The sequence below is a fragment of the Schistocerca serialis genome, chromosome 6, assembly GCF_023864345.2.
Source record: "Schistocerca serialis cubense isolate TAMUIC-IGC-003099 chromosome 6, iqSchSeri2.2, whole genome shotgun sequence".
Classification (NCBI taxonomy): Eukaryota; Metazoa; Arthropoda; class Insecta; order Orthoptera; family Acrididae; genus Schistocerca; species Schistocerca serialis.
The window spans coordinates 467,639,815-467,928,172 of NC_064643.1; the positions used below are offsets into that span (position 1 = coordinate 467,639,815).

Below are 288,358 nucleotides of genomic sequence, written 5' to 3' on the forward strand. Positions count from 1 at the left end.
TGGAGCCAGGTTGACTCCAATGCTGTGGCCAGCCTCACTATGTTTCTTGGCTGAGGATCCACAGTTCGTATAGCCCAGTTCTAGGTGGTCCTACAGGTTCTCGATTGGATTTAAATGTGGGGAGTTTGGTGGCCAGATGAGTACGGTAAACTCACCCTGGTGCTCTTCGAACCACGCACATACAGCGCAAACTGTGTGACACGTTGTGTTGTCCTGCCGAGGAAAATATAAGGCTGGGCATTGTCCCCAAGAATAGATGCCTACTTGTGTTCATCCACTGTACCTTCCAGAATGACGAGATCACCGAGAGAATGCCACGGAAGCATTCCCCAGACCATAATGTTGCGTCCGACCTGGGTCCATCCGACGACTGTTGCAGTGTGTTTGCTTCGAGACGTTTCACGCCATACGTGGCAACGAACATCTGTCTGAGGAGCATAAAACGTGATTAATCTGAGAATACAATCTGTCGCCACTCAGTGGAAGTCCAGTTGAGGTATTGGCGCCCAAATTCCAGCCTTCGTCGCTGATGGATCGCAGTCTGTCTTCCGAAGTGCAAGAGGCAAGATGCTCACTCTTGTGTGTGCGCTCCATTGAAAGAGAGGCCACCAGCCAGGCTCATGGCACGCTATGCGGTAGCCACAGAAGTGGTCACATACTTCCTCTCATATTGGAAATACCCGTGGCCTTCCTCCTTCCAAACCCCGGTGCAGGGATACCCTTTGTCGTTGAACACCAACTGCTTGAGGAGCTATTATATCTGGTGTTTAAGAAACGTGCGCAAAATTGTCGCACACATAACTTGAAGATGTCACAAGAACTAATGTACCATTGAAGAAAGAGAGACAGAGACAGAAAAAGAGAGAGAGAGGGAGGGAGGGAGGGAGAGAGAGAGAGAGAGAGAGAGAGAGAGAGAGAGAGAGAGAGAGAGAGAGACAGACAGACAGAGAGAGAGACAGACAGAGAGAGAGAGAGAGCTTCGTAGACGACGCAAGAATATTTAAAAAAATTGTATTGTAATCACACGTTTTATTCCAAGGAATTCCACCACCGCCACATTTGAACACAAACTCTAAAAAGATCGCTGCACACTTGTGAAACCTCTCTGAGACACTTCACATGCTTTTGTGGGAAAACAGACCCCGAAACTGATATCAGCTGCAATGTCTGATTTTACACACAAAAACAACGATGTTTTATAATTCGAAATAAATATATCTGTAACTCCAAAAACACAACACTTTTCGAGTTTTAGCTGCTTGTTTGAAGGCACTGCCAGGGACAGAGGGAGAAAAAAAGTTTCTGAGCCCTGTAGGTGCTACGGGGTTCATCACTTTTCTGAAACGGTTAGTGGCCTTAGTTTATATTTTCTGCTGGAGTCATGGACGTTCTTTTCCTCACGTCTCAAAGCACGCACTGGTGTCCAAGCATAGACGGGAAAACCAGAACAAATACCATACAGACCTCGAAGCACTGCCCTAGAGACGAGAGAAAAGACCGAAATTTTCGGTGAATTTTCGATGTCGTTCAGCTGCTGGTCTGGAGACGATCTAAAGCCGCAAAGGCGGGTGAGGGATAGCATCACGCCTGAGGGAATCAGAGGACGATAGTCTGCTTGGACTTTCTCGAAACACTGTCCGCCGTTTTCTGAAGACATACAAATTACGAGACTTAGTGCCTAAACTATTTTGTACAGATCGAAGAAACCATTTAGCGGCAATATTGCACTGATAGTTAATCCTCGCAAAACTGGTCTACAGATCATAAAATACGGAAACTATCACCAAAGGCACTTCCTCAATTTCGCTGCTCTACTACTGTCGAGGGAAGCTTGAATTTTTCAGAGTGAAACCGATCTCCAATCGAGCTATATCACGACATACCATGTTGATGTAGTAAATACACAATTCGTATCCTGCACCACACAAATATCATCATCTTTGCATCCTGCATGTAGCTGTTGACCACCAGATACTCTTACATTTACCGTGAGGACAGACGGGACCCAAAAAAAGGAAGCACATGCGCTGTATATAGTCCTCGCAGCACTAGATATTTCCAGCCAGGTTGGTCGGTATCCACTATCGCCAGTGGTCACGAGTCAACTCCTCCTACACATGCAGCCCTGACATGCGATCAGAACGGCCTCAGAGGACCATGGTCATTCTCCGAACTGGTGTACAGAGGGTGGGCTGGTTCCCCTGGTACAAAGGCGTTATTGTTTCCGGCCCCCACTTGCTTGTTTGCCGCCATGCTTTCTACAGCCATCTCTAGGCACTGGGATTACAATAAGATGTGTATTTTCACATGGCTTGTTGGGATATCATCCCATTTACGAGGTAGTGCTCGATATATAGCACGTAGCGGTATACTGCTGACTGTGTGCCCCACACCCCAGGCAGAATCGTCCTAGGAAACCAGTCACATATATTTTATCACTGTACTTACAATTAAATATTACAACTGCAGCCTCAATCTGACAACATTTGACAATGAGCAAAGTATCAGAAACACCCTTCATGATGTTGGTGGCTCTGGAAATACCGAAATCTGTAGCATTCTTATAGCTGGGCGTAATTTTCGACTTGAAAAAATCTTTCATTTCCTTTACGGTTATTGCAGTTTTCCACATCAAATCCATACCTTCCTTACGATAGGACAAATCTATTTTCCTAGAATTTGTCAGAACACCGACCACAGTACACATATTTTATGAGCCCACTGATCACAGCGAATGTATCACGCTTCCCCTACTTCTAAGCATAATGCTTCGTCGATAACTGAATGCTGGCGATACCAATACTGAGCCAAAATCTGCGTTGGATGGATATGTCTTTTATGTTTTCCTTGCGAGGAGTGCCATACAAGCTTTACAAATCGAGATAAGGCATTGCTTCCGAATGAAGTGATTTACCAAGCAAATACTGCGATTTTTATTAACTGTTCTAAGCTAAAGAGCATTGTATTATAAGCAGTGGGATCCCAATATACTACTACAGAATGGATCGCGTTTTTGACCCTGTGCAGGACTGATTAGGTGTTTTAAACACTAACAAACAGTATTTAAAATGTGTTTCTCTGTACTATCCACCAATCCCAAGCTTTCAGTGTCAGCTAACAAACAGTTTCTGTATGTCAACATTCTACTGCATGTCTATTAAGGGAAAAATGCCAACTGCCAACTGCAGGTGGTTACTTACGTCGGAATCAATGATGTGTTACTTTGGATCAGAAGAGATTCTTCTAGCAGAAGTGGTAAAGGCTGCCAGTCTTGCTTGCAAAATGAAAGCAGAGCTGACCATTTGCAGCATAGTCGACTGGACCGATTGTGGACCTCTGGTAGAGAGCTGAGTGGAGGGTCTGAATCAGAGGCTCAGACAGTTCTGCAACCGTGTAGGCTGCAGATTCCTCGAATTGCGTCAAAGGGTGGTTGGGTTTCGGGTTCCGCTGAATAGGTCAGGTGTCCACTATAAGCAGGAGGCGGCTACTCGGGTAGCAGGGGCTATGTGGCGTGGACTGGCCAGTTTTTTAGGTTAGAGGGTCTCGGGAAAACACAAGAAGGGCTTCAGTCACAAAGGGTGCAGGCCGTACACAGGAAGAACTTAGATACAGGAACCATCGGTATAACAGTTGTAAACTGTCGTAGCTGCTTTGGGAAAGTACCAGAGCTCCAAGCGCTAACAGAAAGCACTGATGCTCAAATCGTCATAGGCACTGAAAGCTGACTAAAGCCGGGGATAAGCTAAGCCGAAATTTTTGTGAAGATCCTAACGGTTTTCCGAAAACATAGGCTAAACACGGTTAGCGATGACGTGTTTCTTGCTGTCAGCAGTAGTTTATCTTGTCGCGAAATTGAAGTAGATAGTTCCGTGAGTTAGTATGGGCAGAGGTCACTGTTGGCAAAATAAAATAATAATTGCAGCCTTTTACCGACCTCCCAATTCAGATGATATAGTTGCTGAAAGATTCAAAGAAAACTTGAATTTGATTTCAAACACGTAACCGACTCATACGATTGTAGTTGGAGGTGACTTTAATTTACCCTCAATATGTTGGCGAAAATACATGTTTAATTTCAGAGGTACGCATAAAACATCATCCGTAACGCATTCTCTGAAAATTGTTTCGAGCCGTTAGTTCATGAGCCCAACGCGAACAGTAAACGGTTGCGAAAACACACTTGACCTCTTAGAACAAATAATCCTGAGTTAATAACGAGCATCAAAACAGATACAGGGATTAGTGAGCACAGGGTTGTTGTAGCGAGAGTGAATATTGTAACCCCTAAATCCTCCAAAAATAAACGGAAAATATACCTACTCAAGGAAGCAGATAAAAATTCACTTGACGCCTTCCTGAGAGACAATTTCCAATCCTTCCAAATTAATAATATGAGTGTAGACCAGATGTGGCTTGAATTCAAAAAAATAGTATCGGCAGCAATTGGGAGATTTATACCAAATAAATTAACAAACGGCGGATCTGATCATCCTTGGCACACAAAACAGGTTAGAACACTGTTGCAGAAACAACGAAACAAACATGCCAAATTTACACAGACGCAAAATCCCCAAAACTGGCGATATTTTACAGAAGCTCGAAATTTAGCGCGGACTTCAATGCGAGATTCTTATAACAGTTTCCACAACGAAACTTTGTCTCGAAACCTGGCAGAAAATCCAAAGAGATTCTGATCGTATGAAAAGAATACTAGCGACAAGACACAATCAACGCCTTCTCTGCGCGATAGCAATGGAGATACTATCGAAGACAGTGCTGCCAAAGCAGAGTTACTAAACACAGCCTTCCGAAATGTCTTCACAAAAGAAGATGAAGTAAATATTACAGAATTCTAATCAAGAACAGCTGCCAACATAGTAAAGTAGAAGTAAATATCCTCAGAGTAGCGAAGCAACTTAAATCACTTAATAAAAGCAAGTCCTCTGGACCAGTCTGGATACCAACTAGGTTCCTTCCAGAGTATGCTTATGCATTAGCTCCTCACTTAACAATCATATACAACCGTTCGTTCGACGAAAGAACCGTACCCAAAGACTGGAAAGTTGCCCATCTCACACCAGTATTCAAGAAAGGTAGTAGGAGAAATCCACTTAATTACAAGCCCATATCATTAACGTCGATATGCAGCAGGATTCTGGAGCATACACTATGTGATCAAAAGTATCCGGACACCCCTGAAAACATAAGTTTTTCATATTAGCTGCACTTTGCTGCCACCTAATTCCAGGTACTCCATATGAGCAACTTCAGTAGTCATTAGACATCGTGAGAGGGCAGAATGGGACGCTCCGCGGAAGTCACCGACCTCGAACGTGGACAGGTGATTGGGTGTCACTTGTGCCGTACGTCTGTACGCGAGATTTCCACACTTCTAAACATCCCTAGGTTCACTGTTCCCGATGTGATAGTGAAGTGGAATCGTGAAGGAACACGTACAGCAGAAAAGCGTACAGACCCACCTCGTCTGTTGACTGACAGAGACCGCCGACAGTTGTTGAGGGTTGTAACGTGTTATAGGCAGACATCTATCCAGACCGTCACACAGGAATTCCAAACTGCATCAGGATCCATTGCAAGTACCATGACAGCTAGACAGGAGATGAGGAAACTTGGATTTTACGGTCAAGCGGCTGCTCATAAGCCACACATCACGCCGGCAAATGCTAAACTATGTCTCGCTTGGTGTAGGTAGAGTAAACATTGGACGATTATACAGTGGAAAAACGTTGTGTGGAGTGACGAATCACGGTACACAATGTAGCGATCCGATGGCAGGGTGTGGGTATGGCGAATGCCCGGTGACCGTCATCTGCCAGCACGTGTAGTGCCAACAGTAAAATTCGGAGGCCGTGATGTTATGGTGTGGTGGTGGTTATCACGGAGAGCGTTAGCACCCCTTGTTGTTTTGCCTGGCACTATCACAGCACAGGCCTACATTGATGTTTTAAGCACCTTCTTGCTTCCCACTGTTGAAGAGCAATTCGGGGATGGCGATTGCATCTTTCAACACGAACGAGCACCTGTTCATAATGCACGGCCTGTGGCGGCGTGGTTACACTACAATAACATCCCTGTAAAGGACTGGCTTGCACAAAGTCGTGACCGGAATCCTATAGAACACCTTTGGGATGTTTTGGAACGCCGACTTCGTTCCAGGCCTCAACGACCGACATCGATACCTCTTCTCAGTGCAGCACTCCGTGAAGAATGGGCTTCTATTCCCCAAGAAACCTTCCAGCACTTGATTGAACATATGCCTGCGACAGTGGAAGCTATCATCATGGTTAAGGGTGAGTCAACACCATATTGAATTCCAGTATTACCGATGGACGGCGCCACGAACTTGTAAGTCATTTTCAGGCAGATGTCCGGATACTTTTCATCACATAGTGTATATTGTGTTTGAACATTGTGAATTACCTCGATGAAAACAGTCTATTGACGCACGCTCAACATGGGTTTAGAAAACATCGTTCTTGTGAAACACAACTAGCTCTTTATTTGCATGAAGTGTTGAGTGCTATTTACAAGGGATTTCAGATCGATTCCGTATTTTTGGATTTCCGAAAGGCTTTTGACACTGTTCCACAAAAGCGGCTTGTTGTGAAATTGCGTGCTTATGGAATATTGTCTCAGTTATGTGACTTCCTGTCAGAGAGGTCATAGTACGTAGTAATTGACGGAAAGTCATCGAATAAAGCAGAAGTGATTTCTGGCGTTCCCCAACATAGTGTTACAGACCCTTTGTTGTTGCTTATCAATATAAACGATTTGAGAGACGATCTGAGCAGCCGTCTTAGGTTGTTTGTAGATGACGCTGTCGTTTATCGACTAATAAAGTCATCAGAAGATCAAAACAAATTGGAAAACGATTTAGAAAAGATATCTGAATGGTGCGAAAATTGGCAGTTGACCCTAAATAACGAAAAGTGTGAGGTCATCCACACGAGTGCTAAAAGGAATTTGTTAAACTTCGGCTACACGATAAATCAGTCCAATCTAAAGACCATAAATTCAACTAAATACCTAGTAATTACAATTTCGAACAACTTAAATTGGAAGGAACACACAGAAAATGTTGTGGGGAAGACTAACCAAAGACTGCGTTTTATTGGCAGGACACTTAGAAAATGTAACAGATCTACTAAGGAGACTGCGTACACCATGCCTGTCCGTCCTCTTTTAGAATACTGCTGAGCGGTGTGGGATCCTTACCAGATAGGACTGACGGAGTACATCGAAAAAGTTCAAAGAAAGGCAGCACGTTTTGTATTATCGCGAAATATGGGAGAGAGTGACACTGAAATGATGCAGGATTTGGGATGGACATCATTAAAAGAAAGGCGATTTTCGCTGCGACGGAATCTTCTCACGAAATTCAAATCACCAACTTTCTCCTCCGAATGGGAAAATATTTTGTTGAGAGCGACCTACATAGGGGGAAACTATCACTACGATAAAATAACGGAAATCAGAGCTCTTACGGAAGGATATAGGTGTTCGTTCTTTCCGCATGCTATGCGAGATTGGAATAATAGAAAATTGTGAAGCGATTCGATGAACCCTTTGCCAGACACTTAAATGTGATTTGCAGAGTATCCATGTAGATGAAGATGTAGATGCGAGTTGACCTCTGTCTTTGAGGATTTAATGGAAATAAGAGAATCATCTACCTCTAAATTGACTTGTATCTGAATTAAACGATGATAGAAAGTAAATGGAGTGATCAGTCGAGATGGAGTTGTAACGAGGTATGATTTGTGGGAGATGTTGCTCTGTTGGGGTGCATCTGTTATGTGATATAACCTGCGTTCGATGCCTGTTCTGAGTGTGACAGAGCGCTACCTACCTGCGATCGTTAACAGCAAACCTCTCAGTCATCAAAGGACTTCCAACTCATGTGTGATGATGAAGAAACATGTCCATCTTGTTTCGGGAGTTTCCTCTAGACGAACAAAGATTCATGCAACGTATTCCATTCCCCTACTGCATCTTGTGCATAAAATCGAGTCCTCAGTTTCATAACTACGGCGATTCTAAGTAATCGCTAGGTGTCTGTGACGTCCTGCAATCCTCATGTATACATCTGCTTGACAGATGTCCTGTATATGGAGTTAGTAGCAGCATGACATTTAATCGCACATATCAAACACCGCTGCCATGCGTTTGTCTCTTTCCTTGTAAGAGGCATTCTCCGTTACTAACGACCATTTTATAGGACTGATGCGAGCATAGTACAATTTATGAACAGTGATTGGACGTGAGCAGTGGGCGCTATACACCTCTGGAAAGCGTGTCTCACAAAGAATAGATGTTTTAAGGAAGCAGTTTTTTTCATTTTACAGTTTGTCACTATAGTTAATCGTAGAGAAGCTTGCAAGGACGATGTATGTCATGCACTGGCAACATAAATCTTACATTGGAATATTAACAGCTTTGAATTCCTTACCGCTAATGTTTTTGAAACTGCACTCCTCTTACATTATATCGTGTTTTAAGTGCAAAACCATGTAGCTGTAGGAAAGCATATGTTTATGTTCTCTGTTACCAATACCTTCCTGGTACTGACTCCAGACATTAGAATAATACTTTAGAATTGATAGTGCAGTTGATTTACGCAAAATGCTTCAAACTCCATCTGTCTCGAGCTCCATCACGCATGAAAACCAAACGTTTCTTCTTAATCTGTTACATAATCACAACACTTTCGTATCTACTATACACTGATAAGGGGTGCTAACTTTCTCGACATGCACGAATCTGGAGAGATTTTGTGTACTTTGATGGGTGCTGTGAGTAAGACTGGTGCAGAACAGCCACTACGGATTGGCTCGCCCTGTTCCTTCACTAGACATGAAATGTAGCAGTCTACTTCTAGTCAGCTGCAGATTAAATCGACGACAATGTTGCAGGGAGGGTTCGTCAACGAGAATGCGAGAAGATCTTTCAATCTCTAGCTTTATCCTAAGAATGCGAGAATGCCCTGTGACTCCCATCCACTTAGAGAAAGATGGGCAATCGCAATCGGAAATTACCCACTATGATCGAAGTGCTAGAAACACGTAGATCACTGTCTGGTATACTTTCGTATATATGTTCGAGAATTGACAATGAATAGTACTCGCAAAATAGAGGAGGGGCCGTTTTAGCTATCATACAGAAATTGGGAAGCATGTTGCCGCCTCATTGGTCGGCTTTGAAATTACGGAAAAACTGTTAAAATTGCTAAAATTTATCACACTAAAAACTTTGATGATTATTACAGTACACCAACAGTGTCTTTTACTGTCTCATCCGTCCACTGGTACACTATTAATTATCACATAATAATTGTCTGACATTACTTGTTGAGATGGGGAAAGAATCTTGGTGGAGGGGCAACATCGTCTGGGGATGACTATCACCAAAACAGTGATCGCATACATGACTGCAATGTGAGGAATCAGTTGAAGATGAGTTTAAATGCAGAGGTCATCAATCACCCTTGGACAGTTGTTTGTAAATGCTCCGCAATACTAAAAAACTCTTCCAGTTTCCTCATTTTGTGACTTGTATTTTCATCATCCAGTGTGTGTGTTGTGAGAGCAGCAGCAACATGATTTACACAGTGTGTTGTCCAGTTTTCTGCGAGAGCCAATGGATCGAAACATGTTAATGTCAGTTTAGAACGTGACACAGACCTCGAAGTCATAGTGGAAAAAACAAAATGTATGACAGTGTAAAAAGCTGTTGTCATGCCCTGCTTGGATGTGTTATAGCAGAAAAAACAATCTATCAAACAACAACACAGGGACTTAGGGACCTTCTCTTGTGAATGATGGTCTGTGGGATATGGTTCTCCTACAGTACAGGTGATGAAACTTTACACTGGTCTGTGTAGGTGACTTTGAGCACTGGCCACCTGCTCCAGTGGATCAATACCTGTATATTTAATAGGATCGCAACATAAACTCGATGCCATTTGTTTCGATATATATATTGTGTTCTCTGTTGGACCAAGTTAGTTGAGTTTTTATAGTTTGTAGTTTTTTTTTCTTCGTTGGATGGTATGATAGAGAGAATGTTTGGGTGAAAGACGTGAATGCACCCTGAGGGACACAGATCTCCTTTGGACTGCATTAACTGTATGTAGTTTCGAGGCACACCAATATGAAATATTAAAATCCTCGTTCTTCTTCCAGTTCCCATAACTGAATGTCCTGTCTTTTATAAAACCTCATTTGCAGGCCTTACTCACTTTAGGTGGTTGGCAGTGCTATGACAACGTCTTCCCATTTCCCACTGCGTGGTCAAAACATGGTCCTGTTGCATTAACTCAGCTCACCCGGTTTCTCCATGGGTTGCAGAAGATCTTAGATATAGTGCTCTCCTACTTCTGCTGGGTTCCAACTTAAATTGGAATTACCACATGCAAAAAGCTGCAGAGTCGGAGGAATAGTTACAAGATACAGAGGTGCTGTCTAAAAAACCACATTGGAGTTCTACTGTAGATTATAGGTTCGAAAATGGAGACTTGTTTCAAGATATGAGAGTGCCACAAATATGATTAACCAGTGGCTGTAATCATTAAAATATATTTCCCTAGAATACGACAGAGGTAAGTGGTTGAACGAGGAGGTATTGAATAGAATTGGGGAGAAGTGGATCTTGTGGCACAACTTGGCTAGAAGTTGAGATCGGTTGGTAGGACATGTTCTGAGACATCGAGGGATCACCAGTTTAGTATTGGAGGGCAGCGTGGAGGGTAAAAATCATAGAGGGAAACCAAGAGATGAATACACTAAGCAGATTCAGAAGGACGTAGGTTGCAGTAGGTACTGGGAGATGAAGAAGGTTGCACAGGATAGAGTAGCATGGAGAGCTGCATCAAACCAGTCTCAGGACTGAAGACCACAACAACAACAACAAGTGGTTGAATGGAAAGACTTGATTCCAAATCACAGACAGCATTTCTACTGGAAAGTGTAACACTTTAAATTGAAAAGCCAGTGTATTTTGTACGTTTCTTATGACCCCAATCTAGTGTTGCATGTTTTTTAATGTGATTTGTCGCACAGTACACCATCTACTGTAAGTGATCATTCTCAATCAACCATCATCCTCCCTCGCCTATAAGCCAGTGGAAATATCACAGAACCTCTGACATTGAGACAAAATGCCTTACAAATACTGGAGAAATATCTAGCAGCAGCGTGAGAGAGCTGCAAATACCGGTTTCATACCACGCTCCTTACCTGAATCTCTTTTCTAAATTCGGTGATTTTTATCATGAACTTACACTGCCAGCAACATGTACCCGCACTTTCGATCTGTTAATACGCAAGCCAGCGGTCATCATCTATATCAACTGTCGCGGTATTTGTGTGGAAAGTCACTTCATTCGGAAGCAATGCCATATCTCGATGTACACTGAAGAGCCAAGAAACTGGTACACCTGCCTAATATCATGTAGGGCCCCCAAGAGCACGCAGAAGTGCCGCTACAATACGTGGCATGGACTCGACTAATGTCTGAAGTCGTGCTGGAGAAAACAGACACCATGGATCCTGCAGGGCTGTCCACATATCCGTAAGAGTACAGTGGGGTGGAGATCTCTTCTGAGCAGCACGTTGCAAGGCATCCCAGATATGCTGAATAATCTTCATGTCTGGGGAGTTTGATGGCCAGCAAAAGTGTTTAAACTCAGAAGAGTATCCTGGAGCCACTCTGTAGCAATTCTGGACGTGTGAGGTGTCGCTGGAATTACCCAAGTCCACCGGAATGCACAAAGGACATGAATGGATGCAGGTGATCAGACAGGATGCTTGCATATGTGTCACCTGTCAGAATCATATCTAGATGTGTCAGGGGTCCCATATCACTCCAACTGCACATGTCCCACACCATTATGGAGCCTCCGCCATATTGAACAGTTCCCTGCTGACATGCAGGATCCATAAATCCATGAGGTTGACTACATATACGTATTCATCCATCCTCCTGATACAATTTGAAATGAGACTTGTCCGACCAGGCAATATGTTCCCAATCATCAACAGTCAAATATCAGTGTTGAAGGGCCTAGGTGAGGCATAAAGCTTTGTGTTGTGCGGTCACCAAGCGTAAACGAGTGGGCCTTCAGCTCCAGAAGCCCTTATCGAAGATGTTTCGTTGAATGGGTCGCACTCTGACACTTGTTGATAGCCCAGAAATGAAATCTACAGCAATTTGTTAAAGGGTTGCACTTCTGTCACGCTGAACGATTCTCTTCAGTCATTGTTGGTCACCTTCTGCGGAATCTTTATCCGGCCGCGGCGATGTCGCAGACCTGATGTTATACCGGATTACTAATATTCACTGTACACTCGTGAAATGGTCGTATGGGAAAATCCCCACTTCATCACTACCTCGGAGAAGCTGTGTCCCATCGCTCGTGAGCCTACAATAACACTACGTTCAAACTCACTTAGATCCGAAAACCTGCCATTGCAGCAGCAATAACCAATGTAACAACTACGCCAGACACTTGTTGTCTTATGTAGGCGTTGCCGACCGCAGGGCCAAATTCTGCCTAATTACATATCTGTATATTTGAATATGCTTGCCTATACCAGTTTCTTTGGCGCTTCAGTGTATAGAGTTTGTATAGTTTTTATCATGGATATTGTTAGTGATACTTGTGTGCGCATTCGTGATCGCTTGTGGTGCCAGTATTCTGCATGGAAATTTGAGTAGTGTTGGCAATGGAAAGTTATTCCCTCCCATGTAACTTGTCCGATTGACTGCATCTGCACATTTCCCATCTTTATTTGGTTGAGAGAACATCGATTGTGGTGTGTGTTGGGCGCATCTAGGTGATGGAATATACGTGGAAGAGACGTTTTCTGGTTCGCTAGGCATGAGAAACATCTTAGTTGACTTTGTAAAATAGAAGAATGATTTGGTATCTGTTACAGTGGCGTCGACGTATGGGGGGCGAGGTTCAAAAATGGTGCAAATGGCTCTGAGCACTATGGGACTCAACTGCTGAGGTCATTAGTCCCCTAGAACTTAGAACTAGTTAAACCTAACTAACCTAAGGACATCACAAACATCCATGCCCGAGGCAGGATTCGAACCTGCGACCGTAGCGGTCTTGCGGTTCCAGACTGCAGCGCCATTAACCGCACGGCCACTTCGGCCGGCGGGGTGGGGGTGGGGGTGGGGGGGGGGGGGGCGAGGTACTTTGTGCCCCCCCCCAATAGTAAAAAGTAGGGGGCTCGCCCTCCCCCCCCCCCCCCCAATGTTCAAACATGCATTTCTCACCGCTCCCCCCCCCCCCCTTCCTCATCCTTTCATCCTTTACTGGGAAATTAGTTAAAACTTGCACATACATTTTCGCATAATAGTATGTAATGATTTTGTAGGAAAAAAATTCCGAGCTATTGCGTATTCCTTTCTGCTACTCCTCCAACCTCTGCATATGACTAACTGTCGTGACAGGGTTTGTCCCCTGCATCTGTACTATTCGCACACTTTTACCGTACGGAGGTATGCTGGGAACGAAAGTTCACCATGAGCTCGCAGCGCTTTGGCTGCTAGGACGAGTTCCACTTCCTCCCACAGCAGCCTGCTGGCAGCTTATAAAAGAAACTAATGAGCAATAGTGACACCGAATTTGATGGCGATCGCTAGAAGGACTAGGTAACGTTAAAGACTTTTCATTCATTTTTGTAGATTCTATTGACAATCACTAGGCACAACACCACACAAATCAGCTCTGGCTCCAGGGATTTTGCCGCCTCGCGCGAACATGTCAAGCGCCCTCCCGTTTTTCGACATAGCCAACTTTTCCCACAATATATTTCATACATGACGCCTTATTTTCACATATCACACTCATTCGTCTCTTTGTTGTGAATATGTCTTTAAGATCAAAGCAGCACTCAGTGATACGTTTACAGAGCAATACATTTTAAGCCATTTTTGTTGGAGGAAACGTTTCTTTCGTAAATCGGAGCACACTGTTTCTGTACAATAGATAATTTTCAATAAGACCCTTGATTCTATGAATAATTTGTATTTCCAATTTATTCTCACATTCCTTCATTTACGCAAGATGGATTTGCCGCCCCCAAAAATCTGCCGCTCTGGGCGATGGCACGGTTCGCCCATCCCCCTCTCCCCCGCCCCCTCTCTAGAGCCGGTCCTGACAATAATCAACACTATTGTTACATGGCTACTTCTTGTTAGGCGCACAGTACTGTTGTGCAGGCCGCAACTAATGTTGGCAGCGAACGTAAATATTCCGGAGCTGGGCATCGCCAGTGGTTCAAATGGCTCTGAGCACTATGGGACTTAACAGCTGTGGTCATCAGTCCCCTAGAACTTAGAACTACTTAAACCTAACTAACCTAAGGACATCACACACATCCATGCCCGAGGCAGGATTCGAACCTGCGACCGTAGCAGTCGCGCGGTTCCGGACTGCGCGCCTAGAACCGCTAGACCACCGCAGCCGGCCATCGCCAGTGGTCAGTTGGTTTTAATGTGACTCGATTCAGTTGTTAATCTTTCGTCCCCTACTGTCCAATTTAAAATGGACAAGTTTATAATTAGGAAGAAATGTGACAATGTGGCAAGTGTTAGCGATGGTGAAGCTAGACCCAGTGTTAGTGGTGCTGCGTGTGGCAACAGATAGTGAGGGAACTTTGGCGGCGACAAAAAACACTGTTCCCGGAAAAAACAACGCTGTTATCAGCCCTCTTGGAAACAGCATTTTGCATGGATCGATTACAATAATGAAAAAGATGTTATTTTTTGCAAAATTTCCAGACAAATGTTTGAAGAAAATCATTTTCAGTTTTCTCACAAAATGGAAAAAACTTTCATGGAAACTGGTTTTTCGAACTGGAAGAAAGGGGTAGAAAAGTTGAAAGTGCATGAAGCATCGGGCTGCCACAGAGAAGCTGTACTGAAATTCGAATCCTTAAAATCGAATGTCAATGTATTTAGCCAAATTTCCAAAGAAAAACTGGTACAAATGAAAGAAAACCGAGCTTGTTTACTAAAAATCATATCTTCTCTTCGTTATTTAGCAGTGTAGGGGCTTGCAATACGTGGGCATACTGATGAAACAAGTAACTTTGACAATTTATTACGCCTTCGATGTGAAGATAACCAGCTAATTTTAATATGGCTACAGCGCGAAACTTACAAATGGACACCCCATGATGTGCAAAACGAAATTTTGGCCATTTTAAGTCATACAGTTCTGAGAAAATTATTGGAGGATATCAAGAGTGCAGAGTATTTTGCAATAACAGCAGACGAAACAACAGACATAGCCACCAAAGAGCAATTTAGTATCTGTATAAGATTTGTTGATGCTTTGCTAGAGATAGAAGAATATTTTTTAGGGCTATACTCAATACAAAGTACCACAACTAAGGCTCTGTTTGATATTATTATCGACATTTTAAGACGACTTGATTTGCCTACATCTAATTGTAGGGGCCAATGCTTTGACAATTCAGCTAATATGGCCGGATTATATAATGGTGTCCAGGCAAAGTTTATAGAAATGGAGAAGAGATCTATGTTTGTGCACTGCCTTGCACACTTTTTAAATCTAACACTACAAGACACTGTGAAAGCAGTTCCAGAACGTCGAAATGCATTGAATGTTTTATGAAGGACTTATACAGGGTGTTTCAAAAATGACTGGTATATTTGAAACGGCAATAAAAACTAAACGAGCAGCGATAGAAATACACCGTTTGTTGCAATATGCTTGGGACAACAGTACATTTTCAGGCGGACAAACTTTCGAAATTACAGTAGTTACAATTTTCAACAACAGATGGCGCTGCAAGTGATGTGAAAGATATAGAAGACAACGCAGTCTGTGGGTGCGCCATTCTGTACGTCGTCTTTCTGCTGTAAGCGTGCGCTGTTCACAACGTGCAAGTGTGCTGTAGACAACATGGTTTATTCCTTAGAACAGAGGATTTTTCTGGTGTTGGAATTGCACCGCCTAGAACACAGTGTTGTTGCAACAAGACGAAGTTTTCAACGGAGGTTTAATGTAACCAAAGGACCGAAAAGCGATACAATAAAGGATCTGTTTGAAAAATTTCAACGGACTGGGAACGTGACGAATGAACGTGCTGGAAAGGTAGGGCGACCGCGTACGGCAACCACAGAGGGCAACGCGCAGCTAGTGCAGCAGGTGACCCAACAGCGGCCTCGGGTTTCCGTTCGCCGTGTTGCAGCTGCGGTCCAAATGACGCCAACGTCCGGGAAGAGCGATGCGTGGGTGCCGCTCGACCACACAACAGATTCTATACAATGTTCTACTTATTCTAAATTTGCGTTTCCAGATCATCAGTAAAATACTGTGTGATTTACACCTGGTCCACGTATCGTCTCATGCGCCAGAGTTTACACCTCTATCCATACAAAATTCAAACGCGGCAACCCCTCAGCGCCGCTACCATTGCTGCACGAGAGACATTCGCTAACGATATAGTGCACAGGATTGATGACGGCGATATGCATGTGGCCAGCATTTGGTTTACTGACGAAGCTTATTTTTACCTGGACGGCTTCGTCAATAAACAGAACTGGCGCATATGGGGAACCGAAAAGCCACATGTTGCAGTCCCATCGTCCCTGCATCCTCAAAAAGTACTGGTCTGGGCCGCCATTTCTTCCAAAGGAATCATTGGCCCATTTTTCAGATCCGAAACGATTACTGCATCACGCTCTCTGGACATTCTTCGTGAATTTGTGGCGGTACAAACTGCCTTAGACGACACTGCGAACACCTCGTGGTTTATGCAAGATGGTGCCTGGCCACATGGCACGGCCGACGTCTTTAATTTCCTGAATGAATATTTCGATGATCGTGTGATTGCTTTGGGCTATCCGAAACATACAGGAGGCGGCGTGGATTGGCCTCCCTATTCGCCAGACATGAACCCCTGTGACTTCTTTCTGTGGGGACACTTGAAGGACCAGGTGTACCGCCAGAATCCAGAAACAATTGAACAGCTGAAGCAGTACATCTCATCTGCATGTGAAGCCATTCCGCCAGACACGTTGTCAAAGGTTTCGGGTAATTTCATTCAGAAACTATGCCATATTATTGCTACGCATGGTGGATATGTGGAAAATATCGTACTATAGAGTTTCCCAGACTGCAGCGCCATCTGTTGTTGAAAATTGTAACTACTGTAATTTCGAAAGTTTGTCTGCCTGAAAATGTACTGTTGTCCCAAGCATATTGCAACAAACGGTGTATTTCTATCGCTGCTCGTTTAGTTTTTATTGCCGTTTCAAATATACCGGTCATTTTTGAAACACCCTGTACATTTTGTAAGAGATTCACCTAAAAGACTAGATCATTTTGCTCACCTGAAGGCAGATGCCTCTACAAATTAGAACCCACTCTGTCCTACACGGTGGGCTGGAAGATACTTGGCAATGTCTTCAGTTTTGTCCAACTATACAGAACTTCAGGAATTTTTTCTATATGTTACAAGAAATGACAATTCAGACACTGGGGCCAAAGCAAACGGCTTTTTGATTAATATGCAGACATATGATTTCTTTTTCGTGTTATCACTTTTGGTAAAACTGTTTGGTCACATTGATACCGTAAACATAGCACTACAGAGAAATCCTTACACTTAGAGGAGGCCAATAAGATGATTTTCAATCTTGTAACTTCTATTAAATTTATGAGAAACAATTTTGAATCATTCTAGGGTGAAGTAACTTCAAAATGTCAAGATATGGATGTTGATTCCCCAAAATTACCCCGTAAAAGAAAAGTCCCTAACAAATACGATGACTCCATCAATTCATCTGTAGAAACATTCACTGAAGTACGTGACAAATATATAAGATTGTATTGTATGGATACATCCATCAGCTTCTTGGAATCACAGTTCAAAATTCAATCATTCATGTTTGTAAATCAAATTGATCAATTTCTTCATGGTGATAACAAACATTCATTCAATATTTTATCTTTCTACGAATCAGATATAGACAAAGAACGATTGCTTCGCCACCGAAGCACGTTTCATGAGATTATCCAAAAGAGTAATTCTGTGAATAATAGTCCGTTATATGACATAGTAAAATACCTAAAACACTTGTTTGACCTACTGCCTGAAATAGTGAAATTCATACGTGTAGTGCTGAAGATTCCGGTAACGTCCTGCACCGCTGAGCGATCGTTTTCTTGTCTGCAGAGGGTGAAAATGTATCTTCGTTCTATAATGAGGCACGATCGTCTTAATGCCATCGCCCATAGAGATGAATCGATGAAACTCGACCTTGATGCCATATATGACGAGTTCATATGCAGGAATGATCTGAGGAGGAGTACATTTGCCATCAAAAATTAAGGTATGTTTCTTCAACTTTATTTATGTATTTGCTTTGTACCACTACTGACCTATACTCCGACTGAAATGACATTGTGATTGACGTTTCAACGAGTCGAGAGGTAGGGACTAGTCGCCAGCCAATCGTAATTTGCATGATTTTCAGCTGTTTGCATTTTTCATTATATTCACAATCTTCTTTTGTTTCTTGAAAGTAGTTGTGCTGTGAGGGGAATTTCCCAAGAATATGATGTTATAACTCAAAAGGGAAAGTATGCATGCATAATACACCTCTCTCCTTCAGCACTTGTGTTGTTCCATATAATTCTCATTGCATAGGTCATTTTAGATAGCTTAGAATTTAAGAATGTGATGTGGGAATTCCATTTCAGATTGTCTTGTAAGTAAACAAAGCAATTTTGTTTTAGTGACACTTAATTTTTTGGTTTTCCAAAGAAATATTTGTTTTTAATGGATTTTTAATTTTTCTGTGTGTGGAATTGTATAGTGGCGGTTTTTTTCTTTTTTTTTTAAGGGTTAATCAGTAGTTATTCCTCACAAACAACTCTGAAATCTTTTCATTTGTGACTTCAGCATACAGCCTTTCTATTTCCACCTTCAATCAATACACTGGTGTCATCTGCAAATAGGACTGGTTTCGAGTGTCAAACATGTAGGTGGAAACGCAAAGTTATCTGTCAAATGTAGTACCTAATAAAATGATTCTTGCCCCTCCCCCCCCCCCCCCCCCCCCCAAGAAAAAATATTTTCAAGTCGGCGCCTCTGATCTGTTACATCATTGACATTGGTTTTCATTAAATAATACAAGTGGAATGGTTTTTTCTTTTTTTTCGAGTTTTCAGTTAAAGATCTTCGCAAACGAGATAAGCTTCTAGTTACGCTGTGGTGTGTAGCATGTTCCACCTCGCTGCACCTCGCTAAAATTTCAGGTTTCTAGAGACATAGTTTCCACTCTTTACCTTCAGAATTATACTGCACAAGTGACTCGTACATATTGCTATGTGCTTGATATCGAACACTACCACGTAAATGGTATGATATTCTGGCAAGCCATGTCAGAAAACGTATGTCCTGGTAATCCTACAGCCTAGAGATGGCTGAAGAAATCATGGCAGCAAGCAAGCAGGTGGGGGCCGGCAACCAGTAATGCCTTTGTGTCGAGGGGACCAAGCCCAGCCTTTGTCATCAGTTCGGAGAATGACCGCGGTCATGACCATGGCCCGCTGAGGCCGCTCTGATAACACGCAGGGCAGTGTGTATAGGAGCAGTTGAATCTTTACCGTTACCGGCAGTGAATAACCGACCAACCTGGCTGGAAATACCTAGTGCTGCAAGAACTATATACGGAGCATGTGCTTACTTCTTCTTCTTCTTTTTTTTTTTAAGTGCAGGAAGCAAAGGTGATGATATTTGTGTGGTGCAGGATATGAATTGTGTGTTTACTACGTCGGTATGGTATGTCGTGATATAGCTCGATTGGAGATCGGTTTCATGCTGAAAAATTCAAGCTTTCCACGACAGTAGCAGAGCAGCGTAATTGAGGAAATGCCTTTGGTGATAGTTTCCGTATTTTATGATCTGTAGACCAGTTTTACAAGGATTAACTGTCAGTGCAATATTGCTGCTATATGTGTTCTTCGATCTGTACAAAATAGTTTAGCGATTAAAAGTCTCGTAATTTGTATGTCTTCAGAAGACGGCGGACAGTGTTCCGAGACACGTCCAAGCAGACCATCCTCCTCTGATTCCCTCAGGCGTGATGCTATCCCTCACCCGCCTTTGCGGCTTTAGATCGTCTCCAGAACAGCAGCTGAACGACATCGAAAATTCACCGAAAATTTCGGTCTTTTCTCTCGTCTCTTGGGCAATGCTTCGAGGTCTGTATGGTATTTGTTCTGGTTTTCCCGTCTATGCTTGGACACCAGTGCGTGCTTTGAGACGTGAGGAAAAGAACATCCATGACTCCAGCAGAAAATATAAACTAAGGCCACTAACCGTTTCAGAAAAGTGATGAACCCCGTAGCACCTACAGGGCTCAGAAACTTTTTTCTCCCTCTGTCCCTGGCAGTGCCTTCAAACAAGCAGCTAAAACTCGAAAAGTGTTGAGTGTACTGTTTTTAAGAGTTACATATATATTTATTTCCACTTCTAAACATCGTTGTTTTTGTGTGAAAAATCAGATATTGCAGCTGATACCAGTTTCAGGGTTTGTTTTCCCACATAAGCATGTGAAGTGTCTCAGAGAGGTTTCACGAGTGTGCAGCGATCTTTTTAGAGTCTGTGTTCAAGTGTGGCGATGGTGGTATTCCTTGGAATAAAACGCGTTATTACAATTCAAATTGTTTAAATGTTCTTGCTCTCTCTATCTCTCTCTTTCTGCAGTGGTACATTTAATTCTTGTCACATCTTTGAGTTATGTATGTGACAATTTTCCGCACATTTCTCAAACACCAGTTGTAATAACTCCTCAAGCAGTTCATGTTCATCGACAAAGGATATCCCTGCACTGGGACTGGGAAGGAGGAAGGCCACAGGTATTTCCTACATGACAGGAAGTATGCGACAACCTCCGTGTCTGCCGTATGGTGGGCCATAAGCCAAGCACATGCCCTCTCTTTTAGCGGAGCACGCACACTGGAGCCAACGTCTTGCCTATTATGCATAGGAAGATTTATGGGACTTTTATTCAATGATCTACAGTTACAACACATGCATTTATCACCATGAATTGCAAAGTCTAGCTTAGCCCATATCGCTGCATCTTCATTATTAGATGAGGCGTATTTGTCTTCATTAAATTTCATTGCTATTGACAGAGCCCTCAGATGCATGGTTACAGCTAATATATCTGTTAAACTCCATCTTCTCGAGCATCTCATCCACTGAACATAGTAAACAATTACGCCTGTCCTCCCAGTTCAGCAGATGGACACATACCGAGTCCATTTCCCGTCATTTTTCCCCAGACCGCCATCTTGGATTACATCACAGAATAGGAGAGGAGGAAGGCCAACAGCACCTTCTGGTGGAGGTGTTGTGAACTAGGTTAGACTCCCGAACTCATAGTGAACATGCTGGATGGAGCTACTGTCTATGACAACACAAATAGTTTAAATAAACAATACTTACAATATAAAGTCTTATGTCCATCCTATTTGGCAGCCCAGCACAGAGATGAGTCGTTTTCTGACCAATTTTCAGATGGAGGAGGGGAGGGGAGGGAAGCAACACATACAAAATGAAGACTTGCGTCCATCCTATCCGGCAAACCAGCACAGGCCGAGTCCTTTTCCCGCCAATTTCCTGATGGGGAAGGGGTGGCGTGGGGAGGGGGAAGGGAAGGGGGCAGGAGAAGGGGTTAGGTTAGTGGAGGTAGCGCAATTGACCTATTTTCCTGCCAAAATGTGAACTTCTCGCAATGATGTCAATGCGACATTGCTACATCTATGGCCGTAATTTGAATCCGGCATCTTGAATAAATTTGGCAACAATGCAGAGTGTGGTCTTGCCCACTTTGTCCCAGAGCTATTTTAAACAGGTAGATAAGCCCAGCAGCTAAAATTCACAATTAGTAAAATAAACTAAACGTATCTGTTCGCCTTTTGCTTCAGCTATAACTGTTTACTCCGTTTCAGTACGGCAGATTTCGCGGACCACAAAATTTTTGCACATGGACAGAAGCCACGTTTCCATTCCATATTTTTCTATTCTGCGCTCGAAGATAGTGGTCAGATGCTCAACGAAACTAATGTGTCTAGATGATTGTAGGCTTTAGCTGCAGTCCCAACAAGAATACCATCAGGTAATATTGTGGAAAACTCTACATAGTGACATAATCACACATAGTAATGAACAGTTTTGTTAAAGAAGTACCTGTAACCTGCATTGGAAATGAAAGCCATTCATCTGCTTTAATTTAATTTAAATTTTTGGCCTTAGGACGTAATTTTTTCAGTAATTCTCAGCATCTGTGAAAATTCGTTAAAGTTTGTTGAACAAGAAGTTGGCAAGTAGATGTTGGATGTCCACGCCTCATCACAGAGTTCCCTATAAATTCTTGGGATGTTGGTACATCATCTAGGTATGACCTGCTTATCAACAGGTCCTGCAGTATGTCCAGTCGAGCTGACATACCAAGCTCACCAGTGCAGAACCACCTGGCCTTCACTACTTTTTTTCATCTGCAGCAGAACTTCAGGCTATGCAATGAGTAGTGCTTCTTACAGAAGATGATGAACAATGGCAGATGATGGTACCGTCCAACTTACAATGTTAGGTGCTTCAAGTCCTGCATCACTCCCACTGCAGGATTTTGAAGATGAGTAACATCTACTGGCCATGCGTGGACAATGATGTTGAACTCATCGTTTTACAATGCCTCATTCGCCAGGCACACCAGCCAGCCCCACACCAGTTGTTCTATCCATGACCAGTGCCAAGACAGCTGTGCGTCTTAGTTCATGCAGACTACAAAGACCCTTTCTTGGTGACCATATAGTAATCACTGTGGACTTCTCCTCCCATTCCCATAGGTTAGTCCCCTCCAGTTGATGACAATAGCAGTCAACACAGTGGGAGCCTTGGAAAGGATCTCTACAACAGAGGGTGTGCCCTGCCTGCTGACAACTGACAATGGTCCCCAGTTTAGAGTGACTAATTTAAAAATGTTTTTAACATGCAATGGCATTCAATATCTTACCACACACCCTTCCCATCCAGCCTCAAGTGGGCAAACAGAACACTTAAATTTCAAATATTAAAATATTAAGGTCTGCGAGATTAGCTTCAGTGCTCAATACCTTCCAAGCTTGTTACAGGTCCATATCAGTCAATGAATGAACCCAGGTGGGGCTGCTATATAAGTGGCCTCACAGAACACTTCTGGATCTCTTGTTTCTGGCCCTCGAACATGAAACAGATGCAGACTGTGTGTGAGTGTCCCAGTTTAGGAGCATACATTCGAATCACATCTGAGATGGATTTGGGGTATGCAATGGAACAGCAGGAGCAACACCAATGTTGGCACTAAAATGCTTGGGGTGCTGTGCCGGCACTACAATCAACTCTAATTGTGGTGCCTTAGATTAGATTAGATTAGATTAGTTTTTCATTCCATAGATCCACGCTGAGGAGATCCTCGTCGATGTGGAACATGTCAATTTTTTTTTTTTAAGCTGAAAGAACAATACTAATAGTATGAATATATACAGTACATCATTTGTTTCTATTAAAAAAAACGTTCAGCAGCATCTCTTGTTGGGGAGTCCACCATTGCTGACATCACAACCACATCATAGTTCCGTCTACTCCCTGATCACAGTGGATAATCACCTGGTTCTTCATTCCAGGGAGCTGAGGTGGACTAAATTAATTACATTATTTCACCAGATTTCTCACACCCAGAAAGGTACATTCCTTAATATTGACTTCTATCTCTTTGATGGCTCCAAAAAAAACCTCATCACAAAAAAGGAAACACAGATATCTGCAAACAGCACTTCAATTTGACAGGATGTTGTCAACTGGTGGGGTTGACATATGGAAAATGGGAAGAGGAGTCTATGACAATTACTGCATGGACACCAAGAAAGGGATCATGAAGTCTGTGAACTGAGTTCCTCAGCTGTGTTGATACTGGCCACCGAAAGGGGTGTGGGCCATATAGTGTGCCTGGAAAATGAGGTGCTGTTGAAACACTTGTTCAACACAGTTGTCTGTACATGACCAGAAGTGTAGGATGTGACACTGACCTGACAGTGGACTGCTTTGGAATGTGAGGGAGACATAATCAGTGTCAAGGTTCATCACTGGAATGAATCCCTGACACCTAGTCTATAAATCTCTCAGGAAATATTCTCTCACACTCCTAGAAACATTCATATTACTGCCCACCAGCCACAACAAATACTGACCTCGGCATTATATACCTCTTCAGAAGTAGCCTGTTTAACAGGCTCTCCACACCCCAATGAAATTGTCCATCATTCTATCACTACTCCCAAATCCACATCCTTATGAATAACTCAGTTTAGTATCATGTAATGTTCTGCCTTCACTACCTTCTCCAGACCTGTAGTTTCTTTTATATCATCAAAGGTACAAGTGGGACTTGAGTTTCTCCCGGCATGTACATGTTCATGTAACTTACAGAAATGTACACGGGTGAGGTCATTGGCAACTGCCAATATTTCACAGGTGCACATCCAGTTATTTTTGAGCAAAAGTTGCAGCAAGTAAGCACTGTGGAAGGGAATTTAAAACCTAAGTTTACAGAGAGCAATTTCAGAAAAATAACACACAATATTCTCTTTGAAATTGTCAATGTATCAAGGGTAAAATGAAGGGAGTGTAAGGCTATTAAAAAGTTATACAGAAACCAAACAGCAGTTATAAAAGTCAAGGTGCATGAAAGGGAAGCAGGGGTTGAGAAGAGAGTGAGATAGGGTTGTAGCCTATCCCCAACGTTATTCAACCTGTACACTTCACTAGCAGAAAAGGAAAGAAAATAAAATTTTGGAAAGAAGTTAAAGTTCAGGAATAAGAAATAAAAACTGTGAGGTTTGCAGATGATGTAATTCTGTCAGAGACAGCAAAAGACTTGGAAAAGCAGTCGATTGGAATGAACAGTATCTTGAAGGGAGGATACAACATAAATGTCAACAAAAGCAAACAAGGACAATGGAATGTAGTTGAATTAAATCAGGTGATGCTGAAAGAGCTAGATTAGGAAATGAGACATTTAAAGTAGTAGATGAGTTTTGCTACTTGGGCAGCAAAATAACTGATGATGGCTGAAGTAGAGAGAATATAAAATATAGACCGGCAATGGCAAGAAAAGCATTTTCAAAGAAAAGAAATTTGTTGACATGAAATACAGACGTATGTGCCAGGAAATATGTTATGAAGGTATTTGTCTGAAGTGTAGCCATGTCTGGAAGTGAAGCTTAGACGATCAACAGTTTAGACAAGACGAGAGAATAGAAGCTTTTGAAATGTGTTGCAACAGAAGAATGCTGAAGATTAGATGGGTAGATCACATAACTAATATGGAGGACACAATTGGGGAGACAAGAAATTTGTAGCACAACTTGACTAAATGAAGGGAACAGTTGACACGACACATTCTGACATCATGGGTTCACCAATTTAGTATTGGAGGGAAAAGAGTGTGTGTGTGTGTGTGGGGAGCGGGGGGGGGGGGGGGGGGGGGGATGAATACAGTAAGCAGATTTAGAAGAATGGAAGTTGCGTTAGTTATTCAGAGATGAAGAGACTCACACAGGATAATCGAATCAGTGTCTGGACTGCTGAAGACCCCCAACAACATGAAAACTGCGTGCACGACCCCCCACACCCACCCACCCACACACACACACAGTGTAAACATTAGCGCCATCAAACAACCAAAGATGACTGACATCAGAAGTTATTGATAGTGAAAATTAATACCCAATGAATAAGGTATCATTAACTCTGTACCTCTGTTTTTTGACAAGGGAGAGAGCAGAAGTCCCAGAAAAATTTAAACAAAAATCTCCATGTCTATTTATAAGGTTACTTGCTAATTTAATTTCAAGTGCTTCCTTGATTACAGTGTCCCAATAGCTGTAAGTATATACCAGAGTCTCCACGTTGTTCTATTCCATATGATGACTGGTGCCAAGATAGTATTTCATAAACGCAGATTTTCTCAGCTGTTATAAGTGTGTATGATGAAACTTCCTGGCAGATTAAAACTGTGTGCCGGACCGAGACTCAAACTCAGGACCTTTGCATTTCGCGGGCAAGTGCTCTACCATCCAAGCTACCCAAGCACGACTCACGACGTGCCTTCACAGCTTCAATTCTGCCAGTACATCGTCTCCCACCTTCCAAACTTTACAGAAGCTCTCCTGCAAACCATGCAGAACTAACACTCCTGAAAGAAAGGATATTGCGGAGACATGGCTTAGCCACAGCCTGGGGGATGTTTCCAGAATGAGATTTTCACTCTGCAGTGGAGTGTGCGCTGATATGAAACTTCCTGGCAGATTAAAACTGTGCGCTGGACCGAGACTCAAACTCGGGACCTTTGCCTTTCATGGGCAAGTGCTCTACCATCTGAGTTACCCAAGCACGACTCACGCCCCATCTTCACAGCTTTACTTCTGCCAGTACATTGTCTCCTACCTTCCAAACTTTACGGAAGCTCTCCTGCGAACCATACAGAACTAGCACTCCTGAAAGAAAGGATATTGCACAGACATGGCTTGGCCACAGCCTGGGGGATTTTTCCAGAATGAGATTTTCACTCTGCAGCAAAGTGTGCGCTGATATGGAACTTCCTGGCAGATTAAAACTGCTGTGCCAGACTGAGACTCGAACTTGGGTAGGAGACGATGTACTGGCAGAAGTAAAGCTGTGAGGACGGGGCGCGAGTCGTGCCTGGGTAGCTCAGATGGTAGAGCACTTGCCCGCGAAAGGCAAAGGTCCCGAGTTCGAGTCTCGGTCCGGCACACAGTTTTAATCTGCCAGGAAGTTTCATATCAGCGCACAGTCCACTGTAGAGTGAAAATCTCATTCTGGAAATGCATATGATGCTTATGTTCTGTACATTGATCCTCCAAAGTCCTGGTAGTCCAATCAATGTATGACATGTCACAACAGCAAGGTGTATGGTAGACACCCGTTTTTTGCAAGTCAAGATCATCATTTATGAAATCTAAAAATTACCCTAATCTTAGATGATGGTCAAAAAACTCACTTTTCACATTATTGTCACAAAATAAGGCCAGTCCTATTGGAAATGTTCCCTGCATAAGGAGAAAAGGCTGTAGACCTTGGTGCCACCTCAGTATTACCTTCATTTATGCAGTACACAGTTGTTCAGTAGTGCAATGCATGTCTGATCTGTCTTTCACTGTTGCCACTGGTAATAGTGCGAAGCTATCTTGCTACATTATGGCAATGTTGACACGAGGCGTCCGCAATGGAAACATTTTGCCACTGAGACTGGGTCAGGGCAAAAGGTAACATTAGCATTTCTGCTGAGCCAGGCAGCAGACTTCAGCAGAATGTAGTGGGTTAGAGTGGCCAAAGAGGGCCACATCTCTTCATTATGTGATGAAATAAAGGATATGGTGAATGCAACAAACACTACCAAGAGCTTTTACAAAACAGTTCTATACTATAACAAACTCGTAACGGAAGTTCAGCTGAAGGAAAACTGCTGACAACTTTGTAATAGCAAGCCCTAGGCAGTCATGATGAATGACGTCAGGTAAACATTAGCCACTACTTTGCTCCATAAATACCTCCTCAGTTTAGCTCATAATGCAATCGGTCAGACAGATGGATGATGTACATGACATTCACACTGATTGCAGCAAAGTGACATCTGGCACAAGTCTGGTGTAGATTTCCTGCGTTCTCACCATAATCACCAGTCACAGAATTCAACACCACAGTCTGCCTCTGTCACAGATGGGAGGACCTTGAGGTTTTACCTTCCCACCAGGATCAAGACACCAGTGTTCCTGACATTACTGTGAACTGAATAGTGCCTGCCTGGATGGCAGGCCAATATCGTCAAACTTCATGGCTACATGGGCACCATCATCACAGTACAATGGACAACGAAGAAGGATGGTGAGTGAGAGAAGACGGAACACCTCCTAAGTTGGTATGTGTAAGTTCAAGACATGCACTGCAGTCACTCACTGCCATGGTGTCACAGTACTGCCTGTGCCGCGGCCACTGCAAGTGGTGAACTTCTAGTGCAACAGCTGGAATGAAATGTGCAGTTTCAGCTGCCTTGAGTAGGCTTAAGGCCGCTTATGACACAATAGGTCACTACCATCTTTCCCAGGAAAACTGGTAAGAAGTGAATTGGGAGAGTGCCTAATGACACAGAACCAATTCTACTTACACCTTCTAAAATTTGTCTCTGCAAATTTGATGTCAGGAACTGGTGGTGCTTCTGACACTTGCAGCATCTACATCAGAAGGCTGTATGAAGCATTTCGTACAGAGCCACAACAGCAGTTACAACTGTGGGGTGAGTCAATGAAATGCTTTGTTTCTCACACAAATACGTTTTGGGGGTGATCATGTCCAGAATAAGACACAGTGAGTTCAGAGTTACTTTTTGCAAAACCTAGTATCTGAATTTAAGGGGAATTATAGTAAAGTGTATTTTGTATCAGTAGATTAAAATCTTTAGTTTGTCTCAGCATAGAGCACCTTGTGATGATAGGTTTATTCCTGTAATACATTCCACTTGCAGTAAGGTCATGCAAAAGAGAGCTTTGTTAAGAACTGTCATTGGGTGTAAATGAGATGAAATAATAAGTAAATTTTGATATTGACTGTAGTATATATTGTGTGTGGTGTATAAGGCCTACAGTGATAAAAAAGTAAACTGCACAAATATGGCAAAAATGCAAGCAGCTACTACAGCAGACACAGTATCAGCTCTTGCAGAACAGGTTCAATTATGAAAAGGACAGAACCGATCGATTGTCAGTCTGTACCTCATGGTTAAGAACAGACTACAAGAGCCAAAGTATAGGTTGCACACAATATGTGGCAATGCAGTTGAATCAGTTGGGACAACACAGTTGTGTTTAAAATGGAAAACACAAGATTTCGTGGGAAATGAAAGTGTTGTCAACTGAGGGACAAGGTATCGCTGCGATGCTTGTGTTAGATTTTTTGGTTAGGCACCATGCTAGAATCAGCCTTTGGCAATGTACAATTGAACTCAGTGGTAAGTTATTTCCATTGAGTATAACAGCTGCAAATGTTTCTCTATCACAAAATGCACCCATTTCAAAGATAGCTTTGAATAAACTATATATAAAATTACATTCAAAGTTGTTTTGCATGACAGAGTACCAGCAGACACAGCAAAACTAATCTGCATACCAGTACATAATAACATTCCACAAGGTGTAGTGCATTTGGTAGAACCTCCAACTAGTTAATGGCATGTTGGATGAGCAACATTGTTTTGTACATAGGTGTGTAACATGTACAAGAGATGTTAACGGCTAGGTTATGGTGCCAATAAGACTGGGTAATTTTGGGGGAGATGAATTGTGACTTCCAAAAGGATTACTGATAGCCACATTAGAGGTTCTCAAAGAGGAAAATACTGAGAATTCTAGGGTACAAAGTAGAACAGAGCAAACCATCGACATACCTGTGTTGCGAGAAAAAGTTAAATACCTTTAGGCTGAAGATAGGTCATTAATGGAATCAGTGTTACTATGCTCTAGGGACCTGTTCAATCCACAAGGAGTGTTACCTGCTCCACCGATCACACAACATAGAATATCAACTGGCAATCATCCACCAGTATTTAGAAAACAGTATTGGCTACCTAAGCATTTACAGCCTTTAGTAGAGGAAATGGTGAATCAGCAGTTATCAGATGGAATTACAGAACATGGTCAGTGAGTATCATGATTGTGGGTAAGTCATAAGATGGAACAAAAAAAATGTTGCAACTACAGATTCTTAAATGAAAAACAGTAACAGATCTATACCTGATCCCTAATGTTACTGACACATTAGATAATTTGGATCAGTGCAAGTTCTTTTCAACCCTATATTTAAGAAGTGGATATAATCAAACTGAGGTACACCCTGAGGAAAGACCTGAAATAGCATTTACCATGACTTCTGGTCACTATCAATATTGTAGGATGCCTTTCGGGCTGATGTTTATTAGATGGAGTCCTCAGAGGTTTAAATCCAAACAAATGCATGATGTATCTCAGCAATATAATTGTATTCGGAAAACGTTTGGAAGAGCATATTCAGCATTTCGAGATGGTATTTGACAGGTTGAGAAAGGCTCAACTTATACTTAACATTGACAAGTGTCACTTTGCACAGTCACAAGTACTCTGTCTGGGGCATACAATTATCCAAGATGGAATAAGGACAGATCCATGCCTTACATCAGCAGTATATGACTTTCTGGTCCCTCAGATAGCTAAACAATTGCAATCTTTCCTTGGATTAGCAAACTACTATAGAAAATTCACAAAGGGATTTCCTGAAATGGCACAACCACTAACAAAAGTATTGCCGAGATGTATTACGTTTAGCTGGACACCTGAGTGTCAAGTAGATCCCATTTGGATTTTTCCCGATTTCTCAAAAGAATTAATGTTGTCATGTGATGCAAGTGATACAGCTTTGGGAAAGGGCACCCAGTTGCACAAGAATCCCATCAGCTTACTAAGGTCGAACAAAAGTTCACATTGGTTACTGATCATGCAGCTTTAAATTGGCTACTAGAGCTAAAAGATCCTTCAAGTCGTCTAACGAGAAGAGTTTTGCAACTAAGTGAATTTCAATACGATGTGATTCAGAAACCAGGTGTTAATACACACAAATGCAGACACACGTAGTAGGAAGATTAGGGCATTGAAAGTCTTTGTATTTTATCTAAAAGATCTGATGGTAGCACAAGCAAATGGTAAAGTGTGTCAGACGCATTGCAAACAGTTATAAAGTTTGTCATACAAGATGGGGTTTTGTGTAGATCAACCAAGTGTGGACTGTGTGTTGTAGTTCCAGCAGCTTTGCAGATAGAAGAACTGCGATAAGCACATGATCATATGTTATTGGGTCATGCGGCTAAGAGAACAAGGGACAGAAGATTAATACAAAGGTTCTGGTAGAGAACAAGATGCACTGATGTTCAGTAGTGTATTCCCTGTGCACAATGTGTTGATTTACACCATCAAAAGATCTAACTATCCATTTCAAATGATAGGAGCAGATATTTTGGGGCTGTTTCACAGGAGTCCATCAGGTAACAAGTATGTGTTAACAATTATCAATCACTTCTCAAGGTATCTGGTAATGGTGGCAATGCCAGGTCAGAAAGCAAGTATAGCAGCTCACACTATGGTAAATCATTGGATACTTAAATTTGGTGTACCACAAACAGTTATTACAGACAAGGGGACAAATTTCATGTCCGGTCGCATTAAGCAGTTGTATCATTTATTCAAAGTTAAGAAATTACATACAAGTCCATTCCACCCACAGACAAATAGTCAAACAGAAAGAGTTCATAGGTCTAAATCCAAGATGCAAAGCCATTACATGAATTCTCAACACCTAGACTGGGATGTACTGTGTGCCTTCAGTTCAAAACCTCATGTAGGAAAAAGGTTATCACCTTGCAGGGTGGTATATGGAAGAAAAATGCTTCATCCTTTTGATGGATTCAACCAAAGTTGGGAAAATAACGTGAAAACATTAAGGTATTCACAAAAACTCTAAAGGAAGTCTGGCAAAAGATAAAAATGGACAACACAGAAAGGTTAGCACATCAAAAGTGTGTGGGATTGAGTGAGATGGATTTACCACAGTACTGAATAGGTCAATGGGTATTACTTGCAAACCCTTACACTCCCACAGATAAGACCAAAAAGTTTTCAACAAAGTTTCAGGGTTCTTAACAATTGCTTGATGTAAAGTCACCTATAAAAGGTCGTTACCAACTGGTTGAGGTAAAGTCAGCTGTAAATGTAAAGTTACAATTACCAGGATGAACTTCAATACAATTAAACCTTTTCATGGGGCCATAGATTCCTTTCTTCAAGTACCAGCAGAGATGCCATGAACTAGAATTAAGATGGCAAAAGAGTAAAGAAATACTACAGGACAGGCCATACATGTGGATGTAGATACACATGGGTAATAGTAAGATTTTTTCCTTTGTTTCATGTATAAATTATTTCCTGTGTGTGTCAGTAAGCATGGCGCCTAGATGGAGTATAGCAAGTGTTATGATCTTGCTCATCATTGGAGCAGAAGGAATTGTCAACCAGTCTTTACAGAATGGACTTTTGTTCGTGCAGTAGCCGGACATAGTCCTCATGAATCACAGGTGGTCATTGAGACTGACATGTGACATCTGGGAGGTAAGGAACAAAGTGAAAAGATTGCAAGATATGTTTTTAAAAGTACTAAAGGAAGCAAAACAGGGCAATATGATAGGGGATATATGAAATGAATATTATGAACTTAAGTTCTCCTATGATAAGCTGAGACAGTTGTCACAGCATGTGTCAGGTACAATTCCATATTCTCGTGACGGAGGAAGAGGGGATGGCTGAGTGCTGGTGAGGAATTACCAAAAACCACATTTAGTACAGCAGATGATGACATTTCAACTTTGAATAGTACGATAAACCAGGTGAAGAAGTAGCGAAAACTACAGGATCAATAGTGGATTGGGATACTACACAAAATACGGCAATGGAGCAAGGCTTGTTAAACACAACTAAAAGAATGTATTAAAGAACAATGGAATTACTGCAGTATAATAATGATACAATGGTTACCATAAATAAGTATTTAGGTACAAAATAGAATCATCTAAAAACACTGGGCAGCAAAGTAGGCATAGCTAGGCTAATGAGAGAATTAGCAAACAGTGTAGGTGGTGCTAGAATAGCATTGGAAAAAATTCAAGAAGCTATCCACCATGCTATGCATAAACAATTGAGCATTAAACTGCTAACATCAGAAAATTTTTTGCAAAGGCTATTGAAAGCAAAAATGGAATTTTCTGCAGGTCTGCAGCATGTTATTTCCATAAATGAATGCAGTATAGCATTTTACTATTATGTTTCTGTAGTTAAAGTTTATTCTGATAAGGCACATCATCTTTGTTTTTAGATATATTTTCCCACATGGAGTGTTTCATAAACAAAGATGATGTGACTTACCAAACGAAAGCGCTGGCAGGTCGACAGACACACAAACATACACACAAAATTCAAGCTTTCCCAACCAACGGTTGCTTCATCAGGAAAGAGGGAAGGAGAGGGAAAGACGAAAGGACGTGGGTTTTAAGGGAGAGGGTAAGGAGTCATTCCAATCCCAGGAGCGGAAAGACTTACCTTAGGGGGAAAAAAGGACAGGTGTGTGTATATGAAACATTCCATGCGGAAAAAATATATTTAAAAACAAAAATTATGTGACTTACCATACGAAAGCGCTGGCAGATCGAGAGAAACACAAACAGACACATACATACACACAAAATTCAAGCTTTCACAACAAACTGTTGCCTCATCAGGAAAGAGGGAAGGAGAGGGAAAGACGAAAGGAAGGGGGTTTTAAGGGAGAGGGTAAGGAGTCACTCCACTCCCCGGAAGCGGAAAGACTTACCTTAGGGGGAAGAAAGGACGGGTATACACTCGCACACACACACATATCCATCCACACATATGCAAACACAAGCAGTCATTTGTACAATTTATCTTTTTCTAAGGAACAAAATAACAAAAGCACAGATCTCTCTGGAATGGGCTGTACCAGAAAGAAGAAGAGAAACTGGAATATAGGTTAAGTTGATAAATAATTTAATAAGAGGAGTAACGTTATCATATTAAAGGTTAAGATTTTTCTTTTTTGTTTTTCCTAAAAATTTGTTTAAAAAAAGAAAGAAAAAAGAAAAAGAAGAGTGGTATGTTGCACACCAGCCTTGTATAGGGCAGTAAAACAGGTAAAATTTCCAAAGTCCCAGAGTGAAGCTATCTTGCTACATTATGGCAATGTCGACATGAAGTAGCCACAATGGAAACATTTCGACACAAAAACTGAGTCAGGGCAAAACATAACATTGGCGTTTCTGGCAAGCCAGGCAGCAGACTTCAGCAGAATGTAGTGGGTCAGAGTGGTCCAACAGGGTCATGTCACCTTTGTTATGTGATGAAAGAAACAATGCTACATGATAACAAACTCGTTAAGCAAGCACGGCAGAAGAATAAAACCGCTGATACCTTCATAATAGTAAGCCCTATGTAGCCATGATGAATGACGTCGGGTAAACTTTAGCCACTAATTCGCTCCATAAAACCCCCGCAGCTTAGCTCAGAAGGCAGTCAGTCACATGGATCAAAGGTGTACATTATGATCGCACTTGATTCCCTGATTGCAGCAAAGTAACGTCTGACACAAGTCTGTTGTACATTCCCTGCACACAATGGATAACAACAGTTGCTGCGGCAACCTCACTGTAATCACCAGTCACATAGTTAACACTACAGTTTGCCACCAGGATCAGGACGCGAGCATTTCTGACATCTACCTGGACAGCAGGTGAACACCGAACTTCATGGCTATATGGCAGTCATCATCGCAATATGACAGATAATGTAGAAGCGTGGCGAGTGGGAGGGAACAGAGCACCTCCCAAGTCAGCATATGTAAGTTCAATACACACACTGTAATCATTCACTACCGTGGAGTCAAGATACAGTCAGCACTGGGGCCACAGCAAGCAGTGAACCACCAGTGCAGCAGCCAGCTGGAATAAAGTGTGCAGTGTCAGCCAATTTGAGCAGGCTCAAGGCCACTTGTGATTACTGAGCAGGCATTAAGGACGATGCCAGTGGCAAGTCAAGATGCTACCAGTATTTTTATGGAAATGAATAACTAATTCTGTAATTTCTTTCACTGTACATACCGGTGACCATGGGTCACTAGCATTTTTCAGAAGAAAACTGGCAAGAGTGAAGTGGGAAAGTGCCTCCCAACACACAACCAACCCTACTTACGCCCTCCCAATAGCCACCTCTTGCACCATGACCTCATGATGTGCTAACTCAACTGACAAACTCTCAGGGTCACAGATGACATGGGCTCTGTGAACCAAGGTATGAAGTAACCCTTCATGCTGAGACAGATGATGACAACTGTGAGCCTATAGATACAAGTCAGTGCGAGTAGGATTCCTATAAATGGCATGTTCCAATGTACCATCAACCTTCCTCCTAACCAATACATCAAGGAAGGGAAGGCAGCAATCCTTTTCCACCTCCACTGTCAAACAAATATCCAGGTATACTGAATTCAGATGTTCTAAAAAGTCATTCAAATTCTCACTCCATGAGGTCAAACAACAAAAGTATCATCTGCATCAGAATGGTTATGGTGAAAGGCAGAGCAGAAGTTCATTGTGCTATCGACCAACCATGTGCTGGGTGAATAATGATAATACTGAGGGGGTGCCACAATTTATGACATTTTTGCCTTACATAGGGAACATTTCCAACAGGACAGCTCATATTTTGTGGAAATATGATGCGAAATATGTTTTGCGATCACCATCTAAGATTAGGGTCCTTTTACGTTTTGTAAAAGATGATCTTCGTTTGTGCAAGGTGGGTGTCTACCATGTTCCTTGCAGTTGTGGCATGTCATATATTGGTCAGACTATTAGTACTGTGGTGGACTGGTGAACTGAGCATAAATGAGCAAACAACAGCTGAGAAAATCTGCTTTTGCTGAACCTTGTCTTGGTACTAGTTGTCCTGTGGAAAAAAACAACATGGAGATTCTGATATGCACTTCCAGCTATTTGGGTAGTGTTATTAAGGAAACACACAAAATTAAATTAGAAAGTGACCTTTAAATAGAGATGGAGGTTTTTGTTTAAATTATGCATGGGATGCTCCTCTCTCCCTTGTCAAAAATGCAGGGACAGAGTTAGTGCCACATTACCATCAGTTATTAACTTTCACTACTGAAACCTTCTGACATTAGTCATGTGTGGTTGTGCAATGGTGCCAATGTTTAGAGAGAGAGAGAGAGAGAGAGAGAGAGAGAGAGAGAGAGAGAGAGAGAGAGAGTTTTATCTTTCAGGAATAGCTCTGTAAACCAAGGTTTTAAATGACCTTGCACACCACTTATTGCTGCAGTTTTTCTTTGAAAATGACTGTTTGTGCACCTGTTGAAATATCAGTGATTGCCGATGATGTCGCCCAGCTGCAGTCACATAAGTTATTTGAACAAAGATACAAGTGTCTATCCTAGCAGCTATGTTGCAAATACTCAGTTGTGCTAAAGTGGTACTTGTCACTAACGAGTTACCAACTCATTAACAGCCACAACCAAGTTGTGTACAAGAGTTAATTTGAACTTCCTCTCACATATACAATGCATTCTGCTCAGCATAAAACTCTGTTTTATAGCTGTTCTACAATTCATGCCTTCTAGATACTTTCCTCCAGTATCAGGGCCTCTGAAATACAGAGGCAAAACCTTGTCCCATAGTTTGAAATAATAGCCCATAACCCCAATTCCCCTTTACTACTAATCATCTGCCTATCTACATTCAATATTTTGACCCTTCCCTTCCCTCTCTTCCATTCTACTCCATCCCTGTATTTTTCCAGCCTCAAAACTGATTAAATCACAAGTTCTTAAGCTTTTTATTAGTCATATCAGTAACAAAATAATAATGACAATACCATACAGAATTCAATCTAATGAAGGACCTGGGTTCAGACTGTGTCTTTACCAACTATAGATACCAGTTTTCTTACCTAAATCAGTTTCAATACTCCTCTCAATCAAATTCAATACTCGCTTGAAAATGGGGTTCCTTCCATATTAATAGACATTTCTATCCCAATAGATGTCCAGTTGGTTTCTACTGGCAGCGAATCTGTCAACGTATAATTCAGTCGTGCATCTTCATATTTTCACAGCACATAGACTGATCCATAAAATTTCAGGTGTGTAGCCGCATAAATTCAACTTCTTCTTCTTCTTCTTCTTCTTCTTCTTCTAATATTTAGGCTGAATAACCTCCAGCCAAAATATTAGACGAAGAAGAAGAAGTCGAATTTATGTGGGTACACACCCGAAATTTTATGGATCTATAATTCGATTGTTTACACTGCTATCCCAAAAAAAGTGGAGCACCCATAAGACATGGTCAGATACTAATGTATGTTTGTAATTTACAAGTACACACTACCAGTGTTGCGACAGACAGCACTGTCAGTACCTGACAGAGATTGAAAATGTAGGTGCCCATTTGGTCCTCTGGTCAAATTGTGCCATATTCAGCTTTGTGAGGCATTCCAGTTGACCATGTCTGATCGCCACAAGGGAAGGTCCCTGCACTGTGCACCAGTACATCATAACCCCATCACATAAGTGCCTGTCATCTAAGAACAGTAATGGAATCCCTGCCATATTGTGTGTTATCCCGCATGATTGCTCAGAAACTAGCAGTAACTGGACTAGGGAATTATCATCCCATACATATGCTGCTGTTAACACTATGTCAGAAACTGCTGTTTTCGGAGTGATGTTGTGACAGCAAAGGGTGGACTGCTGATGAATGCCATTGCATTGTGTTCAGTGATGACTCTCAGTTCTGCACCAACTTGGATTACTATCATCATCAAGCATGATGGTGACTTAAAGGGAGATTCGGTTCTTCCAATATTTTGGAGAAGTACTGCAGTGTTACTTCTGCCATTGTGGAGTGGGCAGAAGTTGTGTTATGACTTCTGGTCACAGCTGATAGTGAGTAAGGGAATTCTGACAGCACAATGGTACAATATGGGTATGCTGTGTCCTCATGTGTACCTCTCAGATGATATCATCATGGTGCCATTTTTTAACAGGACAATGCTAGTCCACAAGTCATGTGTCTATGAACTGTCTGCATGATATTGAGGTATTCCTGTGGCCAATAAGTTCCCAGATCTGTTTCCAAAAGAACATGTGAGGGAGCAGCTTGGCCATCAACTTTGTCCCAGTGCCAGTAAATCAAGGACCAGTCATGACAGTTGTGGGCTACCTTGTCTCAGTAGAGGATACAACAGTTTTATGAAACCCTTCCCAATTGGGTCAATGCCTGCATCCCAATCAGAGAGGGTGCAATGTTATACTGATAAGTGGGGCCACACTGGTCAGTTGTTTGTAAATCTGACTCAATTTTGCAATCAGTGAAATAACATTGCATACCCTTTAAGCCCATAAAGTTTCCTTTTGTTTCCTCCTCCTCTTCAGAATGCTTAACTTTTTTTGTCATACAGTGTATTTGAAATTATACTAAGACATCAACATTAAATATGTGAACTCCCTGTATCTTTCAACATTTGCTGTGATACCATTCACAATTTGTGTATCTTATTTTAATAAATAGAACCACCAATCTTGATTTAAGTATCTGCACTGAATAGTATAGTGACTATCCTTCTGGATTACATAACCACATGAATGTCAGTTACAAATGCAACAATGAAGAGAAACATAGAAGACAATTTAAAAAAAAGTCCCAAAGAAAATATTCTGAATTAAATTGTGCAATAATTCCATATCATAAAAAAGTTGATATTACATTAATTACTTTCAAACTCTATCTAGGAAAACTGGATGCATATATAAAAGTGAATGAATCTTGTATAAGCAAATAACTTATAAATCAAATGAACCATAATACAATTCAAATTTAAGACATGTTATGCTGGTGGCTACAGTGTACTTACCCAAACATGAACTAAACATTATCTTAAAACACATTTCATCATAACTGTGTATATTTTGTTACAGAGAGATAACTGGGAGAAAGGGCATATACATACTTTTAATTAAATAATCTCACTCTAAAAACAATCATCTACATGGAAGCGCATATGGACATAATCTATTAAGCCCAAGAAAATTTTGAATTACATAACAGGAACAACAGATTTCACAGAATGTCTTCTTGTGACAGCTGCTTTGTCTTAGCACTGAAAATTTTTAATGAATGTTCTAGATTGTACAATTACACAAGATGTTTCATAAATGAAAGTGAATACTTGTTCCAAAATATTCAGTAATATTTAAAAAAATATTGTAATTGTTAATAAAGTACACAATAACAACATAATTACAATAAAAATATCTATAAACACACTAGCGACATTTCACATTGTGTGCTTGACTATTACAACAATTTTTCTTACCAAAAACACAAAATATCTGTACAGTTAATGAGGTTCAGCTTGTAATACCTCATTACACTTAACAGAATAAGATATACAAATACATCAAGATCTCATAATCAAATAGACAATATTTCTGCTTCCTCCAATTTGCATGTTCAATTTATTACTCACAGAGGACAGGAAAGGACATCATTTTTCTAATACAGAAAATATGTTATTTGTTTAATATCCTAGCTTTCATACTTGGTATCAACACCATGACTGTGGCACAATGTATTGCATGTGTATTTACAATGGAGACTACCGTTAAAGCTTACATCTTAAAGTTTTATTTGATTAGAACAGAACACTGTAATGTACAAGTGCTATCCAGATCTTGATGTTGTGCTCTAAATATTATTACACCTCTAAACACACCCATTTAAATACATACACAATTTCTGCATGGAACATAAAACAGTGATGAGATCAGTCAGGACAAACATAAATTAAAAATCTGAATATTTATTTGTCTCAATAATAAACATAATGAGAAAAATAATTCTATATTTGTACAGGAGAAGAGGATTGGCAATAAAGCTGTAGAATGTGAGGAGTGCAGTACTCAATTCAACTTGTAAAATTATATAAGAAGTAACAATGTGGAGAACACTTCTGAACATAAATAATGGAAACTACATTAGGAACAGAAATGGATAATTGGTTTGTGAAAACTAGCCTCCACGTTCCAGATATTCTGGAATGATGTCACAATCAACACTAACTACTAAAATTTGAAACATTCACCATTCCTTCTCATTTATATATACTTAACTGGGTCACACATACTGTTTTATTAATAGTAATGTTAATTTACTGAGCACACTTTACTACATTTTTTTCAATCATGCTGGAGACACATAAGGAATAATTATCTTGTATAAAGTAAAATCTTCTAGATTGTTACGCCTTGTCACATTCCTACTCATTTTTTCCTTACACAATTGGTGTTTCGACCCTCTGGGACCTTATTCAGGGTCTTTTGGTGTTCTCAGCTACCTGAACACTGTCAAAGATCAGTGTCATATTCATTTACAAATGGGAGTTTTCCCACACTTTTCTGAAGAAATGGTGTTGTTGCATGAAACCCTTCTGGCTACTATTGGTGGCCCATCGTCATTGATGATACAGGCAGAGCAAGACTGGTATCAAAATAATATTCTCATGCCATAGAGGTGGCTTCCTGGTCATTGTTTGTATCCCTCATGCATCACAGCTGCATATTTACTTCCTTGATGGTAAGAAGCTGTGAAGCTGGATGCCTACAGTATCTTCTCCAATGAAGTTACATTTGTTCTCGGAAATCTCAACTGCTTCTCAGACTTTTCATTTAAAAAAGCAGCTTTTCTTGGCTAGCAGATGTACATTGTTGAAATCGGTGTCATAGCCACAGTTCTACTGATGTTTTGCTACCTCAGCTTTCACAGATTTTTTTTTAAACGTGTGGCACTCGTGCTCTTTGATATGTTCAGAGTGAGAGTGAGAGTGAGGGAGAGAGAGAGAGAGAGAGAGAGAGAGAGAGAGAGAGAGAGAGAGAGAGAGCACTAAAGTGGAGTATCCTGATGGTGTTGTGCACTGAACAGGTACATAGACTACAAATGAAATGTAATAATTAAACTTATGAACTTACTGACAGAGAGAGGAGAGAGAAAGAGAGAGACCTAAGCTTATTAATCCAGGTACTTACTGAGAGGGTGAAGAAGATGATGATTGGTTTGTGGGGCACTCAACTGCACGGTTATCAGCACCTGTACAAAATCCCAACCTTTGCTCAGTCCAATCGCGTCACTTTCAGGAATGACGATGAAATGATGAGGACAGCACAAATACACAGTCATCTCGAGTCAGGTGAAAATCCCTGACCCGCCGAGAATTGAGCCCGGCTGAGAGGGGGACATACGCGTGCAGAAGCACAATTACACAAGGGCTAACACGAAAGGTGGAATGGAGAAAGGGGGGGGGGGGGGGGGGGGTAGAAAGCAAGACAGAAAAACAGGGAAGAAAGTGTACTAGAGAGATCCTTAATGTCCGTCTTACAGTGATGTAACTACTGGACAGAAACCACTCTACAGGCAATCAACCTATTATCTAGCATAGCTATTGTGACTCTTTGATCTGGATGACTAATCCTTCCCTTCATCAACTTCCTAGGGCTCGCATTTATACTCTGACCCTTCCACCAAAGACCAACACCAATGGAAGTGGTCAGTGATTAATATTTTTCTTCAACAATGTCATTAAAAATGTTACACTAACTAATTTTGTAAACAATGGAGGCAAAATTGACAACATTGCTTTGGAAATCTCTTAACATTTATCTGGAATGCTTTTGGGAAAGTACATAAAATTGATCTGAATCCAAGAGTGACTCTTTGATAATATTTCATACATGACTCTTTTATTAACCATTTACACACACTGAGAGTGTAATATAAATGCTCTACTATCATTTAAAAAAAAAAAAAACTACTTGTAGTTCTTAATCAAGGCAAACGATATATCTTTGCAGAAAAATCTGAGACATATAATCATGAAATCTCTATAACTGAAAGCAAATTAATGTCCTTCGTATGATCCTCCTCAGGTGGATGCAAGTTAATTCCTGGAAGCAAGATAATTATACAAGTCCACTGATTCAAGTTTCTGAAGTGCTGAACACAACACATCTGAGAAGCAGCTGGAAAGTTATAATTAAATATTTTATAACAAAATGGTTAGAAGTAGGTGAGCGAGGTATAACAGCAGGACAAAAACTGAATGCAATTTGCAGGAATCATGTTCTGAGATCAATTTTTGGTGCCACAAGCACAAAAGGCAGAATAAGAAATTTGAGCATTTGGTGGGCACTAGTGCTTGAGAAAAGATCTTAGATTACAGCAACAAGGGGTTAAAACGTGTGAATCATCACACCATTCACCTCAAAAAATTTATAATAATAAGTAGAAGAAATAGTGATAACATTACTTTCATTTTGTGATATACTTCATGACTAATACTCCAATATCTTAAAAAGTAAACTATTTAAGCCACAAGAATATCTGATGCAACAGAAATATATAGAGGACATAATGCATGGAAATCTCACCTGAGATCAGTTTCTGCAAATGAGTCATTCTCACCCATGCATTCCACTAGAGTACATTAATGAAAAATTCAGCAACGCATTTTACAAATATTCACTATGACTTAGAAAATGACAAAGATATCGAACCAATGTTTGTACCTCTTCACTAAGCAAACAAGGTTTGAAGTGTGTACTTGCTCGATTCAGATACACAACATAAAAAACAAAAGCATTCACTTGTAGTTCTAGCAGTGCAGAGTACACATGCAATTTAAATCCTTTTATATCTCTAGATATAGATACTCAATTTGCCATGCCAATACTCACAGGACCAAATTATTATTTTTGTGCAACGGTCCTTTAGTCAGCCTTGCAACAACACATCAATCAGCTTCATAACATCAAAATAGTGTTCTACACTTACATTACTTCAAAAGTATGGGCTTAATGGCTCACTATACTTGTGTATGTGTCTGTTCCTCACCAAATGCTTGTGCTGTGTATGGACTGGTTGTCTTTCCACATACCAATGTCTGTATTCCATCCCAGATTTTTCAACATCACAGTATAATGCTATTAAGAGAGAACAAATATAAGGCTCTGTTCCTGAATAGACTAATATAACTGTGATCCATCTTATCATATACAAAGATGATGTGACTTACCAAACGAAAGTGCTGGCAGGTTGATAGACACACAAACATACGCACAAAATTCAAGCTTTCGCAACCAACGGTTGCTTCATCAGGAAAGAGGGAAGGAGAGGGAAAGACGAAAGGATGTGGGTTTTAAGGGGGAGGGTAAGGAGTCATTCTAATCTATATATTGTTCCTTTGGTAAGGTATAAAAAAAACTATATCTGTAGTTGAAAGTTAAAGAGATGTAAGTCCAGTTTCCCCAGTTTTGACTTAAGACCATATCTGTAATACTTAACACACTATTTCATTTGTGGAAAACTTTATAATTTGGTCAGGGGCTGGTGCAGGATACTGCCCTTCTTCCACAAATGAAGCAATGTGTGGGTATTACAAATATGGTCTTAAGTCAAAACTGTGAAAACTGGACTTACACCTCTTTACCTCTCACATACAGTATTTACTACATGAAAGTACAGGTTACTCAAGTTACAAGCATTCTCATACGGAAGTTCATATGCAGCTACAATGATGTTATGACTGTTACAGCAGCACAGTCCTCTGAGAGTTCAGGTAACTTTTGTATTCCCACCAACCAAATCTCATGGTGTTTTGTGCGTGTGAGTTTGTGTCATTTTGGGCATTTGCAAACTTTTTCCTTTCCTACTTCTAATTATTTTCTGAGCAAATAAAAGACAAGAAATATAATTTGCTGGCCATCTGCTATATATCTGGACATTTGTTGTATGGCAAACCAGTTTTCATAATACAGAATGAGGACAATAACTATGTACATGAAACTGTGAATTGCAAACAAAAACAAACTTAACAACAGACAATAATAAAAATGATGTAGATTAAATGACTGATGACAAAATGTAGAAATATTAAGCTTTAGACTCCCATTAATGCTGAGGTCTTTACAGAGGGTCACACACAAGGATTGGATATTGATAGGATAGGGAATTGGTCATTGTCTTTCCAAAGGAACTAAGAACACATTAGCTTAGAATGATTTAGACACCACAGAAAACCTATATCTGTATGGGCAGATGTGGATTTTAAGCTGACTCGTCCAAAAAGCGAGATAGGCACATAGTGACTCATACACCTGATGACCAAAAGATGAAATGAAGTGTTAAGATAAAGTGACTATCACAAAGCATTACATTATGTTGATAATTCCTTTTGGAGAATACGTGATTTATCAAAGTAAAAAAAGGCTTAATTAAAATATCACAAATGGCACAGTGAAAGCAGAAAACTAACAAGGGCAAAAATTAAAAGGTATGAACAAAATTTTACACAAACTACAGGCCAGGAAAAAACTATATAACAGCACAAAAACATCAAACACTGAAATCTTTTTTATAATACTTACTTCGGCCAACATCATCGATTTAACACCTCTAACGAACATGGGAAAAACTATTAACTTATCTCTAAAAATGTGATAAACGTACAACGAGCCCAATCAACAACAGATAAACACATAACTCGACATGACACAGAATGTGTTTTGACATGTGACAACAAAGTTGGGGGAAATTGATAAGTAAAACAGAATGCACACTATATTCCAATCCCAGTAGCACTGAAAACTTTTACTTGGAAACAACATATTATTAACCCTGCACTGCACATGACCACTGTAGTGGACAGATGTTAATGGTTGCTTCTTTGATGTTTTCAGTTAGCCCTTAGGCTACAAATGCATGCAGGGCACAGCACGAGTAGGAAGTGTCCACGTGAGTGGGCTGTGTGCATTTGTCACCTCAGGACTTATTGAAGACATCAAAGAAGCGACATTAACAGCTGCCCACTGTAGTGCCCAAGTGCACCACAACATTAATGCCTGTACATTCGAAGACCTTTTCTGTTCGAGAGATCACTACCAAAATGTCAGAAAGTTAGCTTACTTCCTTACTTTTATTCATTAATATCACACTGATTATTATTCTGAGATAGAAACAAACTCGAGTATTAGCTATTAATGGTGCAAAATGTTTCAACAAGGATAATATTCTAAATATACTTATATAATTATTTTACCATCAATGTGTACAAACAAAAAGGTTACAGTATTTTTACTTGTTTTTATGTGTACGGACAAAAAGGTTACAGTATTTTTACTTGTTTTTTAACTATATGAACAGGCAGTTAATAGAGGTTTCTAACATCAAGCTGCGCGGAGAGGCCACGTGGTTAGAGGCGCCCTGTCATGAATTGAGCGGCCCCTCCCGCCAGAGGTTCGAATCCTCCCTTGGGCATGGGTGTGTGTTTTTGTGTGTGTGTGTGTGTGTGTGTGTGTGTGTGTGTGTGTGTGTGTGTTGTCCTTAGCATAAGTTGAAGTAGTGTGTAAGTTTAGGGACCGATGACCTCAACAATTTGGTCCTTTAGGAATTCACACACATTTGAACAACATCACACTCGTGTGCAAAGTACCGCAAATAAAAAGAATATCTACTCCTCATGGTTTGACTTTAACTGGCACAGATGGAACAAAATATGCAATCATAATAATCTCTGAATGCCACTCCAGCACTTTAAGGGGGCTGGCAAACAAAAAAAGTACATTTGCAAACAAGCTGAAATATTTTTATATAATAAATGAAAATTCTTTCTACAATTCAAAGTAATATTTGGAAGGACAATTTTTCTCTCTCTTTGGTATATGTGTTAAATTTAAATTTAGAATTAACTCTATTGCACCAATGAAATTCTTGTCAATGGTCAGCATTGTGTTAGTTTTGTTAACCAATTAATAAATCCCACATCAGAACAAGTGTCATAAATATTACGTATGGAATACACATATAACAAACTTCTTTTGGATTGGAGGAGATCACTCACTGAAAAGCAGACATGTTGAGACACTGATAGACACACACAAAAAGAAAGAAAACTTACTAGTTTTCTGAGTAATCCCTTTTTCAAACTATAGTGTAAACACACACACACACACACACACACACACACACACACACACACACACACAGAGAGAGAGAGAGAGAGAGAGAGAGAGAGAGAGAGAGAGAGAGATGTGTGCATGCACTCATGTGCATACATACACCTATGCCCATAGATGTTGATGGCTGAAATCAGAATGCCAGTGCTGCATTTTGGCAGGTGGACTAAGTTGGGGTGGGGATCGTGTCAGGGAGGTAGAGGTGGGAGGCTGGGAGAGGGTTTGGGTGTAGATGGCTTGTGGCTCTGAGGGAGCCATCTAGTTTGCTACCTAAGAATGTGGTAGAGAGAGGCATATATGGCTTGTGACGTAATGTGAAATTGTTCGGACCAATCGGGAGTGGCACATGCAGAAGATGCCATGAAATGGGAGGGAGAAACTGTTGGGTGAGGGTGCAGGAACAGTGGATTTACCTGAAGTTGAGACCAAGTTGGTTGCTAAAGCGAAGGATGTGCTTTACGAATAACTCCCTTCTACATAGTTCAGAGAAGTTGGTGGTGAAGGGAACGATACAGATGCTGCGGGTTGTGAATCAGCCACTGAAGCGCATGTTATGTTCAGCTGCATCATATTGTCACAAGGTGGTCCACCTTGCTCTTGGCAACAGTTTAGCAGTAGCCATTCATCCTGGTGAACAGTTGGTTGGTTATCATACCAACTGTGCAGCGTTGCAGCAGAGTTGGTATATGACATGACTGTTTTCAGAGTTGGTCCGGCCTCTGCAGGGATAGGATGAAACTGTGACAGGACTGGAGCAGAAAGCGATGGGTGACTGGATTGGGCAAGTCTTGCACCTGGGTCTTCTGAAGGGATATGATTTCTGTGGCTAGGGACTGGAAGTAGGAGTGGCATAGGGATGGACTAGGATGCTGCATGGGTGAAGAAACACCACTTCCACAGGGGTGGAAAGCAGCTTGAGTACAAATTTCCTCATTTTAGGTCATGGCGAGAGAGAATTGAAGCCCTGATGAAGGAAATGGTTTAGTTGTTCCTGTCCAGGCTGAGATAGGGTGACAAGGATGGTGCTCCTTTGTAGCTGATTCTTGGGAATGGTGGAAGGATTGGGGATGTGTGAGGATGTGGCACAGGGAATCTGTTTGCAGACTAGGCTGGCTTGGAGGGTAGTGCCAGTCTGTGAAGGCCTTCACGAGACCTTTAGCATACTGGGTAAGGGAGTTCTCATCACTGAACATATGTCATCCAAGGTGGCTAGGCTGTATGAGGGAGTATTTTTTGGTGTGGAAGGGATAGCAGCTGTCAAAATGCAGGTATTGTTGGTTGATAGCAAGTTTAATGTAGACAGATGTGTGGATGGAGCCATCAGAGAGGTGAAGAGCAATGTCCAAGAAGATGGCACTTTGGGTTGAGGAGGACCAGGTGAAGCAGATGGGAGACCTGTTGAGGTAGTTGCAAGAATGAGAAGAGGGTGTCTTGGCTCTGAGTCCAGATCAAGAAGATATCATAAATGAATCAGGACCAGACTAGGCGTGGGGAGTTTTAGCACAGTGATGGGCACCTGAATGGCACCCTCATATACCAATGTGTTTATGGACTATCTAGAGGAAAACTTCCTAGCCATTCAAGACAAATTTATGAATATGGAATCAATCTGAGACCCCACACAACAGAATCATTACTTTGAGTGAATAAAGAGCCAGTTGTGTTTCACAAGAATGGCGTTTCTTGAATGTAAGCTGGTTGTGTGCCAATAGATTTTTTAGGTATTTCACAATATTTAAAAATAATATCTGTTCCAAAATCGTAAGGCAAATCAATGTCAAGGTACGAGTCTGCAGTAATTCAGATTATTGATACACGTGCTATGGACCTGCGAATGAAAACTCCTTAAGGCCACTGGGCAAAATACAACACAGAACTCTCAGAATACATACAACAGTCATGATGACAACACTCATCACTGCATCTACAATGGAAGTACACGATGTCCAAGTATCTACTGAAGCTGAGGTACATTGGAAGCAAAGCAAGCACAGCCAAGCAATAAACTAACAACTGAGAACGTAACGGGAAGCGACTGGATGAATAAATTAGTGCTGCCAATAACGAGGGAGTACTGAGAACTTAAAATAAGATTATAGAAACATCGTAAAAGTCCCAAACGTGCCATGCTACAAGGTACCCCATTACCACATGCTGGAACAAATGGACGTACTGACAAATGTCGATTATACCCCCAAGATCAAAAACAAAAATGAAACTTTGATGGACGATATAGTTCAGTGGTTGGAAGCCTGCAAAAATATATTGATGAACCAAAAACTGCTGAAGGAACAGGGTGCCCAGATAGCACAATAAATGCATTCAGAATGTAAAACCTACGACCAGAGACAACCATTACAATTGTTAAACATGTAGTCATTTGGGAAGATTTAAAAACTGCAAAATCAAAGGACGCTGTGACAATCTTATCTGGAGCCTGCCAGCACTCACAGCTATCAGACATCACCATAATAAATTAAATAGCCACCCAGCTATTTATCAAGTTATGGTGACAACACAAGAGACAAGACATTAAAACCGAATTGTCAACATGATATGGATCAAAGCACACAGTGAGGTTGGAAGAAATAAATTAGTAGACCAAATGGCCACTAAAGAGGAACACATACAGGCAAAACTGATCACTATAAGCTATTAGCAACCAGTCTCATCCCATATATATGGGATGAGACTGGTTGCTAATAGCTTTTATATATATATATATATATATATATATATATATATATATATATATATATATATATATATATATATAAAACAAAGATGAGGTGACTTACCGAACGAAAGCGCTGGCAGGTCGATAGACACACAAACATACACACAAAATTCAAGCTTTCGCAACAAACTGTTGCCTCATCAGGAAAGAGGGAAGGAGAGGGAAAGACGGAAGGAAGTCGGTTTTAAGGGTGATTGTGTCTGTATGTGTGGTTGGATATGTGTGTGTGTGCGAGTGTATACCTGTCCTTTTTTCCCCCTAAGGTAAGTCTTTCCGCTCCCGGGACTGGAATGACTCCTTACCCTCACCCTTAAAACCCACTTCCTTCCGTCTTTCCCTCTCCTTCCCTCTTTCCTGATGAGGCAACAGTTTGTTGCGAAAGCTTGAATTTTGTGTGTATGTTTGTGTGTCTATCGACCTGCCAGCACTTTCGTTCGGTAAGTCACCTCATCTTTGTTTTTTTTTATATATATATATATATATATATATATATATATATATATATATATATATATATATATATAGCTTCATACATGACTGGGAAGACAAATGGATCACAATGTCACAAATAAGAGCTGGATATTGTGCTCCAATGCACCCATGTATCCCAGTAAAGCACCAGCATAAAGGCAAAAAATGCTCCAAAAAGTTCTCTACCTCTACCTGGGTTCGAGTCCCAGCAGTGTCAGAAATTTTCCTTGATAGAATGACTAGAATGGGGTGCACTCACCCTTGTGATGCCAGCTGAGGAACTAATTGACCAAATGGTAGCGGCTCAAGGTTATAAAAAATGACGAGCACGAAAGTGCTTAGCTGACCACACACCTCTCCATATTGCACCAAATGACCCCACTAGAGGATGACATGATGGTCGACAGGTATCAATGGCATGTGGACGGATTTTAAGTTTATGAAGTTCATTAACAAAACACAAATATTAAGTTTATGAAGTTCATTAACAAAACACAAATATTTATTTTATGTTTTGAGTAGCATTCTGAAGTGTAATATTATTATATTATTAACAATTTGTTAAATTGTAAAAAGCAGTAGCACCTAACTTTTGTATGATCAATTAAAATGTTAGCTATATTCCTAATTACATTTGTTTAGACACTGATCCCAGAATTAATAATAACCATAGCAACAAAAATGTAATATAAATATATAGTTAAGAACTTATAATAAGTATATTTCAACCATCAACTAAAATCAAAACTTACACACAGCTGTCTTGGTGCACACTCAAGACCAATAAATACAATAATAATAATAACTATGAGGAAACAAGAGTGAACTTTCCAGAACGAAATCCAGGATACACTAGCACAAACTTGGAACCATCCAGCATGAATGAAATCCAAAATATCATTAAAGATCTGAAGAATGGCAAGGCCCCTCGAGAAGATTCAGTAACTGCTGAAATGTGGAAAACTGCAGGTGTGGGAACAGTCAACACGCTACATGGAGTCTTTAAAAAAATCTGGAAAACAGAAGCTACACCAGAAGATTGAAAAACAATGCTAATTCAATGAATCTACAAAAAAGGCAGATAAAACTGACCCCAACACCTATAAAGGAATATCCCTCCTTTCAGTGACTTCTTTCAAAAGCATCAAAAAACTGGCTGGCAAGCCAATTGGACCAGTAGTTAGGGGAGTACCAAGGAGGGTTCAGAATAGGACAACCCTTTGTGTAACAAGTTTTAAATCTGAAATCCATAATCATGTATAGAAGAATGTGATCTCAAAGCATTTAAATAACATCTGAAGCTTTGAAAAAGCATACATTATACAACACCTTCAAAATATTTTGGAGCTGACAACATAGACAACATATCAGTGGCAATTATTAAAGACACACTAACAAATACAAAATGCAAAATCAAAGTTTTAGAGAAACTTTCAAGGATTTTGAGATAAAATTTGATGTAAGGCGCAGGGAGATAGACTGTCTCCTCTGCTGTTCAGTCGTGTCCTAGAAAAAGTCATCCAGAATGGAGGAAAAGAACAGAAGAAGAAGAAGAAGAAGAAGAAGAAGAAGAAGGAATCAAAAGAATCACAACTAGAAGAAAAGAGGACATCTGAGATTTAAGTGTCAGGCTTTTGCAGGTGATCTTGCCATCTTTTCTGAATCTGTATTAGATACAACAAAGCAGATAAAGTTCCTACACAAAACATTTCAAAAGCAGACCTACATATATCTTTGGATAAAAGAAAAAGAAAAAAAAGAGAAGAGAGAAAAACATAGTACATGATTGACACGATACGGAAACTGATGATGGTAAAATCAAAAGGGCTAGAAAATTTAAATATCTAGGTGAAATAATACCATCAAAATGCTTTAGACAAAGAAGCTAATCTAGCAAAATCAAGGAAAATGGAGGTGGCTTTTCCAGCGAACCAAAAAACCTATATAACAAGAAACCTTTCTCCATAAATGCAAAACTTTGGCACTACAATACTGTCATTAAACCAGAATGCCTTTATGCATCAGAATGCATTTTATTAAATACAACCAAACAGTCAGCTGAAATAGAAAAGAAGGAAAGAAAATAACCAGAAAAATCTTAGGATCAAATTATGAGAATGGGAAATAGAAATTAAGAAGTAATAAAGAAGTTAATGAGAAAATAGAATAAACATCAGACATGATGGGGAAGAGAAGAGTTGCATACTTTGGATACCTAAAAAAGCTAGATGAAAACAGGATAACAAAAAGTATTTTTACTTCTCTGTGAAACCTCAAAACATCAATGACACGGATAAAAGAATATAAAGCAGACCTGAGGGATGTGAAAATAATGGAGGAAGAAAGAGGAGAAAGATGTAGGTTCAGAGCAAAAGTAAAAGGTTTCAAGGGCTTCCAGGAGAAAACACAGAAAAAGACAGGTGTAATAAGGACAGAAGAAAGAAGAGAAAAAGACAGGGAAAGAATGAAAAATTACTGGAAAGAAAAAAGGAGAAAAAAAGAATACATAAGCTATTTCATGTGATCCTTAATAGGTCAACCCAATTTAAAAAAATAATAAAAAAATAACTGTGTGGCAGTTTGATACCACACTTTCAGAGAGACAGTTGGACTTGTCAGTATTTTCTACCAGTAACTAATAGAAAAACATAGAAATAGATAACAATATTATTACCTTTTGAAACCATGTAGAGGTATGTGGCATTAGTTACAGTACTTTGGATTGATGGATAAGAGGCCTTATGCAGAAATATTTATGACATGCCCCCCAATTAATCCATTTATCTGCCACAGAGAAGAAAGCTCTGGTTCCAACAGTTGTTATCCAATTTATGTGTCTCTATTGGCAGTGCCTGATGTTATGTCTCCTGGAAGAAGGTAATGCTCCATTCAGATGTGTCTCTGTGAATTCGACAATTTTCTGAGGGGATATTACATTTTCACACTATATGATAATGCAACTACAAGTACTAAAGAGATAAGGCATTTCCAAGCACATTACTCGATTGTCTAGTGTTTGTTTTATAATGATATACAATTGTAAGAGGACCCGTAAAAGACTGTGAACATATTGAAACTCTCATGTCAGGAGGGGAGCAAAGGGGGTGACAAAGATAACTGCTCCTTCCACCATGACAGTCTGTTACTCAATCATCTATTGTTTGTTCACAATGGTATGCTATTGTAGGAGGCACTGTAATAGGCTATGGAAGTACTCAATTTGGACATGCCACGATGCCAGGAGGAGGCAAGGGTAAGGGGGGACATAGATAACTGCTTCTTCCACCAATTTTAAATCAAATTAAATGCAAGCATTTATTGTTTCTCTATATAAACCTGGTGACTCCCTACAGATGTCTCCACACCTGCAGCCTTGTGAAACACACACACACACACACACACACACACACACACACACACACACAGATATACCACCAATACTAAGTGAAGACCATCTTTTAAGAATAGAGAATGGAAGATGTAAAAGAATAAAATCTGAAAAAGCATGTAAGTTCTTTCATAAGGCATTTCTGCTTCTACAAAACAAGTATTTTCAATTATGTTTCTTTTGTAAGCAACAAATATGTGGGCACAATTCTCCCCTGGAAAGCAAAACATTAACTATGTAATCAATATATGCAGGCAAAGCTCAGATTACTTGCACGACATCAGTAATTATAGTCTTCCTGGTAGAGTACATACCTGGATGGAGGGGGGAGTGAAAAACCCTCATCACAGCAACAACTGACAAATAACAGACAGGCTAGTTAGGAGCAGCAAGTTGGCCAACATAGGGCACTAAAATTCCACTTATGTACAGTATTTACCAAATCTATGTTTTATATTTCCTATCACATACTTCACGCAGAAATATTTTCAAATGGAATCCAACAAAACAAAAACACATAACTTTTCATGACTGTGATAACTGTAATACAAATACAAGCTGTCAGCTCTAGAAATTTACTAAACACACATGGTGAACATGATCACTTACATATCTTCTGAGTATGAAAAAATTCTAAATTATTGAAATTTTACAAATATGGTATGTGTACAGAAGCAAACACTCGTTTCCAACTTTCCTACTAATATGTGGAACACAATCTATATGCCTGAATGAGAGTGATAACATTATCAACACAGGCACAACAAGAGTGTGAAGCAATAAGTGCCAGAAAAGTCCATTTTTTAAATTGATTTTGCACTGTCAATGGCTTAGCTACCTATATAAGACTAACAAAACAGTTTTCATATCTGCCTCTCGGAAAATAAATCTGACATGAGGTCAAAGGAGAAGTCTGTGATTGACATTGTATCTGGATAATATTAAAACATAATTGGTCATCTGTAAACAGTTGACTCATTTTGACCATCACTGGTCGTCTTGTGATTATTGTACAACAAGCAACACAAACCAAATGATGTAGCATGCTGCAGTCTACACGAAGATATGAACATGATCTGTGATGGTCAAACCAGGTCAACTGTTATCAGATGAAAGAGACTGCATCTGGGAATAAAAATGTTAAAATATGCCTTTCCCTGTTGTCAATGACTGTTGTTTATTTTAACAACTCACATCTTCTGTAGTTGTAACACGCTATTTTGTAGCAAATGGTTTAACTTAACTGATGACATATGTCAGAAGTTTTTTTTAATGTATTAGTTAGGTAAAATGACTGGACAGCCTACTGTGTGAGAAATTCTGTGCAGAGACAGAGTAATCCATGGATGCTGTATGTCTTAGCAGTGGTACAGGTGTTAAAACATCATCGTCTGCTATGATGTGGGGCTGCTTACTCTGTGCTGGTGCCACACTAGAGACAAGATCGACCCGTGGAATAGTGCCACACATGACAATGTGCGACCTCCTCTTCTCTGTGCAGAGATATGAAATGGTGTTGATTTGGACCTTGGGTGACATAGAGAACACTGTCTGTCCTGGCAACTGTAATACTAATCTGGTGTTCTGCAAGACATTAATGTGGAATGTCATTGAAGAATATATAAGTTAAACTGACATCCTACAATTCGTTGATTTGGTGTTGTTAGTTGGAGAACAGCCTCTCATACAGCTCCATGCTTAACTTCCAAGTGAAGAAGAATGACTAGCATGGCAGACCAAAACCAAGCAGTGGGTCTGGTCCACTACTGCAAACTGAATTATTTAAGAAAATTGTGAGTATTCAGGACACCAGACAAGATGGTATACACACTTACACATACTACGTACGTAAGTACAAGCATCAATCCAGCCACTGCAACACTGCATTTCCAAGCTCCAAACAATTTCGTAGTTATTATTTTCAATTTACATTTCAGTGTTGTGTGTCATAACTGCTTTGACAATACACATAAATGCTTTTGGACTGTTAAACCTGCATCATTAACCCATTAATGCCAAATCACAAGTAAAGATATTGAGCACTGAGAACAACTGCTTAAATGGTCCAATGATACCATAAAAGTGTGTCATTAAACAGTTGTGTTTATCACCCAAGTCTTCACATTCGTGCTCCAGTATTTAATTCTACTTCTTCCTACATCACTCTTACACTCCCTCCTCCCCCCAAACCTTTACAGATCAAAGATTGAACTGTGGATAGCACCTAGCACGGTTCTAGCTAATGTCCCCTACAATGGTAAGCTGCAACTTGGTTTGATGGTGTGACTGTGAAACACAGGAAATGTGGTCAGATTAGTAGCAACATCTCTTCCCCAAACTCCAAACTTCACTGTGTTTCTGGCTTTGCAGAACCTGTGAAATGATGAATATCAGGAGGGCTCCTTACTTAAGGAATTGTCATCCATTGCCACATTACTTTAAAAACTGACAATTATTGTTCTATTACTATTACCAGAAATTTTTTGCATGCACATCATGCCCAATTTACTATTTAATAAATGAAACTAGGGAAATAAAAATGAAAATTATCAGTATATAAATATAATGAATATTTGGAAATAAATACTTATATGAAAATATTAATACGTTAAAAATATTTTCCTTTCGTCAACAGAGCCCATAATTCAGCAACAATACACAAACATATGATTCAGAATACTTTTCAAAGGAAAGAAATGAGTGTTGGAATAGAAAGAGGGAGCAAGAGGAAAGAAAAAGGGAGTGACACATCTGCTACAAAGAAGACTAAGCAAGTAAAGAAAGAAGTGGTTCAAAAATGGCTCTGAGCACTATGGGACTTAACATCTATGGTCATCAGTCCCCTAGAACTTAGAACTACTTAAACCTAACTAACCTAAGGACATCATACACATCCATGCCCGAGGCAGGATTCGAACCTGCGACCGTAGCAGTCGCGCGGTTCCGGACTTGAGCGCCTAGAACCGCTAGACCACCGCGGCTGGCCAAAGAGGTGGTAATAGACTGTGGAAGGGTAGCTAATAAGAAATGGGAGGTGGTATACTTGTCTCAGAAGACAAGGCACTCTAATCCACTGTGATAGAAATGGAAGCTGCATGTGAAATTGTTTGGGCAAGACTCAGTATCAACAGTGGGTATAAACTAGTATTTTGATTGTTTTATTGACCACCAGGCTCACCCCCAAATATGAATGAAAATGTTACATGAAGCCTATTATGTAGGTTCTTCAATCACATTGTCATTATTGATGGCAAATTTAATCATCCAACAATGGATTGGGATAATACTGTTTTGTAAGTGGTGTGTGTGATGACAATACATTCTGTAAAATATTGTTACATACTTTCTCTCTGTCTGGAAACTACCTAGAACAGATAGTTCAGAAGCCCAATAATGATGAAAATATATTATACTTCAAGCCAACGAATAGATTTGACCTCTTTGAGGAGTCGATACTGAAACCGGTATCAGCAACCAGGGGTAGACGTAGTAAACATGATTGCCATACTACAAAGAACAGCTAGAAAAGGCATGAATATTTACACTGTCAGTAAGTTCAATAAAAATGTTGTCATAAGTTTGTCATATCAGTTCTCAAAGAGGAATGCAAAACTTTTAACTCAGAGTAGAAGCATGTAGAAGAATTGTGGCTCAGTTTTGAAAGAATGGTTGACAATGCAGTGAATAGGTATGTGCCTAGTACAACAGTTCATGATGGAAACCCTCCATAGTATACAGGCACTGTAAAGAAACTTCTGAAGAAACAATAACTGTGGCTTAACACATGCAAACCAAGTGCAATTATAGATAGAGAGATGCTGAATGAAACGTGTTTGGCTGTCAAAAGAACAATGTGTGAAGCCTTTTACGATTACCTTAGCAAAATCTTATCAAAAGATCTCTCACAAAATCCAAAGAAGTCTGGTCATGAGTGACACAGCAACTGAAACTAAGAGTAGCAAAGTATAAGCAGAAATGTTGGACATTATTTTCAAATATTCACTTGCTAAGAAAAACATTGAAGTACTGCCACAATTTACTTCTCACATCACTGCAAAGCTGAGTAATACAGACATTAGTGTCAGTGGCATTGAGAATAGCTAAAATTAAACAAGGCTGCAGGGCATGATGGACTCCGTGTCAGATTCACTATAGAATTTGCAGCTGAAAATGGTTTGGAAAGTTGCAGCAGAATGTAAATAATTTAGGAGTAGAGGCATTGAGCTATCAACAAGCACACAAACAAGACTGAAAACTTGCTAGTCTTCATATGAATCCTTTTTCAAGCTAGAGTGTGCGAATGAGCTCACACACACACACACACACACACACACACACACACACACACACACACACACACACACAAACCTGTATAGTTATAGTATGTATTCAGCCGGTACAGTGTAACTGTATAGGTGTGTGTGTGTGTGTGTGTGTGTGTGTGTGTGTGTGTGTGTGTGTACTAAAGCTTGCAAAAACATTCATTAAAAAATTAGCATAGTTTTTCAGTCTTGGTTATGTGCCTATGAATGACTCAAGTCTTCTACTATTTGGTGAGTTGTTACCTTTACTCCTAAATTTGCAACTGAATTGGATCCCATTTTAATTATAAAAATCTGTACCCACTGATTGGAAGAAATAAAAGATCACACCTATCTACAGTTGCAGTAGCAGAAGTTATCCACAAAACTATTGTTTCATCTAACTGGTGAGCAGCTGTTGCAGAATCTTTCAATACTCTGAACTCAATTATGTATCTCAAATGCACAATGGCCTCCAGCAAGCAAACCATCATGGACTCCAAAAAGATAGGTCAAGGAAAAGCCAACTCGTGCTATTCTCATGACATTCTGTAAACTACAGGTCAAGGTGATCAGGTGGATGCATTTCTTGAATCCCTAAAAGCATTTCACTCTGTACAATGCTGTTTATTAATAAAGTTACAATCATAAATTGTGTCAAACCATAGTTTTAGCTTGACTGAGGATTTATTGATAAGTATGACACAGCAATTTATCTCAGTTGGAGTGTCATCTACAGAAGCTGAAGAAACTGCAGGCTTGCCAGAGGGAGTTGTGTTATAACCCTCGTTGTTCAGGTAAATGACCTGGCAGACAATATTAATAGTAACACCAGTGTTTTTGCAGATGACACAGTTATGTATTATGAAATACTATCCGATAGAAAATTGCACAAATATTCCTCTATATGTTGATGAGATTTCAAAGATTGTCAACTTATTTTAAATGTTCATAAATGTAAAACTGTGCACTTTACGGAACAAAGAAGAGTAATATCCCATGACTAAAACATCAAAGAGTGCCAATAAGAATCAGTCAACTCATACAAAATTACGTAAGTGCAACAATCTGTATATATATGAAATGATATGGTCACAGACTCAGTCATAGGTAAGGCAGGTGGTAGCCTTTGGTTAATTAGCACGATACTGGGAAAGTGCAGTCAATCTACGGACAAGACTGCTTACAGATTTCTTGTGCTTCCCATTTTAGAATACTTCACAAGTGTGTGGGACCCATATCAAATAAGCCTAAGCTGGTGATATTGAATGTATACAAAGAAGAGCACATCAAATGCTCACAGGTTTGTTTGTTTCATCAGCAGGCATTTCATAAATGCTGAAACACCTGAACTGTTACACTCCTGAAGATAGAAGCAAATTATCCCACAGAAGTTTTCAAGACCCAGTTTTCAGTGAAGAATCTGGATACATTCTTCAGTCCTCTGTCTCTACGTGTCACTCACATAAGGATTGGGAAGACAAAATTAAAATATTAAGTATTTAAGCAGTCATTCTTCCGACATTCAGTATCATGTAAGAATCCTCTGCCATGCGCAACACAACAGTTTGCCGAGTAAAAATATTAGCAATGAAATGCTATCTACCAGGGTAATGATACATCAATGATGAATGCAAAAGACAAGATGAAATGGATGGATATGTGGAAGGAAAAAAAAGTTTTACTTAGGATAATAACTAATGAAAAAGTACACTTGGTATTTAAACTGGATGAGGAAACCAAAAAACTGGAAGAGTCAGAGGAAAACTGAAACTTCTAAAGAATACAGCATCAAGGGAATAGCGTTACTGATACAGAAATTTATAAGTGATACATCATCATTCATCTGTACCTCATTTCCAACTTTCAACTCATTCTTAGCTCTTCTATTGTTATTCGTATTTTACAGTTTTTCCTCTTACAGTCTTACATTTTCCTCCAGTATATTTACAGGTCACCTTTGCTTAGGTTCTATGTACTCTGTTCAATTGTCAGTGCTTTAACACATATTTATTATTCTATGATAATTAGTCTGTATTAATTTATTGATATTTCTTGAGTCTGTTAATCTCTCTTATTACATACTCATTTTATGTCAGGGTTCAAATGTTTCCACTTTCATTTATTTTGACATTTATCACCAGAAAATTCCCATGGCCAATAATCTTGATGATAACTTGATTGTAGCTATAAAAGCACACAGTCACATGGAAAACAATATCAAAAATGCTAAGACATTTCTACGTTTCTATTATATTTTATATCAATTGTCTTCATTAACCAAAACACGAGTCCTGCCATTTATGAACCTCTGTAAGTGATGTAAATGCAAAACATCTCAACAGCCAACTTGGTTCATATCATTGCACTCTACCTGATATTTCTTGGAACTATTGCACATTAACAACAGTTGTGCAATTCCTGATAAATATCATTGAATTACGTAGCAATAACAAATGTGGACAAGTGGAACACAGTAAGTACTTTGAAGGTGGAGACAATGTTAGAAGACTGAGAGATAAAGCTCCCTGTTATGCCTACAACTTGCACCATCAATTTGGTTTAATTTACTTTAAGGGTGTTTTTCATTTGACAGTACCTCCACTTATATTGCCTCTTTTAACTATTTCTTACAGCAAGGTTCCCTCTCCATCTACTATTTTATTTTTTGCTATCTTGTCTTGGATTATATATTTCATTTTACAACTTCTCTGCAGTTGTAGTGCATAGATGCTGTCACCTGTCCCTTTGTGTCTCCTTGGCTAAGGCATACTACAATAAAATTTCAAGTATTTTCAGTCAAAACTACAATGTTTCCTGTCCAAGCCTCATTCAATATGTAATTGGTAACCTAAAAAAAGGCACCCCACTTTCACTGTGATACCTTTAAAAAAAGTTTTTTGTACACTGGAGATTTCATCCAGAGAGTGATGAGTTAGTTGTATGCTGTTTTCATTATCTGTACCTCACAGAGATGAGTTCTGCCTTTCAAAGAGGTGCCTCATTTTTCTCCTGTACTTTAATTCAGTCACAGTACAACTCTCTCACAAACTTTCACCAATGCCACAGCAATGTAAGATATTCAATTAAATAATCTTTCAATAATAAGAACTCACAAACTTTGTTCTTTTCTCTAACAGTTTAATCCACTATTATTTACTACTTCACAGTTTTCCGGGTATTCACAGATTTGTTCTTTCATGTGCAAGTTAACTATTGCCTCAATTGCTTCTGTGTGTTCTGATGAGTTCTTATTTCCAACAACTTGACAGAACACCCAAAAGCACACTACTAATCAAGCACAAAAAAACACCCCTTGAGGATTACCTATGGTCTCAATTTTTGATATAGGACCTTCTTACTGGAAATAATATTCCCAGTAGGAAAATTACGTGTTTTCTTTGCGAAGTAACTATTTCATAATTCTTTCTTCTTGTTTTCTTCATTTCTTCTCCTCCACATGCTTATTCAGCAGAGTGTGTATTCTTATTTCAAACAATAATACACCTCTCGTTTTGCTCCACTACTCTGACTTATAATACAGGAGGCACAGCACCAATAACCACAGTGTTTTTTACTGTTACATCTTCTTTCACAGTGTTCTGGATCTGTTGTCAGGATACTGTATGAGATTCTGTTCAAATCACCACAGTGATACTAGGGTTTTATGGCGAAGCCTCCTCCACAGGCTCTTTCTTTGGTAATTCACCAACCAACTTAAATAAACCAACAACTTAAATGAAACTGTAGTTGAATGTTTAACATACACATTTGGCAACACATAACTTATGACCTATGTATGTGTATATTAAATATATCATTAATTTTGCATACCACATCATTTCTCTTTACTGACTCTGTTTTGTAGTAGACTATAATATTAAGAATGGCTCTTAATTTGTCGGTATAAAGAGGAAGATAGCATTGTTCAGTTCTATCAACACAGCAGGAACTCAGTCCCAAGCCAAGTTGTACTCTTCTTGACTGTCAAATGCCCTGTTCAGCAGCATGACACCCTGCCTGTTGTCTAAACCACCACGACATTTCTCTAAGTCTGTGGATAGAGATCTTTTAATCGAAATGACCTGATACAAAAATGCTTTCAACAAATAATGCCACTGAGAAAACCTCATTTCAAATTCTCTCAGAAGAGAAAATGTATTTGAAAACCTCACAATGAGACAGATGGGATGGCCAGTGCTTATCTTCTGGGGATATAGTTCCTGCTACAGCCAATACAGATAGATATAAACAAATGAAAACAGTACTCCTAATGTTCACAGCAAGTCCCTCTATCTGGTGGTGGTGGTGGTGGTGGTTAGTGTTTAACGTCCCATCGACAACGAGGTCATTAGAGACGGAGCGCAAGCTCGGGTTAGGGAAGGATTGGGAAGGAAATCGGCCATGCCCTTTCAAAGGAACCATCCCGGCATTTGCCTGAAACGATTTAGGGAAATCACGGAAAACCTAAATCAGGATGGCCGGAGACAGGATTGAACCGTCGTCCTCCCGAATGCGAGTCCAGTGTGCTACCACTGCGCCACCTCACTCGGTCCTCTATCTGGAGATAGTGATGACATAGATGGGTGTGGTGAGAGACAGGTATGAAATTCGAGATAAAGATGGACTTATGATATATCAGAATGAACTATTTCTTCTTTTCTGTGATGATGGATGAATGTATCGTGCCAAAAGCTATAATTAGTATTTTGAATTTATTCTTCTATGTCTTCATTAGCTCTGATGAGCCAGTCCATCATCCATTATAGCTATGAATGTGACAAACTTTATAAGAAAATCTTACTTTCTTATGTACTTTGCGTCCATCAAAATTCTGATGATTTCCCAAAAATTTCCTTTGAAAGTGGTGAGTGGGGTTCAGAATAAACTGCCACTGATTTGCAGAGAAGGCAAGAATAATGACATACTAAACAGTAGAGAACAACATAATTGCAACTGTAATTGTATTTACTGTTTTCCTTCGGATATAAAAGCCACAGAGACTGAGAAGAAAATGTACAGTTATGTCGCAAAAGGCGAAAACAGTCACTCAGAAATAAACTCAACAGGCAAATTTTGGATGCCAGATACACTAATAGTGCATTCAGGATGCAATCAAAGGTCAAAGAAAGACAATATACAGCATGGGAACAAAGAGGTGTCTGTATCTCTGAGAAGATGGAAGCTGGTGAGGAATAACTAAACTGAAGATATAAAGACTAAAAAGGAAAGGATGTTATACTGAAATAGGAAACAAGTGGAAAAGCAGTAGCAGATACAAGATATTGATCTCAGCTGCTGAAAGCTATGTGGGAGGGAGGTGGAGGGGGGAAGGGAGGGAGGTGGAGGGGGGAGGGAGGGAGGTGGAGGGGGGGGAGGGAGGGAGGGAGGGAGAGGGAGAGGGAGAGGGAGAGGGAGAGGGAGAGGGAGAGGGAGAGGGAGAGGGAGAGAGAGAGAGAGAGAGAGAGAGAGAGAGAGAGAGAGAGAGAAATGAAATACCTTTGTTGACAAAACATCTTCCAGATGGAGGTTGGTAAAAAAGATGATTTTCATTCATATAAAAATGATAGAAGAAACTTGCTCCTACACAAGTTTATAAAAATAGCTACAGAAGATGAACACACTAAAGACATATGTATATGCCCCTCCTCTTCTCCTAGCTATATGTATATGTCCCTCCTCTTCTCCTAGCTATGTGCAAAGTACCACCTTTGACAATCTTAATCTACCTCAAAAACATAGCCACAGCTCTAAGAAGATGGTTATAATATTAAGAAGCATACAAAATAGATGTCTTTGAGGTAGAAAAACTGCAGATGCTGTGATTGTTGTTGTTGCATCTGCTGTCAGAAACAGAGATGAGTGACAGCAAAAACCCTAATAACTATGTTATAATTTGATACATCTTGACTGTTAAACCTTAAGCAATTCAGAAATTGAACAATTTTCACTTAAATATTAAGAGATCATGAGACAATTTTTTGTGTGTAGCAAATCATTTTCTGCAAAAGCAGTATCGGTTAAAGTAGAACACAACTTTTAAGTAACAATAATAAAACAAATTAACTCCTTTCATTCAATTCTATCCAAGTGGTTATAACACATGCAGGAAGCCAGTTCTCTCCCCAACTGTTATAATGTTAAATTAAAATAATTTAATAATATAAAGGCATAGAAAAAAATCATCAAAAATATGATATCAAAAGCTAAGCAATAACATAAATTCAAGTTCTCTAAACACATATAACATGATTACATTCAACTCAAATATGAACATAACTGTTCAATCAGTCAAATCACATCTGCACTGTTGAAACTCATATAGTGTAATCAGTCAATGGGTTTTCCAGAATAAATACAGCTGTTGTCATCTGCTATAAATACAAGTAAGTACATATTGTTCATTTTAAAATTCAAAAAGGTACTCACCAAAAATACAAGAATATCAAAGAAACTCATTCAGTTATGATTATCTACACAATATTTCTCCTGAAATTTTGGCTTCAAATCTCAATACATAACAAGATTGACACAATTGGGAAAGAATTGTTGAAACTAGGAAATGACAGATAAAATAGCTTCATTTAACAATCATGTAGCAGTAGTGCAAATGAATAAGAAACAAAACATAAAAATTAACAAAAATTTTACAAACAGGTTAAAGAAGCTTTCATGAAAACCCAAGAGCTTTCATTTGTACTGTGTTAAAATGTAACTAGTGGCATCTCTGCTAAATATTGATGGAGTGAACATTAATTCTTGCATTTCTGTCAAACCTTAAAACATTTTCCCTCAGTCTCTTCCTCTATCAGACATATTTTGACATTTCCTCAAGTATTAAAGAAACTAATGCATGGACACAACCACACACACCCAAATGCACATGCTCATGGCTACAGAGCGTGTGTTTGGGTAGTTGTTTGGATGTATGTGCAAGAGCTCGAAAGCTACTAAAATACTGTTTCTGTCGCATGTTTCGAATGCCATGCATTCAACTATAGGCAAGTGCTTGTGTTTCCTTTATTTTATTTTGCATGTTATCTGCAGAGGAATTTCCACTGTTGTTTTAAAAAAATATAAATAAATGTATTTAGATTTTTTGCATAAAACGTTGCCCCAAACACAACTATTCCAATATTTATGTCTTATTTTTTGCCGTTCCAACTGATCCTCTTACAGGTTCTTTGTGCTGTCATAACTGCTTCCAGATTCATGGACATCCCCAACCCTATTACAAAACTCAATAACCAAAAAACTTGAGTTTCACACAGTTCTAATGTAAAGTTTTTCAACTATTTGTCTCAAATATGTAACTTTTTATTTTCCCTTTGGTTGCTTCCAGAAGCATAGGGAAATTATATTCGGAAGGTGAGTGGCTCTTACAGTCCACTTGGTGCCACCTTGTTTTTTGCTGAAACTTACTCCTCCTATTTCTTTCTAACTTTCTGTGTCAGTGTTCTGTTTACATCAGATTCCTCCACTGATAGCATAAAAGCCTCTAATGACATAACAGTCTGTTCATGACAGTGGCACTGATTGGGACAAGCAGTTTTGTTATTTGCTGTTATAAGAAACATTTACAAACATAAAGATGATACTAATTTCAAGAATGATTGCATGTTGAAGGCTCAGCAGAAATATGTAGCTATAAATAACAGCAGCTTCAAAGCTGATCACAACTACAAGAATACTTGCAGCTGTAACATTTTCATATAATGGTTGCTGTGTTCCACTCTGAAATAAAAATGCAATTTTAACCAAACTAGAATGTTCAATGGTACTTAAAAAAGTACTCAGAAACCTACTAAAATTCAGGGACAGTAATATTAGTAGCTACTGAGTAATGAGTTCACCAACACTGATATCTAGTTGACACTGATATCTGGTCTTATTAAAATTGTTATGCTGGTCTAAGGCTTCCATTCAGTCCCTTGTTGACTAGTCTGGTGTGGCAGTTGAAGATAGCAAAACGAAAGCCAAACTTTTAAATTTCACTTTCAAAAACTCACTCACACAGGACAATCGTACGAACATCATTTCACCATTAGACAGACTCCCATATGGACACAGTAATAAGCAGCCCTGGCATAGAGAAACAACTGAAAAATTTGAAAGTAATAAATCACCAGGTCTGGATGGAATCCCAGTTCGATTTTACAAAGAATACTCTATGCATTGACCCCTTGCTAGCTTGCATTGATCGTGAATCTCTTACCCAGCACGAAGTCCCAAGTGGCTGGAAAATGGAGCAGGCGACTACAGTACATGAGAAAAGAACAGACCCGCAAAATTACAGACCAATATCCCTAACTTCTGTTGGCTGAAAAATCCTTGAACATCTTCTAAGTCTGAATATAATAAATTTTCTTGAGACTGAGAAGCTTATGTCTACAAATCAGTTGTTGTTGTTGTTGTTGTGGTCTTCAGTCCTGAGACTGGTTTGATGCAGCTCTCCAAATCAGTATGGTTTTAGAAAGCATCACAGGTGCGAAACTCAGCTTGCCCTTTTCTCACATGATGTACTGTGAACTACGAATGAAGAGCAACAGGCACATTCCATACTTCTAAGATTTCCAGGAAGCATTTGACATGGTGACCAACTGCAGACTGTTAATGAAGATACGAGCATATGGAATGAGTTAACAGATATGGGAATAGTTGGAAGACTTCTTAATTAAAAGAACCCAGTATGTTGTCCTTGATAGAGAGTGTTGATCAGAGACAAGGGTATCGTTGAGAGTGCCCCAGGGAAGTGTGAGAAGACTGCTGTTGTTCTCTATATACATAAATGATTTGGCAGACAGGGTGAGCACCAATCTGCAGTTGTTTGCTGATGATATCATGGTGTACAGTAAGGTGTCGAATTTCAGTGATTGCAGGAAGATACAAGATGACTTCCAGTTGGTCTGATGAATGGGAGCTGGTCCTATGTGGAAAAATGTAAGTTAATGCAGATGAGTAGGAAGATCAAACATGTAATGTTCAAATACAGTATTTCTCGTGTCCTGCTTGACACAGTCAAGTTGTTTAAATATCTGGGTGTAACATTGGAAAGCGATATGAGAAGGAACAAGCATGTGAGAACTGCGGTAGGGAAGGCGAATGATCGACTTCAGTTTATTGGGAGAATTTTAGGAAAGTATGATTCACCTGTAAAGGAGACCACATATAGGACACTGGTGTGACCTATTCTGGAGTACTTCTCAAGTGTTTGGGATCTATAGCAGGTCAGTTTGAAGGAAGACATCAAAGCAATTCAGAGGCGGGCTGCAAGTTTGTTGCCAGTAGGTTTGAACACCACATAAGTGTTATTGAGATGCTTCAGGAACTCAAACTGGAATCCCTGGAGGGTAGGCGGTGTTCTTTTTGATTAACACTACTGAGAAAATTTAGAGAACCAGCATTTGAAGCTGACTGCCAAACAATTCTATTGCTACTAACATACATTGCATGTAAGGACCACAAAGATAAGATACAAGAAATTATGGCTCCTATGGAGGCATACGGACAGTCTTTTATCCTACTTGGGAGTGGAACAGGAAAGGAAATAACCAGTAGTGGTACAGGGTACCCTCCACTACACACTGTATGGTGGCTTGTGGAGTATCTATGTAGATGTAGATATAGAACAGCTGAGGTGACAGGTATAGAGACATGACAATGCAGCTTAAAGCAGCTTGGCTTGTTTAAGTTCATCACTGGTGCTTCTGAACCACACAACAGTTAAGTAGAACACAATGTATGTAAACAGAGCCTCACAATTATAACACCAGCTGAACTGCTCCCCAGTTTCGATTTACAGAGAATTTTTGTTGGGAATTGAGATCAGACTGGTTGAGTTTTGGACTTTCTGCCTGGGGTAAGTCAAAACTCTGCAAATAAGTGCTTTCTGCTTGGGTAAGTCAAAACTCTGCAAAGAAGTTACTTTTAGGTAATCTTGAGCAGCCTTGCACCATTTTATACTTTATTGAGAAAGATATAACAAGCAAGCAGTTACCCAAGGCAAATTCTTTGTGCTTTTATGAGATTGTCACATCTCAGAAGAAACAAAATATAAACAGTATTCAAGTGTATTACTTATCTAACCAGTGGTTTTGTTAAAAATCAGGCATAAACAGTAAAAAGATACAGCCAGTACATCACCAAAGATAATAAGCAGCAGAAAGGAAGAGTAACTCCACTGCATAATTTAGCAAAAGGTAAAGGTAACAGCAAATTAACTCGCTTACTAGTCAATCAAACCATGTTCCTCTTAAGAGATGTACTGAACTGTGAATCTCCAGGATTCAATTCATATATTCACATTAGTTTAGTGGGCCAGACAAACAGCAACTTACTCTCATGGGTTAGACTACCAATATCAACTGATGAGTTAGCTCCAATATGATGAACAACTCTAAATCAGGCAATGGGCTGGAGACTAAATTATGAACATGTATGTTGTACAGGACTCATGGAACCATGTATCATGAAGTAGTTAACATTACAAATGCATATACTAATGGAAGCTCATGCTTACAAGCTTATTATTTTTATCAATTCAAATTGTATAAGTGGCCTACAGTTCTCTGTTTTTCCTCATTGCTTGAATATGTTACTTTCATAAAAACACAATTATAAAATGCTTAAAGCACTATTTGCACTCATTTTACATATTTGGTTCATGTCAAAAGTTACTGTACATTATTAATGTGACTGTATCAGGGTCTGCTGTGAAGTATGTGTAGAAGGGCATATGCTAACCCAAGGAAGCTAATCCAACATGACTAAGAGTTATTCTCAAGTTTCTTTTGAAAAGTGACCAATAACTGTCACATCTCAACAACAAGGGAAAGCATAGGGGTGAACATAGTGAGACAAGATCAATCATGCACAGATACAAACAACATACCAACTCTGACCATTTAACATGTGACTATTATGGGAAAGCCAAACAAGCTCATGTGTAATTAAGTGCCTCATTACAAGAATTTCCGTAGTCCTTTAAAAACTGTTAAAAACTAAAATTGTAAGAACTAATGCTAAAGAATTGTCCTACTTGAGGACTTCAGAAAGGAGGCTGATGTTTAAATAGGTGGTTAATTAATAAAACTGAATATGGACTGGGTGATAAACTCATTGAACAAACAAAAATAGTGATAACATTATTCCTAATGCACAGTATCACAAGCTGCAAAAGAGGAAGTGACTGTTGGCAAAATGACTGTTGAGTGCTTGAAGATGTGCAGGGATTAAACTCAGGAACACTGATTAAACCCTGATTTGACGAGTCGCTGGTCACTGAGGGAGGTGGCCAAATTGTGAAAATACTGGACTCACATTTGGCAGAAGTTGGAGTCAAATATAAATCCAGACATCCTAATACAGATTTTGTGTGGTTTCCTTGATCACTTGTGCTGCATGCTGTCAATATGACATTAAACTCTTAAACTTCCTTTAGGAGGCTTATCAGAGCCACTTGAAAACATCACGCAAGAAGCAGCAAAATGGGGACGATCAACACTGTAACTAAAAATATTGACTTTTACATTCTACTGGTTCTGAATATCACAGCTGTTCATGTTGCAAAAAGACTATGAGGAAACAGTAAGGGATACTTTTAATGGTCGAGATAATATTACAATATAATATTGCTTGAAAGATTATACATGTCTTAAATTTAGATTACTGGAAACAGAAATTTCAAATGAAGATTGAAAAAGCAAAAAAGTAAACTATGTTTCACAAACTGTTTGATTAATCTGTACAAGTTCTTTTATTATCAGCAAGCAGACATCATTAAGTGGTCAAGATAAATAGTTGCAACTAGTTGTTCTAAAAGATCAAGTGGAAGATTATTTTATTAATGAGGGTGAGGAAATATTACACTTTTTCCATGACTGCGAAAAAGTGAGTACTGGTTCACATGAAATAATTTTGCTATGTGAAAAAAACGAAATAAAATAAAAATCCTATTTCTGTTTGCTGACATGTGGAAGGTTGTATGCCAGAATACACCAATTACAAATTTGAGATGACAGTACTTGTGTGAAGCAGGCAAAAATTCTAGTTACAGCAGATACACACATACAAGTGTGTAAAACATATCCTAGCTTTCAGAACTGTTAGTTCCTTCCACAGGAGGAAAAAGGAGTAGGTAGGGGAAAGTTAGAAAAGAGGAGCAAATCAATGCAATCCCCATTCGAATAGGTCCTCTAAACCTCGGGATTCTGTTCCTCCACGAGGAAGGAGATCACAGATCCACAAGCAAGCAGAGTTTTCTGCTTTTATAGGTGTCTATTGGTGGTACTTAAAATTTTGCTACCAGGAGATAGGCACCAGTTGCCCATTTTGTCTCCTTGCAGTTTTTTCCCTACAACTGCAAATATGTCTTACATTGTCTTCTACAGCTACTGATTCAGAATATTACAGTTCTTCCTATTGCAAAACAAACCAGCACTATGTGAAGACCATTAAGGATGTATTTCACATTGGCCCTCCTGGTGCAAAAGAAACTTGCACTTATCCCAAAGTGAATCATGTCCGGTGAGACATTGGTATAATTCGTTGTTGGAAGTTCATATGAGTCAAACAAGTGACATCAAATTTTTTTACAGTTCCAGTGACAAATATTTTTCATTTTCTGGCAAATCAAATAGTCAAGGACTATTTTACATACAAAATAATCATGGTTAAAAAAAGTATAATAATAATAATAATGTCATGTGACTAGGGCCTCCCTTCGGGCAGACCGTTCGCCTGGTGCAAGTCTTTCGATTTGACGCCACTTCGGTGACTTGCGTGTCGATGGGGATGATTAGGACAACACAATATACAGTGCCTGAGCGGAGAATATCTCCGATCCAGCCGGGAATCGAACCCGGGCTCTTAGGATTGACATTCTGTCACGCTGACCATTCAGCTACCGGGGACGGACAAATAAAAGTATAAAATCTTTACATGTTCTGTACAGTTGTGTGAAGTTACTGGCTTACTCCCAAGTGAACTAACTATGTTATGATCCTGACATCCTAGAAATGAGCTACTTGATGTAATATGCAAAGCTATCCATGTAGGTAAACTTCTAGGTGGTAGTTACAGCCACTGATGACCACAGGCATCAATAATGTGATTGGTTCACTTTAGTGTGCAAGGAGAATGGAATTTTAAGTAGAAATACCCATATGTTCACAATTTTTACGTGTTATTTTTGTGCTCTGTGTAGGATATGCATGGTAGTATTGTGTATTATGAAATCAAGTGGTTCTTTTTTTTTAAGATCATTTCTGCTATTGGTCTTCCTTACATCATCTACAGGGTACACAGTAACACATTAAATATTTACAGGGTACTCAAGTACAGAGCTTTGCACAGAGTATAATTTATTCATTGCTAACATTTGGTTTAAGAACCATGGAAGAAGGTTCTATACATGGAAGAGGACTGGAGACACTGGAAGGTTTCAGACTGATTAGATAATGGTCAGCAGAGATTTAAGAACCACATTTTGAATTGAAAGATGTTTTCAGAGACATATACAGATTCTGACCACAATTTATTGGTTATAAACTGTAGATTAAAACTAAAGAAATTGAAAAAAGGTAGGAAATAAAGGAGATGGGACCTGGATAGGTTGAAAGAGCCAGAGTTGGTTGAGAGTTTCTTACAGAGCGTTAGGCAACAACTGACTAGAACAGGGGAAAGGAATACAGTAGAAGATGAATTGGTAGCTTTGAGAGATGAAATAGTGAGGGCAGCAGAGGATCAAATAGGTAAGAAGACAAGGCTTAGTAGAAATCCTGGAATGACACAAGAGATACTGAGTTTAACTGATGAAAGGAGAAAATATAAAAATGTAGCAAATGAAGCAGGTACAGGGAATACAAATGTCTAAAAAATGAGACTGACAGAAAGTGCAAAATGGCTAGGCAGGAATGGTTAGTGGACAAATGTAAGGATTTAGATGCATATTTCACTAGGGGAAAGACAGGTACCACCTATAGGAAAATTAAAAGAGGCCATCGATCGGAGAAAAGAAAAATGAGTGTATGAATATCAACAGCTGAGATGGAAAACCAGTCCTAAGTAAAGAAGGGAAAACTGAAAGGTGGAAGGAGTATATAGAGGGCCTATAAGAGGCAAATCAAGTTGAAACCAATGTTATAGAAATGGAAGAGGACGGATGAAGATCAGATGGAAGATGTGATACTGCAAGAAGAATTTAACAGAGCACTGAAACACTTCAGTCGACACAAGGCCCATGGAGTAGATGACGTTCTGTCAGAACTACTGACAGCCTTCAGAGAGCCAGTCATGACAAAACTCTTCCATCTGGTGTGTAAGATGCAAGAGACAGGCAAAATACCCTCAGACTTCAAAAAGAATGCAATAATAGCAATTTCGCAGAAAGCAGTTGCTGACAGGTATGAATATTACTGAACTATCAGTTTAATAAGTTAGTGTTGCAAAATACTAACACAAATTATTTACAGAAGAATAAAAAAAACTGGTAAAAGCCAATCCCAGGGAAGATCAGTTTGGATTTCGGAGAAATGTAGGAACATGCAAGGCAAAACTGCCATGCATGTTACAGACCATTTTAAGATAGTGGCCAGTTGAACTTCATGCAACTGATCTGAACCTCTAGTGTCTTAAGAGAAAAAGCATTAAAAAATCCAAATAAGAAAGGCCTTGAAGCTATGCTCTATTTCATTTGCTCAGTCCATGACTTTTGGAATAGATTACATGACATTATTCACGATGCTGTTGCTTATGGTGGAAACAGTGTCAGGAGACAAGCGAGCTTCCCCAAAATGTCATTCAAAATGTACAGAACAGTTCTTAATAATATGTGAAACATTCCACAAGGGCTTGCAGCAACACTGATTAGCCAACTGAGTCATTCTGTTTTTTACTGTATTTTTTTGTAGTGAAAACAATTTTTTCTGGCTTGTCATGTGTGACTGGTGTTTAAAAGACCAATAAATATGGCACAGCACTGAAAGACCAATAAATACAGTAGAGCATTGATTAATTGAATATCAATCAACTGAAACACAGATTAACTGTATGGGATCCAATCAATCAGCAAATTTAAATTTGTGCACCATACACATTTGTAACGCAACTGCCTGGGCTGACTAAAGAATCTTTAGGATTTGAAGACAGTGACCAGGAAAAGTTTCAAGATTGGCTCGATTGTGATACCAATAACCACAGTTAACAATTACCACTGGATGTTGAAGTCATTGCTTTGTCATTGACAACAAAGACCCTTGTAACAATGAGGAAGAGCCTACCAACAATGGCTTTAAAAAAGGCCAATCCAGTGAGGAAGCTTTTCACTGCTCTGTTTTGTTATTAAGTGGTTTGGAAAACAAGAAGTGTGTGATGTCAAGCTACTGTGTTTAAGACATGTGGGAGATTTAGCAGCAAAAAAAAGAATACCTCAACTCTGAAACAAAAGTCAACTTTGGACTCTTTTCACAAACTGTTTGGCTGCTTTAATATTAAATGACTACCTTTTGTGTAGTATGTTCAATATTTGTAATGCACATAAAGTACATACATATATCTGCTCCTTTGTTTCATATTGCTCCCATTATAGTGGTACATTTTTTTCCTAAATGACAGGTTATCTGAAAACCTTGGTCCCAAAGTGTTTCATAAAATACAATGCTCTACTGTAATACTGAATGTAAGTTACTATAGTGTTTCCAGCCATGAACACAAATCTCTCAAATTATTTGTATTTCTCAACTTGAAATTTGAAGCTTTCACCTCAAAATATGTGGTCTGTAGTTGGTTCACTCTGGCATAAGACCTTCCATATCTGATGATAATAACAACCCCCCGCCCTCAAACACACACACACACACACACACACACACACACACACACACACACAGAGAGAGAGAGAGAGAGAGAGAGAGAGAGAGAGAGACTTTCTTGGGCACTGCAGATTGCAGAAACCTGTTTTAAAAGCTGATATATAAACTGCACATTAGAAAGGAATAGAATGCTCTGTAGGAATGAACTATTTTGTGGTAAAATGAAAAGAACATGTAACTAATTTCTTGAAGTCCAAAAAACATGTGAGAGGAGATATTAACTAACAATTTTTTATGTTATTTTCCCATTTCTTTTTTTTTATTATTAATATTAAGATGTTTCAATTTCATTTCTACCTACCTTTACTTAATACCAATTGGGCAGAAGGGCGTACAAACAAAAATGAAAGATAGACAGAAAGGAAATTGAAAGATCATAATAGAAAAAAAGAAACAGGGATGTAACAATGTCACCTTCACATCTCAAACATGGTTGCTACAGTCTTTAGTCCAGCACTGTCACAATTCTCTACACCTAGACCTAAAACGAAACCCATTGTTCCAATCATCTAGTGATTTCTAGGGTATCTCCCACATCCACAAATCCTGACTGGCTTATCAATGTTACCTTGTCTTTTAAGACAGTGCTGAGTTTTCCCTTTCCTCCTCTTCCCTTCAACTCCTGAAGAATGAATTCCTCGGTCCCAAAGCCAATTGTGTTTCTGTCTCCATATTGCACTATTGTTACATGTAATTTCAGTGTTGACAATTTTTCTCTGTAAATATATGAAGCTTTAAAACTTATTCTGCAAAGTACACTTTACATGAGAGCATGAGCTCTATTGTTGGACAGGTAGTATGTTAATATCAGACATCAGAAGCTTCAGGAATGACATGATAAATCACAAGGAAATTTTTCTTCTTTGATGCAGTCAACTTGTGGTAACATTATCACACACAATAGACCTTAAATTTGTAAGAAGACAGTAGGTGAAAAGAGGAGACGGAAGAAAAAAGTGATGAGACTGATAATGGAACATCAATGAATAAACAGCTTGTTTCTCATGAAAAAAAAAAACTACATTAGAAATGTATAACTCAACTAAATGTGGCTCTTCACTCCCAAGTAACTGTGCACACTCCAGAAAAAATCAAAGCTCAACTGTAATGTACACTATGACCAGATTTTCAGTATTTGTATCATGTTCTTCTAATCTTTACAAACATGGCAAACTTGCTCATATCACCACGCTGAATGAATAATTAAAATGAATGGAGTCTATTGTACATTTTATATATACAATACAAATTTTAGTGCAATTAAAAGTGAATTATTACATACAAAATTTTCTCAACTTAGCAACAGACAACCATCAGAATATAACTAAAAAACTAAGTCCAGTTCACATTAAACATGCCAGGGTAAGACAGCAATGGCTCCTTGAAATTTCTGTTCAAAATATGTTTCCTCTTAGAACATAAAATTGTACATGAAATTCACATACAAAACAAATGAAATAGTGATTATGGTTACATAAAAGTGTTTATACAAATGCCAGAACTGTGACCAGTTAGATGTGAGACTACCTTTTGAAAATATTATTCTGTTGAACTGCAAATATAAGCAGCTATTTTTGGCTGTGCCTGTTCTGTGTGCATTTAAAAGTATTCTAAACAATTTCCAAGGCCACTTCTACTATCAACAGCTTCCTTCACATATAATTCACTCTTCTTTTGTGGTACAACCAAAGTTTAGATGAAAAACATATCACCAAACAGAAATAACTGAATTCTAAAATGAACATAGATATCTTGTAAACAATGCTGAAATATACTCATCATCATAAGTTAGAACATTTAGGTTCTAAGAGATTTCTTCTACTAAAGAAAAGGAGAAGGGGGAGGTGGAGAGAGAGAGAGAGAGGGGGGGGGGGGGGCATTCAAAACTGCTGACTAGAAAGCTCATCAGTTCTATCTTTCTGTTAAACAAACAGGAAATCCCAGCAGTGGATGCTGTAAGACAGATGAAAGGAACTCAAGATGAATACATTGTACTACTGGTGCTAAAAACAGCAGTCATACATGGCACACTAAAGCTTGTCATAATAAACCATTTTGTTTGGTTATCAAACTTTTTTAATTACCTCATTCTCCAAGGGAATGAATTCTGTACATCTAGAACATTCATTACAATGAATAAAATGCAATGAACAACTGCTCACTTCATTAGTTTCTATCACTTTCAACTCTACATTCACACAATAAAGTAGTGCTTCTTCAGTAACCCTCTATGAACTAGACAGGTTGATCAAAGCAAGACTATTATTGTGCAAGATCTCTACATAAAACAATTAACAACTAAGATGTGAACTTGTGATAACACCACAGGTTAACATCATAAAATTTACAGATATCTCTTAATATTTCAAATTTTCCACGCTGCAAAGCTCACTGCCACAATATATTTTCTTCTTTAAAAGTGTAGTACACTTACAGTCTGTTAAACAAGTGAAATGAGCTTATATACGACCCCACTTACACAAAGGTTTTTAAAAAATTATAAAAACTTCAACAAGAAGAATATTTACAAATTTCGTATGCTTTGTTTAAAATTTACAAGACAGAAATATTGTTTTCAGTATATAAAACACAAATCAAGCCAGTACTGAGTCATCAGAGCTTGTTCAGCACTGTTAAGTCCTTGACAACAGTTACATATTTTATCACTTGTGAAATAAATATATTGCCCATTGTTACAGACATTCTATTATTTTGTATGACAGGAACAGAAATATGAGTCTCCTACATCTTGGGTAGTGGACCAGGAACACCAACATGGAGCCAGAAATTAAATGATAGTGAAAGACAACAAAAAATAGGAGGAGGGGACGTAACATGTTGGTTCCAGTCTAAATTCAATAGAAATACATTCATCACCAACATTAATCAGGTACAAAAGGAATATTTCTTGATCAATCACACTTGTTGGTATGTTGTAATGAATGTAATATGAGTTATACAACAGAATGTGAGGCAACAGCACTTTTTTTACCAAATCATGTTTCTGCAGGTGCTCTTAATGGAACACTAATTCACAGCAACAGTTTTATTTACACACAGGATCCAGGAACTGCGATCTTCTCATTTTTGGTACAAAACATTCAAATTGCTATTCACATTACAACAATCAATGATTCCATAATGCTCTTATAATGTGAAAAATTATCACAGAAAACATACACATCATTTACAATGACAATGAACAATTTTACACGAGCTACCCTTGTACCTCAGTTTTATGGCTTGCTGCCTCACCATCCACCACCATATGGCCTAGACATATTGCCCCGAAATGGTCTGAAGAAACCTCGTCCAACATTCGGATCATGTGGGGGACGAAATGGAAATCTCGGAGGTGGCGGGACATTCCTTCTTGGTCCTGACCACCCTGGTCTCATTCGAGGATTAAACGGGCCCCTCATCATTGGAGGAGGCACCGACCCTGGTGGAGGTGCCATAGGTGGTCCAGGGGGGCCAGGTGGAGGGGGATTTTGGAAACCTCTAAGAGGACCCATTCCCCTGCCTCGGATCATCCTACCCCTGTCTGACTGATGAACCCTCAAGGGATCATGAGATTCAAATCCAGGTATCTCATCATTCAACCAAGGTTCATTCTCATTTGTGCTAAATGCAGGGACACACCATGGTTGATCAGGTGGTTTCTGCACTGATGGAGTGTTTGATGCAGTAACAATAGTCTCTATACCTGATCCAGTTCCATTGCTTTCAGTCGTCTTGGCTGGTGAATCTTCTATCCATTCTGAATGTTCTTTGCTAACATTTAGTGAGTTTGAACTCTGTGAAGTACCACTACTAGAATTCAGAAGTTCTGTGATAGCTTCCAAATCAGGAAGACTATTCCAGATTGCATCATCAGTTAGTCTACTTAGGTTGCTGTTTTCAGTGAGGGATTCTGTGTCCTTCAATTGCCCATTTCGGACATCATTAGTCTCTGTAGATTCTGCTACATTTATGTTTTTAGCATTAGCTGACAAAAGATCACAAAGAGATGTAATACCTACAGTGGTTGTGCTTGTAGCTCCTCCAGAGGTTTCTGGAGGCAACGGTGGTGGAGGAGGTGGAGGAGGGGGGGGTGGAGGTGCAAGTAAAGCTGTTCTCACAGAACTCCTTGGAGATGTTACATTCGGTGGTGGAGTATTTCTCAGACGTGGAACTGGTGCTGAACCACCAATAGTAGGGATTTTATGACACCCAAAAACTCTATTTCGTGTCTTTGGTGACCCTTCACCAACTTCACTAAGAGGTGAATTAAACAAAACTTTTGATTGGTTATTTATATTGAATGACACCGTCTTACTGGTAACCTGTGGCAGTGGGGCAATATCCTCATCAAGTTTAACACCATCTCCCATTGAAGAACTAGCAACATTTTCATTTGTTTCACTAACTTCTTCATCACTCATCTCCATATCAACACTCTCCACATTATCCTGTGTTTCATCTCGTTTGTGTGGAAATGTTTTTGTTGGTGTTTTAGCATCTTCATTGTCATCTCTGTTCCGAAGTGGTGATATATGCATTGCCTTTACTTGCTCAGTATCATCTGAAAGAACTCCATCATCTGATCTGTTTGCATCTAATCTTGATGACTGTTCTCGATACTGTGTACGGTCCAAATCTCCAATATTGTTCTTGTGAGGAATAACTTTAATAGAAGGTTTCCTGTAGTCCACATCACCATCAGAACTAACTTCATTCTCAACTGAATTTTCCGATGCTGAGATAATTTTTCCAGCTCTGTAATCCTGGTCTTCGCGAAGCCAGGAGAGAACTGGAGGTGTTGGGGGTGGTACAAGAGGTGCATGCGTATCCCGGACAGGTGAGCCTGTCAAACTAATCAGGTTCCTGTGGTCAATATCCTTCTTCCGGTGTAGTGCTGGTCGGTGATCAACATCTTTCTTGTTGTGATTAGGGGCAGGAATATGGATCAACAAACGGTGATCTGTATCTTCCAAAGGCTCATTCAATGGAGCAGGCTCTTCAGCAGCACCAGCACTGGCCAAAGGTAGGGGAACTAAGGTGCGGTGATCTACATCTGCAGAAGCTGAGACCATTGTAGAATTTACAATAGAGTCATCGTATTCAACAGGATCACTGAAACCTTCTTTTTCATACATTGGTGGGGACTCTGGTGTGTCGAGATCCTGTATGGGAACTTTATTCACTGGCAACACAGGCATCCATTCACTAACTTTCTCCCCAGAATCTGTTTGCCATGCAGGGTTTGTGTCGCTCCATGTTGGAAACTTTGGAGGGAGTTTTGTATTCCATGAATCTTCAGTTTCTTGATTTGTTTCATATTTGTATGTTGTCGTCTCCTCCAGTGGGAACAGATTTGGAGGCATTGGTGGTGGCTGCAAAGGACTTGATGATGTACTAAGAGGAGGATAATCATAGTCTGTATTTGAAGTACTCTGAATTTCTGTGTCTGAAGTATACGAAATCTGCTTCTGCAGTGGTGCAGGCTCTGGTTCCGGCTCATCTTCATCCAATGTGAGACCTGGAATTGCTGTTGCTGTTGTTGTTGTGCTGGATGATGGTATTAAGGACTTTAGAAATTCTGTAATGTTGAATGTCTCTTCTGGCTTGGATCTGGAATTGATGACTTCTATTGGCTTCCCCTGAAATGAAAGGATAATCACTCAATTTCACTAAAAGCCTGTAACATGGCAGCAACAATGAACACAAATAAGTACTACACATACACATGAATATTATTTTAAGTAACTTTTATGTTGTTCTCTTATTAGATTTCAAATGCAAAGTCTCATACTATTGCATTGCACTTCAAGCCTTTATTTTTAACATTAATCAAATTATGTGCTACTACTATTATTCTGAATATTTTCACACGCATAGGAGCCATAGAAATTTGGAACGAGGAATAATATCACTGGATTCAAGAACTGTGATAGCAGATTTCTGATCAACATAATAAATATTATAGAATATTAATATTTCCCCAAGGGCTGTAAAACCAAAACTTTTGGCGTTGTTATTGTATTGGACTTTAAAATCATTGTTTTCAATGTGTCTTCAATGTAAGCTTATTTATGTCACACTGACGGTATGTTACAAGTACTGCAAACCACTGTATACTCTAATAGCAACAGCATACTATATTTCAAATGGCCTACCACAAAAGAAGAACAAAAAAGTGTAACCTGTCTCTCAGGTCTGAGAAACTCACTTAACAGACACACTGCAGCTACCACTGACCATAGTTTACAGTCCCGGAGGGGACTGTCAATGGGGAAGAGAGCATGAGAAAAAGGCTGGAAAACTAACAAAATAGTAATATTCTACAAGTTGGAGAATGAAATGTCAGAATGTGGTAAGGAAATAATAAAGTCTGAAAAGGAGAATACAAATTCTCAATCTATATATAGCAAGATTCAGTGAAATGAAATATAAAGAAGCTAAGGGTTTCTAGTCATACACATATATGGTAACATCAACAACCACCAAATATCGTATAATGGAGCATGATTCATTATGAACAGGAAGGTGGGGCAAAGAGTGAGTTACTGTGAACAGTTTAGTGACAGGTTTAATCTTGTGTTAAGAGAGATGCAAATATCATATGGGAGACTGGAATGCTGCAGTTGGAGAATGGATAAAAGATAGAATAACTAAAGAATACAACCACAGCAGTAAGAATGATGGAGGCTCCTTGATTTTTTGCACTAAACTGCAGATAGCAGTCATGAGACGCTTGGATAGCCCAGTCAGTGGAATACCCACCTGCAAAAGGCGAAGCTTTCAGGTTTGAGTTCTGGTCCAGCACACGGTTTTAATCTGTCAGAATATCACAACTCAGTGCACAATCTACTGCAAAGTGAAAATTCATTCTGGGAGCAAATACACTGCTTAAGAATTGCAAGAGGAGGAGGCATATTTGGCAAAGGCCTGGAGACATGAGAAGCTGCCAGCTGGATTGTATCACGGTAAAATAGTGATTCCGAAAAAGATGATGGATTTTAAGGCCTATCCAGGAAAAGATACAGACTCGAATCATAATTTAGTAATGAGGAAGAGTAGACTGAAGTTTAAGAGAATCTTTAGGTGGAAAGAAGTGCGATACTAAAGTAAAGAGGAATGATGATGATTTAGTCTGTATGTGGTATTATAATAAATACAACAAGGGGGGGGGGGGGGGGGGGGCAGTTCAGTTGATGGGAAATGGATGTCCCTAAAAAAGGCAATCACAGAAGTTGAACAAACAAATATAGGCAGAAGCAAGGCAACGGTGAAAAATCCTTGTGTAACAGAAGAAATACTCCAAGTAATCAACCACATAATACAAAAATGTTCATGAGCAGGAAGGAACAGAGGGATAGAAGTCAATGAAGGAATGAAATCAATAAGAAGTGCAGCAAAACTAAAGTGAAACAACTGTAGGGAAAATGAGAAGAAATTGGACATACAATGGTCATTAGAAAGCCATATTCAGCTTACAGAAAAGTCAAAATAATTTACAGTGAAACTAAAAGCATGGGTGACAACATTAAAAGTGTGAAAGGAATTCCACTGTTAAATACAGATAATACTGCAGATAGGTTGAAAGAGTACATTAATGGCCTCTATGAGGTGGAGAAATTGTCTGGTGACATGACAGAAGAAGATATATATGTTTATGTAGAAGACAGGAGGGATCCAGTACTAAAATTGGAGTTTAACAAAAATTAGGAAGACTGGTGATCAGACAAGGCTGAACGCAAAGCTAATATTCCTTCAGAGTTTCTAAAATCATGGGGGGAAGTGATTACTAAACAACTAATCAAGTAAGTGTGTGGAAGTTATATTGTGGGAGACATGCCACTGGACTTTCTGAATGATGTCATTCACACAATCCCAAAGACGGACGGCAAAGGTAGATACAAGAGAGAAGTACCACACAATCAATTTAACAGCTCACATGTCCAAGTTGCTTTCAAGAATGATAGACAGAACAATGGAAAAGAAAACTGGGGATCTGTCAGATGACTATCAGAGTTAGGCTTTGATAGAGACCATTCTGATGTTGAATGAAGGCAAGATTTATACAAAAATAGTGACATCATCTTAGTCTTTGTTCACCTATAAAATGTGTTCAGCAACATGAAATGATAGAAGATGTTTGAAATTCTAAGACAAATAAGTATAATTGATAGGGAAAGATAGGTAATATACAGTATTACAAGAACTAAGGATGTACACTAACAATGGAAGATTAATAGAAGTGGTCGAAGTAAAAAAAAATATTTAAGTCAAAAAAGATTTAAGGCAAAGATGCAGTCTTAGTTCCCTACTGTCAAATCTATACACCGACAATGACAAAAATAAAATAAAAGATCAAGAGTGGGATTAGCATTCAGGATGAAAGGGTATCAATCTTAAGACTTGCTAATGATATTGCAATCTTCAGTGAGGAAGAATTACAGGACCTTCTGAATGAAATGAACAGTCTAACACCACAGAATACAAACAGAGAGAGGTTGGAAGTAATGAGGAATAGCAAAAATGAGAGTACCTATAACATAGTAGACGAAGCAAAAGAATCCTACTACCCTGGAAGCAAAATACTGGATGATGGATGCAGCAATGAGGATGTAAGAAGTTGAGTAGCACAAGTGTAGAGAGCAGCCCTCACTACAACTGAGGAGGAAATTTCTAAGAATGTATATCTGGAGCACAGTATTGTAAGGAAGTTAATCATGGACTGTGCAAGAATCGGAAAAGAAGAGAATAAAACTATTTGGAACATGCTGTTACAGGAGTATGCTGAAAATTAGATAGACTGGGACAACAAGAGATGAGGTACTCCTCCACAGAATTGGCAAGGAAAAGAATACACGGAAAAAAACTAATTAAAGAAGGGACAGGATGACAGGGCACAGTATGTGTGTTAAGACATAAGGGAATAACTTGCATTATGCTAGATGGAGCCATATAGGGCAACTGGTGTAAATGCTACTCAGAGATGATGTGAAATTCATTGGCTTTCAGCAAATATTCTGCTATATTCTATAACGTAAAACACACAACAGAAAATTTTGTCCATGCTACTGATATGTTGCAGGTATCATGATGGTGTTCCAGGTGCTGTAGTGCAGACTGCATATGTTACAGGACGCTGAAATGTCATAGGTACAGTCATTTTTAATCAGTACACTCAGTGAGCATGCTGGAGGGGAGAAAAACCAATAGTTCCACTTTCTGCCACCAGGTAAAAATATGGTGCTGTAAGCAGTAAGAATGTGAAATGTTTCCAGTTTTGATGCCAGTATGCTGTTTTGTCACTTGGAAATGTGTGGTGATTTCTTTTTTGAGATGACCATTAGTGTAAAGGGTTAAGAAGATTGAAGTTTTCCATACAAAACAGAATAGCTGTTGAAAAGATAGACCATGTACTGCTGGTAAAGTTGTTTTATCAGAACGGCAGCAACAGCACTGATGCAGTGTGCGAATATCGCCAACAGAAAGAGCTGTGAAGGGCCCCATATCAATAAATGGGCTACAGAATATGATCAAGACATTTGAAGAACCGTGATTAGAAGGTGCAGCTGAGAAATGGGGTGCTCCTTTCCCATAGCGGTTGTTGAAGTTGCTGTAGCTATACCCAACCATGCAATACATGCCTAAAATTCTGCAGCCAGTGTTCATGCTGTGTCAAAGGAACTGTCACTCCCCTGGTCAACAGTTTAAAAGATTCTGCAGCACATCTTACACTGTTATCCCAACAAGACTCAGAATGTGTGCCAAATAAAGCCCTAAGATAGGCTGTAGCACTGTGACTTTGCCATTCATTTTTTTACATGCACAGAAATCGATGACATGTGGCTATGGAGTATTCTTTGGGCAGCTGAGGAAAATTTTTCTCTGTATGGTGCTGTGAATGCACAGAACTGTAACATATGGGTCACTACTCAACCACATTTTGTGCAGGAACAATGACGCACTCAGCTACTACTTCTTGGTCCATTTTTCTTCAGGGAGATGACACCTTGTGGGTCTGTTAGGTGTACAGTGATAATTGCATATTATAAGAACCTCCTTGTGCAACATGCGATCCCAGTTTTGAAAATACAAATGTATCCACACTATTCTTTTCAAGCAAGATGAAGCAAAATCACATGTTGCTTGTCAGGTGGAAGATTTGCTCTGAGAAACCTTCAGTAATGAACTTATCATCTCTAGGCAATTTCAAGATGTATGGCCGTCCAGATACAGCATCCTAAATCCATGTGGCTTCTAGTTTTGAGGCTATCTAAAAGATAATGTCTGTAAGGGATGTATCCAGACTCTTGCTGGTCTGAAGGATAGCATGCTACAGCGTATCTCTCTGATTACACCATGTTTGCAGCAAGCATCTACATCTACAGGGATACTCTGCAAATCACATTTAAGTGCCTGGCAGAGGGTTCATGAACCTCCTTCACAGTTCTCTATTATTCCAATCATATACAGCGCACGAAAAGAATGAACACCTATATCTTTCTGTGTGAGCTCTGATTTCCCTTATTTTATCGTGGTGATCATTCCTCCCTATGTAGGTCAGTGTCAACAAAATATTTTCGCATTCAGAGGAGAAAGCTGGTGATTGGAATTTCATGAGAAGATTCCGTCACAATGAAAAACGCCTTTCTTTTAATGATGTCCAGCCCAAATCCTGTATCATTTCTGTGAACTCTCTCCCATATTTCGCAATAATACAAAACATGCTGCCTTTTTTTTGAATTTTTTTGATGTACTCGATCAGTCCTATCTGGTAAGGATTCCACACTGTGCAGCAGTATTCTAAAAGAGGATGGACAAGTGTAGTGTAGGCACTCTCCTTAGTATGTCTGTTACATTTTCTAAGTGTCCTGCCAATAAAACACAGTCTTTGGTTAGCCTTCTCCACAGCTGTCAGTCACAGCGTGTTACAGACACAAAATGGTGCTGAGTCGGGAGATCATATTGAACACATGTTGTGACTTGTGACCATATTATAATAAACATGCCACAACCACCATTATCATCTGTTTCATCATTCCTCCCCTTTTTCTGCACCCACACCACATTCTGACTGCTTGCAGGGCCATATTTCACCTGGAGGCAGAAAGTGGAACTATTATTTTTTCAGCATTAATGAACATACCTAATGTTTCAGCAGCCTGTGATGTATACAGCCTATACTGTAGCACTCGGAACACTGTCAGTTTCATTATAAGCACCTGGTATTACAAAAAAATGCAAAACTTGTACGTTCATTTTACATCTGACATGAATGGAGAATTCACTGGATTCATATTGGCAAAGTGTGTCAGTCTATTGTACAACTTTCTTTTTGTGGACAAAGATATTTGTATGCTGCATAGCTTGAATGTGTTGGCTGTTTCTTGTGATAATTTTTGAAAATGCTATGTCTTGGGATCCATTTCCAAAATATGGTGAAGATGAAATTGGAATGTGCGACTGCTAATTTTATCATCACATATATTATGTTGTGTTCTTTTAATCTCTTTTATTTGCTAGTGTGCCTATTGAAGCTCAAGTGTGTAGCTGACAAAAATAGTGTTATAATAATAAGAAAACTAGTACATTATGTCCAGAAAACAGGACACCGAGAATGCAAATAGTATGGGCACAAAACAAAAAGAAATGTTTCATAAAAAATTTATCAAATCCAAACTATGTTAGTGTAGGATGTGTGCCGATCATTCTGTAGAGTTAGGGATTTCTCATTTTTGAGGGTTACAACTATGAACAGTGCATTTTTTTTATATGAGCCAACACAAAATGAAGCTCTGAACCAACTAAATTACACACAGTCAATTGCTGTCAATTGTCAACAGTCAACATGTGATGCTAGTTGTTTCTTGAACTAAAATAGTTAATGTCAAAGTAACAACAGTTCACTTCCTAGGTGGGTAAAAAGGCTATGTGTTTATTTAGAAAGACAAAAGAAGAAATATCCATGGCTAGCACACATAAATAACAATTTCTTGTACGCAAAATGTGGATGTTCTAACTTACAGTTACAACTGCAGGAACTTTTTTTTGAAATCATTAAGAATGTCAAAAAACCGTTAACTAAAGTCAGTGAAATAAGTAAAACGATTTTCACTGAGGGTAGTCTCATGATGGATTGATATGTTACTCTTACATGTTTAGCATTTTTAATGCTCCATAAGTGTTTAAAAATACTTGCAGTAATTACATTCTAAGTTATTAAGACACAATTTTACACTACAGTGATTAACCTACGTTTTCTAATTACTACATTGTCCATGTCCTTCCATTAATAAAATAACAGTTGCTCAGTGTAAAAATTTGGATTTATCAGTGGAGTCCCATACTGAGGTGTTGCAGAAGATGGCAACCCTACTATATGAGTTCCTTCAAGATGGTATCTTAGGATCATTAATCTTCTTCATATACTATACATCAATGACTTCCCAGACAATGTTGGGCACAGGAAAACAACTGATAGCAATACTGCCATAGCAAGTGAACATCAGAATTCCTGTTACAGGCAGTAAATTAAAACTTCAAAAATGTTTACTACTGGTCAATAAGCAATAAAATAATTGTCATTATTTCATCTTGCATTTTCCATTTATTGAAATAACACGTTCAGTGTTAATTTCATTCATTTCAGTCTGAGCAATAAAATAATTGTCATTATTTCATCTTGCATTTTCCATTTATTGAAATAACACGTTCAGTGTTAATTTCATTCATTTCAGTCTGAGTAGGAAAATAGTTCTGTCACACTTTAGTGTGATTAAAATAACATGTGACTTTTGACCACTTTGACTAGTGGAAGACCATGGCGCCCACTGCCCAGACAACAAGACAACACCAATGATGAGTCAGCTTTACTCCCACACCACAACTGGCTCGGCATGTATAGTCCACCCTACTGCCATGCCGTCAGTAAACAGTAACATTTGGTTCACAAATCAGTTGCTTCCATTTCCTCAGCTCTAGCAGTGAAGCTGTGAGGTCACCACTGCTGCATCTCGATAGGTACGAGAAAAAATAAATACATCTGTGAGGAGCGACAACATGCAGTTATGGATATCTGAACTCAATGAGGTTCATGATTACTCATTTTTGAGCATACTACAGCGTGGCAGATGTTAAAATGGAGTCCATAGATCTGGTCAGTACCAAACACTCAGTCAGAGGAAGAATTTGAAAGAAAGCAGAAGGCAGTGTACTGAATTTTACAGATACATGTCAGAAGAATATTGCACAATGATTCTCAAGTAGAGAATATCATCCAAGATTGAAGCATTAATGAAACTGAAATTGGATGATTATTTTGTCACCATAATTCAGTAATACCTTTTGACAGAGAATATAATAAACTCATAGTGACATCTCAATCCACTGTGCTTAATTAAATCCACCTAAATGATTCTCAAACAATAATAATAATAATGAAAGAATCCATCACAGCCAAGAAAAGGAGTAATCATCGGTAAACTGAGCAACGAAGAGCAACCTCACAAAGTGTAATCCAAGCAATGGAGTGTGTTTGTCTGCTGTGATTGTGAATCAAATATTTTAGGATTACCATTTTGTTAGTAACAGTATGAGATGTCCCAATATGAGGTTTGCCATAAAAGAAGTTATCCAAGAACACTTTCACTGGCTTCAAAAGTATTGATTGTTGGAAGCAGAATTCAAATACACAGACAAGGGACAGATTTGGCTGCTTTGTGTGTGAGTACTTTCAATATGATAGCAAATAGTGAGGGTCTGATTTTAGATGCTTCAAGAGTGGTGGGTAGAAAAGCCGTTGTACTTAACATTCTTGGATCTGTGGTTTTGAGAACCGAAAGGAAGGACAGAAAGGAAGATGAAGTTGATGAGGCATCACAAAGTCATTCTCTCATGGAGAGAGTGGCAAAAAACTAAATCACAACAGATTTGGGAACAAGACAGTTGCACTGTAGCAGGATGCCATATACAGACATGTATGGCTGTTATCAATGCAAGGAGTACCTTACATTAAACACACTTCTCTTTAGCCCCAAGGAGAGGAGCTCTTTATCAGAAGTAAGTTACCTCTGCAAAATGTCTTCACAAGCTAGGTTTTGGTCACCAAAAGTTTTTATATCGGAAATTTATCACCAAGAGAATTGAGATCATGGCATGGAGAAGCCAGATCTGAAAGCTACGAGGAGCATTTTGTTTGAATACATTGTGTGGCTTGACGACACATAGATTAATGCATTTCAAAGGTTGACAAATGTCTGGGTGGATCAAACAGCCAAAGGAACAATGAAAGCACCGACAGGAATCAATGGCTATACAATCATCCTTCACATGGCTCATATCATGGCTTCAGTCCAAACTGTTTATTGCTGTTTTATTCCAGAAAGCAAGGGGACCATGATGAGGAAAAGAATGACAGTTTTTCCATAGAATGGTTTTCTAATTTTATTTTACAAAATATTCTCCCAAATTCAACAATAGTAATGGACAATGCACTATCACATTCCACTGTGTTGACAAAAAGTTTTGGCAATGGGCAATGGAAGAAAGTGGATAATTTGTTTCAGGTACATATCATCAGAGAAACCTGAACCTAGCATGGAAAGGTCAACTTCATCAAACTTATAAAGCTATACAAGCCAAAAAGAAACATGCTATCAGGCTCGGGAACTGACTATAGTGAAACAGTATAATGTACTCAGGATTCTTCCATGCCACACCAATTTTAATCTCACAGAACTTATATGGGCCATGGTGGCAACAACTCATAAAAAGTTTTAGTGAGGTGGAAATGCAGATGAAAGCAGCTATTGTTAAAATTTGATTCCTCTCTTGGACACAAGCTTCTTACACCATAAATTATTCATTGGTGTAGGTAGCATCTTTGGTATAATTTTTAGTTACTTAACACTTCTTCACTGAAGGCAAATTAATGACTACGTGCCAAAAGTATGCGTGGCACTCCTAGCATGTACAGGAATACTGCACCCCTCCACTCGCTCTGCATGGAACTGTCAAAAGTCTCGAGTTATTGCAAACCCATTTTAAATGTAGATGGTAATTCCATAGAATGTGTAACAAACACAAAATTTTTATGGATGAATGTTGACTGTCAGTTGACAATACATGAGCACACAAAGATACTAGCAAAATGAATGTCATCAGCTTGTTATGACCTTAAGAGTCCTGTCGTCAGTGTAAAACAGCAACTGTCTCTTAGTTACATACTATTCTTATGTATACTCAGTCCTTACCTATGGTATAATTTTTTGGGCTCAAGTGCAAATAAACTACCACAAGACTTAAAATACATAAATGGGTCACATGAATAATAACTAAGAATAGTAACTGGCCTCAAAGTACAAATATTTTTAAAGAGTTGGGGATTGTGACTGCACAATCAGAGAACATCTACCAACCCATTACGTACATTAGGAAAAATGCAACTAATAACTGAACTAACAGCACTAGTCATGATTGAGGAACGAGAACCAAACTTGAATTATATGCACTGAGAAAAATGAAACAAAAAGCAAGCACAGACTCAAGCTCTACAATAAACTGGCCACAGACATGAAATATATTAAAACCAACATGTTTAAAAAGAGAGTTAAAACAAACATCTTAAATAATATGTACTGAACAGTAAAGAATTACTTAAATAACACAGAAAAGAGGTTGCTAAGAAAGAGTAAGTTTGTAAAAATTAAAAGATAAAAATCTCTTTCATTATAAAATATACTTTCAGACTGAATCATACTAGTAAAACCAGGTTTATTTGCATCAGGAACAGTGTGCTCCACAATCGTATTAAGGATATCCTAGGTAGGAGGGAGGGCAACATCAGTTGTAAATTTTTGATCTATTTATTGCAGATCGATTTCAGCTATTGTGTAGCTATGTTTAGCGCACTTCTATCTAGCTATGTTCAGCGCACTTCTATCCAAATCATGACGACTCATAAATACAAGTCATCTTAAACGAGTTTATATTTGATGAGCTCTCTGCATACGCACAACAAATCGGAGGAGAGTGGGGAGGAGGGTGGGGCGGAGGTACATTCAACACCTGCTTGACTTTTAGGAATTCAGTCGATATGGAGAATTTCTCGGGCATGGGCTTTTCGTTCTGTGTGTGAGAATCTTACCAAAATGGTGATTCAGCAACTGTAGCACGGAGGAAATTTTACAGTGATTGTGGATTGCATAATGTAAATTATGCTAAGTTCTCCTTAACTGGAAATGGATCGAAACATTTAAGGAGACTGGTTCAACAGTGGCCAAACTGAAATACAGCCAACCAAAGTCATCAAGAATGGGCAAATCCATGGAGAATGTAAATCGGACGGTTCATGACGAGCCTAACATCTCCATTTGTAAGCCTGCAAGTTCTTTAAATGAGTATAGGGCATCACTGCACTGAATTCTGCAAAAAGACCTTAAGCTGCATCCTTACAAAATCCAATTCGTGCAAGAATTAAAGCCCTAGAATACCCGACATAGGCTAGTTGATTAATGATGTGACTGAGTGCCCTTCATTTAACATCGTTCTGTTTTCTGACAACACTCATTTTCACCTGAATGGTCACAGCAATAAGCAAAATTGCTGCTAATGGAGTGGAACAAATCCTAAACAGAAGGAAACAAAACCCTTCATTCACCAGAAGTTACTGTATGGCCTGTAACATCAGCCTGAGTAATAACTGGCCATATTTTTTCGAGGATAAGAATAGTAGTGCAGTTACAGTTAATTTGGAATGTTATGTGATGATGTTAAATGACTTTTTGGTGCCTCAATTGCAAAATTTTCCTGGTTGTAACCAAAGAACATGGTTTCAGCAAGACAGAGCCACTGTAGACACGTTCAATGCACCTGTACTGCGAGTTTTCGAAATTTTCCCCACCAAACTGATCTGCAGGAGGGGTGACATATACTGGCCCCCACACCATACAGTCCAGGTTTGAGCCCCATGGATTTTTTTACAGGGGTATGTCAAATCTCAAGTGTAGGTCAAAAATCTGACATCTCTGGAGCAACTGGAAGAGAATATCTATAGAGAAGTGGTATCCAGCCCATGGTGAGCCGTCACGCAAAATTTTGTTCATAGTTTAAATTAGTGCTGTAGGAGTGCTGGATTGTATTTAAATGACATTATTTTTTAAGAAGCAAATTCCTAAACTATATATTTCAAAAACAAATAAAGATTTTGCTGATAGACTTCAACCTCTATTTTATTTTGACATATAAAATCTATAAACTTAATTCTCAGTCATCCTGTATAATAGCACATGGTACCACTTGACATTACAAATGACAAACATCAATGAAACTCAGAGTTTAACTGATGTATGTTATCTATAACATCAAGTCGCACCATATGCTATTTTATTTATGAGTCGTCATGACATGGATATAACTGTGCTGAAGATAGCAACACAGTAGCTGAAGCTGATCTGCAATAACAAATTAACAATTTACAACTGATGCTGCCCTTCCTCCTACCTTGGATCGCATTACTAAAATACTGCACACTCAAAATTTGTGATGAAAAATCCTGAACTCTTTACATTTTCCTGAGTTCAGCATCTTTATTACACAAGGATACCTACTCAGCTTTTCAGAAAGACAAATCAGAACACACATGGCATGTAGCGGAGGAGCATGTATCATCATCATGGCCCTGTTGTCAGAAAAAAGGCCGTGTTTACTGTGTGCAGTTACTTGTTATTAGATGTAGATAAATAGTACAACACTACTTATGAATCACCTTGTCCTCTATGTAATTATGGAGTCACATGTTTGTTAACTTTTAATTATGTTTTATTGTTGTATTAGACTGGCAATTAGATGTGGATGAATCAACAATTAATTAATGTTCATTTACATTTGTTATGACACCCCGCTTTATGGTACCTGTCATTATAAACATGAGGTACCTAAAGTGTCATGTAAAAGTCGTGAGTAGTGTGTGTGTGTGTGTGTGTGTGTGTGTGTGTGTGTGTGTGTGTGTGCGTGTGTGTGTGTTGTTGACGAAGGCCAAAGGTCAAAAGCTTTAATGGTGAAAGTCTTTTTGTTGTGCCTAACTGTGACTAAACATCTCCACTATATAGTGAATACCAACTTTCCTTCTCATTATATTGTTAAAGTGGCATGTGTAACATTGATAATATGCATTTAAATTTTGTGGCTGCCATTTTATCTTGAAATATGTATATTTACAAAAAAGAATACAAAACTCACATTCTGAAGGATACATGAACTTTGTATTTTAATACATACTTTTAACATATTTAATTAGACACTTCAGTAACTTTGTATCATGATGGTTTAGGAGTATTTCAGGATTTGGATGCTGGATCTCATTGTCAAGTTGTTCTCCTCTCCATGGAACTGATAATTAGATCACTAACTATGAATGAAGCTATCTTCTAAATTACCATTTTGCAGAACCCACATTACTTTTACCTCTTCATAAATCGTACAATTCTAATAGTAAGAGAACCAAATTTGAAAAAAAAGGCTGAAATAATGCTAACTTATTTTATAATAAAATATTAAAGTAATCAACTAAAATTATGTGGTGCGGGACAGCAATTAAAAAAGTAACAATAATAAAAGGATTGAATGTAACTTGATATCACATAATGCACCAATCAAAGTGGTACTTGTAATATCAATGAACATGTAGAAGGTAGCTATGAACTTTCCTGATGTGATTTTAATTAAAAATACACTGTAATAATCAAAAGGGCCCAGGTAAACTACTTTTCACACTGCACATTATCACTACTTTTTTTTTTCACACACAGTGTAGGTAAGAAATGCTAGCCTCTGTGTGGTTGTGTGTGTGAATGTTAGTGTGTGTACTCTTGCTAGGGAAAGACCAAAAGCTTGAAAGCTATTATAAATACCGTATTCTGCTGACAGCTTCTATGCACCACACATCAATTAGCTGTAGGTGAGTGGGTGCCTTTTCTTTTCTTTTGTTACATACTAGTGGAGAAACCCAGCATGTCCAGGTATTTATTTATAGCTGTGCACTGATGCCAATACCATGGAGTGTCTGGCCTTGTACTTAGTGCTTATAAAGACATTACTCCTGACCCAAGAACATATCTCCTGAACTATGTCTCATACAACAATATAATTTTGTACGTACATTCATTCAGCAGCTTATGTGGATAGTCATATCTCCTGGACTATGTGTCATAAAACGACATAATTTTGCACTTACATTCAGTGGTATATGTGCAGACTGTCTGTAAGAGGTGTTGCGAATACAGTTAGTAGTAAAGAAATAGTGCTTTTACTGCATTAACAGCGGAAAAGCAGTAAGCGATACAACATTTTTCCTTTCATCATTTTCTATGGGTTGTCAGTGAGAAACATAGTTATAAAGGTTTGAAATTATGTGTAAAGTTTGTTGCACGTTGCTGAGTGTTCTCATTCTCTAATACTGGATCAATAAAGTTCGGGAATTCATGAGTTGTGGACCAAACGGCTTTTACACCTCCACCTCCAACCTCATGTCTTTCGTAGGTAAGCAGTTCTTAACCTCACAATGAATGTCGCCTACCTGTAAGGTATATGCACACTAAGTTTGGTTGAAATCACCCCAGTGATTTTGGAGGCGATGTGGGAACACACACGTACACAGATACATGCGCACACACACACATCCATTTTTATAATATAAATGGATTATTCCATTGCGAAATTTCCATTGTTGTTATACATAGCCTCACATTTAAATTTATTTTGGTATCATATTGTTTTTTATTTACTCTGAAAGTGTTTGTAACTATTTACTTGAACAAGAATAACTGTTAAAATCAGGCTGGAATACTTACTAAGGAGTTTTCCTCATTCTTAAGTGATTTTTCCTAGAAATAAACCAAAAAGGTTAGAACAGTGTTTCATCTTCAGGGAAAGTTAAGTTAAATGTAAGGACTGACAACACAAAACAAACTTAATATCAACATTTTAATTAGTTCCAGGCATTAAAAAAAGGCTTAGCTACTGGCTAATACAAATTCTGAGAATGGAAAACAAGGGATACTGATTTCAGAATTCTGACTTTGAATAGGACTTTTTACCCCAGTAAACTGACATTTTCTTCTATTTGCAATTAATAATTGAGAAATCTCTTAATAATGAAATTAATACATAGGCCTAATTATTCTAAGAACTGCAGCATACCCCATCCATTTTAATAATTAAAGAGTGAGTCTACAGATCACAGAAACGAGATGGTAATAAGAAAAAAATTTCCATAAACAGCAGTGTTGTTAGAGATGAAGCAATAGCTCAATTTGGGACGTGCGGAGGAAGACTTTATTTGTGCCATCATACAAAGAACATTTGCACAGAGTGATTTCAAGATACAGTGAATAGATGGATTGCAATTCAAACTTGGCTCTTAAAATTTAATATTCATGACCTATGTGCTACATCATTTTCTAAATAGCAGAAATAAAAAAAGGAAAAAGGTAACAAGTCCTAGCTACATACATTTACAAAAGTCTCTGACACTTTTTCTCACACTTCCTCCACCTTTTATCAGCTATTCGAGGTATTCACTGTTGTCTGTGTACAAGTAAAATGCTAAAAATTAAATCTTGTGGTACAAAACACAAACACCAGTATTATGACAAAGCAAGCTGTAATATGGAATACAGCAGAAAAATGAGGCTTCAATCATTTTTAACCTAAATCATGACGTAATGCTGTAATAGGTACCGTCAACAAGTGAGCTGGACATAATAATGCAACATGTGTGGAAAAGCAAAATTAAAAGGCAAGAGAAAAATAAATTACAGAAAGAAAAGACAACAATAAAGAGATGCTGCAGAAACAACAAATTACATCATTTAATACAACAAATAAAAGCAAAACGTATGAACACAAAACCTCATATAAAGAACAACAATTGAACACTCCACCACCAACTGAACAAGGACACTCTTTGCCTTTCTCAAGGTCGTATTTCCACATATAATAACAATTAAATACACTGGGTAGAACAGTATTTTGGTCATAAGACTCATCAGCAACTGAATGATGGGACTGCTTCAAAAATAAATAAAAATGTATCTTAGAAACAAATGTACCAATTGCATGACACAAAAGAAACTCCTATTCACTTAAAAAGTAAAGAAAGAAAGATAAGGAAGGAATTAAGATAAGCATGCAAAGAAGATCAACCAATAACGTGAATAGTATCACTATTTCGAAAGACTAACGATTTATTTTTTTATTTTATTTTATGTTATTTTAGACACAAAAATTCTGAAGCAGCTTCCCATACCTCATCTTCCCTGTTTCCAGAAGAAAGACCAGGAATAATTGGTACCTCTTCAAGTGGAGTTTCTGGTGATGATGACGAAAGTACTGCATCACGACTTGCCTCGGAGAAGAAATTTTTCTAAAAAGATACAGGGGTAGTTACATTTAAATAAGACGATTCAGAAGAGAGACTGCCTAATGGTGGCTACTTTCTTTACCACCATTCACAAAGTTCCTGATGAACTGATTTTTGGCATCCACAACATGTCACAATTATCCTTTATACTTCATTGATAGATGTTTATAGAATTCCTTCAGCTTCGAGCAGTTTCATGCTCAACCAATACTTGCTTTCCACGCTACAATGCAGCTAATCCAAACTTAGACTACTCTATGGGATCACTATTCAATCACATGCATATCAAAAAGCACTGTCATCTTCGATTGCCATACGCACAAAAAACCACTCTGAAGAAGTAGAAATGAGAAAACAGCAAACAGCATATGTTGAAAAGTTTACATTACAAAAGTTCATGATGGTTTTTATTTTCTAATGAAGATGATGCACTAGAGAAGTGGAAAAACAATGAAGTTGCTAGTATTTATATACTGAAGGTTCACACCAGCGGGATATATAAAGCTGATGCATAAGTTCGTAGCATTTCTCCACAAGTTTAATAAACACAAAAGATACACATAACAGAGTTTTTGATCATCAATAATATTTTATCCTTCACTATTTACAACAGTCTGCCAACACTGGGGAAACTTTCTGATTCCGTGATTGTAGAAATCACTTGGTTTTGAAGCGAAGAACTCAACGAGCCATGTTCTGACTGCATTTTCATCTGGAAAGGAAGTTCCTTGAAAATTGTTTGACAGAGAATGGAAAAGGTGAAAATACGAGGGTGCAAGACCAAGTGAATAAGGTGAGTGTGGAATGACTTCACAACCCACCTTCTGTCACGGGTTTTTTGTCAGTCTAGCAGAATGCAAGCAGGCATTATCATGGAGTAGCATCACTTCATGCAGTCTTTCCGGTCACTGTTCTTGGATTGCATATGCAAGAGATCTGGGACAAAAAATGTCAGCAGTGATGGTTACGCCTCAAGGAAGCAATTCATAGTATACCACACTGTCACTGTTCCACCAGACGCATAATATTATCTTTTGTGGACGCGCACATTTCTTTTTACGGTGAATTGCTGCTTCATTTCGGCTCAATCATTCCTTTTTTTCCTTATGTTAGCATAAGGACACAATTTATCATCACCAGTCATGATACAGTATAGGAATGCTCAGTGTTGTTCACAAGCCACTGATGATGAGCAAGCAGATATGCACATTAGGCCACCAGCTGATTTTGGCTTAGTGCATGTGATAACTATATACTTGATTTCGGAACCTTCCTCATTGACTGCAAATGTAGCATATTGGTGAAATGATCACAGTTCATCACATTTGCTTATTTTTTTAGTACAATGACGTGGATCATAATGGATCAATTTGTTTACACAATCTTCATCAAACCCCGAAAGCTTTCCTGAATGTGGAGAGTCACTAATGTCAAAATAATCCTCTTTAAAAACAGAAAACCATTTTCTTGCTGTGGTCTGTCTTATAGCATTATCCCCAAATGCGGCACAAATGTTCCTGGTGTTGGCGCTGCTGTCAGCCCTCTATTGCACTCAAACAGAAAAATATGCCAGAAATTCTTTAATTTCTCAACTTGACACTCCCGTTTCCTAGTGTCCACAGCTCTACTCACTACCTCCAAATGACAAAATGATAATATGTGAACGCAAATAGCAACAGTGAACTACAAATAAAACAGAGCAGGGATTGTCTGCAGGAGGAGTGACTGTTAATATAAGTTTTCGAAAACAGCCACACGTTGCACTTTTTATTTTTCATTATGACTGGTTTTGCTCTCCAAATGAACAAGATCATCATCGGAATATACAGTCTAGGTGCTACAGCGCAGCCTAATTAATTTTTAGAACTGTCAGCCAACTGTAAATGCAATCTTTAATGCTGTCAGCCAACTTTAAACTGTACATTCTGATGATGCTCTTATTCATTTGTAGAGCAAAAACAGTCATAATAAAAAATATAAAGTGCAACTTGTGACTGTTTTTGAATACCTACAAATAAAAAACAATAATTGATAAATAAACCTATAACAACCAGAATATCAAGATGCAAAACAAAAATGCTAGGATCTTATGCCCCAACCTAATAGAATCATACTTGCAGATCCATACACGGGTCATAGGAGTACCTTCATATTATGAAAGCATCCCCCCCTCCCATACACGTACTAGAAAATGGTTAGCCATGACTTTATTCAGTTAAAGATCAATACTGTATAGCATGCTAGCAGAACCACTCTCACTGTGTGATTTAGCTTTGGCATTCACAGCTTCCAACATGTCATTATTGTACCACTTGGTCTCTAACATACACAGAAAATGTACAGTTCATAGCATCCAACTCTTGTGAAGTAACTAAATGAGTCTCCTAAAGCTCTATCATGGTATTAATGTGCAAAACTTTGCTAATACATTATCAACTGCTCTATGCACACATGTGATCAACAGTATCAAATATGACTGATCACAAAATCACACTGTGGTACTACCAAAACACTTTGATAACTGTAACTTTGTTTTTGGTTGTCAGACTTCTATTACCTGCGTAACTACATGAAAGCATGGCATTTTCATACGCAGGATCCATTCTCACTTCTCCAACAAAATCCGGCTTTATTCTTATGAAGAAAATATCATTACCTTCACAAATAAAAGTGATAATCAGATTTAAGGTTTGGCTAAAAATAACATCACAGGTATTTTACATTTGTGTGGCACACAAGGAAACTGTCCAGTGTATTGTGTCAAAACCTGTCCTGAAATTTTTTATATGGAAAGAATACACAAAAAGAAACATAACATCAAAATTGTAGCTGCCAAGATGAACTGCAAGTATTTTTTTAATGTTGACTATTGCCAAATTAGTAGCTCTCTAGGTGGTTGGAGAAATATATAACCCTGCCAAAGCTGTACCGGACAGCACATGCACAGCACGGCAGGCACATATCCTCAGTAGACAGCACACTGGTAAACAGATAATATGGCACAATGCGATCATAGTGAATTTCAGTTTCTGCTGATAGTTTATCTGACAGAATTGTTCACAGTTTCCATTTGCTTGAATCTGCAATTCATTCAACATCCATAATAATTAGCAACAGCCTTTGCAGTATTGCTAAATCTAATCATATCTCATACCTACAGGAAATGTGTCAAAATTTCATCATACTGTATGCCGATGACTGGAAGCATGTAAACTGTTTAATGGCGAAAATTTCTCCACTACTAATTATGCTATAACTAGCAGTTTGTAATAATAATAATACAAATGTGACCTAACACACAATGGAGATAAAGCTGAATTAATTTTCTTTGTGATTTTGTCTATATGCTTTCTAACAGCACTGTCTTTGTGCAGGTTCCAGGGTTTCCTAGTAATATGGAATCCACAACCTTGCAAGATGAAATGTGAAGAATGTGGTACGCAATAAAAATCGCCTACCTCCTCTGAAGACCTACATGTGTATTACTTATTAGTTAATTTTGTGGATGTTCATTAAGATGTCAACATTTCATTAGAAATTGTGGTAACATTAAAAGGAACAGAAAATAACTCAGACAATTCCATGAACTGTGGTCCAAACTAGATTGTCGTGCTAACTAAAATAGAGAACAAAGAGAGAGTACATTCCAAGCCCGAAGATAACATGTACAGTAATAGCTTTCAGTGACACAGAAAAAGCAGTGGATTTTTTGGTTAACCAAAGGAGGGAAAAATGCTTAAACTTAACTGTGCGCAAGGCCAGTTTTGTTTCTTCAAATCAGAATATGAACTGTGAAATGGAGTAAAGATTTACACAAAGAACAAAATGTGGTGTCACCGCCAGACACCACACTTGCTAGGTGGTAGCCTTTAAATCGGCCGCGGTCCGTTAGTATACGTCGGACCCCCGTGTCGCCACTATCAGTGATTGCAGACCGAGTGCCGCCACACGGCAGGTCTAGAGAGTCTTCCTAGCACTCGCCCAGTTGTACAGTCGACTTTGCTAGTGATGGTTCACTGACAAAATACGTTCTCATTTGCCGGGATGATAGTTAGCATAGCCTTCAGCTACGTCATTTGCTACGACCTAGTGTTCAGTTGCTATTGATATTGTAAATAATGTACAGACAAGAGCTACGTTCAACATTACTGGATTAAAGGTAAGTATTCCACAAGCTACATCCTTTTTTCTAAAGTCTAAATTCCTTGTCCTGTTCCAGACCTCACGCCAGCCTGTGTGAGCTTAAACACGTGCCTTTCGGCTTCCTCTCAATTTAGTGGGTTGGTCTCCTGCCAATCCACAACACAAAATATGTGCCAAAATGAAGCTCACAAAAGCAGGAAAGAAAAACCATTCCAAATATTTAGAACTGCTTGTGACAGTCAATGCACGTTTACTGAGGGAGGTCTACAAAACTGGGACTCTTTATTGCAAGTGAGATAAACAGCATTCCTTGACATGGTTAAACATACCCGTGAAATTATACAGAAAAGGATGTAGCAAAATTATGAAGTTTACCTCAAGCAAATGTGTACAGGAGCTGTCATTAAAGTGTAATAGTACAAAGAAATTTGTAAGGACATGAAGGCGAAGCTTCTTGTTATCCTCTAAAATTTTTTGTACAAAGCCAATTAGTCAGGTTTTGTGCAAGAGCTGTATGCAATCCGCACTTTATCATTTCAAGTGATGAGAGAGTCACTTGTGCATTCGATGAATGCCACCACGTGTGTATACAGCACTGCCAGTGATATGCATCACTGGTTTTTGCCTGTCTTCAGAAATATTAAGCCAAGTTAGGACCAAAAATTAACACACGACTATTCAATTGCAAAAATACTGTAATCGACATAGCGAAACCTGGAAAAATAGGAGAGAATAATTTTCAGTGTTACATGTGAAACATATTACCACTATTTGCAGAAAATAATTCAATGCTGTTGTTGGACTCTTGGCCTGAACATAACAACTGCTCTGTCTTTAGGAGGACAATAAAAAACCATTAATACAATTGGGATTCCACCCAGGGCTAATAGTTTGATAAGCCTCTCCATAAAAAATATTTCAGCAGTGTAAAGCAATTTTCAGAAAGTTGTCAAACAAAATAATTTCCAATAGTTCTTTGTCATTTCAAGTTTACCAGCTGAACTGTATTATTAAACTTCAAATTATTTCTGCATTGTCAGTTTGCATCAGTACATTTTATGAATTTGATTAAGTATGCCTGGCATGCAGCACAATATGCAGAATGCTCATGACCACTTGTTATTCCATTCCAGTTCTGGCTAAATAAAACAAGTAATAACTATGAAGTACCTGAGTACATTGATTTTTCTGTTAACAGTTGTGCCTGATGTAAGGAAAATGTTATGCAGCACAATATGCAGAACAACACCCACAACCATTTCTTATTCCATTCCACTTCTATCTAAATACAACTAGTAATGACTGAAATAATTGAATGCACTTGTTTTTTAGTTAAATGATGTGCCTGGTGTGAGGAAAATGTTTGTTTTCTGCATGTAGTAACACTTCGCATTTTTGTGACGACTACAGGGCATAAACAAAGTGCTGTTTCACTGGTAAAATATACATTATTGAAAATTTTAAGAATGGCGCAACTTGAATTATTACAAAATATTTAACGTTAATAAAGTTTAAAGTCCCAACTGATGGAAGTCATCTGTAATGTAACATCATACATTCACTTTGTTTTCTTTCCTCTGGTACTCACTTGTGTAACAATTACATATGCAAAAGTTTAGCTGTCGATATGAACTGCAAGTTGTTCAAAAAATTAATGACTGCGGACATTTTTGGTATAGTTTAACTGCTTAAAATTTGCATGTGTGCACTTTAGTATGCTTGCTACACAGCGCTATGTTATTTTGCCATGGCTACATCTGCTTATTCGTTGTTTGTGAGCAAGGCAGAAAGGGCTGTACTAACTGCTGTTATAAGTGGTTCTTGACGCAGAAAAATAAATAACTTTAACTTTTCTTTTTAAATTCATGCAGTGTTCCTTAGCAGCTAAAATTCTGACATTTCATTTCTTTTGGTGAATTCTTCCTGCGTGGAAAATTTCAGGACAGGTTTCAAGTTGTCAGATTGGACCATTCCACTGTCAGTTCATTCTTCATTTCAACTACACACAGAAAGCGTTCAGCTATGTAATGTAACTTTTATCATATTCTATATTCCATTGTAATAATGTCATACGTTTGAAAGCAGTAGTTTACTAATATTGTTAAATGGCAGTTATTGAAGCTGAATTTGCATTTGGACTTTTCCCTCAAGGCTGTGGTTCAAGTATGATCTTAAAATGGCATGTAATTTCCTGTGTAAAGAACTATGGCCCTAGGTATGACATCAAACAAAAATACCTATTTAAAACAAACACTATTTCTGTACCACTTGCAGTCACCTCCCTCACATTTTCCAGCACTTTTGCACAATCTATGAGGTGTTTTTGAGATGTCTTCAGTGCAGTGCCTTAATTAAACTTCATAGGATACAAGAATAAATATGAAAACCCCCAAATACATCACATTAGCCTTGCAAATATGTTTGTTTGCTCCTAGCAGCCAATCACAGAACAGGATACTCAGCAGTACACAAATATCAGTGTCTTCACATAACGATACTCCAAAGAATTTAAATTACGTTGCACGAGTAGTACGACAGCCTCTTATAGAATCAAGTTCATTGATTTTATCAACTCATAACATAACCTGGATCTTGGGCGAAGTTACAGATAGTGAAGTCAACAAAATGTCATACACGAAATATAAAATATAATGTTGAAATGTTCCATTTTCCCACCAGAAACATATTGCTGAAATCGCATATCCTGTGCTGTGACTGGCTGACGTAAGCAAACAGCGTAGGACCCATACTGATTTATGTGCTTATGAATTAACAGTGCAATATTTGGTGGATTTTGTATTTACACTTAACATCTTACGAAAATATGCAGTTTAACTGATACACTGCATTACAGATCTCTCCACAATGTGATCTTTTATTTATTTATTCCACAAAAATATCAAGAAATGTAATATCACAGAATAAAACTGATACTTCTTTTTCATTTTAAATTGCTTCATTAATGTGAGAAATGGAACTGTGATGAAACCACCAAGTTTTTGATGAATTTGAAGGGACAAATAATTCAGGCTGAGGTAAAGGAAACACTGGAACACACCTGGGTTGTGCCTTCAAACTAGAGTAACAATTCTCATGGCCGCAATCAATTTCAAGTCTGTGGTAACAGCTCAAGGTTCATGCTTGAAGTGTAGCATAATAATGATGAACAAATAGTCTGTTATGTACATGTGAAATAGTAGATCTCAGCCATTAGATAATCCTAAAGGATATAAACCCATTCATAATTTAGTTGAACAGCAATTGTCAGGTAGTCTAGACACTGTCAAATATCAGTTGTGTGTCAATTTGTCTTTAGTGTTCAAATATTCTGGTTGCTCCCCCCCCCCCCCCCCCCCCACACACACACACACACACACACACGCACACACACATACACACACACACACACACCAAACAGAAGTAAAATAACAAATCTATCAAGTAAATGTTGTTCAAATATCAGGTGGTCATTAACCAGCAAGACTCCCTTTCTCACAAGTTTGTTCATTACAAAGATATGAATAGCTTATTTTCCTTTTTTTATACCACCCTATAATTTTTTATTCAGTGATCCTCTCCTACTCAAGACCTGTTCAAAAATGTACCACAGTGCACAAAGGAAAATCCAGGGTGGAATAATGACAATATGAAAAGGATTTCTACTTTCTGTATGTTGGTGTACTCACACAAATCTTCAACTGCAGATGATTGACTGAATGACTGAAATGCACTCTCCATGTGTTTTCATTTGTTTACTGATAATGACAGAGTGTGGATGAGTTATGTTATTCCAGATACCTGCACTATGTGCTAGCACATGAGAGTCAAAGTAAATTTTGTGTTACATTTTTAGTAATGTCATGTTTACATGTATGGTACACTGGGATATGTTTTTGAACAGGTCTTGATGTGAAGATGTGAATTATCAAATAAAATAATACAGGGTGCTATCTAAAAAAGACATATTACTTTCATGTCTTTAAAACAAAGTAAGTTTCTAGCGAGGCAATCATGCTTGTTAATGTCTCCGTAGAAACTAAACAACATTTGCTCAATACATTTTTTTATTCTGCTTCCCTCTTTCCTGATGAAGCAACCGTTGGTTGCCAAAGCTTGAATTTTGTGTGTATGTTTGTGTTTATTTGTGTGTCTATCGACCTGCCAGCACTTTCGTTTGGTAAGTCAGATCATCTTTGTTTTTAGATATATTTTTCCCACGTGCAATATTTCCCTGATGTGACGTACCAAACGAAAGCGCTGGCAGGTTGATAGACACAAACAAACACAAACATACACACAAAATTCAAGCTTTCGCAACCAACGGTTGCTTCATCAGGAAAGAGGGAAGGAGAGGGAAAGACAAAAGGATGTGGGTTTTAAGGGAGAGGGTAAGGAGTCATTCCAATCCCAGGAGCAGAAAGACTTACCTAGGGGGAAAAAAAGACAGGTATACACTCGCACACACACACATATCCATCCGCACATACACAGTCACAAGCAGACATTTGTAAGCGCAAAGAGTTTGGGCAGAGATGTCAGTCGAGGCGGAAGTACAGAGGCAAAGATGTTGTTGAAAGACAGGTGAGGTATGAGCGGCGGCAACTTGAAATTAGCGGAGGTTGAGGCCTGGATCAGACTCTGAATGCGGCTCTCCAGCAGGGATACGACTTCCTCAAATCCTGCCCCGAAAAGAGATCCATCCTTCACGAAATCCTCCCCACTCCTCCAAGAGTGTCTTTCGGCTGTCCACCTAACCTTCGTAACCTCTTAGTTCATCCCTATGAAATCCCCAAACCACCTTCCCTACCTTCTGGCTCCTACCCTTGTAACCGCCCCCGGTGTAAAACCTGTCCCATGCACCCTCCCACTACCTACTCCAGTTATGTAACCCGGAAGGCGTACACGATCAAAGGCAGAGCCACGTGTGAAAGCACCCACGTGATTTACCAACTGACCTGCCTACACTGTGAAACTTTCTATGTGGGAATGACAAGCAACAAACTGTCCATTCGCATGAATGGACACAGGCAGACAGTGTTTGTAGGTAATGAGGATCACCCTGTGGCTAAACACGCCTTGGTGCACGGCCAGCACATCTTGGCACAGTGTTACACCGTCCGCGTTATCTGGATACTTCCCACTGACACCAACCTATCAGAACTCCGGAGATGGGAACTTCCCCTTCAATATATCCTCTCCTCCCGTTACCCACCAGGCATCAACCTCCGCTAATTTCAAGTTGCCGCCGCTCATACCTCACCTGTCATTCACGAATATCTTTTCCTCTGTACTTCCGCCTCGACTGATATCTCTGCCCAAACTCTTTGCCTTTACATATGTCTGCTTGTGTCTGTATATGTGCAGGTGGATGTGTGTGTGTGTGTGTGTGTGTGTGTGTGTGTGTGTGTGTGTTTGTGTGTGTGTGTGTCCCTTTTTCCCCCCAAGGTAAGTCTTTCCACTCCCGGGATTGGAATGACTCCTTACCCTCTCCCTTAAAACCCACATCCTTTCGTCTTTCCCTCTCCTTCTCTCTTTCCTGATGAAGCAACCGTGGGTTGCGAAAGCTTGAAATTTGTGTGTGTGTGTGTGTGTGTGTGTGTGTGTGTGTGTGTGTGTGTGTTTGTTATTATCTCTATCAACGTACCAACGCTCTTGTTTGGTAAGTTACAGAATCTTTGTTTTTATATATATTTTTCCCACGTGGAATGTTTCCCCCTATAGAGTGAGGTGTTTATGGATTGGCAGCACAATGTCTCAAAAAATAACTTATAAGTTATGACAATGCTATCTTTTGAAAACTTTTGAGTGCACAGTGGCAGAGTTTTGTTTCTTTTTTTTACTTTAATTGATCAGGTTTAATACGTTTAACCTAAATTTCTTTTTTTTTTTTTTTTTTCTCAATACTGAAAATATGTGATAATGATGTCAATAAATATAATGTAATTAACACAGGCATATTTCTGTTTTCAATGTTGTTGTTGTGGTCTTCATTTTATGTCACCTCTACTTCGACCATCATCAGTTAGTTTGCTGCCCAAATAGCAAAACTCATCTACTACTTTAAGTTTCTCATTTCCTACTCTAATTCCCTCAACATCACCTGATTTAATTCAATTACATTCCATTACCCTTGTTTTGCTTCTGTTGATGTTCATCTTATATCCTTCTTTCAAGACACTGTCCGTCCAGTTCAATTGCTCTTCCAAGTCCTTTGTTGTCTCTGATAGAACTACAATGCTACTTGCAAACCTCAAAGTGTTTATTTCTTCTCAATTGATTTTAATTCCTATTCCAAATTTATCTTTTGTTTCCTTTATTGCTTGCTCAACATACAGATTCAATAACATCAGAGTAGGCTAAACCCTCTCTCACTTCCTTCTCAACCACTGCTTCCCTTTTGTGCACCTCAACTCTTATAACTGCCATCTGGTTTCTATACAAATTGTAAATAACCTTTTGCTCCCTGTATTTCACCCCTGCCACCTTCAGAATTTGAAAGACAGTATTCCCGTCAGCAGTTTTCAATATAAAACTGTAAAACAATGAACTAAAACAAAAAGGAAGTATACACAGTACTTCAAAAATAAGATGTCAATCAAAATTGCAAGTGAAAATACCACCATATTTAGGGCAAAATATCACCAAATTTGGCAAAAAAATTAACACAAAATTTGGCCAAAAATAACACAAATTTGGCAAAAAACCTAACATTTAGCAAAAAAAAAATATTAAACTGTGCCAAAAAAAATATTGAAATTGGCAAGAAACACCACCAAAATCAGCCATATAATAAAATGTTTTTTTCCTGTCCCTACCAACAACTTGTTCAGCACTTATGCTATACACAATATTCACCTTCCAATTAATATTCTTCTTGGTAGTTATCTTGTAATTCCATACTTATATTATCATCTGTACTAGCTCTGGCTAGGATTTCGTATTCTGGAGTACTGGGGCTACAAATTGTGAAGCTGTTTTCTATCATTGTTAAACTAATTTTTCTCTGACTGTTACCAACAACTGAAGTAGTATGTCAAACAATAAATTTGTAACTGTGTAAAATATATTCAACTGTTTTCAAGGATGTATTCTGCCAGCTCCTGTCTCTCTCCCCACCTCAACCACTTGCACAAATTTCTTGCAGCTCACCTAAACAGTGACCATGTCAAGAATGTCATATTAAACAAAGATATTTTTACAGGAGACTCAAATGATAACTTAACTGCATAGTCATCAATAAAAGGTAAAGTTTCTTTTCATCACAGCTCTCATTCTGAGTCCCAACACATAAGGCATTCCAATAATTTTTATGAAAACTTCCGGACGTATAACAACAATACCGCACAGTAACTTTTTCCACTATCTTACCAAAACCTAAAACCACTTCTCTGAGAATTCAGTTGCCAAATATGCCTGCATTATGTTTCTTAATACACCTAAATCCAACCCGTCATCATTTCAATTGACAACCATCTTTCACTGTTCAAAGTAAACTGCAGGTCATTCCAGATGATACCCAACTCCTATAGTTGGAGTCATGTATGATGGCAGTTGAGTTTAGGCTTTTTCTGTGCATCTACATCACACATTCTCTGAAAGCCAATGAGAATTCAGTAGTGTCCTGAGCACTCTGATCTGAATGCCATAGTTTATGCGAGCATTAAAAGTTATCATAGTAGTGCATTTTTATTCCACTTGTTGCGAGTTGTCATCACTGATGATGGTGGTAAGTGACGCACTCTGCATAAGCAAGCGAGAGACATAATTTTCTTCAAGCAGAAATCACGCGTATTTCCATACCACAACTGTCGCTTGAAATCGACAGTAATAATGCAATCCTTGCCTTGAATGTGCGAACCGCCATCGTTCATGGGTCGGACTATAGTTTTCAAAGAAATCTCTCTTCTTTCTCTTTCATACTTTTGACATGTCTCAGCTCTATGAATTCTACAGATCCAATCAACTTAGCCCAATTCTTTTGGGAATCTCTTCAACAGCTGAATGTTTCCTTTTTACTTTCTTCCTATTTTCTTTGCCATTTATGAACCACTCTTATAATCTCTTTTTGTTGCTTATCTAAGGTATCTGTCCATCTATAAAATTGACATCTGCCTCTATTGGGCAGCAAGCTTTTTATTTTATAACAAAAAGCAATTGTCATATTTAAATATAATTTTTCCATTTTTCATTGGGAACTGATTGGTAAGTTGCAGATGTAAAAGACTCTCTACATAACGAGAGCATGACTAAAACATTTATCACATCCCACATCTTTTTACAGATGACTTGATCATGTCAAAGTCTTTCTCATGTTAGGTGTCCTAATCCTACAATCCTCATTATTATCACAGTCTGGAAGAGCAAACTGCTTGTAAATTCATGAGCATATAGCACACATGTAGTTTAACATTATACTATAACTAGGATTGATAGGATATTAGCTCAATGAGACAAGGAGAAAAGCAGTTGTCTTTCTTCAAGGTGCCATCTCACGATTTGTACACAATGATTTAAGGAGCTGAACAAAACCTGAATCAAGATGGTCAGGTAGAGTTCTGAATCGAAAATTGAATCCTTACTCATTTTCACAATCATTACAACTATACTCTCTAAAATACATGCTTAAACTGCACCATTTGGAAATTGCAATGTACATTAAAATTTACTACAGTAGGTCCCAAACAATGTGGTAAAATCTCACAATAACCCACTTTATTTTGTACCACTTGACTTAAGTTACTAGTAACACCAAACGGTTAGAGTGGGGTAGAACTTTATGTGAAAAAACCTCAAGAAATTATGTAACACATATCAATTATTCTTTTACATACCTGTATGTCAAATGGCAATGAATTTCCAATGAAACTTGTGAACCCTTTGTCAACAGATTGTTCATCTTGTATTACAGCAGTCTTACTGGGCTGCGAATTAGAAGTACAGTCGTTCAGAAAACTGTTAGTGGGCAGCTCTGGAATCAAGACAAAGGAAAAAAATTAACAATCTTTTGATAGTAGAATGTTACAGACATCCAAATGTTTGCTAGTAATTTCATTAACACATAAATCTACTAATAAAATTATATTAATTTTTACAGAACTACTGACTGTTACACAATCCATTTATCTAATTACACATTAAAAGAATACAATGAAATTACAAAAATGCAGGCAGTGCAGTATATGGCACTACAAATAAATTTAAGTTGTACTCTGACAAGCAGAAGCTATGAAGTTTCTCACACAAGAGTAACTGCAACTTGTCACTTCCTACATTTATATTCAATGTTAACAAATTAACCCTCTCAGAAATGCTTTTCCTGCTATTGCCAGTTTGCATTTTATATACTGTTTATTTCTGCCACTGTTAGTTATTTTCCTGTCAAAATAGCAAAACTCTTCCATTACTTTTACTGTCTCATTTCCTAATCTAATTCCTTCAGTCTTCATTTAATTTGACTATAAAATAATGCTCTACTTCTGTTTTTGTTGATGTTAATTTTTCTGATGAGGAGACGTCCCCAGTGGTGGGATCAACTTTTTGAAACAATCTACACAACGGTGCGTCCAAGGAATCACAGCCTGCAGCCTCTCACCCTTGTGGATCCTTGTTTGCAGGTGATCGACGAAAAAAGAAAATTTCAGTATTTTGTTGATGCTCTATAACTACTAAAAATAGCATTAATGTACAGATTGGTTGCATAGTGTAATGGTTACGGTACTGATACATGCAAAAGACTGGGGATTCAAATCTTGTCAGGCATTTCGAAATTTTTTATTTTTAAGTCTTTATGGAAATGACTTTGACCATTATTTTATTCAATTAATTGGTTTAAATGTAATTTTCTTTTGTATTCCTCTATCGTGTCATCTTAGTCAACGTATTAAATACAAATTTGCTCTCTTTTTCTTCCGATCAATCTTTTCCCACTTGTAATTCTTGTCCATGTGGTTTTGATTATTTTTGTGTGTTAACGCTGCTGACGTTCCTAATTTAAACTAGAGGTATGTGATGCTGTAAATATGATTCCCAATTACCAAATCGTGAATACGCCCGAACTAAAAATTTATCACCATAATGTGCAATCCCTGCGTAATAAGACCGATGAAATTAACGTTCTATTAACACATGAACTTAATGATATCTCAGTGTTATGCATTTCTGAGCACTGGCTTAACCCAGAATTAATCCAGAATACGAAAATAAACAAATTTGTCTTGGCTGCTTACTACTGCAGGAAAAACAGCAAACAGGGTGGGGTAGCAATTTACACAAAGGAAAATGTAGATTTTATTACACTACCTGACTTAACTAGGGCAAATGTCGAAAAGGATTATGAAATTGCAGCTATAAAAATTGCTCAGTTCAACCTGGTTATTGCTACAGTTTACCGATCACCGTCCGGGAATTTTGAACTTTTCTTAAACAAAATGGAGTCATTGCTAAATAAAGTAAATAAAATAGATTGTGAACTGATAATCTGTGGTGACTTCAATATTGACTTCCTCACGAATAGTGGAAATAGGGAGACCATTTTGAACCTTGCAACGTCCTACAATTTAAAGGCTGAAGTAAAAGCAGCTACCCGAGTATCAGAAACTTGTCAAACAGCTCTTGATCAGTTTCTAGTAAAGAAGAGTTTACACAACACCTCACTAAAAATTTTCAATGCAGGTTTTAGTGATCATCTTGCTCAAATATTAAGCATAAAAGTACAAGGCAGTATTATTAACAACAGGTCTCTTAGAACAGCATATCGAAGCTATAATCAGCATAATGTGAACTACTTCAACAACTTATTACAGAAAGAAAAATGGCTAGGAGTGTACAAAATGAATGATATAAATGAAAAATTGGCACTTTCATTGATACATTAACCCATTTCTTTGAACTTGCATTCCCACTGAAAACATTAACCATAGGGAATAAGGGTTTCATGCCAGAAGAAAAGACTACTTCATGAAATATGTAACTCAAAAAATTCCTCACCTGTAGTACGCGCATACTATAAAAAATACTCCAAAATATTAAGAAAAGTAATAAAAGCAGCAAAAATAATGCATAATGATGAAATCATTTATAATTCAGCTAATAAATCAAAGGCTATGTGGAGTGTTATAAAAAAAGAATGTGGAGAATACAGACAACCTTGGAAAAATATAACACTATCACATAAAAATAAAAAAGTAACAAACCCCTTAGAAGTAGCTAACACATTTAACAACTTTTTCACAGGTGTTGCTGAAAATATGTTACAATCAAACTTTAAGAGCATCCAGGCAAATGAATATAAAATAAGTACATGTAGAGGATCAATGTACATCAGTTCTGTTTCACAAGATGAAGTAGCTAAAGCAATAAAAGGACTAAAAAATTCCAAATCGGCAGGTATTGATGGTATACCTGCAACAATGTTAAAGAAGAGCGCATCAAACCTAATTGAAGTACTCACACATTTATGCGACTGCTCACTTCAGGCAGGCACTTTCCCTGATGTGTTAAAAACATCAAAAGTTATTCCTGTATATAAAAAAGGGGATAAAGACAATGTAAATAACTACAGACCCATCACAATTTCCTCCTGCATCTCTAAAGTACTGGAAAACGTTATGTATGAGAAACTTATGAAATTTATAAATAAAAACAGCATCCTATGTAATGAACAACATGGATTCAGAAATAAGAGGTCAACGACAACTGCTGTCTATGAGTGCATCAATTCCATCCTAAACCTGATGGACAAAAAACAGGAAACAATAGGAGTCTTTATTGACTTGTCAAAAGCATTTGACATGGTGGACCATAAAATTCTGCTATCAAAGCTAGAAAGATATGGTATTCGAGGTCTGTCCAACAAGTGGATCAGTTCCTTCCTGACAAATCGTATGCAGGCAGTGTGCGTCAAGCACACAGATATTGAACTAAAAACTGTATCTAATCACTTATCTGACTATAAACAAATAAAATGTGGTGTACCCCAAGGATCCGTATTGGGACCCCTTCTGTTTCTTCTGTACATAAATTATCTAAGCTTAAATATTGATGCACACAAATCAATCATATTTGCAGATGACACCACGATTCTATTAAAAGGAGACGATGATGAACAGTTACAGCAGACAGTAAACACGGTCACGAAACAACTTAGCAGCTGGGCACAGAGTAACCAGCTTGTAATAAACAGTAAGAAAACCGTTGCTCTAAAATTCCACAATGTTCCTAACAAGGACATGTTTATCCCAACAGTCTCTATCAATGACGAACCAGTTGGTAACAGTACTGAAACCAAATTCTTAGGACTTTGGCTGCAGAGTAACATCAGATGGAATAAGCATATTGAATGTCTCAATACAGAACTGAGCAAAACATGTTATCTTCTTTGTTCATTAAAATCATGCTGTAGTGAGAAAACAGTAATGAATGCATATCATGCGTACTTTCATTCTCGTCTTAGATATGGGGTCACCTTCTGGGGAAACTCTAAAATAGCTAATAGCACTTTTAAACTACAAAAAAGGGCCATTAGAATCTTGTTTGGGTGCAAGCCTAGAGACTCTTGTAAGCCCCTGTTTAAGAAATCTGGTATTCCCCCATTACCGTGTGTATACATTATGGAAACCCTTTTGTTCTTTAAATTAAATGTAATAGGCAAGGACCAGAGGCTACAAAAAAACTGTGATATACATGAGCACTTTACCAGACAAAACAGGAACTTACATATGACTCAAATCAGCACAGCACTGTGCCAAAAAGGTACTTTTCACATGGGAGTTAAGCTTTATAACAAACTTCCTGAAAACATAAAAGCTATCACTGAGGTCAATACATTTGGAAAATCTCTAAAGTCATATTTACAGCATCACTGCTTTTATTCCATTGAAGAATATTTAAATTTATGAAATGTGTTATATAAATACTTGTGTGTAAAGTGTATTATTGTAAGCTTAAATATGTATGCCTTGAAATTACTTTCAGCCTGTATATTTATAACTTGACTTGTCCAATGTCTTATGCATAAGCTGCTATGTAGACAACAGGACCAATAAAATACAATCTACAATCAATTTAATTTCTTCTATTTTTATCGTCTACGTTCATGTTAATGATTCATTATTTTTATTTCTCACTTTGCTTGAATTTCATTTTTCTTATATCCCAGCTTCCGTTTAAACCACCATCCTTGTTATTTTGTCTAAGTTCCAATAAGAATTTATGTTTTGAATTTCTGTATGATGACTGTTTTCCAAAATGATATACACCTTGTAACAAAAATACATTCCTGACTCTATTGCATGGTCCATATAAATAGATAATTTCATCTTTTGTTTTTTTAACCCACAGATCACCATTTTCAAATGTTTAAACATCATGATAAATAAATCAAAATAATTAAATTGTTTTTTTCACACACAGATCACCACTTTCAAATATTTAAACATCATGATGAATAAATAAAAATAATTAAATTCAAATACACAAAGAATCAAAGTGGAAAAGAATGATACGAAGGAAAAACAAGAGCAAATGAGGAAGTTAATATGTTGACTAAAATGATGTGACAAAGAAATATAAATTAAAAATGTGTGTAAACATAGTAATCAGAGTTATTTCCATAAAGATTTAGAACTAAAAAATTTCAAAATACCTGACAAGATTTAATCCCCACAATCTTTTGCTTATGAGATCAGCACCTTAACCATTACACTACATACACAGTCCGTAAATACATATTATTATTAAGTCCATAGACTATCATGAGAAATTCTGATTCCCCCCAGACAAGGGACCACCAGGCAGAGTGGCTGCAGTGTACGATTCTTTGGACCCTAACTGACATCGCCGTACAGATTGTTTCAAAAAGACAATCCCACTGCTGGGGACCTCTCCTTGTGAGACACTATCCATTTCTACATGGCAGATTAAAACTGTGTGCTGGACCGACACTCAAACTCAGTACCTTTGCCTTTTGCGGACAAGTGCTCTACCATCGGAGTTACCTAAGCACGACTCACGATCCGTCCTCACAACTTTAATTCTGGCAGTACCTCACCTCCTCGTCCTCACTGTGAGCATGGGCCCGCGAAATGCAAAGGTCTTGAGTTCGAGTCTTGGTCCGGCACATAGTTTTAATCTTCCATGAAGTTTCATATCAGCACACACACCACTGCAAAGTGAAAATTTCATTCTGGGAACTGTCCACTTCATTCAACTTATCTTCCAAGTCCTTTGCCATCTTTGGCAGAACTGCAATGTTATTGGCACACCTCAAAGTTTTTTATTTAATATTTATTTATTCAATCGATTATTCCCCTTTAGGAGAGCGACTGAAATTGAATTCATGATTTTATTTTTTCGATGTTTCCCCCTTCCTCTTCCAGAAACTCTTCGTCCTCCCACAATGTTCTCTCTTCTATTTGTCTGTCCACTTTTTACCAGGTTGTTGCATTGTTTTTTGCCCGAACTTCACATTCACGATTTTACTCTGGCACTTGTTGCGATCTTCGAAATTTTCTATGTTTATCTGTTGCATGTCCCTCTGGATCTGCTTTAGGCACTCCGTGCTGCATTAACTCTTTGTTATGATGTCGAGTAGTTTCTTTCCTGGTCTGGTGTTCTCCATACTGTATATGTGTGTGTAGAACTTTTCTCAGCGTTTCCTGATTTATTTATTTATTTATTTATTTATTTATTCCTCCTTTAATTTTAATTTCTTAGGTTACACTGCAACCCTGTTTCACTATCTTCTCAGCTACAGCTTATCATGCATGTCCTCCACCTCTTATAACTGCAGTCGGGTTTCTGTATAGGGGTGGTCATACTGCTTTAATTATCACCTTGAAAAAAATCAAGCTACAACCTTGAAACTTGGTGATGGCATTGGTTCCTCTCTACATACTCACCAATGTGAAAAATTTTTTCCAAACAATGAATGTCTTGGTGGACAATGAATCTGCATTTTGGCTGTCCAGGAAACTTTCCACCTTGAAAACCATCCTGTCATCACTCTGGAAATACCAACCAAGCAACTGTTTCTTCATGTTAGGAAAGAAGTATAAGTCACTGGGTGCTATGTTAGGAGAATATGGAGGGTGATGCAAAATCTGATAGCCAAAAGAAGAACCAGTGTGCATTAACCATTCCCTTTGAAGAATGAGCTGGGGCATTATCCTGGAACAGGAACACCCCCTCCGATTGCTTCCTGCAATGCTTTGTTCTGACAACCTCCAGGAAACACATCCACTGATTTTGGTAGTATACTCCAGTGATGGTATGTCCGTCAAAAGCATGATCTCTTATCTCTACACCATGTAAATCCCAAAAAAACATTCAGCATCACCTTGCTGAATGATGGTCTTCCCCATGTTTACTTTGCTCCTTTGTCTCGTGGTCATAATGGCACACCAAGCATTTGTTTATAGTGATTATAAATTATTCTGAACTGATGTGACACAGATGCAACATTTTTGCTGCTACCTTGGTTCAACAGGTCTTGGTGTAAGTAGTTGTGGAACATACCACGTGGTGACCTGTGTCATGTCCAAAATGTCGTACTAGACCTTGTAAACTTATCCATGACCGATTTGTACAAAATTTTTCAGTACTGCTTCAATTGTGACATGCTGCTCTTCAAGCAGCATGGCCTCTTAACAGGTAGATGGGTTGCCACTTCATTCTCCATCATTCAGACTTGGTTAACCAGAAAGAGTGTCTGCACCACCTAACCTCTGTGTAATATGCATTTCCACCAACTCGGCATGTACTATGAAGGTGTCGTTCCCTTCATATGCAGAAAATGAATCGCCACACGATATTCCACTTTATCTAATCATTGCGCCACTTTGATTTAGTTCCTCTACAAGTATGCCACAGTACTGCTGTGTGGGAATTTCAACATGTACTGACACTGCGGACATGTACCTGCAAACAAACAAACAATTAATGACATAACACAAGGAAAAGGCAACCACTCATCTAGAATGGACTGATGCACAGAGCACAGTAATATATAACAGAAAACAGCATTCACACCAGTTTTCGAGCATTAGCTCTTTTTTTCAGCAATAGCACATACTTTGACACAAACAACCACACAGAAATTCACACACACATTCCCTTGGCCACAGCAAAAGTCCAGCTATAGGCAAGTGGTTGTCTTTCCCTCATGCATACTGCTCCAACCAGTAATTCTGATTATTGGTAAAAAATTATTTACATAAATTTATTGTTTCAAGGTGATGACTAGAATTTACTGACCACCCCTCGTACAAGTTATAGATAATCAGAAATTCAATGAGTTTTTTTAAAAAAAATGGCTCTGAGCACTATGGGACTCAACATCTTAGGTCATAAGTCCCCTAGAACTTAGAACTACTTAAACCTAACTAACCTAAGGACATCACACACACCCATGCCCGAGGCAGGATTCGAACTTGCGACCGTAGCAGTCCCGCGGTTCCGGACTGCAGCGCTGAGTTTTTTCAAACAGATGTTATAAATGTACATTTCCCCTTCTTAAATCTTTCTTCTAGGTTTAACACTAGGACCGCCGAGTGGTCAATTTGACCACATTACATGTAAATTTGAAAACAGATTATTTAAAGATTGTTGTGCGTCACTCCCCGGATTTATTCTTAGCACTCATCAACAATGTACTAAATATGTTGGTTACTGAAGTTTATTTGCATTGTTTGAATTTAAAAGCTCAACAATGCAATATGTCATTTATTGTTTGCTATTGGGTTTCGCATAAACATTTGAGTACTGGTCTCAGAGCAGTAGACATGGCTCAAATGTCACAGCGATACAAACCACGACCACGGCCACTTTCAGATGAAGAAATTGTAACACTTTTGTACAAATCAGATGCTGAAAATGATCCTGAAGTTGAGGACCTTGTGGAAGATTCTACAGATGAAGATTACCAACCTGTTGCTAATGTGGATAGTGACAGCTCCGAGACTGAATATGAAGGTAATTTACATTCACTTATATTTATTATTATTATTATTATTATTATTATTATTATTATTGTTATTGTTACTATATGAATAATGATCACTATTATAACAGAGCTGACACTTCTACTGCTACTTCTGTTACTGCTATTTTATTGTGTGGTATGTTATCTTTATAATGAGTTGTAGCTTTCTAATTGTCTCTTTCCTCGCGCAGTTGCTGAACCAGGACCAAGCAGTAATATAAACAATGCCAGAGAAGGACCTACCCTGGGTAAAAAAAATAACTGCACCTTGTGTATGTGGACCAATACAGAATCGACGTAGAAGAGGAGAACGAAGTGAGGGTTCACTTCCAGAACCTGGGGAAGGATGGGATCACGGAGTGGACTGTAGCAGACTTCCGTTTTACTAATCCAGGTAGGATAGGTCAATAGAATATATTGAAAGAAACACAGGGACCTACTCCACATGCAAAGCAGCACGCCTCAAATGATAATGCTTCGAGTGCCTGGCGCCTTTTAGTTGATCAATCAATGTTGAAACACATAAAGAAATGCACAGAAGCACAGGCACAACGGCTTCTTGGAAATGATTCCTGGAGTTTGAATTTAGAAGAATTAGATGCGTTTGTTGCTTTATTATATGTTTGTGGTGCACTAGGTGCCAGATGTATTGAAGTAGATGAGTTGTAGTCGAAAAAGTGGGGAGCCCCATTTTTCACTGACACAATGAGCAGAAACAGGTTTCGAGAAATTTTGAAATATCTGCGTTTTGATGAAAAAATACACAGTCGGAACGTTTGAAAAGTGACAAATTTGCACTTATATCAACTACTTGCATGCAGCTTACTGTATGGTTAAATGATGATGCCGTTCTTTTGGGTAAAATATTCCGGAAGTAAAATAGTCCCCCCTTCGGATCTCTGGGCGGGGACTACTTAGGAGGACGTCGTTATCAGGAGAAAGAAAACTGGCATTCTACGGATCGGAGCGTGGAATGTCAGATCCCTTAATCGAGTAGGTAGGTTAGAAAATTTAAAAAGGGAAATGGATAGGTTAAAGTTAGATATAGTAGGAATTAGTGAAGTTCGCTGGCAGGAGGAACAAGACTTTTTGTCACGCGAATACAGGGTTATAAATACAAAATCAAATAGGGGTAATGCAGGAGTCGGATTAATAATGAATAAAAAAATAGGAGTGCGGGTAAGCTACTACAAACAGCACAGTGAACGCATTATTGTGGCCAAGATAGACACGAAGCCCACGCCTACTACATTAGTAAAAGTTTATATGCCAACTAGCTCTGCAGATGACGAAGAAATTGAAGAAATGTATGATGAAATAAAAGAAATTATTCAGATAGTGAAGGGAGACAAAAATTTAATAGTCATGGGTGACTGGAATTCGGTAGTAGGAAAAGGGAGAGAAGGAAACGTAGTAGGTGAATATGGATTGGGGCTAAAAATGAAAGAGGAAGCCGCCTGGTAGAATTTTGCACAGAGCACAACTTAATCATAGCTAACACTTGGTTCAAGAATCATAAAAGAAGGTTGTATACAGGGAAGAAGCGCGGAGATACTGACAGGTTTCAGATAGATTATACAGGGCGTTACAAAAAGGTACGGCCAAACTTTCAGGAAACACTCCTCACAAACAAAGAAAGAAAATATGTTATGTGGACATGTGTCCAGAAACACTTACTTTCCATGTTAGAGCTCATTTTATTACTTCTCTTCAAATCGCATTAATCATGGAATGGAAACACACAGCAACAGAACGTACCAGCGTGACTCCAAACACTTTGTTACAGGAAATGTTCAAAATGTCCTCCGTTAGCGAGGATACATGCATCCACCCTCCGTCGCATGGAATCCCTGATGCGCTGATGCAGCCCTGGAGAATGGCGTATTGTATCACATCCGTCCACAATACGGGCACAAAGAGTCTCTACATTTGGTACCAGGGTTGCGTAGACAAGAGCTTTCAAATGCAACCATAAATGAAATTCAAGAAGGTTTAGGTCAGGAGAGCGTGGAGGCCATGGAATTGGTCCGCCTCTACCAATCCATCGGTCACCAAATCTGTTGTTGAGAAGCGTACGAACACTTTGACTGAAATGTGCAGGAGCTCCATCGTGCATGAGCCACATGTTGCCATACTTGTAAAGGCACATGTTCTAGCAGCACAGGTAGAGTAACCCGTACGAAATCATGATAATGTGCTCCATTGAGCGTAGGTGGAAGAACATGGGACCCAACCAAGACATCACCAGCAATGCCTGCCCAAACGTTCACAGAAAATCTGTGTTGATGACGTGATTGCACAATTGCGTGCGGATTCTCATCAGCCCACACATGTTGATAGTGAAAATTTACAGTTTGATCATGTTGGAATGAAGCCTCATCCGTAAAGAGAACATTTGCACTGAAATGAGGATTGACACATTGTTGGATGAACCATTCGCAGTAGTGTACCCGTGGAGGCCAAACAGCTGCTGATAGTGCCTGCTCGTGCTGTACATGTTACGGAAACAACTGGTTCTCCCGTAGTACTCTCCATACAGTGACGTGGTCAACGTTACCTTGAACAGCAGCAACTTCTCTGACGCTGACATTAGGGTTATCGTCAACTGCACGAAGAATTGCCTCGTCCATTGCAGGTGTCCTCGTCGTTCTAGGTCTTGCCCAGTCGCGAGTCATAGGCTGGAATGTTCCGTGCTCCCTAAGACGCCGATCAATTGCTTCAAACGTCTTCCTGTCGGGACACCTTCGTTCTGGAAATCTGTCTCGATACAAACGTACCGCGCCACGGCTATTGCCCCATGCTAATCCATACATCAAATTGGCACCTGCCAACTCTGCATTTGTAAACATTGCACTGACTGCAAAACCACGTTCGTGATGAACACTAACCTGTTGATGCTACGTACTGATGTGCTTGATGCTAGTACTGTAGAACAATGAGTCACATGTCAACACAAGCACCGAAGTCAACATTACCTTCCTTCTATTGGGTCAACTGGCGGTGAATCGAGGAAGTACAGTACATACTGACGAAACTAAAATGAGCTCTAACATGGAAATTAAGCGTTTCCGGACACTTGTCCACATAACATCTTTTCTTTATTTGTGTGTGAGGAATGTTTCCTGAAAGTTTGGGCGTACCTTTTTGTAACACCTTGTATAATGATAAGACAGAGATTTAGGAACCAGGTTTTAAATTGTAAGACATTTCCAGGGGCAGATGTGGACTCTGACCACAATCTATTGGTTACGAACTGTAGATTAAAACTGAAGAAACTGCAAAAAGGTGGGAATTTAAGGAGATGGGACCTGGGCAAACTGACTAAACCGGAGGTTGTATAGAGTTTCAGGGAGCATAAGGGAACAATTGACAGGAATGGGGGAAAGAAATACAGTAGAAGAGGAATGGGTAGCTTTGAGAGATGAAGTAGTGAAGGCAGCAGAGGATCAAGTAGGTAAAAAGACGAGGGTTAGTAGAAATCCTTGGGTAACAGAAGAAATATTGAATTTAATTGATGAAAGGAGAAAATATAAAAATGCAGTAAATGAAGCAGGCAAAAAGGAATACAAACGTCTCAAAAATGAGATCGACAGGAAGTGCAAAATGGCTAAGCAGGGATGGCTAGAGGACAAATGTAAGGATGTAGAGGCTTATCTCACAAGGGGTAAGATAGATACTGCCTACAGGTAAATTAAAGAGACCTTTGGAGAAAAGAGAACCACTTGCATGAATATCAAGAGCTCAGATGGAAACCCAGTTCTAAGCAAAGAAGGGAAAGCAGAAAGGTGGAAGGAGTATATAGAAGGTCTATACAAGGGTGATGTACTTGAGGACAATATTATGGAAATGGAAGAGGATGTAGATGAAGATGAAATGGGAGATATGATACTGCGTGAAGCGTTGACAGAGCACTGAAAGACCTGAGTTGAAACAAGGCCCCGAGAGTAGACAACATTCCATTAGAACTACTGATGGCCTTGGAAGAGCCAGTCCTGACAAAACTCTACCATCTGGTGAGCGAGATGTATGAGACAGGCGAAATACCCTCAGACTTCAAGAAGAATATAATAATTCCAATTCCAAAGAAAGCAGGTGCTGACAGATGTGAAAATTACCGAACAATCAGTTTAATAACTCACGGCCTCAAAATACTAACGCGAATTCTTTACAGACGAATGGAAAAACTGGTAGAAGCCGACCGCGGGGAAGATCAGTTTGGATTCCATAGAAATGTTGGAACACGTGAGGCAATACTGACCCTACGACTTATCTTAGAAGCTAGATTAAGGAAAGGCAAACCTACGTTTCTAGCATTTGTAGACTTAGAGAAAGCTTTTGACAATGTTGATTGGAATACTCTCTTTCAAATTCTGAAGGTGGCAGGGGTAAAATTCAGGGAGCGAAAGGCTATTTACAATTTGTACAGAAACCAGATGGCAGTTATAAGAGTCGAGGTACATGAAAGGGAAGCAGTGGTTGGGAAGGGAGTGAGCCAGGGTTGTAGCCTCTCCCCGATGTTATTCAATCTGTATATTGAGCAAGCAGTGAAGGAAACAAAAGAAAAATTCAGAGTAGGTATTAAAAGCCAAGGAGAACAAATAAAAACTTTGAGGTTCGCCGATGACATTATAATTCTGTCAGACAGAGCAAAGGACTTAGAAGAGCAGTTGAACGGAATGGATAGTGTCTTGAAAGGAGAATATAAGATGAACATCAACAAAAGCAAAACGAAGATAATGGAATGTAGTCGAATTAAGTCAGGTGATGCTCATGGAATTAGATTAGGAAATGTGATACTTACAGTAGTGAAGAAGTTTTGCTATTTGGGGAGCAAAATAACTCATGATCATCGAAGTAGAGAGGATATAAAATGTAGACTGGCAATGGCAAGGGCAGTGTTTCTGAAGAAGGGAAATTTGTTGACATCGAGTATAGATTTAAGTGTCAGGAAGTCGTTTCTGAAAGTATTTATATGAAGCGTAGCCATGTATGGAAGTGAAACATGGACGATAAGTAGTTGGACAAGAGGAGGAGGAGATTAGTGTTTTACGTCCCGTCGACAACGAGGTCATTAGAGACGGAGCGCAAGCTCGGGTGAGGGAAGGATGGGGAAGGAAATCGGCCGTGCCCTTTCAAAGGAACCATCCCGGCATTTGCCTGAAGCGATTTATGGAAATCACGGAAAACCTAAATCAGGATGGCCGGAGGCGGGATTGAACCGTCGTCCTCCCGAATGCGAGTCCAGTGTGCTAACCACTGCGCCACCTCGCTCGGTATTTGGACAAGAAGCGAATAGAAGCTTTCGAAATGTGGTGCTACAGAAGAATGCTGAAGATTAGATGGGTAGATCATAGAACTAATGAGGAGGTATTGAATAGGATTGGGGAGAAGTTTGGGGCACAACTTGACTAGAAGAAGGGATCAGTTGGTAGGACATGTTCTGAGGCATCAAGGGATCACCAATTTAGTATTGGAGGGCAGCGTGGAGGGAAAAAATCGTAGAGGGAGACCAAGAGATGAATACACTAAACAGATTGAGAAGGACGTGGGTTGCAGTAGGTACTAGGAGATGAAGAAGCTTGCACAGGGTAGAGTAGCATGGAGAGCTGCATCAAACCAGTCTCAGGACTGAAGACCATAACAACAACATCAACTACTTGGAACCATTTTATAGGAAACTGTCAGTTGAATTACATACCTGGATTAAATGTCACTGAGGACGAACAACTTTTCCCCAGCAGAATCAGGTGTCCATATTTGCAATATATGCCGAATAAGCCTGATAAATTCGGAATCAAATTCTGGCTTCTAGCAGATGTAGAAACAAAATATCTTTGTAATGGGTTCCCTTATGTAGGAAAGAACGAACAGAGGGCACCTAATGGGAAACTTCCAGAACAAGTAGTAATGAAGTTGGTAGCTCCATATCGCAATAAGGGGCGAAATGTGACTACTGATAATTTTTTCACTACAGTCACACTTGGGGAGAGACTGGAAAAAGAAAAAACTAGTCTTGTCAGCACTATTAATTGTGCAAAAAAGAAATTCTGAACACTATAAAAAAAAATGAAAACTCCTCTTTATACGTCTGTTCTCTTGAAAAGGGAAGGTGGTACTCTGACTGTTTACCAAGGGAAAAAGAACAAAAATGTTCTTCTGTATAGCACCATGCACACAGATGTTGAAATACAAAATAATTCGAAACACCTTCCCGAAACAGTGAGCTTCTACAATAGCACAAAATTTGCTGTAGATGTCGAGGAAATATTCTGTCCGCTCTGGTACTCGTCGATGGCCTGTACACGTGTTTCACAATATCCTTGATTTAGCAACCATCAACGCATGGATCATTTTCAAGCTAGTGACGGGGATCAAAATAAGTAGGAGGAATTTCATCCTAAATGTAGCAGAAGAATCACGTAGAGCCTATATGGAAACCAGAAATCAGGAAAGGATGCCAACGGATGGAAAAGAAAAGGAAGAAAAGGACGATGGTGATGAAGAAAGAGGAGAAGCGAAAATTCCTGCGAAAGTAAGAAAACTATGCCAAACAAGGAAAAGCAGAAACAAGACAAATGAAGTGTGCAGTAAATGCAAGAGATATGTTTGTGGGCCGTGTACATATAAAGTAATAAAGACAGTAGTTTGTAATGCTTGTAAGTAGGATTAGGTACTATACATGGTCATATTTTATGAGTTGTCTTTCTCTTAATAAATTCATGGGTACTTAGTTTCTCCAGTAAGATTAATTTCTATTAATTTTAAAACTACTGCAATACAATTAGTATGGTTGCAGATAAATATTGTGAACTATGTTCTTTAATATTAGTAATATTATGTTCCCATTGTTGTTGTAAAATACAGTGATACTGTTATTAATTAAAGTGATACATTGTTATTGAGGTCATTAATATTTACATTAAACAGCACAGCATGTACTTACAAAGAAAATGGTCACTTTGACCACATCGGCAGTTCTAAGTATAGTACTAGTTCCGGCGGTTCTAGTGTTAAGTAAGTGTTCCTACATTTCATTAGAACCAAAACCGGTGTTAAACCTGAAGGGCTTCTATCAGTCTTGAATTCTCATCTGCTTAGTTAGTGTTAATATATTAAACTGATTTTTAGTAACAAGCACACCTGTCAGCATCTGCTTTTTTCAATGTTGGGATTATTACTTTCTTCTTGGAGTTGAGGTGATTTTATCTGTCTCAATTATCCTACATATCAGCTGGAACAGTTATGTATGGTTGGTTCTCCCAAGGATCGTAATAGCTGTTGTAAATGTCATTTAAACCAGATGTCTGTTTCAGTGAGTCTTTCAATGCTCAGTCAAATTCTTTTCATCTTATCATACGTTCCAAATCATCTTTACGAATTTCCTCTTCCCTATCCACAATACTTTCCTCAAGTTTCTCCTTTAACCATTCCTGCTGTGCCATTCTGTAATATCTGATAATTTATGTCCTTCAGACATTTTTATTCCCTTTCATTTTCAACATTTTTAAACTTTCTTCTCATTTATTAAATTTAATATATTGCACGTTATCCAGTGGTTCCTCCTGGACCTTGTCTTTTTGCATAGCTGTTTCTCTCCTGTTTTCACTATCTGATCTCTCAAAGCTGCCCATTCATCTTCTATTTTACTTCTTTTGCCTATTTTAATCAACTGTTGCCTTATACCCCCTTTGAAACTCCTGATAACCTCACTTTGTTTCAATTTATCCACATCCAATTTCCTTAATGTCCTATGTATGTGTGATTTTTAAAATTTTAATCCACAGTTTATTATCAAGAGATATAGTCAAAGGCCACATCTAGTAATGGAAATGTTCTGTTATTTGGATTCTGATTTCAAAATCTCTACCTTACTATTGAAAATGGCTGAAAGCAAGGGGAAACTATACCCATAACTTTCCCCAGGGGCATGCAGCTCTACTGTATTGTTAAAAGATGATAGCATGCTCTTTAGTACAGTATTCTGGAGATAAAATAGGCCCCCTTCAAATCTCCCAGCAGGTTCTACTCAGAAGGATGCTGTTATCAGGAAAAACAAAACTGGCACTCTATAGTGCAAAGTGTGAAATGCTAGATCTATTAATCAGGCAAGTCGGTTAGAACATTTAAAAACGGAAATGGATAGGATGTAGTTAGTTATAGTGGGAATTAGCAAAGTTCAGTGGCAGATGGAACAAGACATCTGGTCATGTGAATATAGGGTTATAAATACAAAATCAAATAGGGGTAATGTAGGAGTACATTTAATGATAAATAAGAAAATAAGAATGCTGATAATCTACTATGAACAGCGTAGTGAATACATTATTGTGGCCAAGATAGGCACTAAGACCACACTATCCACAGCAGTCCAAGTTTATATGCCGACTAGCTCCACAGATGATAAAGAGATTGAAGAAATGTATGATGAAATAAATGAAATTATTCAGACAGTTACGAGAAATGAAAATTTAATTGTGATGGGGATGGAATTCAATAGTAGGAAAAGGAAGAGAATGTTAAACAGTAGGTGATTATGAAATACTGGGGGAAGAAATGGAAGAGGAAATCGCCTGGTAGAATTTTGCACAGAGCAAAATTTAATCATCATTAACACTTGGTTTTAAAATCATGAAAGAAGACTGAACGCATGGAAGAGACCTGGAGACACCAGAAGGTTACAGATTGATTATACACTGGTAAGACAGAGATTTCAGAAACAGGTTTTAAATCATACAACATTTCCAGGGGCAAATGTGGACTCACCACAACTTTTATGACCTGTATAATAAAATTGAAAAAAAAATTCAAAAGGATAGGAAATTAATGAGATGGGACACAGATAAGTTGAAAGAACGAGAGATTGTTTAGAGTTTCAGAGAGAGCTGACTAGACAGAGGGAGGAAATACAGCAGAAGACGTTTGGATAACCTTGCGAGATGAAACAGTGAAGGCAACAGAGGACAAAAGGGGGAGGGGGAAGAGGACAAGACCTAGTACAAAAAGATCCTTGGGATACCACAGAAAATATTGAATATAATTTATGAAATGAGAAAATATAAAAAAGCAGTAAATAAAACAGGCAAAAGGAGTACAAGCTGAAATATGTGATTGGCGGGAAGTGCAAAATAGCGAAGCAGGAATGGCTAGAAGGCAAATATAAGGATTTCGACGCATATTTCATTGGAGGATTGATAGATAATGCCTACAGGAAAATTGAAGAGGCCTTTGGAGAAAAGAGAAGCAGCTGTATGAATATCAGGAGCTCTGATGGAAAATCAGTACTAAGCAAAGACAGGAAAGCTGGAAGATGGGAGTAGTATATAGAGGGCCTATACAAAGGAGATGAACTTAAAAGCAACATTACAGAAAGGGAAGAGGATGTAGATGAAAATGAGATGAGCGGTATGATACTGTAAGAAGAATATGACAGAGCACTGAAAGGCCTAAGTCAAAAGCAGGCCCACAGCATATACAATATTCCGTAAGAACTACTGATAGCCTTGGTAGAATCAGCCATGACAAAAGTATTCTATCTGGTGTGTAAGATGTATAAGATAGGTGAAATACCCTCAGACTTCAAGAAGTGTGTAATAATTCCAGTTACAATCAAAGCAGATGCTGGTAGGTGTGAATGTCACCACATTATCAATTTAATAAATCAAAGTTGCAAGATACTAACAGACGAATGGAAAAACTGATAGAAGCCGACGTCGGGGAAGATCGAGACCAGACGTCATTTATAAGAGTCAAAATGCATTGGTTTAGACGGGAATGAGACAAGGTTATAGCCTATTCCCACTGTTATTCAATCTATACATTGATCATGTAGTAAAAAAATTGGGAAGGAATTAAATTCAGGGAGAGGAAGTAAAAACTTTGAGAGGTTTGCCAATGACTTTGTAACTCTGTCAGAGACAGTAAAGGACTTGGAAGAGCAGTTGAACAGAATGGACAGTGTCTTGAAAGGAGGATATAAGATGACCGTCAACAATGGGGAAACAAGGATAATAGAATCTAGGCAAATTAAATCAGGCGATGCTGAGGAAGTTAGATCATGAAATGAAACATTAAAATCAGTAGGTGAGTTTTATATTTGCGCAACAAAATAACTGATGATGGCAAAAATGCAGAGAGGGTATAAAATATAGACTGCCAATGGCAAGAAAAGCATTTCTGAAGACGAAAAATTTGTTAACATCAAATATAGATTTCAGGGCTACGAAGCCTTTTCTGAAGATACTTGTCTAAGTGTAGCCATGTATCGAAGTGAAACATGGACAATGAATAAGAAGAAAATGGAGGCTTTTGAAATGTGGTGTTACAGAAGAATGCTGAGGATCAGATGTGTAGATCGTGTAACTAATGAAGAGGTACTTAACAGCATCAGAAATACAAGAAATTTGTGGCAAAGCTTTACTAAAATAAGGCACTGGTTGACAGGACACATTCCAGGACATGAAAGGATCACCAATTTACTATCAGCAGGGAGTGTTGGGGGTAGAAATCATAGAGAAGACCAAAAAATTAACACAGTAAGAAGATTTGGAGGAGGTGGGTTGCAGTGGTTATTCAGAAATAAATAGGCTTGCACAAGACAGAGTAGCATTGAGAGCTGCATCAAACTAATCTTTGGGCTGAAGACCACCACCACCACCACCACCACCACCACCACCACAACAACAACAACAACAACAAAAATGGTTCAAATTGCTCTGAGCACTATGGGACTTAACATCTATGGTCATCAGTCCCCTAGAACTTACAAGGGAACCTCCCCATCGCACCCCCCTCAGATTTAGTTATAAGTTGGCACAGTGGATAGGCCTTGAAAAACTGAACACAGATCAATCGAGAAAATAGGAAGAAGTTGTGTGGGACTACGAAAAAAATAAGCAAAATATACAAACTGAGCAGTCCATGTGCAAGATAAGCAACATCAAGGTTACTATGAGCCCAGGAGCGCCGTGGTCCCGTGGTTGGCAAGATCAGGTGCGGAACAAGAGCTCCTTGGTTCAAGTCTTCCCTCAAGTGAAAAGTTTAACTTTTTATTTTCAGTTTATGTGACAACTCTTATGTTTTCATCACTTTTTTGGGAGTGATTATCACATCCACAAGAAAACCTAAATCGGGCAAGGTAGAAGAATCTTTTTACCCTCTCGCCAAGTGTACAAGTTAGGTGGGTCGACAACGTGTTCCTGTCATGTGACACACATGCCGTCAACAGTGTCGTATAGAATATATCAACGTGTTTTCCTGGGGAGGAATCTATCAAATGTTTTCGGTTCCCATTGGAGAGGCATGTCCTTTCGTTTACTAATCGCACAGTTTTGGGGTGCGGTCGCAAAACACATGCACTAAACTTATTACAGTGAACAGAGACGTCAATGAATGAACGGACAGATCGTAACTTTGCGAAAATAAAGAAAGTAAAATTTTCACTCGAGGGAAGACTCGAACCAAGGACCTCTCGTTCCGCAGCCGCTCACGCTAACCACGGGACCACGGCGTTCCTTAGCTCAAATTGTCCTTGATGTTGCTTATATTACACATGGACTACTCAGTTTGTATATTTTGCTTATTTTTTTCATAGTTCCACACAACTTCTTCCTGTTTTCTGGATTGACCTGTGTTCCGTTTTTCAAGGCCTATCCACTATGCCAACTTATAACTAAATCTGAGAGGGGTGTGATGGGGAGGTTCCCTTGTTAGAACTACTTAAACCTACCTAACCTAAGAACATCACAGAACACCAAGTCATCATGACAACGACAACAACAACAACAACAACAACCACCATTACACAATGTATCTGAAACATTCCAATGTCTCTATCTCTCTTTCACGTTCACAACCTTCTTTCAAGATTCTTAAGCCAAGTGTTAGCAAATATTAAATTCTCTGTGCAAAATTCTATGACACAGCTTCATCATTCATTCCTTTTGCCCAGTGAATACTCTCCAACTAATTTTTTCTCGCTCTTCCTTTTTCTACTATTGAATTCCAGTCAGTCATCGCAATTATGTTTCATCTCCCTTAAAAATATGAATACTGGATAAATAGATACATTCAGAATTTTATAAACTATCACTATTAAATTTCAAGTTCTTTACCATAGAAATTTCAAAGTTTCTTTAGTACAAAAATGAAATTCCTATTACATTACCTCGATGAAATATATTTGCTACTACTTTATCACTTCATATCTCCATTCATGATACACATGGTCATGTCATTTTCGACCACTTCCTTTCTCTTTAGCCCTACACCGTCACGTTTTTTTCTTTTATGTCACATCCCCCCCCCCCCCCCCCCTCTCTCTCTCTCTCTCTCTCTCTCTCTCTCTCTCTCTCTCTTATACTTCGTTCGTGACAAAATATGATGTTTCTTAATTTATCTCCTCTTTATAATGATTTATTAGGATTTACAAAATATTTATATTTTACTGGACATTTCAGTCGCTGTACATAGAATAGTCGAAGGGGTCAGTCCAACGCCATTGAATATATGTAAATAATCTAATAATGAAGCAGCCACAGTCAGCAATAATGCAGAGTTCCTGTTACTCACTGATGCAACTTCACATATGCATGTTCAACACATTCCAATACCAGAGTGCAAGTGTATATGTGGACAAGAAAAAAAAAAATCCCGGATTTCCCAGTTAAAAAGAACAGTGAGTCATGTTCAAACACAGCCTTACGAAGCACTGACATCACAAATGTAACACACTTTTGCCAGCCAATCATAGCTCAAGTCACATGATCTCACCAGCCATCAACAGCAGACAATCAGAGTTTAGGACACATGATGTAGTCAACAAATAGCAACATCACTGTTAAGTAGTACAAAAACACAGATGGGAAAAGTTAATGGTTTAAATTAATATACATACAGTACAGATATAAGAAAAGCTAGCTTTCACATATAACACTGGTTGTCAAAAACATTTTGCTGTTTTGTTTCTGATGGTGTGGTTAGGGAAAATCCTAAGCACACAGCTTAAATTTCAGCAGCTGCATATTTCTAACAAGCATGATTATAAATTTCAATGCTGTATAACATTTCCTGGGTTACCTGGCTGCATACAAGTTCCATCGAGCACTTCGCCATTTTTCACAGAAAAGTCAATTACAAGTGAAATTGCTCAAGAACTCACTCTGTCCTTTTTTTTTAATGATAATTATACTTTTTAGCATCATTATTTGCACAGTTTGTAATCTATGAAATAACTAAACTAAATATGGCAAACTAAACTCGAAGCTTGGTCTTTTTTAGCATGTGCAACTCTTTAAGTTATATTAAACACAAATGTCCCAGTCAAATTTTAATTAATGGCATATGGCTAGTCTTCTGGACCCGAAATTTTCCTAAGCGGCTGGTCTTCAAAGTGTTATGTTTTGAATGAGAGTCAAACACTCAGAGATTTAAGAAATTCACTCGCACATTCTCAAATGTAAGTAATTCATCTTGCTTAAAAGAAAATTTATTGTGAAAGTAATGCTTCTCAAACCATCATCACAACATTTTCACAATATTTTCCCCAAATGTAAACTGTTATGATGTCACGCTCATCAAAAGCAGTTTGTTGTTATGAAGTATTGTATAGTCTTCATCCTAAAGCCTTTGACACACTTTGCTATCAGCAGATGCTTGTGTGAGCACCGTGTTTTGTTGTTGCAAAAGATGTATTTTCTTTGTGGCTAGTCTTTTATTCTCTAATGTATGTTTTAATGCTGTAGTATTATTCTGCAGTAGTTGGCTAAAGTAAAATTATTTGTTAAAGTATCATTTCTTATGAAATTCTTTGCTACATATCAGTTCTTACTAGTCAAAACTACGAAAATTTAACCAAAAACTAAATAATGAAAAATTCTCAGAATTCTAATTTTTTTTTTTTTTCCAGATGAAAAAATCCTTTTTTTTTCCAGGTTTCCCAGTTGTCCTGTAGCATATATGCTACATATGTGCCACAATTTATATTGTGTCACTGAGGTATTATTCTTTGTGCATGAAAAACATTTTCGAACATGACTCATCAAGGCTAGCTCTTTGATGAAAAAATGTAACTTCTCTTACAGAATTCCAACATTGAATCAGAAACTGACTTCATTGATGACAATGATGTTTTTGTACCAAAGACAACTGATGATGAAGATTAAGACATTGTGGGATGGATTAGAGGAGGATGATTTGGATGTTCGTCTACAACAATCCTTACCTCATCACAGCAGGCCTGTACAATGATGGTCATTATGGATGAAGCTTAGTGGGAGATAACCAATTTTTCACCTTTTGGCAGAAGCTTAGCTGTGAATGTTCTAAAAAGAGATAAATAGTCCCACTATTTGTCAACAAATATATGATACTGTGGTCTTATTTTTTACAAGCAATGCAACTTCCCATGAAGAAACACACAGAATCAAATGTTATGTCTGTGAATGATCTTTTGTTGCATTCTGGGGGACCTACTTTTATCAAGGATGTTATGACAAGGAACAGATTTCAGAGCTTCTCAGATTTCTCCATTTCAATGAAAAATCAACCCGAGTTTGAATGCCTACCAGCCAACAAAATGGCTCTTGTATCTGAAATTAGGGGAAAGTTTATAGAAAATCCTGCTCGTTCTGACTGCCATGGAGTAAATATAACAATGGACGAGCAACTATTAGCAAGCAACCCAAGACGCACGTACACTGAATGCATGCCCAATAAGCCTAATAAATATGATATGAAATTCTGGGTTGGTGCTGATGTAGCAACAAAGTATATATGCAATGCTTTCCCATGCCCTGGAAAAGAGGGCATGCATACAGAGAAGCAACCACTCAGAGAGTAGGTCATTCTGTGTCTCATGGAGCCATTTCTAAATCAAAGAAGAAATGTGACGACAGAAAACTTCTTCATGTCTCTGCAACTTGCTAAAATAAAACTTTATCTGTTGCTACAATGAACATGAATTGTTACAAAATCCCTGATGAGATAAAGAAGCCAAATGCTGAAAGGCATTCTCCCACCATCCTGTGCCATACTGGCAACAAAGACTGCAACATGAATGTATCTCAAAGAAAGAAGAATATAAATGTCCTTTTTTTAGTATACTACAGGCTGAAGTAGCAATAAGCAAATAAAAAAAAGAAGAAAACTGAAACTATAACATTCTGAAATGCAACAAAGTGCAGAGTAGATTGGTTGATCAAATAACCACAAAAATAGTATATGGTTGACGTACATCATATACAACATTTTGGACATGGCAGCAATAAATGCATAGGTCACATACAAAATAAATGAACAAGAAAATGGAAAGGATGAAGTTCAAACTTCAGCTGGCATACGAACTCAAGGGAATGAAAAAGCAGGCAAAACAACAAACAGAAGAAGAGGATACAAAACCAAAATCAACCAGAAAGTGAAAGAAGTGGCAAATAAGTTTCTGCAAGGGGAACAGTGACAAGTGTGGTAAGTGTCACAGATCTGCATGTAGAAGATGTGTCTGTAAAACTAAAAACACATGTGCTAAATGTGTCTAGTAGATTCCAATCATTTGAATAAAAAGTACAGCAAAGCCCTGTGTGGAACACAACTGAGTATAATATGGACCACACATATAGTCTGATTGAAACTAGTTGTCACTTGAGAGGCAGCAGGCTGCATGGCTCCAGCTACCAACGAAGCAATGGCACAATCGGCTATCAATGTGTTGGCACTTCCGCTGCACTGCCTAAAGCACAGCCAGTTGCCAGAGTGCCATAGCAGCGAGAAATTTGCAGGAGTGCCTTTACTTCCTTTGGATTAAGTGGTGGAGCAAACTGCAGCTGCCCTACAAATCAGCAAAGAATCAGTGATAAGAATCTGTAAGTTGAAATTTGCGGAAGAAGAATCTCAGGCAAGTCACCTGAATCGGAGACACCTGGGAAGAAGAGGCGCCTTGAGAAGAGTGTCACAAATCTCAACTCTTTTCAGAAAGATGAGTTTTGGAATATCCAACACTCAACATGCTATGTGCTGCATTTGTAGCAGTGGATCTATTTCAGGATAGTAAATTGTCCTTGTTACCAGTCATGAAGAAGTTAGAATTCTGCTATACACTGTTGTGGCTGCAAGTTATTAATGGAATGCCAAGATACTGTACCATGGTAATGTTGCTTTCTTAGAGAATTAGTAGGACAAAAGTTGACAATATTGTTTGGCTTGATGAAACATGGGTGAATGTGGAAACAATATAAAAAAGGGCTGAACAGACAATACCAGCAGTGGCAGTATGGCACCTCCATATCAGCAGAGGGAAGCAAATGGTTTCACAAGCCAGAAATTCAAAAGGCACCATTTCTAATTGTCTGCTGTTGTTTACTTCAAACAAGACCTCAGACTACCACAAAGAGAAGAATCGTACACCTTCTGTGAAATGGTCTCAAGACACTGTACTTCAAAATTCAAAGAAGAGTTTTCATGGATGACGTTCCACGCAGGCAACAAAGAAAAATGGCATTGTTGGCTGGCTAGAGAAGTGTAAGATATGGTTTGACAGCAACTTGACAAGAGCAGAATTATTAGAATTTATGCTGCAACACGAGCCAAAGGGCCCAGAGTCCATTGTGGATGAAACAGCAAAAAAAAATATGGATATAAAATGCTCAGAGTGACTCCCTACCATTGCCACTACAACACAGGGGAACTGATTTCAACTCCAGTTAAAAGTCATACTGCTGCAGAAAATAAAAAATGTACGTTGACCAAAGTGGAACGGCTTCTGAAAAAATGACACCAGAAGACTAGCAAAAGGTAGTGGATCACATGAAAGGAGTGATACAGGAAGCATGGAACAATGAAAGTGTGCTACAAAAGTGCATGGAAGACTTGATATTACATGTCACTATGAGCAGTGACACCAATACTTCCACTGACACTGACTCTGAATTAAGAGGTGTCTTTCCATTGTCAGATTAGTATGTAGTGTATGGTGTACTTTAATGAATATCTTCCATTAAATCTTTATTTCAATCAGTTTCTCTTTTCTGTTGTGAGGCTAAGGAACACTATTCAGCCACGTCCTAGGACCTTCTTATAGTAAGTTAAATTGTATTTTAAATACATTTCATTCTGTGTAAACACTAAGACATTATGTCATTTGTGTAATAGTTTTTGAGAAGAAAATTCATCCACATGTGAAAATTTCTTCTATTTCAATAACCAATGTCACACCACGCCTAATTAAAATTAAGAAAAGGTTTTTGACATGTTTAGAGATACCACTGAAAGTGATACTACACGTCAATTTAACAATTTTTACATTATTTTTCTAGGAGATAAAGACTTTAAACTTAATACTTGTTATGAGTTAAACACCTACACAACTGCATGTAAACAGGTTTTCAGAAACATATATATAGGACACACCATGAGTATGAACATTTTAAAAGATTCGTTGCTAAGTGATATATTTTAGCAATCAATGAGAGAAAGAAAAGTGTTTCTGTGAGAGCATTAGTTTTTTTAGATATGATGTGGTAAGTTTAAAGCTGTTTACGAATGGGAAAATCTAATATGTTTTTAAAAAAATAATGTAAATCTTTCTCTAATAAAACTAAGATTTTTGACATGCCGAGAGAGCCTATAGAAGCCTACACTGTACTTAAACTTGATTTTTGTGGAAGATACAGCCTTTAAAGAGATTTTCTATTGCTGCAGAGAGTGGTGCGCTGTGGTGACTGCTTTCAGACTGTACTTGAAATGACAATGCTGCAAGTTTGGAAGGTTAAACAACACACAACAACTACTTTAAATCAGACTATAGATTACTAAATGTGTCTAGAAGGTTCTACAAATTGTTAATACATGAAAGTCTACAGTTTAGAAAATTTATTAGCATGAGCTATGACAAATCAGTAACAAATTTTTTGCTGAACTAAGTTAGTAATGTAATTACTATCATGTTAAATAATCATTACTATGACTCGCAAGAAGGTAAAGAACTTGTTGAAGTAAAATATGAAAATATTTTATGTAAGGTTAAAATAACCCGTTTTCACCAGTTAAAAAAGCTAGAAACTTTGCCATTCTAGTGTCACGGCACTGACTATGGAAGACAAGAATCAACATTTAAAACTGACACCAGAACACAGGTTTAAGATGAGAGAGAGAGAGAGAGAGAGAGAGAGAGAGAGAGAGAGAGAGAGAGAATCACACTGATATGGAGGCAGACAACAGAGTTTATGTAACAAGATTCAAGAAATGGATATTTGAATATGTCGAGTTAGGTGTTGCCAAATACAGTATAACCCAGCTTTTATGTTCCCAGAATTAACATTTCCCCACCATTTATGACATTTATTTATCCGTCCCATCATATTTCCTATGCCCACAATGTTAATTTTCACCTCATTTTGTTTCAACATATTTATAGTTTTCCCGCAATTAAGAAAAAATGTTTGTGGAGAAAAAATGATGCTGGCACGATGCTGGTCATCAAGCAGTGTTTACACGTGGTTAAGTTTCTTGACACCAGGGTACTCTACTCAGCAGATTTGAACCAGTAAACATGTAAAAGATGGAAAAAAATCTCCCACCGCTGCCAAGCTCTATTTGGCATGGTGGCTGATTGGAGTAACTAGGTTCGTTCGAATGAAGATATCGTTTCCATTTCCATACTGTCTCTAATGCAAAAATACATTTTCGTGATTGTTGTGATCATCGTGACACTTTTGTCGAACCATATTTAGTGTGTTTCAGCGTATGGCCACTTGGAGCGCTAGTTGACACAGTCATTCACTTTGCTTTGCTCAAATGGTTTTAGTTTAAACACAGTGCCAGTTACGTATTTTATTCATGCTGAGCAAAACATGTTTTGAGAATTTATTCTCGTTGTGAAGTGCAGTATTTGTTATTTTCTGTGATGTTACACAAGCAAACAATGCGAGTGATAGTTTGCATATGTGTGTGGTTTTCTACATAACTAATGACGCAAAGTACCTAATAACCTCAAAAAGATGACTATGGTGCAAGAGATGCAGAATAACACATTTTCAAACACCACACAAAATACTTATGTACACATTTGCACTTGACAACGAGAAAAAATTCTTGAAACGGGTCATGTTAAGCATGAAAAAGTATGCAACAAGTGCAGTATTTCATTATTTAAATAATGAATGGCAGCTGCTGTCTTTCAAAAACATCAATTATGAAACATGAAATTGAGTGAAACTTCCAACTTCCCAGATAGTTATCAGTTCCAGTCACATCAGAGATTTTTATTAGATAATAAACCATCATTAGATAACAAACAAGTCCCTGACAAGTCTTTTGATGGCTGTTATGTACATATATCATACATAAAGTGCCAGAGGGGGTATCCTATACAGAACTTTTACAGTTTAATTTCCCTCATTTTACATTTTCCCACATTCCCTTGAAAAGAGTAAAAGCGGGGTTTCATTGTAGTTTTATTAAAGCTTGCTTCTTTATGAAGGGGTCTATTCTTATTAGTGTTCCCCAATATCTGTTCTTTTTAAAACAAATGAGAAATTTTATTCAAGCCAGCATCCAAAAGTGTTTTAGACACTTAATATAGGATAGAGAAACATTTAATCTGTTAAAAGGCAAATGACACATTTCTTCTTTTCACAATATTATTTTAATTACTCCAAAAGTGAGGCAATTTCTCTTTCAATCAGAAATCATGTAAATTTAATTCATCAGGTCTCTGCTACTTGGTGAGTATTACCACTCAATGAAAATTGGCTCACATTCTTTCTGCCTGGCATGAGTATTATCCCCGTAAAATGGTGATGAACATCTACAAAAATTTAAAGAAAGTTGCAGAGACTGTGATGCTCCATATTCCAGCAAGCAACACCATCTTTATTTTACACTTGGGCAGCATCGGGTAGGCAAGAAAGGTATACGATTTAACTACGTATTTTTATGTATGATGTAGGTAATAAAATGGTGGTGTCTTTTCAGTTTGTTTCATGTCGCAAGGGGAAGATCCTGGCAAGTGATCCAGTGGTGTTACACTGATGAACAGTGCGGATCACTAATCGCAAGAGCGCTGACGATCCGCGACAGCTAGAACACTGTGTCATCACCATCAGCATCTTCTCTGTGCACAATTATAATTAAAATAATTTATGTAAAAATATCAGTTCAAAAAAAGTCTTGAGCTTGTAATGACCACTGCATGTTATTCCAATACCTTGTGAATAAAATGAGTGTTATTTTAAATGGTGATAATAATGTCTATTGACTAGTGTATTGTTTGTACCAACAAGCAAAACAGAAATTATTTCAGTTTTACTTACTAAGGAATAATTTTAAATAGCCTTTGATTGCTGTATTTAACTGAAGGACAGGACTTTGATTTTAACTTCTGCTGATCACTGCACACAACTCTTATTAGGGAGTAAGTTTTTGCTGGAATTATGTTGTACATCAGAACATATATTGAACGTTTTACCGGTTTGTGAATAAGTGTCTGAATTAACAGTTTTGGAGAGTTAGATTAAGGAGAAACATAACTACTCTAAAATGACTAACTTTGAACAATACGGAAAAATAGTTTCATTTTATTGCTTGAGCCTACATTTGTTCTTGGTGGCAATTCCAGAGTATTCTCAGAACAATATGGTTACACAAGCTTTGCTTCCTGTGGCAGAATTAATAGTTTCAGATTATTGGTGTGATTGACAGCAAAGTGGACATAGTAGTTTTAAAGAGTAAACAGTATTACATTCACATCACAGATATTAAGTGATATTTTAAGAGGAAATCAATTTAAAGTGATATATGCTTCAATGTTGTGCAACAGTACTGTCAGTTGTTATCGGTGGGTGATAGAATTTAACAATGTGATGTGTCATTGTTTTAGTGAAATGGGGGGGGGGGGGGCGGGGGGGGAATTACATGAACAGCAGAAATTGAAATTTATTTTCCATTAAGAAAGATAGAAACTAATTATGAAATAATTACATACAAGATATGGTTGCACCAATTAATGCAGTATATACACCAACAAAAGAATGCATTTGCAGAACATTAATTAATTTATAATACACCTGAAGAATGAATATAATGTCTTATCATGTCTCAGAATATACTCGCCCGACTCAGCTGGTTATTAAAGACAGAAAGGCATTCATTAATTGCATTGACTGACTGTTTCGTCGCTTCTCGGAAGAATATTTTATACATTACAAATTAAAACAAACACAACATTGTTGTAATATTCTACGATATTTACTATTTATTTCACAAACTAGTTTTCGGCTGTTATGCCATCGTACCTGATGATGATGTAACTGCTGAAAATCGATTTGTGAAATAAATAATAAATACTGTAGAATATTACACCAGTGTTGTGTGTGTTTTCAGGCATCTTTAAATGCATTCAATTATTCATATTATATTAACCGAGACAGCACATAGTTGGTAGTGCATTGCATCGCGACTAAGGACGAGATACATCACGGTGAAATAATGGAGGCAGTTACTGGCATTCATTTCCCTAAAATGTCGCATTAAACTCATTACCTAATTCTGATCACACAGTTTATCAGGTTTGAAAAATAGAAAGTTATTAATAAAGGGAAGGAAATACAGCATACCAAACTCAAACATAAAAGAGAGGCCTTCATGAAAATGTTGAAACGATTAGCAAAGTACTAAACAGAAATAAGCCACTTACCTGTAGTATTAGCTTCACCTGGTAATTCTATATCGGAATCAGGTGATGGAGAAGGAGCATTTACGTCAGGAGATGGGATAGGGCTAGCTTCTTTCAATGTTGGTATCATTTCATCCAAACGACGTTTCAAATTTTTCACACGACTGCCAAAGTTCCTGTAAGCCTGCAAATAATGAATACCATTTACAATGAAGAAATAAGCTGTATTTATTTATAGAAAATTTTTTTTATATTGAAAATCTTTCTGAAAAATTTTAAGAAACAAATATTTTATTTATTACTCAAGTTACTGATAACAACAACTTTCAAGGAATAAAAACATGTATCTATTCCCAAATTTCATGTAACTTCCATAAAGTTATTCAGCTGTGTGATTATTCATATCATACATATAAAAATATCTTACATTTGCAACAACTCTTGCTTCCCCCTTCTGTGTGTTATAAAAATTCTCTCCCTGTTCAAGAAGATCAATGAGGACTGCACGCTCCTTCATTTCTACTTCAAGGGCATGTATGTAAGCCTCCATCTTACTGATGCCACAGTCAACTTCTGCAACCATGTCATCTCCCTGTCTTCTATCTGAAACAGATAATTTTAATTAGGCTACGGCTCGAAGAGTTACACAGGTAAAGGTTGTGGTACATATATTCACATTTGCTGGCAGAATGGTCTGCTGTACGTTGTTTCCACATACTTGCCACATTTGGGGATAACTGTGTCCAACAAATGTAATACACTGAATAGCCAAAGAAACTGGTACATCTTCCAAACATTGTGTAGGGCCCCTTAACACGACATGGCATGGACGCAACTAATGTCTGGAGTAGTGCTGGAAGGAACTCACCATAAATCCTGCAGGGCTATCTATAAATCTGTAAGAGTACAAGGGGGTGGAGATCTCCTGTGAACAGCATGTTACAAGGCATCCCAGATATGCTCAATAATGTTCATGTCTTGGGAGTTCGGTAGCCAGTGTAAGGGTTTAAAATCAGAAGTGTGTTCCTGGAGCCAATCTGTAGCAATTCTGGATGTGTGGGGTGTCACACTGTCCTGCTGGAAATGACCAAGTCCATCGGAATGAACAATGGACATGAATGGATGCAGGTGATTAGACAGGATGCTTATGTACATGTCATCTGTCAGAGTTGTATGTAGACATATCAGGGGTCGTCACATGTCACTCCAACTCCACACGCCCACACCATTACAGAGCATCCACCAGCTTGAACAGTCATCTGTTGACATGCAGGGTCCATAGATTCATGAGCTTGTCTCCATACCCATACACGTCCATCCGCTCGATACATAGGCAATAAAAAAATATAACATTAAAAATTACAAATTATTTTTTTTTTTTTTTTTTTTTTTTTTTTACAAATATGTATACATTCAAACTATCTGATTAAAGGGAATGAACTGTATAGATTTGTCATGACAAAAATGAATAAATAATTTCTTTAAATTTTCTAATTTTGCCAAAACCTTTGAAGCTTCACTCAACATATATGCTCTTTTTGTTTCTAATTCTTCAATTTCAGCTTGATTTAATTAGTTCAATAATCGTTCTCCCTTTTTTCTTTCACTTTCCCTTGCCTTATGTTTCATATCTTCTTTGTACAAAGAATGTACATTGCGAAAACAGTGTGTAAGACCGAGCAGTCCACTGGTGTACTGCCAGTTCATTGTGCCAGTTGGACACTATAAACCGGCAGTACACCCGTGGACCATTCAATCAACAAATATACCAGGAGAAACTGAAGACTCACAGAGCATAAGACTTTTATCAATGCTGAAACTGTCAACTCCATTTGCGTCGTGGACTGCGTCGTATGTGTATCTTTTTTTCCCGTTTGATTTTCATCTATAATTTCAGAGTTTACACAGAAGCCTCACTTGCCAGAAGCATTTCCACATGAGATTATTAAAATAATTTGCACAAAATCTCAGAAATTTGGGCACGGCTTTGAAGAGAATTTGATTACATTAATTCAGAATTTATCAAGATGATTTTCACTTCTCAAAAAAAAAAAAAAAAAAAAAAGAAAAAACACTTCATTTCGTCTTCAATTCTATTTTCTCTGCAGATCTCCACAAATTCAAGTTTGACACAGTCTGCCTTTGGAACCAATATTCTTGCATTTGATACCAAAATTTAAGGACATACTACCAATCTTCTTTGAGCTACTTCCTGGTTTAATGCGATTTGTGGATTCAAGCAGAAAATCACACACATTATGTTGTATTTAAGCAGTGATCTTTCTTGCAACTTCTCTACTATGCCAATAATGCAAGTTTGCACGTTTTGCTTTAGTAACAATATTTCCTCTTCAGATACATTCTTAATTTTTTTTCCAGCACACTTCTTGTAGCAAAATCCAGATTGAACCATTTTGCTGTAATAAGACTCTTTACATCCTTTAAATTGATTTTCATTAAGAAGCTTTGCTTTTTAAGATTCCCAGTTTCACAACTCACTGTATCAAAACATTCATAAGGTTATACAATACTTCATACAAAAATGGATCCATTGGGTTATCACTATCAAAACTGAGTAAAAATGGTTCTAACAAGCATGCTGTTGAAATGAAGACTGTCAGTTTCGGAGCCTGCAGTTTGTCATTGACAACTTCACAGACAACTGTGAAACTTGATGACTGAGGAACAGTTTTCGATTTATTTATCTCAGTTACATAAGTTCAAATATGTTTGAGACTTTCTACAACTTTTTCAGATGCAGTGGCATTTGCAACCCATCTTGTTCCACAAAGTGACTTAGGAAAAGATGAAACTCCGGTTATCTCAGATACATTCTTAATTTCTTTCAGAGCACTTCTTGTAGCAAAATCCAGGTTGAACTGTCTTGCTGCAATAAGATTCCTTACATCCTTTAAGTAGATTTTCATTAAGAAATTTTTCTTATTAAGAGTTTCACAACTCACTGCATCAAAATGTTCATTAGGTTATGTAATACCTCGTGTAGGTGAATCATGAAATAAATAATAAAGTGCGCTTAAAAAAGACACAATTTCCCATTTAGTTTTGGATGTGCTTCTTTTGTTCAGCACCATGCAATAAAATCAAACTGCACATACCAATTTGTAGCAGTTGCAGACAATAGAAGGATACTTCCAGTTCTGTGTTAAAGTCATTCAAAAATTTTAAATTCACATTTGGTCCATCCATTCATAACTGCAACTTATGATCCTTTTACACCTTCAAGCAAATCATTTGCCTTTGTACGTTTCAGAACAACAAAATCAAAGTAACATACTGTTATTAATTATTTATCATGGTCTCAAAACTGTACATATAAATCCACCTGGATTTTTCGAAAAATAGTATTCATACTTTCATCAAATGTGAGTATAATCATTTAACAATTGTCAATGAGATCAACATGTTTACGTCTCACGTATGGTGCCAATCTGTATGCAATGCTGTAACCAAGTTTCGAATTTTGTAATTGCATTTTCTCTGTAATTTGACTGCACAGAAATAATGAAGGGAATAATGCTACACAGTCCGCCGAGCTCCAAACTGATAAATGACTCCTCGTGGTGTGCATAAACCACAAAATATGAGCTCATATAATGCCATCTGATAGTAAATCTGACTGTGCTGTAGACTGATTCCCTGGATCATTCTGTGCCTTTGAATATATTGATTTGTTTGATGCTGGCTCTCCTATTTATAAATTAACAAATTTTACTTCAGACTAAAAATAGTTTATAATACTTCTCAAAATTTTGATGAAATCTACACCTACCTCAAAAAACGCTGTGCAACCAGATAGTTTCTTCTCTTCCCCTCTTTCTTCCCTAGCCTGGGTCTAACTTTTTCATCACATATTTTAAGAATGCAACTGAGGTTTCTCATATCTACTATTGAGAAGAATCTTGTGTGCATAGCAGGGCAACCCATACGATATTCGAACTCGCTTTCGGCTCGTACAGCCAACCTCACACTTTGTAAACAGTCAACAGTCAAACCGGTTCCCATTACAAGTTGAGTAACAGCTTCCAAGGGCAACAATAATTTTATTTTCTGTATTTCATATAATTATTGACTGAATTTAGAAATTTAAAATTCTGTTGTAATCTACTCATTAAGAGATATAATCTTACAATAAGTCAAGTATTATAGTTGGAAACACACACCATAATTCACGGTGTGCAAATTACCCGGACCATATTCATCCAGTATTTGAGAATGAGAGCACTTAGCGACTTCCAATGAACTTTACACCTTATTTAAAGCCTTTTCTAAACTTTTTGTGACTTAAATCCCCATAAAATGACGAAAGAGAAAAGTTTATCACTTAGTAACTGTTCGCCGTCCTAGCTTCATGCATTATGTTTTAATTTGTTACCCTTTTACTAATGGCACATTTCTTTCAGATGTTTGAAGCTGTTTTATACATGGGAGTTCAATTCTTTAAGGAATTGGGGATGTGGGGTGGGGATGTTCCTGGTTCATCCCTGAACTAAACCACTGAAGTCTATTGTCCATCTCCAGAAGAATGACTAAAAATCAGTTGCTTGCGTGTTTTATAAAACATTTCTTTACAAAAAATTAATTTTTTCAGGTTTTATATTTTATAACTAATTAATTTGTGATACTTCACACCAATTTAAGACATACCGGCACTAAAAATAGATGATTAAAAGTATTATATGTTATATAAAAGTTATTTGTAAAATTACCTTGGAGTGATGTATGGATGACTCTGACAAAATTTATTGTTGAATATCTGGAATGTTGCATGAATGCATCTAGTGGCAGCTACGTTTGTAACAGAAGCTCATAAGACTTTTGAAAGCTTTCATGATGTGTTCAGCTGCCATTCTCTTTATTTCACATACAACTGTACATAAGTCTTTTCCGATATTATGTTGTGCTTGTATGTGACTGCAACATTTTTGGGATTCCAGCATCCCCAAGGCAAAAACACTATTTTGAATAAACTGCTGGCACAACCTTGTTTGAAGCCATACTACAATTTCGCATCTTTGTTCTCTTTCGAATTATTATTGTTTATACTACATTTCCAACTGTGATTACCAAGCACACATTCTTTTATTTGATGGTCTGTGCAGTTTACAAATTTTCTTTATTTATGTTGTTACAGGGTTTTCTACCGTCATTCAACTGCTTAAAAATGAAACAGGGTGTCTATTGATTTTCAGGGTATAAAATTCATGACTTCTTCATTACGTCTTTAGTTATATTTGTGACCTCCTGAAAGTGTTTGTAGTACAAGGACAAAAACACTTTTTTATAAAACTGAAAGCTGTCTTAAATGAAACTGAATGTAATAATTTTTGTATCACTTATACTGTATGTCAGCGTGAATAATGTAACTACATATAACTTGTACTATATCATTCATCAAATGCTATGAAAACATCATAACTCCCACACAGAATGGGGTATGACTATTTTCAGATATATTTATCATCACATCAATTAAAATACAAATTGTTTTAACATAGAAATTTAGTGAAAACTTACAACTTGTCTGAAGACAATAAATAATTTTTAAGGTACAAAATTTGTAAAATTTAAATTTCACAGTAAAAGATTCAATGTTAAAGTTTAATCAAACAACGGAAAATCCAGGATGGAATGTAACAATACGAGAGAGGGAAAGTTGCCACTCACCATATAGCGGAGATGCTGAGCCGCGATAGGCACAATAATAAGATTCACACAAACATAGCTTACACTGCAGTGTAGTTTCAGCTCTTTCAGACTGCAGATGTGTGTGCAAGTTGTGCTTGTGTGAGTGTGTGTGTGCATGTGTATATGTGTGTCTACTGCTGACAAAGGCCTTAATGGCCGAAAGCTATTTTTTTGTGAATTTCTTTATTGTGCCTATCGCAGCTCAGCATCTCCGCTATATGGTGAGTGGCAACTTTCCTTCTCTGGTATTGTAAAATGTTAAAAGTTTCTTAGCTAAAATTGAAACTTCAAAATCTAAAGCTACAGCTTCTTCTTTTGACTTTTCTATAATAGTTCTTTTTATTTTTCAGCTCTCTTATTTCTTGAACTGGCCTTTTAAAGATTGGCCACTTCATTTTAATCAGTTTTTTAAGGCTTCTACTCTTTTTGATAAAGAATTCTTCACAGCTAGTATCACTGATTTTGTAATGCCCACATTCAGTTGTTTCTCACTATTAAGTAAACCACCTAACGATTGTACTCCATTACAAACACTTCTTTCTGCAACAATTTCAATGATTTTATCTTCTTCTCAGTTTTCAACTACAACTTCTTGTTGAAAGCCTCTTTCAATGGCAGCATTTCCATGAAACATGCGTAACAGCTTCTGCATGAATTTGATGAGGTCATGGTTTGCACCTTGCAGTAAATTCATTAAAAACTGATGAAGTTTGACCTTAGTATTGAATTGTTTCAGTTGTTTCTCAGAATATTCACAATATTTTAAGTGCCCTCTCTTCACTATGTCAACTGTTGATTGAGTCATATGTTTCTTGGCACAAATTCTTCCAAGGCAATTGTCACTCAAGAGTTTCTCAGAATGGAGCTCTGCATAACTTCAGGTTTATATACAAGCCAATTTCAACTATCTTTAATTGCAAAGGACTCTTCTCTGCAAATCTGCAAATTTTAGAGACAGCCTTTGCGAAATACCTGTGCACTGATTTCTGAAAATAACCACATACAGCTCAACGAAGCCACACCTCCAAACTTCTCCATCCACATCTGTCCCTCTGCTGTCTGCCGAGTAGCAGAGGCTTTGCTAACATGGCTTGCACAGAAGGACACACAAGTCCCCTACAGATAACAATGCCTTTTAAGAGTTCTGGTGAATGTATTAAATGGACTGCTGGATACAACATTTTTGGGGGTAGGACTAACTTGATACTCCCTACTAGAAGCACACCTGACTGGCACACAAGACACAATTCATGACTACCCACTTAATTATTTTCATTACTTTCATGACCACCTGCTAAATTTCATGACTTTTTCACGACTTCATGACCTGCAGGCACCGTGTGAAAGTACTACCAAATACATAACCGCATTTGAAGGAAATTATTTATTTTATTTTGTAGCCCCTGAACTTCATGCCAGTTGAAACCAGTGCCCAGAAACGGGATCCAACAGTGCGTATCATGATGGCAAGTAGCCATTATGCTGTGAATAGTCACTTGTTTTAACTTGACCTGTGCAAGTGCATGAGCGGAAAAATGATGAATGAAGAAGTCATTTCTGGCCTGTTCATTTCTATGATGCCATCGACATATGGTGAATTGAGAAAAATTATTATAAATGTCACACAGTGTTGATAATGGAAGAAAATGCAAACAGAAAAGTACATTTTTTAAACAGAGTGAACAATTACTTGATAGTGATAACTTTTTGTAAATGCAGCAAAATGAGACACAATTACAACCATCTAAAATGTCATTCGTCTCCTCCTGTTTGAATAATTGTGTTACAACAGCCTTGATTTAATTTCATTGCTATTCAAGGTTACTGCCATTCCACTCAACAAAATGGCCAAGCAGGCATTCACAAGCTACAGATTTATTGATGCAAGATTGCGGATTACCCCGTGGTAAAACCAACAGCTAGCTTTAACTTCTTCATTCATAAAATTATGTCATTCTGTCCTGTCGAGCGAGTATTCAGTCCCACGGATCTGTTCGATGCATATTGGTCCGAGTCATTACTCTTCTTGACCATGACATTGTGTTTTCAACTGCTGCCAACCATAATGATCTAACAGTTGATACAGTAAGTGTTACAACAGGCTTAACGTAATTTTAGACATAGCACTAAACTGAATATGAAGTCTCTATAAAATGCTTTTACAAAACTTATTACTTACATGTATTTCTACCACAGTAGCTGATCTATACCTTATGGCAGCCTTCGAAGCAATGAATTACCCTGTCTCTTCCCACCTCTCACACAGTAGCACCAATCAGCTTCCTTGGATTCCCACCTCATGCAACAAATCGATGAGTATAAAACGGTTACAAATTGTTGTCTAAACATTGGACCAATGGATATTATGTGCATAACATGTAGATTCCCATTTGAATATTTCAGTGATATTTGAAATATCACAGATGGTTTAAACTGATAATTTAGTTCAATATGGGAACAGTACTGAAAAAAGGTTTTAAAAAGAAATTTAAGGTTTTTTTTCACTTTGTTCCCAATTCTGAAAATTCCTGGATTTTTCCAGGTTTTCAAGATTTCAAGGTTCACTGGATACCCTGGTTCTGAGAAGTTAACATGGTTTACAACTGGTTCAATGTCTGAGGTGTGTTAAAAAAGTATCAAACCTTTGGTTGGCAGAAATACATTTATTGATTTGGTGGTATAGAACCCTAATCCCCTTGAAAGTAGTCTCCCAGCATTCATGCTGTTGCTGAAAACACTTAAGGAACAGGTCTTCTGGAATGGGCCACACCGTCGAATTCTGTGTGATGTGTTCTCTTGATTCGAACATGTTCCTTTCAGGGGCATTTAAAGCTTGAGAAATAACCCAAGTCACATGATGCCATGTCAGGGGAAAAGACAGCTTGACTAACTCAGGAATGTTGTGTCTGGTGATGAAAATCTGAACCAGATGCACAGAATGGGGTGGTGCGTTATCATGTTGGAGATGCCAAGTTTTGAGCTCCGAATTTTGCTGACCACAGATCTAGTTGTTTGCAACACACAGCATCATGAAAGCACTGAAGTGCTATTTATAAAAATTTGGCTTTGTGATGTGTACTCAGGCATCACCCCACGAGAGCTGAGGAAAATGGTCGAATGACCTCGACACTGCTACGGAAATGCCGTGCTTTTCTTCAGCGCGAGGATGTCAGATGTTTCCACTGTTACAAGTGCATCTTTGTTTCTGCAATTTGGTTTTGCGTCATAGCCATAACTCCACATCTCATTACATGTGATTGCAGTGTTCAAAAAGCTGGGGTTACCGTTTGCACTGTCCAGCATGTAATGTGTAGTTTCCAGATAGTGTTCTCTCTGCACCGCAGTTGGCAGTTTTGGAGTGACTTTCATGGAAGTTCTCTGTTTAACCCTATGACTATTGAGTTTACTCGTCATGCTGCGTGCCACTCCTTGGGAGCTAATGATGAATTTAGTCACACCGCCAGTTATCCGCTGAACGTTGTTGACGAGTTAAGTCACACCCATTTGCCGGCCCCTTAGTGCTGATGATGAGTATAGATGCACCGCTACCTGAGTGCTGATGATGAGATAACTTGCATAGTGGACTTCCCGCCCCATGCCTCAGTAGCCTTTCACAGTTCTGGCCACTAGCTTGTCGTCCGATTCTCTGTCTGTTGTGATCCTAGGCTTCGCACTGCAGTTCACTGTTCATTGAAATTTACTTCAGTCTTCTTCATTTCCTGTATTTTACAAAGAAAATGGCAAGACGTCATGGGTGCACTGAGGAAGAAATCATGGAGATTCATACGAGGAGCGACAGTAAGGACGAGCTGCTTGATTTTGATGAAAGTGATTTCACACAATCGAAAAGCTGTAGCCATAAATCATTCATATCAGCAGGGGTGTCAATGCAGTCTCGTGTTTCAACAAGAGATGTTAGTTGGTCTGAATCTGAAGACTCAAAAAGTGATAGTGAAATGCCTATGAAGAAATCAAGTCTTAGTGATAAATTTGACTGAAAAGAAAATTATTTTTGGCTAGTTAATCACGCATTTGATGATATGCTATCACAACACGTGTGTCACATACAGAATGAGCTAAGTATTCTGTCAGTTTTCATGTTATTCTTTACATAAGAACTGATGAAATATATAGCTGACAAAACAAATCAGTTTTAATTATTCACCAAGGAGAATACTCCAGAATCAGTACATTCTCGAATTTCAAAGTGGAAAGATACTGGATACAAAGAAATGTATTGATTATAGCTGTTTGATTTGTGATACCTCACGTTAAAAAACTGAAAATTAGCGAATACTGGACCACAGGTGTTTTTCTAAAGACTCCATTTTTTAGTGAACTGATGTCAAGAGACCACTTTTTGTTACTTAAGAGAAGGTTACATTTTAGTGACAAATATGCCGACACTGGAAGAGATGGATTATTCAAAATTAGTAACATTGTCAATAAAGTTCATACAGCTTTCCATTGTGCATTTAATCCATACAGAAAATCTGCATTGATCAAAGTTTGTTATTATTCAAAGGCAATTATCTTGTAGACAATTGATTCCATCAAAACTGGGTAGATTCGGAATTAAAATATTTGTGTTATGAGATTGTAAGACTGGCTGGGTCATTCCACTGTTGCGGGTGTGACATTTTGTCACATTTTTCACGCATAAAGTTATATTTATTTGTACTTCAGATGTCAGAGTACGGCTAACTTTAATTTAGTGAATAGAAGAGCACGTTATTAAGTTCCTGTAAAAATGTTAGCTCTTAATTTTACACTCAACCCGCTAAAAAAATCTGGAAGAAGTGTTGCGGATGTGACAAAACTTTACCCTTCATTTGCACATAGCCATATTCTTTAGTTATTTCGTCTTCTACTTCTGAATCAGGATGGTTGATAATTTTTCACACAGTGAAAAAAGGAGTAATAAAATACAAGATATGTTAACCTTTATTCACAGACACTTCCAAAAGACAACATACTTTTTTCCTTCATGTTGCGGGTGTGACACATAGATACATCAATATTATTGAGTGAAATTTAAAACAAAACAGCAAGAAAATACTTTAATTATTATGTTAAAATGATAAAAATGTAAACAAGAGAGAACTAGGCCTATTTCAATACTACTGAAAAACAAACTGTCCCCTGTTATTCAACAGCTTGGGTGGATTTACTTTCTGGGAGATTACTGAAATATTTTCCCAAGATATGTCTTCTTCTGCGCGCCAAATCCAGCATTTCCCACTGGGTTGCATATAGCAAGACCTGCTCAGCTTGTTCATCAACTTGAAGAACTTCTGCAAAGTATTTCTTCTTCGAACAGGACTTTCCAGTGACAGTCAACTCTGATAATACAAAATCTCCTATTGTAAGTTTCAAGGATTCTTCACTATCAACACTACACATCAAATTGTGTGTATTTTCATGGTTATGAATGATATCACTATTGTAACCTCTTGCGCAGATGTAATAAAAAAAACCTTATAACTTCCTCTTTAACTGCTATAATGCAATGGAGTTTGTGCAATCCTGGAATAGGCTGTACGCCTTTCCAACGATTATCCAACATAGCCATTGCTAAATTAATTTCTTCAGATGATAAGTAGAGGGTTGTAATCCCTTTCAGCTTCTCCTTGACGCACTCGTAAAAATCATAACGAGTGTTAATAAGTAACCCTCCGTGAATTTACAGTTCTCCATACTGTTCTTTTCACGGTACCACCAATGCCATCAACTGCACCTTTACCATGAGAACTGGCAAAAAAAAATTCCAGTCACCAGTAAAGCCAAAGTAAGCTTGTAAATATGTAACATTTAATAATGTGAAGCGATTCTTGAATTGCACTGCGCAACCATTGCCAAAGAAAGCTTGTAAATTTGTAACATTTAATAATGTGAAGCGATTCTTGAATTGCACTGCGCAACCATTGACTCTTTGAAGATAAGGAAATTCTCTCCTTAGGTCCTTCCTTTCTGTTCCATTCTGACAGGAAGAATGACTGCTTGAATACCTCTGTGAATGCTGCAATTAGTCTAATCTTGTCTTCACAGTTCTTATTGGAATGACACAGAGGGGCCTGAAGTATATATCTAGATTCTTCGTTTAATATTGCCTCTTGAAACTTTGCAAGTAGGCTTTCACAGGATACTTGGTGTCTATCTTTGAGAGTATACCAATTCATGTTTCTCAGTACTTTCATGACCCTCTTCTGAGAGACGCACAAACCTGTGACCACTCTTACTGCCCTTCTTTGTATGCGTTTAACATCTCCTGTTAGTTCAGTTTGATATGGGTTCTGCACACTTCAGAAATATTCAAAGATGACACAATTTGTTTTGTAGACTGCATTTTCCCAGTATCTTTCCAATAGACCAAAGTCCGCCATTGACATTACCTATGACTGAGCCTGTGTCATCATTTCACTTCATATTCATACAAATTGGTAAATCCGTGTAAATACATGCTGGATAGCATAGTGGAGGTCATTCTACTCAAAATACCTCATTATATTTGAGCTCAGAAGTTCTAAGATTCTACATTTGATGAAATGCAATAAGACTTGACAATAGTTTTTTGGATCACTTCTGCTATTATTCTTGTAGGCTATTATTCTTGTAGACAGTCATGACTTGTGCATTCTTGAAATCATTAAGGCAGTTTTTTTTATGTGAGGGGTTCACAATACATTATAGAACAAACTCAGTTGCAATTTCTGCATAGATTCTGACAGGGGTCTCATCAGGACCTGTACCTGTTTAACACTTTCAGTACCAACACTATGAGGAAATATATTATTTTAAAATTTTTCACAAATTAACCTTTATTATCATAGTAAGCAATGAATACTGGAGGGACCTGACAAAAAGTAAACACTCAATTGTTTTAAGGAACCACTAGAACATAAAACTCTCAATCGGTCATTTCATGTGTTACATCTGAAAGCATACTCACTTTTTTCCTACACACAATCTCACATTTCAAAAATCTCATGAACCCATAATGCTTATGGTTCTACATAACAAGCAAAACTGGACCTACAATTTCATTAATTTTGTTTCATTCTGAAACCACTCATAAAAGCTGTAGTACAAACTCAAATTCATGTTATCCTTACTTTCACTGTCAATGACCTTCTCAATATGGCCACTATAAAAAACAGCATGTCACCATCTCCTACAAACAAGCAGCATAACCTTCACACTGACTGTTACTTTGAACACCATAACTAATTGATACAATGCACTACTTTCGTAGAAGACCCTCAGTGTACCACTAGATGTCTCTGTCTTGCAACAGCATTGGTGGTTTCATCCTAAAAGCACTGGTACTTCTAAAAAAGAGATGATGGTTTCAGGCAGAAACCACTGGTACTTGAAGGGTCAATTTTAGAAATTCTGTATCTTTCTTTGTAAAGCAACAAACCAGAGTTCAGTATTTCTGCTTTTGCATTGCTATTCTTAATTTTGGTTCATCTGTCATGCTTGAATGTCTACACATCAAACTTTGGTACCACTGACAGACATTACATGAAACCAGATAGTCCTTATGTTTTATGAGAGATCTTTAGATTGGATTATGCTACAGCAGTTGAAGTCCTAATGTAGTGACCTATTGACAGATGAATGCGTTTCATACTACAACCCTCCAAACTAGAGCTCTATGCTTTGTTTTACATCTGTAATCCAGAAGTTGCTGTTTCTTTAGAAGTTTCTTTATAGCGACTGTATACCATGGGTGGACAGGCCCTCTCATTGTGACCAGTTCTACAAGGTACATATCTACCTAAAGTTTTCAGTTACATGAAGGTGAGAGTCTGGTGGCTGACAGAAGGACTCAAATATGCGTGGAAAACCCCCAGAAGGGGAGGATGAAATTGAGCTTCATGAGTTGACAAGGTACGTGATGTTATTTCAGTCATTACAGATAGAGCCAAATTTATGGAGAACTTTGCAATATGAGCCCACTTATTAGTATGACATTGTACCCCCTATGAGCTGAATGCATGCACTAATTCAGTTGGGAAGGGTGTCATAAAGTCTCACCTGAAAAAAAGTGGTCCACAGTTGTCTGGATGCTGGCACTGGGATGGAGCCTATGTCCAAACTGGTCCCACACATATTCTATTGGGACCAGATCAGTGGATTGTGTTGGCCACAAGAGTACCTCAACATCATACACACAGTTCATAGAGATAAATGCCATGGGTGGACAGAAACCAGATGGCAGTTATAAGAGTCGAGGGGCGTGAAAGGGAAGCAGTGGGTGGGAAGGGAGTGAGCCAGGGTTGTAGCCTCTCCCGACGTTATTCAATCTGTATATTGAGCGAGCAGTAAAGGAAACAAAAGAAAAATTCGGAGTAGGTATTAAAATCCATCGAGAAGAAATAAAAACTTCGAGGTTCGTCGATGACATTGTAATTCTATCACAGACAGCAAAGGACTTGGAAGTGCAGTTGAACGAAATGGACAGTGTCTTGAAAGGAGGATATAAGATGAACATCAACAAAAGCAAAACAAGGATAATGGAATGTAGTCTAATTAAGTCGGGTGATGCTGAGGGAATTAGATTAGGGAATGAGACACTCAAAGTAGTAAAGGAGTTTTGCTATTTGGGGAGCAAAATAACTGATGATGGTCGAAGTAGAGAAGATATAAAATGTAGACTGGCAATGGCAAGGAAAGCGTTTCTGAAGAAGAGAAATTTGTTAACATCGAGTATAGATTTAAGGTGTCAGGAAGTCATTTCTGGAAGTATTTGTTTGGAGTGTAGCCATGTATGGAAGTGAAACATGGACGGTAACTAGTTTGGACGAGAAGAGAATAGAAGCTTTTGAAATGTGGTGCTACAGAAGAATGCTGAAGATTAGATGGGTAGATCACATAACTAATGATGAAGTATTGAATAGAATTGGGGAGGAGTTTGTGGCACAACTTGACAAAAAGAAGGGACCGGTTAGTAGGACATGTTCTGAGGCATCGAGGGATCACAAATTTAGCATTGGAGGGCAGTGTGGAGGGTAAAAATCATAGAGGGAGACCAAGAGATGAATACACTAAGCAGATTCAGAAGGATGTAGGTTGCAGTAAGTACTGGGAGATGAAGAACCTTGCACAGGATAGGGTAGCATGGAGAGCTGCATCAAACCAGTCTCAGGACTGAAGACCACAACAACAACATCATGATAAGAACATTAAACATGAAAAATACTAATTCATTTTTTTAGCTGTTCAGAGAATTGCAATTCTAAATCATTTATATACCTGCCAATGGTGTAAATCATACAAAGGTACATCAACATCTGATTCATCTCCTGGGTGTTTAAGTTTTTTGTCAGGCAGTGTAGTTTAAAGTTAAACTACTAACACATTTGTATCCATTATACATGTCATTAAACAACCGTACTTCATTTCTGATCATAGAAAGAGTCAAATTCGGTGATGAAGTAATATGATGTCTAACTTAATTGAAGATTTTCTTTGTTGTGCAAGATCAAACTGATGTGAGGTTTGATGATCAGAAACATAATGCATTGTGGTAATAATCAAGTCAATCATGCACAGTCCATCAATTAGTATATTTTATGTTTGTGTCAGAAGAAGTGGTTCTATTTGCCAATTACAAAACTCTAACAGTAGTCACCCAGTTCACATTCATTTACACTACTTTTCTCACTGTACGTTTTTCTCCTCTATACCTCCTCTTTCCATCCATTTTGTTTTCTATCTTTACTTCATCTTTATATTTTGCTTCTTATGTTTTCTTTGAGTTTAAGCCTGATTTCTGACTAACTCATTCATTATTGGCATGCTACAATTTGAATATCAATGTTGGACCACTGTTGTCTCCCATCAACCTGAAAATGAGTCCAATGCGCTAATCACTACACTACTACATCCATTATCAGTGATGAGTCTTCGGCAAGAGTTCCAAAAGACAGCAACTCATAGCCTGGCTTGCCCATACTGGGCATAACTATGTGAGATGCACTAACTAATTTGACAGTGCAGACTTCGATGTGTTGGTGATGCAGCCACAGAATGTTGTTGGCACCTCCTGCTGCAGTTACAAATACTTTGGGACAACTGTTGCTCAAAGTAATCTAACTGGTTAAGTCATTTACATTTTGTCACCACAGTCATCAGTCACAGTGCAACCTTAAGAAATGATTAATTGCTTTAATATTTTGTTGGGAGAGAATCTGTTGATGTTCTTGTAATTTTTTTTCTTTAACTTCTGTTTTTCAAAATAGCTTGTGTCATTGAGTATTGTAAAATATATGCATGCAATAAACCTAGTTCTCCCACTCTCCTTCTGCCTGTTACCACAACAGCAGCAGAGTAAGGCTGATGGCACTGTGTGGATTACATCTTTCAATAAACAGATATTTTTGGGTTTTTGTGGTCTCTGGGCATATATACTGTTACAGGGTGGCTGCTGGTGAGGTGGCAGATGTGAGTCAATTGAGGAAGCAGGAACTGGAGTACAAACTAAAAACTCAGGGATGTCAAGCACCCAGGCACATAACTGAATACATCAGAGCTTTGGGCAAAGTATCAGGCCAATCAATATTGTTGCCAGGGATAGGTTTAAAAGAGATGAGCGTGGCTGATTCTACCTCTAAAGAGTTTACATGGACTCAAAGCAGCACTGGCGCTGTTAGCCAAGTGCTTGAAGAGCAAGTGCTGATCCTCAGTGTGTATACCAGAGATACATTAAACAGAACCATGGCCCATGAGTCACGGGAAGCTAATTTGGGAGCAGATGAGGGGAAGGTTAACTGCGTCAATGAGCCAAACCTGGAAAAGTTGGCTCCAGGGAGAGATTTAAACAGGGAATGCAAAATCCTAAGTTGTTTGCGGAGTTATCCCACCCGTTCTTCGGACAGTTTAAAGAAGGGCAAATTTTGGATGATATAGTAGTACAAGTGCAGAAATTTTTATGGTTCCCGCTAAACTTTGAAGAACACGGTTGTGTTTATGAGTTAATTGATGAGCAGTACATCAGCTCTTGTACCCGTTGTTCACAGGGAGTTTGAGGCAACACACTAGTTCATCCATAATGGCTGGAAGAAGTATGAGTGAATTTCACATTAATGTGTGTATATATGTTATACTCGGTGATTATAATGGGTCACAAATTGCAAAAGATAATTTGTGTACACTATATGCAACTGCAAGCCAGACAGGAACTCTTGGGTTAGTATGTTGGGAGCATTAAACCTAAGATGTTTACTGTAAAGCCATATCAACGTAGATAAAAAAAGGTGAGTAGGGCAAATATAATTTGTGTAGCTGCAAATTTCTGTACTGCGGCAGGAGGGAGTGCCATGAACAAAATATTAATAATCTTGGCTGTTGGGGTGGAGTGAGGAAGTGAGGTTGCGTTTGAAAGACACTTTTTCTACATTGTTGAATAACTCAAAAACTGCAGCTCCTAGTGAAAATTTATCCCAGTACAAAATTTACCTCATTGAATATTTTACAAACGAGTTCCTATTCCTTTTTCTCCAGGGCTAATAATTTCTGCAATGCAAAGGATTGAAAAATCACAAATTATTGTAAATCAAACAATGGAAAATCCAGGATAGAATGTAAAAATATCATGAGTGTCTTTTTGTTGTGCCTATCTGCGACTCTGCATCTCCGCTATATGGTGGGTAGCAACTTTCTTATTGTACTATTACGAAAAGGAAAGTTGCCACTCACCACGTAGCGGAGATGCTGAGTCGCAGACAGGCACAACAAAGACTGTCACAAACAAAGCTTTCGGCCCATAAGGTCTACGTCAAAAATACACACACACACACACACACACAACTGTAGTCTCAAGCAACTGAAGCCACAGTGCGAGCAGCAGCACCTGTCTATGATGGGAGTAGTGACTGGGTGGGGGTAAGGAGGGGGCTGGGGTGGGGAGGGGGAAGGATAGTAGGGTAGGGGTGACGGACAGTGCAGTACTGCTTGGGAGCGCGCAGGGACGAGGTGGAGAGAGGGTAGGGCAGCTATGTGCAGTCAGGGGGTTAGGAGGAGGGCAGGGGAGAGGTGAAGAATGGAGGGGGGGGGGGGGGGAGTGGAAAAGGGGACAGGTAAAAAGATTGAGTGTGATGACAGAATGAGGGCTGTATAGTGCTGGAATGGGAACAGGGAGGCTGGATGGGTGAGGACAATGACTAACGAAGGTTGAGGGCAGGAGGGTTACGGGAACATAGGATATATTGCAGGGAAAGTTCCCACCTGTGCAATTTAGAAAAGCTGGTGTTGGTGGAAAGGATCTATATGGCACAGGCTGTGAATCAGTTATTGAAATGAAATATGTCATGTTTGGTAGCATGCTCAGCAACTGGGTGGTCCACTTGTTTCTTGGCCACAGTTTGTCAGTGGGCATTCACGTGGACAGACAGCCTGTTGGTTGCCATGCCCACATAGAATGCAGCACAGTGGTTGCAGCTTAGTTTGTAGATCACACGACTGGTTTCACAGGTAGCCCTGCCTTTGATGGGATAGGTGATGTTTGTGACTGGACTGGAGCAGGTGGTAGTCTCTCTCAACCTCGTCCCTGCACGCTCCCCAGCAGCACTGCAGTGTGTGTCACCCCTGGCCTCCTATCCCTCCCACTCCCCACCCCAGCTTCATCCTTACCCCCCACCCAGTCGGTACTCCCATCATGCACAGGTGCTGCTGCTCGCAGTGTAGCTACAGTTGCCTGAGACTGCCATTATGTGTATGTAAGTTTTGTGTGTGTGTGTGTGTGTTTGTGTGTGTGTGTGTGTGTGTGTGTGTGTGTGTGTGTGTGTGTGTGTGGTCTATTTTTGACAGAGGCTTTACAAGCTGAAAGCTTTATTTGAGACAGGTCTTTTTGTTGTGCCTATCTGCGACTCAGCCTCTCTGCTATATGGTGACTGGCAACTTTCTTTTTCATAATACTGTTAAATTATTGAAAATAGCATTTTAGTAGATAAATTTAATGTTTATTATTAAATGAAGTGAGTTAAGATGAAATATTAAATGTGCTTACCACATCTAAGAGCAATAGAGCTCTATTGAAGGATATACTGTGTTCTGGTGGTATCTTGGGATGACAGGGGGAGGGGGTGGAGGCTAAAAGTGTGAAACAAGGTACACTGGCGGAATGCAGTCATATGTTTCCCTCCTTTGTGGGTCGGAAAAATGAATAGCAAGTAGGCAAGTCTCCAAAAACTCTACCACTCTAATTCATGATAAGCAACTACACAATGTTACACAAAGTTATACTAACTCTTTCACAACACACATTATAAATCAGAGGCAATACAGTGTACAGGCATGTGCAGGGTGTGTTTATTTTCCACAAATTCCGTTAACGCTACATGGAATATAGATATGAGTCACTAATAATACGAGAGTGTGCTGAAAAGTAATGCCTTCGAATTTTTTATATGAAAATTCTTAAAGCTTTTTAAATAAAACAAACATTAAAATTCTACATCCCTACTGTTCATGTATACATATTAGCAGCCCTCTGTCACTAGAAGGCCCCAAATTGTAGTGTGTAACATGGCGGTCTATAATGTAACTATGTCAATACATGAAAAACAGCATGTGTAATCGAGTTTCAAATTCAAAGGGTTCGTCCACACATGGTACACACACTTCTTCAGCATGGCTATGCTGGTCCCTACATGAGCACTGCGACATATGCAACAATTTGATACCTTGGGATGCAACAATTTGATGCCTTGGGTTCACTGCAATCGATCATCCTCCATCCAGACCCGACTTGGCCCCATCCAATTTTCATCTGTTTCCAAAACTTAAAGAACACCTTCAACGATTTCACTTTGATAGTGATGAAGTGGTGAAAGCATAGATGAGTTTGTGGCTTCATCAACAAAGTCAAGCATTCTACGGCAATGGTAACAACGAATTGGTCTCTCGCTGGGAGAAATATTTTCACTGCCACGGTGACCATGTTGAAAAATAAATGTGTGATCATGAAGAATAAAGCTGTAGAATGTTAATAATGCTTGCTTTATTTTTAAAAAAGGTGTTCTCACATAAAAAATTCAAAGGCATTACTTTTCAGCATATCCTTCTACTATACACATATGGATAGAATCTATGTAATTCTCTGCACAGTCCTCTAAACTGATAGATGGGGAAACTGATTCTGAGTCAGCTCATAAACAGTTATAGAATTATTCCACAAAAGGTGACTTTCCCCATCGCAAGTCTTGCCACTCTTCAGTTTACAGATAAACAATACCTCCCCAATATTTCCTGTCCATTTCTATTAATTGAGTGGACAAAATAACTTTACTGTGTTTATGTTTATACAGCAAGTTGTATTCAATTTATTAAGTGTGTAATTATTTGCTGTTATTAAGTGAGTTTTTATGTAAAATATGTTTCTATAAACAATATATCGCCAAAAACAATCAGTTTTTGAAAATATAATGTAATTGTATACATAAAAAATCTATTCCCTCAGTGGCAGCAGGAGAACACACATATAAAAGGTTTAAAGCTAGCAAGCTTTCGGAGTCAGTGGCTCTCTCTTCTGGCAGAAGGGTTGAAGCTGAAGGAAGAGGGGTCAAGGAAGAAGGCCAGTGATGTTTAGGAAAAGGGGTTCAGTTTGAGTAAGTCACCCAGAAGCCGGTTGGGGAAGACTTACCGGATGGTACGTCTTCTGCATTCCTATTTTTTGTGGTTATGTAGAGCAAAACTTTTTGCAAGACTAGATCTTCTGGCTTTTGACAGGAGTGGTGGTTTTGTCGCATCTCCTAAACAACATGTAATTGGACGTAAATAGAATTTAGACAATCTCAGGATTCTTGGTAAGTGATTTGATGACCATGCTGAACATGTGAGGGGTGGGGGTAGTTCCGAAGCAAACTAACAGAAGCAGACCTGACTGTCAAACCTCTAAATTAAATCTGTCCAAACACAGGTGTCATTTTATTCCATATTGTGTAATCAAAAGAGCATTACTATTGACAACTCTTGCATGGAAGCAATTTATAATTGTTCATATACTATGAATGTGAAGGGTGTAGCAAAATTTATAGGGATGGTAATTTTTTCTATAAGTTTATATTTATCTTTGTCCAGCAGGCAAGTCATTTTTTGACATGAGCAAAAAGGGCAATAAATTTGAATGGTGTGTGTCTTAAGAGGCTGTTTTCACATAATGAAAACTGCCTTTGTGATCACACCGGTTCTCGCCATTCCTGACTCCTCAAGAAAATTCATAGTGCAAACAGATGTGTGTCTATTGCGAGTAGCCACTGCATTGCTTCAGCAATATCTGTTGGAGGAGGCAGCCATTGATATATGCTTTCCACACTTTATCAGATCTCGACATCAAGTACTCACTCTATGAGTTGGATCTACTGACAGTGTCATTTGTATCATAAAATTTAGAACATATTCATGTGAGCTCCATTTTGTTTCAAATCTATTGTATTCTAAAATTCTGTGGTCTAAGAATTCTGCTACTTCAAGTGAAGTAATAAGAATGCCATTAGGGGTTTTTATTAAACAGTGAGAATGAAGAACACTATTGTAAATTTGTATCACACTGTTTTAAAAATCTGTTGGCCTTACTAACTGTACAGGGAACTTTTCTTTTTGCCTTGTGTCGTGTTCATGGATGTTGAAGTTTGTTGTATTTATGCATACTACATACAGAACAACATGTATACCAAAGGGACAAGGGAGCCCATGTATATTTTTATTGAGCTACCATAGCAATATTTTCACACATCTATTTTCATTAATAAACCATGTCATGCAAGCACCATATTTAGCTGTCAACTGCTATTGGATAGTGCTACCATCACAAATTGTGATGAGGAACTCATTCTGTGTAGCATACCACCTCATTTCTTACTGTGCAACAAACCATTATGGAAACCATGTTTGGCACGCTTCATGATGATTAACACATCCATTGTGGGACGCATTAGTAAAAGTAGCAACTTTTAAACAGGATCAAGTATGAAAAATTTACAATGTGGGGCACAAGTGCTACCTTAATACCCAGGTACAAAAATTGCTTGCCTTGCTTAATTTTCTACTTTCAAAACTTAAATATTTTTTGCAACATAAGGATGCAAACAATTTCCCTTTGTGACATTCAAAACAAGCTGATGACTGGGATTGAGTTTGAGGGCTGTTGTTCTGATGCTGTTTGGAAGCATTTTTAAAATCATGAAGTACCTCTTCATCAAATTCCATGTGAAAAAATGGCTGTTTCTCTCAAGCGATGACCCACAGTCCAATAGCTGCTGACTACTGGTAGCTTTCCATTAGGCAATTTTGGCATGGTACTGGACACAGCAACAAAACACAGTGACTTACTTTTGAATACATTGTGGGAGTATACAGTGATCAATATTTATTACAAATATTTACTATCAAACACAGTCTTGATCACAAATTATTTATTCTGGTGACTGGTTTTGACCAAAACTGTGGTCATCTTCAGACCAATGAGTACGAACCTCCTTCTGGTGGTAAATCACTATTAGTTGTGTCGGCACTGGTCACTGGAATAAATAATATGTGATCTAGACTGTGTTTGATAGTAAAGATTTGAAATACAGTGAAGCACAACAACCACAGCATCATAACATGGCAGCAGCTTATTTGTTCTAAGCTGCACTGCCAGAAACAGCCAAACATATTTGCTCATCAGATAAATTTTAGTTTGGTCATCACTGATTGGCTGTTGTTTTATAGCTGTAGCTCCACGATGGTGCATTTCGAACCTACTGTTATGTTCTCGATTTGACATGTCTTGCCTTACTCTAATGTTATTATTGAGTTATTTTTCTCCAACTTGTGTATTGAGATGCAATAGAAGGATGATGATAAAACTATACCCTACAGACATCAATGTAAACACACATGGAACCACAGATCAGCTGGAAAACAATTAAGGAAAAAAACAGCCACTGATTTGTTTGGCAGGAGCTGTACAGAATTTAACAGAAAAGATTTATGTAAAAGATGGGAAATCTAAAACAAAATGCTTAGACAAGGATTTGAAACTCAAATGTCACAAAAAAGAGCCTTGTCAAGCCACACCATCAATACCGACTATGTGTCTTAATTGCCCTTTACGGTACAGACTCTTAACACGTGTCTATGTTACGCATCTTTTCTCACGTGCAAGCACAGATGCAAAGAAATAAATGTACAGGGGTCCCTCATATACTAACCACCAGCTGGATATTAAAAATAAACAAATGCTTGTAGCTTCATGGTGCATGTGTGGTTGGAAAAAGGGACTTTGAAGTTCACACTGCATCAGTCAACTCCCTATTTTGACTGTCAGTGTGTTGGCAGTCATGGACAGAAATGGATAGTGTTATTGTGTCTCCAACCAGTTGCAAGATATGTTATACCATTCACTTCCAGCAAGTGGAAGGCAGCAGTGCTGCCAAGATTCATTGTTGATTGTATCGTGAGTAGGGGACAGGCTTATGAGTGACGGAGAGGTGAGGGAGAGGTGCGGAAAATTCAAAGCCGGACGCACATATGTGCATTATTAAAGTGTCAAGGAAGACATTCAAGTGTGATGAACTTGGCCAACATGTTGACAAAATTGTGCATGTTAGATGTTTGTTTACAATTTCCGAAATTTCTGAGGGTGTGCCTCACATTTCTTGGACAACTTTTCCAACACTGTCACGAAGAGGTTGGGTTACAGTAAGTTTCGTTTAACAGTGGGTACCAAATGCCCACTTGATGTTAACAAAATTGAAAAAATGGACTCATCCTTGACATTTCTCCAGTGCAACCATGAAGAGAGGGAGGAATTTCTGAACAGAATTGTAACTGAGGATGAGGAAAACAGAGAATGTGCACTCATTTGCCCAGTAAGCCCAAAAAATTCAAGTAGACTCTGTCAAATCACAAAATGATGGTTACAGATTTTTTAGGATCGCTAAGGAATTCTGACAACATATTTCATGAGAGTAATGTGTGAGAATACAATGACATTACACTTTCATTCCAAAACTCTTACAAAACTTCAAAGGTAAATAAAAAAAAAAAGCCTGATAACCCCACAAATCATTCTCTTTCCAACAATGTGCGACCCAATACTGCAAATCAAATGAAGGAACACAAAGACTTTTTGCCTTGGAGATCTTTCAACTTTGTCCCTGTAATGCAGACTTGGCACCAAGTGGTGTTCATCTTTTCTCCAAGGCTAAGGTCTGGCTGGCTACTCAGCACTTCACGTTTAATGATGACACCAAGAATGCTGTCAACAGCTAGCTGAAGCATCAGGAACCACCATTCTTTGTTGAAGGGATTAAGAACCTAGTGCGATGTATGAAAACTGTTTGGATTTGGGTGGCAACTATGCAGAGAAGCAATGTCAACATGTAAGTAAAGATTTATATAAAAATAGAACAAATAGGCACTGCAGCATCTATACACGCCTCAGTGTTCTCATAACACACACCTACAGTCACAATAAAAGTTTGGTATTCTGCTTAGAATCTTAGAGTGGTCGTCTCTGGACAAGATAACATGCACATACCAATTTATGCAGGGATTAGGCTGGTAGTACCACTTTGTTACCTTGAAACCAATATTCATTTGAAGTATTAATTGGCATTTCACAATAAAGTATTTTGTGTAATTATTTCTGAACTGCAAAACATATATGTGTGGGTCTTAAGGATGATGACTGTTAGCACTGTATTAAATTCTCAAGTAATCAAATGAGTTCATGGAGTATTTTTGGATGCAGAATTATAAACGATAATTTAGAATCAAATGCTAAACTGGGTTTCAAATCCAGGTCTGTGCCTTCCATAGGCAGTGCATTACCAATTACTAACTTCAATGACATTTCTTTCGTGCTGTTTTGCACAAAATTCCTATGGTATTGTTTGCTTGGTATACTTTTAGAAACCACTTCCCTATAATGTTTGGTTCTCCTTCTCCGGTTTTCATTGTACCTCATTCACATCATAATTTTTATCACTGTAGGACATTAGCGTACGGTACTTTAGGATAGTGTGGAATATCTGAGGGTCCAACGAGTTTAGTTGTCACATTAGTGCTTCTGCTGCTGCGCATCCGCAGTGACTTTGTAAGACCCACACAAATATGATTTTGCAGATGGCTGACTTATTTCATAAATTCTTAGAGCACAGAGTTGTTGTGTAAATGAACATCATGACTATTCTGTGGGCATTGCATAAGGTGATAAATTTATTATAAATAGAGTTTGCTGTGTACTCTAGTGTTTCTAAAATATATCTTAACTTTGCACTTCCACAGGCAATATATACAGTCTCGAACTTGTACTGGTCTATGAACTCATAATCCATGTCAACAGCTTTCTTAGCTCCATCAATGGACAGGACTTCGATGTCCAGCAAACATTGTAACACCTTGAATGCTCTACAATATCAAACAGGTGACATTCACATCTTTTACTGTTATGTATGTAACAGATGTACAATATAAGGTATTGTACCATGACAGAGAAACAGAGTGCATCATTTTAAGTTCTATTTCAATAAATTTTGGAGTTTAGGTTGGCACGTGTTTATTGATATAAAAGTACTTCGAGAAATAATTAAAAACAAACATTTAGATATTCTACACGACTCATGATCTTGTAAATTAGCAGTGTTTAAAACTTCTATGTGACGTAATGTCAACAGACAAGTAGTGGTGCTTCTTACATCTCCCATAACTCTTCCATAAACCTCTCTGCATTGTGTGGCAGTCTTCACTACTGACAATGTCTCCTCCTCTGACCAAGTGCTTCTACGGTTACAGAGCACTCTGCCAGCTTTATATGGTTCCCTGTTTAAGGGGTAATCATTCATTTTGCACCAAGCCATTGAACCACATGGAATTATCACCATCTCGAATGTAACACCATTTAATTTTGTGTTTGGATGCTCTTCAAGTAATTATATCACCACTGCTTCAACCTAATAGCTTTTTTTTATTTTTTTTTAATACATATCTGGGCCCACAGCCTCCACAAATCTCTTAAAAGAAGTCATTTTTCTATTTTGATACTAGTGATCAGCCAATTATTTCCTGCTGGGCATCTTTAAGCAACATTACCCCAAAAGGAAACAACATGACACTTACTCACAATGTTCTAAAGCTTCTGGACAGCCAGCATATTAATAAATATTTCTGAAACTGTTTGTTTTTTGGCACCTCCCTGAACCTGTTACTTTTTTTCATTTTGTCATCGTTTTGTTATTAGTATGGTAGATATATGCTACACAAAATCTACGTAACAATTCTGTAGTAACTAATTTTCAAAGGTTCACAGAAGTGCAGTTACAATGCAACTGACACACTGCAATTACCTACATAAAGGTTACATTAGATGAATAAAAATAAACTGTATTAAGAAACAATACATAAATAAAGAAAAGGAAACTGTTATTAAATAGTTTTACCTTTAAACTGAGTTCGTAAGGCATCCACATCAGATAATGATAAATGGCTATCATTCAACTTCTTCAGTTTCATGTCAGTGTCATCTTCAAGTGTTTTGCAACTCCTTATTTTATCATATAGAATGTTCGGCTAAAAAAAAATCATAGTTTCACATTAAATATCAGAAATGCAGTATCTTAACACCTTAACATAAACTCCCCCGACTTATCTCATTTTTATTATTTTGACAGAGACTTAAAGTCACAAGTATACTCGGTCAACTTAAGAACAGACACCGCATCTATATCTGTTTCAGCACTGATAGTTAAGTATTCAATCGCTAGAGAGAATCTGGCCCTATATTTGTAGCCTATCTGTCATGCTCTGGCTGAGGTGATTGCCATTAAATACTGTCTTTACTATGTGCAGCTTTGGATACTCAACAACAAAACGTGCACTTTCTCTCTCTCTCTCTCTCTCTCTCTCTCTCTCTCTCTCTCTCTCTCTCTCCCACACTGTTGTTTAGGCAATACTTTCAAAAAACAATGGCAACAATAATGTGATGTTACTTCACTAGAGACAGAAAGTGACGACAGATCATCGGTTGAGTGAAAAGTGCCACAGTGGTCAAAATAAATACATCCACTGTGCTCCAGCCAGCTTCTCCAAGAGTTATGTTCACAGGGAACTTCACAGATACACAGAAACAAATAAACGACTTGAAGTTTCAGGATATTTTCGTCAAAGTCCAGAGCACGAGTATACTTGACATTTCATTACCAGCAACCTAAAAATTTATTTGTGTGTGTGTGTGTGTGTGTGTGTGTAATCATTAGAAATCTGAACATTGTGTAAGAAGACTAGTTGCTGTTGACTGAAGCAATACGACTATCTTAATCTTGAGTTTGTGGTGGTGGCAGACATCATTTGATTGACTCCAAGAATACCAGAGATTTTTGGTCCAAAAAGAATGACTCCAGGAATACCAGAGAATTGGAGCCAATCAAATGATGTCTGCCACAACCACAAAACTCTAGATCAACTGCAGCTTGCATTCTTATTGCTTCGGTCAACAGCAACTGGTCTTCTTACACAATGTTCAGATTTCTAATGCTTGTGAAATATGATTGAAACACTTATGGAAAAATGCAAACACTTTTATTAAAATGTAAATTATAATCTTTTGCATAACATGACATTTCATATAAGACCTTAAGAGTTTATCTACCTGGATGATATTGTGGTTTCCAGTTCCTAAACTGATGAACACCTGCAGAACCTTCAGGCTTTGTTCATCATGCTGCAGAAGACCAGGTTGAAATATAACTTGGACAAATCACAGTTTTTTCAACTGTTTCTTGTCTATCTCAGTTTCAAAGTCATGGGTGGTGCCACCACTAGGTTATGCCTGCATGTCGGTGCCATTATGCCTTTGCCGTATCCTATAAATGTCAAAGAGCTCACAGCCTCTCTCAAAATGATTGTGTAATACCATAAATTTCTTCCCAATGCAGCCACAGAGGCTCAGCCTCTTCATACTTTCTTAGATAAAGGTGTTCCTTTTCACTGATTGCCCGCCTGTGAGCATGCTTTTACCCTGTTGTTTTTACCCTGTTGAAGTCAAAATTACGCTTGACACCTTGATTGGTTACCTTCCAATCAGGCCAACAGATGCCTGCCAGTATGGCATTGGGGCCATTCTCATGCACAAATGTGCAGATGTTTCCAAATGCCCTACTGCGTACACTTCCAAAACCTTGAATCAGGTGCACCTGCACTACTCCCAAAAAGAAAAAGAAGCCCTTGGTATTCTGTATGCAGCCAAGAAACATCATGTTTTTCTCTATGGTTCTAAATTTCATTTGATTACTAATCACAAATGTCTCGTTTCTCTCTTCCATCTGGCAGCATCACTATTTATTCATTGCACTATAACTATGAGGTTCATTTCTGCCCCATGGCACAACACACTAATGCAGACGCTCTTTTTCGATACGGATTGGCTCCAATCCAGCATTTCATCAGAATGAACTGTAGGGTTCCCATTTCGACATCAAAGCTCAAAACACAGGACAGTTTTTTCCAATTACCAGTCCTTGGATTTCAGTGGCTGTCATGGCCAATCCTGTCTTACATCAGATTGTTCAATTCGTCCACCATCGCTGGCCAGATAAACCACTGAGCCTGGAGTTAGATCCCTTGCGTAATAATTACGCACTCCACAAATGACTATATTCTTGATGGTGTGTTACTGTTGGCTACGCCCAGGGTTGTGATCCCGCTGGTGTTGCAGTGGGACGTTGTGCACCTTCTCCACCTGGACACTGGGGTGTTTCTCATAAAAAATTGTAGATCTGCTGCCCCATTTTAACCAGGTATTGACAATGAGAGCATGCGAATTGTGGCAGCCAACTCGCAATGCATCACCCATCAAGCAGCACCCAGGGCCCCCCATCCACCGCCCCTGCCACAGTGCCTCTGAGAGCATATTCATGCTGAAATGGTGGGTCCATTCCTTAACTTCTTTTGGCTCGTGGTAGATGACGTTTTCTCAGAATTTCCTTATGTGGTCTGTTTTCTGCCCACATCAACATCTGCAATGATCACGAACCTCTCAAAGATTTTTTCCTTGGAAGGATTGTTGTATACACTTATGATGGACAATGGACAATGGCCCACAATTTGTGCTCCTCAGGATTTTTGAAGATCTTCAATGATAATCTATTTAATGGTATTAATGGTATAAATAATAATTAAGTGATTTATATTGCTTGATACTCGATGATGAACAATGAGCACAAAGGTTGATAATCCTACAGATTAGCACTGGTTGCACTACAAACTTTTATCCTTCATTATAACACAGTCAAGGATAATTAATCTGTCAATATGGTTAATGATCATTACTTTTTTTCCAATCCATGTGGTATCAAGTGAATTCTAGCAAATCACAGCAGACCTCACACGTAGTAGTAGCTCAAATATCTTCTCTACTTGATAGCTTAAATACCAAGCATAACAATATTATATGTTACTGTAGGTACATACGACAACTTAATTTTCACAAGCAAGTGAGATTTACTATTTATACCAATCCCCAAACAGAAGCAACTGCAAGAGCATTATCTGGCCATAATCAACTCCAAAATGAGCATTCCATCAATTAATATGCAGTATCTTTTCTGAGGGTAGCAAATGGAATTTATGATATTACAACATAGTGAACTCTGCTAAGCTGAAAATGATGCTGCAAATTGTGTTACCTGAAAGTCAACTGGATCAGGCTGAGGCTCTTGTGTTGTTGTCTTCTTGGTTGAAGTACTTATGAGCCCACGTAGATCAGCTATGAAAGCTTCATCATAAATACCTCTATCATCCCATACTTGAAATATCCTCAATATTTTGGACTTCACCTTTTCTTCTCTGCAACATCAGGGAAATTTCTCATTAATGATTTCTAGATCAGTATTGTTCATGTTTATGTTCTATTTAGTGCTGTTCTAACTGGACATATCATATGTGCTACTTCATTCCACCCCACATTAACAGTTCCTTCAATAACATCTGTTTTATTGCCATGTATAAATTCTTAGTTTTCAGTCACAAGTTTTTAAGCTAATTAATATTAGTGAATTCACCTTAACAAATGTCTCATTTCCCTTGTACTACAGCATGCAAGGATTTGAAGAAATGACTAACAGCCATAACTGCCAGTGACAGTAATGAAGAACTGAAATTGCAATATGTGTTATGAAGTTAATCTCTGATAAAGATGCAGCTGAAGCTGCAGGATATCATGAATACATAATTATCATCAGTTTAAAGTATTTACTGTGGCAAATGACGATACTTCAGGGTTTTATCTCACCAGCCATAGATTTCCCACCTAGTCACACACAATATCATTAGACCTCTAGTACTAACGTAATGTTAATAATGTGTACACACACACACACACACACACACACACACACACACACACACACACACACACACTGCTGTTGCTATTTCCTTTCTTACTTTTCAGGCTCTGGTGGTCTACGTATTTTACAGCTTTTATTGTTATTCCACACTTTCATCTCCCCTCTCCCCCTTGAACCGAATATTTTTACGAATGTACCCCCCCCCCCCCCTCCTCCCCCCCTTCCCCACACACACCTAGTATCTCTCTCCCCCTTCCCTCCCCAAATGAGCTTGTATTTGCTAAAACAACTGCCTTTATCTAACTTTCCAAACAACTACTCTACTACTAATGCTTCATTTCTGATGTAGACATACACAGTTAGAGTCCACTGTTTAATATCAGAACATGTTTCTTTGATCTATCTGCCAGATAACTTTGCTAGTACCATTTTACTAAAATTCCCTTTTCTGTTTATTCCAATGGACAGCCTGAAAACAAGTTCCTTTCAAATTTGTTACACTATTTCTGGATAGATATGACTAATTATTGCAATTGAAGATGTACTGAATATGTTGAAGTTAATTTGTATTTCTGTTTCTGTTGTTCTGTATGTAAAGTTTGCTTTAACTATTAGGCAAACAAGACTCGGCTTACAGCTAATGCCCAAACTGGCAAGATGACAAATGCAAGCCTTTAGAAGAACAAACAACTAGAGGAAAGAGAGGTAAAGCCTAAAGGAAAATTAAGATGACCTTTGGAGAAAAGAGAAGTATCTGTATGAATATAAAGAGCTCAGATGGAAAACCAGTCCTAAGCAAAGAAAAGTACCTGTATGAAAAAAAGGGCTCACATGGAAGACCAGTCCTAAGCAAGGAAGAGAAAGCTGCACAACAGAAGGAATATACAGATGGGCTACACAAGGGAAATTAAACTGAACGAAATATTATAGAATGGGAAGAGAATGCAGATGAAGATGAGATGGGAGATATGATACTGTGAGCAGAATCTGAAAGAGGCTCAAAGATCCATCTGAACTACATATATCCTTGGCAGAGCCAGCCATGACAAAATTACTCAATCTAGCTTCCACGATGTACACCACAGGGTAAATACCTTCAGACTTCAAGAAGAGTCTAATAATTCCGGTTCGAAAGAGAGCGGGTGCTGACAGGTGTGAATGTTACTGAACTACCAGCTGCAAAAGTCATGGTTACAAGATATTGACACAAATTATTCACAGAAGAATGGAAAAATGGGTGGATAATGATCTCAAAGAAGATCATTCCAAGTTCTGGAGAAATATAGGACCATGTGAGGCTATACTGACCGTACAAATTATCTAAGAAGATAGGTTAAAGAAAGGTTTACATTCATAGCATTTGTAAGCTATTGACAATTTTGACTGGAATACTGGACTTCTGAAGTTATTGGGGTAAAATATAGGGAGCAAAAGGTTATATAGAACCTATATACAAACTGAAGGCAGTTATAAGAGCTGAAGGGCATGAGCGGTAAGCATACATGATCAAATTCGTGCACTGATGAAACGTAAGGAAAATAAAGAAAAATTTGGAGAAGGAATTAAAGGTCAGGGAGAATAAATAATTCAAAGTTTGTCAATGACTTGGTAATTCTGTCAGAGACAGCAAAGGACTTCAAAGAGCAGCTGACAAGAATGATCAGTGCCTTGAAAGAAGGGTACAAAATGAACACCAACAAAAAGCAAAACAAGGGTAATAGAATGTAACAGAATTAAATCATGTTATGTTATGGGAATCAGATTAGGAAATGAGAAACTAAAAGTAATAGATGAGTTTTGCTGTTTGGTAATAAAAGAACTGAGAATGGCTGAAGTAGAAAGGATACAAAAGGTAGACCGGCAATGGCAAGAAAAGTGTTTCTGAAGAAGAGAAATTTATTAACATCAAATAAAAATTGAAGTGTTTGGCTATTTTACCTCATGAGAGAACACTTTGGTAGTGCTCATCCATTGTCACAGAACTGACTGATTTTTATGAAACTTCTTAGAGAATGAAGGCACAGATCTACGTCAAAAACAGTATGCAGGAATGCATCAAAATTGTTCCTTAGTGGGCAGTTATTTTTCATTTTTGCTGAGGTAAATATTTTAGATGTTTATATACATACTGGATAGTTGACAAGCCAGACATAAATCTGACTGATCACTTTTTCGTCAACATTTAAAGCCATCTAACTAAGTTACTACAATCAGCGCTTTCACTGCCATCAAAAACTGTCTGAAATGGTCAAGGGTGACAATAAAGCATAAATTCACTTGCAATGTCTGTGCAATACAGAGCAGCCGATACACTTTGCAGAACGTTGTCTGTCTGACTATCACTAACCAAAGTGGACTGCAGCACGTTCTGTCTGCTTTTTATTTGACTGGCATAATTCACAGGCAGGCAGCAGCTATGGTGCCAACACTGTAGTGGGACAAGACAGGTAGTTAATCTCATTTATTCAACTATAGTTGTATAACCAAAATATCATTCCTTTTGAAATGTACGATAGCTACTACAACTACTTCTACTATTGAGAGATTCTTTGCCACACAATGCAATGGATGTATGAGAGGTATAGTAGCTCACTAACAGCCCATAAATGCCCCTGAAGAACAACGGTGATGAATTTTGATCTCCTATTGAAGTAACCTGAAAGGAGATACCCTCCAAAGGACATTTAATGTCTTTGTGATTCAATGTCACAAATTTCCACTAATGGTAAAATCATTAAATACTGGTTGTTTGCCAACTTAATACCCTGCGATGGTCCTGTTTTGTAGTTTCTGATGACTGATTTCTATGCATCTGGATGCACTGAACCCAAAAATGACCTTAGTTCTGTTGCATTGTGCCAGAATTTTTTGCATATCGCAATTTGCCAAATTTAGTATATGTAAAACAAACTGAGACTTAATGGCAGAATGAAAGAGATTTGTTTCATATAAAACAGATAATTTTGCAGCTTATAGTAGACAATAATATAACAGCACATGGAAAATAAAAAAAAACTGACTATTTTATTCGTTGTGTCTATGTCCCTTCGGACCAGCCACGCTCTGTTTCAGGCTTTTCTGAGCCTGTGGCTCTTCTGGGATCATCTGAGTGGAACATCCAGCAATGGTCCACTATCATTGCAGTATTCCATCTTCCTTGGTAACACTTTTCCATTTCTTTGATATCCTGATGGAATCTGTCACCCATCTCCTGATTAACAATACCCAGATTCTCAGGAAAGTAGTCCAAATGTGAACATAGAAAATGAACCTATAAACTTAAAGAACAGTCTAAATTTTGGAACTTCTGCAGCATAATCTCAGGGAATGACTTTACATTCAGATCCTTTTTGTTGCCCAGAAACTTGACTACTATGTCTTTAAAGGCAACCCAAGCTTCTTTAACAGCAACTTCTATTTCTTTTTCAAAATCTCCATCTTTGCAAAGTTTGCTAATTTTCAGATCTGTAAATACACCCTCTTTTAGTTTTGTGGCTGAGAGGGCTGAAAATTTGTTACAAATGTACTGGAAACATTTACCATCTTTTTGTAAGGCTTTCACGAATTGCTTCATCAAGCCTACTTTAATACGCAGAGGTGGAAGAACTTCGGTGACTCAATGAAATGCTTTTGGAACACGTTTTTTACTCCAGGTTCCAATGAAGCACACTGTGGCCAATCTGTCTGTTCACAATGATTTTCCCTGTGTCTGCCATCCAACTCGCATAAAACACAAAGATACTTTGCATACCTGCTTTGCTGTCCAAGACTGATCAATATTACTTTGAGATCATCACACATGATCCACTTATGATCATCGTACTTAATTTTCTGGAGAACAAACTGTGAACTGCCATACCATTCTTTTAAGTGTATAGAATGCCCTATGGGTACTGACACATACTCATTTCTGTTGTGAAGCAGGACAACTTTAATGCTTCATTTCAATGAACTGATGCAATTATGAAGCTTCTTAGGTCAGATGCAAGTTACAGATCAAATCGTTCAGTTCAATTTGTGTAAATGATTGTGGTCAGAATTGCCAGGTTCATACTCCTCTTCTTTATCTTCAGCTGCTTTACCCTATTCAATTTCTGAACCATCTAGTTCCTCTTGATACCATTTCAAACACTAGATGTTTGCTTTTTAACATATATCTGCCGAAACAAACACGTCTGATCAAGGGGGGGACATACAAATGGCTGTGCCAACAAAAACAGTTGAGATGTCCAATACATTTAATGATGAAAGTGCTGCCATCTGTCAGTTTATGATGTCAATAATTCGTTTCCATCATAAACCAACATGACAGCATTTTCTACATATTGAAATTTGTCAGTACATTTTATATTTGTGAGTGGTTTTTTTCCACACATTTTGACAAATTGTAATTTGCATAAAAATCTGATGTAATGGGGAAAAAAGTAAGGTCATTTTTGGCTTCAGCACACAAACACACACAGGAGTCCATCATCAAAACTCGAAAAACATGATACAATCGAAAAAATGCAAGCCTGCGATAATCTGTGTGTATCACTAGTATCTGCACTACCAAGCCACAGTATTATCACCATCTCCTAGAAAAGCTTAGCACATTATAGAATTTTTTCTGCTATGTCTTTCTACATTTCTTTTATCTGCCACTCTATTAATACTGTGAGTTATGTCAACTAGGAAAGTTATGTGCTGACCATCTTCTGTATATGTTTGGAACAGGAACAGGAATATTTACTTATTTTAGATTCAATTACCTCTACTTCTAACTTTTGTTGGGTTGTTTTGTTTCTTATGTTATCTGCCCTTCAGTAATCTCTTTTCATTCCAAAAAATTTCACTTCTATACTTTGTATTTTACATAAATTTCTTTAGGTGTGTACCTAGCAGTAACTCCCATCAATCAGTACTGGAAGAACCTAAGTTTTATCGATTTTACTCTCATTTTTGTCTGGTTTTATATTGCAACATGTTATGGATGGTGACACACATAAATCCAAACGTAGTCATTTTTATACCTAGATTTTTACTACTGTCTGGCCCGTCTGATAGCCCAAACAGCTGATGAACAAACTTCTTCCAAAACCACATTGTGCAACTGCTCTTTGACCCAGAAAACATAACAGGCAATGATTTCAATATCATATTGGTTACACAGATGATTTTTTAACGGGTGAGCTGCTTACTGTATATTATCTCTTTCTTTCACTATTAACACACTGTCTGCAAAAAAACAGACATGCAAGGAGATTAACAGTATCCACTACAAAATTCATTTCAGTCAATGCTGACAAAATTGTTTACCAGTTCTACCCCTATCAACTGTCTCATCATCATCAACAGCCCATAAATATTGCTCAGGCTGCTCTAGTAGGAGCCTCAATGAGTACTTAACTCCTAGCATGTTTTGACACAGCCATCAACTAAGCACTATTTATGAGCTATTGATAATGACAACTGAAACGGGTATAGCCACAAAACAATTGTGACGGTTAACTGAAATAAACCTTATTGTCTATTTTTGTGCAGACAATGCCCTAATAGTGAAGGAGAGAGATAATTTGCAATAAGCAGTTCACCAACTGAAATTTTATAGCAAAAAGTAATGTGCTTACTGATGCTCTCAGACAATAACAGGCCAACATGAACAAACTAGTAATGTCTGTAGGGATTTTGCATACTAATATGGAGGTACAGAAATAAATATAGAGAGATGTAAGAAACAATAATCACTGATTTGTGAATGATTTGCATGTCTCAGTGGCGGAAGGGTATAGTGAGTGGACTACTGGCAACCAGTGTGAATACATATGGTACCACTGACACTTTGGAAGTGAATGCCAGATATGACAGTGCATGCAGGCCAACTGACTTGCTACTAGAGACCACATCACAAATAAACAAATCATCCAATGGGCTACCAACGTTGCGACTATCACAACGATTTGTTGAAAACTGTTGCAAGTGGGGATCTGAACCTATATTAATGGCACAGAATCGACATAAAAGAATCAAATTTGCCTAGAATATAAAAGTGTTAAACATGAGTTTCTCCCAGCAGTTCAAATGATTAAGGACCTTACAGGAACGCTTCCAGGTAACAATTACAATACCCCACCATGTTCACGGTACAAATGCATGAGAGATCACTGAGCATGGTAGTTTAAATTCTCAGTGGGCTGGGGTGCACAGATGTGAAAATTAAACAATGGTACAAAAAGTGACATAACACAAGTAAACAACTAGTGCCACAACACAACTGCAAGATGACTAATGACAGGCATTATTAATACTGAAACTTTAACTAACAACAAGGCCATTTATAACACTAACTCCATCCCTCTGCTGCTTAAACAGGGGTAGAGCCAGGCCCCTTGCTGAATTTAGGGAAAAAAAGCTCTATCTGTATTTATAAGGTCACTTGTTAGTACAATCTCAATAGTCTCCTCAATAACATTAGTCTCTGGGTGTACGACTGGTACCTTAAGATCCAACCACACACTAGAGAACTGCAGGCTGCCTCTGTCAATGCATCAGCAACACAACCGCAGCCCAATTCACCTGCGTAAGTCGATGCAGTACTTGGGAGCACCACATCTGCCGGATACAGTACTGCTGTGCCTTGCCACATGATATTAGCCTAACTTCCTAGTATCCCTCCACCAGACTGCCTTTAAGGGATGCTTCCATATGGCCTGCCAGTCAATGTGACTTCCAGGGTTGATATCAACACACTACTTCGGAAGTGCCACAAGCATATTCCTCAGAACTTAGGACTCCATCAGGGCAGCCTGTACCAACCGTGCCTACAATAAAGTTTCTTGATCATAACAGAAACTTTCAATTTCAAGAAATGTTATGGTATTAGTGACAATCTTTTATAGGATTACAATAATCTTTACTTTGCCTTCAATTGGAAGCTGTTTCAATTGCTCAATGTTATATCATGTACTTTCCGTGTTCTAATAAAGTACTACTGTCTTTGGCCACCTGGCCATCTTTCACTTCTTATGTGTCCATCACCCACAGAAGAATACTACAATGGCGACAAAAGTAAACATTTCACGAGGGTAAACATTTCATGACTCTTCTGTCTCTGCAACTTTGTTCCCAACGTCTCGTGCTCAACTAGGTAGCCTTCCTCTCTGAGTCCCCCCCCCCCCCCCCCTTCCACATTCGAATGATGTAGTTGCTGTGCACAATTTTGCTCTCTCAATTTCCATGATTCTACATCTTATTGTTCCTTGTTTTGCCTTGCCTCTGTCTCATACGAGTGCAGCTTCATTTCTTAGTTCTCATGTTTTTCTTTTTGTGACATTTCACCATGCCCGCCCACTTCTGCTGCTCCCTGTCAATGTTGGATCCCCCTCCATATTTTGGTTGTTGCCCTCTCTTGCATGTTTCCTACATCTCCTTCCACACTGCAACATCTCTTCTGCAGCTTTCTCTGTTACAGGATCAACAGCTGCTCTGTTTCACCCAGAATATATCTTGCTTTACACAGCACTGTTTGGTGGCAGCACCCCCAAGTGCTGTGGATAGGACATGACAACACAGTTTCTGAATCACACAAGACACTTCATGCACATGTCAGAGCTTCTTTGGTGGCACCTTGCCTGATCTGATGACTCCCCCCCGCACAGGATTCCACACTGCTGTCCCCACCTCCGCCAGATTTTGACAATGCCTTAGATTTATGGCCCACCTTACTGGCTGCTCTGAACACCACTACCACATTTCCACTCTTCTCGATGATACTCACGCCCACTGCTGCTGCCACTGACTCTCATCCAGCATCATTTGGTCTGGTGACACCTCAATCGGTACTGCCCACACTGGCTATCCCCCAATCCAGTACCTCAACTGCAATGCCTCCTCCTGAAGTGCCACCGGCTCCTGTGCCACCTAGTCCTGTTCTGGCTCCTCCTGTGCCTCTCGGCAGTCAGCCTGGTCAATGGCCCTCTCCATCAGACCCTCTCCTTTACTTCCAAATCCCTAGGTGCCACCCACTCCAGGGGCTGCCCTTCTTCATCTGCTCATGCTGTTGCTCATCTATTTTCTGCAGATCCTGGCCCTTCATATCCTGACATGTCTCCCATCATTCCATCTGTTGCTGAAGCTTCACAACCACCTCCAGTGTCCTCCTTGCACTTCTGCGCCTCCTTCCTTCTCAGTTAGGGTCTCGCCCATCTCCTGTTCTTGCTTTCTTCTCTGACAGAAGCCTCCACTGTGCACTTTCTGTCTTCTGTGGGGGTCTGCCCAGTGCTGTCTCAATCTGGTCACTGACCTCAGGGTCCTCACAGGGCTTGCTGTACTTCCCTACACCACATGCCTTCCAGTTTTGGAAGCTTTGCTGACATGCCCAGCTGCCTTCAGTGGCCCTGCTCTTTCTCAACAACTGGTCTGCATATCACGGCATTCAGCCCCCCCCCCCCCCCCCCCCCCCGCAGCTGCCCGCCATGCTTATGCCTTCTGCCAGAACCCAGCCGCAATGGCCAACCTTTCTTCCTCGATAGCTCAACACCCTGTGCTCCACCTACCACCTACAGCTGAAGACAAGGCATCTGCATCAGCCAACCTACTGGGAATTTCACTTGGACTGCCACGAAGTCCTCTCAATCCGTTACTGCCTGGCTATTCCCATCAGCACCCTTGCATCCCAATAGCCACCACTGGTTTGAGTGCCTGTTTCCCATTGGCTGCTGTCCTCCCGGCCAGCTTGCATCGGTGCTACACAGCATGCCTTGCTGCCCCTGTGCTGGGGTGCCCTGTTCCAATGTTGCCTGTCCTGTGGCTTCCAGCCCTGGCGTCACCTCATGTTCCAACACCAGTAGCACTCTCCATATCGCCAGCACGCATGCACCATCCTGTACCGTTAGTTCCTGTCTGGTGTTTCCTGTGGCATAGACTCCAGCCTCCTGTAATCTATCACCTTTTCAGTAAGAAAGAGGAATGTCCCCATCCTCTGTCGTCCCTGCTGTCCAGTCCTAGTCTCCTCTGGATGTGTGGTCCTTTACTCCATTGTCCTTCCTGCCTATTGCCAGTTTGCCACCCACTTCCTCCGGGTCCTAAGTCCTTCCCTGCACTCTTCCTCTTCTGAGCGTGACTTTCACATGTCTAATGCACTGGGTTTCTTCTCTGATAGGCACCTTCATGGCGTGCCACATGCTTTCTTCTGGTTCCTGCTCTGCACAGTTTCATCCTGGTTGCAAGTCAGGGATGTTACTGATCTTGGTCATCTCCTGTGTGCTCCAGAGTCTTCTCCTCACCACAAAGTGTGAATGTCTTCTCTCTAGGACACCATCACCAGACCTTTGGTTGGACTTCACTGGCAGTCCTGTTCTCTAGTCCTGGAAGTTTTGTCACAAACCTGGCCTCGCCAAGTCATGCTGTCTTTGATGGCTTAGTTACCTTTCTCGACAATGACCTTGCCTGATTACTGTTTCCCCCCCACAGGTACACTTTTCCTGGATGGCTCCACCGTTTTCTCCATGGGTAAGAAGTTGTCATATCTCTGCCTTTCTTCTCTACCGCAACCACCATCTATGCAGCGAGATGCCTCTGGTATCTTCTCGGAATGATGAAAGAGGAATGTGGCATACGGCTGGTGCCTTATGAGGCAGCCACACACCACACCACAAAGGACTGAGGGCAGGTTGCCGCTCTCTCAAGGCATCTGCACTGCACCTGCAGACCACTCTGCCTGCGACGGCTGCTGCAGTATTTGCGGCCACCACATCTGCCACATACAGCACTGCTGTACCAGCACTACGAGCCACCTGATACTAGCCAAATTTCCTATTATTCCTCTGCCAGATAGCATTTCTAGGATGCCATCTAGCAGCTTAGCAGTCAATGTGAGTTCCAGCCTCAACTTTAACAACATCCTACATTGGAAGTGCCATCAGTATATTCCTCAGAGTACTGTGCACCCCATCAGAATCTAGGACAACGCCAATGCAGCCTATACTGACCATGTGTCTGGCAGTGTTTCTCAATCGTGACTGACTGAGTGCTCAACTTGCATCTTGAAGTATTTGTGACAATCTTTTATTACATCAGGACAATCTTTACATTGATTTCACTCAGAAGCTGTTTCAGTTGCTCAATGTTATTGCGTACTTTCTGTGTTGTCATTTGGCTTCAAGCAAGTGAGAATTTGCAGTTTTTTTTTCAATCAACTAAATTTAATGCAAACCAATATTAAGTTCTTTATGCAGGTGGAAATGGATGGCTGTCTTCCCTTCCTCGTGTTGGTCAGGATGAAAGGTGATGGTATGTTATTACATGCAATTTATGGGAAGTCAACAGCACAATGAATTTTATTTTCAGGCTGACAGTTGTTAATAACCATTTCAGCATGAAGAGATACTTCATATCTTGGTTCATAGGTCCTATACCATTTGACACCCTGTTAAGTTTGTCAGGAGAGTTACTCCACTCTGATGTTACCTTTCTCCACAGTGGGTATAGTGCAATTTATAAGGGGTGCATTATGCTATCAACCAACTGTGAATGAGAACAATGATGTGGCATTTAAGTCTACACCTTGTTTGCCTCATGCAGCTAGTCTTTCCAGCACAAACAGTTGTATTCTGCAAAAACACAGTGTTCAGCTTTTTTTTTTCCTGTCCTCTAAGATTAGGGCCCATTTAGGATCTGTAAAGGAAATTCTGGTTTGCCTAAGCAGGTGTCTACTTTATCCCCTGCAGCTCAGACTTGTCATACCATAGTCAGGCTATTAGAACTGTTATGCAGAGAATAAAGTCACATGTTTACAGTAGTCAGACATATCTTTGATTGTAAAACACTGTCTTGGTACTGTTGATCCCACTTGCACTTCTAATTACTGGACTAGTGTCACTAATGAATCTGTTAAGATTAGATTAACAAGTGAGATATTGAGGTTTTTGCCTAAATTCTGTTTGGAATATTTCTCTAACTGATTAAACAACACGGAGGGGGGGGGGGTGGGGGGGGGGGGGGGGGGGGGGGGGGTGGGGGGGGGGGGAGTTAACAGTATTTGCTCTATTTGCTCACTTATTTATTGTTGGTTAATGCTTCACTAATAACAATGTTGGCTTTGGGTGTGTATGGCACTAGTTGTTATTAGTGTGTGTGTGTGTGTGTGTGTGTGTGTATGTGTGTGTGTTTTGTTGTCCTACTGGTTTTTGCTGCAGAGGTGCTCTGGTCACCAACAGTTAAAACTCCCGTGCATTGCAATCTCTTTTTGCATTTGTACCTTGAAAATGACAGGGCAGTTTTTGAAGACATTGCTCACCTGCATTCCTGTAAGTCATTTTAACAGTTTTAAGGTTGGACTACAGCAACTGACAATATGTGGCATTCTCCAATGAGTCAAATCCACTGCTTCATAGCAGAACAAAAGAATACTCTGCAACCATTAAGACATAATTTGAAAGAGACAGCATTATGTTCCAGGAATGTGTTTTCACAGCATTTACCAGGATCATTAATCCATAGGGAGGATATTCGTATTAGATTTGTGTATGTGTCCATCGACTGAGATCAAGTTTTCCAATACATGGTGTATGCTTGCCCTCAGGGAGATGAAATTTTAAAGCAAGATAATGTACCTGTCAATACTGGTAGAAGTGATAGAGAATGGTTGGAAGAACACAATCAAAATTTGACTTCGCTGACCAGCATATTCTCTAGATTGGCATATTTGCTGTGCATATTTCCTGACAGTGATCAGAAAGTAATTACTTAGAAATCTGATGGTTTCTTCCAAAATAGACTTTTTACAATACTTAACTTTCTTCAGAGACTTTCCTAGATTTCGTATTATTGACAATATAAGAAAATACACACTGCAAAGAACTTTTTACACTTCGCTACTTTGATGATATCTCAATATTTGTATACAGCAATGACCGATACTAGTTTGCACATTGTTTTATGACATATCAGTGCATCTTAATTATAAATAGATTTTACGCCTTATAAGTCTGAAAATGATAAATAAATCACACACAAAACACAGCACAAAACTAATATTAAACCTACCTGACCATTGTCGTTGCCCTTTGCAGGGCAGTACCCCAACTTTCCACAAACTCATAATTCTTCCGTTTGCTGTACTGTATGACATCATTTGCCAAATAGAAAAGTGTAACTCGATGCTCGACTTTTACTGAAAAAATCAAAAAGAAGTTAATTTTATTCACACAATAATAACAGCAAAGAAAAACTATTTAGGATAGTGTCTGTGATCTGAATATCACTACAGATTCACAAAAAGTTAAGTTTTCCTTCCACTTACAAACAACAAACATTATTTCAGTCCATGACAGTCAGAAGTAAACATAATCTTCAACCTTGCACACATAAGGGTTCAGAAAGAAATTTCAATGATATCTCCATTAAGTCCATGAAAGACTGTTGTTTTGAACAATTCTACAAATACACAACAGAAAAAAGAATTGCAAGACCAAGAAAGATTTGTGCAACATAACCAAAAGTTGGTAGGTGTGTTTCTACATCTGAAAGCTGACATCTGTTCAAATTTCTGGACAGTCACTGGGAGGGCCACTATGAGGATGCAAATCAGGTTTGCTTTACGTATTATACACACTGTACCAGTTGTGAGCATCAGTTACCTTTGAGATTCAACTGCTAAGTTTATGTTAGTCAAGAACGCCTTTAAAATGACAAAAACACTATTATCAGCACCTCACTGATTTCGAACAAGGCTGTGGAATAGGGCTATGAGAAGCTGGATGTACCTCCTGCAATACTGAAGAAAGACCTGGCAGGAATGTAGCCACTGTACATTTTTGCTGGCAGCGACAGTCACAGGAATGTTCAATCGCAGGAAGAGCAAGCTTCAGATGGCCAAATGGCTCTACCAAGAGGGAAGACCATCATGTTTGGTGTACAGCATTGGCAAATTGTACTGCATCTGCAGCAGCAATTTGAGCATCAATTGGTAACACAATGACATCAGCTGGTAACACAATGACTATTACAAATTAGTTACTTCAAGGACAGCTCTGAGTCATATGCGCTGTAACGTGCTTTCCACCAACCCCAAACCACTGCCATCTGCAACTTCAGTAGTGTCAATCGAGAGCGCATTAGAGGGCAGGATGGAGGTCTGTTGTGTTTTGTGATGAAAGCTGGTTCTCTCTTAGTGATGGCCGTGCGTGGGTTAGATGGAGGCCAGTTGAGGCCTGGGACCAACCTGTCTGCATGCTAGACACACTGAACCTATACCTGGAGTTTCGGTCTTGGGTGCAATTTCATATGACAGCAGAAGCACTCTTGTGGTTATATGACACACCATGATGGCAAATGTATACATTGATCTGGTGATTCAACCTGCTGTGCTGCCATTCATGAACAGCATTCTCGAGTGTTTTTCCTAATAGGATAAAACTAGCATACATAACACTGCTGTAACTGAACATGCACAGAGTGTCGACACATTGCCTTGGCCTGCCCGACCACCAGAACTGTCTCCAATCGAGCACATATAGGACATCATTGGACGACAACTCCAGTGTGATCCACAAACAGCATTAGCCATCCCTGTAGTGACCAACCAAGTGCAACAGGCATGGAAACCCGTCCCACAAATTGACATCCAGCGTCTGTTGGTTGGTTGATGGGTTGGTTGATTTGGAGGAAGGGACCAAACAGCAAGGTTATCAGTCCCATCAGATTAGGGAGGGATGGTGAAGGAAGTCGGCTGCACCCTTTCAAAGGAACCATCCCGGCATTTGCATGAAGAAATTTAGGAAAACTATTGGAAATCAAAATCAGGATGGCCGGACACAGGTTTGAACTGTTGTCCTTCTGAGCGAGAGTCCAGTGTGCTAACCACTGTGCCACCTCACTCGATTCAGTACCTACAAAACACAATTTTGTACGCACGTCTGCATGCTTACATTCAATATTCTGGTAGTTGCACCAATTATTAATGTACTAGCACTTCACATTTGCAATGGTTTATCTCAGGCTTACATTATCCTGTGATCTTGCAATATTAATACTTAAATATGTTGCCTAGACAAATATATTTCTGAAATTTTATTACACTACATTAATAATTTTTTGGTGTTGTGGTTTTTTTCTGTCAGAGTATAATGTCTCACGACATAACTACAAAAGTTTTTCATTTTTCATTAAAACTTCTGGAATTTACAAAACACCAAACAGTGAATTTAAGATGAAAGAATAAACTAAATATTATGTCAAAGAAATAAAAAATGTATCTAGCTTAAGGATGAACATCAATATACTTTTATCCATAATGAACTAAATCAGGGAAAAAAGGAACATAATGACACCAACTGTGATTCATTACAGTTTCCAATTATTGTGGTTTATTTCAGTAGCTGATAACAATGGCAGGGCATGCATTAGTATTACTGCAGATGTAACAGCACTTAAAATACCAGACAGAGAAAAATATTAAGTGGAAAAGTAACAACAGAACGTTATAACTGACACCTTGTTGGCTTGGCTTTAAATTTCCTTTAGATTGCTGTTGGCCCTACTCCATATGTAAAGTGGATGGTATTCACTCCCTACCTATATAGTATTCCTGTATTAATGATATGGATATAATAGGGAAACATTCCACGTGGGAAAAATATATCTAAAAACAAAGATGATGTGACTTAACAAACGCAAGCGCTGGCAGGTCGATAGACACACAAACATACACACAAAATTCAAGCTTTCGCAACCAACGGTTGCTTCATCAGGAAAGAGGGAAGGAGAGGGAAAGACGAAAGGATGTGGGTTTTAAGGGAGAGGGTAAGGAGTCATTCCAATCCTGGGAGTGGAAAGACTTACCTTAGGGGGAAAAAAAGGACAGGCATACACTCGCACACACACCCATATCCAACCGCACATACACAGACACAAGCAGACATTTGTAAAGGCAAAGAGTTTTGACAGAGATGTCAGTCTAGGCAGAAGTACAGAGGCAAAGATGTTGTTGAAAGACAGGTGAGGTATGAGCGGCGGCAACTTGAAATTAGCGGAGGTTGAGGCCTGGCGGATAACGAGAAGAGAGGATATACTGAAGGGCAAGTTCCCATCTCCGGAGTTCTGACAGGTTGGTGTTAGTGGGAAGTATCCAGATAACCCAGACGGTGTAACACTGTGCCAAGATGTGCTGGCCGTGCACCAAGGCATGTTTTGCCACAGTGTGATCCTCATTACCAACAAACACTTCTGCCTGTGTCCATTCATGCGAATGGACAGTTTGTCGCTGGTCATTCCCACATAGAAAGCTTCACAGTGTAGGCAGGTCAGTTGGTAAATCACGTGGGTGCTTTCACATTTGGCTCTGCCTTTGATTGTGTACACCTTCCGGGTTACAGGACTGGAGTAGGTGGTGGTGGGAGGGTGCCTGGGACAGGTTTTACACTGGGGGCGGTTACAAGGGTAGGAGCCAGAGGGTAGGGAAGGTGGTTTGGGGATTTCATAGGGATGAACTAAGAGGTTACGAAGGTTAGGTGGATGGCGGAAAGACACTCTTGGTGGAGTGGGGAGGATTTCATGAAGGATGGATCTCATGAAGGATGGATCTCATTTCAGGGCAGGATTTGAGGAAGTCGTATCCCTGCTGGAGAGCCACATTCACAGTCTGATCCAGTCCCGGAAAGCATCCTGTCATAAGTGGGGCACTTTTGTGGTTCTTCTGTGGGAGGTTCTGGGCTTGAGGGGATGAGGAAGTGGCTCTGGTTATTTGCTTCTGTACCAGGTCGGGAGGGTAGTTGCGGGATGCGAAAGCTGTTTTCAGGTTGTTGGTGTAATGGTTCAGGGATTCCGGACTGGAGCAGATTCGTTTGCCACGAAGACCTAGGCTGTAGGGAAGAGACCGTTTGATGTGGAATTGGTGGCAGCTGTCATAATGGAGGTACTGTTGCTTGTTGGTGGGTTTGATGTGGACGGACTTGTGAAGCTGGCCATTGGATAGGTGGAGGTCAACGTCAAGGAAAGTGGCATGGGATTTGGAGTGGGACCAGGTGAATCTGATGGAACCAAAGGAGTTGACGTTGGAGAGGAAATTCTGGAGTTCTTCTTCACTGTGAGTCCAGATCATGAAGATGTCATCAATTAATCTGTACCAAACTTTGGGTTGGCAGGCCTGGGTAGCCAAGAAGGCTTCCTCTAAGCAACCCATGAATAGGTTGGCGTATGAGGGGGCCATCCTGGTACCCATGGCTGTTCCCTTTAATTGTTGGTAGGTCTGGCCTTCAAAAGTGAAGAAGTTGTGGGTCAGGATGAAGCTGGCTAAGGTAATGAGGAAAGAGGTTTTAGGTAGGGTGGCAGGTGATCGGCGTGAAAGGAAGTGCTCCATCACAGCGAGGCCCTGAATGTGCGGAGTATTTGTGTATAAGGAAGTGGCATCAATGGTTACAAGGATGGTTTCCGGGGGTAACAGACTGGGTAGGACTGTCCTACACTCGTACTCTCTGCTGGAAATATCACTTTGCCACGAAGAAAAACAATCCTAATCCTACTCCATACGATCCAAATCCCCAAGACACTATCAAAATTGAACCCTGCCTGGAACAGTTCCGTCCTCCGTCACAGCGTGACCCACCTCCTCCTCGAAATCACCCTCTCCAAACCTTCCAGGAATTTCTGACTTCCAGCCTTGCCTCTCAATCCTTCTTAAAAAACCTAAATCCTACTCCCAACATCACCACTGCTGAAGCCCAAGCCATCCATGATCTGAAGGCTGACCAATCCATTGTCATTCTTCCGGCGGACAAGGGTTCCACGACCGTGGTACTTGATCGTCGGGAGTATGTGGCTGAGAGACTGCGTCAGCTTTCAGACAACAGCACATACAAAGTTTGCCAAGGTAATCCCATTCCTGATGTCCAGGCGGAGCTTCAAGGAATCCTCAGAACCTTAGGCCCCCTACAAAACCTTTTACCTGACTCCATCAACCTCCTGACCCCACCGACACCCCGCACCCCTACCTTCTACCCTCTTCCGAAAATTCACAAATCCAATCATCCCGGCCTCCCCATTGTAGCTGGTTACTAAGCCCCCACAGAACGTATCTCTGCCTACGTAGATCAACACCTTCAACCCATTACATGCAGTCTCCCATCCTTCATCAAAGACACCAACCACTTTCTCGAACGCCTGGAATCCTTACCCAATCTGTTACCCCCAGAAACCATCCTTGTAACCATTGATGCCACTTCCTTATACACAAATATTCCGCACATTCAGGGCCTCGCTGTGATGGAGCACTTCCTTTCACGCCGATCACCTGCCACCCTACCTAAAACCTCTTTCCTCATTATCTTAGCCACCTTCATCCTGACCCACAACTTCTTCACTTTTGAAGGCCAGACATACCAACAATTAAAGGGAACAGCCATGGGTACCAGGATGGAACCCTCGTACGCCAACCTATTCATGGGTCGCTTAGAGGAAGCCTTCTTGGTTACCCAGGCCTGCCAACTCAAAGTTTGGTACAGATTTATTGATGATATCTTCATGATCTGGACTCACAGTGAATAACAACTCCAGAATTTCCTCTCCAACCTCAACTCCTTTGGTTCCATCAGATTCACCTGGTCCCACTCCAAATCCCAGGCCACTTTCCTTGACGTTGACCTCCACCTGTCCAATGGCCAGCTTCACACGTCAGTCCACATCAAACCCACCAACAAGCAACAGTACCTCCATTATGACAGCTGCCACCAATTCCACATCAAACAGTCTCTTCCCTACAGCCTAGGTCTTCGTGGCAAATGAATCTGCTCCAGTCCGGAATCCCTGAACCATTACACCAACAATCTGAAAACAGCTTTCGCATCCCGCAGCTACCCTTCCAACCTGGTACAGAAGCAAATAACCAGAGCCACTTCCTCATCCCCTCAAGCCCAGAACCTCCCACAGAAGAACCACAAAAGTGCCCCACTTGTGACAGGATACTTTCTGGGACTGGATCAGATTGTGAATGTGGCTCTCCAGCAGGGATACGACTTCCTCAAATCCTGCCCTGAAATGAGATCCATCCTTCATGAAATCCTCCCCACTCCACCAAGAGTGTCTTTCTGCCGTCCACCTAACCTTCGTAACCTCTTAGTTCATCCCTATGAAATCCCCAAACCACCTTCCCTACCCTCTGGCTCCTACCCTTGTAACTGCCCCCGGTGTAAAACCTGTCCCATGCACCCTCCCACCACCACCTACTCCAGTCCTGTAACCCGGAAGGTGTACACAATCAAAGGCAGAGCCACGTGTGAAAGCACCCACGTGATTTACCAACTGACCTGCCTACACTGTGAAGCTTTCTATGTGGGAATGACCAGCGACAAACTGTCCATTCGCATGAATGGACACAGGCAGACAGTATTTGTTGGTAATGAGGATCACCCTGTGGCTAAACATGCCTTGGTGCACGGCCAGCACATCTTGGCACAGTGTTACACTGTCCGGGTTATTTGGATACTTCCCACTAACACCAACCTGTCAGAATTCCGAAGATGGGAACTTGCCCTTCAGTATATCCTCTCTTCTCGTTATCCGCCAGGCCTCAACCTCCGCTAATTTCAAGTTGCCGCCGCTCATACCTCACCTGTCTTTCAACATCATCTTTGCCTCTGTACTTCTGCCTAGACTGACATCTCTGTCGGAACTCTTTGCCTTTACAAATGTCTGCTTGTGTCTGTGTATGTGCGGTTGGATATGGGTGTGTGTGCGATTGTATACCTGTCCTTTTTTCCCCCTAAGGTAAGTCTTTCCGCTCCCGGGATTGGAATGACTCCTTACCCTCTCCCTTAAAACCCACATCCTTTCGTCTTTCCCTCTCCTTCCCTCTTTCCTGATGAAACAACCGTTGGTTGTGAAAGCTTGAATTTTGTGTGTATGTTTGTGTGTCTATCGACCTGCCAGCGCTTTCGTTTGGTAAGTCACATCATCTTTGTTTTTGGATATAGTATTCCTGTATTAATTACATATACACTTTTCTCTTAAAATACATAACAGCATTTATGTCTCATCCAGGTTTTCTCATTTACTTCTGGAGCTCTGTATCTTCACATTCACTATTTCAGTGAATAGAGGTATTTCTAGCTATTAAGTTTAAAGCAACTCATACATATACAGTATCTGATCAAAAGTATCTGAACACCAACTAGTAGACATTAATATGGGGTGTATCCACTCTTTACGTTTACAAAAGCTTGAACTCGGCTGGGGGTAGTTTCAATGAGATGTCTGGATGTCTGTACAGAAATGACAGCCAATCGTTCCTCATGAAACAAAACCAGAGGAAATAGTGAAGTTGGATGCTCGGGTCTGGAGTGATGTCTATGTTCTAACTCACCCCACAGGTGTTCCACTCGGTTCAGGTTGGGAGTCTTGGTAGGCCAGTCCACTACAGGTATGTTATTGTATATAAACCACTGCCTCACAGATGCTGCTTTATGACACAGCAAATTGTCATGCTGATACGATCAATCATCGTGCTCGAACTGTTCCTCTGCTGTAAGCAGTACACAATGCTGCAAAATGTGTTACATCCTTCTGCATTTAGAAATTTCTTAAGCACAATACGGCAACCACGCACTAACCACAAAAAACATACCAGTACTGTAATTTCACCTCCTCCATACTTCTTCATTGGCACTATTCATGATAGCAGGGTAACCTTTCCCAGGTTTTTGAATAACTCTAAATCTTTCATCAGTTGCCACTGGATATAGCGTGATTCATCTCTCCAAATCACTCATTTCTGTTATACGTTGTGTGGTGGCATCATTCTTTACATCACTTCAAGTGTGCACTGACTACAAAAATGTGTGGCTTATGAAAAGAGTCTTAACCACTGTACCCCATTCTTTTTAACTTATTGTGCACAGTCCCTGTGCTTGCTGAAATGCTGGTAGCACTTTTGATCTCACCAGTGACTCCTTCTGTTGATTTCATGCAATTTTTAACTGCTACTCTATAGAACGCTGGACAATTCCTGTCTGTCAGGACATGAGGTTTGCCTGGCCTTGGTTCCTTCACGTTTCTACTTCACAGCCACATCACCAACAGTTGACATTGGCAGTTTTAGGAGGACTGAAATGTCCCTGATGGATTTATTACTCAGTTGGCACCCAATGACTAGCCCACAATTGAAGTCACTGATCTCCCTTAACTGACCCATTCTGCTGTTACTTCTCCTCTACTGGCAACAATATACTCCCACCCTTTTTTTTATACTGGTGGGCCCACGTCTTGTGACATCTAGTGGTTAATTCTGCATTAAATAGGGGTGTTCAGACACTCCTGATAGATAGGACAGTGCAGAGAACATATTGGCAGTGGAAGATATGGACAAAAAGGGGTGGAAAAGAACGGATATTCAATTTCTCACTAAGATCATATTTTAATATTGGTAAAGTATAACAAATTCCCAATACAGACAGCTGTATGATTTACAGGGTGAAGCAAAATGCTACAAATTTTAAACTATTACATAGCAGCAAGATTTATCTTCAGAAATTTTAAGGATGAGTGCCAAAAACTTTCAGGTAATGGAAATGTGAATGACAAATCTAAGGTCTTAGTTGAAATGGTGTGTCTGCTCAAACAAAATACTTCTGAAGAAAACAGCATTCTGCAATTTGATTTTTACTTCCATGAAGTGTACAAGCATTGAAATATTCTTTTGGATGAATAAATAATAATGTATTTTATATTTCACAATCTTCAAAGTGCCTAACTGTAATTGTTATATAACTCGGAAATGCTTTTTAGTGGGTTAATCACATCTGAAGATGGTAAGGTGAATACTGAAACCGGTAATATGAATATTATATATTTGTGGGTGATTGTGACATAATAAATTATAATAGAAACTTCCTGCACTCTCATTTATTTTGAAGTCATTATTAGTGTATCATGAGATCCAATCTGCTTGCCTCCAGTGGCACCGAAGATTAAGGGCAATATCCTGGAATATATTATCAAGAATGCAGAAAAAGACAGATTGCTACTTACTGTAAAGACAACACATTAAGTTCCAGACAGGTACAGTTAAAAGACACTTACAGAAAGTTTTTGGCCACAGCCTTCATCAGAAAAAGAGAAACAGAGAAACACATACCATTCATACACACAAGCAAGAACACCTCATGCACACATAACTGCCAACTCCAACAGTTCAGGCCAGAATGCAACTACCATGTGGGATGGCAGCAGCAATGTAGAGGGGGAAGGGAAGGGAAGGGATAGTAGTGTATGCGTGGGGAATGCTGTCTGGCAAAGTGTGCAGGGACTAGAATACCAACAGGTGCAGTACCAGAAGGTTGTGGGAAAAGGAGGTTGGGAGAGGAAACGAGAGGATTGGGGAAAGATGGGTAGGTCCGCCGGCACAGGACAGCAAATGAAGAAGTTTAGAGACAAGAATGGGGAGGAGATGATAAGAGAAAGGAGGTGGAAACTGTTGGGTGGAGTGTGTGGGGACAGTATGTTAGTGTAGGTTGAAGCCAGAATAATTAAGGGAGCAGAGAATGTGTTGTAAGGATAATTCCCATCTGTGCAGTTCAGTGGTGGAGGGGAGGATCCAGATGGCTCGGGTAGTGAAGTAGCCATTCAAATCAAGCATGTTATACTCCGCTGCATGTCATGCCACAGGGTGGTCTACTTTGCTTTAGGACACAGTTTGGTGGTAGCCATTCATCCTTGTTGTTGTTGTTGTGGTCTTCAGTCCTGAGACTGGTTTGATGCAGCTCTCCATGCTACTCTATCCTGTGCAAGCTTTTTCATCTCCCAGTACCTACTGCAACCTACATCCTTCTGAATCTGCTTAGTGTATTCATCTCTTGGTCTCCCTCTACGATTTTTACCCTCCACGCTCCCCTCCAATACTAAATTGGTGATCCCTTGATGCCTCAGAACATGTCCTACCAACCGATCCCTTCTTCTGGTCAAGTTGTGCCACAAACTTCTCTTCTCCCCAATCCTATTCAATACCTCCTCATTAGTTATGTGATCTACCCATCTAATCTTCAGCATTCTTCTGTAGCACCACATTTCGAAAGCTTCTATTCTCTTCTTGTCCAAACTATTTATCGTCCATGTTTCACTTCCATACATGGCTACACTCCATACGAATACTTTCAGAAATGACTTCCTGACACTTAAATCAATACTGGATGTTAACAAATTTCTCTTCTTCAGAAACGCTTTCCTTGCCATTGCCAGCCTACATTTTATATCCTCTCTACTTTGACCATCATCAATTATTTTGCTCCCCAAATAGCAGAACTCCTTTACTACTTTAAGTGCCTCATTTCCTAATCTAATTCCCTCAGCATCACCTGACTTAATTAGACTACATTCCATTATCCTTGTTTTGCTTTTGTTGATGTTCATCTTATATCCTCCTTTCAAGACACTGTCCATTCCATTCAACTGCTCTTCCAAGTCCTTTGCTGTCTCTGACAGAATTACAATGTCATCGGCGAACCTCAAAGTTTTTATTTCTACTCCATGAATTTTAATACCTACTCCGAATTTTTCTTTTGTTTCCTTTACTGCTTGTTCAATATACAGATTGAACAACATCGGGGAGAGGCTACAACCCTGTCTTACTCCCTTCCCAACCACTGCTTCCCTTTCATGTCCCTCGACTCTTATAACTGCCATCTGGTTTCTGTACAAATTGTAAATAGCCTTTCGCTCCCTGTATTTTACCCCTGCCACCTTTAGAATTTGAGAGTATTCCAGTCAACATTGTCAAAAGCTTTCTCTAAGTCTACAAATGCTAGAAACGTAGGTTTGCCTTTCCTTAATCTTTCTTCTAAGATAAGTCGTAAGGTCAGTATTGCCTCACGTGTTCCCGTGTTTCTACGGAATCCAAACTGATCTTCCCCGAGGTTGGCTTCTACTAGTTTGTGGACAGTTATTTGATAGTCAAGGCAATATAGAAAGCTGTGCAATGGTTGCAGCAGAGCTGGTAAATGACATGGCTGCTTTCACAGATGGCCCATCCCCCAATGGGGTAGGGTAAACCTGTGACAGGAATGGAATAGGAAGTGATGGGTGGGTGGATTTGGCAGGTCTTGCACCTGAATCTTCTATATCTACACTTAATCAACACTCCGAAAGCCACTGTACAGTGTATAGGGCACAGGGTACCCTGTACCACCACTTCCTTTCCTGTTCCACTCACAAAAAGAGCGAGGTAAAAACGACTGTCTGTATACCTCCATATGAGTCCTAATTTCTCATTTCTTATCTTTGGGGTCCTTACGCAAAATGGATGATGGCAGCAATAGAATAGGTCATCAATCAGCTTCAAATTCCTCTCCTCTACATTTTCTCGTTAATGTTTATTGAAAAGAACATCGTCTTCCCTCCAAGGATTCCCAAAGCATCTCCGTAACACTTACGTGTTGTTTGAAACTACTGGTAACAAATCCAACGGCACGCCTCCGAATTGCTTCAACATCTTCTTTCAGTCTGACGTGAAATGGATCCCAAACACTCAAGCAGTACTCAAGAATAGGTTGCATCAGCATCCTACATGCAGTCTCCTTTACAAGTGAACCACTCTTTCCTAAAATTCTCCCAATAAAGCAAAGTCAGCCATTCACTTTCCCTACCACAATTCTCACATGCTAATCCATTTCAACTTGCTTTGCTAAATTATGCCCAGATATTTAAATGACCTGTCTGTCAAGCAGGACACTAGTAATACTGTATACAAACATTACAGAATCGATCTTTCCACTCATTTGCATTAACTTAGATTTTTTCCAAATTTAGGGCTAGTGCCATTCACCACACCAACTGGAAATTTTGTCTTAATTAGTATGTCGTCCATACGGGAGTCTATCTGAGGGTCAAATGACAGCATGTTTGTATGATTCTCCTAAATGAATGATTTGTTGAATGTGAAATTTAAAACATCAGCTTTTGTTTTGCTATCTTCAGCTGCCACACCAGACTGGTCAACAAGGGACTGAATGGAAGCCTTAGACCCACTTAGTAATTTTACATACCACCACAGTTTTCTTGGGTTCTCTGCCAGATCTTTTGTTAAAGTGCGACGGTGGTAGTTGTTGTACGCTTTGCACATAGATCTTTTCACGGATGTACAAATCTCTACCAACATTGCTTGTCGTTATTTATGCGTTCCGTTTTTAATCGAGAGTGCAGCAGCCTCTGCTTCCTCAGCATCTGCAGGGATATGATCCTTGTGGTAAGGGGTTGGGATTGGGGTTGGCATAAGGATGGACTAGGATGCTGTGGAGGATGAGTGGGCAATGGAACGCCACTTTAGGAGAGGTGGGAAGAATCTCAGGTAGGATGTCCCTCATTTCAGGTCATTATGATAGGTAATCAAAGCCGTAGCAAAGGATGTGGTTCACTGCAGATATGCCATCCCCGGGTGGGCAGGTTGTATGGGAGGGATTTTTGTTGTGAAAGGGATGACAGCTGATGAAATGCAGGTACTATTGGTGGTTGGTGGGTATAATGCGGACAGAGGTGTGGACGGAGGAGGAGAAGATGGTGAGGTGTGAAGGAATGAAGAAAGGGTGTCTCGCCTCCTCCAAGTCCAGATCATGATGATATCTATAATGAACCTGAACCAGACAAAGGGTTTGACGTTTGGGAGGCCAGGAAGGTCTCCTCTAGATGCCCATAAACAGTTTGGCGTAGGAGGGTGCCATGTGGGTGAATGTGCCGCGGAATTGTTTGTATACCTTCCCTTCAAAGGCAATGGAGTTGTGGTTTAAAATAATGTTAGTAAGGTAAGAGAGGAATGAGGAAGTGGGTTTAGAGCCTGAAGAACATTGGGAAATATAGTGTTCAACAGCGGTAAGACCACGGGCATGAGGGACGCTGGTGTACAGGGAGATGGCATCAGCTGTGACGAGCAGAGATTCAGGAGGTAAAGGGGTTAGGATGGTGAGAGTCGATGAAGGAGGTGGGTGATATCTTTGATGTGGGAGGCTCAATTACGGGCAACTGGTTGGAAGTGATGCTCAGTAAGGGCTGGAGTTCTTTCAGTTAGGGCACAATAACTAGCCACAATGGTCATCCAGGTATCACAGGGTTTATGGAGTTTGGGGAGCATGTAGAAGGGGGGTGTGTGTGTGTGTGTGTGTGTGTGTGTGTGTGTGTGTGCGTGCGTGCGTGCGTGCGTGGGTGTAGGGTGTCATAGGGGTAAGGAGGGAAATGTGTTCAGGGGAGAGGTTGTAGGAAGGGCCTAAGGCTTTAAGCAGAGATTGGAGGCTGCGTTGGATAGTGGTATGAAAGGGGAGAGGTAGGGTTCAGTGTTGAAATTAGGTTGGAAGGATTGGCAACAATGAAGTGCTTCCACTGGAGGTACCTGGAGAAGGAGAGTAGATTTTTGACAAGTCCGGGTGTAGGGCTACAGATGAGGCCTATGAATAGAACTGAAACTTGTATGGAGCTGAGTGTTTTGGTGGGAATGTTAACGCAACAGTGTTATGGGAATGTTCCAGCTCTGGATTTTGTGGAGTGTTGGTAGGGAGTTTTGATGGATGTGGCAAGTTGGTGAGGTCTAGGTGCTGTGAGAGGTGGATGAGGAGGAACACAGTGGATAGTATAGGGGCTGTAGAATGGTGCCTCGACATGGCAGTAGAATATTAGCTGGTTAGATAAGTTATGGGGGTGGTGGTTGGAATGCTCCTCCAGCAGTGCTGGAGAGCAAGGGGCACAATTTCAGAGATGTGATATATAGAGCAGGGGTTGTACAGTAGTATTATCTTGTGGAGGGAACAGAGGTAGTTCTGGGATGCCTGGGACATGGATGTGTGTTTTTGCAGCAGCAGGTTCACAAGAACCAGGGACTGGTGGGCTCTGAAAGCACGAAGGTCACTTTCAAAGGTGGGGTGGGATCCAGAGAAAGTAATTTTCACTGTGAGCACCATTTGAGAAATAGGACGTAGTACTGGGTTTTAGCCAGGGAAAGGGTACTTTTCTGAAATGGTGCAGAAAGATACAGCAGAGGACCATTGCAGCAGGAATGGTGTAAAGGAAACGGGAATGACATGGAAATGGGAAAAATAGGTGTAGATGGTTGTGAGAGGAGCTGGATAAGAAAAAAGACTCGTAAAAAATATGTAAATATGTGCAGAAAAATGTATATATAAACAAAAGTACACATAGATACGCAAAAATATGTAAAAATGAGTGAAACCATGTAAAAGTACATTAAAAACTTATACAATTTGGGGAAAAGGAAGGGATGAGGTATGGGTGCATGTGCATTTTGCGATAAGGGCGAGTGGGGGAGGGGGGATGGGTCAGGTCAAAGATAATAAGTTTGTGTGGTACAAGCAGGTGTGGGAAGAAAGACACTAAAATATGTCATGATGAGAGATGTAGTGAGATGAATAGGAATAAATAGAATTATAACTATTAGAAGAAAGAATATGGGGAAGCAAATGCTGCATCAACAATCCACATGGACGGTCATTGATACAGGGTGGCTCGGAAGTAGATGTGGTATGGGAGGCAGTGAATGAACCTACGAAAGAAGAAAAAGAACGCCCCCTCCAGATCGCTGCTGCCATCGGCCATGATAGTTGTATTCTGTCCTGAGCTGCTGGAATCAGTGATCATGTTTGAGTGTGGTGTGCTTGTGCTTGTGCTTGTGCGCACGTGTGTGTGTGTGTGTGTGTGTGTGTGTGTGTGTGTGTGTGTGTGTGTGTGCGTGCGTGCGCGCGTGTACACGCACGCACCTGCTTCTCTGTGGTCGAAAGCTATATGTAAGTTTCCTTTCATTGTGTTCTTCTGCAACTTAAAGTGTCTTCTTTACGGTAATTAGCCATCTACCTTCCCCTACATTCTTGATGTTCGTATGTGCAGTTTCTACTGTTCGATTTTTGCGAGCAGCTTTTCTTCCATTCTACAACCCTGTGTTATTTTCCTTTGTTACTCTTCTCTATAGCATTACTGTTCTCAGTGTATCTACTTTTTCTCCTTTCTTATGTTTATTCACCACCCGCCATACCGCTTCTACTTCCGAGCTACACTGTATCAACAATCGTTCACGCACAACACCGGCTTCATGACCATGTGGATTGTTGATGCAGCATCTGATGCCCCAGAATTCCTACAATAGTCATAGCAATATTACTTCCTATTACTCCCACTTCAACCCTTTGCCTGACATACTTTAGATTCTTATTTCCACACCTACCCACGCCACACAAACTTATGATAGTTGACCTAACCCTTCCACCTCCCCTCTCTTCCCTTATCACAACTCGCACACACTCCCAACCTTGTTCGTTCATTTCCTCCATGTTTCTGTACGTTTTTAACATACTTGTGCATATTTTTTTTGCATGGTTTCTTGCCTTTTTATGTACTTGTGTGTATTTTTGGATATCTGTGCGTACTTTCACTTATCTGTATGTGTTTCTGCATGTCTTTGATGTATTTTTTATGCATCTTTTCTCTTATCCAGCTCCTCTCACAACCATCAACACCTAATTTTGTCCATCACCGCATCTTTCCCATTTTCTTTACAGCGTCCCTGCCATAATGGATCACTGGATTATCTTTCTGCACTGGTTCAGAAGGTACCCCTTTCCCTGGCTAAAGCCCAGTCCCATATCCTAATTCCCAAATGCTGCCTAAACCATGGGTCCTCCAAATTACCTAACCATAAAAATTCCTTTCCCTGGATCCCACCCCTCATTTCACAATGACCTTCACCTTTTCGAATTCTGCCAGTCCCTGGTACTGCAAAAATTCATCTCCGTCGCACAGGCATCCCAGAATTACCTCGTTCCCTCCGCAAGATACTACTACTGTGCAACCCCTACTCTATATCTCAGATCTTTGAAATTGCATTCCTTGCTCTCCAGCACACCTGGAGGAGGATTCCAAAAACGCACCCCCATAACTTATCTAACCAGCTAATATTCTCCCATGTCAGGACCCCACTCTACAACCCCTATCCTATCCACTGTATTCCCCCTCATCCACCTCTCACAGCACCTAAACCTCACCAACTTGCCACATCCATCAAAACTCCCTACCAACACTCCACAAAATCCAGAGCTGAAACATTCCCATAACGCTGTTGCATTAACATTCCCACCAAAACACCCAGCTCCATAGAAGTTTCAGTTCTATTCACAGGCCTCTTCTTTAGCCCTACACCTGCGCTTGTCAAAAATCTACTCTCCTTCTCCAGATACCTCCCATGGAAGAACTTCTCTGTCGCCAATCCTTCCAACCTAATTTCAATACTGAACCCTGCCTCTCATACCACTATCCAACCATGATACATTCCTCCCTCCAGCTAACCACTTGTTGGTCACCTTCCCAACTTAGCATCACCATCCTTCCACAGGTTCTTCACTAAAGAGTACCAACCTTTCAGCAAAAGAAAGAATAGCCATACACAACCTAAAACAAATCCTGACCTAATCATCCTACCTACAGACAAAGATCCCACCACTCTTGTTATGAATAGCAGTGACTACCTGGTAGAAGATCTCTGCCAATTACCTGATTCCTCCACCTATAAACTCTACCATAGTGATCCCATCCCAGAAGTCCAACTCAACCTCCAATCCCTGCTTAGAGCCTTAGTCCCCTGCCAGAATCTCTCCCCCAAACCCATTTCCCTTCTCACCACTATGACTCCCCATACACACACCTTCTACATGTCCCATTGTGGCTGGTTAATATTCCCCCATTGAAAGAATTTTGGCCCTCACTGACCAACACCTCCTACCAATTGCCCATAATCTAGCCTCCCACTTCAAAGATACCAACCACTTCCATCACCGACTCTCCACAATCCCCACCCCTTTACCTATTGGATCCCTACTTGTCACTGTTGACACCATCTCCCTATACACCAACATCCCTCATGCCCTTGGTCTTACCACTATTGAGTACTATCTTTCACAATGTTCTTCAGACTCCAAACCACTCATACACCTTCCTAACATTATCCTGATCCATAACTAAATTTCCTTTGAAGAGAATGTATCCAAACAAATCTGTGGCAGAACAATGGGCACCCGCGCGGCACCCTGCTATGCCAACATGTATACGGGCCTTCTAGATGAAGCCTTCCCAGCCACCCAAAACCCTTAGTTTGGTTAGGGTTCACTGCTGATATCTTCATGATCTAGACTCAGGGCCGGGACACCTTATCTTTATTGCTTCACAACCACACCACCGCCTCTCCCATATGCTTCACCTGGTCCTGCTCAAACCAGAGTGCCACCTTCCTTGACATTGATCTCCTCCTCCCTGATAGTTCCACCCATACCTATGTCCACATGAAAACCATCACCCACCTATAGTACCTCCCTTTCAACACCTGTCATCCCTTTCACAGCAAAAATCCCTCCCTTACAGCTTGGCCACCGTGGGAGGTGTTTCTGAAGTGACAAGAACTCCCTTGCTCTGTATGCTGAGGGTCTCACCAACGCCCTCACAGGCAGGCACTATCGCCCAAAGCTAGTCCACAAACAGATCTCCTGTGCCACTTCCTCTCATAACCCCAATCCTTCCCACCACCCTCCAAGAACCAGCCAGAAAGGAGTACCCCAGGGCTTTGATTACCTATCATCATGTCCTGAAATGAGGGACATCCTAACCAAGATCCTTCCTGCAACTCCTAAAGTGGTGTTCTATCACCCACCCAACCTCCACAACATTCTAGTCCATCCCTACGCAACTCCCAATCCCAACCCCTTGCCCCAAGGACCACATCCCTGTGGAAGACCCAGGTACAAAACCTGCCCAATCCACCTGCACCATACTTTGATTCCAGTCCCGCCACACGTTTATCCTACCCCATCAGAGAGCAGGCCACCTGCGAAAGCAGTCATATCATTTACCACCTCTGCTGCAACCATTCCACATATTTTTATATTGGTATGACTACCAACCAGCTGTCCACCAGGATGAACGGCCATCATCAAACTGTGGCCAAGAACAAAGTAGACCACCCTGTGGCACAACATGCAGTGGAGAATGACATGCTTGATTTGAATGGCTGCTTCACTATCTGAGCCATCTAGTTCCTCCCCTCCGCTACCAGCTTTCCTGTACTGCGCAGATGTCTCCCATAACTATCCTGACCTCAACCTACAGTAACATACTGTCCCCACACACTCTACCTAACAAATTCCATCTCAGCACTCCTATCAACTCCTCCCCATTCTTGTCTCCCAGCCTCTTCTTTTGCTGCCCTCTGTGAACTACCTGCCTATCTTTCCCTGCTCCTCTCTCCTTTTCGCTCCGTTTTTCCCCACCTCATTGGCTCACAACCTCCTGATACTGCACCTTTTGGCATTCTAGTCCCTGCACACTGACAGACATTGTTCCTCTAACCCCCCACCCCCACCCCCACCCACCCACCCACCCATACACTACTACTCCTTCCGCTTCCCTGCTCCTCCAGATTCCTGCTGCCATTCCATGCCATTCCACATGATGGTCACATTCTGACCTAAGATGCCGCAGTTGATGGTCATGTGTGCATGAGGTGTGCTTGCGTGTGTATATGAATGGCATGTGTTTCTCTTTTGCTGATGAAGGCTATGGCTGAAAGCTTTGTGTAGGTGTTTTTAATTGTGCCTGTCTGGAACGTAATGTGTCTTTTTTACAGTATGCAGCAATCTACCTTTTCCTACCTCATTGATATTCCTATGTGGAATTTCTCTTCTTTAACCACACAGAACAGAGATATATTTTGGGCATCCCTCCTAAAAGTCATCAAATGCATTTTATCTGGTGTTTTGCCAGATATCTGAAATTTTGCTTTTGCAAATGTGTAGCTGGAGTCAACCCAAACAAATATTTTTCATCACGTATTCATACAATGCCAAGTGTTGGCCAAAAGTGTCGAATTCTTGCCCATTACAAACAAAATCATTTTTATTGTGGAATTTTTGTACCTTTTTGATAGATCACTGGCATCAACTTGACTTAGTCATAGCTAGGCGTACTGGTCTCAAAAATGTGCTACTGACACGAAGTTATCATAGTGCTGATTGCAACACAGACCATGCCCTAGTGGCGTGCACATTGAGGCTCACTCCTAAGAAATGTCACCACGCTAAACCGAGAGGTCATCCCCGTATCAACACAGATCATGTTCATGACACACAAAGAAAGCAGGATTTTGCCAGTAATTTTGAAAGTGCTTTCCCAGGAAACGTGCAAGCAGAAAGGAATGTTGATAAGAAATGGGCAAAACTCTGGGGTGCAATCTACAACTCAGCAGTATTGGCCTATGGAATAAAAGGAAAAAGAAATAAGGACTGGTACGAGCAAAATTTGGAAGAAATGAAACCAGTCACTGAGGCCAAACGGAAAGCCCTGCTTGCTTACAAAAGAAACCCAAATGAAAGAACTCGAGATGACCTACGAAAAGCAAAGAACAGGGCACAGCAAACATCAAGGAGATGCGCAAATAACTACTGGCTGAATTTATGTGTAGGTATACAGAAAGCGACTGACTCTGGGAATGCTAAGGCAATGTACGATGGTATTAAGAAAGCAATTGGACCAACTGTCAGGAAAACAGCTCCTCTGAAGTCCAAGACGGGTGAAGTCATTACTGATGAAGGCAAACAAATGGAACGCTGGGTTGAACACTACCTCGAGTTGTATGCAGTCGAGAATGAAGTTAGCAAGGATGCATGTGACGCCATCAAACAAATGCCAGTTATGGAAGAACTAGATGCAATGCCTACTATGGAAGAACTTAGTAGAGAAATAGATTCTCTTGCTAACGGAAAGGCTCCAGGTGAAGATGGGATCCCTGCAGAGGTTATTAAGTATAACAAGTCTGTTCTTCTCAAACGTTTATATTCACTTATCACAACCAGCTGGGAAGAAGGTTATGTCCCGATGAGTATGCGGAATTCGAGGATAGTTACTCTATATAAACAGAAAGGGAACAGAAGTGACTGTAACAATTACCGAGGCATTTCATTACTAAGTGTAGCCGGGAAAGCTTATACAAGAGTCATCCTAATGCGATTACAGATCTTAGCTTCCAGAATCTACCCAGAATCTCAGTGTGGCTTCAGGCCTGGCCGATCAACCGTAGATATGATCTTCTCCTTAAGACAGCTACAAGAGAAATGTCGTGAGCAGCAGAGGCCACTTTATATTGCTTTCATTGACCTTGTTAAAGCATTTGATTTAGTGAGCAGAAATCGGCTTTTCAAACTGTTGCAGAAGATTGGATGCCCACCTAAACTACTGCAGATAATTGTCTCTTTCCATGAGAAAACACAAGCAACAATTTGCTTCAACGGTAGAACATCAGAAGCATTCCCTGTTAATAGCGGTGTGAAACAGGGGTGTGTGTTAGCTCCTACATTGTTTGGGATTTTCTTTTCCCTTCTGCTCAGATTTGCCTTTGAAGACTGTGAGGAGGGAGTGTATCTACATACGAGGTCTGATGGAAATCTTATCAATATTGCTCGCCTCAAGGCCAAGACCAAAGTAAATACAGTCGTTATCCGTGAGTTGTTATATGCGGACGATGCAGCTCTAGTAGCGAACACAGAAGATGAGCTGCAGTATATAATCAACAAATTATCAAATGCCTGTGAAAAGTTTGGTCTACTCGTCAGCCTTCAAAAGACTAAGATCATGGCGCAGAGCACTACCAACCTTCCATCCATTAGCACTGATGGCAATCCTCTCCAGATAGTTGATGACTTTACCTACTTGGGATCCACAATATGTAGCAACTTGTCCATGGACACTGAACTTACTAACAGAATCGCAAACGCATCATCTGTCATGGCTAGATTGAAAAACAGAATATGGAACAACGGACTGCTTACCACAAAAACTAAATTAAAAGTCTACAACGCTTGTGTTATAAGCACCCTTCTCTATAGCTGTGAGACATGGACAACTCTTTCTAGGCATGAATCTCGACTCAACAGCTTCCATCTCCGCTGTCTCCGGAAGATCCTTCAGATCTCTTGGAGAGATAGAGTACCCAACACCGAAGTCTTTCATCGTGCAAGCACAACCAGCATCTTTGCACTTCTGAGTCATTGACGTCTAAGATGGTTGGGACATGTTAGGCGCATGGATCCTGAGCGGATACCGAAACAGCTGCTGTACGGCGAACTTCAGGAAGGTGTGAGGCCAGTGTGACGACCGCATCTTCGTTTCAAGGATGTCTGCAAGAGAGACCTGACCAAGACCAGAATCAATCCAAGTCGCTGGGAAAGCATTGCAGATGACCGTGTCAAGTGGTGAGTAACTGTGCGCAACGGCGTCAAGCTCTCAGAGGACGAACGCACACAGGAACAAATCAGGAAGAGGACAAAGCAAAGAGACAGAGCGGCTTCTGTTCGAAGTCCCTCAAATTTCACATGTCCAAACTGCAGTAGGGACTGCCACTCTCGAGTGGGACTTTTTAGCCACAGCAGACGCTGCAGACTCTGAACCAAGCATGCTACACCATCATCCCTCAAGGATGGACAGATGCCATTATTATTATTGATAGAGAGGTCCCAAATTAGTCTCGTGCAATATTTGTTTTATAGTACGTATTAACAGGAACAGTACAACACGAACAAAAACCAGTACTCTCAGCACCATCGTGGCGTGCACTGACTGCTACCACCATACAGCAGTGCTGCTCAGTCGCCAATGAAGTACTCATTATTCTTCATGTTTTAATGTCCCTGTTAACACATATCTATAAAACATATATTACACTAGTCTAATTTGGAACTCATCAAACCAGTCTCAGGACTGAAGACCACAACAACAACTATTTGGAACTTATCTATCAAAAGGGCACACTTCTTCACCAGTTTCTTAAGTCAGTGCCAGGGCATCACAGAAACGTTCAATAAACTAGACTGAGAGGTGTGCTACAAGGAAGGCATTGTGCATTAAGGAGAGCATTACTCCAAAAATTCTGAGAGGTAATGTTCTCTTGCCTTACATCATTTTAGTAGGCCTACAGTGAGTTGTTAAGTATGAAAGAAGTCTAGCATGTACATTTCATTAAAGTGCAGTACAATGGAATGTAACCTTATTAAGTACGACACCACCACATTATTTTTATCACGAGCATGTGGCAGTACTGTATGACTTAATTATGATGGCATCCTCTTAGGTAAAATATTCCTCCAGAGGTAAAATTCTGGATAAATGTGAGCAGGGGTTGTACTCTGAGGGTTCTGTACAAACTTAATTATGTATACAGGTTATTATTATTATTATTATTATTATTATTTATTATTATTTCGTGTGGCTCAATGGTGTGACACAAATCTTTTTACTGTACGCCACTTTGTCGAATTGCGTGTCCCTAACCCAGTTATGGTTGGTTGGGTGGAGAAGGGACCAAACTACGCGGTCATCAGTCCCTCAGACCTTGAATTAACTAAAATAAATAAAATTCCATATTAGACGAGAGAACTAAATGATAAACTATTGACAGGGAAGGAAAGAAAAGGGAAGAAGAAGAGGTGAGGGAAAGAAAGTGACTAATGACAGGGGTGTGAAGGAAGAAGCACATGAGACAAGAGAGATGCTCAAGACATAACAGACCCCATAAGGAAAGGAGTGGGAATTCAGAGGGCCGGGGTAAACCACCAAGCCCAGTTGAAGCCAATCCAGTCAGGGCGAAGGGGAGAGCAAGAGGGCCTGCCATCCCCTCCACTCACCAATAAGGTGGAAGGTCCCTCCCTTAAATAAAGTGATAAAAACCCCCATCACGAATAAAACGTAAAATGAGATCCGCCCCTGAGGCAGTGTCAGCCAACACAAGGGGTAGCGAGTCTGAAAAGTTAAAATTCATCGCAGGGTGGCTCGATTGGGACAGTCCAATAAGATGTGAGCCACAGTCAACATTGATCCACAACAACAGAGAGGGGGGTCCTCACAACGGAGGAGATAACCGTGAGTCAGCCAAGTAAGGCCAATGCGGAGCCAGCGTAGGACGACAGAGGCCTTATTAGAGGCCCATAAGGAGGACGGCCACAGAATTGTAGAATCCTCAATCCCTCAGAGCTTGTTCGGCGGGGAAAGTATGTGCCATTCTGCATCCCAAGGCCCAAAACCTGACAAAGTAATGTCGAGCGAAGGTCTATTTCCAGAATGCCAATAGCAAGAGATGACCTGGTAGTAGCTAATATAGCCAGTTGATCGGCAAGTTCCTTGCCAGGAATCCCAACATGGCCTGGGGTCCAAATGAAAACCACCGATCATCCACAATGAGCAAGGAGAGAAAAGGAGTCCTGGATAGCGATGACCAATGGGTGGCAAGGGAAGCACTGGCCGATAGCATGCAAACCGCTCAATGAGTCATTACAGATAGTGAAGGATAGTCCTGAACAGGAGCGGATATGGTCCAGTGTGCGCAAGATGGCTACCAATTATGCAGTAAAAACGCTGCAGCCATCGAGCAAGGAACGAAGTTCCGTGCGTCGTGCATAGGTGTAAGCAAAACCAGTGCGGGCAGCAAACATGGAGCCATCAGTATAGGTCACTTTTAAACCCTGAAAGGAACTGAGGAGACAGTAGAACTGTAATGGTGGTGAAGAGCCATAGGAGGGACAGAATCCTTTGAATGGATTGAGAGATGAAGACAGAGCTGCGGCCGAGAGATGCACCACGGAGGGGTACGTGTGTGAGCAGAGAAAAGAGGCTGTAAAGGGAACAGCTGGAGCTCTGAAAAGAGCGACTGAATGCGGACAGCCACGGTTAGCTCACATTGTGGCTGCCACTGCGGCAGGGTGATTTCCATGTCTGGATAAAGAAGACCATAATTAGCGTGCTTTGGGGTGAAGTGAATGTGGAGCGCATAAGATATCAGCTGTTGTTGGTGCAAAACTCGCAGTGGTGGAATCCCCACCTCTGCGAGAAGGCAAAGTACGGGGCTAGTCCGGAAGGCACCAGTCGCAAGTCAGACCCCACAGTTGTGGATGGGGTCTAGTATCTGTATGTCGAAGGCGACGCAGAACCATAGACAGGACTTCCATAGTCTAAACGAGACTGGACCAGCACTTGATAACAATCGCAGGAGAACAGAGCAGTCTGCATCCCAGGTGGTATTGCACAGACACCTAAGAACGTTGAGATGGGACCAGCATGTCCTCTTCTGCTGGCGAAGATGAGGGAGCCATGTCAACCGGGCATCAAAAACCAGACCCAAGAAGCTATGGGTGTCCACCAGCTCGAGGGGCTGGCCATCAAGGAACAGGTCCGGATGGGGATGGACTGCACGGTGATGGCAGAAATACATGACACAGAGCCCGTGAGTGTGCCCGGCAGATTGCCCACTGTAGACAGCATTCTGAAGCACCCATTATGGAGGAAGCGACGTACATCTACGTCTATCTACATCTACATGGGTACTCTCCAAATCACATTTAAGTGCCTGGCAGAGGGTTCATCGATCCACCTTCACAATTCTCTATTATCCCAATCTCATATGGTGCACTTAGGTCGGTGCCAACAAAATAGTTTCGCACCCGGAGGAGAAAGTTGGTGATTGGAATTTCGTGAGAAGATTCCGTCGCAATGAAAAACACCTTTCTTTTAATGATGTCCAGCCCAAATCCTTTATCATTTCTGTGACACTCTCTCCCATATTTCGTGATAATACAAAACATGCTGCCTTTCTTTGAACTTTTTCGATGTACTCCGTCAGTCCTATCTGGTAAGGATCCCACACTGCGCAGCGTTATTCTAAAAGAGGACGGACAAGCATAGTTTAGGCAGTCTCCTTAGTAGGTCTGTTACATTTTCTAAGTGTCCTGCCAATAACTGCAGTCTTTGGTTAGCCTTTCCCACAACATTTTCTATGTGTTCCTCCCAATTTAAGTTGTTTGTAATTGTAATACCTAGGTATTTAGTTGAATTTACAGCTTTTAGATTAGACTGATTTATCGTATAACCGAAGTTCCTTTTAGCACTTATGTGGATGACCTCACACTTTTCGTTATTTAGGGTCAACTGCCACTTTTCGCACCATTCCGATATTTCTTCTAAATCGTTTTGCAGTTTCTTTTGATCTTCTGATGACTTTATTAGTCGATAAATGACAGCATCATCTGCAAACAACCTAAGATGGCTGCTCCGATTGTCTCTCAAATCGTTTATATAGTTAGATTAGACTGATTTATCGTATAACCGAAGTTCCTTTTAGCACTTATGTGGATGACCTCACACTTTTCGTTATTTAGGGTCAACTGCCACTTTTCGCACCATTCCGATATTTCTTCTAAATCGTTTTGCAGTTTCTTTTGATCTTCTGATGACTTTATTAGTCGATAAATGACAGCATCATCTGCAAATAACCTAAGATGGCTGCTCCGATTGTCTCTCAAATCGTTTATATAGATAAGGGACACCAAAGGGTCTATGACACTACCTTGGGAAACGTCAGAAATCACTTCTGTTTTACTTGATGACTTTCCGTCAGTTACTACGAACTGTGACCTCTCTGAAAGGAAATCACAAATCCAGTCACGTAACTGAGACGATATTCCATAAGCTCACAATTTCGCTACGAGCCCCCTGTGTGGTACAGTGTCAAAAGCCTTCCGGAGATCCAGAAATACGGAATCGATCTGAAATCCCTTGTCAATAGCACTCAACACTTCATGTGAATAAAGAGCTAGTTATGTTTCACAGGAACGATGTTTTCTAAACCCATGTTGACTGTGTGTCAATAGACCATTTTCTTCAAGGTAATCCATAATGTTCGAACACAACATATGTTCTAAAATCCTGCTGCATATCGACGTTAACGATATGGGCCTGTAATTTAGTGGATTACTAGTACTACCTTTCTTGAATATTGGTGTGACCTGTGCAACTTTCCAGTCTTGGGGTATGGATCTTTCGTCGAGCGAACGGTTGTATATGATTGTTAAGTACAGAGCTAATCTATCAGCATACTCCAAAAGGAACCTAATTGGTATACGGTCTGGACCAGAAAACTTGCTTTTATTAAGTGACTTAAGGTGCTTCACTGCTCCAAGGATATTTACTTCTACGTTCCTCATGTTGGGAGCTGTTCTCAATTCGAATTCTGGAATATTTACTTCCGTCTTCTTTTGTGAAGGCATTTCGGAAGGCTGTGTTTAGTAACTCTGCTTTGGCAGCACTGTCTTTGATAGTATCTCCACTGCTATCGTGCAGAGAAGGCATCGATTGTTTCTTGCCGCTAACATACTTCACATACGACCAGAATCTCTTTGGATTTTCTGCAAGGTTTCAAGACAAAGTTTCGTTGTGGTAACTGTTATAGGCATCTCACATTTAAGTCCGCACTAAATTTCGAGCTTCTGTAAAAGATCGCCAATCTTGGGAATGTTGCACCTGTTTAAATTTGGCATGTTTGTTTAATTCTTTCTGCAACAGCGTCCTAACCCATTTTGTGTACCAAGGAGGATCAGCTCCGTCATTTGTTACTTTATTTGGTATAAATCTCTCAATTACTGCCAATACTATTTATTTGAATTTAAGCCACATCTGGTCTACACTCATATTATTAATTTGGAATGAGTGGAGATTGTCTCTCAGGAAGGCATCAAGTGAATTTTTATCTGCTTTTTGGAATAGGTTTATTTTTCGATTATTTTTTCGAGGATTTGGGGATTACAATATTCAATCTCGCTACGACAACCCTGTGTTCACTAATCCCTGAATCGGTTTTGATGCTTGTTATTAACTCAGGATTATTTGTTACTAAGAGGTAGATACAAAAATCATCAGCATACAAAGAGGGGGACACTGTCGGCCCAACAGCTGTCACCCGACCATTAATGGCTATGAGAAAGAGAGGGATGCTCAGTGCAGAACCCTGTGGAACCCCATTTTCTTGCTGATGGGGAATGCTGTAGGAGGAGCCAACTTGGACCCGAAAGAAGCGACAAGAAAGGAAGTTACATATAAAAATGGGCAGAGTGCCACAAAGGCCCTATTCATGACGGGTGGTGAGGATGAGGTGGCGCCAAGTGGTGTCATAGGCTTTATGCAGATCAAAGAAGACTGCAAGGAGGTGTTGCCGATGGGCAAAAGTTGACTGGATAGCAGACTCCTCGTGGACCAAGTTATCCACCGTAGAGTGGTCACAGTGAAAACCACTTTGAGTCAATGACAAAAGGTCGCGGGATTCAAGGATCCAAAACAGCCGCCGACTCACCATGCGTTCAAGGAGCTTGCAGAGGGTGTTGGTAAGGCTAACTGGACGGTAGCTATCCAACTGAAGAGGTGGCTTCCCTGGCTTCAACACTGGAACAACAATGCTTTCCTGCCACTGGGTAGGAAAGACTCCCTCATTCCACAGACAGTTGAAGAGGGTCAGTGTACGATGGTGACCAGCCACCGATAAGTGTTGGAGCATTTGGTTATGTATCTGATACAGTCCAGGAGACGTGTCAGGACTAAGGACGAGGGCGCTGGTGAATTCCCACTCACTGAATGGGCATTATAGAGCTCCAAGCAGCGAGAAACAAAAGACAAAAGCAGTCGTTCTGAGTGCTCTTTCAGGAGAAGGAACGTGGGCGGATACTGACCCGATGTCGAAGCTTGAACAAACTGGAGGATTCTCAAGCCGGAGTCCAAATGGGAAGCGAACGGACCGGAGTCGGTCACGCTGCCAAGTCGCCAGTGTAAGTGAGCCGATCTGAGATTTTGTACTCTTGAATCCTCCTTTCTTTCACAAACACCAGGCATGCACGTGAGCATGGAGAATGCTGTCCATGACAATTTACACACTCTGGCAGGGGAGCACAGGCACTCCCCTCATGGAGCGGGCACCCACAGTCACTACACAGGGGATCAATGGTGCAATGGGAAGACACGTGTCCAAACCATAAGCATTTAAAGTATCTCATCATTGGTGGAATATAAGGTTTTATATCACACTGATACACCATTACCTTGACCTTCTCTGGGAGGACATCCCCCTCGAAGACCAGGATAAGGACACCCATAGCAGTGCGATTGTTTGGAGGGCTTCGCTGTACACGGCAGATAAAACGAACCCCTCGCCGCTCGAGGCTAGCACGGAGCTCCTCGTCAGTTTGGAGAAGAAGATCCCAGTGGAAAATAATGCCCTGTACTGAGTTCAAAGATTGATGGGGCGTGACAGAGACTGGGACTTCACTGAGACGGTCACAAGCATGCAGGGCGTCAGATTGGGTAGCAGAAGATGTCTTTATGAGCAAAGCACTGGACCACATTTTACTCATCGATTCCACTTCGCCATACTTATCTTCAATCGTCTCCACGAAAAAAAAAGGCTCAATCATGGCAAAACTTCCGCTATCTGTCCCGGTACAAACCAGGTACCAAGGGAAAGGTTTCAACCCAAGCCAGCAAGTTTGACCCTCCTCACAGGGGGTGGCCAGGGAGGAGAAGGCCGAAGGATCAGAAGGAGTGTCACGTCTGCTACCACACTTAGAAATGGCCATAGAATGGACAGGATGGTGAAGCTTTTGTTGCTTCATGCGCAAGGCGTCCACCCTAGAACCACCCACACCGATCAGGGGCTCGCCCCATGGGCGCCACGCAGCCACAGCAAGGGCCGTGTGGCACGGCAGCCATTGCCGGGAGTTCTGGTGCCCCAAAGTGATGAGCACCGCGCTCCTGGGCATACATGAAGCATTAACAGCTCAGGTACTGGCAGTGTGATCCCTGTGGTTTCAGGGGGCTCAGCGAAGTGGGTTCTTAACAGCCCCATCACACGGACTGGCTACCATGCTGGTGACCAAGCAGGAGTGGGGCCACGGTGCAAAGGGAACGGGGAGGGGAGGGGGAGAGGAATCTGCACCATGGAAGCTAGGTAGGGAGTTCATCCTCAAATGGCTCACACTGAATGGAAAATTTTAGAAATGGAGGTAAAACCCCAAGGGGACCAAAAATGCCGAAAAGGAAGTGGAAACAACAAACTAAACAATAGCACTGACCAAAACAAAGCCAGGAGGATAGCCAGGTCGACATAAAGAAGACCACCAAGAGGGAAAAGAGGGGGCAGGGACAAAGGAGCAAGGATAGGGAGGGAAAGGAACAGGGATGGTAATGCAGCCTGGAAAGGAAAGGAGACTGCAATAGCTCGGGGGCCCGTGCACGCCATACACGTACCCACAAAAGGACTGTGGGCCCCCTGGGGGACATCCAAGTTATGCGACTGGGGAAAGGGGCCTACAGTTCAACTTGGAATCTGAAGCACATGTTGTTTCTGGCAACTCTTCACATCACTGAGAGGTAAAGGCTATGATACAACCAAGACTGAAAAATCCGTGGTCTAACCAAGAGTCGATCTCATGACCTCTGGGGTGCCAGGCATCTGCTTTATCACTGGGCCACCAGACCCTGTATGTATATAATTAGTTTATCTACACGTTTGATGAGTGTGTTTGCGAGTATAAAAATAAGTGACTAAACTAGTTGTGTCTTTTGGTTGCATTGACTTTGAAGCTTAAATTTTTTTGCACCACCAACAGATTGCAGACCTTAATATGTGAAATAAATTTCAACTTGATACCTCTGCTGTTCCTGAAAAAATGGATCTTAAGACTGGGACAGGCAGATGGACAACATAATGAATGTACAAGGATTCCATTTTTACCAACTGAGTTGCAGAGGACTAAAAATGGAAAAGTCTGGCATTCCATGGGTCAGAGCATGGCATATTAGATCCTATAATCAGGTAGGTAGGTTAGAGAAATTAAAAAAAGGAAATGGGCAGGTTGAAAACAGGACTTTTGGACAGATGCATAAAGGATTATAAGTAAAAAATCAACTAGGGATGCTGCATGACTAGGTTTAATAGTGAATAAAAAAATAGAAATGGGGTAACTTTCTATGCACAGCATAGTGAATGCATTACAGTAGCAAGACAGACACAAAACCAAAAACCATCACAGTAGTACAAGTTTATAGGCCTACTAACTCTGTTAGTGATAATGAGATCGAAGAAAGGTATGAGGAGAGATGATAAATTATTCATGTAGTTAAAGGCAATGAAAATTTGTTAGTGATGGAGGACTGCAATTAAACAGTACAAAATACAAGTGAAAAGCAATAATAATAGAACATGGCAGAGTGAGAGGGGAGGAGGAATAAAAATTGAGTTACTCAGTGAAATTTTGCATGGGTCATAATTTAATCACAGGTAACAATTGATTTAAGAATCATGAAAGAGGGACCTGATGACACCAGAAGATTTCATATAGCTGATATATTGGCAAGACAGATTTCTAAACCAGATTTTAAACAGCAAACAATTTCCAGATGCAGATGTGAACTCTAACCATAATTTATTGGTTATCAACTGCAGATTAAAACTGAAGAAGACATTAGAGATAGGAAATTAGAGAAATAGGATATGGACAAATCGAAAGAATGAGAAGTAGTTGAGCTTCAATGGACACACTAGGCAATTACTGACTGAAACGGGGGGAAAGGAAGATAAAAGAAGGCAAATGGGCACCTTTGAAAGTTGAAATAGTGAAGGCAGCAGATGATCAAACAGGCAAAAATGACTAGGCCAAGGCGAAATTATTGTATAGCATGTAAGATCCCACCATGAACCATGGACCTTGCCGTTGCTGGGGAGGCTTGCGTGCCTCAGCGATACAGATGGCCGTACCGTAGGTGCAACTACAACGGAGGGGTATCTGTTGAGAGGCCAGACAAACATGTGGTTCCTGAAGAGGGGCAGCAGCCTTTTCAGTAGTTGCAGGGCAACAGTCTGGATGATTGACTGGTCTGGCCTTGTAACATTAACCAAAATGGCCTTGCTGTGCTGGTACTGCGAACGGCTGAAAGCAAGGGGAAACTACAGCCGTAATTTTTCCCGAGGGCATGCAGCTTTACTGTATGATTAAATGATGATGGCGTCCTCTTGGGTAAAATATTCCGGAGGTAAAATAGTCCCCCATTCGGATCTCCGGGCAGGGACTACTCAAGAGAACGTCATTATCAGGAGAAAGAAAACTGGCATTCTACGGATTGGAGCGTGGAATGTCAAATCCCTTAATCGGGCAGGTAGGTTAGAAAATTTAAAAAGGGAAATGGATAGGTTAAAGTTAGATATAGTGGGAATTAGTGAAGTTCGGTGGCAGGAGGAACAAGACTTTTGGTCAGGTGATTACAGGGTTATAAATACAAAATCAAATAGGGGTAATGCAGGAGTAGGTTTAATAATGAATAAAAAAAATAGGAGTGCGGGTAAGCTACTACAAACAGCATAGTGAACGCATTATTGTGGCCAAGATAGACACAAAGCCCATGCCTACTACAGTAGTAAAAGTTTATATGCCAACTAGCTCTGCGGATGATGAAGAAATAGATGAAATGTAAGACGAGATAAAAGAAATTATTCAGGTAGTGAAGGAAGACGAAAATTTAATAGTCATGGGTGACTGGAATTCGTCAGTAGGAAAAGGGAGAGAAGGAAACATAGTAGGTGAATATGGATTGGGAGGAAGGAATGAGAGAGGAAGCCGCCTTGTAGAATTTTGCACAGAGCATAACTTAATCATAGCTAACACTTGGTTCAAGAATCATAAAAGAAGTTTGTACACTTGGAAGAATCCTGGAGATACTAAAAGGTATCAGATAGATTATATAATGGTAAGACAGAGATTTAGGAACCAGGTTTCAAATTGTAAGACATTTCCTGGGGCAGATGTGGATTCTGACCACAATCTATTGGTTATGAACTGCAGATTGAAACTGAAGAAACTGCAAAAAGGTGGGAATTTAAGGAGATGGGACCTGGATAAACTGAAAGAACCAGAGGTTGTAGAGAGTTTCAGGGAGAGCATAAGGGAACAATTGACAGGAATGGGGGAAAGAAATACAGTAGAAGAAGAATGGGTAGCTCTGAGGGATGAAGTAGTGAAGGCAGCAGACGATCAAGTAGGTAAAAAGACGAGGGCTAATAGAAATCCTTGGGTAACAGAAGAAATATTGAATTTAATTGATGAAAGGAGAAAATATAAAAATGCAGTAAATGAAGCAGGCAAAAAGGAATACAAACGTCTCAAAAATGATATCGACAGGAAATGCAAAATGGCTAAGCAGGGATGGCTAGAGGACAAATGTAAGGATGTAGAGGCTTGTCTCACTAGGGGTAAGATAGATACCGCCTACAGGAAAATTAAAGAGACCTTTGGAGAGAAGAGAACCACTTGTATGAATATCAAGAGCTCAGATGGCAACCCAGTTCTAAGCAAAGAAGGGAAGGCAGAAAGGTGGAAGGAGTATATAGAGGGTTTATACAAGGGCGATGTACTTGAAGACAATATTATGGAAATGGAAGAGGATGTAGATGAAGATGAAATGGGAGATATGACACTGCGTGAAGAGTTTGACAGAGCACTGAAAGACCTGAGTCGAAACAAGGCCCCTGGAGTAGACAACATTCCATTAGAACTACTGATGGCCTCGGGAGAGCCAGTCATGACAAAACTCTACCATCTGGTGAGCACGATGTATGAGACAGGCAATATACCCTCACACTTCAAGAAAAATATAAAGCAGGTGTTGACAGATGTGAAAATTACCGAACTATTAGTTTAATAAGTCACAGCTGCAAAATACTAACGCGAATTCTTTACAGACGAATGGAAAAACTGGTAGAAGCCGACCTCGGGGAAGATCAGTTTGGATTCCGTAGAAATGTTGGAACATGTGAGGCAATACTGACCTTACGACTTATCTTAGAAGAAAGATTAAGAAAAGGCAAACCTACGTTTCTAGCATTTGTAGACTTAGAGAAAGCTTTTGACAATGTTGACTGGAATACTCTCTTTCAAATTCTAATGGTGGCAGGGGTGAAATACAGGGAGCGAAAGGCTATTTACAATTTGTACAGAAACCAGATGGCAGTTATAAGAGTCGAGGGGCATGAAAGGGAAGCAGTGGTTGGGAAAGGAGTGAGACAGGGTTGTAGCCTTTCCCCAATGTTATTCAATCTGTATATTGAGCAAGCAGTAAAGGAAACAAAAGAAAAATTCGGAGTAGGTATTAAAATTCATGGAGAAGAAATAAAAACTTTGAGGTTCGCCGATGACATTGTAATTCTGTCAGAGACAGCAAAGGACTTGGAAGAGCTGTTGAACGGAATGGACAGTGTCTTGAAAGGAGGATATAAGATGAACATCAACAAAAGCAAAACGAGGATAATGGAATGTATCAAATTAAGTCGGTTGATGCTGAGGGAATTAGATTAGGAAATGAGACACTTAAAGTAGTAAAGGAGTTTTGCTATTTAGGGAGTAAAATAACCGATGATGGTCGAAGTAGAGAGGATATAAAATGTAGACTGGCAATGGCAAGGAAAGCGTTTCTGAAGAAGAGAAATTTGTTAACATCGAGTATAGATTTAACTGTCAGGAAGTCGTTTCTGAAAGTATTTGTATGGAGTGTAGCCATGTATGGAAGTGAAACATGGACGATAACTTGTTTGGACAAGAAGAGAATAGAAGCCTTCGAAATGTGGTGCTACAGAAGAATGCTGAAGATAAGGTGGGTAGATCACGTAACTAATGAGGAGGTTTTGAATAGGATTGGGGAGAAGAGAAGTTTGTGGCACAACTTGACTAGAAGAAGGGATCGGTTGGTAGGACATGTTTTGAGGCATCGAGGGATCACAAATTTAGCATTGGAGGGCACCGTGGAGGGTAAAAATCGTAGAGGGAGACCAAGAGATGAATACACTAAGCAGATTCAGAAGGATGTAGGTTGCAGTAGGTACTGGGAGATGTAGAAGCTTGCACAGGATAGAGTAGCATGGAGAGCTGCATCAAACCAGTCTCAGGACTGAAGACCACAACAACAACAACAACATGTAAGATATCACTGACAAAAAGAGAAAATATAAAAATGAAGCATGTGAAGCAGGCAAAAGAAAATACAGGCATATAGAAAATGAGACTGCCAGAGAGTACAAAATGGGCAAGCCAGAATGGTTAGAGAACAAATACAAGGCTGTAAAAGCACACAAGAATAGAGGAAAGATAGATGCCATCTGGAATACATTCTTTGTAATTCAGAAGAAAGTAATCTCAGCAAATTACATGAGGTGAAATATTATTTACAAATTGTACAGAAACCAGATCACAGTACTAAGAGTCACAGGACATGAAACATAAGAAGTAACTGAGAAGGGACTGAGACAAGGTTGTAGCTTCTGCCCTATGTTATTCGGTGCATACGTTGAGCACGCTTTGCAGGAAATCAAAGAGGAATTTGGTAAGGGCTTTAAGGTTCAGGAAAAAGGAATAAAAACTTTGTGACTTGCCAGTTACATTATAATTCTCTCAGGGACAGCAAGGGACTTGAATTGAAAGATCAGCTTAAAGGAATGGATATTTACCAAATGAATTATCACTCTGTGGCAGAGAGTTTCAGAATCGGCAGTATCCATGTTGGTATAGTAAGCTCTGTGGGTCATAACAAAGAAGATACATTCACTTAATTTACCAGAAACTGAATCTAAATGACCATCAACTTTTCCCAGTTTACTGAGATGAGTGCCAGAAAAGTTGTTGTCATGAACCTTTGCTACTGGAGAAGAGGAAAAGGAAGAGCAATTTATATTTTCCTAATTATTAGCATCACTTATTAGAAGCCTTGTTTACAAACAGGTGCATCCACCTTAATAACAAGGAAAACATGACAAACCACTATAAAAACAACCAAGGGATTGTGGTGTCCTCTCTCCTGTACGCAGTTGCTATGCTACTCTTATTCCCAGAGTTCTTGTGCAATTGTGAACCACTGTATGGTATACTGAGAAAGAATCTGGAAAATGTCTATTATCATCACTATTATTCTCATCAACATTATCATTACTATTGTTGTTCCAAGTGAATGAAATTTTTAACTGACAAAAGGTTTTTTTAGTTATATACAAAAATGTACTATACGTATTTTAAATTTTTCTGAAGGCTTCTTTGTGCCACAGCCAAAACATGAAAGCATGAACATATATTTTAGAATCAACAGCAGCAGTTGTATGGTGTAAACAGACTTGGTGTGACTTGCTAATTATCCAGCATTAAACATTTTGTGGGTGTTCGTATGATAGAGCAGAGACAAGATTTTGTATATTCAGTGTGGAGATGAAGTTTTGTACCCAAACTAATTTTTGGTAGCCACGTTAAGAGCTTCGTCAATCAACATGTGTCCCCTTATAACTGCTTTTGGTTTCATAATGGAGGTTAAGATATTTGATTTAATTAACTGAAGAAACACCAATATTGTGAAGAAGAATAACATGCAGAACAAAACAATTCCTTGAGAAGTGCCTATCACTATAGAAGCATAGCATCAAAGGTCCTTGCTTGTCTTGCAAGTATCAAAACAATGCAGATGGCTGAATGTTTGCTGCCCCTGAAGTCAAGAAAGCAGATGCCGATCTCCCAAGTGCAAAACTGCCAGCAAATTGAGGGAACCATCTGAAGGAAGAAAACATAGCACAGGTGTGGCTGCCTGCTAGTTACAGAGTCAATGGCCATGTGGTGCAACAAGCCTCCCATTTTCCAGGCAACTGCATGAACTGGTGCCAGCTATCTGGGTCCAAGTGCAATGCAGATATATAATTTAAGAAATTTTGGCACTTTTCTGTAGCAGCACTTCACAGATTTATAAAAATGGAGATAGGTCATTTGTAAACAAGCCATAATCAGAGGATACACCAAACTGCAAGACACATTTGTTGACACTGCATGGCTGTACCCTGATACTATTGTTACCGAGGATGCAAATTACAGCAGAATAAAACATTCTGAAACTGAAAAAACGTAAGGTTAAATGCAAACTTCTGGCATACCATTGCTCAATGAAATCAGTGTTCAATCTGGTGAAGAACTCTGAGGTGAGTAATAATTTTTTTCTTACATGAACAAGGCATATTTTATGAAACTGAATGTAAATTTAATAACAAATTCACTACACCTACATATATACACCTCACGCTACCTTTTGGTGTGTGGTAAAAGATATGATTGCCCCCTTTTCTATTCCAACCATGAATGGTGTATGCATGAGTATGAAGTTTGTAAGATGTACTAGGGGTGGGGGGGATGGGGGGGGGGGGGGGAATAACATAATGCCTCACTGCTTGGAACATTCACACTTGGAGTTTTAATGATACATCTGCTCATAACACCCTCATGATGAAATTCATCATTCTTCCCTATCTGTTCTGTTTATCTTGTCTGGTGAGGCTCCAAAACTGATGAACAATAGTGAAGAATTGTTCACACAAAGGTTTCGCAACGTATGTTTTCATGGGTACATTAAATCTCTTTAGGATTATTCTAATGAATCTCAGTCTCACATTTAACACTTTCTACAACCAGTTGTGTGAGGCAATTCTACTCTAGGTCATAGCAGATGGTTACTCCCTGCTATTTTCAGGTTGTTACAGCTTCCTGTGACTGGTAATTGAACAGTAATGGATATCTCTGCCAATTTTTAAGCAGTGATCTTCCATCTGTCTCTTACATTTCGCTACAATTTTTTGACATTAAGACTTTCCTCTTCACAATTAGCATTAATCATGAACAGCTTAAGTGCTATTCAACAGCTAATTTCTATGTACTTTGAATGTTAACAACAATGCAACTTAGCCTCTGGATACTTATGAAATTACTTTTACACCCGATAATTTGGCATTGCTAATAATGATATGTTGAGTTCTATCTGCTTTTAAGTCCTGCACCTAGTCACAAAGATAATACAACATTCTGCAAGCTTGTAATTTATTCACTAGGTTCAGAGTAAAACTACACTGAATGCCTTCAAGAAAACAAGGAATACGGCATAACCTGGATTCCATTATGTACTCCCCTTTGGAACCTAATGATAAAGAAAGTAAGTTGGTTTTCACAAGATCACTATTTGTGGAATCAATTTTGATTCCTGCAGAGGTTTTAGGTCATAATACAGCTCATCATATACAAGCATGATATGTGTTACATAACTCTACACCTGCTTATCAGTGGTACAGGCCCCTTATTATGTGCATCAGTCCAATTATTTTAATGTAGGTTGATTCTTACAGAGAAGAAGACAGCAACCAGCCACTATTAATACTACTATTTACTTAAGTAAATTGCACCGTAACCGGTTTCAAATCGTTCAAATGGCTCTGAGCACTATGCGACTTACCATCTGAGGTCATCAGCCCCCTAGAACTTAGAACTACTTAAACCTAACTAACCTAAGGACATCACACACATCCATGCCCGAGGCAGGATTCGAACCTGCAACCGCAGCGGTAGTGCAGTTCCAGACTGAAGCACCTAGAACCGCAGGGGCCACACCGGCCGGCGTAACCGGTTTTGAACTGACAAGTTCATCATCAGACGGCTGTTCACGTGATTTGCAAGATACACTTTACATAATCATCAGCTTTCGATTTTTATTCTTCCACCGTGGCAAAATATTCTTGGTGTGTTGGTGCCCTATGGTAGAAACAGTGTTACAAGTGCCCTATGCAAACATAACTAACCTCCAAACGATGAAATACAGAATAAATAAATATGTGAGGTTAAGTAGTTATGGTACTTACATCGAAAATTCTGCGCAATTTTGTTGCAAAGTTGCAGGATTGTATTTTTCAAATATTAAAAAATATATGCAGCACTTGTATTACACACACACACCAAAAAGTATTTGCCACATGTGTAGTTGACACAAAGATTGCAGTCTTTGTGTCAACCAAATATGTGGCAAATACTTTTTGGTGTGTGTGTGTGTGTGTGTGTGTGTGTGTGTGTGTGTGTGTGTGTGTGTGTGTGTGATGCTTTGCACAACATGGTGATGTGCAAATTATACAAGTGCTGCATATATTTTGGAATATTTGAAAAATACAATCCTGCAACTTTGCAACAAAATTGCGCAGAATTTTCGATGTAAGTACCATAACCACAGTAGTGTACAGAAGTCATTTCTAGTGCCCTAGAACTACTGACAGCCTTGGGAGAGCCAGTCCTGACAAAACTTAATCATAGCTAACACTTGGTTCAAGAATCATGAAAGAAGTTTGTGTACATGAAAGTACCCTGGAGATACTAGAAGATATCAGATACATTATATAATGGTAAGACAGAGATTTAGGAACCAGGTTTTAAATTGTAAGACATTTCCAGGGGCAGATGTGGACTCTGACCACAATCTATTGGTTATGAACAGTAGATTAAAACTGAAGAAACTGCAAAAAGGTGGGAATTTAAGGAGATGGGACCTGGATAAACTGAAACAACCAGAGATTGTACAGGGTTTCAGGGGGAGCATAAGGGAACAATTGACAGGAATGGGGGAAAGAAATACAGTAGAAAAAGAATGGGTAGCTTTGAGGGATGAAATAGTGAAGGCAGCACAGGACCAAATACGTAAAAAGACGAGGGCTAGTAGAAACCCTTGGGTAACAGAAGAAATATTGAATTTAATTGATGAAAGGAGAAAATATAAAAATGCAGTAAATGAAGCAGGCAAAAAGGAATACAAACGTCTCAAAAATGAGATCGACGGAAGTGCAAAATGGCTAAGCAGGGATGGCTAGAGGACAAATGTAAGGACGTAGAGGTTTATCTCACTAGGGGTAAGGTACATACTGCCTATAGGAAAATTAAAGAGACCTTTGGAGAAAGGAGAACCACTTGTATGAATATCAAGAGCTCAGATGGAAACCCAGTTCTAAGCAAAGAAGGGAAAGCAGAAAGGTGGAAGGAGTATATAGAGGGTTTATACAAGGGCGATGTACTTGAAGACAATATTATGGAAATGGAAGAGGATGTAGATGAAGATGAAATGGGAGATATGACACTGCGTGAAGAGTTTGACAGAGCACTGAAAGACCTGAGTCGAAACAAGGCCCCTGGAGTAGACAACATTCCATTAGAACTACTGACAGCCTTGGGAGAGTCAGTCCTGACAAAACTCTACCATCTGGTGAGCAAGATGTATGAGACAGGCGATATACCCTCACACTTCAAGAAAAATGTAATAATTCCAATCCCAAAGAAAGCAGGAGTTGACAGATGTGAAAAATACCGAACTATCAGTTTAATAAGTCACAGCTGCAAAATACTAACGCAAATTCTTTACAGACGAATCGAAAAGCTGGTAGAAACCGACCTCGGGGAAGATCAGTTTGGATTCCGTAGTAATGTTCGAACACGTGAGGCAATACTGACCCTAAGACTTATCTTAGAAGAAAGATTAAGGAAAGGCAAACCTACATTTCTAGCATTTGTAGACTTATAGAAAGCTTTTGACGATGTTGACTGGAATACTCTCTTTCAAATTCTGAAGGTGGCAGGGGTAAAATACAGGGAGCGAAAGGCTATTTACAATTTGTACAGAAACCAGATGGCAGTTATAAGAGTCGAGGGGTATGAAAGGGAAGCAGTGGTTGGGAAGGGAATGAGACAGGGTTGTAGCCTCTCCCCGATGTTATTCAATCTGAATATTGAGCAAGCAGTAAATGAAGCAAAAGAAAAATTCGGAGTAGGTATTATAATCCATGGAGAAGAAATAAAAACTTTGAGGATCGCCGATGACACTGTAATTCTGTCAGAGACAGCAAAGGACTTGGAAGAGCAGTTGAACGGAATGGACAATGTCTTGAAAGGAGGGTATAAGATGAACATCAACAAAAGCAAAACGAGGATAATGGAATGTAGTCGAATTAAATCAGGAGATGCTGAGGGAATTAGATTAGGAAATGAGACACTTAAAATAGTAAGGGAGTTTTGCTATTTGGGGGGCAAAATAACTGATGATGGTCGAAGTAGAGAGGATATAAAATGTAGACTGGCAAAGGCAAGGAAAGCGTTTCTGAAGAAGAGAAATTTGTTAACATCAAGTACAGATTTAAGTGTCAGGAAATCGTTTCTGAAAGTATTTGTATGGAGTGTAGCCATGTATGGAAGTGAAATGTGAACGATAAATAGTTTAGACAAGAAGGGAATAGAAGCTTTCGAAATGTGGTGCTACAGAAGAATGCTGAAGATTAGATGGGTAGATCACATAACTAATGAGGAGGTATTGAATAGAATTGGGGAGAAGATGAGCTTGTGGCACAACTTGACTAGAAGAAGGGATCAGTTGGTAGGACACGTTCTGAGACATCGAGGGATCACCAATTTAGTATTGGAGGGCAGCATGGAGGGTAAACATCGAAGAGGGAGACCAAGAGATGAATACACTAAGCAGATTCAGAAGGATGTAGGGTGCAGTAGGTACTGGGAGATGATGAAGCTTGCACAGGATAGACTAGCATGGAGAGCTGCATCAAACCAGCCTCAGGACTGAAGACCACAACAACAACAACAGGTGACTGTGAGGAGAGAAAAGAGAGATATTAATTGTGAATACTGAATCTGAAGAAACGGGTATTGTTATGTTTCTTGAAGGAGTTTCCACGGGTTGCCACTGATTTTTAAAGTCTGTGCCAGGCTGAAACAAGCAAGCAACTGGTCTACTTCATTTTATAAATGGGATGCAGATACCAACAAAAATATTACCAAATACTCAGAATTTACAAATAAATTCCAGCAGGAATACTGGCCAGATGAAGAGCAAAACTAGACCATCCAACAAATTTTTAATGACGACATGCTGGCACATTCAAGTAAAAGTGCAGTGTGAATAGCGATTTACCAAATTCTTTACAGACCCGAGTCACAATAATGAAATTAAAAAATAACCTGTCTTGTTTATTAGACAAATATCGACAACTGACCCAAATGACAGTTTTTGAGAGATTAAGAGAACATGAAAATGGAACATGAAAAAGGATACCTGCACAAACATAGTGAATGAAGACAGATTAATAGTAGGGCAGTGCAGGTACAGGGTCTCTAATTGTGACCATACTAAGGGAAAATGATAACAAGGTCAGATCCACAATGCAAACTCTCATCAGAAAAGGAGGTCCTCTTATCTACCTGTTGTGAACACATGGATCAAACTGGATGCCACAATGTAAAATTTAAATGAAGTTTGGAAGACAGGTAAGGTGGCAGGAGTGATTAATATGGCTAGGAGCAGAACAGAAGCAACAAAGAAAGGGGGTATGAATGTGGCACCAAGCAGTTCAACTTGGCGCACTATGTGGGGGATTCAGTTGTAAAGGGACGTAGAAGGTACAACATAGGAGAAGGAGACAAGAGAGAGAGAGAGAGAGAGAGAGAGAGAGAGAGAGAGAGAGAGAGGGGGCGGGAGGGAGGGAGGGAGGCAAGTGAGGGTAGATTAATGGAGTGAAGTGAGAGATATCGGCACAAGAGACAGTAGAGACTGAAGGCATGAGAATTTAAAGGTTGAAGAATGTACTATAAGGACTTCCTTAATTCTCATCAATGTAATGCAGAAAATCAGGGCTTTTTTTTTTAGTGGGGTAGTGTTGGATGAGGATCCAGATGGCATGTATTGTGAAGCAGCAACTGAAAAATCAAGTACAACGTGTTTGGCAGTATATTCTGCCACTGGGTGGGCAATTTTGGCTGCTGGTAGGTGGTCAAATCCATGTAAGAGGCTAAAATGTTACGGCAAAATTAGTACACGGTGTCTCAAAAGAAAGTTTATATTTGATGTGTCAAAATAATATAGAGGTCAAAGTCTATTAACAAAATCTTTGTTTATTATTGAAATATACAGGTTAAGGAATTTAATTCTTAAAAATAATGTCATTTAAATGCAATCCAGCATGCCTACAGCCCTCATTTAAATGATGAGCAAAAATTTGCATGACGGCTTGGCATGTAGACACTGGGATGACTGCCACTTCATTACAGAGACTTTCTTTCAATTGCTCCAGAGAAGCTGGGTTATTGACATACACTTAGATTTGACACATCCCCACAAGAAAAAATCTGGACGGCATGGGGGCCCATTAATGTCACTCTTCCTGGAGGTCAATTTGTCATGGAAAATTTCATGAACTCGCAGTATAGACGCATTGGACATGTGTGCTGTGGTCCTGTCTTGCTGAAATCTTGTTCTTTGGTTAAAACCAAGACAATTTTGCAATTCAGAAACCAAAAAGACATTTGACATCATCACATAACACTCCAAATTCCCTGTAACCGCAGAGCCACTCTCATCCCTGAAAAACTATGGGCTGATTGTTCCTTGAGCCAACATTGCAGGTCATACGGTAACTTTCAGTGTATGAAGAGGTTTCTCATGCTTCTGCTTAGAATTTGTTGCACTCCAGTTGTGCCAAATCTGCTTATTGGCATGACTCTTCAGATGAAAATAAGATGATGTTAAATGAAGGACACTAAGTCACACCATTAACGAAAAGCACCTATGTGTGGGATACTGAAGCTTTAATCATTGCACCAATTGCATTTTGTAAGGGTGTAGTTTAAGGTCTTTTTGCAGAATACGATGCAGTGATGATCTACACACATTTAAAGAACTTGCAGGCTTATGACTGGAGAGGTCAGAATCGTCACAAACAGACCAATTTACATTCTCCATGGATTTGCCTATTCTTGATGACCTAGGTCTTCCGGATTTCAGTTTGTCCAGTGCTGAACCAGTCTTCTCAACTGTTCTGATCCATTTCCAGTTAAGGGAAACATTTGGATCATCATTTACATCATGCAACTGACAAACATGGCAAAATTTCCTCCTTGCAATAGTCGCCGAATCACCGCTTATGTAAAATTCTTGCACACAGAATGTGTGGTCCACTCCCAAGAAGCACTCCATATTGCCTGAATTCCTAAAGGCCAAGAAAGTGATGAATGTACCTCCAACTCTTCTCCAATCTGTTGTGCATGCACAGAGAGCTCTTCAAATATAAACTTTCTTTTGAGACATCCTGTTTATGACACGAATGCTTTCAAAAGTGGCCTTACTGTCTTACACGACAAGAAGGAAGGAAGGAAGATTAGGATTTAGCATCCATCGACATCAAGGCCACGAGTGACAGAACACAAGCTCAGATGATGTCAAGTATGGAGACAGAAATTGACCATGCCCTTTCAAAGGAGACATCCCGGCAATTGCCTAGAGTGATTTACAGAAGTCACAGAAAACCTAAATCTGAATGGCCGGATAGAGATTTGAACCACCTGAGTGTGACTAGTATGGTAATTGTGGGAGATTCAGCAAGTTATGAGGCACTCACACATTCAACATTACTGACAATACCTCAATATAATGGCCATCTGAGGACAACTATTGTCTTACTGTCAATACCTGATTTAATTATGAACAGTACTGATGCCAGCAAAAATATTCTCAGTACCACCAATATATATTGTGGATGCGGGGGTGAGAGTTATCATTTTGACAGTTCACCGTCCTGTTGTTTGCATTTTTCCAATTTGGCCTCTGTATAATACAACTTACATAGTTAAGTTCAAGTGCAAAATTCATAAAATTAACAAAGAAATGATGGCTTAATTTATTTAATGATGCAGAAGCAACCCATGCCTATATCAGCAGTCACCAAAATTATTTTGGCAAATATTTAAAAACTGCTGGCTGATAGTGTTTGTGAATATTAATACAGTAAATCTCAAACACTCGAATGACCTACCTGTTGCAAAAAATCACAAAGTTACACCTAATTGCTTGTCAGCTGGGATAGCCAACATATAAGAATGCGGACATATAAGAATGCTGCAGCTGTCGAAACCGAAGGTAATGCACAATGAATTAGCTGCAGCTAGTTGTTTTTATAACCATTTATTTTTCCATGATGACATTTCAAGATGCCTAGCATCCCATCTTCAGATGTTTACACTTATTTACATGTCATGAACATCGTTTCCTTAGCAAAGGTGTTGCAGAAGTTTGACACACCAACTTTTAAGACAGCTGTTGTAAAACTTCATCAGTAAAGGAACAATGTTCACGACGTGCAAATAAATTCAATCACCTGATGATGAGATGAATATAAAATGAATGTACACATAAAAACATGTGTTCTGATACATAATTTGCTGGTTTGGCACGGTGAGAAACAGCTGCTTTTCATATCAGTTACACATTAATCTCACAGACATTATGGTTTGGACTTTATGTGCTAGTAATGCTGGCTGGCTGGTTTAAAAAAGGGGAGGGGGAGGGGGGGGGGGGCAGAGGAAGGGATCAAACTGCTTGGTCATCGGTCCCTTATTCCGAATAAAACAATGCCTCACACATGAGAATCAAATATACAATACGTATAACACAGAACAGAAAGAAATGAACCACAAGAACAAAGGAAAGGCAACAAACACTAAAAGGAACAAACGAGGACAAGAAAACAACAGAAAGCCGCAAGAAACAGTTAGAAGAGAGTAAAACAATGAAACAGATTACACAGTGGCTGGGTCGACCCCCCCACTGTCAACCGGACGCCGCACTGACACTGAGGTGGGTCTTGAAGGCGCAGGAGGTAGCTGTGGGTCGCCCAGGCATGGCCAATGCAGAGGCGGCAGAGAACCACACGCTCCCTGCGAGAGGCCCTCATCGAGGACTTCCACACATTCGTGGTCCCATTAATTGCTCCATCTCCCAAAGGTGAAAAACCTTGCAGTGTAATAAACAAACACAGGTCAATTGCGGGGATGCCAATCCCCAGAAGCGGTTTCCGTGCAGCCTGTTTGGCCAGCCTGTCAGCAAGTTCATTTCCTTAGATTCCAAAGTGACCAGGGGTCCAGACGGACACCACTGAACTGTTTCAGGGAACAGATGGACTCCTCGATGGACGCTACCAAAGGATGACGAGGGTAGCACTGTTCGATAGCTTTCAGGCTGCTCAAGGAGTCAGTACATAAAAGAAAAGACTCCCCAGGGCATGAATGGACGTACTGAAGTGCACGAGATATGGCCATCAGTTCTGCAGTCAATACACTGCAGCCATCGGGTAAGGAATGCTGTTCAATATGGCCACCATGAATGTAGGCGAAGCCAACACGACCATCAACCATCGAGCCGTCAGTGTGAATGACTTCAGAGTCCCAGAACACGTCAAGAATCGAGAGGAAGTGACAGTGGAGAGCCGCAGGGTTAACAGAGTCCTTACGCCCATGCAAAAGGTTCAGGCGAAGCTTCGGACTAGGGCTACATCATGGAGGTACATGAATGGACCTTGAGGAGAGGTGATAAAGGCAAGGACTCCAGTTCAGACAGAAGCGATCGCATACAAACCGCAATCGTTAGCCCTGACCTGGGCCGCCTATGCGGGAGGTACATAACCGCCGTGGTTGGGAAAAGAAGACAGTAATTAGGATGTTCAGGAGAGCTATGAATGTGTGCAATGTAACTGGCAAGCAGTTGTGTACGTCTGATCTTCAATGGAGGGACTCCAGCCTCCACCAGCACGCTGGTCACCGGACTCATCCTAAACTCTCCTGTCACTAGTCGAACTCTGCAATGGTGCAATGGGTCGAGCAAATGCAACACTGAGGGTGCCGCCGAACCATAAATCACACTCCCATAGTCAAAGCGGGATTGAACAATTGGGCTCTGTAGAGCTGCAGCAGCGTGGAGCAATATGCACCCCAATTGGTGTTGCTCAGGCAGCAGAGGGCATTGAGATGCTGCCAACATTTCCGTTTAAGCCGACAAAGATGAGGAAGCCATGTCAAACAAGCGTCGAAAACCAAATCTAAGAATTGATATGTCTCCACGACAATTAGTGGATCGTCATTAAGGTAAAGTGCTGGTTCTGGATAAACGGTACGACGCCGACAGAAATGCATGACACACATCTTCACAGCTGAAAACTGGAAGCCATAGGCTAGAGCTCATAACTGTGCCTTGTGGATGGCTCCCTATAGACGACGCTCAGCAACACCAGTACTAATGGAGCAGTACAAAATGCAGAAGTCATCTGCATACAGAGAGGGTGGGACTGACGGTCCTACAGCTGCTGCTAGACCATCAATGGCCACTAAAAATAGAAAGACACTCAATACAGAGCCCTGCGGGACCCTATTGTCCTGGATATGGGGTGAACTATGGGAGGCACCAACTTGGAGACGGAAAGTAGGGAGCGACAGAAAATTTTGGATAAAAATCAGAAACGGGCCTCAGAAACCCCACTTGTATAATGTGGCAAGGATATGATGTCAGCAGGTGGTGTCATACATTTTTCGTAAATCAAAAAAGACAGCAACCAGGTGTTGGCATCTGGAAAAGGCTTTTTGGATGGCAGACTCGAGGGACACAAGACTATCAGTGGTAGAGCGACCCTGGCGAAAGCCACACTGACATGGAGCCAGTAAGCCACATGACTCCAGGACCCAACCCAAGCGCCGACACACCATACGTTCCAGCAGCTTGCAAAGAACATTGGTGAGGCTGATGGGCCGATAGCTATACACATCAAGTGGGTTTTTACCAGGCTTAAGCACCAGAATGACGGTGCTCTCCCACCATTGCGACGGAAAGACGCCATCGCACCAGATTTGGTTGACGATGAAAAGGAGATGTCACTTGTAGTCGGATGAGAGATGTTTAATCATCTGACCATGGATCCAATCTGGCCCCGGAGCTGTGTAGGGGCAAACTGCAAGGGTACTGAGGAGCCACCACTTCTGTAAATGGGGCGTTATAGGGTTCACTGTGGTGCGTGGCAAACGAGAGGACTTTCCTTTCCATCCACCGTTTGAGGGGGTGAAATTCTGGAGGGTAGTTCTCCGACACAGAGGTTCGAGCATAGTGCTCAGCAAAGCGCTCGGCAATCGCATTTGCATTGGTAGAGCACAAGCCATTATTGTTAACACCGGGAACAACTGTTGGGGTCTGGCACCCGAAAACACATTTAAACTTTGCCCAGATTTGGGAAGGTGACGTATGGCACCCAAGGGCCGAGACATATCTCTCCCAACACTCCTGCTTCCGTCGTTTGACAAGTTGGCGAACACAGGCACGGAACCATTTACAGGCTATGAGGTGCTCCAGGGAAGGGTGCCGCTTACGCCGCTGTAGAGCTTGCCAACACTCCTGATTTGCTTCAGCGACTTCCAGCGACCACTAAGGGACTGCCTTTCGCCGGGGGCACCCTAACGAGCGAGGGATCGCGCTTTCTGCTGCAGTAACGATTGTTGTAGGCACCTGTTCAACCACAACATCGATGTTACCGTGTGGGGGAGATTCAACGGTGACAGCAGCGGTGAAAGTTTCCCAGTCCACCTTGTCTAGCGCCCATCTGGGCAGCCATTCATGGGCCTGACACTGGGACAGTGACAGGAAGTGGTCACTATCACACAGGTCATCATGTGCTCTCCAGTGGACAGATGGGAAAGTCCTGGTCTGCAAAGTGATAAATCAATGGCCGAATAACTGCCATGAGCCACACTGAAGTGTGTGGCGGCGCCAGTGTTTAAGAGGCAGAGGTCGAACCGAAACAGTAAAGTTTCGACATATCTGCCTCAGCCAATAAGCATGGTGCCACCTCACAAGGGGTTATGAGTGTTAAAATCTGCCAATAGAAGGAACGTTTTAGGGAGTTGAGCAATCAGTGCAGCCAATGCAGTCAGAAGTACTGCAACATCTGGAGAAAGATATACATTGCAGACAGTTATTTCCTGTGTCGTCCTTATCCTGATAGCCAGAGCTTCAAGAGGGATTTGAAGGGGCACTGTTTCACTACAGACTGAGTTTAGGACATAAACGCAAACTCCACTTGACACTCAATTATAATCAATACGGTTCCTGTAATATCCCTTATAACCACAGAAAGGGCAAGGGTTGGCATTGCCGGGAACCAGGTTTCCTGGAGGGCAATGCAGAAAGCAGGTGTAAAGCTTAACAGTTGCCATAACTCAGCCAGGCGTTGGAAAAAAACGCCGCAATTCCACTGGAGGATGATGTCATTGTGAGACTGTGAAGGCATGGAGCATTCAATGAAGCAGTTTACGCTTCATGGTCACCTGCTGCCATCAACTTATTGCTTGAGCAGTCTATAACTATCATGTCTGAGGGTCCGGCGAGATCTTGGTCCTCAGCGAGCACCAGAATCTCCACCTCATCCTCAGACACAGAGCTTGTAGGTAACAGTGGTGTGGGTGCCACTGTAACTTCCTTGTTCTTGGGGTCTTCGTTTTTGAATTCTCACGCTTTTCTTTGGGTTTCTCTAGCTGAGAGGGCTTCTCTGATTCAGTCTCTGGGACTGAGGAGGACCACGAAGCCCTACGACCAGCTACCTGCAGATGCTTCAACCACTGGCGGGTGTCCGCTTTGCCACTGGTAGGAATCTGGGAAGGGAGTGACCCAAGGGGCCCTTTCCTAGAAAGAGGAAGAGAGGAGCCGAAGAAGTGAGTGCTCACTGGAATTGGTGCAATGGATGGGGTTGTAACAGTAGTTATAGCGGCGGCGCAAGATGTTGTCATGCGCATGGGATGGAGCCTTTCAAATTTCCTTTTAGCCTCAGTGTAGGTCAGTCGGTCCAGGGTCATGTACTTCACTATTCTCCTTTCCTTCTGTAGAATCCTACAGTCTGGCGAGCAAGGGGAATGTTGCTCTCCGCAGTTGACACAGATGGGAGGCGGGGCACATGGAGTATTGGGGTGGGATGGATGACCACAATCTTGACATATGAGGCTGGAAGTACAGCGGGAAGACATATGGCGCAACTTACAGCACTTAAAGCACCGCATCGGGGGAGGGATATATGGCTTGACATCACAGCAGTAGATCATCACCTTCACATTCTCAGGTAATGTGTCACCCTCGAAGGCCAAGATGAAGGCACTGGTGGCAACCTGATTATCCCTCGGACCCCGGTGGACGCGACGGATGAAATGGACACCTCGTCGCTCTAAGTTGGCACGCAGCTCATGATCGAACTGTAAAAGAAGATCCCTGTGGAAGATAATACCCTGGATCATATTTAAGCTCTTATGGGGCGTGATAGTGACAGAAACATCCCCCAGCTTGTCAGAAGCGAGTAATGCTTGTGACTGGGCAGAGGACGTTGTTTTTATCAAGACTGACCCAGACCGCATTTTGGACAAGCCTTCTACCTCCCCAAACTTGTCATCTAAATGCTCTACAAAGAACTGAGGCTTCATGGACACAAAGGAATCCCCCATCAGCATGCGTACGTACAAGGTACGGGGGAGAATAAAATTCGCTGCCATCCTTAGCCCAGCGTTCCTCCCATGGTGTGGCCAGAGAGGGGAAAGATTCGGGGTCATATTTCTTAACATTAAAGGTAGACCTCGACCGCTTAGAGACTGCTGGTGTTTGACCACCAGCAAGAGATGATGTACTACACTTCATCCCGTGTCATCCGTCCTGATGCCACCCACTCCGACCAGGGGCCCTCCCCGCAAGCACCACCCAGCCACAACAAAGGCCACCAGGCAGGATGGCCTTTGCTGGGAGTACTCCCCTTAGCATACGTGGGGAGTTAACGGTTCAGCCATCAGCAGAGTGATCCCTGTGTGGTCAGGAGGCTACAACCAACAGGGTACATGGCGACCCCACCACAACGGACTGGCTACCGTGCTGGATATGAAGTGCAAGGCAGTCCATGGTCTTCTTCGATGCAGAAAGTGACACTGCATAGAGCATGGGGAAAATGCACCCAGGAAGGTGTCCTCGCTCAAGGGATGGAGAATGAGCAGGACAGCAATGCAATGATGAGAAATTGTGCAGAAGATTGCAATGCACAATGGACACAATGCACCACATAAGGCACCCTTCCCCAATTGGCTCGCTATTCGTGAAAATTTTGAAGAATGGAGGTCAAACCCTACAGAGGACCATCACATAGAGGCCAAAACATGTGAGACTCCTTCTAGTTGCCTCTTACGACTGGCAGGAATACCTCGGGCATATTCTTACCCCCGGACCCGCAGGGGATCTACGAGTGCTGCTGTCACATCTCATTATGAGGCAGCCTGCCAGCTTCAATAAATATGTGAATCAGATCTGCGGGTCAACAAAGGCTCTCCATGCACGGTCTAGACAATGAAGATGTCTCTGATAAACCTGAACTAGAAAAAGGACTTGAGATCTTGGGTGACTACATTCCATAAAGCAAAACAACAGCCCTGATGGTTGGCAGCTCTGCCAGTTTACAATTGCAAAAGACTGCAGTAACACTGAGGGCCTTAAAAACTTGCATTATATGAGTTATTGCAGTAAATGCAGAAAACAGTTGTGGCAATCCCACTTTAATCACTGAACATCAAATCACCAATGTTCATGATTGTATGCTAAAGTAATTACTCAATAAATATTTATTAGGACTCAGCAGCAGCAATATTCTCCTGAGAACAGCAGACAGTTTGATTGCCGAAATACTGAAGCAAGGTGATTTTAGCACCCAGCAGCAAACCCGAGGAGACTTTCAAAACTTTTTGTGTCAGGAAAGCCTACAAAGTCATATATAGCAATTACCTTCACAACTACTGTCTCCAGTCCTTATGATGGACAACGCTACAATGTTAAGGTTCTTGTTTTGCCGAAGGATGGTGATATGATTTCCTCTTGATGGGCCATTAGCAGTTTGGCATATGGGGGAAATATGGGTGCATACTGCCATGCAGTGAATTTGTTTCTGTGTTTCCCCCTTAAAGGAGAATTATGCATTGGCTGGTCAGAAAAGAGGCACTTGGTTTGAAGACAACAGGTCATTGGGAGAAGTAGTGTTCAATGGCAACAAGGCTATTGCTTATAGGAATGGAGATGTCGATGTATAGGAAGGTGGTGTCGACAGTTATGAGCATGAACCAGGTGGTAAGGGGTGGAAATGGTTCAGGGGCAATGCAGGAAATGGTTCATGTTCTAGATATGGGAAGCTAGGCTGCAGGCAATGGGTTGGAGGTGCTGGTCACCAAGAGTGAAGTTTGTTTCTGAGTGATCATAGCAACCAGTTACAGATGCGCGTAGAATGAGGGTGTGGAACATGATGAAGGTTATTTGGGGTAAATAATGAGATGACATTGTCACAGACATAGTAGTATGGGCTTACATGTTTGGTTTTGGATTTCATTTAATGGAATTCTGGGAGACAATCACAATTGCAGGGTTTCTAGGTGAAAGAATCAGACACCTGGTCAACACCCTCCATCAGGTAACCACTGTGGTCCATCATAACAATGGTGCATAGTTTTTTCTGCATTAGGTATGACCACATCAGGATCTGTTTTAAAGTTGTTGATGGCTGCTTTTTTCTTCACTAAGAGGTTTGTCTTCTTTGGATGCAAACCACTGTGGGAACAATAAAGCATGCAAGTATGCTGGTGTCTCAAGGTCACTCTGGCAAAAGGGATAAGAGATACTACCCATAAACCTTGGTAATCATGCAACTATAAGTCGCATCCCTTCTCCTTGCTCCCTCCCCCCAACTGTGGAGATGGGGCCATACCAGTACTTAGTGGATGAAATCTACCAGCTACATCTATGCATGAGAATGCACATGCAAAGAATGGAAGTCTCCAGCATTTTTTAGAAATGCTAATGACAGGAATGGCTGATACTTTTTCCTCTCAGATGAACTTATGTTGGTATTCTTTTGTGAACTGAAGTAATATTTTATAAACCCTTCAAAGAATATAATGATGGAGAGCTGAATAGATTTCAAAATCCAGCATGAATAAGGCAAGTAATGCATATCACAATTCAATTACTTCTGCCCCCCCCCCCCCCCCCCAATAGCTAGTAGTACTGCAGCAAAGCATACTGTTTCGAATTGGCTGTATTGCTGACCTAACCCCTGGCATAACTGTGCAAAGTAGTGACACTGTATGTTAGATTGGGTACAATTCACAAGTAAAAGTGTATGTAGTGAGGATGTACGGTAAGCATGTGTATTGTTGATGTTGCTGCTGCTGCTGCCACTACTGTTGTTGTTGTTTACTGATGTGAAAGACAATAGAAAACACATCATGTGGGTCATTCCATGTCAATTCAACCAATTTGAGAAAATGTTCCAGCTGATAGTCTCAGATTTGGCTGAAATTTAGCACACCAATGCTACCAAGTCTGGAACACGTATGTAAAAAATTTTAAGTTCCCCTGCCAATTAGTTCCAGAATTATGGCTTGTGAAAGAAGGTGGTGTGACCCGGAAATTGCAACCCGCATCTGGCAATCTATCTTCAGACCCACCTTCAGGTCTTAATAACTTTGTAACTATTCCGCACAGTCCAGTGAAATTTTTTACAACCCAGTGACATCCACTTAGAGAACACACTCTATGAATCAAAACACCAACAACATATTTCTGAGGGAAAATAAAAAATTCCAAAATGTGATCAAAAAAATATAATATGTTAAAAGGTACATATTGTAGGTGCCCTCTATGCCAAATATAATTCACTCAAAAAGGGTATAAATTTTTTTTGTGGTAAGCTTAATATGGCCTAAACACACTCAGAACTCATCTTGCCCATATCAGTCACACAGAGTTACATGCACACAAAAATACAAAAATTTGAAAAATTATCTGAAAAACTTGGATTTTCTAAGTGTGGTAGCACAAAAGGGACAAGTGATACCCAAGCCAAATTTCAAACACTGCACAAGTAGACCATAATATAATATGTGGCAAAAATTTCAACTTGTTATTGCAAGGCATTTGTGTACAATAAAAGTTGACAGAGATGTATTTGATTACATTTCTTTTAACACGATTTAGCAAGTAATAGTGATGATGCAGGCAGCTTGTTTCAGATAAAGCTGCAGCAATTGTTGGGAACCATTAGGCAACAGAAAGTTAAACAATGGTAGTTTTCAGGGACAGACTGAGTCATTGTTAGGTAGGAACAACAAAAGAAACAAGCAATAATTGCAAGTTACTCATGTTTTGAAGATTCTAGTTCAGGCTGGTCAGTACTGTCATGGAAAGTCAGTATGGAGGCAGAAGAGACTACTAGTGGTGCTTTTGTTCAAACAAGTTGCAGTATTGGTAGAGCACAAGCATGTGAATGTCATAAAACAACATATGGAACAAAATGTGGCATTCGCTTTGTACTGTATGCTCTGGATGAATCGGACCAAGATTTGTTGCTATGGAGATCCAGGATACACCCCGTGGGCACAAGAAGTACAGTTCCAAGGAAACTTTAGTGTTTGTTATCATCATATGAAAGTGTTTCTGGATAAGTATTCTTCCCTACAAAGAAGTTGTTTTGATCCATTTCGGATTCATAAGAAGACAGTGAAGTGTAGCCTCAGAGAAACTGATATAAAATCAGTATGGAAAGTGAATCAGTGCATGGGACTTAACATGAAACCAGGACAAAAGTTATGTTCCATGTGTGTTACACGGCTAAAAAATGAAGAATATTCTGATAATTTACATGACAGTGATGAAGAGTATCAGCCACCTACAACCACAGCGGATGAGCAATTAAATACTTCAGTGACTGCTCTTGGTTTGTCTCCCATGAAGACACACAAAGTTGGGAAAAGAGACAGGCCCAGCTATGGTAGAAGAAAACTACAAGAAGCTCAAATGGAATTAAAACACAAAATAGCTGACACACTAATGGTGGAAGAGGAAGAACTATCTGCTCCAAAGGAACAGAAATCATGCCAGAAATGCTCTGATTTGGACAAAATTGTGCACGATTTGAAAGAAAAATGTGCCATATCCACACGCCAGAAAAAAGTAGCTATTCTTACCCTTGCACCTTCCAGCTGCTCTATTGACTACACTGCAAAGGAATTCAATGTTTCTACATATATGGTAAAGCAGGCTAGGAAAATAAAAGCAACCCAAGGAGTGCTTTCACAACTACAGCAGGCTTACGGTAAGCAATTGAGTTCAGAAAAAAAAGGTGCCAGTGTCGGAGTTTTATGAAAATAATGACTACAGCCGAATAACGCCTGGAAAAAAGACTATGTAACAGTCAAAATGGGAAATGTACGTGTATAGATGCAAAAAAGGCTGTTGCTAGGCAACATATCAGAACTACATGTAGAATTCAAGGAAAAGTATCCCAATACCAAAGTAGGTTTATCATCTTTTTTCAATCTTCGACCAAAATGGATTGTGCCTGTAAGTGCAAGGGGCACACACAATGTTTGTGTATGTGAGACCCATCAAAATGTTAAGCTGATGTTTGCTGCTATAAAGGATTCTGGTCTGGATTACAAAGGTGCAATGAAGCTGCTAGTGTGTGAAAAGTGTCCTGGTAAGGCAAATCTTGCACAACACATGAATAATAAACTGTATGGTGAACTCCTTATGGATGACGATGAACTTGTTTCTTATAAACAATGGACACACACGGATCGCACAAGTCTTGAAACAAAGCAAAGTGCAATGGAAGATTTTGTTGAAATGTGTTGTCAAAAAACAGACAAACTGACCACACACACAGCTTCACAGCGACAGCACAATCGGCTTATCTCCAGTTTTTGTAAGGATAATTTGAAACAAGATGAAATTATAGTAATACTAGACTTTTCTGAAAATTATGCATTTATAGGTCAAGATGTCATCCAAGGATAACATTGGGACAACTGTCAAGCAACTCTCCAGCCATTTGCGATTTACTATAGAGGTGAATCAGGTGATGTGTCTGTCATGAACCTGTGCATTTTTAGTAACTGTTTAATTCATGATGCCATTGCAGTTCATGCCCACATTCGCACTGTCATGGCATATCTGAAAAACAAGCTGCCTCACATACATTTTGCAAAATACTTCAGTGATGGGGCAGCTAGTCAGTACAAAAACTGTAAAAAATCTCAAAAATTTCTGCAAGCGTTACCACGGTTTTCAGATTAACGCAGAATGGAATTTTTGCGCAAAAAGTCATGGTAAAAATGTATGTGATGGTATTGGTGCTGACCATTAGGTGCATGGCATCACGGGCTAGTCTGCAGCACCAGAAGGTCACATTCTAACACCTCTTCAATTATTTACATGGGTACAGAAAAATATCTCTGGCATACAATCATTCTATGTTTCGAAAGATGGGGTGAAATCAGTCGAAGAGTTGCTAAAAAGCAGACTAGAACATGTTAAAACTGCTGCAGGCACAAGGAGCCATCATCACTTCTCTCCAGTGGACTCTGACAATGTGCAGATGAGCAGACTGTCCAGTTATAACTATAGGTTCATGCACAACATGTGCCTTCACAGTGTGCCTGACTCAGGATTCAGAAGCAAAAGCAGCAACATACAACCAGGTTGCTATGTTATTGCTGTTTATGATGACAAATGGTACTTAGGATGTGTTGCAGAGTGCTGTGAAGCAGAAGGTGATGTATTTGTGAACTTCATGGCACCAGCAGGACCAGCATGATCATTTCATTGGCCACGTTTGGCAGACAGGTGTTGGATTCCTTTTGAAACATATTCTTATGACAGTTCCAGTTCCTACCACAGTGTCAGGAAGATAGTACAATTTTGCCACTCAATGTGTACAGAGTACAGTAGCTAAAGTGCGGGAGAAATTCTGTTCAAAGACACAATCGACTGGTTTTTAGCAGTTAAGGTGCAGTAAACATTAATGATAGGTTGTGTTAATCTGTTGTTGCTTAGTGATTAAACAGTTGTGGGAGAGGATAAGAAGAGGCAGAACAGTTTACGATATGTTTTTACAAAATTTGTGTTGTGGAACAATGGCCCCCATCACCAAATACATGTCAACTTAAATTGTACACAAATCTCTTGCAATAAGATGCTGAAATTTTGAGATATATATCATTATGGTCTACTTATGCAGTGTGTGAAATTTGGATTGGCTACCACTTGTCCCTTTTGTGCTACCACACTTCAAAAATCCATGTTTTTCAGGTAATTTTTCAAATTTTTGTATTTTCGTGTGCATGGAACTGAGTTTTTGTGACTGATATGGGCATGATGAGTTCTGTGTGTATTTAGGCCACATTAAGCTTACCACAAAAAATTTTATACCCTTTTTGAGTGAATTATATTTGGCATAGAGGGCACCTACAATATGTAACTTATTACATTTTGGAATTTTTTATTTTCCCTCAAAAATATGTTGTTGGTGTTTTGATTCACGGAGTGTGTTCTGTAAATGGATGTTACTGGGTTGTATAAATTTCACTGGACTGTGTGGAATAGTTCCAAAGTTATTAAGACCTGAAGCTGGGTCTGAAGATAGATTGCCAGATGCGGGTTGCAATTTCCGAGTCATGCCACCTTCTTTCACAAGTCATAATTCTGGAACTAACTCGCAGGGGAAACTAATACTTTGTACACGAGTGTTCCACACATGGTAGAATTAGTGTAGCCTACTAAATTTCAGTCAAATCTGAGACTATGAGCTGGAGTCCCTGTTTGAACTGACATGGAATGACCCAAAGTGCACTTATGGTGTCAGTAGCTTTCCACTGAATGCTGCTCTTGGTAAGGTTTCAAACAATGAATCATGGAAAGTTGACAAGTGAATCATTATTTAATAATTTCCTATAGTTTGTAAATAAAGTTAGCTACTATTTTATTATATACGGTTAAAATTTAACAATATCATCAGAATTTCCAGAAACAAGACATACAAAATGAATGTATAGTATATCCCAGGCTACACTATACATCAATTTATTACAGTAATCTTATTTTCATGTTGAGATTTGTTGGCTTTGCCAGCTCACGTAAATATTATCAGGAAATATGGAAGCGTCGGAACCCACCCGTCTGCTTTGACCCATGATGTCACAAATATGGCGGAAACAAAAACAAACGCACACACCTTCCACAAGAAGCCTAATGACACTAACGGGACAAGCGCGGGAAATGGGGTGTTTTGGGTGGGGGGCAAACTAAATATAAACAAATTTAGACGCCTTGCATAGCTACAACGTATAAGTGAAGACAGCCATGCATGAATAACCCACCCACCTCCCCAGGGGTCGTAACCCCTGCAACCCATAGAAGATAAAGATGCTTCAGTAGCCGATTAGTGTTTTTTGTCTTTTTTAAAAAAAAATCTCACGGGATAGAACGAACAGATCAGAAAGATAAATATAATAAACTAAAACAGAAATTCAAGGAAACAGATAATTAAAATAAGTAATAAGTGTTTTTAAATTAAAAAAAAAAAAATCTCACGAGATAGAACGAACAGATCAGAAAAGTAAATAAAATAAGATAAAACGGAACTGGAGACAGCCACACTCAAACCAAACTCCGCGCCGTCATGACGTCACACACGACAACACCCTTACGTCACGGGTCAAAGCCGACGCGTTTGATCAGACGCTTCTGTCGACCCTATTATCATATTCCAACCTAACCCAGACATCACGCTAAGCTATACATCAATCTGTCACTACAACCAGGTATTTTGCTTTGACATTCATTGCCTTCACCAACTCAAAAACAATTTGTCATTTTCCAACCTAAACACGGCCTCTGGCTTTGCTACAGGTCCATCTGTCAGCAAAACCTGATTTTTCCCTGTCACCAACGAAATACGCAAATCGGGGGGGGGGGGGGGGGGGGGGGTGTCATGTAACTGTAGTTAAGCTTACAGTTAACTCATTCGCAAGGACAGAAGTTATCAGTGAGGAATCCATTGTTCTCATGAAATCAAACCACACTAGCTAGAGATGTGCATAGTTTTGAACAGCTTCAAGAGTGAGACGCTGGTACAGGATGTTGTTTTATGAGTATTACTTTCATATCAACCATAGCCTTCACCTAGAGTCTTAAGGAAAATAAACACAATAAATTTAATGTTAAGTCCAACAGAAGTGTGTGCATTTCATATCTTCAAATTTTGTAAGATGTTGTGCTTTTCATTAATTGCACAGCATACAAAGAAGAAGGGGAGGAAATTAGTGATAAATTATTTTAGAGATAGAAACAGAAAGAACAATGTTGTTGTTGTTGTTGTGGTCTTCAGTCCTGAGAATGGTTTGATGCAGCTCTCCATGCTACTCTATCCTGTGCAAGCTTCTTCATCTCCCAGTACTTACTGCAATCTACATCCTTCTGAATCTGCTTAGTGTATTCATCTCAGTGGCGAAACGACAGTTCGTATTTTGATAGAATGAAGGATAAGTTTCTGCACAAAGAAAATTTAGTGTATGCAGACTTGACTGTGGATAAATGAGAACTGTTTTAATTTCCGAGATTTATTTACGAAGACACTGCTGAACTTAATGTAAAGAAGAAAACAGTTTCAAGTTCCACTGAGCAGAAAAATTCATTGTGTAGTGAGAGAGAATAAACTGGACTGACACATACACAGAAGAAATGACACTGTTTACGGGAAGTCTCATTTAGTTGGCAGGCCTATTGAGTTCACACTGCACTTTGTGAAACTACAAACGCATTCAGCACTAAGTTATAAAATCTTGTGGCGAATATCCATTGCAATAATAATGAGCTGCAAAAGCATCATGACCATCCAGATCTCAACAACCTGTATAAACTTCAGGTAAACTCTTAAATTAGGTTAGCCTAGACAAAATCAGCAATGTGTTCCCATATTTATCTATTAAAATCCAACTACTGGACTACAGCAGTGACAAATGTGCGTAACACGGTCTACATACTAAACTGCCAAAAAAACTATTTTCATTGCTTTGATGAATGTGTTACTGAATCTGTATTTCAAATCAAAAGGTCATATATGATATAATACATGCTTATAAAACATGTAGAGAGGTGCTACAAGGACTATTGTTGGATACCTATAATGCTTACAATGCTAATTTCAGAGATTACTGGAAAATCGAAAGACACTTCTCTTCTCATGTTCCATGAAACACACTGGTTAATACATACGACAAATAAACAGTTGTTGCCTTTGATGATTTTCACATCACAAGCAAAACTGGTACAGATACATCTCATGCATGGAAGGGAATAGAAATGGTTTACTATACACGATGATGAAAATGAAAATGTCAAGGTGCTGGTGGGGGGAAGAATTAAAATTTGGAATTAAAAGTAGTCTTTCAATTATGTGAAATAGATGGACAAATCCATAAATTCTTGTCCGGATATTACATGACTGAATTAATGTAACCTACAGTTATGTTATGGAAAAAAATGACAGTACAGTAGGCCCTACTACTGAAAATATTTTTGTCTTCTTCTAGTCTCAGAGTACGTACACAAAATCATGAAAAGAGTGAATACATTTGATCCACTAAACTTCAATTTTGCAATTCGATTGAAAAATATCTGTTGATCCAGCTACCTCTCATTTCGACTATCTGGTTTTGCATATCGATTACGGGAGAGTTCTTTGGTACATTTACCGACCGCTCGCTGGTTGATTTTATTTATTTGTTCACTTATTTTTTAAATGTCTCTTTCAAGTCGTCCCCATAGAACCATCTCAACAGTGGAAGATATGAAAGTATGTTTCGGCAACTAAGAACATGCGTTTGGGCCAAGCCGTACCCTTGTGTGAAGTTACATGTTTGTGTAGACTTGTCATGTGGCGCCACATAGACGATTTTTGTGTCATTTATGACGGTACGAAGGTCAAAATAACACAATACTCACACCCAAAGAGGAGAAAATATCCGACCCTGCCGGAAATCGAACCCGGGGCACTTCGGGTAGCAATCTGCCGCAATGACACAGCAGTTACCGAGGCGACCTGGTCGATTTTGATATCCCTCTGTTATGTAACTCTTCAGGCTTTCCCGGCGATCTAATGACATCTTGGGTTGTCGGGTGTTCTGCCGGATATCAGCGTCGTACTTGCACGATATTTCGGTCACGTAGCTCGTGGCCTTCATCAGGTGCGACCAGGTCCACTCCTCGAGTGGACCTGGTCTAGTATTTATGCCTATGGCCTTTCCCCTCCACCAACGGCTGCAGGCGCTTCCTCTGTGGTCCGCGCCCATTCCCTGCGAACTTGGTACCCCAGACTGTAGATGAAACCGCCAGGAGCGGGTTTGGTGGGCGCAGACCGCAGAGGGAACACCTAGAACCGCAGCGGACGGAAAACGGAGCAGCAACGCTCCAGCAGGTCGCAGGGAATGGACCCGGACCACAGAGGAAGCGCCCGCAGCCGTTGGTGGAGGGGGAAGGCCATAGGCATAAATACTGGACCAGGTCCACTCGAGGAGTAGTCTCAGGTCGCGCCTGATGAAGGCCACGAGCTACGTGCAGCACCCTTTGGGAAGGCACTGTGTAAAGTTATGACACAATATTTTTTACTAATTCATGCAGTTGATAAATAATTTAAATTTCAATAACTTGTGTGATAAACCTGCTCAGTGACAGGAAATATATGAGAAATATCATCACATGGACAGTGTCTCTTCTGTATTATAACGAAATTGAGTTGTTTCCTTCAACCTTGAATTTACAGCAATCCGACTGTTTAGAAAATACAAACATGATACGCTATGCGATAATCACACCCAAGTGGAACATGGTGATTATAAAACTTAATGATAGTAACAACTAAACCACATTTAATAAAAATGGACAGATCAATTGTTTGTATGTACAAAGGCGTCTTATGACTGCTTACCTTTCTTCAATATTTTAAGCCATGTTGCAACTATTTTCTTGTGGTGCTGTCTATGCTGAAGACACCATGCCGACAGTGTTTGTATACTGTCTTGCGAATCCTTCAGCAACTGCAGTCTTTTCTCAAACTGATGCTCATTGAATACCGACATGATGAAATGATATTCGATGTCACACCCACAAAACAAATCACACAAAATGTAAACATTTCCCGGTAGAAACTAATAACCTCAAGTTTATTAGTACTTCGTAATATTTGCAGTCCGTAACAAGTTCAACAAACATCGTAACAGTCGATGTACGTGAAACTTTTCTCCTTTCTTTCACGGATTATATAACTTGTATTGCGGCCACTATAATAACTGCGACCAATATAGCGTACACATAACCTATGTTTACACACAGAACCGATGCTACACTGCAGCTGACACCACCACAAAAATAACCTTCACGTTATGAATCGGCGGAAATGTTCACTAGAAGGCAAAGTTTCGCTGAAAATATAATCTGTTTAATGTTCATAATAACCCGTTATTTCAAAACATCACAATTGCAAGAAACGAAACATTCGTTTATCAACACAAAACACATACTTAATACCGCCATCTTCGTTTGAAACGCATTCACAACATTAGCACGCAAAGCAACGATCGACCTATTGTCGTTTAGCACAGTCTATTCGGCGGAACAAAATCCTGGCGATTTTGTAGACAAAGATTCACCAAGGAAACTTTAGTGCTGTGTGTTGATGTACTATTATCATTAATATATAAGGCCAAAAGATCAGTGAAGAAATCTTTCAGTGACTCTTTTACATTGTGATGGAGTATGGTTTTACTTTCACGATCGAGCACATCAGTGCTATTGGTACATTTCAATTCGAAAGCAGTAAACACGACAGTATTCATCCGAGACTGCAATGGAACCCAGTAATAACTGTTATAACGTGTTGCCTGGGAGACAACACACCACATTTTTTACCCGTAACTGTAACATAGAAAAATTTTCGGTGTATAAGTACATACTAAAATAATTACGTTTCTTGAATCCAACACCGCAAATGACGGCAGTAATGTAACCATGAGATATAAATTAAAGGGTATTCAATAGATTCGCAACCATAACGATACTGTGTTCGGAAGGAGTAAATAACTCAGATTTTGTTGTGGTTTCCCTCCCTCCTCCAACCATCTACGAGTAATACAGCTCTCGCACTTTTTAATTCTTACGAGAGCTTACGCACAAGTCTTTACATCAGGACCCGTCAGAACCCTAGCCCCTGGGAAACGAAGCGCTCCATGGTGCTGGACTAAAATTTCACTACAAAGTAGGAGACGTGGAGGCAGATAGGTACTATAATTTAACTATGTCCAAATATTTGTACCCAACTGTGTGTTCTCTGAATTGAAAACGCTTGGCCCAGTTATGTGGTGACATGAAACTTTGGAAAGAAATGGCGCTGTTCGAAATGAGTAAATATTAACTGGTTTAGATTTCGAGACTCGTACCGAGTGATCTTGAACTCTTGACAGAATTGTCAAAACTGCACCCTCTCCCATAAACCTACCATTTTGCAATATTTTCTGTGAAGATTTAGCAAATTCTGTAAGTACCATACGTTTTATAAAAATTAAGCGTTACTGGAAAACAGTACTTCTGTTAACTATATTGATGAAAAATATTGCACAATATAAATTACACGCATCATTATTGCAAATAAGTTAGTGACTGTACAATCTTTCCTAAAACAAATTGAAAGTAAACAAAATTATATCTTATTATTTACGGCAGCACTGATTTTGGTGTGATGCATAATAAAGAAGAGAGTTTATTTATACCTCATAAGTTATTAATAGTCCTCATTCGGCAGAAACCGACAAAAGTCGGAAGTCTTCAGCTCCTGCTCTCTGGCTTTTGAGATCTAACAATCCGTTAACGAAGCAGCAGCAAGAGCTCCATTGTTGAACATGAGAGAACTGTACAGGTAACTGCAGTCTACAAACGATATCGATGGCATTCTTGTAGACGGCCCTAACGTAGAAGTGTATTCCCATGCTGAGACCTGTCATGAGAGGGTGGAACGTCCCTGCATGGGCTCGAACATTTCTATGGAAAGAAGAGAGATAAGTATTATGTGCGTACAAGTGTGAAAAAAAAACAATAAAAATATGAGAAGAAAATATACATGAACTAATACTTAACATAAACAGTAATCAGCAATTGCATTGTACCATTCAAAGACGTCTAAGACGTCTAATGAAACAGGCTTCATAATTAGTTTCTTATCAAGTAGTTCTAAAACCAGACACAATTAATAAGTATTATGCATTTATGAAAACTTACAAATGCGCATAGATAGTGAGACATGCTGCTTACAATACTGCTCGTCGATCATCGGTAATGCAGATGCCATCAAATCGTCATCATCTATGCAGATAAATACATCTCTCTACATCTGGCTCCCTAACCAGCTCGCGCTGGGCGATACAGAAAAGAATGGACTTCGTAATTCTGCAGTGTCTGAGATGTGGTACTGGCATGCCTGTCCAATGTGCACACTTATCACACTCCTCATACTCAGGTGGAATTATATCTAGATGAACAGAAATTGTATTAGAAGAAGTGGAGAATTAAGAGACATTTAAAATTTTAATTTAGTTCATTGATCTGAAACCGTGCAAGCCAGAGGCAACTGTGGTCCAGACACAGCTCATGCTGTCTGAAATGTTCAAAACCTGACAGATTCATACTACTGTGTCCTAAGCAAAATTATATGTAGTTTGTGGAACTGTAAGCCCCTTAGTACGATCTGATGGAAGAGTCTAAAGGAGCACGGAAGGGAAGAAGAAAAATTGTGCATGATAAAGTTACATAGTGAGACAGTTAGAAGGTAGGTGAAATTCTGACAGATCTCATTCTGAGAGTTTCTACAATGGAGCAACGATGTAAGCTATTATAACGTCAAAAGCATCAACCGTTCTTAAAGAGGATGGTGTGACGTCACTACGATGAGCAGCAGTACAGGTGACATGCAATTGCTAAGAGAATGCACCTGGCAGTTGGAGCGGTCGAAGATGCAGCGAATGTCAGCTCCACAGTTATAGTATAATAAGCTTTGTTTTTGTGCATATTAAGTCAATAACGTCTCAGAGGGTAAACTCACCTAGGAAATGAATTTGTTTGGTATTGTCAATGCATATTTGGATTTGTGACAATGAAGACTTAGACTATGTTTGATAATGTGCTACATTTACGCCAGGCGTGGTGCCATCCTCCAGTTCATGTCAGTAAGTTGGATGCTTGGACTACTCCCGTCTGTACTGCCTAAGTGTTGTGATTTTATGGTCACTGATGAGCACATAATTGCGACAGAGAGATTAATTTATAATTTTGATTTTGGGAGAACATTGGATTAGTAAGTGCCAGCAATTCCTGTTCTATCCTGGTGTGGTGGTAACAACTCCCACGCGGCAGGTACCAGAGGTAGTATACTGCGTAGAGTAGTGGAATTATGGCAGCGTAGCTGTGGAAATTTGTGTGTGAGTTACTTTTTCTTCAGTATGGTCGGATCAAGAGTAAGAAGTTATGGTCAAGGGGGGGTTCGTAAATTCTAATCAAAGCTTTTGCAACTTCGTGCAGTTGCTGTAACGAATGTAAACCTGTAAATTTGGATGCCACATGGCTTCAGAAATATATTTGGCTTTTACGAAATTTGTCTATTATTTATTTACAGTGTAACAAGTTGTACCAGAGAGTTGTTGTCATAGTTTAATTCGTTGTCGGCGTTCATATGGTAGAGCGCAACATACTGGCAACTGCACTGCAGGTAAGATCAGGTAAGTTTAACAAGTCAAAGATGTGGTGCTGGACTTCAGAGATGTACATCCACAAGGTAAGTCTACTATTCACTAGCACCACACATCCCTGTTAGACTTTTGTTGTTTTGGGTTTGGACATCAGTTATTTTATCTTTATTGTCAACCACTGAGCTTTGTTTCGTTTGACATTAAAATTCCGAGTCAAAATTAACTTAAAATATGAGAGGAAATAGTGGAAAATGTTTCAAAATGTTGCATCGTTTCGTGCGAAAATGATATGGGATGTTGTGAAAAAAATAATAAGCCAGGATAGAGTGCTGTCAGAAACTACCATGGAACGATGCAATAACCAAATAATCGAGTGGGTAATGTGGAGAAGATCCTCCAGCACTAACCTTTGAGTAAGAAACACAACATTTAGCAGTAGCAGCTGTAGGTGAAAACTCATACTGCTTGCTAGAGGAGGCGAGAGTGAAATAACAGACCGGGTACTTTAGCCAAAAAGTTTGTATAAGTTCTGGCCCCAACCAGACAAAGGTGGGGGGGGTGTTGCTCCAGGGAGTCTGGGATGAAGTAGAGAGGTGACACTCAGCAGTGAAGAAAGTTGGTATAGATGCAGACAATGCAACCCTGAATACATCCACAACTAAGTTCTCATATACTTTATCAGCTGTTGGGCACACTAGAAAGATAATGTAGCAGAATTGCCAATACTGATATAGGCCCTGAAACATTAGATAGCTTCAATTTAGAGTTGATGAATTAAATTAGTAAGGGTAATGAAGACGTTATGGCCAATCAAAAGAACTGATTATGTTTGGCGTTACAGTAATATTATTGGCGTAATTTGTTGGCACAGCAATTGGGTGAATACTGATGAATTCTTCTCGGGTTATCAGCCAAGTGGTGGCGTCGTCTTGTCGCAACGTTTCAATGAATTTCGTACCCATCATCTTCTGGCGAGAGACATGGGTACGAAACTCATTGAAATGTTGCGACAAGACGACGCCACCACTCGGCTGATAACCGGAGAAGAATTCATCAGAGGAATACCCCGAGAAAGACTGGGTGATTACTGTCGCAAAAAGGGTGTTTATTCATGTGTCGTTATAAATTTTTCCTTATATGGTGTTGTTCAAATACACATCGTAGATAAAAACAAACGACCACCACTGCAAAATCGCCCAACAGCATCTTGAGTGACAAAGGTGTTACAACGTGCAGCAGTTGGCCCCTAGAAGGTGGATCAGCTGCTATACTAATTGTCAAAAGTAATGGAGCATTGTACATTTGTTTGATTTAATTGTTCCAAAAAGGTTCAGAATTGGTCTTCATAGGTCTTATGTGAGGTTTTGGTCGAGCTTTGGGTACCTGTAGGGTTAGACTAGGTACTGATCATAGGTGTCTGAGGGTCCTGATATAGTCTGGAGCTGGGTTACAAGTGTGTTACGTCAACTACACAGAGAGAGCCTACCAGGAAATTTTGTAGCTTCTAGAGTTTTCCATCAGTGAAATACGGTCGAGCAAGTTCTGACTATCATTGATGGAACTGGTTTTAAATGCATGATCACACTGCTAATATGGGGAGATCTTGTAAAATAACGGTATGAAATGGTGGGTGTATATGAACTGTTAGATTATTGCAGTATTGTGGCGATAGAGCTGCATTTGACAAAGAAATAATTATTGGTTGTTTGGTTGACGATTTGTTGATATCAGACTGGAAACCAATATCGTTTTCCTCAATATTTTGTGGCTAGTGATCCTGGCACCCACTAAGTTGACTGAAAGGTTGCTTTATTTGGGTTAGAGAGTGGTTTGTTTAGCACCCACTAAGGTAACTGAGTGGTCGCTTCATTTTTGCTGTAGATTGGCTTGGTGATGTGCATTGAGTGAGGTATTGACTCAGTTGCAGGATGTTTTTCTTAATAGACAATAGAAATATTAAAATGGGACTCCAATCTGGTCATACAGTGTGTGTGTGTTGACCAAAAATTTCAATGATCTTTCTACAAATTGTTAATAAATTGTAGCCTAAAGGAAACATTAATGTGAGCTTAAGGCTTAATTATCGTACATATACAGAATTATTGCAGTGAGTGGCCATTCATAAGGGGAACATTAATGGGACGCATTTGCCAACACATGAAGGAGTATAATTTTGATTTGATCATATAACTTCAGGGCCTAAAATGGTGCTGGTGCCTAGGTTCTTTGTTTTCTGTAAAGATAAAACATGATTAAATAAATTTTGATTGGTGAAAAATTAAAAGTCAGGTCTGCCTTTTCATTTGAAGTATATAGAATTTTTATGTAATTTAACCCTTAGTCCAAGAAAAAAGAAAGAAAAATTAAATAATATTTTGAAAGATATGTAAAGACTGAACAAAGATATTAGTAATTCTCTGTTCGCCACATTAGTGAATGATAGTCTACAGATAAAATTTCCATGTTTTTCGTCTATCTAGGTGATAATGATCATTTACACATTATTTCAGGTGAAGGCATAAATAAAGCGAATAATTAATTTGCATAGACTATATGTATACAGTTCTTCACTTGTGATGCTGTAGCAACACCTCTGATGATAAAAAAGCGTTAAAGTAACGTTTTAAGGTGTCTAAATTTGAAAGAAACACCTCCCAGAAAGTCACAATACCAAATCTTCCTTTTTACTGATAGGAAAAAAGAAGAGAAATAGCAGTTTTTAAATAATAAGAACAATGCTAATATCATATCCCTCACTTGGCAGTTAACTTGATCTTTCCTTGAAGTTAGCATAATTTGTACAACAAAAGAAAGAAGGCACATAATTTGTACATATACCTTAGTGGACTGTAAGTGAAATAATGTTTGTTACTGCAAGATTTCCCCAAATATTCAGATTTTAACTGAAAATAAGTGGGATACTGAGTCTTTCATCGGTAATAACGAAACTTATATTATCTGTAATACAAGTCAGCGGTATAGTAGATGTCCAGCTGCACTTTAAGGAACCATCATCACTTACTGTTGCATTTCTTACGCTGTAATCGTAATACTCAATAAAGAAAAGATCCATGCTTCAATAATATTGTAGAAGAGCGTTAGTATTACGTGAACTGTGACTCAATAAACAATAGTAATTCTTTCTAATCAGATGCAAGATATTTACATTTTACAAAATATATTAAGACATATTAACTTTCCAGCATTGTTTTGCAAGAATACTGAAGCCACTTTGTAATCTTATTTAAGTATTAATAAAAGGGTACCTTATAGGGGTTACTATACGCATAAAAAAGGGATTTATTGATTCTAGTGCTTGAGTCTGCATAGAAAGATACTGTAGACTTTATTTTAGAAATTCAAACATGTACACACAATCCCTTACAGTACCTGGACCTTTGTACTATGTATGTGAAGTTGTGTGAGACTGCATATGAATATGTAATGAAAACATGTACTGAAAAAAAATAATATAAATCTGACACATGCAGGACATTTACTCGCTGTTTGTATACATAATCACTGAGTACTTACGAAATATATTATAATATATATTATGAAGTATCTGGTTATATTGGTGTTGAAGTCAACACTGTACATAGAGTTTTGGCATTGTCTGGTCATGGAGTACTGAAGTGCTAGTATATTCTATGAATTAAATATTACATTGTGGGACAACATACAGAATTTTGACCACTACAGTGATTCATTTTAGAGGTACATTAGTATTTGTATTATTGAATATTGTCAGCAGTGTCACTGGAGACAAATTACTTGGACAAATCCTATCCATATTATTCTGCAGCAGTAGATGAAGTGGCAACTCTGCCACAATGAGTTTAACCTTTTGACTGCAGCTGACTGCTACAGCAGTTCGAGCGCCCCGTGCCCTGGGTGCAGCTGACTGCCACAGCAGTTCGGTGCTGCCGTGCCCCAGGTGCTGCCAACTGCTGTAGAAGTTTTGAGACGTTCGCTCGCCTATTGTTTAGCTGTGCTTGAAGAAGACGTCTGTTTATTTGCAGAGCTACTGACTGACTCTCGCCACACCTTCATCGTTTGCTCTAACCACATCAGATGGCTTTTCAGTATGCGGAACACGACTACATAAGTCGATATCAGCGCTTTTGGTGGATCCTTACAGCACTTGTCCAAGTAATTTGCTTTAGACACAACAGATGATGCTACTGTCATTTCTGTCGAACTGTAGTTTCGTGCCTTTCTGCGAGACTCTATTCTTGGTTCAGACATCAGTCGCCTATTATTCATTTGTGTTTGCGTAGTGAATTTACGTATTGTGATGGCATGTAAAAAGCTCCTCACCCCCAAAGAGATAATACAGATGTTGATGGAGAGTGACTCTGAAGAATCACTGTGCTCATCATTAGACTGCGAGTCAGATGAAGAAGATTCTCTTACGAATAGTTTACAATCTGCGGACGTTTTTGATTCTCATTAGTCTCCATTTGTAATTACTAGTGCAAAACCTATGACATCGAGAGGAAGTCCGCAGCTGGATACTTCTATTCAATGCTCATCATCTTCAAATGAAGACGCACAGCGACTTACAAGGACGACAAAAAACAAATGGAGATGTGAAAACATAAATCAAAAGAAGCATCAGTTCTACGAATTCTCATCAGGAACGAAAGCCACGTATTGATCAGCCAATTGCAAACCAAAGACAAAATCTAGAATAAACAAATGAAGTGACACAAATGTGTCAGATATGTATATTTTTATAGCGCCTTCCTTTCTGATGGCTAGAGTGAAAAAGTTAAAACTGACATTGGTCGACAGATCCTTTGCTGGAAACAATTTTTTTCCAAAGTAATCTGCAGAGACTGATATTTTTTGCTTTGAATTTACTGCATTTCCATGACAACACTTTGCCCTAAATGGGAATTACTTATCGAAAATCCGGCCTATTGTAGAACATTTTCGAAAAATGTTCAAGGAACCTTTCTATACTTAAGAGAAACTCTGTATAGACTAATCTCTGATGCTGTTCAAAGGCTGTCTGAAAGTACATCATTATATTCCAGCAAAGAGAGGTAGGTTTGGAATTAAATTTTTTGTAATTTGCGATTCCAGGACAAATTATGTACTAGGTTCTATCGTTTACATTGGCGCACAGACAGACGTTGATAGTCATGGTATGGGAGTGTCTGGAAATACAGTAGCCACGTTACTCCAACCTTACCTGGAGAACTGAGAAATGCTTCTTGTCGACAAGTGGTATACCAGCCCAGATCTGTTTTGTTGGTTGTATGATAGAATGACAAACGCATGTGGTACAGGTAGGCGAAGTAAAGCTGTCAGTACCGGGCGTGAGTCGTGCATCGGTAGCTCAGATGGTAGAGCACTTGCCCGCGAAAGGCAAAGGTCCCGAGTTCGAGTCTCGGTCGGGCACACAGTTTTAATCTGCTAGGAAGTTTCATATCAGCGCACACTCCGCTGCAGAGTGAAAATCTCATTCTGGAAACATCCCCCAAGCTGTGGCTAAGCCATGTCTCCACTATATCCTTTCTTTCAGGAGTGCTAGTTCTGGAAGGTTCGCAGGAGAGCTTCTGTAAAGTTTGGAAGGTAGGAGACGAGATACTGGCAGAAGTAAAGCTGTGAGTACCGGGCGTGAGTCGTGCATCGGTAGCTCAGATGGTAGAACACTTGCCCGCGAAAGGCAAAGGTCCCGAGTTCGAGTCTCGGTCGGGCATACAGTTTTAATCTTCCAGGAAGTTTCATATCAGCGCACACTCCGCTGCAGAGTGAAAATCTCATTCTATATCACTATTGTAAACGGCTTTGTTTGTATGTACATTATAATAAAAATGTACCTCACACGGAAATGAATTGTAAATATTGTAAATAAATATCCCCAATTCTTCCAAAGCATGTCCAAAGACCAGAACAAAACAGAAAGCCGAAAAACAGCGTGCGCATTGGAAGCATTGCACGTGGTGAGCGCGCCAGAAGCATTCAGCACCCAGCACATGGTGAGTGGCGCGAAATGACTAGTTGACTATTTGCGGCTTTACAAAGTGCATTAATTCTGTTGGAGATTCTACCAAGGTAGACTGCTGGTATGTATCTTATTTTCTGTGTCGGTGATGTCTCTCGAGTTAGGCATATCTCGCTATGTGTTGTGTTCTGCTTTGGTATTTTACATTTATAATATAATTTTGTGATTATGCTAGGGTCAAAATCATCTGTATAGGCTATATAACGAGATGTGTTAAGTTCTTTTGAATTTCTGGCTTTTCTAATGGGAGGTTATTTAATCTATTAATCACTAAATGGAAAAATGTTATTTTATGAGCCATTTGGTGACAGGAATTGGCATTTATAGTACATTGACAGAAGTAGTATTCTTTCCATAGATATCACATATGTGGCGATTATTATTTTTGCTACTTGTGGGGTCTAGATAATTAATGGTATTGTGAAACTTCCTGGCAGATTAAAACTGTGTGCCCGACCGAGACTCGAACTCGGGACCCGATCTGGTAATGGTATTGTGCTTCTCAGTTTCCATAGTGAATTTAATTTTAGGGTGTAGTTGGTTAAGTTTTTGGTGGATATTTTCGATATCTGTTTGGCTGCCATCTACCAGCATGAGGGTATCATCTACATACCTAAAATGTAAACAATTTGGTTGAGAGTAATGAAGCACATGTGGTGAGACCGCCAGTCTTGCATATAGCAGTCGAAGGGTTAAATGCCAACATGAGCTGAAGTTTTAATTTTCAGTTCTCAGTGAAGGGCATTCGATGCAGGTTAGGTAATTTATTGACGTAGTAAACACTAAAAAATGTGAAGAGCACCGGACCATCAGTCTAATTTCTCATGCAGCTAAAGTCTTGCTGAGAGTGTTGAATAGAAGGCTATATGGCAAGCTGGATAGAGGGATTGCAGAGGAGCAGTTCGGATTTAGAAGGGGAAAAAGGAACAAGAGATGCTATTGGCCTATTAAGAACTATAGGGAAAAAATAAACGGAAAAAGGTAGAGAAATCTTTGCTGTTTTTATAGATTTAGAAAACGCTTTTGACAGAGTTCAGTGGAACAAGCTGATGGATATTTTGAAGAGGAAAGGAGTAGATCATGGAAGAGATACGACTGATACAGAATCTACATTTACATCAGAAAGTAAGGATAAGGATTGGAAATGAAATGTCAGAAGGAGGTAGCATTGGACGAGGTGTTAGACAAGGTTGTTGCCTTTCCCCACTGTTGTTTAACATATACCTTGAAGAGATTATTGCCAAAGGTTTGGATGGGAAAAGAGGAATATTTATTGGTGGAAAGAGAACAGAATGTGTAATATTTGATGAAGACATGGTATTAGTGGCAGAAAGTGAGCGGACAGTGAATAGCATGCTGAACGATCTCAATGAAGCTTGTGTGGAATATGGGATGCAAATAAACACAGCAAAAACAAAGAGTATGGTCATCAGTACAAGACGCAGACTGTCCAGTATTAAAATAGGATAATCTACAATTAGCCAAGTAAGTGCATTTAAATATCTTGGAAGCACAATAACTGAAGGCACGAAAAAACTACAAAGAACGAAACTCGTCTATCTTGAAGTGGGAACCAAATGGCGCTATGGTTGGCCCGCTACATGGCGCTGCCATAGGTCAAACGGATATCACCTGCGTTTTTTAATAGGAACCCCCATTTTTTATTACATATTCGTGTAGTACGTAAAGAAATATGAATGTTTTAGTTGGACCACTTTTTTCGCTTTGTGATAGATGGCGCTGTAGTAGTCACAAACGTATAAGTACTTGGTATCATGTAACATTCCGCCAGTGCGGACGGTATTTGCTTCGTGATACATTACACGTGTTAAAATGGACCGTTTACCAATTGCGGAAAAGGTCGATATCGTGTTGATGTATGGCTATTGTGATCAAAATGCCCAACGGACGTGTGCTGCTCGGTATCCTGGACGACATCATCCAAGTGTTCGGACCGTTCGCCGGATAGTTACGTTACTTAAGCAAACAGGAACTGTTCAGCCACATGTGAAACGTCAACCACGACCTGCAACAAATGATGATGCCCAAGTAGGTGTTTTAGCTGCTGTCGCGGCTAATCCGCACATCAGTAGCAGACAAATTGCGCGAGAATCGGGAATCTCAAAAACGTCGGTGTTGAGAACGCTACTTCAACATAGATTGCACCCGTACCATATTTCTGTGCACCAGGAATTGCATGGCGACGACTTTGAATGTCGTGTACAGTTCTGCCACTGGGCACAAGAGAAATTACCGGACGATGACAAATTTTTTGCACCCGTTCTGTTTAGTGACGAAGCGTCATTCACCAACAGCGGTAACGTAAACCGGCATAATATGCACTATTGGGCAACGGAAAATCCATGATGACTGCGACAAGTGGAACATCAGCGACCTTGGCGGGTTAATGTATGGTGCGGCATTATGGGAGGAAGGATAATTGGCCCCCATTTTATCGATGGAAGTCTAAATGGTGCAATGTATGCTGTTTTCCTACATAATGTACCACCGATGTTACTACAAGATGTTTCACTACATGACAGAATGGCGATGTACTTCCTACACGACGGATGTCCGACACATAGCTCGCATGCGATTGAAGCGGTATTGAATAGCATATTTCATGACAGGTGGATTGGTCGTCGAAGCACCATACCATGGCCCGCACGTTCGCCGGATCTGACTTCCCCGGATTTATTTCTGTGGGGAAAGTTGAAGGATATTTGCCATCGTGATCCACCGACAATGTCTGACAACATGCGTCAGCGCATTGTGAATGCATGTGCGAACATTACGGAAGGCGAACTACTCGCTGTTGAGAGGAATGTCGTTCCACGTATTGCCAAATGCATTGAGGTTGACGGACATCATTTTGAGCATTTATTGCATTAATGTGGTATTTACAGGTAATCATGCTGTAACAGTGTGCGTTCTCATAAATGATAAGTTCACAAATGTACATGTATCACATTGGAACAACCGAAATAAAAAGTTCAAACGTACCTATGTTCTGTATTTTAATTTAAAAAACTTACCTGTTACGAACTGTTTATCTAAAATTGTGCCCAAATGTTTGTGACTATTACAGCGCCATCTATCACAAAGCGAAAAAAGTGGTCCAACTAAAACATTTGTATTTCCTTATGTACTACACGAATATGTAATAAAAATGGGGGTTCCTATTTAAAAAACGCAGTTGATATCCGTTTGACCTATGGCAGTGCCATCTAGTGGGCCAACCATAGCGCCATCTGGTTTCCCCCTTCAAGCTAGACAAGTTTCGACTTTGTAGTTTTTTCGTTTGACGCTTATTTCGCGAGATATCTGGCCCAGTTATGATCAATGGACCACCCTACATATGTATATATATATATATATATATATATATATATATATATATATATATATATATATATATATATAGTGCTTGATTTCTGATGGTACACACCGATAAAACATAACAATTTATTTGGAGATGGGATACTATAGAAATTTAGGAGAAAAATGTGTTGAGAGACTTGCAGTTCACTTTCAGTTGAATGAGCAAAGTACGAATAAAGCATTTCATGAGAATATTTTTGACAATTGTGAGAACTTTGATGGTAAATGTGAATACAAAGCAAAGTGGTTCATAAATTAGTTTCTATTGACAAGTACCACCAAGCGAATTCCATTGTCATCTAGTGAATGTTAATATGATCACTACTAGCGGCAGAGCCTATCTGTTAGCAAAAACTGTCCCTTCACTACTTTTTCTTAAGTGGAATGGCCCATCGCTAATTCGTTTTGACCCTTCAAATCACTGAAATCTTCACTGCTTTATGGGTGGCACTCTGCTACGGACACCAACAGCAAGGACAGAGAAAGAGGGGGGACATGCAACGAAATCTTTTCAAAGGTTTTGACAGTTATATAAACTGTAAATTGAAACATTTAAGATTTTTCCCTTATTTAACGTCTTGTAGTTCGAATTTAAGTGTGTTCACCTTTCTGTAATTTCTTTTTTGTTGCGTTTAGGCAACTGAGAAATTGTGTTTAACTTAATTAATAAAACATGTAATAAAAGATTGTTGGTACACATGAGAACATTCTTATTAGTACAAATGTTGTATCCCCCTTTTAAGAATGCTCAGATTAGCATCAAAATTAAGTTTTAAGGAGTCTAAATTTCAAAAACCTCCCCTCTAAGTTCACAGTACGTGAACCTCTTTTTTACAAATTCCTGATTGGAAATGGAGGAAAAAATATTCTATGAACTTGTGTCTGGCGAATGAAAGTTCCTCTGACCATGTGACATGAGTTCTTTGTGTGTTGCAGGTTGTGTGATTGACGCAGTGTACTGTACGCAGAAGATTGGTCTGGTGTTCTTGTCAGGGACAAGCTGAGATGGTGTTTGTGTAAGGCCAAGAAGATGGAAACAGTCGAGTAGCAGGACCCGATCCTCCAGATCTGGTATACACACAGTCCATCACCTCCTTGAATGTCCATCTGTCTTAAAAGGACACAGATGCCCAAAAAGGACTTGAAATGTTGTGTGATGTGGTTGGTATCTGTGAGGGAACTTGTTTTGGTGTAGGCTCTCGACTGTTTCCATCTGCTTGGCTGTACACAAACACCATCTCAGGTTGTTCCCAACATGAATACTGGACCATTCTGCTGCTTACAGGTACACTTCATCAATCAAACAGTCTACAACACACAAGAAACAGCATATGGTCACAGGAACTTTCTACTGTGGCAAACAGTGTTCTTAGGACCTTTTATCCTCCATTTCCAGGCAGGAATCCATACCTGCAATTTATGGGTTTTATTAATTTTCAACTTTTTGTAGTCTCTGAAAATGTCAATAGCTATGTATAAGGAAGTAGAGGAGATAGCATGTAGTGTATCTAGTATCTACCTTCTACAGAGGCATCTCAATGTGAACAAGACTACAATCCAGAGGAGGCATAACCATAAAGATTTGAGCAGTAAACAATCTATTTCTCCAAGTACTGTGCTGTATAGAATCCCGACTGTGTGATATTTGTTGAAGATCTTCATATACTTTAGAAGAAAAGGAAAGAGTGTTTAACCTTATAAGTAATTGGATAATATTAATTTTGGTGGATTACATTTCTGTGTAGATGTTAGGTAGAGGAAATCACAAACATTGAATGTTGATAACAGACAACCAATATATACTGTGTTAATTTACCAAAATCAAAGAGACCTAAAGGCTTTTTCGGCGCAAATATAGCTGGACAAGAGGAAGTTTGAAAGGTCAGGTAGAAATTAAGAAAAATAATGTGGAGGAAATAAGGAAGCATAGTGAGGAATTACAAATGTATTTAAAACCAGAAATGAGGAACTGGAGCAAGAATTAGGGTAACTGGAAGGTTTTAAAAACTTTTTATTTTTAATCAATGATGCAATCACTCTCATTGTCTACAACGTTTTGCCACTAGTTTACAAATTTTCAGTGCCAGATTGATAAAATCATTTGGTTTTCGACCAAAATATCTCGAGATAACATTTCTGATATCATTCACATTGTTATATTTTTTGGCACATACAAAAAGATGGAGTGAGTAGACTAAAAGAAAATCCATTGGCGCAATACTGGGCGAGTATGGTGTGTGAGGCAATATCTCCCACCCATACTCATTAATTTCTCCAGGGTTCGTCGTTCACAGTGCAGTCTTGCATTATCATGTTGCAACCTTGTCTGTTGGCAATCACTGGCCATGTTGTGGTTGGCAGGAGAGCCAGCAGCGGGTTACTAGAGGAAGCCGAAAGACACGCATTTTAGCTCACGCAGGCTGGCGTGAGGTCTGGAACAGGACAAGGAAATTAGACTTTAGGAAAAACGGACGTAGCTGGTGGAATACTTAACTTTAATCCATTAATGGTGAACGTCGCTCTTGACGGTACATGATTCAGTATCAATAGTAACTGGTAATGGCGCCTTGCTAGGTCGTAGCAAATGACGTAGCTGAAGGCTATGCTAACTATCATCTCGGCAAATGAGAGCGTATTTTGTCAGTGAACCATCGCTAGCAAAGTCGGTTGTACAACTGGGGCGAGTGCTAGGAAGTCTCTCTAGACCTGCCGTGTGGCGGCGCTCGGTCTGCAATCACTGATAGTGGCGACACACGAGTCTGACGTATACTAACGGACCGCGACCGATTTAAAGGCTATCACCTAGCAAGTGTGGTGTCTGGCGGTGACACCACATTCCTCCCCCGCAAATCGGCGTACGGTTGTGGCATAAGGCTTCCGCCCGCCGTGGGGAGGACCCCATGTTGATGTATGCGACGAGGTGGGGAGTCTAAGAACAGGCGAGGCTATGCCACCCGCACCCTGCCATTCGGACCGCGGGCAGCTAGGAAACGCCTGAAAACCTGCTCCAGGGTGCACGCCAACATGCGGTGTATGCGCCCGCAGAGAGACAGGCCTCCATCGGGCCGGGGCACCCGACGGGCGAAGACGACATATGGTCCGGAGCGGGCAAGAGTTCCATGTCGGAGGACAACTGGTCACGGAAGCGATCGGCGGCGCGTGACCCAGGGAGGCGCCCGGCGGTTGCAGCGACGCGTACACTGCGGGCGTCGCCGGCGGGAGAACAGGCGGCGGCGGCGGCGGCGGCGGTGGCGGCGGCGCGTCGCCATGGGGCAAAATGGAAGGCAGCGTCGGTGACACCTGGGGCCGAGGCGAGCCAGTAGATGGGTCCCCAGGGCGAGGACCGGACGGCACCGTCGCTGAAAGCAGATGGGCAGCGGCAGATCCTGTGCGACGACAGAGGCGCATCTGATTGAGATGCCGACGCACCTCACCAGAGGCCCCCAAAACCAGATACATAGCGCGGCCGAGGCAGCGAAGAATGCGCCTTTCGAGCCAACGCCGTGAACCTCGATAGTGGCGGTAGCAGACAACGTCGCCTGGGGCAAAAGCAGGTGTCTGCCGCTGCACAGGAACCTGATGCGGCGGATGTAGCAAAGACATCAAGGTTCGATGAGGGCGACTGTGGAGCAACTCAGCCGGCGAGCGAGCATCTCGGGGCTGAGAGCGATACGAGGACAAAAACAGCAATAGCGCGTCCTCCCGAGAATGCGACTCTTTCAACTTCAACATCTGTGACTTGAAAGTCCTGACCAATCGTTCAGCGACACCGTTTGACTGCGGCGAAAACGGCGCGGACGTCAGATGTTGAATACCATTGGCCTTGCAGAATGACTGAAATTCTGCGGACATGAATTGTGGGCCATTGTCGTAAACAATAGTCTGTGGAAGACCTTCAATGCAAAAGATAGCAGATAACGCTTGGATGGTGGCAGATGACGTTGTGGAAGACATCCGGACAACAAAAGGAAAATTACTGAATGAATCTACCACAACCAACCATCGAGCATTCCAGAATGGACCAGCAAAATCGATGTGTGAGCGTTGCCAAGGGTAAGTGGCTTTTGGCCATGCAAAGAATTCCGCGGTGGTGCTGATTGTTGTTCGGCACACACCATGCAAGAAGAGCACATATTCGTAATCGCGGCATCGATTTCGAACCAAGTACAGTGCTGACGAACAAGTTGTTTCGTTCTCACTATACCCCAATGTCCTTGGTGGAGAAGCTGTAAGACAGAGAACTGCAACGAACGTGGTACCACGACCGTGGACTGAACGCAACAGCAAAACACCACGTCGTACAAAAAGTCTCTCTTGGCGAGCAAAAAATCGGCGAACCAACGAGTCCCCGATCCGTGACTTTGACAAGGGCCATTGCGTAGCAACAAAACGCAGAACCGTAGCAAGGACAGGGTCGGAAGCTGTGGCTGTAGCTACACGACGAAAATCAATCGGAAACGATTCGACCACGTCATACGTTTCCGAATCAATGAACATTCAAGCAAGTTCGGAGGAATCGAATGCTCTATCCTCAGCAACAGGCAAACGGGACAACGCATCGGCGTTTCCGTGCTTAGCAGTGGACCGATACAAGATATCGTAGCGGTACTGCGAGAGGAAAATAGACCAGCGAATGAATTTATGCACTGTACGTGGAGCTACAGGCTTGGTCGGATGAAAAAGCGATGTCAAAGGTTTGTGGTCTGTGATGATGGTAAAGTGACGACCATACAAGAAATCATGAAACTTTGTAACACCAAATACGAGAGCCAATGCTTCTTTCTCGATCTGTGAATAATTTCTTTGCACAGACGAGAGCAATTTGGACGCAAAGGCAATAGGGCGATCGTGCGATCCATCTTTGTGCGCAAGCACAGCACCGATCCCGAAATCCGATACATCTACCATCAACAAAAGGGGCTTCTGGAGATCGAATGGCGTAAGGCAAGTATTGGAAAGCAATGCCGATTTCAACTGGCGAAAGGCGCGTTCGCATGCCGTCGTCCAGACGAACGGAACACCTTTACTCCGTAAGCGATGAAGCGGAACTGAAATGGAAGAGGCACGTGGCACATATCTATGATAATAGTTAATTTTTCCCAGCACACTCTGTAGCTGCTTCAAACTCTGCGGCGAGGGCAAGTCTTGTATGGCACGGAGGTGCTCGGGACTGGGATGTATGCCTTGGGCGTTGAGTACATGTCCCAGGTAGGGCAAGTCACGAGCAAAAAACACACATTTGTCCTTCCGCAAGCGAAGACCATTTTGTCGCAAGAACTGAAATAATGTTCTGAGATTGGCTAAATGTTCTTCTTCCGTCTTTCCGGAGATCACAATATCGTCCAGATAGTTTGCTGCAGTAAGGACCGACGCACAAACAGTTTGTAGATATTGCTAAAATAATGCAGTGGCGGATGCACACCCAAATGGCAGTCGTTTGAATCGATACAAACCAGGATGCGTGGGATTCTTCGTCCACTGGTATCTGCAAGTACGCTTCTGCTATGTCCAACTTCGAAAAATATTTACCCGGGCACAGTTTGTCAAAAAGATCTTCCGGGCAGAGTAAAGGAAAAGTTGCAGTCACTATTTGTGGATTCACTGTTGTCTTGAAGTCCACACAAAGTCTCAATTTTCCGGAAGGTTTTGGCAAAATTACCAAGGGTGATGCCCAGAGAGAAGCCTGCACACGTTCAATTACACCTTGTGATTCCAAATATTGTAATGTTTTTGCGACCTCATCACGCAGTGCGTGGGGAACATTGCGCGCTCTGAAAAAGTTCGGTTGCGCGTTTACTTTCAGTTCCAAATGTGCTTTATAGTTCTTACCGCAACTGAGGCCCGGTGCAAAAATGTCTGCAAATTCTTCACATAGACGAGAAACACTGTCTGAAGGCACAGTCTGGTTCACTGATAGGACCTGATTTACTATAGACAAGTTAAACAACTGAAATAAATCGAAACTAAACAAGTTCACTGCAGTAGAAGAACAAAGGACGTAAAATGACACAAGTTTTGTTTGTCCTTTGTATGTTGCAAGAAGGCTGCACTGTCCTAACACAGGGATCGCTTGACCTGAATAGCTAGTTAACATTTGCGGCACGCAACGGAGGTGTGCCCGGCAGTTGGTAAGTGTCTTGAGTGATCAGTGAAACTGCAGCCCCGGTATCGAGCTGGAATGGTATCACTTTGCCGTTTATGTCCAAGTCCACTAAAAGTTTATTGCCCTGCTGACGACAAGAGCGACTGTCTCGTGCAACGTGAACTGACACTGGTACAAAATCACTTGCGACTTGACGGGAGTTCCGGCGATGTCGACGCACACTATTTGTGGGACGAACACAGTCACTGTTAGAGAAAGTGGCAGTGGGCGGAGTGGAATGGACTATATGAATTTCCATGGGCGAAGTTTCGCGAGCCTGAGTATCCTTGGTTCGATTCAGATTCCGGCGTGAAGCAAAGGGCCTGGAATGATTTTGAGTTTCCGATCTGAGCCTTTTCTGGCAAACACTTTGAACATGTCCTTTTTTATTACAGTAAAAGCAAATAGCTTGGCGTGACGGGCAATTTTCACGCGAATGTCTAGTAGCACACCGCGAGCATGATTTTAGCACTGCATTTGCTTGCCGGCGCGGTACCCGTGGCTGAGAGCCTGGCGGCAGCGGCACGGCCGGACGCGAGTACTGTTTACTGTTCCGTGCAGCTCGCCCTGCGGGCCGGTTAACCTGACACACGGGTGGCGAAGTTTCAAATGAGTCCTGAGCAAAATCAAGTGTGTCCTGCCGATCCAATACGTCCATCACTTGTTGAAGGGAGGGATTGACCAGTTTCAAAATCTGTTCCCTTATACGAACATCAGAAACGTTCTGTGCAATTGCATCACGTACCATAGTATCTGAATAAGGGAGTCCACATTGACACTCAAAAGCACAATCCCTAGTAAGGCCTTGCAAGGTTGCAACCCACTCCCGATTAGTCTGACCTGCCGTACGTTTTGTACGAAAGAAGGTATACCATTTGGCAACTGCATTGACTGATTCTTTGAAATATGCATCTAATGCAGACAAAATATCGTCGTAGGACAGAGTTGCTACGTCGCGTCGGGGAAATAATTTGACTATCACACGGTACGTTTGTACGCCGACCGAAGATAACAAAAACGGCTGCCGCTCGTTACCTAGAATTCTGTAGGTGGCGAGATGGAATCCAAATTGGCGTGACCACTCCGTCCAGCTTTCCAGTGCAGCATCAAAAGGACGAAAAGTTGGTGCAACTGCGTGTTGTGGCTGCATTAGCGGTGGAGCGGTGGCTGCCACGTCGTTTTGCATTGCACGTTGACCCTGGACGAGCTGTCCAAGGGCATCCAGTAAGGCCTGCATCTGCTGATTCTGTAAGCGATAAAATTCGGACAGTACATCTGGAGATGGTGTCGAAGCCATTACACAAATAAATCAGGGCAGTATAGTTAAGAACGCGGTTTTGCCTCGTCGCCAATGTTGTGGTTGGCAGGAGAGCCAACACCGGGTTACTAGTGGAAGCCAAAAGGCACGCGTTTTAGCTCACGCAGGCTGGTGTGAGGTCTGGAACAGGACAAGGAAATTAGACTTTAGAAAAAACGGACGTAGCTGGTGGAATACTTAACTTTAATCCATTAATGGTGAACGTCGCTCTTGACGGTACATGATTCAGTATTAATAGTAACTGGTAATGGCGCCTTGCTAGGTTGTAGCAAATGACGTATCTGAAGGCTATGCTAACTATCGTCTCGGCAAATGAGAGCGTATGTTGTCAGTGAACCATCACTAGCAAAGTCGGTTGTACAACTGGGGCGAGTGTTAGGAAGTCTCTCTAGACCTGCCGTGTGGCGGCGCTCGGTCTGCAATCACTGACAGTGGCGACCCGCGGGTCCGACGTATACTAACGGACCGCGGCCGGTTTAAAGGCTACCACCTAGCAAGTATGGTGTCTGGCGGTGACAGCACAGGCCATTTTTCAATTAAAGACTGATTTACTCGATCTAGTAGTTCACGGTACAGTTTCCCCAGGTTTCAGTACTTCAAAATGAATGGCCCCAAGAATATTTTTTCTCCAGTGATCAAGGGATCAAAAATCGCTTCTCCACTGTACTGATGAAGGAATAAGTTGCATGTGGTGTATGATTAGCTTCAGCCTGTCTGGTTGGCCGTGCGGTCTAACATATGGCTTTGCGGGTGGGAAGCTACGCCGGCGGATTTGTGTCGAGGTCTGATGAGCCGGCCAGTCTGTGGATGGTTTTTAGGCGGTTTTCCATCTGCCTCGGCGAATGCCGATTGGTTCCCCTTATTCCGCCTCAGTTACACTGTGTCGGCGATCGCTGCGCAAACAAGTTTTCCATGTACACGTTGAAACGCGTATGTATTTAGTACAGCGATGGCGAGGCATGACAGAATCTCTGACCAGAGAGTTATTTATCGTTGCTAGTCTGCGCTTGACCGCGCGAGCGTTCAGTTGCATGTAGGGAGTCGGCAGGTGCAGTTGCGGTCAAGTTGCGAGAGAGTTCAGTTGTACGTAGCGAGTCGCGAGAGCATGTAGTAGCGCGCAAGAGACAGTCGCAGTTGTGTGTGAGGAGTCGGCGGGCGTCGACATGGGACTCTGGTCAAGATTCGGGACCAGGTATATTTTTTAAATAAGGTAATGAAGCAGCATTGCGCTCATCTGATAATGTAATGTATCTTAAGTGTAATTAATTTGTTCAAGAATCGCCCCAATAATAATTTTGTTTTCAAACCCAACATTTTAACAAAACAAACATTTTATTGAAAGAAAATTTCCCATGCATTTCCTTAAAGAAAAAATTTACTTAAGTTCAAAGAATTTTTGCGATGCATTTCCTCCAAGCTATGGCGAAAAATAAGAGCAGATGCAATTTTACTGAGGTAAGAACAGGGCCTAAGATCGACATTTCGGTCTATTTGCGTTTTCATTGTCACTGAGATTTCATTTTTATTGAATTGACTTTCATTTTTGTGGGGAGCTTACACATGGCTCAGATTGGTATTTCTCATTTAATTGTCATTGTCAATAAATTATTTTATTTGCAGGGAGGTTACACTAGGTTCTATTCTCGTTAACATTTAAATATTGTCTTTCAAATTTCTCTGGGGAGGTTACACTTGGCGACATCCAGTCCAGGATCGTATTTCTTTGGGAATCTTCTTAGAAACAGTCAGATATCTGCTCTTATTTGCTTAAATATAATTAGCATTTGGCGCAACGCTTTTACTAATTTTGTGAATTTCTTTCCTCAGATCATCGGCAATTCGTTGCTCTGTTGTATTTGTGTTTGTTGCTTTTTGCATTGTGCTTATTTCTTTTGTGAATAATTGTGGCTATAGCAAAAATGTCGCGAGAGACTGTGAATAGTGTATCGCGAGGTATTATGAACGAAATTACCGACTTAAACAACGTGACCGATAGTAATTGTGACACGCAGTGTAATGATGACAATCCTGCGTTCACTGACAATCAATGCGTTCCAACCACTAATGATAATTTTTATCTTACTGATGAACAAACGAACTCAATTGTGTCCTCTGTTAATATGACGACAATTGATGACGCGGGGCGTTCTATTGTAATGAGCGCTGCCCAGCTTAACACTATCGGTTTACTAAATTCACGTGACGAACAGACAAATTTGTCTAATGAAAATGAACAGGATACACAAAGTAGGACGGATTTATTTAATTCCGAAATAGTGACCGACAGTGTACATTCGACTGGCAAACCTTTTTGTAAATCTCAGAATAACCAAATGGTTACAGAAAGCGAGACAATTCCAGATCCACCATTAAACAGCACAGAGAATAGAAATGCTAATTTTGGGTTGGATCAAATTATGGGATTTTTTAAACAATTTAATGAAAAACTAGATAACAATTCCAAACAACTTAAAGAAGATCATAAACAAGAGCTTAAAGAAAATAACGAAAATCTCAAACAACAGCTAAATGAAAAATTAGACAACAATTCGAGACAGCTTAGTGAACAGATTAAAGCCGTTGCTGCGCAGTGCCATGACACTAAGGTACAGTTACGCGAGGAAATTGAGGCTTGTTCAAAGAAATGTGGCGAAGAAATTAAAGCTGTTGCTCAAGAATTAAGGGATATGCAAACAGCTACAACAGAAACACTTAGAGAGGAAATTAGCGCAGTCGGTAAACAATGCTCTGAAAAGGCTACACAATTACGCGACGAGTTTAAAGCAATGACAGCAGAACTATCGCGCACAATGGACGCAAAGATAGACGCGAAATTCGAACAACAGAACACTCAAATTAACGAGCACTTTAATCAGCACATACAAAACAGTGATACGCGTTTCCGCAAATTTATTCAGGATCAAAATAAAGTAAAACGTCAAGTCATGGAAACAATCACTGTACAGAGACAAGAAGATAAACGTAAAATGTTTGCGAAGGCGAAGACATACATAGACAACAATGTTGCGACAGTGTCCGACGAAATTAATACCATCAAACAGTTGAGCACCGAATTACGTGATGAAATTTCTGATCTTAAATCAAAAGCAGATACACACACCGCAGACATTCAGACAGTGACTGACAGATTCGAACAATTAGAACTAACACAGGATTGCGATGTCATCAAAGCTGACGTTAAAAAACTGAACGAAACCACACATAAAATGCAAAAGCAGATTAATGCTTCTGACACTAAGAACGATGATGAAGTAAAAATACTGACTGAAAAATATGATGAATTGACCAGTCGTATTGATGTTATCGAAAGTACTTATGACAACAAATCAGACGATACTTCACCGGTTTCATTCAATCAAACACCTGAATTCCAAAATCTACAACAGACAGTTAATGAGATCGATTCAGCTAATAACTCGTTACGTAGAAATTTGTCAAGTTTACAGCAAGAGGTAACAGAGATAAAAAATATTTCAGTTAATAATACATCACAGCAGACGCCACTTTGCGAACATTTGTCTGACTCACGCAGCGTGTATAATTTGAGCAATTTACAGAGACTACGCGACTTAAAATCTGAAAAGTTACGCAACTTGAAATCCGAAATGACACAGACAAACAGATTCTCACACAAAACTGAACGTGTTCTCAAATTCAGTGACGAGAACGTTGATTATAAGCAATTTGCATTTGTAAGAAAATCAAAGGAATTTAATAATGACAGAACACAGGTACACGCTTTGAGCTGTATACGACAATTTATTTTTGTACTTTCACCGCTATTACCTGTAATGCAGAAAGTGGAATTAGCCTGGATATAACAATTTGCTTTCGGATTTTTACCGCTATTGCCTGTAACGCAAAAGCTAAAATTTATTTGCAGTGCGTAATTGACCTCAGGGGATTCATTACGCTTTAATGAATATGTGCCGTAGCGTGCATAGGGCCCCCAGCTGTAGTAGTGCTGTTTCATCTTTAGTTTTCTGCACTGTTGCCTTCTCTTCTACTATCCTTTATATCTATCAAAACAGCTCTTTAACTATTGCTCTATCTAGGATTAAGAATAAGTAATGAAAACCCGATAAGACAAATTTTTACCGAATGTGACAATTTTCATTAGGCACTCCAGAAATGACAATCACGAGAATTTTAATAACAGATAAAATAGTAATCATCAGTATGTGTAAAATTATTAGTAACAGGAACCACATTTTTCTAACAATAGATGTTTTCCACCACAACAGCATGAAAGTCAGCCGCTTAGCATATGTAATCAACAATGCAGTCTACAAGGTCAACCAGGCTTTAATGTTTCGCCGCGTACACGTATAGTCCCAGATCCAACAAATAGTAACGCACGGCAGCAAAGGAACAACTACGTACAGAAAACACAGTATTTCAATTCCTATCGCAATGCACCGTATAGGAATGACTATTACGACAGACGTAAAAACGATTAGCACAATTATCAACGTACATATAATAACAGTCGGTCTTACCAACAGCAAAATCATCCGCAAGAACATATTCTCATGAATGAACCCGACAGTAGGTATCATCCAAAGCGTAATACTTCAGGAAGAAATAATAGAACAGTTCAAATAGTCGAAATGCCACAGAATCGTCCTGACAATAATAACACGTCAGATAGAATTTGACTAGATACAGTACAGGTCGCATCTTCCAGTAACATAAGCACTACTTTGACACGCAGAATGTTGTTCATGAAAATGTAATTACTTTTGACGATATCAGAGTCACTCTTTTGCAGGAAAGACCAGTTGTTCAGAAAATCATTTCACATCCTGTTATCGAAATTAAAATTGGATCTTCGAAATTTTCAGCAGTAATCGATTCCGGATCACCTATGTCAGTAATAAATGAAGAAACTTTTAACGAGTCTAACAAAGAGAATACATATCCTACATTACCTTTAGGCAAAACGAAAGTGAAAGGAGCACTATCGAGTAAAGGTGTGGACGTTAAATTACAGACCCATTTATCATTTTGTATTGCAGGTCACACATTTCACTCAAATTTTTGGATTGTTCCTTTATTGACAACAGATGTTATTTTAGGTACCAATTTTCTGGTACAACACGACGCAGTGGTTGATTTTCAAAATTCCTATTTAATGTTGAAGGATGAAAATGTGCAATTGGCTTTAGAGTTTCAGCATTCTTTATCTGCGGAAGAACAAACAATTAATCGTACAGAGGTCATTTTCGCAACACGTAACATAGACTGTAATTCCACATTGTTCACTGATACGTACGTACATAACTATAACACTCCAGATGAAGCTGACTACGACGTAATACAGATGATTTCTGATAAAGTTAAACAAAGCAGTGCAAATACAGACGACGAACGCACGCAACTACGCAAAATTCTTTTACAGCAAGCTCCAGTTTTTGACAACATTCCTAGCACTATGTCCGGATTTATGTATGAATTTCAAGTCAAACAGCACGATACCTTTAAAGCTAAACATTATCTCATTCCGTATATCCATAGAGAACAAGTTAAGAAAGAATTGCAGGATATGCTTGACCAAGGAATTATTGAACCAGCAGTTAGTTCGTACATAAACCCGCTACATATTGTTAAGAAAAAAGATGGCTCACTTCGCCTCGTACTTGATTCACGTCACATTAATGAAATTATTATTAATGAAACAGATCGACCACAGACATTAGAGGAACTTCTACAGAAATTTCACAGTACAGCTATTTATTCCACACTAGATTTGAAATCGGGATTTTGGCAAATTCAACTTCATCCGAATTGCAGAAAGTACACAGCTTTTCTCTGTTTTGGCGACTGTTATCAATTTTGAAAATTACCATTCGGATTAACTATTTCTTCAGCAGCTTTTATTCGCAGTTTGAACACAATACTTCCGACTGAACTTAAAGACAGAATCACGACGTACGTAGACGACATTCTTATCGCAGAAGCTAACTGGTCTGAACACAATGTGATTTTAGAACGACATGTTGTAAACTTTTCATGCACAAGGACTCACAGTTAATCTCAGTAAATCGCATTTTGGCAAAACTTCCATAAAATTTCTTGGACACGTAATTTCAGCAGAAGGCATTGCGCCTGATCCTGGAAAAACTTCAAGCTCTACGTGACATTACTGTTCCTACAACGAAGAAGCAATTACGCAGTTTTTTGGGCTTAATTAACTTTTTTCGTAAATTTATTCAACGCTCTGCTTTAGACACATCTAGATTATGCCAATTAACAGGTAAAAACACTACTTGGTCATGGGATAAGCAAGCACATTCTGAATTCATGAACCTGAAAGAAGCCTTGTTGAATGCTCCACTTTTATCGCACCCAGATCTTAACAGAAATTTTTGTATTGCCACCGACAGTTCTAACATCGCTTTAGGCGTACATATTTTCCAGGAAATTGAAGAAGATGGCTCTACAGTAATTAAAAACATCGCCTTTGCAAGTCGCATTCTGTCACCTCCTGAACGAAATTATTCCCTTACAGAATTGGAAACATTATGTGTTGTATGGGCTTTTACGAGATTTCGGCACTTTCTTTATGGCAGACATACCACCGTCTACACAGACCATAGAGCTATACAATTCTTACTTTCAGCTAAATTCACTCACGACAGATTAAGCAGATGGAAACTTTATTTACAGGAATTTAATTTTACAATAGTTCACATTCCCGGCACACAAAATGTTATAGCAGACGCACTTTTTCTCGTTCTCTCAGCAATAATCAGCAAGACGTAGCAACCAACCTCTGCAAAGCAAATTTCAGCGTTATGTACATTCAGCAAGTTGCATTTGATAATTTTATTTCGTTGTCATTACAGGACATAGCAAAAGAGCAAAATAAAGACAATGTGTGGAAAGAAATTAAACACCTTTGGCAAGATAAGAATAATGTTACGACTAGAAACCATTACACTGTACGCAATGACATTCTGTTTCGCCGCTCCCATCCTGACAGCAACAATTGGTTATTATGCGTTCCTGACGAACTGGTTAACAAATTAATCTGGTACACTCATTTAAGTTATGCACATTACGGAGCCAGAAAATGTTTTCTTATAGTGAGACAGAACTGTTATTTTACCAACATGGAGAAACGTATACGACGAGTTTTAGCGTCATGTAACATTTGCCAGAAAGCTAAGTCAGACACCACTTCACATATTCCTCCATTATATCCCATTGTACCTGTTAAATTAAGACACATGGCCGCTGTAGACATTTTTGGTCCAATTCCGAGAACTAACAGAGGTTTTTGCTACATCTTTGACGCTGTTGAACTCACTTCAAAATTTGTTACTTTCACTCCGTTACGCAATTCTACTGCTAAAACTGTTTCGAGAGCATTTGTAAAACATTTTCTATTTCATGTAGGGCATGTGTTGAAAGTAATTTCTGACAATGGATCACAATTTCGTTCTGCTATATGGACACTCATGTTACGAGCTAGAAACATTTCTCCGATCTATATATCCAAGTACCATGCTTCTTCGAACCCTTGTGAACGATTAATGAAAGAAATTGGTAAACTGTGTAGAATATACTGCCACAAAAGACATATTGACTGGGATACACACATATTCTGCTTCCGAGATTTAATTAATTCCATACCAAATGAATCCACTATGCTATCTCCGTCTGTTATACTGAAAAATGCTGAACCACCTAACAAAATTAAAGAATTAGTAAACTTTCCTACATCTCGTCGATTACGACACCACGAAATAATTAACATTGCGCTAAAAAAACATCAAACGTGCCGCAGAGCGCCGAAGAAGACAGCAAATACAGGTTTGTACACGCCGTGACTTTCACATTGGACAGAAGATATTAGTACGTACACACTATTTATCCAGCAGAATAAAAGGTAAGTGCAGTAAATTTGAACTTCTATACGCAGGTCCATATCGGATTCGCAGCATTCCTCACCCCAATGTTGTACACGTCGAAACTTTGAGAACCAGGAAAAGTAAGGGCAACCACCATGTGTCGAACATTAAACCCTTTATTGAATGAAACCACTTTATGATTTAACGTGCTATGATACCACTTATGACCACTTATACAATTATATTCACGTGATTAATTATTGATGACTATCGTATTTTTTCTTGGCAAGTGCCCGGCAAGGTAAGGTTAGCAGGTCGCTCTTCTTGTCGTTACACATCAGACCGTGCATATTTTTCAAAACAAACTTACATATTTTATGAATAATTATGCAATTCTATGTAGTGACGTATTAATTTTATCAAATTCTCTCTCCATTAAAGTCTTTAATTCTCTCCTCTAGTAACTACACTACATACAAGCTGGACACAACGAACGTCACATTTTGTCTTTCTTATGTATGTACAATTGTTTTCATGTTTTGTTTGTATGCACTGTGAAATAGTTAAGGTATAACACACACCAGTTGACTTTGACATTTTTTGCCGTATGATATCTCAACATAGTAACTGTTTTACATTTTTCTTTTTTTTGCTGCTGCATTGTGATATTCTCTGTACATTTTTGCCTTTGAACACTGTCTATGCTTTTGACATATTACGTTTTCTGTCATGTTATGCTGTATGCTTAATTATGTCACCATAAACCAGTCATTATTTAGTGGGTATATGATTTAAATGCAAGACATTAACCTTTGTTCATCAATTTCAGAAAGAAATGATGCGTAAAGGAAATAAATTAAACAGAAATGGGAATTTCAACTACGGAATAGACGAAAGAAGATACAAAAACCTTATGAGGAAGAGTAAATGGATCAGAATTAATAAGCATTAACAAGAATATACTATACACATCGTAGAATAGCAGTCTTGACTAATTTTTTCTTTCAGAATACAAGGCGATTGATACAGGCTGTCAGACAGAACTACACATCTTAGTTTTAGTGATGAAATATGCTAGAGATAAGGAATAGTTGTGTAATGAGTAATGAAGTGATTTTTTGCAGATGATAATGAATGCTGATGAATAATGATGAAGAATATGCTACTATGGATAATGAAGTTTTTCTTTACAGGTGATGATAATAATGGAGTTATGATAATATAAATAATGAAGTGATGGATAATGAAGTTTTTTTCTTTGCAGATGAGGATAATGTTGAAGTTATGTATTTATGCTATGTAGTTATTTAAGTATTTGTTGCAGTTCGCTTTGACAGCAGGTGTTATATTGCATAGTATAATGACTGAAGGTTTTGGAAAGGACAGCTATGGAACACATTTTTATACACATTTCACTACCTGTTAATTCGAAGTTCACTACTTTTCAGCACAAAATACATTTCTTCTTTCAGCTTAATAATCCATTTTTTATATATTTTTGCAGGAGAAATTATGAGATTAATGTGCTATAAGCAGTTGTTCATTAAATCTATGTCATCTATGAATGTGATTACATATACTCTACTTGTTTCATAATATTGCCACAGCTGACTTATGACGAATGACGTTACACATATTCATTTACAGGAACAACCCAGATGCACATTTTTTTCTTTTTCTCTTCTTGCTTTCCCTTATAATTACCCAAAGCAATGCATTGCTAACAAAAAAAAATGTATCACCAGTTCCAAATAATGCTACCCATTTAAGAGAGTTCTGAATAATACTGGATGATGAACAATGTTTTGTACTATTCAATACTTGCTGGCCACTGAGTGCCAATAATTAGTTTAGCTAAATGAATTATGTTAATACTATACCATTCATTAGCTCCTGTTTCAATGATGACTTTTGATGTTTTGTAGCTGGCCACTGAGTGCCAATAATTAGTTTAAATGAATCATGTTAATACTATACCATTCATTAGTTCCTGTTTCAATGATGATTTTTGATGTTTTGTAGCTGGCCACTGAGTGCCAATAATTAGTTTAACTAAATGAATTATGTTAATACTATACCATTCATTAGCTCCTGTTTTCAATGATGACTTTTGATGTTTTGTAACTGGCCACTGAGTGCCAATAATTAGTGTAACTAAATGAATTATGTTAATACTATACCATTCATTAGCTCCTGTTTTCAATGATGACTTCTGATGTTTTGTAACTGGCCACTGAGTGCCAATAATTAGTGTAACTAAATGAATTATGTTAATACTATGCCATTCATTAGCTCCTTTTCAATGATGACTTCTGATGGTTTATAATTGGCCACTGAGTGCCAATAATTAGTGTAACTAAATGAATTATGTTAATACTATGCCATTCATTAGCTCCTTTTCAATGATGACTTCTGATGGTTTATAATTGGCCAATAAGTGCCAATGTTTACTATAATCAGTTAATTTTATGAACATTATTCTGTCATACTAAATATGCTTTGTAACTGGCCAAGGACTGCCACTGTTTATTGTAATACTATTACCCATGATGCCAATAATAGCTATAATCAGTTAATTTTATGAACATTATTCTGTAATACTAAATACATGGTACAGAAATGTTCAATAACTGGTCTATGAATGCCGCAAACTACTACTGTAATTCTCAATGAAGACTACTATGTGACTTAATGTCCTTCACCTTCTGAGCTAACTACCCTGAATTACTACAATATCCATTTGTCCTGTCCATCCTCATGATCATGGAGCACTATATTTGGTTTTTGCACTAATTCTACGTTGGTGTGCCTTGTAAGAGCGTGGTGTTGACACGACATGCTGTCCACCACCATCAGCGATGAAGACGTTATTATGGTCCCACTGTTTGGTGTACCTGATGTACTGCCAAAATGATAACAGAGAATATTACTTCAAAATTTTAGTGACATGGATACGCTGATAAATACTTCTGGGTAAAGAACTGCAAATTGTCTCACTTGGTGTTGTAATTCTGTGGAAAGATATGGACTTTCAGTGCAGCTGCGTGCAACCTAAGTGCTACAACCATGACGCAATCCTTCCTATTCCTTCCCTAATTCTTGTAAAATGAAAAAGTCATATACAGTGCGTGTGCACTTCCTTTCATTTGTTAATAAGATCAGTTATCCTGAAATTACTAAAGACTTCTATAGTGCATGTGCACTTTATTACACTCCTTGATTTGTTTGTTTGTTGTAGAAAAATACTAGAGAGTACTACAGTGTGTGTGCACTTTTGTCATTTGTCAATATGATTTGTGTTCATTAGGTTTATTTGTCGTAAAAATATTAGAGAATTTTTCAGTGCGTGTGCACTTTATGCCATTTGTACTCATTACATATATATTTTGTGGTTTTCTGATATGTTCTGTACTACAGTGCGTGTGCACTTTTGCCATTTATTAATACATTTTGTGATTTGCTGATATATTCTCAACTGCAGTTCATGTGCACTTATGACACTTGTCAACATAATTTTTTACCATTGCGTTTATTTGTTATGAAAATGCTAAAGAGTTTTTCAGTGCATGTACACTTATGTCATGTGTTAATATGTTTTGTGCTGAACGTCAGTAACTGTGCACTTACGTCATATTTTCTGTACTCATTGTCATTGTCTGGAATGTTTTGTACTCGGTGCATGTGCACCACATTTAATTCATGTACTACATCTGAATATTTTGTAAATTGTAAAACTTAATTAATTAAGAAAAAATTTGTTGCTCATGGCAAGTCCAAATGACTCACCATCGCTGCCAAATTTTTGCCCCGCCAGTGGAGGGTTATGAAACGCGTATGTATTTAGTACAGCGATGGCGAGGCATGACAGAATCTCTGACCAGAGAGTTATTTATCGTTGCTAGTCTGCACTTGACCGCGCGAGAGTTCAGTTGCATGTAGGGAGTCGGCAGGTTCAGTTGCATGTAGGGAGTCGGCAGGTGCAGTTGCGGTCGAGTTGCGAGAGAGTTCAGTTGTACGTAGCGAGTCGGAAGAGCATGTAGTAGCGCGCGAGAGACAGTTGCAGTTGTGTGTGAGGAGTCGGCGGGCGTCGACATGGGACTCTGGTCAAGATTCGGGACCAGGTATATTTTTTAAATACGGTAATGAAGCAGCACTGCGCTCATCTGATAATGTAATGCATCTTAAGTGTAATTAATTTGTTCAAGAATCGCCCCAATAATAATTTTATTTTCAAACCCAACATTTTAACAAAACAAACATTTTATTGAAAGAAAATTTCCCATGCATTTCCTTAAAGAAAAAATTTACTTAAGTTCAAAGAATTTTTGCGATGCATTTCCTCCAAGCTATGGCGAAAAATAAGAGCAGATGCAATTTTACTGAGGTAAGAACAGGGCCTAAAATCAACATTTCGGTCTATTTGCGTTTTCATTGTCACTGAGATTTCATTTTTATTGAATGGACTTTCATTTTTGTGGGGAGCTTACACATGGCTCAGATTGGTAATTCTCATTTAATTGTCATTGTCAACAAATTATTTTATTTGCAGGGAGGTTACACTAGGTTCTATTCTCGTTAACATTTAATCATTGTCATTCAAATTTCTCTGGGGAGGTTACAATTTACACCACCATTACTCTACCACGAAAATATAGGGGATACACTTGTCTGGTGTGAGACGCTCCTGGGGGGTCCACCGGGGGCCGAACCGCACAATAACCCTGGGTTCGGTGTGGGGCAGTGGAGGGGTGATGTGGACTGTGGTAGTCATCGTGGGCTTGCGCACCATTGTGGCTGCAGTGGGGACAGAGCCTCTCCATCGTTTCTAGGTCCCCGGTTAACATAACATAACATGATTAGCTTTGTTTGTCTTTACCAACCTGTTGAAAATGTTCTTGGATGGTCGACTACAATTGGTTAACACTGCATGACAGTTCCTCGATTGTTTGACATGGATTTGCTTCCAGTCGCTTGTTAAGGTATCACATTCCAATATTCTTGGTTTACTAAACTGATACGAGTTGGAATGATTAAAATTACCAGATTTGGTTTTAGAAAACCACCTTTCACATTTTCAAACTTCCTAAGCACATGGATAAACATCGAAAATATTTTTGTAGCAACTGTTACATTATTGCCCTTGTGAAAGTAAAAAACAATATGATGCCAGAAAATTGCTTCTTCTGAAATTTGCCCAAGCATTTCGCTATAAAATGGAAAAAATTAATATTTAATTTTCTAATAGTAAACAAGTCACTGTTACAATTTTCTAATAGTAAACAAGTCACTGTTACCTTAAACTTTCTATTGCACTACTCTGAATTACAAAATAAGGTAATAAATGACAGATGAGAAGTAGGAAGGTTACTGTGTACACTACCTACAGTCCCTGGTGAAATAGAGAAAGGAGCAGAACTACAGGAAGAGATAGAGATCAATGAGTAAGGTAATGGTAGTACAGAAACGGATGGGGAGAAGCATGTTATGAGCATATGGTCATAATCGTCTATTTTAACCAAGGAAGAAAATGATTAACTAGAAAAGGGGTTGATTAGGAATACACTTACGTCGAGTGATAAGCCCAGTGTAGTATATGGATATGAAGGGATATGAATGTAAGAGAAAGATGAACTACCATGTAGGAGAAACAGAAGAGGAATCTTAATCTGTTATTATTATTATTATTGTTATTATTAAAGAGTTGATCAAGTCTATGCTAAATAAAGGGGCCAAGTTGTCCCTCAGACAGCAAAAGATAGAAAAAATATTATTACATTGGAAATACGAGAAAAAGAAAAGACTTGCTAGAAAAAGGAAAAGAGGGTTTGAAGTAAGATTTGGTTAAAGCGAACAAAATGACAGAAAGCGAAAAAGAGTTTGAAATGAAAGAAGGATTGCCTTGGGCCTACAAGAAAGATCAAGCTTTATTGTGGTTCATTTGTTGAATGCACTTACTGTAGCCATGAGGCACAACAGAAATAGCAAGACGACTGTTTTAGTTATGCAATTATTTCACAATTGTTATGAAGTTTTATCTTGTTGAAGTTTTATCAGAATTTTGTTGAAGATATTCATCGGCACAAGGAGCAGGTAGTAATTAGCAGGTATTCTGAGCATTTGTGCATATGGTGAAATTTCATTAAGGTTATGAAATAAAAATGTGAGAAGATAGTTTTAATGACATGTATGGTGTTTTAAGTAAGTGTATTAGAAGCGTATTTAGTTAGTACATTATGTATAGCTATATTAGTTTGAAAGTGTAACTGATATTAAGGATGATAATCTTGATGTACTATTTTCTTTTTCTCTTCAGCTTTGATCTCCTCTTTCCCTACTTTTCCCTTTCTTTATCTCTCTAAAACTAGAAATACCTGTATTAATTTCCTGCTGTGCACCATAAAGGGTCATTGTGACAACTTTATCTTTTCTGTCTGTGTACGAAATTTATTTTGAAACTAAGTGACTGATGTACTAGGTAAAGCGTGTAGTTATAATATTTTATGTATCTCAGAAATAACCTGATTTATAGGCTAATCACCTCAGAGTAGTAGTTGGTTGATAAAGTTTGCCAGAATCAGGAATCTTATTATAAACTGGAAGTGGCTAAACTAACTCTCAGAAAACGGAATGACCATCAACTAAGCCTTTTATTTTCCTAGTTAGTATTGTGTGTGATCTCTGAGCACACTGAAGATTGTTTTGCAATTCTCTATGAAGTGTGCTTTGAAAAACTTGCAGGGTAATAAAAATGCAAACTGTAACAGTTCAGCAACTAAAGTTACGAAACCCTACAAAACTCTTTTTTTTAAAAAAAGAGATGAAAGTAGTCTTCTCATACTACCATTCATATGTTGATATTTAAGCACCAGTTACATTTAAAATTACTATTTAGAAAATACGTTTAAGATCATAATATCTAAGTTAAAGTAAAAAAGAAAATAAATATTGTATAAAGAAATTTTAGAAACCAGATGCTTTGCAGCAAGTTAAGATGGGGAGAGAGCTCTGTGACAGCTCAAAAGATTTGATATTATTTAGTGTTACAGTAATAACTTGCTGCCTCAGCGCTTGGGTGTATACTGTCATAAAAATGATGTTTTTCATGAGTCATCTATTTATGTTTATATGTTGATGTTCAAATATGAGTTGCAGACAAAGAGGAACTAATGCTACTAAAAAACATGTACTCATAACCATATTGAGTCGCAAAGACATTACAGAATGCAGCACGTGGCCATTAGAAGATGAACTGAAGCCCATTCTTAATATTATACTAATTGTCAAAAAGTTATGGCAGTGCTCTATATTTGTATGCTTTAATGGTTCCAAAAAGGTTCAAGGTGGGCCTAATGGCTTATGCAGTTGAGCTTGGGAACTCGTGGAGCTAGACTAGTTACTGATGATGTGCATCTGGGAATCCAGACATAAGTAGGAGCTAACTTACAAGTGTTGTAAGTTGGCAATAGAGCTTTTGCTTACCAGGTAATGTTGTAGCTTCTCAAGTTTCCTACAGGTAAAATACAGGAAGGCAGGTTCCGATTATCATTGACAGAACTGGTAATAAATGCATAACAGCATTGTTATTGCGGGGAGATCTTGAGAAATAATGGAGTCGAGAGTGAGCGTGTATGGACAGTTAGGTTATCGCAGTATTGTGGTGATAGATCTTATCTTAACCAAGCAATTATTATTGGATTTGTTGAAATCAGATTGTGATCTGATTTGTTCATTATCCTGTGGCTAGTGGTCCCATCCCGTACTCTTTAAGGTAATTGAGTGTTTCCTTTATGTATAAGAAATGGTTAATAGTAGAGATGGGCAAACTGAAACACGTAAATGTTTCGAAACAAATGAAACAGTACAATGTAATGTATCGATACGGTGTTTCGAAACAGTGAAACAGTTTGTGTTTTGTAATCTAATAAACCTACACATTTTATCATCTTGAATGTCTACTGTATAAGTATGTCCATATAAACACAAATGAGGTGCGAGAGCGCTAATCATATCGCAAAAAGTATGAAACTATCACTTAGGGGTCTTGGCAGTTTCGTATTTCCTGCAGCAAATGCGCTGCTTTTGTGTCATGTGACTTTCATACTTTTCAATTGGCTGAGGAAAGCCTTAGCTGAAGGCAGAAGAACCACCACGAACGGAACTGGAGGTGGGAGCAAACTGCAGAAACAACACATATGCTACTGGGATTCCCACATTTCATTAGTATGGCTAATATACCCATCCTGCTAATTTCCATGCACACAAAGGGAATCATTGTGGATAATAGACACAGTGACTATATACTCACAAATAACGCCAAATAATTCGAACAAATAATAAAATATAACAGAAAAATTTTTGTGTTTCAAAGTGTTTAGAACCGTTACTATAAATTTACGATGCTTCCCATTCACCATTACACTATCAGTGATATGTCAAACAGATTGCTTGCAATTATACCTACATCAAATTTATGTACATGTCTAATAACTGTCACTCTATGCCTTTTTTTATTTAAAATGTTGTAGTCTTACTTGCGTTTCTTAATATGATTACTGTACATAAACAGAGAAGCGTATGTTGTAAAAAAAGTGTAATTTAACTGAATGATTTTCACATATTTATTATTTTGAATGCGAATAGTATGCGTTGTTTTATTGTTTGGTTAGTGTTTATAAAGCAGATGCTACGCCATTTCGGAATAGGACAGTCAGCTAGAAACGAAGCTTTATTTTCGGACATCTTAAGCTTCATGCTATTGCTTGTCAAAAGATTTCGATACTCTTGAAAGTGTTTCATGAAGTGGTATGTTGTGTTTCAGTACCTGTGCCGAGCCCGAATCTCGTCCGACACAGAGCGGAATGAAACATCACTGTTTCGATACAATTAGTCCGTTCCAGGCGCAGGTGGACTGAAACAGTCTTATTTTGAAATAACGATACAGTTTCTGTGTCTGGCTCGAGATCCGAGACAGGGGCGGAATGAAACACCACTGTTTCGAAACAGTGAATGAACCATAGCCGTTCCAAAGCACTGAACCAGTTCCAGGTATCGATACACTGTATCGAAACATAGAAACAGTGGCCAAGTCTAGTTAATAGTAATTTTCATAAAAGGAGGAAGTGGTAAATAATAAGAAAAATCTAATATTACATCTTTCACTTGGCATTTAACTTGCTCTTTTCTTGAAGTTAGCAAAATTTGTACGACAAAAGAACTAAGGCACGAAATTTGTTTCGCTACTTTGGTAAACTATAAGTAAAAGAATGTTTGTTATCGCAAGGTTTCCCCCAAATATTCAGCATTTTAACCATAAATAAGCGGAATACTGAGGCTTTCATGGGTAATAACGAAACGTAATTATATTATATGTACAACAAGTCAGTGATATAGTAAATGTCCAACTGACTTTTAAAGAATCATTAATCACTTACTGTTGCATTTTATATGCTGTAAAAGGAAAAAAGTGTTAGTAATACGTGAATTACGATTTACTAAACAATAATAAAGCTAGTGCATCATATGGAAGGTATGTGCAAGTCAAAAATATATTAAGATGTATTAAGTTCTTAGCAAGTTTGCAGGACTACTGAAGTCACTTTATAATTTTATTTAAGTATTAACAAAAGGATACTTTATAGGTGTTCATGTATCTATAAAAAGGGAATTATTGGTTCTAGTACTTGAGTCTGTATAGAAAGATACTGTAGATTTTGTTTTAGAAATTCAAACACAACTCACAACCTCTTACAACACCTGGATCTTTGTACTATGTATGTGAAATTGTGTAAGAATGCACATACATATATGGGTGGAATGTGTACTGGAAAGGGATAGTATAAACCCAATACATGCAGGGCATCTACTCACCATTTACATACATAATCATAGACTGCTTACAAAATATTTCCTGACAAGTAATACACTCAGTTGTTGTTGTTGTTGTTGTTGTTGTTGTTGTGGTCTTCGGTCCAGAGACTGGTTTGATGCAGTTCTCCCTTCTACTCTATCCTGTGCAAGCTTTCTCATCTCCCAGTACCTACTGCAACCTACATGCTTCTGAATCTGCTTATTGTGCTCTTTCTTGGTCTCAATCTACGATTTGTAGCCTCCACACTGCCCTCCAATACTAAATTGGTGATCCTTTGATGTCTCAGAACATGTCCTACCAACCGATCCCTTCTTCTAGTCACATTGCGCCACAAATTTCTCTTCTCCCCAATTCTATTCAATACCTCCTCATTAGTTACGTGATCTACCCATCTTCAGCAGTCTTCTGTAGCGCCACATCTCGAAAGCTCCTATTCTCTTCTTGTCTAAACTATTTATACCCCACATTTCACTTCCATACATGGCTACACTTCATTCAAATACTTTCAGAAACAACTTCCTGACACTTAAATCTATACTCGATGTTTACAAATTTCTCTTCATCAGAAACGTTTTCCTTGCATTGCCAGTCTACATTTTATACCCTCTCTACTTCGACCATCATCAGTTATTTTGCTTCACAAATAACAAAACTCATTTACTACTTTAAGTGTCTCATTACCTAATCTAATTCCTGCAACATCACCCAACTTAATTCGACTACATTCTATTACCCACTTTTTGCTTTTGTTGATGTTCATCTTGTATCCTCCTTTCAAGACACTGTCTATTCCGTACAACTGCTCTTCCAAGTCCTTTGCTGTCTCTGACAGAATTACAATGTAATCGGCGAACCTCTAAGTTTTTATTTCTTCTCCATGGATTTGAATACCTACTCCGAATTTTTCTTTTGTTTCCTTTACTGCTTGCTCAATATACAGATTGAATAACATCAGGGAGAGGCTACAACCCTGTCTCACTCCCTTCCCAACCACTGCTTCCCTTTTGTGCAACTCGACTCTTATAACTGCCATCTGCTTTCTGTACAAATTGTAAATAGCCTTTCGCTCCCTGTATTTTACCCCTGCCACCTTCAGAATTTGAAAGAGAGTATTCCAGTCAACATTGTCAAAAGCTTTCTATAAGTCTACAAATGCTAGAAATGGAGGTTTGCCTTTCCTTAATCTATATTCTAAGATGAGTTGTAGGGTCAGTATTGCCTCATGTGTTCCAACATTTCTATGGAATCCAAACTGATCTTCCCCGAGGTCGGCTTCTACCAGTTTTTCCATTTGTCTATAAAGAATTCCCGTTAGTATTTTGCAGCTGTGACTTATTAAACTAATAGTTTGATAATTTTCACATCTGTCAACACCTGCTTCCTTTGGGGCTGGAATTATTATATTCTTCTTGAAGTGTGAGGATATTTCGCCTGTTCCATACAAATTGCTCACCAGATGATAGAGTGTAGTCAGGGCTGGCCCTCCCAAGGCCGTCAGTAGCTCCAATGGAACGTTGTCTACTCCCGGGTCCTTATTTCAATTTAGGTCATTCAGTGTTCCGTCAAACTCTTCACGCAGTATCATATCTCCCATTTCATCTTCATCTACCTCCACTTCCATTTCCATAATATTGTCCTCAAGAACATCGCCCCTGTATAGATCCTCTATATACTCCTTCCACCTTTCTGCTTTCCCTTCTTTGCTTAGAACTGGTTTTCCATCTGAGTTCTTGATATTCATGCAAGCGGTTCTCTTTTCTCCAAAGGTCTCTTTCATTTTCCTGTAGGCAGTATCTATCTTACCCCTCTTGAGATAAGCCGCTACATCCTTACATTAGTCCTCTAGCCATCCCTGCTTAGCCATTTTGCACTTCCTGTCGATCTCATTTTTGAGATGTTTGTATTCCTTTTTGCCTGCTTCACTTACAGCATTTTTGTATTTTCTCCTTTCATCAATTAAATTCAGTATCTCTTCCGTTACCCAAGGATCTCTACCAGCCCTCGTCGTTTTACCTACTTGATCCTCTGCTGCCTTCACTATTTCATTCCTCAAAGCTACCTATTCTTCTTCTACTGTATTTCTTTCCCCCATTCCTGTCAATTGTTCCCTTATGCTCTCCCTGAAACTCTGTAAGATCTCTGGTTCTTTAAGTTCATCCAGAACCCATCTCCTTAAATTCCCACCTTTTTACAGTTTCTTCAGTTTTAATCTACAGTTCATAACCGATAGATTGTGCCCAGAGTCCACATCTGCCCTGGAAATGTCTTGCAGTTAAAACCTGGTTCCTAAATCTCTGTATTACCATTATATAATCTATCTGAAACTTTCCAGTATCTCCAGGCCTCCTCCATATATACAACGTTCTATCATGATTCTTGAACCAAGCCTTAGCTATGATTAAGTTTGCTCTGTGCAAAATTCTACCAGGCAGTTTCCTCTTTCATTTCTTACCCCCATTCCATATTCACCTACTACGTTTCCTTATATTCCATTTCCCACTATCGAATCCCAGTCACCTATGACTATTAAATTTTCGTCTTCCTTCACTATCTGAATGATTTCTTTGATTTCATCATACATTTCTTCAATCTCTTCGTCATCTGCGGACCTAGTTTGCTTATGAACTTGTACCACTGTAGTAGGCGTGGGCTTCGTGTCTATCTTGGCCACAATAATGGCTCAAATGGTTCAAATGGCTCTGAGCACTATGGGACTTAACATCTATTGTCATCAGTCCCCTAGAACTTAGAACTACTTAAACCTAACTAACCTAAGGACATCACACACATCCATGCCCGAGGCAGGATTCGAACCTGCGACCATAGCGGTCGCGCGGCTCCGGACTGAGCGCCTAGAACCGCTAGACCACCGCGGCCAGCGGCCACAGTAATGCATTCACTATGCTGTTTGTAGTAACTTACCCACTCTCCTATTTTTTTATTCAGTATTAATCCTACTCCTGCATTACCCCTATTTGATTTTGACCAGTAGTCTTGTTCTTCCTATCACCGAATTCACTAATTCCCACTATATTTGACTTTAACCTATCCATTTCCCGTTTTAAATTTTCTAACCTACCTGCCCAATTAAGGGATCTGAATTCCACACTCCGATCTATAGAACGCCAGTTTTCTTTGTCCTGATAATGACGTCCTCCTGAGTAGTCGCTGTCCAGAGATCCGAATGAGGGACTATTTTACTTCTGGAATATTTTACCCAAGGGGTAAAGCTGCATGCTCTTGGGAAAAATTATGCTTTAGTTTCCCCTTGCTTTCAGCCTTTTGCAGTAGCAACACAGCAAGGCCGTTTTGGTAAGTGTTACAAGGGCAGATCAGTCAATCATCCAGACTGTTGCCCTTGAAACTACTGAAAAGGCTGCTGCCCCTCTTCAGGAACCACATGTTTTTCTGGCCTCTCAACAGATACCCCTCCTTTGTGGTTACACCTGTGGTACAGCTGTCTGTGTGGCTGAGGCACGCAAGCCTCCCCACCAATGGCAAGGTCCCTGGTTCATGGGGGCATATACTCAGTATCCGCTCATATTGGTATTAAAGTCAACATCATACTGAAACACGTATGTAACATAGCAGCGATGGCGAGGCATTGTAGCATCTGTGACCAGAGAGTTTGCGCTTGACCGCGCGAGTGTTGCGAGCGGTTCTCAGTCTGTCAGTGAGTCATTGCGAGTCTGTAGCTCTGTCTAGTTGTCGCTATGCAGAGCAGTACTCTGTCAGTAGTCGTTGCGAGTCTGTAGCTCTGTCTAGTTGCAGAGCAGTACTCGGTCAGTAGTCGTCATGCAGAGCGGTCGGTCAGTAGTAGCAGCCCAGTGCGATTGCGTGATGTGGTCTGGCGACAACACTGGTCAAGATGCTGAATGAGGTATACTGTTAATTAATATAATCATTAGATAATGAAAAATTTGTTTATTGTAATTAATTTCCAACACATGCCCCAATAATAATTTTGATTTCAAAAGCATTTTTTTAAAAAAATTTTATTGTTTATTGAACTAAAGATTTAATTGCACTTCCCCTTTCATTCCACTTCCGTTAAAGAAAAATTTCAGTAAAATCAAAAAAAAAAGGAATATTATTATTTGCAATGCAGTTCCTCCAAGCCGTGCGCAGAAATAAGAGCAGAAATTTGACATCCAGTTATTCTGAGGTAAGACTTTAATTCTGATTGTTTTACACAGGGCCAAAGACCGATATTTCGGTTTAATTGAATTTTCTTATCACTGAATTGACCTTAATTTTTTGTGAAGAACTTATATTTGAGTCGGATTGCGAATTTCACATTTTTGTTGCCATTGTCAATACATTTCATTGTGGGCAGGTTACGCTTAGAGCAATGTCCAGTAGCATTTCAATTAACTATTGTCATTACATTTAAAATTTTTTGTGGGGAGGTTACACTTGGCGACACCCAGTCCAGGATCGTATTTCGTTGAGAGTCTTTTGAAAAACAGTCAGATATCTGCTCTTATTTGCTTAGATATAATTAGGATTTGGCGCAACGCTTTTATTAACTTGTGACTTTTTTTCTACAGGTCAACGGCAATTCGTTGCTCTGTTGTATTTGTGTGTTGTTTTTGCATTTGTGATTATTTGTTTTGTGAATAATTGACTGTTGTAAAAATGCCGCGAAAGACTATGAATAGTGTATCGCGAGGTATTACGAACGAAACTACCGATTTAAACAACTTTACCGATAGGACATGTGACACGCAGTGTAATCATGACAATCCTGCGTCCACTAACAATCAGTGCATTATAACCACTAGTGATGACTTTTATATTAATGATGAACAAACGAACTCAATTGTCTCGTCTGTTAATTTGACGACAATTGATGACGCGGGACGCTCTATTGTAATGAGCGCTGCCCAGCTTAACACACCCGATTTGGAAAATTCAAGTAACATACAAACAAATTTTTCGAATGAAAATGGTCAGTGTAGTGAAAGTACGACGGATTTATTTAATTCCGAAATAGGGTCTGACAGTGTATGTTTAACTGGCAAACCTTTTTGTAAATTACAGAATGACCAAATGGTCACGCAAAACGAGACAATTCCAGATCGACCATTGAACAGCACAGAGAATAGAAATGCTAATTTTGAATCGGATCCAATTATGGCATTTTTGCGGCAAAATTTCAAACAGTTTAATGAAAAATTTAATAAAATTGATGAAAATTTCAAACAACAGAACGAAAAACTAGACAAACTTATTGAACAGATCAGACAACAGAGTGAAAGTTTCGACAACCATGACAAACAACTTAGCGAAACAATTGATAAAAGTTTCGAGCTCACAAAAGAAAAACAAGACGACCTTAAAGAATGGAACAAACAAGTTAGTGAGCAGATTACAGCTGTTACCGTGCAATGTCAGGACAGTAAAGGACAATTACGTGTGGATACTAAGACTTGTGCTAATAACAGTAATGAAGAAGTTGGCACTGTTGCACAAGAATTAAGTAGCACACGTGTAGGCACAACAGAATCACATAAAGACGGGATTATTGCAGTCACCGAACAATGTTCAGCAAACGAAACACAGATACACGAAATTAATGCAATCACTGAACAATGCCCTAAAAACGCAGTACAGATTTGCGACGAAGTTAATTTAGAGTCAGTGGAAGTTTCACACACTGCGAATACGGAAGTCAATAATAAAAGTGAACGACAGAACAACCAAAATGTCGAAAGTTTTCAAGTAACAGAATTAAAAACTATTTCAGTCACCAATACGTCACAGAATCCGCCACGTTGCGAGCATTTGTCTGACTCACGCAACGTGTATAATGTGAACAATTTACAGAGACTACGCGAATTAAAATCCGAAAAGCTACGCGACTTAAAATATGAAAAGCTACGCAACTTGAAGTACGAAATGACACAGACGAACAGATTCACTCACAAACCCGAACGTGTTATCAAACCGAGTGACGAGAACGTAGATTTCGAGCAATTTGCATTTGTAAGAAAATGTAAAGAACTTAATAATGACAGCGTACAGGTACACGCTTTGCACTGTATACGACAATTTATCTTAGTACTTTCACCGCTATTACCTGTGATGGAGAAACTAGCTTTGAACCTGAGGCGACAATTTGCTATCGAATTTTCATCAGCATTACCTATTATGCAGAAACTGGAACTAGTAAGAATACAGCGATTTACTTTTGGAATTTTACCGCTATTGCTTGCAACGCAAAAGCTAAAATTTATTTGCAGTGCGTAAAGACCTCAGGGGATTCATTACGCTTTAATGAATATGTGCCGTAGCGAGCATAGGGCCCCGAGCTGTAGTAGTGCTGTTTCATCTTTAGTTTTCTGCACTGCTGCCTTTTCTTCTACTATCCTTTATATCTATCAAAACTGCTCTTTAACTATTGCTCTATCTAGGATTAAGAATATGTAAAGAAAACCCGATGTGACAACTTTTACCGAATGTGACAATTTTCATTAGGCACACCAGAACTACCAGTGTAATTTTAATATCAGAAAAAAAATTTTAATCATCAGTATGTGTAATATTAACAGCAAACGCATTTTTTTTGTAACAATAGACGTTTTTCACCGCAACAGCATGAAAGTCAACCGCTTAGCATACCTAACCAACAATGCAGTCTACAAGGTCAACCAAACTTTAATGTTTCGCCGCGTGCATGTATAGTCTCAGCTACAACAAATAGTAACGCACGGCAGCAAAGAAATAACTACGTACAGACAACACTCTATTTCAACTCGTATCACAATGCGCCGTATAGAAATTACTATCATGACAGACGTAAAAAAAAAAAATGATGAGCACAATTTTCAGCGTACATTTAATAACAGTCGATCTTATGAGCAGCAACAACATCAGCAACAACAAATAATCATGAATGAAACAGACAATAGGTGTCATCCATAGCGTCACACGTCAGTAAGAAATAACAAAGCAGTTCATATAGTGGATATGCCACAATATTCTCCCGTAAATAATAACACATACGATAGTTTTTAACCAGATACAGCACAGATTGCATATTACAGTAACGCAAACATTAGTTTTGACACGCAGAATTTTTTTCACGAGAATGTAATTTGAAACATGCTCTGTTGAATGCTCCACTGTTATCGCACCCAGATCTTACTAGAAATTTTTCCATTGCCACCGACAGTTCTAACACCGCTTTAGGCGAACACATTTTCCAGGAAATTGAAGAAGATGCTTCTATAGTAATCAAAAACATCGCATTTGCAAGCCGCATTCTGTCACCTGCTGAGCGAAATTACTCCGTTACAGAACTTGAAACATTATGTGTTGTATGGGCTTTTACGAGATTTCGGCACTTTCTTTATGGCAGACATACCACCGTTTACACAGACCACAGAGCGATACAATTTTTACTCTCGTCTAAATTTACTCACGACAGGTTAAGTAGATGGAAACTTTATTTACAGGAATTTAATTTTACAATTGTTCACATTCCCGGCACACAAAATGTTATAGCAGACGCACTATCGCGTTCTCTCGGCAACAATCAGCAAGACGTAGCAACCAATTTCTGCAAAACAAATTTCAGTGTCATGTACATTCAGCAAGTTGCGTTTGAAAACTTTATTTCATCGTCATTACAGGACATAGCAAAGGAGCAAAATAAAGACAATGTGTGGAAAGAAATTAAACACCTTTGGCAAGATAAGAATAATGTTACGATTAGAAACCATTACACTGTACGCAATGACATTCTGTTTCGCCGCTCTCATCCTGACAGCAACAATTGGTTACTATGCATTCCTGACGAACTGGTCAACAAATTAATCTGGTACACTCATTTAAGTTACGCACATTACGGAGCACGAAAATGTTTTCTTATACTGAGACAGAACTGTTATTTTGCCAACATGGAGAAACGTATACGACGAGTTTTAGCGTCTTGTAAAATTTGCCAGAAAGCTAAATCTGACACCACTTTACATATTCCTCCTTTATATCCCATTATACCTGTTAAATTAAGACACATGGCCGCAGTAGATATTTTTGGTCCGATTCCGAGAACTAACAGAGGTTTTTGCTACATTTTTGTCGCTGTTGAGCTCACTTCAAAATTTGTTACTTTCACTCCGTTACGCAAAGCTACTGCTAAAACTGTTTCGAAAGCATTTGTAAAACATTTTCTATCTCATGTAGGGCATGTAATGAAAGTAATTTCTGATAATGGATCACAATTTCGTAGTAGCGTATGGACACGCATGTTACGAGCTAGAAACATTTCTCCGATCTATATATCCAAGTACCACGCTTCTTCGAACCCTTGTGAAAGATTAATGAAGGAAATTGGTAAACTGTGTAGAATATACTGCCACAAAAGACATATTGATTGGGATACACACATACTCTCATTCCAAGATGTAACTAATTCCATTCCAAATGAATCCACTATGCTACCTCCGACTGTTATACTGAAAAACGTTGAACCACCGAACAAAATTAAAGAATAAGTAAAATTACCCTAATGTAGGCGACTAAGACACCACGAAATAATTGACATTGCGCTGAACAACATCAAACGTGCCGCAGAGCGCCGGAGAAGACAGCAAAAACAGGTTTGTACACGCAGCGACTTTCACGTTGGACAGAAGATATTAGTACGTACACACTATTTATTCAGCAAATTAAAAGGTAAGTGCAGTAAATTTGAACTTCTATACGCAGGTCCATATCGGATTCGCAGCATCCCTCACCCCAATGTTGTACACGTCGAAACTTTGAGAACTAGAAAATCGAAAGGGAATCACCATATCTCAAACATTAAACCGTTTATTGAGTGAAACCACTGTATGATTCTACACACTATGATGCCATTTACTAATGCAAATATTTCACGTGACTAACTACTGATGATTATCGTATTTTTTCTTGGCAAGTGCCCGGCAAGGTAAGGTTAGCAGGTCGCTTTTCTTGTCGTTACACATCAGACCGTGCATATTTTTCCAGATGAACTTACGTATTTTATGACTAATTATGCAATGTTAGCTAATGACATGTTAATTTCATTACATTTTTTTCCTCATTAAAGGCTTTAATTCTCGCCTCTATTAACTACACTACATACAAGCTGAACAGAATGAACGTCACATTTGTCTTTTTTATGTACGATTGTACTCCAGTTTTGTTTGTATGTATTGTGAAATAGTTAAGATATAACACACACCAGTCGACTTTGACATTTTTTTTTTTTTTGCCTTATGACATCTCAACATCGTGACTGTTTTACATTTTTTTTTGCTGCTGCATTGTATTATTCTGTGTATATTTTTGCATTTGAACACTGTCAATGTTTTTGACATATTACGTTTTCTGTCATGTTATGCTGTATGGTTAATTATGTTACCATAAACCAGTCATTATTTAATGGGTATATGATTTAAATGCAGGACATTAATCTTTGTTCATCAATTTCAGAAAGAAATGATGCGTGTAAGAAATAAATTCAACAGAAATGGGAATTTCACCTACGGAATAAACGAAAGAAGATGCAATAACTTTATGAGGAAGAGTAAATGGATCAGGATTAACAAGCATTAACAAGAATATACTATACTCATCATAGAATAGCAGTCTTAACTAATTTTTTCTTTCAGAATACAAGGTGATTGATGCAGGCTGTCAGACTGAACTACACATCTTAGTTTTAGTGATGAAATATGCTAGAGATAAGGAATAGTTGTATAATGAGTAAGGAAGTGATTTTTTTGCAGATGATAATGAATAATGATGAAGGATATGATGTTATGAATAATGAAGTTTTTCTTTACAGGTGATGATAATAGTGAAGTTATGATGATATGGATAATGAAGTTTTCTTTACAGATGAGGATAATGTTGAAGTTATGTATTTATGCTATGTAGTTGTTTAAGTATTTGTTGCAGTTTGCTTTGACAGCAGGTGTTATATTGCATAGTAGGATGACGGAAAGTTTTGGAAAGGACAGCTATGGAACACATTTTTATACACATTTCACTACCTGTTAATTCGAAGTTCACTACTTTTCAGCATAGTGTGCGTTTCTTCTTTCAGGTCAATAATCCATTTTGTAATTTTTCCAGGAGAAGCTTTTCATGATACTTACTAAACCTGTTACTTATTATACCTGTTCTAGTACTTGCATTTTTATATTTTTACCCATTTGTGTCTATCGTTTATAAATGTGATCACATGTACTGCCTTGTTACATAATCTTGCTACAGCTGACTCATGACGAATGATGTTACCTATCCTCATTTGCTGCAATAGGTCAAAAGCAAATAGTGTTATGTTTCAGCAATTAATTATCGATCCCAACGCAATGCATTGCTACCAAAAAAATGTATTACCAATCCCACATAATGTCACTAGTTTATGATAATTCTGAATAATACTGATTAGCTCTGAATAGTATGTCGCTTCAGTAATGACTTCTTAATGAGACAAAAAAAAGTATATATTTAAGATAATGCTTTGTCACTAGCTAATAACTGCCACTGTTTATTGTAATGAGACTACTTATAATGCCCATGATTATTAATGCTTTGATTGTAACTAGCTGATTTTTAATAATGACTTTGTAATGATCGGAATATTACTGAATGAGGAACACTGTTTACTGTAATGAGACTACTTATAATGCCCATGATTATTAATGATTTGACTGTAATTAACTGATTTTAATAATGACTTTGT

General features: G+C 39.6%; 1 protein-coding gene across 3 annotated transcripts; it reads right to left on the reverse strand.

The window, feature by feature from the left end:
• Window positions 1-73,561: 73,561 nt before the first annotated feature.
• On the reverse strand, window positions 73,562-239,888 carry LOC126484182 (uncharacterized). 3 transcript variants are annotated; one of them, XM_050107591.1, is made up of 10 exons: window positions 239,229-239,888; window positions 178,880-179,006; window positions 166,196-166,355; window positions 162,953-163,082; window positions 137,245-137,420; window positions 136,839-137,001; window positions 107,010-107,146; window positions 93,922-94,038; window positions 92,465-92,497; window positions 73,563-78,262 (listed from the first exon to the last, which is right to left on the reverse strand). In XM_050107591.1, exons 1-10 carry the CDS (start codon window positions 239,377-239,379, stop codon window positions 75,872-75,874), a joined length of 3,585 nt encoding a protein of 1,194 aa, XP_049963548.1. In that variant the 5' UTR covers window positions 239,380-239,888; the 3' UTR covers window positions 73,563-75,871. The 3 variants fall into 3 exon arrangements, with proteins under 3 accessions (XP_049963549.1, XP_049963548.1, XP_049963550.1); XM_050107592.1 differs by lacking the exon at window positions 92,465-92,497 and having other exon boundaries at window positions 73,562-78,262; XM_050107593.1 differs by lacking the exon at window positions 93,922-94,038.
• Between the last annotated feature and the right edge of the window lie 48,470 nt (window positions 239,889-288,358).

Coding starts and splice junctions, on each gene's coding strand:
- LOC126484182 (XM_050107591.1), bottom strand. CDS start 239,379: ATGTCGGTATTCAATGAGCATCAGTTTGAGAAAAGACTGCAGTTGCTG. Junction 179,007..239,228: donor GCTTAAAATATTGAAGAAAG/GTAAGCAGTCAT, acceptor TGATTTTTTCAG/TAAAAGTCGAGCATCGAGTT. Junction 137,421..162,952: donor CTTACGAACTCAGTTTAAAG/GTAAAACTATTT, acceptor TATCTGTTTCAG/ATAGAAGACAGGGAGATGAC.